The sequence below is a fragment of the Corapipo altera genome, unplaced genomic scaffold, assembly GCF_003945725.1.
Source record: "Corapipo altera isolate COAL_440 unplaced genomic scaffold, ASM394572v1 59, whole genome shotgun sequence".
Classification (NCBI taxonomy): domain Eukaryota; kingdom Metazoa; phylum Chordata; class Aves; order Passeriformes; family Pipridae; genus Corapipo; species Corapipo altera.
Genome location: NW_020884917.1, coordinates 99364 through 387721, shown reverse-complemented (window position 1 = coordinate 387721; position 288358 = coordinate 99364). Strand labels below are relative to the sequence as shown.

Genomic DNA, 288358 nt, shown 5'->3' with positions numbered 1-288358 from the left:
CTTATTCAGGCCCCTGAAGATACTTGTCTTTCCAACATGCAACCTTTTATTTTAGATTTTCCTTTGTCTGAGACCCTTCCCGGCTTCAAGGAATATACCTGTATGACCTGGAAAGCAAGAGTGGAGTTGAAGAATAGCTCACCAGATAGAGAGACTGGGAAGGCATTTATTCTCTCTCGCCGCTTGCTGACATTTGAGTCCTGCAGGACCGGGGGCAGGTGCTTTGGACAAGCTCAAATTACTGTCTGAATGATACGGTAGACTGGATACTAAATAAAGCTGGCTCCTTATGCCAGTGGCACCAGTCCTGCCACTCTATCTGCAACAACATCCCAAAGTATCTAGTGAAGCAGGTCAGCTTTCTTTTCTCTTGGCCTGTTCCTTCCTTACCAGAGACCAAAAGCAGGGAGGGCTTTAAATACCAAAGAACTGACAATAAAATAAAAGCCTGAGTAAAAATGCGTATGTTCTATTGGAAATTACAGCCATGGGTTGATCAAAGGCTGGCCTCAATGTGAAACCAAAATCAGAAAGTCTGGGTAAGCCTTCAGTGATTCCTTACTCCAGTGTGGTCCCAGCTGCTTTTCATATTCCACTCTGGCCTTTCCTGTCACCATCAGCAAGGATTGCTAGGATGTCAAAAAGAAGTGAAACCTACAGTGCTGCAAAGCCTGCCAAACCTCAGGCACATGGCACTGGGGTTTATGATGTGTGACATGTTTCAGTCGAGGAACTCGAAAACACAGTGAAAAAAACCCACACACTGAAAACTGTGTTAGAGAAAATTGAAAAATGATGTGAGGGTCTCTTTCATGCAATAACATATCTGCAGTCTCATTCTAAGAATAAATGGGTGGTAACTGGTTGTTTTTATATCCAAATGTATATGAATCCAATGGTTTTGAACTTGCTTTTGTCTTTTCCCCTTTTAATTCCCAGAGGGAATGAATGCAAAAAGTGGTGAGAAGCTAAAGAAATTAAATTTCAGAAGGAGAGCTGGGTAAGGAGAGGCTTGAGAACAGTATTTTCCCCTGATTTTGTTTTTCATGTGATGTATCAAATGAAATAGAAGTTGAGATGAAAATTTGGTTTGAAAATGGATAAATAGAACTATGCATTCCCAGAAAGCATCAAAACAAAAATGCCCTGAAAATCAACATGGTTGTGTTTTACATTTAGCTGTCCTCAAACTAGCAAATCCTTCTAAAAATAAACAAATTAAATCACAGCTAGTTTTGTGATTCCATGAGATTCTCAAACCTGCTGGGTGAATTATCCAGCTGTCGGATTCATGTTTGTGCTCCATCTGCATTAACATTTTGTGTTAGCGTGGCACCTTGAGCACAATTCATAACCATTTTCCCTCCCTGGTGCTCTTGCTCCCCAGTTTCCATGGGAGGCGACTAAGACAGATGGATCAGAAGATAGCTAAGGCATGGCAACAGCCAGATCCCTGATGTGATCTGGAGCGCATCTAGACTGCAGTGTAAGAGATGTGACAGCAAGTTCCATACTTCAGTGCTTTTATTATCAGAAACTGCAAATTTCAAATTATGGTGCTGAACTGAACACTTAAAATAATGAAGGAACATAAATTTTGGTTGTAAACAAGAACTGTAGCTCAAGATATCCAGTTGAAAGAGAAATATTTTTATGCCTTGAGATGGAAGGCAACAGAGCTGGAATGGCATGTCTTCTATACCCAGATGGGACATACATGTCTCCAATCCCCAGTCTCACAGACGGAAAAGCCCACACATACCTTTCTTTTGTCATCATGGGCAAGTAATGTTTGGGATCAGTGGGCTTAAAGTGTATAACTCAAGTTATAACTCAAGTGCTGTCACTCACTAAAGACCTTCCACATCAGAAATCCTCACAAATATCCTTTCAATTGAGAACTGGGGATTTTTTTAACACAAACCTAGGCTAAAGCTCTGCAGATCCTGACATATTTATACTCCCCCCCAAATTTGATCTTTTTGTGTGGTCATCTGGTTGCCTTGTGGTGCTCAAGATTTATGTCACATGTATCTGCCTTCACCTTGATCTACGCTAACTGATGTGTATTAACTCAGCAATGAAGACATTTCTTTGGAGTTAAAAACTGTAGTGAGGAAAGATCAAACCAGACTACAGAATATACTAGGAGCTAAACCTAACCATTAAGTATTAATTCCAGATGCTTCTAGGTAAAGGCTAAGGATAAAAAGAAATAATGGCAGTTACGTTTGTAAATGTGGGAAACTGTAAGAAGACTCATGGCTGAGAATGCAGCCAGAGCACGTCTGCCACAGTCTCCACACTTGCTCTCTCTGTGATTTCTTTGCTGACCCTTGGGACATCAAACAGTTGAAATTTCTCCTTCAACTGCTCAGGAAGGCAAATCTGATGGCAGGTCACATCACACATTTCACTGACTAATACAGGTAATTTTAGAGGTAATTTTTTTTTTTTAGATTCTCCCATGGGATCACCTAACTCCACAGCGTCAAGCCTCAACTTGTTAGTTAAACTAAAAATAGCTTAAGATGAATAGATGACAAAAATGGGAAACAGAAGTGTCATGCATTTATTGTACAAACAAAATGAAAAATTAACTTCTATATCATATTATTTTTCCCACCTAAATTTTAGATTTTAGACATCAGAGGGAAGCAAGGGTAAGAGATTAGAGGTTTTCATCAATGGCATTTGCTGTGTTTCCTTTGTTAATATTGGGTGGAATCCTGATCGTATGAAAGCTAACGAAAATTTTCCTCCTGACCTCAATGGAGTCAAGAATTCAGTTCTGAAAACCTGGTGATCTGTTACTCTTTGATTCAATTCTTTCATTGTCCTTGTTGTTATTTCTAAATATAATCTGTGCATTATCACTTAGATCTATCAAATTCTGTTTTTCCTGTGGTCCCGATCCTGATGTCCCATATATCAATTTGCATGATATAACCCTCTCTTAAATAAAAATTTTCTTTTATTTCCATGTTTTGCAACATTGAGACTGGCAACATCCTCTGTGCACATGGTACAACTTCTTGTCTTTTTTGCAAGATAGATGCTCCAGTAGGATCTTCCATGATGATTCAGCTCATTGTTCTGCACTGTTTAAAATACAGTGGGTATTTCAAAAAATGTTGAAGCTAGGAAGCTTTGTGACCTCACTCCTGAGCATTTCATATCAAATTTGTTTGACAGAACCAATTTGACACTGCATCCATTCTAGAGTGCATGGGAATGCAATTATATGTCAAACTTTCTGAAATCTTCAGGGACCTCAGGACAGTCAATATTTGACAGGCATTATACTGTTTGTCCTCCAGATTTTTATCTAGACAGGCAAATCTAGCATTTTCTCAGTTTTCTCTCTGTCAATTAAATGTATTTAGAATTTTTTATGAGAATTTTTTTATGTAACTTACTATTCAGAGAAAATCCTTTTGAAGACATTTGTCCCTGATAATACAATATGAAATAAAGGATGTAAAAACTGTCTGTTAAAAAGATATTGAAAGTAACTTTTACAGCTCCCATATATATGACTGAGTTAATTCAGTGAATAGGTTCCATGTAGTATTAAAAGTCCATTATCCTTTTCAAAAATCAAACCTGTTGTTGAGAAAGTGTCAGGATATATTTTAAGTGGCTCATTTCACTTGCCTACTTGAAAAACCACAAAACTGTTACAGAAAATGGAGTGGTATTCTTTCCTTAAAAAACATGTTAGTCCTCCAGTCTCCAAAATTCCTTTAGCAAACAAGATCTTTACTTTCACACATTTTCCCAATTAACATTTCATATAAATGCTTGTGCTTTCAGAAAACAGATTATTAATCATCCTATAATGGAAAAAGTATAAATGTAATTTCTAAATATATTTCCTATTTCATATAAAAATCCAAGAATTAATTATATATTGAATGATTTTAAACCCAGGGCTTGATAATTTCTCTTTTTTTTATCGACACTTTATTACATCTCTCTGTCATTATGCTATATAAAAGCTCTATATTTGAGGCTATATTCTGCTAGGCAGTACCACTCTTCATCCTCAGTGATCTTGTTCTCTAAGCAGGTTTGCCAAAGGACTTCAAGACTAGAGGGTGGAGGCAGAAATTTCAAGCAACTTTTCTGGGCCTAAGAGTTGAATTCTAACTGATACAGGGCATACAGATAAGAGCTAACTTTCCCTTTGCTTGATTCCTGTACCTATTACTTTTGCAAGGGAATGGCTTACAGAGCTGAGTGATATTGCAAATAATTAACACACCGGAATTGCAATGTGACCCCTTTTTTTTTTGTGATTTAATAACTTTACATTTTCATATCAGTTTTGTCTAGAAAAAATGATGTAGAGACATGCTGAGTGATTTAGGTATCATTTGCCCGAGGTTAGTTACTAATTTGTAACTTTAATGGCATTTGTAGCTATTCTTTATGCATCTGAGTGTTATCAGTAGACACTGTGGTGCCCTACTGGTCAAAGAACATTGAAATTTCTGGTAATAACAAGAAAATATTTTGTTGTTGCTTTATTTGCGATCTTCAGTATTTTTTAAGACCATTACAGCATGTAATCTTGTTTTTTGGTCAGTGACAAAGGCACAGAAGCATATCTGTTAGCTCAGGCTACCCATCAAACCATCACTGTTTATGTTTGTTTCCTTCATCATGCTCTGGTCCTTTCAAGTGCTGCGCACCAACACGGCTACTCTGATTTCAAAGGAGTTATACTGAGCAACAGTGAAGGAAGGCTTCACATTATTCTCTATGCTTTCTTTCCCTTTCAGTTTATGGCTTTATTTCTTCTCTCAGCTCCCTCAAGAGACAAGAAGTCTACATCTGACAGATGGATGCCTTGTTTTCTTTTAATCTTTTTTGAAAATTCCCTTTCATAAGAGGTAAATTACGGTCGTGACACTTGTTTTGCATTGCTGGTTTTGAGCTAAAGAGACCTAATGTAAGTGGTAAGAGGCCATCTTCTGCCTACACACAATCAAAGTCAATACAAATTCCTAAATTCAAATGTGGATTAGTGTGTTCAGACATACACTTGCTCTCACTGTAATCCATAAAATGTGTTGCTAGCTTCAGTAAGTCATTTTTAGCGAAAGTGGTTCATTTCAGGGAGGTGAGAATCTGGCCCTGATTATTTGATTGCTTCCTCTGCATTGCAGTTTACAGGGAGGCGTGTTATATCACTTCAGCTTATAACAGAACCTGCACATCTCGCTTTGCTGACAAAGAAATGTCTCCACCTGCCATTTGAAATATGCTGATATTATGGGCTGTTGCAAACCCACTCCACAATTCGGTGTGATTGGCAGCCACTGCTCGGAGGCTGTGAGAATGGGGATACAAGAGGTCAAACAAATCCGCTTTAGTGGAAAGCTGGCACACTCCTTCTTCACTCAGGGCAGGAATTCCCTCCCTTTCTGGGGCTGGGAAACGGGGAGTGCTACTGAGAAGCAAACAAACAGATGGAGCATTTTCTTAACCTCTGTACTGCTTCACCAGACTCATAAAAGACATTCACCCTTCCACTAAATGAGTAAATGAGAGTTGATTGATGACTCAGAAATGTATTTATTCAAACTTCTATTTAGTCACAGCTGCACAACAGCCTTCTGAACTCACAGGAAATCAAGCAATTCAGTTTCCTTCAGGTACAAAAGCGCAAGATGGCAAGAGACATGACGGAATATGGTTATCCTCTTTAAAAGTATTAGAAGAGCAGCCTCATGGTTGAAGTTTCCTTATTGGTGGAGTCTACACTGATTTCCCTCTGGAATGATTGTTGCTTTTCTGTATGAGGGCACGCTGTGGCATGTATTCTCCAACTTGCTATGTGTGTTTTATTTGATTTCCTAATTATTATTTTTTTTAAACAAGCAGAGTCAGTTTATCCCAACAGCTGTGTCTAAGTGGATTTGGGTTTTGTATCCAACCTGAAAGGAAGCACAGTTCTGCTCAGGTATTTATTGGGAAAATGTGTATCAACTCACTGAACTGTTTATTTATTTGCTTTACATTGACAACATTTGGTCCTGTTACTTTTCTTGTATTAACTGTGACACGGACATTGATAGATCATTTTAGTTTAAATAAAAGCTTTGCTGTAAATACTGCTGAAATACAACTGTTTATATGTTACACAGGGCTATGTCTTACACAGAAAATACTATAAACTCTTAAATGGGAAGTTGAGATGTGTGCATGTGTTTGTGTGTATGCATACATAGTATGCGTTTCTGTTGCCAGTTACAGCTGAAGTAAGCATCAGCTGGCATTTACTACTTTATTTCCTTTCATTTAAATACCTTTTTTTAGATTTATGAGAAATAGTTACAGTGGTTTCATATAATTTATATTTACAGAGATTTTTTTATATGACTCACAATAGGATCCCACATTAAAAAAAAAGTACTTGTGATTTTGTAGTTCTGATAAGCATTTTAATATATGCAGATTGGAGTGGTGGATAGAAATTATTATTTGCAGTTTTTATAAAACAGCCCATCTGCCTGTACTTTGGAGGACACCCCCAATGCAGCTGTAGAGGAACCAAAGAGCGGTCATTAGCGTTCTGTGCATTCTCTTTTGCTCACTGTTTCCTTTCTGGCAAGTATGTCTGTGGGTGTTGACTGCTATAATTTTGATTCAGCAGATTATTACAGATGTGTAGCAAGCTATTAATACTTCTTGATTTCATGTACCTTGACAGAAGTGAGGTTGGATGGCTCACTCTCCTGTAGAGCTAAGTCTGCATCACCATATTTCTCACAGACCTACAAGATGGCACCTTCCTCACAAAGATCTGGCTTTGTTGCTAGTTGGCCCATGATAGAGTAATCTTCCTACCCTTCTGTTTGCTGTGCAGTCCCAGAATACATCATTGCTAAATCTATCAACATCTCTGTAAATATTCTCCCCACATATCTCTTCATGCCAGTATGTGTGATCTCTGTAGGAAAGGATGTCTCTATTTTCTCTTAACCAGCCAGTGGAGTAAGTCACTGTGAATTTTCCATCTCTCCCTCTATTTCTTCCTCTGAGAGTTATGCTAATAATTTGATTTGCTTCATTGGTCTGGACTGTAACAGCACCCTCCCATCAAAAAAAGTCACAGGATTGAAACCTGAAATGTGTGAACATGGAAGTACTTTGTGTAAATGAAGTGTTAGTTCCAGATTATTTATTCCCATTAGTGCAATCAAATTCTCCTACAATAGGCTAGAAGGGGACTCATGGTGTAGCTCATGTCACTGTAACACTAGTTCTGTGATACCTGCCCCTGAAGTCCTAGCACACAATTCAGTGCAGCACACCAAAAGTTAATGCAACACCTATGGATGACATTGCAGAGTGATCTCCTTGAAACTAGTTTGTTCCAGCTTAGTGCTGAACCCATGAGAAAAAGTGGAGTCAAACTAATAGCTTAGAGAGCTAATACACAGGTAACATCTGCTCATTTTGGTTTGTAGTGCTTATAGTAATATTACCTCCAGATTTGTTGCAGTACAAATGCTGTGGGTAAGTAGAGACTTTTTTCCTTCTCAGAGGAAAGACAAGGACAGTCCAACAAGTGATGTGTCATTTCAGATTGATAGAGAAAACATGATCCTATGAGTCAATAGGAGTTTTGTCATGGAATTTAGCAGGATGACAGCTTCAGCACGTGGCAGACCAGTGCTTGCCCAGTTATCTTACGCATGACAGGTGAATGAAACAGAATGAGAAGAGAAATCCAAGTGCTTAAGAATCTTTGGCTTTTCCTGGCATAAGTTAGTTGATTGCTCAATTAGGTCAATGTCTTCGTCATTCCATTACTAAATATAGGTTGTTATTCTTTGGTTAAGTGAACTAGTTGCTCTTTAATGGGTTCTCATTAACAATGGGAGCTGGAAAGCTGCCTGGTGGAAAAGGATCTGGCATGCTGGTCGACAGCTGGCTGAACATGAGCCAGCAGTGTGCCCAGGTGGCCAAGAAGGCCAGTGACATCCTAGCTTGTATCAGCAATAGTCTGGCAATCAGGACCAGGGCAGTGATCATCCCTCTGTACTCATCACTGGTGGGACCACACCTTAAACACTGTGTTCAGTTTTGGGTCTCTCATTACAAAAAAGACACTGAGGTGCTGAAGCATCCAGAGAAGGGCAACAGAGCTGGTGAATGATCTGGAGCACAAGTTTGATGAAGAGTGGCTGCAGGAACTGAAGAAAATGAAGCTCGGGAGGGACCTTATCGCTCTCTACAATTACCTGAAGTAAGGCTGTAGTGAGGTGGGGATCAGCTTCTTCTACCAGGTGACAAGATAAGAGGAAACAGCCTCAAGTTGTGCCAGAGGAGTTTTAGATTGGATACTAGTAAAAAAATGTCTTCACCAAAAGCTTTGTCAGTCATTGGAACAGGGTGTCCGGGGGAGTGGTTAAATCCCATACCTGATGGGATTTAAAAGACATCCAGATGTGGCACTTGGACACATGGTTTAGTGGTAGATGGTAGACTTGGCAGTGTTAGGTTTGCAGTTGGACTCAATGATCTTAGAGGTCTTTTTCAACCTAAACCATTCCATGATTCTATGTGGGCTTGGTTATCCTTACGGGTCCCTTACAAGTTGGCATATTCTGTAATTCTCTGAAATCACTGTAGGCAGTCTATGTACCAACCTTATCTCTCAGTCTATCTATGAGTATTCAAGATCATCCACAGGTTTCAGTAGGAATGGCATCTTGGAATCCAGGATCTAAAAGCATTCCCAAGGTTCCTCTAAAACTCCTAAAGTACTGGGATCCCATAATGAACCTTTTCATTAGGCTGATACCCTAATACTCAAGAATTATACCCTCATCTGCTTCAGAGCACTCCATTCAAATCTCTTGCTTCTTCACTAATTCTCTATTTCTCTTATTTCTTTTTTTTTTTTCAAAGTAAGAGGCAAATGAATGGGATAATCTTGTTGTAATCTTTGAGTGGAACATGAATATTTCTTAAAATACAGCTCAGCACTTGTCAGCTGTTTCACTATATGGATACTTCCTATTAGTTTCCATGATTTTAACTCCACTTTTCCCTCTTTGGAAAAATGAATCTTTGGAAATACTATAAAAATATGGAGATCCTAAAACTCTATATTTTTATTTTAAAAACATTTTCCACTTGGGAAATCTTTTTTGTGTTTTTATATGTCTGACATATCCTGTCTGTCTTCTCTGTATGGGTACTATAGTTAATAAAAATTGTATAGCACAGAATACATTTGGTGCCAAACTAATATCAATAGTTTGAAGGTAAACTCCCCCACACTTTGAGATCATAGGTATTTGATAACTCACTGTGCCATGAAGCCTGAGCACGCTGTGATACATCCTGCTTAGAGCTTCATGGAGTGTCCTCCTTTCAAGTTAACTGACTTGTAGCTCCAGCTCTTTTAAGAGATGACATCAGCCTCTAAACAGAGAGCCAAGTTGGCATCAGGCTGTAGGTGCATAACCAATCTGCTTTCCATATTGTTCTCTTGGCTTTCATACAGTCATGAATAATCTGTTTAAGACAGTGTGAAAACCTCAGCAGAAGCAGGATGCGCCCTAAAGTCACTTTTTACGTTTGCATAGGCCTCAAGCCCAGGGAGGAATCTGTATATGTGAGAGGGAGAAAAGAGAGAGATCTCACAGAAAACAGTTCCATGATTTTATTTATTTATTTTATACTTCTTGAAACCATGACTGAAGACTGTGATTTTTCTACTGACATCTACATGCGATTTTTCCTGAGATGCAGGAAACAAATCTGTCAGCCTCCTGATGAGCATTACAGAGAGAAGGACACCCAGGATAATTTAATTAGACTCCGAGAAATAGCCCAAACTGAAGGACATTTTCTGGTTGTCAGGAACTAAATTCATCTTTTAACAGGCAAAGGCACCACTGTGATTCAGACACTCCCCTGCTTTCTGATCAGCTCTGAATTGCTTTTCCTCTGTGATGCTTAGAGTTCCTTGACCCTTACTAGAGATTTGCTCTAAGATCCTGAGCTCTATTAGATTCATACTACACCTAAAGGAGTGAGAAAGGAAGTGACCTCGTGCTATAGTCCTAAGTGCTATAAAGAATGATCCAGATCCAAAGAATAATTTAGAGCAGCTTCAAGATGTCTAAATTACCTTGATCTGCATAAACCATTGAGGAACTGATGCAATAACAAATGATGAATAGCTGATTCTCATTTTCTATATAGTTCACAGCTCTAGAAGAAAGTTTCATGCTGCTTTGGTGAGTTATGGATTGTTTGCAGATTTTTCCTTTGTTATTTTGGGGGTTTTGCCCCTTGGAGGTGAGTTTAGTGCAGACTGCACAGCAGATTGTCTTGGACAAAGCTGAGTTGGAGGAAAGGAAAGATGGATGAAGGAATAAAAATGCACAAGTAGAAAGATGTATCTTCCTCCCTTATCGTGACCAAACTGTTATTGTTGCAAGCCAGAACTGATGGCCTGTGACCTTGACGGTTTGGTATTATGGCTTGATCCTGCACTGTGTTGCCCAAACCTGGGCTTGGCTGAGTTTGGGAACACAAGGTCTGCTCTTACTGTTGCTAATGACTCCCACTGTGACCTTTGACAGACTTCTGCTCCATTTAAAGCAGGGCTGTCGTAGAAGGGACAAGGTGGCATTTGCTACACTTAGGTGATTCTTTCTCTACTGAAAGAAGCAAGGCCTCTGCTTGCTTAGAGCTGAATTTGCTTAGTACATGAGTTGTGCAACTTGCCTACTCAGAATAATATAGTTATGATTATTAATAAGTATATGTAAATTAGTTCATTAAGCCTCTGTATTTCAAAAACTAATATATTAACTAACAAAAAATCATGTTCAATGTCCCATTACCTAAATAAGAATTCACCCTCCATCTGCTCAGAAACATACACCAGACAAGGCACTTAAGTTGTCAGACAATAATGGATCCAAACAATTACGATAGATGCAGGTTTATAAACTGCATTGGTTTATTACGAGTAGTAGAATACTATCAAATAAATGTTGTTACTTTGTGCTGGGAAAACCTGATACACAAAATGTTTCAGATGCCGTTCTCCTCTTTGTAAGCATCTTTTTGATCCCTGCTGCAATCGATTTAATTTTATGTTATGTTGGTTCTGTAATATAAAAATTGAAGCTATCTGAATCCTATATTTTCAGGATTGCATTGATGGGACTGGAATTTAGAGATCTAATACCTGGGCAATTGAGATGACAGTTTTAAAATGTTTGGTATAAATATAGTGTATGGAGTAAGTTAACCTGCGCAGTATAAAAATAAATGGCACTCATAATGTAGTATATGCTCAATCTTCTATGTGTAGATTCAGAGTTTAATAGAATAGCTTTTGCTATTTTATATGTGTAAGTTTAATTCAACGTGTTAAACTTGAATTTATGAAAGCTAGGAGATAGCTTTGAAAGCGGATTTACTGTCAGATTTAGCAATGAACATTTAAAAAAAATTTATTAGATAACATGAAAGGAAGGGTTGGATCTAATTCACTGTTATTTTGTGACAGAACTGAGCAGTGGTTGGAGAGGATGGAGTGAAATGCATGATAGGTCAAAGCTTACAGTATTTAGCACCATTTTTAAAGCTAGATGCCTTTTATACAGGGTAAAGGGGGAATATGTTTGGGAGGAAAGAGCCCAAAACTAAACTTCCAGTTTGCATCACTAGAGAAAAGAAAATAAGTTATGCTATTTATGTGAGAAATACTATTGTAAATGGAAATAAGAGGGTTTTCATCTTTTCATATGTGCTATTTTTCAGATTCTTTTCAGGGATGTATACTTTCAGTGACCATTAATGTTTATTTAGAGTAAGCAGAAATCTGTTACGTGTTGAATGTAACACGTAGTAGCTGCAAGGTGACTCCTCAGCAGCTTGCGGGCGTTGATGGACCATGAGTTTTAACTTGAGTCAAAATTTTGAAAGTGATTGGCATGTGTGAAATGAAGTCAGCAAAAGCTTACAAGCTTGTTGAATCACAGCACAAGCAACAGAAAAATGATCTCCTGTGAGTCTGATGTTTTGACAACAATTAATATCTATTCATATTCTACTGAAATGAGGGAAAAGAAAGAGGCTTTCTTTCTAAACAAATAGAGCCTAAGCTGTACATTAACATCTGAATTGCTCAGAGAGCAACCATAAATAAGAAACAAATAATGTCCTCAAAATTTCATAATTGCTTTCCTCTTGAGAGTTACTACTACCTGTGATGCTGGTGATATTGTAGTTTATATGACACAAAGCAGTTTACCCCTGTCTATGCATGCCAGTAATTTGTGGCCAGCACTGATGATGTATTTCTGAGTCTTAGCCATTATGTGGACCCATCAAAGAAATATACTGGGTGAGAAGTGAAGGAAATAAAGATGACAGAATTTAGATACAAATACATGGGCACTTCCAGTAAGCATATGATTTTAATTTTTTAGGTTAAACTGTGGTTCATCAATAGTGAACTGACTACTTCATTCCTTAAACAGGGTTATTGTGATTACTTTTAATATAATTTTTATAATAATATTAAAAGAATAAATTTCTATGAACAAAAAAGGCAATATAGTAAACACTGGCAAAGATTCTTTATAATTTATTAATTCTGCATGGCTCATGTTGTGCATATGTGTTTATAATGTAAAAGATGTTGAGCACATCTGTTAAACATATTCAAAAATGTAACTTCTATTCTCATGGGTATTTCAGAAGTCCATAAAAATGATTTTTCTTTGAAGAGTTTATTAATGAGTAAAGATTAAGGATACTTTTACCATGGCGATTACTAGTTATTTATTAAACGGACTTGGATATGTCTAAGGCAGAGGCCATATTTCAGGCTGAAAACTTCAGTACAGGACCTCTCCATATAAACAGAAAAGAGAAAAAAAGTAAAAATAGTTCTTTCTCATCTGTAAAGTGTCTTTTAAAAAGTTAGGTGAAGAAAAATTACTTTTAAATGCTGTTTTGAGTAAAGTCAAACTAAACTAACTACTGTTTATTTTAATGAAATTTTCTTTAAATATTTAATAGTTTTGGAATTGTTCAGCTGCAATCATACTCTTTTCTCCTATTTGCCTTCATAACAAGGAATTTTCCTCTCTTTGACCCAGCTTTGTTTGCTAACAACTTCAGATTTTAAATATAAAGTGACAGGCTTAAAGATGAAGTCTCAAGGAAATATCCTTTCTGCCAGAAAAAAGTCTCATTATTTTAAATTGTGGTGGTGCTGAATAGAAACAAAAAATGTAACCTTGTACAGGACAGGTCTTGCTTAAATACAGGTCTCAGGTTTTGAACACTCTGTGGAATGAAATCAAAAGCGTCTGGCTCATTTAGGTAAAAATGTCCCACGTGTATTTAATGGTAGGTAAATTTCTCCTGTCCTAATTCAGTAAACCAAACATATCCTGATTTGCACCAAATGCAAATCTAATCTGATGATTTTAATGAACCTAGTTCATCTGTTTCTGGGCACCACCTGCCTACGACACATTTTGCTGGGCCAGTCACCACACAGATTTATAGGTGATTTCATGCCCACACCATTGAACTGCTGTGGTTTTGCCTCCATCTTAAAATGTTCTCATGGTGTCGTTAGAAGTTAGCCAGGGAATTATTTTTCTTCTAAATTTGTGTAGTCATCTCCTTGCAGTGTAAGTGAAACAGAAAACATGTCTATTCTCATACAGAGGAATTTATTTTCATTGATTCTTTTCTTATCTTTGTATGAGAATATTTTATCCTACAGCTTAATTGATAGCTGACCTTTTCTCCATCTGCTCTAAACCAGGGAAGTACAGTGTTTCTCTTGTAATTACATTTCTGCCACAAGGTATTTTTCTTCTTTTAGGAGATCAAAACCATTATTGACAGCAGGATGTAGTCTTTTCAATATTTTAATCAAGAAGCCCACTATGTTTGCCTGATGCTTTAGCCTGCCAACAGGAGTTTAATAGTCTAGTGGAGCATTAACAGCAACTGATCATTGTTCAGAAGATCTAACTAGCCCCAGGTTATATCAACCTGACAGACAGAACATTAGCTGAGGGCAGCAACTCTTCATTAATTGTTTATGCAGATGACCCTCTGGTGGAAAGGTGGGCATTTTCTCATTTGCCTTGGGCAGTGTAAACCAGCCTGAAACAGCCACTGCAATTAGAGGATGTTAATGAGGAAGCAAAGAGAGAGTGGGTGGCATGGAGAGCACTACTGTGAGCTCAGCAACACTAAGGGTTTATACTTGTTCCCACTGCAGCCAGTGGTCAAATCCCTATTGATTTAAAGAGGGGAAGGAGTTGTACTCCTGGCTAAGATCCAGCATGACAGCTTCCGGTATCTCATACAAACTGCTGTTGAGAGCATGATGGAATGATGTTCTGTCTGGACACAGTGAATGACTGTTCTTTCTCTAATTAGTCTTGCTTTAGACATTTGGGTTGCTAAACATGCAAGGAGAAGCTGAACATTGCTCTACAGTCAGAGTCTCAGAGAGCTGAGAACTGAGCATATCAGTTGGTTCATAGGCTATGAGTTGTGAAGGCTGAGATAGTAACGGGTGGCTTTTTTCACCTGCTGGATGAGATGGTGTATACTATTGCATTTGAAATCCTCTAGTATCCGCAGTCAGAATGGCCAGACATCCTGAAGGGATGAATGGACTGAGGCATCTAAATCTCCCCATCATAGGATTCCTTCAAGGAAGAGTGAGGATTATCAGGAAGAAAGCAGATAGATGAAGAATAAAATCACCTTGGGAGCAGGATGACATCCCTGTTAGCAGAGCTGAAAGTAGTGTAAAAACTGCCTTCTTTGTTGTGAAAAATGATCCCTTAATTGCTTTTGTTTCATTTTGTAAGATCAGGAAAGCAAAGAGCTACTACCTGTTTTGAACTGTCTTTTGGGTAAAGGTGACAACAAAGGTTAACTTCTGCTCTGTTAAGTAGTGCAAATCTAACAGCATTCCTTTCTGAAAGCAAAATCCAATTTGCTTATGTTAGAGCACATTTTGGCACTGGAAAAATTGGTACCATGCAATTCTGAGAAGATGTTATCAAGAGGCAAATAACTGGTCAGCTTAAATTCATGGCAGGAAGAATCTAGAGAAGGAGAATGCTAACTATATATTATTTATTTTTAATGTGTAGAGTAATAGAACTGTTCCAGATAGCTTCAATTTTTTATTTTTTTTTTTTTTTCTGTTACCAAAAGATTTCAGCTTATAGCCACAGAGATTAAAGTTTCCTAAGAAAATCATGGTCAACTCTCTGATGTGGTCTTGTCCCAATGCACATTGTACTATGTCCAGAAGGACCACCCATGAGAGAGATTTTTTGCCCTTGCGGTTTTCCCCTTCTATGCAGGACTTGGATCTGCAGTGATCTTCATCTATTTATATAGAATCCAAATAGTCAGTCCTGAGCACTTGCATTCCTTCAGTGTGTCAGCTGTCTTGAGTGCCCACAGCACCTGAGTCTACGATCTGGAGGAGGAAACTTCATTTTAGCAATATAATGGGGATTTTACTATGGACAATTTGGTTGTGTTTGGATGAACTGACTGCTAAAATCAAAACTAGGAGTTGAAGTAGTTGCTAAACGTCACCTCTAGCAAATAGTTTGCTTTTCTCGGGAGGCTTTTTACTTATGCTCTGTCTGTAGATGATGAATACATCCTTGGTTAGAGGGAAATCCATCTTGGCCTGTCCCCTGGCCCTGCCCTGTGCTTTCTGTCATTGCCACTGAAACCAGCTGGCATTCAATGGACAACATGCTAACAGATAAAAAATAGTATTAAGAAAAAACATAGATAACCAGGAAGAGAGGTACGAGCACTAGTTCTACAAAGGCTGAAACTGGAGCAAGACAAAGTATTTAATGGGTAAACAAGGCCTTGCTGATGAGGATGTAATGTAGATAGCTCTTCTCATCCTTCAGAACAGGATGTGTTCCTGCTACAAAATGTTTCTTCCCCATTTTCCCTCAAAAGCATCTATTTCTTTGATAAATTCTATTAATTAAAACCAAACATTTGTCTCACACCTGCCTAACAAGACCGGATATCTATGTTACTGAGGCTAGGATAAGACTTTCCTTTTGTTTGCTTTTTGTGATATCCAAAAAACAGCCTGAGAGGGAAGGATAATTCCCTGTGCATAATCCAGAAATACTGAAGTGAATCGTTCAGTGTGTTCAGATCATTCCCTCTGTCAGCACTCAGCTGGAAGCACAGCTAATCTGGTACAGAGTAGGCAAGGGGAGGTGGCTAATAATTGCCAAATAACCTGTATCTTCAGTAAACTACTGTCAGACGAGCAATGAGGAAGCACAGGATAATGGTGACTCACCTATGTGTGTCTGAATCACAACGCCTCCTGGATCTGCTCTGCCAATGTCATTATAGTGCAGAGTTTTAGGACTTTGTTTTTTCTGGAAGTTTTTCAAAGCTATGTCTAGAATCATAGAATAGTTTGGGTTGGAAGGAACCTTACAGATCATCTAGTTTCAACCCCCCTGCCAGGGGGCACCTTCCACTAGACAAGGCTGTTCAGTCTCATCCCACCTGGTCTTGAACACTGCCAGGGATGGGGATCTACAACTTCTCTGAGCAACCTATTCCAGTGCCTCATCACCCTCATAACAAAGATCCTAATATCTAATATAAACCTACTCTCTTTCAGTTTAAAGTCATTGCCCATTGTCTTATATCCTGGTGAAAAGTCCCTCTCCAGCTTTCTTGTAGGCCCCTTTTAGGTCCTGGAAGGCTGCTCTAAGGTCTCCCTGGAGTATTCTCTTCTCCAGGCTCTTCTCAACCCCAGCTCCCTCATCCTGTTTCCATAGGAGAGGTGCTCCAGTCTTCTGATCATCTTTATGGCCGTCCTCTGGACTTGTACCAGCAGGTTCATGTCCTGCTTATGTTGGGGGCCCCAGGGCTGGATGCTGTACTCCAGGTAGCGTCTTATGAGAGCAGACGTGGAGAACCTCTTGTTTTGATGCAGCCCAGGATACGATTAGCCTTCTGGACTGCGAGCAGTATTGCTGAGATATCTCGAGCTTCTCATGCACCAGTGCCTCCCAGTTCTTCTCCTTAGGGCTACCCTCCATCCATTCTCCACCTGTGTTTGTGCTTGGGATTGACCCAACAATAGCTCTAGTGCATTTTTGCCTCCTAATGCTTTCTTTCATCTACTTTACAAACGAGTGAGCTGTGTAAAGCAAGGTGAAGAGGTTTTTCCTTAACATGGCAATACAAATACAACTGATTAATATATGACTGCTCTATACTGTAGGCTGAGGTTAAGTGCAGTTGACTGCTTCAATTGAACAGAAATGCAGGCATTAATACAAATAGACATCATAAATTAGACATATCCTAGTCTCTAATCGTTATGGAAATGATATATGTAAGACCTATTCTGTGCCACAATGATGTCTAAACTGTGGCCCTTAGAAAGATAGAAAATGGGCTCAAATTCACAGAACCAAAATTCCAGATATGCTCTTGTGTCAAATGTTTATTATTTCCTGTACCTTAAATAGTTTGAATGAGGCAGTGGGAAATACTGTGCACAGTATACGAGTAGGCTGTAAGCCTATCGGACCTCAACCGTGGCTCTGGTTTTTCTTATTTTCTAGTGGTATTTCTAGTCCAAGCCATTCTATTCAACAAAGTACCCTGGTAGTCGTAAAAAGCATTTGGATACAAGAAGGTTTCCACATATCTTTATTCAGTTACAGCAAAAAAAAGGAAAACTATAAATTCTGACAGTGAAACAGTTAAAACACTTGCAAAAATCTTACATTTTCTCTGTCTACACTGCTAACAGAATCATGTGTGGGTGGATAGGGTATCTTTTGTCAGGTAGTGAGGAAAGGTGTTATGGCCCATTTTGTTAGTGCTGACACATCCTTTGACCTTTTGCATGTACCACCCCCTCCATCATCATTAGTTGTGCACTGGGACAGTGCACTTTCCTGTGACTGCCACATGACTGTATGGCACATGAAATATGAATTTGACGATACTAGGAGGGACTGTGTTATAATCACTTCATACTTCAACTTTGAATCACAACACACAGATATTGAACTCTGTAACATATCTTGAAGACTTGGACAGAGTTAAGGTGAAGAGGAATGTGATTTTTCTTGTCCATGTTCTCAGTTCCCATAACCACAAGTTTTGCACAGGTCCCTCTTTTGGGAAGGAAGGGGTGATGGGATAGTGCCATGATGCTGACAGGACAGGAATCTAGAACAAAACCCTGATCGCCTGATTTCATTTCATGATGTCATTATAAATTCTTTATGTTTTTATTGTCTGGGCTAATGCAACAGCTTCTACTGTTGCTTCCTATGTGGGCTTGACTTATGTGACTAAACAGGCTGTAAAGCTGGCAACTGTGAGAATAATCTTTCCATTAAACTGATGGTCCTTTTTAATGTAGTCAGGTTTTTTTTAACGGTAGATGGTATAGGAGTGCAATGGAAAGCAAATTATTTTTCTTCTTAGTTTAATCTTCTTAAGGAAAGCGGTAATCCTCTGCTAATTTCCTCCATCACAGCAAGCATATGTCTCAATCACATTTGTAGCTGGAGCAGAACAGCACTCAGCACTCAAATTATGCTAATAACCATTTAGATTACTTCTTCTTTGGCATTTATTCATATTGGGGATCCACCAAATAAGTCTTTCCACTATATGAATTTATGTGTTTAATCCACATTGCTTTCATTAATACCTCTACAAGCTTTGGTATGCAACTGTCTGGCTCCTTGCCTTCTTGTCAGGTAAGTGTGAAGCAATGGCGTGGTGCTACCTCAGTGCATCTGAATCCTGAACCCTTGCTTCTTAGTCTTTCCTACTTTGACCCCTGGCAGATAAGTGTAAGAGGGACTGCCAAGTGTCACCCCAAGCAGAGAGCATGTCTAATTAAAAATGTTGTACAGGTAAAAGAGGTTCAAGTCATATGGTTATGGCATTCATGTTATGCCATCCAAATTGTTAAAATAATACTCAAGATGGACTACATTATTTATATAAATGCATATAGAAAGCCAGAAGAAACCTTGTAAAACATGAGTTGTAATCTGTGGTCTATGGTATTGATTCCCATGTATTCTGAATACTAGCTTTGGACCATCATGCTCTCATACAATACAAACTTCTACAATTTAATTTGTTCTGTGTCTATACTGAAAATTTATCTGTCCTGCCTGTTTTCTTATTGTATCAAAGTATGAACACTATTGCATGCAAGTATATATAATAAAATATGTTAAAAATGATTGAGGCCAAGTCAATAGGATTGTCACTCGTGTTGATATACCTTTTCCTTTCTTGTCACTTTTCCCCTCTGAGCAATTCTTGATGTATTTGTTTTGCTGCTGATAAGCACAGCTGAATAGTATCTCTGAGAGTGAAACTAAATACAAATTTCTCTGCAGCATCTCCTTAAGAATGTAGATGAATAGATATCAGTCATTTTTAATTATGTTCTTTGGATGAAAGATTTCCTTTTGCATCAAGGTGCACATGAATTCCTTAATTCATATATGATTGTAAAGAGCAGTTGTCATAATTCAGATATTTTATTTTTTAGACATTGATGGATATTGAAAAACCTGACCTGAGTGTTTTTTGCAACTGTGTACACATTAGAAAGGGATGACTGGAATTCAGGGAGATTTTCCTTTACTCAGACTAGGCTTCCCAAAGGTACACTGAAGCCAGTTACAAGATCTACGTGGAGTCAGAAGTTCCTCAGTGCGGATCTATGCTAGGAGCTAAATTAGGTCTATCTTTGTCCATGTAACTGCAGACCTTTAGCATTTATGCTTTACAAGAGAAATGGGGTATCTTCTTTAATCAGAAGCTGGAAATTAGCTCTGACCAGAGAAAAACATGCAATAATGATATATCACCACACAAGTTAATAAGAGAGTTTCCTGTGAAAGCAAGAAAAGAATAAATCTTTACAAATACATTTTTTTTTACTTCTGTTTACTCTTTATTACCCTTTTTTTATCTTTGTTAGAATCTACAATCTGAAATCCTGGGTGAATTCTGGACTTTTCTTTTTATGCTTAGATTTGAAGTAAATTGAAACAGTTTAAAACAGTTGGGTCACTATTCTGCAAATAGCTCAGCCTTCTGTTTGCGACATATTATTCAAATTTGCCACAAAATTTTTAAAGTCAAATCTTCAGGAATATTAGGAAATATCTTCTTAACTATACTATGAAGAAGGCATTTGGTGTTAGTGTGGCTAAGCTGCAAAACCAATGTGTATTTCCTACCATTCAAGCAAATCTTCCTCTAAGACCCAAGATCAACAAAACATTTAAGCAGCTGCTTATGAGATGAAAACTCATCCCAAGGCAATTTTTTAAATACCACTTTTAATCATCTTCTCTGGGACTCTCCTTTACTGTTTCATTTAGGGTGCTTAAAAATGAAGGAAACAGAGAAAACTTTGTGGCACTGTTTTTCACAGATGGAAAAAATCCCTGAGGAGAAGCACAACAATAGTTTTCAGCATCATTCCAGTACTGTTTTCCAGTACAGGTTTTAGATAAGTAGATGTTGAAATACAGAGATAATTTACAATACCAATTACTCTGTTAATTTCATTATTTTTTCCAAATCTGCCATTGAGCCAGACTACTAATAGTTTCATCAATGGTGTTCTCTGTCTCTCAGACACAAACCTAATTCTTCAAAAATTTGTTTTTGCAATCAAGGAATTTGGATGAGGGATGCATTGTCAGGACTCATTTACATTTCTTTAGTGTTGATTTCCAGTGTTAGATATGCATCAGAAGTCATCTTTCTCTCTTACTTTCATAGCACATAAGGAAGGAATCACCTTCTTGCATTCTAGCGTGTTAACAAATCATATCCATTATTTTTATTAATGTCATTATCAAGGTAACAACAGGTTTTGTCTAATGGGAGGAGCAGTGAGAGTTGACTCTGTTTTTTTTTAAGATGTACTGGCAAGAAGTAGCTAAGGAAGCAAATTAGAGAAATAGCTTATCTAAAATCACAAGTAACTGCCAGAATTCAGGTACCTGACTCATACATAGTGTCTTCTCAGGGCACCATTTATTTCAGACAGAGTGTATTTGCATCTGCATACATACTCTATGCTAATGTGCAATCCTGTTCTTACAAATTGTTCTCTTTCTGAATATTATAAGGATTATCACATCCTTAAGACGATGACTGAAATACCCAATGATCTGTTAGGGGGTGCCAATTAAAGTTTTAATGCTGTAACAGCTGTTGTCTCCTTCTAAACGATTTCTCCTAATTTGGGGATTTTCTGTTAGCACATAAAATGCTTTGTTAATAAATGTGAAAGTCCCCAAGGAATTCTGTGCATTAAACTTTAATCATTGAAGAGTGCAGAGGAATAGCTGAAATAAAAATGACTGCAATATGCAACAACTTTTAATATGTGCCATATCTACTAAAGATATGATACAGCATCTATTTTGATTCGTTTGGGGTTTTTCCTTCTTCTGTAGTCATCAGCTCCCAAGTCCCTGAAACAAGTTAGTCAGGGTAGGTTATTCGGAAACTTAAAGTTCCTCCTAAAATCTCTTTCTAATAGGATATTCTGTTACCTTCCAGTACAGGTCTGCTAGGTTTGGCAAAACTACAGCTATTTACATAATCTGAAAATTATATCATATACTATTCAGCTGGTGCTGTTAGCAGTTTCCTTTCAAGTCTCCTTTTCCCATTTCCTTGAAATCCTCACATCAAGTTGAATTTGACACAGTGCTGGAAAATGCAGCCTAGGAGAGTGAGCAGCCTGTCAATGATATGAAATATCGAACAATCAGGATTACTGGGAGTAAAAAATTTCCATATTGTAATCTACATATAAGAAAAATTAAAAAGCCAAAATTCACCAAATATTCATATGAACAACTTTTTCTAAAAGTGCTTCCTAAAGTAGACATTTTACCAACTTCGGTATCGGCATGGTCTATAGAGGTATTGATGCAAATGATAATAATAATAACAACAGTAATAATAATAACAACAATAATGATAATGACTGTTATTGTTACTTTTATTATTGTTATTATTTACAATATATACTACCATAATTACATAACCAAAACAACAACAACAGAAATAAGATATTAAAAGAAGTAAAGTAACCAGGTGTAATAAACAACATCCTGCATATTCCAGATTAAGGTTATCTACAGACAACACAGGACTTTTGTGGGGCTGATCACTGTTTTAGCAGACATCAGCCTCATCTGATAATATTGCTGTTTCCTTTGGGTCATGCAAGCAAGGCTGGTAGCAATATTTTTATCCTCACAAGTTTGTTCACCTTATATTTCAGAGAAGTTAGCAGCACAGGCTGTTGCCCTAGATCATGCACCTCTGAGTTGCTGCTGAGGGAGCTCGGTATATTGCGTGTTCAGCAGTGGCTGTGGTGTGATTTTAATTTAGGTGAGTCAAACTGATGCATATTTTTTCCACTACACTACTCATTTGTATACTGCATCATCTCTGTCTCTACCCTAGTCACATACATTATGCATATTGTACATGCTGTCAAATCACTGCAAGGCCCAAGGGTAACCTCCCTCAGTTTCAATAGCATGTTTAAAACTGTCCACAGCTGCATATCAGTGGTTTCTCTGTCAGGATCAGTGACTGAGTGGATCTCCATTCGTAGTCCCTGACAGCTTTGCCCCCAGCAGGGCACCTGGGAGGAGAAGCAGCCTGGGCTTCCCCAGTCAGCTGTGGCCATCGCTACTTTCCCCTTCTGCTCCCTCAGCAGAAAGCAGCTAAACAGATCTACTGCTGTATTGCCCAAAGGTGTGGTAAGTGTGCTGAACTGGGCTGGAGCCAAACACTTTAGTCTTGTTACACTGGAGGAGCTGCACTGGCAGAGGTCATTTAGAGCACAGGCTTTCCACAGAAACACACTGGGAATGTCAACCTTTTATAAGCACATTTTTGACTTTGTGAAATTCAGTTGCATGCAAGGATTCCAATTTTGCATCAGAAGGCCATGTTTAGGAGCATACTTTCTTGGAGGGGCTATGAGAGGAAAAAGAGGTGTCTCTCAGAGTGCTATGCCTTGCAAAGATAGACCTGTCAAAACTGAGTAGACTTTCATATTTTCTTAGTATGATATAGAGGGTATTTTTTTTGGCTGATCTCTTCAGTTTGAGTACCAATCCTCCCTTATTTTTCAAATGATATTTAATTGCACTTTTCAAAAGCTCTTATTTTGAAAAAATAATAACTTTATTGATTTTTAAATAATAACTTTATGAAGTAGGATTCATTTGACTTCTTTTTCCATTGTTAGAACAAAAACAAGTCAGCTTAACAGCACAATTACGAGTTAATTATTTTAATAATTTTCACTTTCATTCTTATTTTTAATCTTGATTTCTTTTTCTGTGTTGAAGAACAGAAGAAAATCTAAACAATTAATTAATTCATTACTCTAAGCTCCTTGTTCTCTTACTTGTTCTTTCCACCCTCTCTTTTCAGATCATTAGAACTATGAGATAATCAGAGCAAGATTTAATTTGCTAACTCCTTCCTTTCTTCCAACTCCTCCAGTTTTTTCTCCTCCAAATCCCATTTTTTTCTGCTCACTTTTATGCACACCTTCTTATCTATTTTTAAGCTTAGAGCAGGTAGAATAGGAAAAGGAGTAAAAAGACTCTTATTCATTACTAGTTTCTCAGTGGGTGAATTTCTGCAGTTCTTGCCAATTGAAATCAGTGGAGCTCTACTGAAATATTCTTGAGGATCTCCTGTCTCCATTGGAGTCATCGGAGACATTACTGTGCTTTGCCATTTGGATCTGCTGTGTAGACAATACTATGCTGTGTAGTACTGAGTGCAAGAAAATCTATGCCCCCCACAAGGTTCATAATTAGCAGCACTCCTTTTTCCTACCTGCTGTGGCTTTCACCCTCAACTTTCACTCCCTGGAAACAGGGAATTAAATCTGATGATGGAGAGGGAATTATCTACTGCCTGCAGTTTTGCAGCCTGGGGTATTCAGACACATCAGATTAAAACTTCTTTCCCAAGAGAGAGCAGTGGAGAATTATTGCTGGTGCTGTGCCAGACTGAGGGGTTCAAAAGGATCTGGAGTAGGAGAGGGCTGCTCTGATGAAGATCTTCCAGTGTAAATAAATCATACTGGTGATGAGTGACAGAAGAAAGACAGAAGACTACACTTGCATTGCCTTTTGCAAGCAGACGTAGACATGCTCTGCCTGTGCTACAAGTGGACTAGAAGCTAGCATGTGCTTGCAAAGCTGACTGTAGTTACATACTTCTGTTTTATAAATAACTTTAGTCAGGAGCTTGGAGTTGCTTGGGTAGAGCAAACTCGTATCTGCCTCCACAGTGGGGGCCTGAACATGATAGAGTCTTGAAGATACCTATTTGTCAGCATACTAGCAGTGTCATGGCTAGTGCTTGAGCTCTTCTGATCCCCAGTGCAGTCATCTTGGTTTTGCCATGCACATCATAAATACGTACTGACATATCTCGTCCACTCCTTTGATATGATATTGTCTATTGCTACTTGTACCTCAAGACCATTTGACAAAACACAGGTCCTGATCTGTCTACTGTCACAATTTCAGAAAATGTTTAAGCTGGAACAAGCCACCATTTCCACTAAAGGAAGATACTCTTTCCTCTCATGACAAATATTCATTCCTGGCTCTGTATTTTTCCCTCCCTACACCTGCAAGTTTATGCAGCAAATTGAGTTAGAGAACATATTCACACTAGAAACCATCCACCAAAAATGTCTAGGTTGACTTCTTTTGAGTAGAAAGCACACAGACCATCTCAAAAGTATGCCTGAAAATATGGTTATAGTTTTTCTAACTAGGATAATTATTAAAGATGAAAAAACTCTCCTGTTTTCTTTTAGTCTGTGCTTTTTCACTGTGACCATTGAAAACACATCTTTCATGTAGTAAGTTATACTTCTTTAAGCTACTTAATACAAGTCATAGTACCTAATGTTGCAGAAATTCTGAGTCCATTACAGTAAAAGGGACTTTTGGCGTTAACTTCAACGAAGCTAGGATTTCACATGGAGTTTCAGTGTTAATGAAAAACAGATGAGAATATTAACTACAAATTCTGCTAGGAAATGGTGAAATCCGGAAATCCTACTCAGTATTTACTGTAATATATTTTTTTTTGCTGATTATGATTTGCAAGATTTGACTTCAAAGAGAAGTATGTTAGATTGCAGTCTTGTTCATATATATTCATGGTCTTACAAAGATGTCATTATACAATTGTATTTTTTTTACACTCTTTAACTTCTTCTTCCCATCTTTTACATCTTTTCTCTTTGAACCTATGCAAATATTTTTTTCTCTTTCTCTCTTCCTTTTTTCTCTCTTCCTTTTTTCTCTCTTCCTTTTTTCTCTCTTCCTTAACCTAACCCTCTCCTTATTCTTCTCCCCTTCCCTCTTGTCCTTCTATTCAGAGAACATGCACACCTGTATGCTAAATCTGCTGCTATTTCCAATACCTGAACAACAGCATTAACTCTTGTGTGCTTCTATGCAGTTCTAATGTGTTCTGTGAACAGACACATCTATACAAATCACACTGTAAATCACAATGTATTTTTTAAAGATTGGCTGATCAATATCTGCAAAGGCTCAAAGACTGCAAAATGCTGAACATCTCCTCCAAGTTGCTAACGTTACATCCTATTTGTGTTGAAGAAGATACTCAGAACATTTCAAAGTAATCCAAAGCTTCCTTCCAGTCTAATCAGGGTGATATATGAAATGACAGTCTTATAAACTACAGTAGATCTGTCACATTTAAATTATAATGCGTCTGTAGGTGCTTTTGTATTTTTTGCTTTTAAAAATAGTCTGTGAACTTTTGAGTACTCTTTATATGAAATTAAAATGGCAAGTGATTTTTGAATATGTTTGACTTCAGTTTAAAAGTATAATAAGATGTATATTTTCTTCTACATTTCTGCTTTACATTTTTCCAACATACTTCGCTGGCATACTTCTCTTTCCCAATATGGCTCCACGGTGAGTAGACAGAGAGCAATAAACACTGTAAGAGGGCTGTGATTACTGTTTATGCAAGTTACATCCAACAAAAGATTGATTTTAAAGTGAGAAAGAGGCTGCTAAGATGACAGATAAGTATGGTTTGACTTCTGAACCCTTGAGTGCTTCCTAGTGCTTTGTGTTAGATTTGGAAGTGGAAAAAAAGCTATGAAATGGTGTCGATAGCTTCATGGAGACAAGGGGTCAAGGGACTAGGGGTTTCACTTTGTGGGTGAGAAAGGAGACATAGGGACATTGGAATTTCATAGCCAGATTAAAATCATGGAAGGCAAGTCTTAGGATCAAAAACTTTTGTCCACCGCTTGGATAAATTAACAAATTGTTTTAGTGGTATTCTAAAACATGCTCTTTTTAGAGAGTCAAAGACAATGACTAAGGATGTTTTGGGTCTTGAATCAGAAAATTATGCACAATAATGCTGAAATTATACTATTTCATCTGTGTCCTGTCAAATTAAACATAAGGTAATTACTTTTCATCTTTGAATCTTGACAAATTGGTATTTTTGTGGAAGAAAAAATACGTAGCATAATAAATCTCTTTCTAGAGTCTTTGAGCTTATTAAAATAAATGGATATCTAAATATTGGATGGTTTCAAGCAAATTAAATCAATATTTGTTTCTGAAGTGCCAGTTATATTAGAGCTTAGATTTTCTACTAAGATTAGATTATAAGCCTAGATTTACTGCGGAAAAGAACATGGGTGTCCCAGTAGACACTAAATTAAACATGAACCAGCAATGTTGCACTGCAAAAAAAAAAGAAAAAAGGCAAGTGGTGTCCTGGGCTGCATTAGGAGTGTTGCCATCAGGTTGAGGGATATGATTCTTCCCCTCTGTTCAGCACTGATAAGGTCACTCCTGGAATGCTGTGTCTAGTTTTAGACTCCCCAGTACAAGAGAGATATTTGCTGGACTGAAGTCCAGCAAAGGGTCACAAAGATGTTTCGGTGTCTGGACCATCTGTCCTGTGAGGAAAGACTGAGAGAGATGGGCCTGTGCAGCCTGGAGAAGAGAAGGCTCAGAGGGACCTCAGCAATGTGTATAGGTAACTGAAGGAAAGAGTGCACAGAGGATGGAGCCAGGCTCTTTCCAGTGGTGACCAGTGACAAGACCAGAGGCGATGGGCACACACTGAAACACAGGTGGTTCCCTCTGAACATTAGGATACACATTTTTACTGAGGGTATCTTCATCTGATATTCAAAAGCCACCTGGACTTGGTCCTGAGCCACTAAAGTCTAGGTGACCCTGCTTAAGCGAGTGTTGGACAGGGTGACTTTAAAAGTTCCCTCCAAACCCAACCATTTTGTGCTTCTGTATGGATTTCCTGTTGAGTTCAAATAATTGCAATGGACCTACCTTTGCAAGTGAGAGGAGACTGTGGTCTAGTTAAGATATCCATATCCACTTTCTCTTATCTGATGCCATGTTTGTATTTGCAAGTTTTTGGAGAGAATTATCTAAAACTACAGACTCGCAGATGCTAAAGTGAAACACTATGTAATGTTAGAAATGCTAAGTTGTTCAGCCTTTGTTGCCCTTCTCTCAGTTTTTCAATAATTGTAATGTTGTTATTCTGTATTCTCGTTATATCCTATTTACAGCTGAACTGTTAAAACTTAAGGACCTGTAATGGATCTTTTCTTTTTGCTGATGGCCAGTAGGAATTTTGAAGTGGTCCAACACATCACACTGCACTTGCAGTGGAGAAGCAGCACAGTCATATTTACTGTGGGTGCCACCAATTTTGGTTGAATCTTCTATCTGAATAGGAATGATGTTCTGGTCAAGGTCGAGGGCTTGCTGCATGTCTTCAGCAAGAAAAGGCCTGTTCTATCCTTTAATTCCCGCTTTTTGTGCCACTACAGACAAGTCATTTGGTTTCTGTTCTGCAGGTGACAAGTGAGGAGCATAAGCCTCTCTGCCCCACAGGTGGGTCATGAAGATCATAATATGAGGCCTTTAGTGATACATAGTGTATATATATATGCAATTTCGTATTCTGTTCGTCTGTATCAAGGAAACCTCTGTGAACTGCAACTGAGATCAGAGTCCCATCCTATTGAACACAACAATCAAGGCAGTCAGTCCTTAGGAACTGAAACCATGAATCCTGACTCTTAGTCTTAACTCCTAATTGTATTCTGTCTTGGCAAGATAAAAAAAATTACAAGTTCTTGGACATAGACCAATTCCTCCTGGGATGCCTCTTAACGAAAATTGCTTCATATATATAACTAAAAGGGTCAACCAAATCAACCAGCCAGACAGATCTTCAGAGAAAGGATAGAAAATACAACTTTCTCCTCTCATTTGTATGCTTGCATTGCTTCACTATAGTGATGCCACCTGCTTCCTTTTAGGTGAATAACAGTCTTTTATTTGCAAAGGTTTTTCTTGAATATATTCCAGTTCAGAAAGAACATGTTCTTATGCTTCTGGTAAAAAAAATCCTCAAACCCAAGACTTTCGTATGGGGACAATCTGTCTGTCAATATGCATCAGATTTGTTGACCATAAAGTTGATTTAGTATTCTGCATCCATATTTTCTCATGAGGCAGACTAATGAGAAAGGAAAATAGATAAGGGAAATGTCAAGGAGAATTGCAGTGAAAATTTAGATTGTTTTGCAGATAGGTAAATAGAAACAGGGTTAAAAAGCAGGAACTTTCATTCTGCCACAATTGTTTCTGCTGTACAATACCAGACACTTTGAAAAAAAGAATTTGAGAACTAAAAAAGCCCTTCATTACAGAAGCCTGGCTGCCTGCATCAGATCTGTAACTAAACATATTCTTACACTATGCCTGCCAGAAGAGGTAATCACGGACATGGCTTGTAGCAAATAAACATTATTATCAAGTATATTCTAGTTCACTCATGATGGACATCTGTGAGAACTTGCACAGTTTTAAAAATCTTTTGTTGAAGCAAAATTCTGTCTTGCTGAAACACTAACACTGTAGGAAATAGTGCTGTCTTCAATGATGAAAAAAATAAATGTTACAGGTGCAGGGTCCTGTATGATGACTGATGGTGTACAGCAAAGGAAAGAGACATAAACTGGGATGCAGGAGAACTGGTGCTTATCTTAAGCTCTCCTGCTGATCTGGTGACTGATCTCTACCAAGTCAGATGGCCTTTTTTCCTCTTTTTTGCTGTTTCCAAGTTGATGATAATGATGCTGACCTCCTTCAATAAAATACCTTGATATCTGCTTACTGAAGATATACTTTATGTGAAAGTCATGCATTTCAACAGCTCTGCAAAGCAGATGGTCAACTCCTGCTGTATTTGAACCCTGTTCCCTCTGGCTTGAGCTTATAAAATTAGATAAAAGTAAGTGACAGTAGCAGATAACCAGTTGCCTTTTTCATGCATAGATACATAGATAATCTCAACCAGATGGGAACAAAGAACAGATGTTCCCTAAACATATGTGCAAACAAAAAATTGCAAGTGTGAATGTTCATGAGCAATGAATAAAACAGGAGAAGTGAACGAAGTATGACTTCAGGATGCAAACAAGTATTTGTGAGGCCTGATCTGGAAATTTTTAGCTAGCTCTAGAAATGGCACATTCAAGAAAATGAAAAGACTTGAAGATATTTATTTCTTTTCAACTATGAGACATAAAGACATTCATCTTAGTGTCTTCAGTCTTTTCTGAACAAGAGAGAGGTGTCATGCCAGGGTATACATCTGTTTGGATTTAGGATTCTCTCCACATGGTTGAATTTGCGACGTAGACAAAGAATTTGCTTTCATTTCCAGATTCTTTCTGTGCTTAAGCTTAGTTTTTCATGATTCAGTTTCAGTCACCTTACAACCTTCCAGGACTTCTATTTTGTTGAAGTGAGCACTAAAATGACTTACTGAAAACTCAGCTGTTCTACGACTGCTATATTCTCCTTCCTTCAGAAGATCTGGCTACATTTCACTCAAACTTTCTCTTACCCCAATTTTAAATTATTACATCATAATACAATTAATTTCAGGGCAGATCTACAACATCCCGCAGAAGAAAATTAGGTTGAAGTCAAGCCTCTAATTGTAAAGATATTTTTCCACTGCCTGACAGGCAACTCATTAGCGATATTACAAATACGAGATAAATTGTTAAGCTTAGATTAAATATCTTAAATCACTACATTACATCCTTTTGTAATTGAATGGGATGCAAAAACAACTGTGAGCTTTCCTAAGAGATAAAGAAAATATGATACAAATTAGATAATAAGGTTAAAAAAAATAATTTTTCTGCAAGCACAGTTATATTTTCAGTGTTAGGATGTTGATCTTGATAATGCTTCTGGAATTTCTGAGATATTACTGTAGCTTTATTCTAGATATGTAAAAGCATATAGGAAATATGTTGTTTTCTCTCAGTATATACATTTATAAAAAGTCAGTTTATACACTTGTAAATATGACTCCTGTTTTTTAAAAGCTTTTGGGGGCATGTGTGAGATGTGTTTTAAAATACATGTAATTCTTCACACCTCTTCATATGATTATAATTTCTCCATTTGGTTGTAGAAATCCCAGATACCATGCCAAACAGGAAGATTTACAAGTGATTTTCTTTGATGTACTCTGACTTAAAATGTATTTCACCCTTGAGGAAATACCCATACGATGTATTTTGTACACCATCAGTAGCAAACTCATCTTAGTGAAAATTATTGTCTCTACTTAGAAATTTTCTGATTTATGTATGAAAACTGCTTCATAAGGTCAAAGACATGAGTTCTCTTTTTCACACTAACTTGCACAAAGCAAAGGTGAAAGCTGTAAAATATCTTCAAGCTTGCTCGGCACCTGATCAGCTCTGATTTACAAGGGTGTTCATACTGCTGCTATTGAATTAATATATTTGCACTAGCCTGCTTTAATTTAGATGTGTTGCAGATCAGTTAACTGGAAGAACTAAATAGGTGTTTAGCATTTAATAGATATGACTATTGATTTTATTTAACTTATTGGTAAAACTGGATAGGAAATGGTTGCCACAGCCTCTGAAGTTTTGGGGATTTAAGAAGAATGTTCCTATGCCACATGAGGAAAATATTATATATTCTCCTGTGGTTTTTCATGTCTGCGTGTGTGTCTGTGCACTCATGTAGTCCTTGTAAGAAAAGATGGTTGCAATATTCTTGCTGTGTAACCTGCTGGTGAAGGTGCTTAATGAGAAATATAAGCCCAGAGCAAATAAGCTAAATTTAGGTAATTTTAATGTCTGTAATACTAAGTTCTGTGTGTTGGGTCTTTCTCCTGTCTGCTCAGGTTTGCACTGTACCTAAGGGTCTCTACCTGAGAATTTATTAGAAACAGTCTGGTGTGAAAAGTTTACATTCTGTGAATCAATGAATCACAGAGAAAGCATTTGTTTGAAAAATTCCCAGTCTTTCTCTTTAGTCATTCATTTTGATGTTTTCTGCTTTTGTCTTCCCCTCCTTATCCTCTCTCTTTTTGGAGCATATTTTTCAAAGACTGTTGCTTTCAGATAAATCTGTTGAAATTTTAACAACAGTAATTCTTCAAACATCTGGCACAACATCCAGACTTGGAGTCCTGAGAATAGCACCCTCCCTCCTGTCCTCCTCATTCATACTTAAAAATCAGAATGAGTATGTAGGGGGTTTTCTGTTACCTATGTTAGTATATAATATAAGAGAATCTCCACAGGAAAGGAGACCTCCTAGAGAAGATGACTACACAGCTCTCAAAGGCATAAAGTGAAGTGGGCTTAGCAGAGCCTGGGATATTGGATGTTGCCTCTACCTCTTCAGCAGATCAGTTTTATGCTCTCTCTTAGCTTCCCTCTTGTTCTGTCTTGTTCCAGCTGCTTTTTTCTGTCTCCACAATTGCAGTTGGTTCTTGTGTTTGTATTCAGATGCCTTCAATTCCTTAAAGTGGCTTCAAGCTTCTGTTTCTCTGTGTTTTCTTCCAGCTTCTCATGCTGTGCAGGTACAGGATGGATAGGAAGGCCTAGGTTGCCAGATGTGTCCAAAGCATATTTTGTCCCAACAGACGGGTTTTTTCTGGCTAAGCTAAACTAGCTATGCTTTTTGTTTCCAGCTGCATCAGCTCTTCTGGCTAGGCAGGGTTTTGCGTGGTGTGCTTTAATAAACTCACTGAAAGCTTCAGGCTGGTTCATCATATCTAATTTAGCTACCTTTGCAGTCATTACTCCTCAGTAGAGAGTACCATGTTGTCCTAAACTGATGATGACTGCTTTTCCAATTTAAACATTCAAAACTACTTGGACGGACCAAGCAAAATAAATATTTCTAAACAGTTTTATTGTTTAGATTATGTGTTCCAAATAAGATATGTGATTAGGTGAAAGAAAATCCAATATGTTTTCAAAATTTTTGTGGGTAAATTTAGAAATGGAGTATGAGTTTGGTGAGGAGGCAATGAACAGCGCAAATAGAGCAAACTCCATTGCTTTCACATACTTGAGTGTTGACCCTTCAGGTTCAATGCACACTCTTCTTCCTAACCTAACCAAGCCATGAATCTTATGAAGCCAACAAATGTTACCAGGAGACGTTTGCATACAGCTTGTGCATTACCAGGCTGTACATCTTAATAGAGAGTCACACTTCTTTTTGTGCATTTTTTGCACTAATGTACATTGGTCATATCTTCAGAAAGGTATTTGGATGCTGAGCACCCAGTAGAATCTTGATCATCTTAGTTTTATAGACCACTCAGCTGTAGAAGCTGAAGGCCATTCTGTCAGCTAGCTACCTTCAAACCACCCTTAAATCACATTAAGGCAAAACTGGTAGAAGTTTGTATTTATTTAGTGGGTGGGGTTTTTTTAGTTATTGTTTGGGTTTTTTTTTGTTTTTTGGTTTTTTTTAAGAAGAGTTCTAACATTTAATCCCACATTCAACTGACAAAATAGTAGACGTTTACAAGCTCTTCATCGAGGATTTATTCTCAAGAACCTTTACTGCATTCGTGGGAGGGGTACTTGATTTGGGGACACACACTTGTTTCTGACCTTCTCACTGTTACCCCTTCTCCTTTGTTTGGAAATGCTAAAGGCAAAGCAAGGGCAACCATGGTATGCACTTAGCTAAACTATTAGCAAACAGTACCTTACTGAAGGATAAAGCAGCCTTGTCTTCCTGTTGAAGAAACAGGCAAGTCCCAGCGAGGATCTTTTGCACACTCTGAATTTTTTATTTCACATGAGTGTGGGAACTGACAGTCAGCTTCTGCACTTATGTGCAAGGTTAACTCATGGTACCAGGACACTACCCATTTGAAAAATTTGATGATAAGCAGTGTCATACATCCTCCATTACACATGAGATGGGCAAAATTAGGAAGTTCTCTATTCAGATCTTTAAAAAAAAAAATATTTTGAAAACATCTCAGCTCTGGTGCCAACAAAAAAACCTTGGTAGTAGTTAGGCACTGGTATCTTCTGGCCTCTGATTATTTCTGTGCTCATTGCTCCCTTGTGGTTTCCCCATCTGGTTGACATTTGCTTGAAAATTGTTAGATTCAATGTTACTATTGAAGGGATGGCAGCATTTTCACCATTGTTTTTTGCACAGTTTGTAACCACAGAAGGGTTCTAGGTGCTAACCCAGAGATATGCAAGGACACATTTTTTCCTGACACTCCAGATCTAGACAAAGACTTCCATGTATTTTATCATGTTCCAGGCCTCTCCTGCTGCTATCTACGCTGGAATCAGTGATTTAAAGATTGCAATGCTTTTTAGACAACTTCCCCCCAGATGCCCCACGTCCCGTATTTTTTGAAACCACTTTGTCTCTTTCAGCAACTATGTCATCACTTGGTGGTGTTTTGGTGTGTAGGTTAAACACATTAACATAACATCTGCCATCAATAGCTGACACAACTTGTTGCCCTAGGATGGATTACAGTGTGTTGGGTTGGTATTTATCGCTGAATAAATAGGAGGAGGGAACGGGATGAATGGAGAGAAAATTGTGAGCTGTCCAGCTCTAAAACCTAGAGGTTTTTAAATTAGTAGTTCTACTGTCTCTCTCTGTCTTCTAAAATGCCTACAGACAAGAGCAGTGAAAAGAGTATATAGAGGCTTGTCATTGTTAATAATGTTGCACTAACGCATGTATTATAAAAACAAGTATACGAGTAAAGGAGCTGCCTTAGTTAACACAGTAGAAGTGTGATCAAATGCTGCTGTCTCTTGACCTCCTGTAGTCCCCTTGCTACTGTGCTTTAAATATCCAAGGACCCTTCTGTATTGCACACTGCACTTTATGAAGAAGTAAGCTTTGTATTGGTCTTTGTCAGGCCAAAAGCCACTGCTGGTACCAGGTCCTCTTTGTCAGCCTGGGCCCCACAAGGCTTGTCTTTCTCCATCTTGGAAGGATCAGAGATGATCTGCAGTGTGTTGTTTATTCTTAGCAATGCCATGCCCACCTTCTCTACCATCACTCTGTTTGGTGCCACCACATGCTGTAGTGTGGTAGCTTTGCCCTGGGGTTTGGGGAGAAGGCTGGGACCATCTCCAGCTGAACACTGCCTGGGGCTGGGGCTAGTTCCTGCCTTGTGGCTCATGTGTTTGGTGGCTGTCAGTGGTATCAGCATGTGCAACTCACAGGTGCATACCTCAGTCATAGGTGTAACTTTCATGATCTGTGTCACTGATGCAAGCCAGCTTGCTTCTTGTCTCAAAGTATGCAATCCTCTTACCTAATACTCATTCCTAAGTAGTTCTGAGTAGGGAAAGTCATGGACTCCAAAGATGATTCTCCATATACTATTTTCAAGGTCTTTAAGATAAAATAACAGGCAAAGTGTTGCTTGTTGCTGCTGTTGCTTTTTAAGCAATGTGTTCTTTTAATGCCCTCTAATAGTAATCAATAAGTGCTAGCTATTCCTGGGAGGGAAACAGCATGAAGAAATGGGTGAAAATACCATTGTTTGCTAGCACAAAATTGCTCATCACTGGAACTGTAAACATGGATTGATTATTTCTCTTTTTGTTTAATGTAAGGCTACTTCAGGTTTTCTAGAAAATAGATTGTGTTTCCTTTCCTATTGGCTGCATACAGTGTGTGCTGGTCTTAAGCATCCTTAAGAAAAACTTACTTTTGTTTAGTTTATTGTATCTACCTCATGGAGATGTAGTCACCATGTATGTATTACCAGTTAAAAGAGATACCTAGAGAAATCCCAAGTAACTTAGATATCCCCAAAATATATCTTACCATATTTGCACTAATGTTCTTCTCAGATCATGTGATTCATAGCTTTAAAAGATATAAGTTGTCTAACAACAGAATAATAATAATAATTAAAAAAATCAAATATATTACTGAGAAAATCCCAGTATATGATAACCTCTGTTGTAGAGGGACCTGGTCCTAATGATGAGTCCATTAGAATCAGTAGAAATGACTAATGGGGTAGGTCATATTTTTCTCTTATCTAGCAAAGTCGCCATATCAGAACAAAGCTGAACATATGCTAAAACACTTTCCCAAACTGGAGCTGAAATCAGTCACCCTGCACTTTACCTGTGCTTTGGTCACTCACTGCCATCTTGTTGGAGGTTCTGCAAGTCTGAAGAGGAGAGGTTGAGGTGACTGTAAAAGATAAACAGCAGCAAAGAGCAGAAAAAAGGTGAGGAGACAAAGTGAGACGTCAGGTTGGGATGTTGGAAGTAGACTTTCACACACAACTCTAAAGGGATCTTCAGGCAACTAAACTCAAATCCACAGCTAAAAGCTTTGCTGAAATATTTTCAAGCCAGGTTAAGCCAGACTGAAGCACTTTCACACGTGTTAATTTGGAGTGTGGGGAAGAGTCCTCTTATAACGACTCCAATTCACGCAACATAGAAAAAGGCAAGTCAGTTTTCACATTATTATTCTATCTTTTTAAAGCTAGTATTGACAATATTGAGTCCCAGATTTTCAGCCATAAGGACTGCCCATGCTGAATTAGATACCTTCTGTCTTAACAGCCCATGTATGGAACAAATCAGGTAGGAAACAATATGCACATGCTGTTGTTCTGTGCTTCTGGCAGAAACCAGAGAGTATGTCTTCAAAGTGCAATTAGTACAACATGTACATTGTGCCTTCTGTGGACCATTAAATATTGTATTTCATAAGAGTCAGACCAAACTTATATGCATGCATATATACTTTTGTTGTCACAGTTAAACTGTTCTCTCTCTGTCTGGATATGCCGACGAAATTTGAAGTTTAGGCATTGTTAGTGCTGGTTTTATCAATTTTTTTTTCTTTCAGTAGGATTATAGTTTGATGTTCATATAGCATTTTGTATTCAAATCTGTGTGGAACATCAGACCAGATAGTCCCTTAAATTGTGTTTCCCTGGAGTATTTCAGTTTCTGTCTAATGTTGCATTTCATTTCATACAGAGAGCATAACATATATTAATAAAGTATAGCACTATATGGGTGAAAAATCAGTTCTTAGTTTAATTAGGAATTCCTCTCGACATTTAGAAGGACTTTTAAAAGAGGCTGTATCTTTTGGGGTCTTTGATGTCAAGTCCATTCTTTCATGCTATTTTCACCTACAGAGAGGAAATCATCTTGGTTCAAACATTGTAAGGGTGTTAGAGGTATTTCCAGGGAAACATTTTGAGAAAGTCAGAACTGTTGAAAAGAAATCTAAAGAAAATCGGTAACAAAACAGAAGAAAATGGGTTGAAAGGAACAGAGTCAAAAAATGAGAAAGGAGTAGGATAAAAGACAATTTGGAAGATGGCTGAAATACTTTGAAAGACTGAAGAGAAAACAAAACCCAAAAATATAGAGGGGAAAATCGCAAAGCATCAGCTACAAAGAGAAATGAGAAAAAATTAAAAAGAAATAAAAATATTATAAGCAGAAAAGAGGAGAGAATGAAAGATGTGAGGGTAAGTATATGAATGGATTGATGGCAAAGGAAAAGATGAAAACAAGAAGTGAATGGATATGTAAATTTATTTGGAGAGAGATTATGTCCTTAACATTGTTGTGTGGGCATTATGTGAGTTTTGCTGACAACTTCAAAGTGAACAAGGTGATAAAAAATGGAAGACAGGTTCTCTACTGTGGACATCAAAGATGTGTGAATATTCATGAGCAGGTGAATCTGGGTGGTTCAGAACTGACAACATCAGGTTTTAGAAATAGGCTCATGCGAAACCGTTTGTGTCAAGCAGAAGACAGATATACTGTGACCAGTGCCATAGCCTGTTTTTTTTTGTTTTGGTGGAGAGAATACACATATGCATTGCTCTACTAATGGCTCAGTGCTTATAGTCTTAGTTTGACCTTTCTTTGATAAATTTTATAAAGGGAATGAGGTTCAAAATCAGTATTGGTTTTGAGTTTTAGAAGATTTGTATTTCTTCAAAGAGGTATCTTCAGTTTAAGCAACCCAGGCCTTACCTAGACCCATTGAGCCCTAAAAATTAGGCTGGAAAGAGTCTTTGAAGGCTGAGCTTAGTGTACTTAGCAGAAAATTTCCTAGCCAGTGTTTCACAAATCATGTGAAAAACTTTACAGTATTTATTTTTAAACAGTTAATTGAAATAAAAAACCCATGCTTATCTGGTAAACAAGAACTGTTATCCCTTTCTAGAAAAGTCAAATTTGGGGTTCTGCTGGTTGGTCGTGGACAAAGGAAGCAAAAATTTTTATTTAAAAAAATGCAGAAAATTCATTTTCCCAAACCCACAAGGAATGGAATAGGGCACATTTCTTTGGTAACATCTTTTAGACATAATTCTGCCCAGATGGTACACTTTCAAGGCTGTTCTTCAGAACTGCACTCCTTTTTCAGTCCATTACCTTCACTTTATCTCTAGTTTGTGTTTTCCTGTGGCTTCTGCTGTTCATGTAAGCACCTTTACTACAAATAATTGACCTAGAACCCTTTTGTATTTGTGCCTGGTATGTACATCTCTATGGGCCAGAACTTCATGTTTTGGAAGCTCCATGGATATGTTTGTTCCTTTCCGAATGAAGAACACTTGTTCTTTCAAAAGCAAATCATGACAGTACAGTGAAGACCACTGATATGCATTACTTGGTCATTTTGAAATGGATTCTCTACATGTATTTGTTACCAGTTTTCCAACAGCTTCTTTCTAGTAAAAGAATAAGAAAGGAAAGACTGAGCTTTACACTGAAGTACACTGGATCGAGCACTGGTCTGCTGGCAAGTAGCATCAGATCAAGAATCACGTTCTGTGTGTCTCTAAGCATGTCTCTATGTGTCACTGAATCCTTTCATCCTTAGTTCACAAGATAAAAATGCAATAATTTTCTCCTGTTATTTACATTGGCCTTTTAAGAGGTTACTCTTTTCTATAAACAGTTGGGCAAGGCAAACCCTGGTATATCTTTGGTCATATTTTATCCATATCTAAAAGCATACTTATCACACACATTTCAAGGCCATTCTCTTTGTGTTACTATAATATAAAGTTGCATAAGTTTTCATTTTCTCAAAAACATTAGGACAGTGACAGATAAAGTTTGGAAATTACTGAAGTTGAGTGAAGCACAGAGAAGTTTGGGAACAGAGATGAGTCTCCTGAGAATATCTACCTGCAGTTTACTTAGGAACAGGCTCCCACACTAGCTAATCTCCTGCTTCAGACCTAGGTAGAAATGCCACAAAATCAGCCTGTCTCAAATGTGGGGATTTCAGTTGTTCATACAGGTTGGGATTTGGTGGAAAAGTTTTGTTCATACAGGTTGGGATTCAGTGGAAAAGTTTAAATGCAGTATACCTATAGAAGAAGTAAATCACTAGTGTAACTTAATTTAGTGTTCCTCCCTGTACCAGCCTTAAAATACAGTAAATATTTTTCCAGTTAGTGCATTTCAATTAATGTTGGGAATACTTCTGCTGTGAATGTGTACTTCATGGCCATCTAAACTGGAATGCTTTTATGCTTTTACTTCTATTACAGAGTCACTGTTCTTGTTGAGAAATAGAAAGGAGCTCTATAATATATCTGTGCAAAGTACTTAGCTTGCACAGACTTCAAAATAGTTTTCTCTAAATCTCTACAGCTTTTTAAAAGCTTCCATTTGCTGTTGTACAAGCAAAGTAATTTTTTTTTCCTTAAAGAGACCTTAATAATTCGTCATACTTTTGAATAACAAGTGGTTGATCATGTACCTTAATTACAAGAGCAAACTGAAGGCACTTGTACTATTCATCAAAATAGATCATCATGGCTACACTTTGTGAACAAAGATTTGGGAAAGGCTCTATCCACATTTGTTACAAGCAAGTTTGTGGCCAATAAGGCCAATATCAAAATAGATCACATACTATTTAACTAATTAAAAAGTCAATAGACAGAAGAATAATACCACAGCAATGTTAGTAAACATGGGGGGAAAAATTCTTAGCTGGTGTAAATCAGCATGGCCTCAATCTTTTCAGCTGGCTTGTGCCAGAAGATACCAACTAATGATCTGAAATTTTTAGGGTGTAAATACGTGAAGAATTATGTGCACTAATATTTTTTTTGGGGAGATCAGGGGGCAATATTCATTGGTGTCGGATATTTAGATATTGCTTTTTATCTGTCCTTTCAGATAAAACAAAGAATCATGTTGCTCATACAGTGGGAGACTTTGGCTTTTTTCTGGAGAATGTGATTTGCAATTCTCATTTTCTAAGCCAGCTTGATATGCTTATGTACAGAGATTAGATGTCTGGGATCAGAAAGTTCAGTCATTAGGTGAAGTAAAGAGCTGTGATGCTGCAGATGTAGCATTTTGAGATCTAGATAAAACGTTAAAGACCAAAGTTATTCTGTGTACAAGAAGAAACAGATTTCACACATGAGGACAATGATTTTCTTTTAGGAGAGGAGTGCAATAGCTGCTCTCAATGCAGTGCTGTCTCACAAAAAACAGAATGTTTTCTCCAAACACTACTCAGGTCTCTTTTTTTTTTATTGTGGGGATTTTGTTACTGATAATCTCTCCTGTGCTGCAGATGCTTTCCAGATGTACAAAGTTCTCATCCCTCCAAATATCATCAATAAACAGGGGCCAGAGGAAGGAAGCAACAACATGGATTTTCTATAGGAATCAATACATTTTGCTATAAAGACAGCAGGGCAGAAAAAGCATTTTGAAGCAGGAAAAAGAACATAGGGCAGGAGGCTGCTTCAAGACAAACCAGTAAAGGTCAGTTGATGCAGAGAGGGACTGCAGAAGAGTGCCACAAGGTGACTTTTCAGGGTTGTGATAGAAGGGCAAGAAAAGTTCAAAAATGGGGTAGAAAAGGGGCAATAGGAAGGGCAAATCTGTTGAAGGGCAGTGTCCCTATGACTTTAAGTCCTTCAGTGCATTTGACTATAAGAGTACTATACCAGTACTTGCTATGAGAGCATTATTCGGAGGGGAAAAAAAAGGCTCAGTGATAGAAAATTATTAAATTTCAGATTTCTGGGAGCTGTGTTGCTTTGAGTCTGTTCACCTGTGCTGTCATACTGGCTATAGTATAGTGTAAGGGCCCTGTAAAAAAAGGGCAGGGGAGAATCGCATGTAATATTTAAAGAAAGAAACACAAAAGAAAATCATCGTTACATGGAGAAATACAGAATGATCAAAAAGAATTACTTTATGGGTCGTTCTAAGGGTTTGTTTGACCCAGGACTCTGTCCCTATACATAATAATGTAGAGAATACTCCCTTCCCCAGCATATCTGCATGATAAAGCAGGATGCCTAGATGCCTTATTGTTTTCTTTTTTTTTTTTTTTTAGAGAAGACCTACACAAATGTAGCAACTTTGTAAGAGGTAAGAAGAGGGAAGACTGAGTGAAACAGGGTGAAGTACTTTCTATTCAGCAGTCAGATCCCATATGTATGATCCTGAGTTTAAGCAATGGACTTTGCAAAAGGTATACTTGGTGGCTCTGACCACTTTTTCTCAAGAACTTCTGATTTCACTGCATGCCATAGTCAGTGACTAGCTTTCAATACCTAGTGGACAATGATTCATGTGATTTGCAGTCTATTAATAGATGACTTGTGAACATACAAAATAGGTGAAAATATCAATTCATTTATGATGGAAATCATCTATGAAAGAACATGAAATTAAGGTAGCTTACCTTATTAGCTCAGCAAAATCACTGACCAAGTCTTAAAGATATTTCCTTTGAAGATCTCCTATATGACAAATGATTTTTATGTGTTTGCAAATGACTTTCAAATAGTTTCAAAAATTGTTCCTGAATGGGTGTTGCATAATCACACAAATTTGAATAGAGGAGAACTAGCACTCATTTAATTATCCTCATCCCCTTGCATTGTGTATCAGAAGATTTGGCTTTGTTTATACATCACTTTCACTTTTTCATAAAGGGGAAATGTTTTAGATACTGGCAATAACTGATGTCTGTGTGAAGAATAGCCCCTATGGTGTTTTGCTGTCTTGAAAGCTCATTTTGGTTGTAGTGCTTCTCCACTCCTGGAGTAAAACAATACCCTGTGACTTAAACAATCAATCACACAGCATGAAAATGAGCAATCCCTCAAAGTAACAGTCACATTTGCATAAACCATTCATTTGGTATATTTGAATATCCACCAAATTAATGAAAATGAAAAGGAATCCATGGATCATTTAAGAACAGGAAGGAGAGTTGAAACCATTGAACAGATGACTTGCTGAAAAAAATGCATAAGGCTCTGTCTTTCTAGAAGGAAAAAGAAGAGGCAGGTTAGAGCAAAAATTACCAGGAGATGAGATTATTCTTGTCCAACCCAACAAGGCTTTTTTCCATATATTTCCTCTGCATCACTCTATTTTGTCCTATGCCTGTTGTTTTCCAGGCAGTTCAGGGAGGTGGTGGGGGGAGGAGAAGGGAACAGGATGGAAATCTGTGAATACCACTGTGCAACAAGATGGGAGAAAAATAGTTAAAAAACATGGGTTTAATTGATTTTGTGCAAGTGGAGAACCAGTGGTAAATATTTTCAAGAAATACTGGTTGCCGGAGATGCCTGCACTATTAATTCTTTGTTTAAGGTATGCTACATGTCTGGGAAATCAGTTACATGAGGGTCTTTTTAGAAACCCTCAAAATGGGACAGTTTTGGAAGAAACTCAGAAAGATGCTTACTTGAATTTTTTCTATTCCATTTCTCCTCCTAGTTGTAGAAGGTGCGGACAATCCTCTGTTGTGAGCCTATATCAAATTTCAAGATTGTAAATTCTTCCAGCTGTTACACCTAAAGGCAAAACATAAAATCAGTGAATAGCTTATGAGGAGGTAGTTTTCACTTCTCTGCTCCTGCTACTGCTCAGGTTTCCCATTTCTCAGGAATCTTTTTTTCAGAAAAGAAAAAATCGCAAAGAACATATGCATCATTTAAATGTGGATGCAATTTGTTTTATTAGGAAATTCTGTAATCCAGATGTAAGATGAATTCCATATATGATAGAAGACCAAATGTGTATCTCCATCAACATTTAAATTAAAGAAACATATCTCTGTCTAGTTACTGATTGTTGCTATCTACAAGAAAAAGCTCTTCCCCTGTTCTTCATACTTTGGCAATATGACATCAACAGAGATTTCATGCCTGCCAAAATAATTACCCAAATTAAAATATACATTTTTATTAGTTTGATAAATCCCATAAGTAAGGAGAGAATCCAATGTACTTCAAATAAGTCAATCCCTGTCAGATATGGCTCTATGAGACAGGCTGGTAGTCTATGTATCTGTACAGTTCTTCAGACAGGGCTCTTCCAAAATGTCAATATTTGACACTTTTCATTGCTTAGACCACAGGGTGATATACTCCTTCCAGACAACCCCCTTCTTGCAGAAAAGGGGCTGTTCAGAGTCTTCCAGAGAGACCTTTTAACTTAAGGTGCGTGTCAACATCAACCTGACTGTTAAACAACCATCATCCAGCAGTCCCCTTGAAGACACTAAGCCTGACAGTTGACAAAATCTGGGGAACTGCCAGTTCTGCAGGGAATCCAGTTTTTGGGGAGATGGGAAGGGAGAACCTCACTCAGGAAGCAGCTTGCTCGCTCCTAGAGCAATCTGATCCTTTTAGATCTTCAGGTCATCTTCATTGCTTCTGGGGTGCTTTTGGCAGTTATTTGTGTTGGGTGTTTTTATTAAGGATTAGGGATGGAAATACAACATATCTACTTTCTATAGAGCTTATACTACAGGGTTTGGAGTATGGGCACAATATTAGTTGAATGAAATAACTCTGTCCCTTTGCATGCTCACAGCAGGGGCCTTACGTTCAGAGCTGTTACCAGTCTCTGTGGCTTGTGTGGTTACTACTCTTTTCTATACCTAAATCTATGCAAGGTAAGCCCCTGAAATCATGAACTTCTCTTTCAAAGAAAGAAAATGGATGCGAAAGTCACCTTTTCATATATTTTATGTATAATTTTAGCAATAGCCATCTGATGTAATGTCCAGTTCCAGCAACCCAGAAAGGAGATGGCAAAAGATGTGCCAATTCTGATTTTCAGCTTGGAGAGTATGGACCACTTTTACTTTCTGTGAAGGCAAACAAAAGGCCCAATAATCTATCTGTTCCTTCTCTTTTCTTATTTCATTCACATTCAGAGAGCAAAACCTGTGTCATCCAAATATCAAATAATTACAATGGCTTTTTAGGGAAAGATGTATGTTAAATTTGTCCTCATGAAAATCAGATTAATAACATTTTAAAAGTAACACAGTCATATAAACCAAGCTACTCATGGATATAAAGCAAGTGAGTTTCATGACTTAAGTTGTTAGAGACATAGTTACTTGCATCTGGAAATTTTGTTGTTATACTTTGTTAAACTAGATTGCAAATGAGCTATGTATTTGTATTTCTTTGCTGCTTGTTCTGAAAACAAATCTGCTGAGATACCAGCTGTCTATCTCCATCCTATATGACTTTATTTCTCATATCTGCATTTGTCATGGCTTATTGCATGCCTGACTACTACTTCCTGTTGATTTATTGTGTAGTTTTACACAATAAATTGTTGTCATATTCTTTGTTCTCCCATCTATTTCTCAGTCATCTCAAAGGATATGACTTCTAAGCAGTGCCTTTCTTAATGTTCATTTACTATGCCTCTTATAGCAGAAAGATAGCTTTGTCCACCTTCTGCAGATATGCAGGCATGTCCAAAGCTTTAGGTCACCGTAAGTGAGCTGTCATTATCATGTACATTTCTTCTCCTTCCGAAGCAGGGTATTTCAGCAGTACATCTTCTGTCCTCCCAGAAGTGACAAGAGTTTAAATCAACAAAGCACAAATAAGAACAGTATAGTAGAAATCAACATGATAGCTGGAAGAGGAGTACCAGGAAAACAAATAAAAGTAAATGAGTCACCAGGGGAACAGCAGCTCCGGGAAAGATTCCAGCTACCTGAGGTCATACCCCCTTTGTCCTCACAAAGTCTCCCTCCTACTGCAGAAGATCGGATTCACAGCTCTGCTTTTGTCTTATCTCCTGACCTCCCTCATATTACTGATGCCTATCCAACAGACCTTAACTAATGCTGGTTTTCTTACTTCTTTAAACTACAAACCCCCTTCTGCCTTTACCTTCTAGGAACCAGAACTTTACTGTCCAAATTTGTTTTCATTTCCTAATATATCCATCTGCTATGCTTTTTGTTTTTCCAGTTTAATATGCCCTGACACCCTAGAGCTTTTGAGAAGATCTGGCTTTGGTGGAGCTACCCCTCATTCCTCAGTGTCTTGTACTAGTTCTGGAGGTCAGGCAAATTCAGCCTCCAACTTTCCTATCAAACCTACTATTAGGTTTTAATGGCAATCCTTCAACACTTGTAACTCGCCTGATTTAACCTTATCAGGTTCAATATTCACACTTAAAAAAATAAAATGCTTCTGATTTTCAAGCTAATGCATTTTAGAGTAATGTACATAGTAAAATACATTACTACATTGGCTATAGTCTTCAACTTTTAGCCTCCCATATGCTCCTCACATTTTAAATCAAGTCCTAAAGATGTATGTTGCTGTGGGAAAGTTTGATGTCTGTGTGAAAATTCAAACCTGTACTGGTGATAAGGCTCTGTTGAATAGCACGTAGAACCAAAACATTGGGGCACCAGTGTCATCAAGAAAGGACTATCCTGTTCCTGTAAATCTAGAAAATAAATGGAGTCAGAATAATGTGAAGATTTTTCAAAAATCCAGAATAATGTGAAGAATTTCAACCTGTCTCCATGTTGCTTTGAGATGGAGCCTGCTCCACACCATACCTTCCCTTATTCCAACCTTCCGTCTCCTTCTTTTAACCACTTTGGTGCATTTCTCTGTATTCTTGGAAGCTGTACAGGCAATAAAAATCACACAGCTGTATTTGCTCTCTCCCTAGCTAGGTACTTATCCGAATCTTTTACAACCATCTGCTACTTTCTCAGCCATGTAACAGAGCAGAACATTAAAAAAAAAAAAAAAAAAAAAAAAAAAAGAGATTTCAGTTTTATCCTAAGCTCAATGAGTAGTTTTATAATCCATGATTTTTTTTGTTTAATACCATGACAGCTGAAGTACTATCATGTAGACTTTGTTCCCCAATAAAAGTAGTAGTACTTCTAAATACTCATGGCATTGTTACACTGTTTATAGAATCCAAAGCTTTTAATTTAGAGCCCAGCTCAGTCATATATCGTTTGTAGCCAAAGTATGAGTATTTAGCCAGAGTATTTTGAATCCAAAGTATGCAGAATGGATAGACTGTGAATTTTAAGCTCCTCTTCTCTTTCCTCAAATTCTTTCATTTGCACTATTTTGCTTTGATTTCTTAAATAGGTTGCGTTTTTGAGCAATTAATCAACACAATTCAACAAGATATAATAGGAAAGCAGTTCTTGACTGTTACTTTCCATTTTTCACATCTATAGTTAGATTCATCACAATAAAATCTCCAGGCTTGAATGAAAGGCTACTTTCATTTGCAAGGGGCTTTGCAAAGGAAGATTTGGGATAGGTACCTACCACTGAAAACATAAACCTATTCCAGTTTAATCAAGAAAAACAGTTGTTTGCTTCAGTTAGACTACTGTAAGGAGAAAATTAAGCTTAGCCAAAACCAAAGAGAAAAATGTCATTATCACTTACTGGCATCCAAACTATTACATGTTCTTGCAACTCTACAGTCCAGATTCAGAGATGGGGATCTACTTTTGCTTCTCTTCTTGTATGCATTTCTTTTTTGTTTCCAAGAAGGCATGGTTACACTGGGTATTTGGTATAGGTGGACAACAGCTGTTGAATGTTGTTATATGAATATAGGCAACCATAGGAGCCCCATGATTGTTTTCCCTAGAATCACAACAGCAAAGAAGTTATAAGTATCTAGGGGATAGGAATACACTTTTCATGTATTTTGGAGTTCATCTGTCTTCCTTCCAGTTTATTTTTTCCTAAATAACCTGGAAGTGTGAGAAGTAAGGACTTCCCAAGAAGAAGAAAATGATGGAGCAAGTTGAGAAAGAGTATAACTGAAAGGTGTAACAATCTTGAGGTTTTATTCTCTATTTCACTTTGAGACACAACAGGAGCTCTACTTTCCAGCTATGTTTTGGTAGGTAGAGAAAGGTTAAGAACAGTGTTTTGAGGGGATGTGTGGTTGTGTTGTTATTTGTCCGCTTGCCCTATTTTACATCAGTGTCACTTGAATGCCTTCATCTGAAATCAGGTGCTTAAATGAACAGAGTAAAGACTGTCCACTGTTCACTTGTCTAAATGGACAAAGGAGAAAAATGGCATAGGAAAAGATACCATAGTCACATCCATATGACAGATAAAGAATTAAAGTATAGCAGTTGTTGAGTTGTGTTGACAAAAGGCCGACTGTGACCTCCAACAGCTAAGAAGCAGTAGCCAAAAGAGACATGACATGTAGAACAAAACAGGGGTTGGCAGCTCATAACAGAACTGCTGACCAAGACTGAAATTCCTGTAGCACTACTATGTCACAAACATCAAATAAGAGTGTAAAATCAGAAAACTGGGCCCATGCAAAAGAGCAAAGAGAGGCTGGCTGTTAATTAGGAAGGGGATGAAGGTGGTAAAGGAGACGAGCTTGGGAGGGAGCAAAGGTGTAAAAAGAGAATACAAGGGGTAGCAAGTCATGTGATCAGATCTGACTGGGATATAATCTTAAGAATTTTAGTGCTATGAATATTAGATATTTGTGATTAGTCAGGTTTTGATTTGATTGGTCACTTATCATTTGTTTCTGTGACAGCAACTGTGGCTATTCTGCAAATACTGACAAGTCTGCATTGTGTCAAATCATCAGTACTGTCTCAGCCTGCTTTTCACCTGGAGAAAGTTTATTCCTGAATCCTCTAGGATCTTCTCAAAAAAAGGTTATGCTGTAGCATTTGGATCTCTTTGTTATTTTTCAAGGCTTTTACTTTCTATAGGTCCGACTTTAGGAGTTGCAATGGTTTTTGTACAGTAGAGCAGTTCCAGAAGTATTCTTCAGGGTGCCTTGTCCAGTTAGAGAGAGAATGATTCTTTCTGCTACCTCAGCTCTTTCTAGGCTCTTTGAGGTTTAGCATGTATTCTCGATGTTGAGTGTGACCTCTTTGACACAGACACTTTGTCTCCACTCTTTAAAGATGATTGCCCATTCTTTTGGAAGTGGCTGCTTTGCAGCACAAAAACGTCTAAAGTCCCTTTACAATCCATTAAGAGATTGGTTTATTTACTGTCTGCTATTGATTATTACTTAATCTTAGACCTCTTCCCTCAAGGAAAAGAAAATAATCTTTGTCGAGTTCCTGGTTTATTCTGTGGCCAGAGAGAAGAAAAAACTCTGCACCACTGATTTATAGTGAATGAGAGCCCTCAGACAGGACAGAAATGTCCTTTTAAGCAGTGGGGAAAACCTCCCAAAGAACAGTCAGGTTTGCCAACTTTTCCATTCTTTTATACACTAATCCCTGTGCTCCTACCCACTGCAGGGGCTCCTTCACATGGCTATGCTCTCTCTTGGTTCACTCTCATGTCTCCTGACCACCCATTGAGCAAGAAGCTGTAGGTATAGGGAACAGAGATGAGAGATGCATAGGCTGCTGAGTCACTGAGTAGGTGAACTGCTGGGTGAAGATTGGCAGGTCACGCAGAATAGATGATGGTTCAGCTCATGCTGAAGCCCTTTTCCTCCCAGGAAGAACTCATTTGGCTCTCTTCTCAGTCCAGGCAGACATCAATTTGTATGGAACTTTCAGAAACATAATTATTGTTAAGATTTCAGCTTCAAGTTAGCTAAGAGGTCCAAAGGTTGAGAAGAAGAAAATGGACAGATGAACAGACAGAGATTGCTGAAATCTTTGTTTCTTAAAAAACAGGCTTAAAAAAAAAAAAAAAGAGTAGAGGGGAAACCAAAGTACAGATTTAATGACTGGTAATTTTCTTGTCCAAAATTAATTTCTGGTTGCACTTTTTATTATGACAAAGAATTACTAAAAGGAAATAATTTTCAATATTTACTGTAGATTTTGTGCACAGTTTGTGATCAAGCCATATATTCTATGTCCTGAAAAAGATAAAACCAAATCTGAACAGTTTGATGCAGTGTTTTAACCTCATAAATATGAAAAACAAATCATTACTCATAATTATGAAGCACAATAAAGAATAACAAAGATTTTAATTTCTATAGTTGGGGTTTTGTTTTTCTTTGTTTTGTGTGTTGTGGGGTTTTGTTTTTATTTTTTTTTAGATAAGCAATGGTTCTAAAGTGTTTTTAATTACATATTGTAATGTACACTAAGAAAGCTGGCAGCTCCCTTGCATCTAGCACCATCCCACATATAGCTGCAAAGTTTTAAAGGAGCTTTGCTCTCCTTCCCTTGTTTTTAAGAGCCAAATTTGGCAGAACTCTCTATCTGACATTTCTGGAGACTGAAATGCTTTATTTCCTGACAGAGGGGCCAATTCTCCCATCTCTTCTTACCTGCATGTCCCAGTTCTCTCCTGGGCAGATGGGAATCGCAGAAGTGCTTAGCACTGTCCCAGCTCTGCTCCCTCCCACATCTAAGAAGGGTTACTGGTGGTAAAGGCTGTAGCTGAACTGGACTGTCTTGAAAACCCCATCCCTTAGCATCAGCCCTGCATGGAAGGAAGGAGTACAACTTTTCTGATCAGAAGCTCTAACAATATACTATATCAAAACCCATATGGGTAGAGCTCAGAATATTGACCTAATCCCAACTAAGGCTTTAACCTTTTCTGGTTTTATTTCAGTTTTATATCCCTGACGTCACAAGATTCTCCCAGTGGAAAGTAGAGGAAACTGGCCCTATGGCTTTCACTGTGCGACTGAGTGTGTTGATCAAGACATATGAGCACCAAAGATACCCATTTCCCCTGTAACCCACTTCTTAGTACTGGATTTTCTTTCAGTATTCAATAATAACAAGCAAAAAGCCTCAAGGTATTTGCCTAGGAAAATTCTTCCAACCCCCAAATGTGTTTTTCTCTGCAAGTTATTAAACTTAACTTTCAGCAAAAGATTGATCGTGTTTCTTTTGGTCAGAATTTACATCCCCTCTCTGTTATCTAGATGCACTGTACCTAGCAGGGTGCTGTGCTTGTGCAGTGGGGGCTGGAACCAGCAGGGCTGTTCTGATATAGCCAGTGAAACCTTCTGCGATGTCATGAATTAAGGGCATATCTGGGAGTCAGGAGTGTATTTACTGCGGTGGAACAAGGAGTTGAAGACAGCTCTTTCCAGTTAGCGTTTTCTGCTGGAGTACATGAACTCCAGATGATGTGCTAGAAAAGGAACCACCTGGCTGCTCAACCCATTCCCTACTCCCCCTTTCCTCTCACCATCCACAGCATCTGTGCTTCCAGCTGTGCAAGTGAGAAATTGTGCCAGGCAGTCCAGCTAGGATTCTGCACGGGTCAGCATGACCTGTATTGTTATTATATTTCTCTCTCTCTCTTTTTTTTTTTCTCTTTTTTGAGGGGTTTGGAAAGGGAAGAAGGACTATTTTTTTGTGTACTTACTTTACAACTCCTCACTGTCCTTGCAGCAGAGAAATTTCCAAGACAAATTTCTAACCCAAATCATTTCACTCATTAGTTTAGCAAGACATTTTCATGGTCATCTCTTCTGCAATGGTACCATGAATTCTTGAATGTGCCTGAACTCTCCAAGCCCCTCATGTTTAATGTGAATGTCCCCAGGCTGTGTCTGTGACCAAGTACTGATTTGGGATGTCCAGCCAGGTTGCAAGATCATAGGGAACTTGATACAGGAGGCAGTCCAAGTGCTTGACAAGTTAAAGCTGGTCCCAGAGGACAGTTGGAGTTATGTGTGCACAGCCGACCTTTTATGAGAAAGGAAGAGCTGGAGGACATTGTGCACCTCTCCTAGACTTACAGTCAGGAAATCCTAGAGGAATATGAACACCTACTCTGTGAACCTGGTAGCCAGGTAAATCCCAGTCAAAGATGCTGTGCTATAGTTTATAGCTGATAGCTATAGCTTACACAAATATAGAGGTTAAAGACATGAAACTACTTGTTTCTGTTCTCCCTGTACTCAGCTTTATATTTGGGGTGCTACTTAATATCCATCTATGCAGTTTATGTGGTTCAAATCTTATTCTTAGATAACTAATTTACTATGAGTACTGAGCTAGGAGGGAAGAGGGAAAATGTAAATATAGGTGGACTTGTGGACTACCTTAAGATAATTAAAATAACGGTATTGCTTAAAGTATCTTACCTGGTACAGGTCATCTTTTGTATCTACTATTTGTGTATGGATGCCTCACAAACATAGAGATGTCTAGAACGATGGTAGATCCTTAAATCTAGACATGTGGATCCCACTGTGGAGGTTTGTATCTCTATTCTGGATCTCACTTCAGTGTTCTAAAGTAACTTACTGTGGGATTAGTGGGCAAGTCTGCATGTCTTTCTTGGATAGAGCCTTCAGTATTAGGTATTACTGTTGCTAATAAGGGCAGGATATTCCTCAAGTTCATCAGGTATACTCCAGAGAAGCCCCTTTTGCTGAATTGATGAAATTTCTCATTTAATAAAAATATCCAAATATTAACCAAAAAACCCCACCTGATTTAAATGTCCTGCACTACCGCCTCCAGCAGCTATTTGCTTCATGATCCCGTTATAGCTCCTCATTAGAGTTATTTCTGTCATAAGTTTCTCAGAAAAAAAAGGTGTTTTGGGGTTTTTGGCCCCATGGGGATCACTGACCCAAGAGGGTCTGCTGAGTTAAGAGGAGGAATTTCTAACGACTACCATGAGAAGTACAGTGACTAGGCAAGGAAAATTACTCAATGTGCTGGAGAAAGCAAACAGAGTTCAAACAAATGTTGAAGTCTATAGAAAATTAGGGGACGTGATTAACTTTTCTGTTTTTTTTTTTACTTATTTCATATGTGTCAGTGTGATTTATTCAAAATTTGTTTTCTCAAACAGTTTTATTTAAGGATTTGTGAATAACAATAAGTGAATTAGTGGGGTTTATTTAAGTGAATATTTGTAGTGCTGCTTTATTGTGTAGATACTGCTGCATCTAAGTATTACTTTTCAATTGAATTTTAGTATAAATTAGCTTATCTTCTTTCAAGTGGCTTTAAAGCTAATAATCCTAAAAGAATTAAGATTAGAAAGTACTGCTATCAGTGACAAAGCTCATTAATGGCTTTTTATCACTGCAAACTGGTGAACTATAGCCAGGGTGATTGGCGTAAATGGAATATACCTATTCTTCAGCCAGGTATCCTTTACTCTACTTTACATTAATTACTTCAAGATTTTGTTCTGGTCAAATAAAATTTGGATGGCTTGTCCACTTCTTTTCTGAAAGGCTGAGCAAATGTCAGGTGTGCTGTTTGAGAAGTCAGAAAGAGTAAATCTGCAGCAAGCAAGATAAGGGCAGGTAGAGAAAGTAAATACAGAGATCAGAATAGTTGCCACTGATAATCATTTTCAGCTGGCTATAGGGAGATTCAGACAGTAATTTCCCACAGAAAAAGGGACTTGCTTTTGTGGAAGGAAAAGATGCTCAGGTTGGAAATTATAGTTGTATTTTACTAGTGGATCAGCTTAGGTTTGCTGTGGGAATACAGATTTTTTTCAAACTCTTTGTAAGAAGTATGTTACTATTTTAAAGATTTTTTAAAGTTCAGTGAAGACTGGTCTGCTTCAGGCTTCTCTGTGAAAGCACCTAAACAAAACAGATGCTGTTTTGATTACGGACCTCAACAGTCCTTTCCAGAGGGAAAGCCTTCTCTAGTAATTCCACATTCAGAAACTAAAGTGTAATGCATCGCCATGCTTTGAAACCCTTATTAAAATCCTTAAGAGCCCCTCTCAGAGGCCTATAAACACTAACAAAAGACCCCTGACCTTAAGAAAAAGGAGTGTTCATTCAAGTAAGAGATCTCTGGTCTGTCTCTGCTGGGAAATATTATTTTATAGCCCACAGATAGAAGCAAGTTTCTGGACTACCCCCCACCCCCACCCCCCGCCACCCCGGTTTTCCCACCTGCTTTTGCTGAAATTGCTCCGCTATAGCTCAGTGGGCAGCAAACTTGCATCCATTAGCAGCTGCTGTGTTGTCTTTCCTTACGTTATTCATCTTCACAAGGCAAGAAGATCTCATTTCTTTTGTCCAGTTAGTCGAAATGTCTGGTTGTTGATAACTGGAAAACAGGATTGCATTCAAAAGGGAGCAAACCAAAGTGTCAGGGTAACCATTTCTTCCCTCCTCTGCCTCTCCAGTCTAGATTAGTTAAGATGACTGATGGTTCAGTCATCCTCCCTCATGGTTTTGTGCCCCACAGGGCATGCAGGAAGGGTGTTATTGGGTTTAGGCTTTGAAGGCATAAGAATAAATGATCATATACTACTGTTCTGTGGCAAAAAGTAGAAGGAACAAAAATTCAACAGTTTGAGAGACTGGTACAATACACTCACTTTTTCTTCCTTTTGACCCAGTATGAAATAAAGGAAAAATTAAGCTGTGTGAGAGGAAAGAGGAAATTCTGATAAAAGTCTTCTGAAGCAGCACAAACTTTATCTTTTTTCTTCTTCTTTTTAATTTTCACGTTTTATTTGGAAAAAAAAAAGTTTTTGCAGGGATCGGGGCATAGCATCCTCACCTAATTCAGCCAGCTTTTACTTCAAATTCTTGTGGCATTTCTGATGGGGGTCTCTGTCTTCCCTGTCCTACACTTTGTTTACTGAGCAGATCCTACATCTGGCAGGCAAATCAATTCTAAACCAACAGATTTCAGATAAGTCTGATGCCATAATCTATGCATTTTTCAGCAATTCAAATGGAGTGAGCTCTTTTACCCATCCTGAAACTTTGCTGCATTAGTACAGTACCTCAGTGAACACTCAAGACGTGCAACTAAATGGAATGAAATAGGTACTTAAAGATTCATATAAAGTATTAACCATTTTTGTAACTTAATTCAGGGCATGATATATACAGCTGACATCCAAAGCCTTTCATAGCTGTTCTTTAATTTCAGTTTCAGTAATGAATATAGATCCAATTAGAAGGGAGTTGATACATGTTAGAAAGAATTAACAATACCCCTAATTTCCATGTTGAAGTAATGACTGCTATTATAGACTTCTTGATTTTAATCAGATATTCTCAAAAATGACAGCAGATGTGGATTCATAATGCTCAGTTGATGCTACAAGTCACACTCTCTTACACTCTTTCTCGTATTTAACAAAAAAAAAAAGTTAAATCTTACAAGCATATAACAAAAGCTTCTTCAATGTGCTACATATCATTTATGGCACATTAATGTTTATCTAAGCAGCCAAGAAGCAGACCACAAACAGTGCATCACTGACTGGGGAGGTTTGCAGTAGCAGACCCTGAGCAATAACTGTTTGAGACAAAAGTTGAGTCAGGCTTACTGTGAGCCTGTCTCATATGAGCCTCTCTGGGCTGTGTGGCACTATCTTCAGATCACACCCGAGACTCTTGGTTCAAAGCATTTTGTCTTTCGTGATACTGAAAGGAATGTTGGAACAGCTCTCATAACTTACTGTCATGATGGTTTACTCAGTTTTATGTCGCAATCTTCAGTGACTGTGGGGGAAAATGCCCCTATGAATGGACTCTCAGTAAGTGGTAATTTACGTCTTTCAGAAATATATGGTGAGCTAAACTGGATGAGAGCCCACCAGTGATACATGATAGCTTTGTGTCCTCTACTTGAGGCTTTGTGCTAGAAGTTGATCTGTCTTCAGGCTTGCTTTAATTTCTATGGCTTGTGCTAGTTTAAGAGAGAAGAAAGAAATTAGTGTAGATGCAATAAATAGGGAATAAATCTACTTTTACAGGTTTTCATCTCATCCATCTATCTTCGAGGTAAAATCTGAGTATGCTTCTTCTGATAATGTCTGTATGACTGTGCTTTACCTGTGCCTTTATATAACCATTAAGACTTGCAGGGAAACCACACATGTAATTGCATGTGCACCTTTTTCATATGGGCAAAATCTGAGCTTGTGATGTGAGGTCTCTCCAACTTGACTTGCTTTTCTGACATTTTTGAATTGGTCTGTACATCAGCTTCAGTATGCATGGGAGTAGCTGGGATATGCAGCATCTTGTGTGGAGACACTGGAGAATATTACATTTTCCAAAGCAATAAAACCAGAGAGTTTAACTGGGCAAATAAATCTATTTGGAGAAATTGAAAGTGTACTGGTTTGTTGTCACTGAAGAAAAATTCCCCAAACAGTCTCACCTTTTAATAAGCACTTGACTGATGCACAAGCTCAAAATGGAAGCTATTGGTAGTGTCTGGCTACAACATCTGTAAAGCAATATGGGATAAATCTATCCAAATCTGTTTTGAAGGATTCCTTGTATGCAGTTGAGCTGCTAATCTAAGCATATATTAGTCACAGAATTTTAATCAAGTAGCTTGAATTAGAAAATTTCATCAGCAGGGACACAGTCCTTAAATTGAAAGCAATACTGCATGCTGCTGAATAGATGTACTTTTGTGTTCAAGTTAGGCTCCATTTACAAATAGTTTTTAGATGTGCTATGTTTATTCCAGTTATGAAGCATATGGGGTTTCTCTTTGGAACGTGCTTGCTTCCTCTAGGCAGTTGTACCTTATAATTAAAGCTGCCTAGCCCAGTGTTAGTATTCTTCCTTCTTTCTCTTTCCATGTTCTTGCAGAAGAAACTAAGATAAAGAAGTCTGTGTTTATTATCTGAGATAGTGGAGAGGTGGCCTGGCATGTGTCTTTGTCAAGAGCCAACCCCGAAACTACATGAAGCACAAGGGTAGTGGAGACATATGGATATAAAGTCAGCAGAAAACAAAGTTGGGAAGTGGTAACTGCATTCTGCAGTATAGTGTTACGAAAGAAAGTATTAAACCTTTCTGTTTAGTAATACTAATGCATGATGTTACATGTCTGGTACTTAGCAGTGATGATATTTCTATATGTAATATGTTTGCTATACTAGACATATGTAATTTAGTCATATGGCTAGCTCAGTTGGTTAGAGAGTGGTGCTAATAACACCAAGGTTGCAGGTTTGATCCCTGTATCAGCCATTCCCTTGAGAGTTGGATTTGGTGATCCTCGTGGGTCCCTTCCAACTCAGAATATTCCATGATTCTGTATCAGGGGTGGAAGATCTGGTCTTTAGTTCAAATATCTAGTGTTACTTGAGATATGTGAGGAGAGAGGAAATATTAAGCTAAGTATTTTTGGCGTAAGCTTTGTTTTTTTTCCATACCGAGCAGTGTGAATGTGCTTGAAAGCAAAATTTCTGAGGGAAGATAAATACTTGATATGTGCTGATATGAACCTGTAATGGAAACTCTTAATTCCTTAATATACATCCTTCTTCTGTGTTCCTTATTACATGCTGCATTGTGCACAGCATCAATTCAACTATGTTTCAGTAAATTTCTACTTAACCATTTCTTAGATGTTATGAATTCAAAAATTTGCTTTCCTTCCAGGAGATGTTCTCCGGTTCAAAACTTCTTCATTGTTACTTAAACTACTTGCCTAAAATATATTAAAATTAAATCTAGGTGTTTTTTTTTTTGCAAATTCTTTGAAGAAGAATGTTTGAGTATTAATATCTTTGGGGGTTATGTTTGGCTTTCTGGAAAATTCTTTTAATTTGTATTCTGCTATTAATTAAAAAACATGAAAACCAGTACTGTTTTGGAGATGTTTCTTAATGCTAAACAGATATTTGAAAAGAGTTAATAAATTATTAATTCATGCTTAAATGCATAATAACTTAAATAATGGTTTCTGTTAAAGGTCTGTATCTCAGGTCTTGCTTATAGCATGATTTACAAATGTATATTTACAGTGCATGTCAGTGATCTGTCCTTCCTGATATTGTGGCTGTAATGAGTAGGCAGGTCATCTATTACAGCTATACCAACTATTTAAAAACATGTCATCTGTGTAAGGAGAGACTCTTTAACTACCAAGTTTTAGTAATTCTTCCTGTTCAATACGGGATCTTCCATCCTCACCATAATAATATATTCAGTAACCCAAGTCTGTGGGAGAGAAAAAGAGTAGAAGATGAAAACTCCAAAACCACAGAAGAAAAAGAAGCCTTAAAATCTTAGCTTAGCCAGGAAGGCTGGGAAGATTGAGAAGCCTGGCTGTGAAACTACCAAAATTGGTCTATGCTTGGAAACTAAAAACTTTAATATCTGTTGATCCATTTCATACTTAACCCTCTGGACCTTCCTTTCTTAGGCATCTCTGATAGTATTGGGCTATGATAGGCATTGCTGTGCATTCCTTTTTGTATTCACCGTCTCTCTTGAAATAGCACATCCAAAGTTTGAGGGGCAGAACCTGTGGCCACTATAGTCCTCACTATGGGTCCTTTCTCTGAGAAGACTCCAGTTCAAGAGCCCACCTTCCCAGATCAGCCCAAGTGTTGTATCATCCGAAGCACCAGCAGATGCACAGTGTACATGGATAGAAGGATCATATTCAGCCTGGTCTCCAAATTCACTTTGCACAAACTCTTTACTTGAAAAAATCTGCAGAAGGAATTTTCTCCAAAAAAAACCCCCAACAAACCCAGATTTGGAGTGCATATAAGCAGTAGAGAAATGTAAATGCACAGCCTTTAATAGTTGCATTGGAAACTAAAGTTTAGAAGCTCTAAGTGGCCATTGTGTGTAAACAAATACTGGGATTCCGGTTAACTTTAGGCATTTAACTTCAGGACTCATGTAAGAAGGCTCATTGACCTGACCTCCCTCCAAAGAAAGTGAACTGAGACAAAATGAGATGAGTCTGGACCTACCAGATCTATTCGGTCAATCTATGCTGACCTATTCAACTTGAAAATATTCTGATCACTGGACTGTTAATATTTGTGAAATTGTTCTGCTGATAATGTTTTTTCTTCCTCCTCAGCCAGAGAGAAAAGCAAAACCTTTGTCAGAGAAGCTTTCTGATTATTTTTCTTCTTTTTTCTCCTCTGCTCAGCAAATAGAGTGGAGACTGTAGATGGTATTTTTTTTCAGAAGTGTGCTTTCAAAATGATGATACATGGTTTAATTTTACTATTATGCAAGTCTCATTGAATCCCAGGGAGATTAGTCAGGGTAGGGAACTGCAGGACAATAAATTCTTGCAGGATCAGGGGCTGTCTCTGTTCTTTAGTCTGAAGTGTTGTCACTACATTATGTGTTACTGATGATTGGTCTGTCTCAAAAGTTTTTCTTTCTCCTACTTTTTGTGTATCATGCTTCTATGCAAGACCTATTGCAGTGCTTTTCTCTGTTAATGCATGAGAGTTCAGGACATTAAGTTCTGCTGTATTAAATGCTTTAACCAAGCAAATCTGTATTCTGATCATGGTGCACATTGGTCAATTAAGCCTTGCTGCTGGGCCCAAACAGGCAGTTCAATTCAAACTTAGCAGGCTTTGTGGTTTCCTGGCTTTGTGGTTTCCTATGTGTTCCTTCATGGTTTCCCTTTCAGTGCTCTGTCGCAAGTTCTCCTCCTCCACCTGCTGGGCTAACTGTATCATTCATGAATGACTATCATTGGCTTTCTTGGTCTTTGGCATCTATTGTTTATCTACACGTTGTGTCTTTCTCAGGCGCTGTCACACAAAGTATCTTCAAGGTGGAAGGAAGATGTTCTTCCCAAGTGGAAACCTCTTTGCTCTTTTCTTAATGAAGAGAAAGGAGGGTTGGCTCAAAAAATGTACTTTCTCTGACTTAGTGCTGCCCTAAAAGGCAATGAAGAAAGACATGATCAGATGTTTTCTAAAGAGGGTAAATGTTGCAAATGCCAGTAGACAATTGACATCAAATGATGATAATCAGCAGGCTGGGAGGTAAAAAGACTGATTTCTTTTGGGCATAGTGATATTACATATCACAGCACCAATAAGGTTTTGGGTTTTGCAATGAATAATCTTAGTTTGAAATTCATGCCCTCTCTAAATCAGCTGTGTCTAGCTGCAGATTTACTGCATCAACTCAAATCATAGTAATGAGAATGTAGGTTCTTTGTTTATTTACTTGTACTTTTAAGGGGCGAAATACCTTAGGCAACAACTAGTTCAGAACTCTTGGATTTAGATGACTTTGTGGTTGGTTGGTTTGGGTTTTTTTTAGTAGATTAGTTTTGGAATATGCTTCCCATACTATTAGTGGTACTATATCTATCAGATATATGGTACAATTATTGAAATGTCCTATAGATAAAACAGAATAATTTCACAGAGCCTGGAAAGCAGTAATTGTTTATGCAGACAAATTGCCAGCTAAGAAGAATTTCTTATGAGTATTTTCAATTTTTAATGTCATGTAAATTATTCCTACATGAACATAAACAGGAAAGCAGGCTATGATTTTCAGACCCTTTTGAGTAACATTTGTTCACATTTTTTTCATTCATTCTGCATTTTTATTGTACCACCAATAACTGTTTCCCTCCCTCTACCACCCTATTCATCCATTAATGACCTCATTGCGTTGCTGCGAAATACACTTATCGCTGGGATTCATTATTCTGTCATGGTAAGGCTATTTTTAGCCCAGACTCCAGCTGGCAACTGAGAAGAAACATAGGAAAGGAAATTGCCTCAGGTGCTATTAGTGCTATCTAGTTGCCTGTAGTGTCTACAGTTTAATGTGAAATGTCCTGGAGTGCATGGCTCCAAAATTAATTTTTTGTTATTCCTTTAGCCTAAGAAGCTAAAAAGCAATATTCTGGTCTGGGGGAAAAATAAGATAAAATAAAAAATTGAAATGAATACGTCTTTGAGGGAGAGCACTTCAAAGCTGATCAATGAGGGCAGCTAGAAAAGTATACAGCAGCCAGAGTTGTGATGAAGTTTTTTACTTTTGCATCATTCACCTTGAGCCTTAGCTGTTCTGGGCAGAAGCTCACCTCATGTTGGCATCTCCACATGGCTGGCAGGTGCATATCTAGAAATTTGTGCTTGGGAGTGACAGACAAATATTACATTTTTGCTTTTGCGCAGCACACAAATTTTGGGGGTTTAAGGATTTACCTGTAAAAAAGACTCCTATGGAGGTTTGCCTGTTGGTTTCACTGAGTTGCTAGTAATTTTAATGTGGTGTCCTATGTGTGGAAAGGAATTCAGAGTAATTTTCCAACTTGTCTCTCTAGACGTAAGGTTTCAAACGGGACCATTGGCCACACTATTTTCCTGACAAAAGATTTCAAAAGGTACTCTTTGAGTAGAAAACTTGAGAAGAAAGTGAAACTAGCTGCTCTGTGCCTAGCAGCCTTGCCTTGGAGAATGGGAGTTTAAGGCAACAGTCCAACTCACAATGCACAGATTTATGCATTAAAATTTACCGGTTTTGATAGAGGAGCCAAATGAGTGTGAAACACAAACTACACTGGAGAGATCTCCCTTGGATTTAGGCAAATATTTTGGAGTGTGGACAATCTGTCATTGCTCCAGCACGTAGCCTGGCTCACTACAGTCCAGAACTCCTCCTGTGGCAACAGACTTGCATTTTTAAGGTTTTTTTTCTAATTCCATACATTGATAAAGAGGTTGATAAAATTGATTTTGAGACAAATTCAAGAAGTAGTTAATTTTGCCCACATCAATCTGTGATGTATAGTACCTCTGTAAAATACTCATTAAAAAAATCATTATTTTACTACAGTCAAAATACCCTTTATGAAAGCATGCATTAAATGGACAATACATGCATTAGAAACCTTTATAGTAAGGTTGTGCATATCAAAAATAAGTCCTCTTTTAGCATCAGTAGAGCTGGAGGGGTAACAACCCCATCCTGGTCATCCTCAACACCAGACTGAGATGGTGAGAGGTCCTCTTGAAAACCCATAACACTGCAGTAAGCCTTCATGGAAATTGGCTGTTTGATTGCAGATGAAATTCGCCTCTAGATCTTTTTATTTAGCATAAACAGCTATTGTGCTTCTGTGATCCACATGATTAACTTGATAGATGCGGCTACAACCTGTGATGGGAGTGATGTGCCTCTGGGAAGAAAACTTTATACCAATATAATAAGATTTCAAGGCGTACTGTTTAATAAAGGAGAAAGATAAGCTTTCACAAAATGCAACTCCATACTGCTGAAAGGCATGGCACCCAAGAAATTGAAAAGTATAGCTACTGTTGGGGGGAAGGAAAAGGGAACAGCAAGTTGTTTCTGAAAATTGTGATAGCAATGGAGTCCAATTGTAATGGCCATTGCCAACACTTGTATGTTTAGTTGAGTTAAATAGAACTCCATGCTTGGCCTCAGGCATCGTTACTTCCAAATTACTCTAAAATGACTATAATATTCTCCATTATATCCTTAATTAAGCATCACAGGACAAAGAAGCTTTGCAAACAAAGAACATTTCTGTGCGAATTATTTTGAGGAGGGAATTGTTGTGCATGGCATCTTATCATTGTTCTGCTAAAGCACAATGGAAAAAAACCCTTTCATTATTTTTGTAATATGTTTAATCAAAGTATGTGTTATGAACCTATGACTGGATAATGGCTTGACAGTGACTTTTGAACACTAAGGCAATAATGAAAATAACAAAGTTTAAGAAGATAAATATAAAACAACCACTATATGTATAAATCTATTATCATTGTTCTAGGGATACTAAATAATTGGATTTAAACAATTGACAATAAGTATTGCTGAACAAACAGTCTGTTTCTGGATTTTAAAGCTACTAGAAATCTCATCTACCAGCAATTGAAGAGGGGCACAAAAGAATCTTAAAATTTAGAACATTTAAGAATCACAAAATATTAACTCAGAAAAGAAAACATGAATTAACATGCTGAATAGAAATATTCTGACTGGCTTGGAAAATAATCCTTTTTCTTCAGACACATCCCAATAAATATCTACAAAAATATGTTCATTTCCAAGTAGCTAAAATGCCACTATATTCTCTGTGCTCTTAGAAAGTTCTCCTACAAATGATACTAGCTGCACTTCTGCATCTGCATATATTTGGGTGGTGTCCATGGTAGTAACACCTAGACACACCAGCTGAGTTGGTTCCTTGGTGTGTAAGACAAGAGGCTAAGCCCAAAAAGTGAGGCAGCCTGTGCTGAAGAGCTCATGAAATAATGGGACTAGAGAGGCAAGGATCTGAGAAACATATATGAATGTGAGAGAAAGTACAAAGGAAAAGAGGAAACAACAGCAGTTCCTGAAGCTGGAATGGATGAAACTCATCTGAAAATGGAAAAACTCATTTTGCAACTGTGATCATGTGGTCCAAAGGACCCTTAACATAGGAGCTTCTAGGATATTTCTGGAATTACTCAGGAGCTAGCTAAAGAAATAGAGGCTGCTAAAAAACCAGTGGAAATTCAGCAAACCCCACAGCGATTCCTCTTTCATTTAGAGTTCAAATATTTTTTAGAAACTTAACTAGGAGGGAGAAAAACAGCTGCATAGTGCTTCAGGGATTATATGCTAGTCATTAAGAAAACATCCAATGGTCTTTGCTAATTCAGAGAAGAGATACATTATTGAAAAAATGTGACCAAAAAAAGCAGTTGCAGTTAATAGACAGTTATGTTTAACTATTAAATTTCAACTAGATGAGCGGAATATTACTGATCAAACCCCAACATTTTAGAGGAGTTTGTTTTTCTCAAGGAGTGTTAGAGCTGTGTTTCAGTCTTCACTTGAGGTGAAGGCTGTGTGGCCTTGGGGCACAGCTGGTGAAAGGGGTTACGGGTGAGGGGTACCTGTATTCATCCCAGGCTGCAGAACAACTTTGGGGCTCTTCTAAGAGCTTATATGAAAGGAAAAACTACCTGGTTTAATTAATGAAAACTGTGGAACAGTTTAACCTATGTGTATATATATTACAAAGTCCACCCTGTTTGCAAATACTGAGATGAAAGTTATGATACAAGAACAATTTTCACTGACTATAACTTCCTATTTTGATCCAAGAATTACACTAGAAACAGTCATAGCTCATTGATGGTTTTACAATAGGACCATTGGATTTTTTCTGAAACTGTCTTAATTTTCACTAACTTTGATAAACCTATGGATTCTCAAAAATATAGTTTCCTAGGTATTGAGTGACACTTGATGACAAGAAAAGAGAAAAAGTCTTATTGGTCCATGGAACAGGAGACATGGAAGACAGGTTTGAACTGTTAAGCTAAGTATGGAACAGCACTGCAAATATATGGCACAAACCTTTAAGAAAATGAGTGTTGTTAATTTCGATGTGTGTAGAATAACTTATTCTGCATCACATTTCTAGCATTAGTAGCTGGCACCTTATGGCAAAGGAGGTCTTTCACACTGTGATGATCTCCAATTTATATTATGTTGGTTAGCTCTGACTGGACTTGTGTGTCATGTTTTGTTTTTTCTGTCCCAAAACAGATGAAAATAACTCTTTGACTGTTTGCGAGCTTATTGCAGAATGAGCTTCCTGTGGTGCCTGCTAAAATGCATCCCAATTGAGTTTTCTCCATTGTTTGCTTAAAATGATTAGCAAGCAGGTTTTAAGAATTAATATATTTGCTGGTACCACTGAGAAAAACGAATGCAATGTGCAGTTCAAATAAACTGCTTCTCTCATTTCAGTGACTGCTTTGTGCATGCATATTTTTTCCAAATATTTAGGGTGCATAATGTAGCTATTGTGATTGTTTAATTTCATCACCTATCAGTTTGTACAGTATGTTAATGTTTCAGAAAACTAGTAACATCACAAAGAATAAATTTTCTTTCCTACTCTATTTTTCATTTTCCTCCAGTTGATTGAAAAGCTCCTGTACGTGAATCTGCCTGGTTCTTCCTCACTGCAGCAAACATCAGATGAGCAAATCATTGTCAGTTTTTCTTTGCTGGCATTTCCAGCATTTCCTTTCTTTCCCCTGTTCTGAATGATATCCTGAGGTGTAATAACTGAATTTTTAATACCTAATTATTTCCTTTAAAAAGTTGTTCACAACAACCTGCTTTGATTTTGGAATTTATTTAGGCCATTATATTTGAGGACAGGCTAGGATTGGAGGGTCGTAATTGAGCAAAAGTCATGCTGCAAAAAGATCTGCTCATTTCAAATAATTTTCAGTACACTTAGGTGTAGTTTAGAAGTCTCCCCTTAATAAACCCTCTGCTTTTTTGGGCTTTTGTATTTTGTCTTTTTTTATCTTACTATTGTGTTTCAAATTGCCTGAATTGAAATGGTGATGCAGCATTTACTGAAGGGGTGGAATTTTTTGTTTTGGAGTTGTGGTGGGTTTCTGTGGCTGGGTTTTGGTAGCGGTGGGGGGGGGGGGGGGGGGGGCTGCTACAGGGGTGGTTTCTATTAGAAGCTGCTAGAACCTTTCCCTGTCTGGTGGAGCCAATGCCAGCCAGCTTCAGGACTTCCTGCCACTGGCCAAGGCTGAGCCAATTAGAAGCAATAGTAACGCCTCTGTGATAACATATTTAAGAACAAAAGATTGTTGTGCAGAAGAAATTCCAGCCAGGGAAGAGTGGAGTGAGAACATGGGAATAACAAGGTAGACACCAAGGTCAGTGCAGAAGGAGGGGCAGGAGGTTCTCCAGGCTCTGAGGCCCCTGCAGCCCATGGTGCAGCCCATGGTCGAGCAGCTGTACCCCTGCAGCCCGTGGAGGACCATCGGGGTGCAGAGACCCCCCTGCAGCCCATGGAGGAGCCCATACTGGAGCAGGCGGATGCATGAAAAAAGCTGTGACCCCATGGGAGGCCCAGGATGGAGCAGGGTCCTGCTGGAGATCTGTAGCCTGTGGAGATGGAAGCCCACACTGGAGCAGGTTTTTCCTGGGTAGGACTTGTGGCCCCTGTGGGGGACCGACGTTGGTACAACTCATCCACGAAGCACTGCACCCCATGGAGAAGTGACCCACGGGACAGCAGTTTGGGAAGAGCTGCCGCCAGAGGGATGGACTCACTCAGGACAGGTCCATCAAGGACTGTCTGCCGTGGGAGGGACCCCATGGGAGCAGGGAAGGACTCCTCTCTCTGAGTAGAGGCAGAAACAACAACTGACCGTAACCCCCGTTCCTGAACCCCTGCACCACTGGGGGAGAGGAGGGAGAACATGGAAGGAAGGAGGGGTGGGGGGGAGGTGTTTTTAAGACTTTTATTTCTCACTCTTTGGCTTTTATCCTGTTAGTAATAAATACAAATGCGATCCCCACTTTGAGTCGTTTTGCCTGTGAAGGTAATCGGTCACTGACCTCTCCCAGCTCTTATCTCTACTCATGAATTCTTAGCTGTTTTTTTTCTCTCCTCTGTCCAGTTGCAGAGGGGAGTGAGAGAGTGGCTTTAGTCGTTACCTGGTATCTGGCCAGGGGAAACCCACTACAGGAGTTGATTTTTTTTTTTATTTAATCAAGATTATAATATTTGAAAGTACTACCAAAAATGATTTAAAAAAATACCTACCCCCATAATATTAAATCTTGCAAATCTTTTTGATGAGTGAGGTTACTTATTGTTGTGTGCGACTGTGGGATGAGGAGAACTGTCATATCAGTGCCTAATGTACTGAATAATGGGCCTTCTACATAAAGTGCATTTGCTTTGTTCCTATAGTGACAGATGCAAGGAATTAATTGCTCTTAGCAAGAAATGTTCATTGAAGATAAGGCCTGAAATGAACACTGACACACAACTGTGAAACACCCTGAAACTGTTTCTTCGTGACAAATTACTGCTGAGGTATATAGACCCTTCCACAAAAGTGACACCTATTGAATTTATTAGACAGATTATACAGAGAGGACTGAATCATTTTTTGTCCTGTTTGTAGAGCTGACATTTACCAGCTTCTCCTAATGAATTGGATATAGGCTACTGAAAACAAAAGTCAGATGGTTATGAAATCTCTTGCACTGCCTGCCATGGATCATGCAGCCACCGACAGTGTTTGTGCAGTAGCATTTTTTTTTGTGTGGAGGTGGACAGACCCTGAGTTTCAGGCTTAGGTAATTCATCTTTTCCTGGGAAATTGTGTAAGAGTTGCAATCAGAGCTGTGAAGCCTCAGCAAATATAGTGAGGCATGCAAACAGTTTGCACATTGCACAAGCTAAGGCTGGATGTGCGGACCAGCTTGCCCCAAAGGAGGAACCTGAAGCGCTGAAAATCATGCATTGGAGCTAGCGTCAAAAATCAAATTTCCCAAGTGAAGGAGCCAATGCAGTCAGTGAGGTGTAAGCCCGCATTTTAAAGTCAGCTTTTTGTAGAGGAATATATGCTGCAGTAAATTTATTTTGTGGATGTTTATCTTTGGAGATTTTTGTTAAAATGCTGTATTTGGTCACCAGTCAGCCTGAATGTGGGCTAATCTTAAATTCTGTCTCTTATTTACACATAGCCAGAGAAGATTTTACGTGGCATAGCTGCAGTTTACAGAGATAGAAACCAAGATACAGGAAAGTGATTGAGGTAATAATTTCCCCCACTCCCCAACTTGACAGAATCAACAACAAATGCAAATCTGTTGATCACAACCCTGTATTGCTTTCTACAGTCCAGTTTACACAGCTACAGGTGATTTTAGTGCAGTTACTTTGGGGTTTGAGTCCAGGTTGCTGTAGCATATGGAGCAAAGGGTGTATCTCCTGTATCAGTAGGTCATCAGTCACTCAAGAATTTAGGATCATGGCAGGCCATGTGGCTCAGTGTGGAAAGGCACTGGTTCACTGAATTGGTATGTATTTAATTGTGTACTTAAAATGCAAGTGAACAAGCTTGTAATTAAAAGGCTTCGTTATAATTTGCAAAAGCAGAACCATAGAGAATTTCCCTGTTGCACCTCCATCCAAATTATTATCAACGATCTCTTACAAGGTAAACAGAGAAGTAATCCTTCCTCAAGGTATTCTGAAGGAGAGGAGAATAAAATGTCCTTCAGCAGCTTAGGATCAAAGCATCCATGAGACAGCTTCTCAAAAATAGTCCGTTGTACTGAACATTTACTGTAGGTGAGCATTGCATGACATGGCTCATAGTAGTTGTTTCACAAGGGTTAAATCAACCCTTGCCCAGAATGCTGTAGAAACCCAATGCACTGCTTTGATCCTGCTCTCCTCCCTGTTTTGCTGGAGACAATAAATGGCTGACTTTGTCCAAAGGGTAGGCATGGAGGGAGATACAGTGAAAAAACCATTACGAAGAAGTATTAAACAGCACTTTATTTCTTTGTACCTACCACAGACTTCTTAATGAGTTCTCCACAAATGTGTAAAGGTAGAAAGCCTATCTGAGTAGCAGATTCCAGATCTGTTTAGCCTGATGTATGTGAAGACAACCCCAGGCTATCCTGTTTCTGTACTGAAAGGTAAAAAGGAATTCTCCATCCTGTTAGCCAAAAAAAACCCAAACCCCACAACTCTCATCCCTGTTTTATTGTCTCCAATCCTCCCTCCTTTAACATAGGGATCAGCTAGACATTTGACTCTCTGCCAGTCATTTCTCTGTTTTTGCCTAATCTGAAATGTCATCTGCATCAGGGTGTGGCAGAAGCCTTTCTTCATTCAGCTTAAAAACCTTTTGAACACCAGATCCCTCTGCCTCAGAGGACCTATGGTGCTACAATGAGTCTAGCTGATGCAGTTTGTACCATTGCACTTGAGCAAGATTGTGCGTGTACAATGAAATGTGAAAAAGAAAATTTCAACCTAGTAATATCAGCCTTTAAATGCTTTGAATCTTGGGAAAGACTGTTTTGATATTCTGCTCTATGTGTAATTTTAGTATTTTTTTCTCCCCAGTGATTTAAATTAATTTGAATCAAATCATTAGGCACCAGACTGGTACTGAACATAATGACTCATCCCTAAATTAATATTGTCTATCTTGAACAACTCCTGTCAAAATGACTGGAAGATTCATGTTCCTCACAAAGTCAGCTACATTCAAAAGAGTTCTGCAACAGTTTGTTAGATAATGATGTAATTTACACATCTGGGTCAGCAAATGTTTTCCTGCTTTGACTCAAAATGGACAGTGTGAGTAACTAAACAGGTGTTCTGTAAAAAAAAAGAATAACAGGTAGAGCTTGATTTGGGGCAAAACACAGCATACGGTACTGCAGGTATTTCCAGCTCCAAACTCACTTTTTCCTTGTATAGTGTGGCATTATATAATAAACCTGTCTGCCTTTCAGCAAATTCTGTCTTATAAATGATGTACTTGACACCAACACTTGAAAGGGGCAGTGCTAAAGGGATCTGTTGGTATGAAGAATTTATATAATTAGTCTGAGTTCAGTGGTATCTGAAACCTCTGTATAACTGAAGTCAGTCATTCCAGAGGTTTGCTATGTGTTGGACCTCTTGCCTCCCTACATCACTGTGCCATTTGTGTTGTATTTCAGTCACAAGAGGAGAGATCGGCAACAGCACAGCAAGAACCTCCCAGAAATGCTTGACTGTGGCTACAGAGCCCACATGCTAAATGGTCTGCAAGTTCTGCGAGCAAATCCTTTTGAAGGACTTAAATAGTATAGCCTCAGTGAAACAAAGGGAGAATTATTATTAACTTGTTTTGCTTCATTTTAATTGTTTGGTGTTTGTTGAGTTTTGGTGGGTTTTTTTTTTAGTGATTATCAACTTTGGACAGTGACTATTTTTATGTATTGCCAAGCCTGCCAGTAAATGAGCCTCTTTCCTGTACACCTGTGTTGACAGGGTATGGCGTTTCAAATTTAAGTAATCTTGGCCTCCTTAGGGGAAGAATCTGTCAGTTGTTCTCTGTAATGAATGATGGGTTTATGGTATGAGGCACTGCCTGCAGTATTAGCGGCAAATAAAGCATGGCTGTCCTAGATTGTATAGTGCTGGCTTCTAGTTATGGTAGCTGCAGTAACGAATGATTAAACGATATGAGTTGACAACTGCTCTGCTTTATAAAATATGGCACTATTTTTGCTTAATTTCTGTGTTTCCATGAACAGCAAGAACTTCCTATCTTCCTCCCACAAATAAGAGAGAAGAAATGGTGATGGAAAAAGAAATAATATAATCATTTCCTTCTCTCTTTCCTTTGCTGGCATAAGGTGATTACCTAGCTATTGAATCCTTGAGCAAAAGTCTCTTTCAAAGCAATCTTGTGGTGAATTTATATGACCAGCCTTGCTGGCATCAGTTACTTTTGTAACCTGAATACGCTGGATGCAGCATATTTATTATATTGTGTTGTTGAGTTCAGAGGAAGTAAAGGAATAATGCTAAAAATGAGTGACTGAGCTGACGGAAATGACATTTGAGATGGCAGTCTGGAGGGGTTTGGAATATTTCAAGTATAATGAATGTGAATTATACCAATATCAGCAGATTTGATATCTAGAAGCCAGTTTACTAAAACTCTTATCGAGTTGCGTCTCTGTAGCTTCTGGGTCGTTGGTGATCGCTCAGTCCCCAGGGCATCTAGGGATGGGCTTATGGACAGCTTTTCATCTGTCTGCTCTTCTCTAACTGCTCACCATCAGTCGTCCTATCTTGCTGCCACCTTTTTCAGGGTATTGAAACACAGAAATTTCTTACCATACCAAGGCATAGTCCTGGGGCTATCAGTAACAGTTACTTTTATAATAGGTGGAATCTAAAAGATCCTAAATCCTTCAAAAGTATTCAAAGCCATTTTTACACTTTTGATTCTACGTTTTCCTAAGGTTTCTCCACTTCCTCCTCGTGTCTGGGCTAAAACACTCTCTGGGATGGGTCTTGTGGTTTGGTTTTTTTTTCATAGATCAAATGTATTATAAAACTCAAAATTATCAGGCAAAAAGTTAAAAGAACATTTTAAAATATGCAGTAAAAGGTTTCTCTGGCCTAGGAAATGAGCAATTTTTTTTTCATTTCTTCTTTATTTAACAGGAATTTCCAAATTATATGTGGTTGGAGGAATCGTTGAGTATATCAGAATAAAGTCAATGATTACATTTTTAAACAAAACACTGGACAAATTCATTAGGGAAATATTTTATTTTGATTCTATTCAATTGTGTAATTTTCTCCTTTGGCAGATTTTCAAAGTTTTCAAAATATCGATTGTTCTGTAATTTTAGTCTCCACAGCTGTGGCATAGAGTTAATTTCCTTACAAGAGAAGCCAATCTGCATAATCAAGATCTGAAACAATGGCATGTTTTCTGCTTTTTCTGCTGAGTGTTTGCCTAAAGTAATTCTTGTCCTATCATAAACTACTTCCAGGAATATAGGGTATAACGCGCAACACAGAAGTTTCACATAACAAATAATGCAGTGAATGATTTAATGTTCCTGCAAACTGATTGTATGCATGAATGTATGTACTTCTAGTGCCACAGGAAGAATAGCTTTTAGCCTTTCCATTTCCCAGAGCACTATTCTTTACACGTACACTTCTCTTCTTCTTCAAAAGCCATGTACCCTTCATTTCCCACAGATAGCCCAAGGAAGACTTCCACTTTCCCAGAGATACAGAAAGAATTATATTTATCCAGATGCCCATATAAAGTCTCTCATAGACTATGTCAAAAAAATGACAGGTTAGAGAGCTGACAGGTGCATACTGCAGTGAGCCTCTGAGAGGTCTCAAACACCTCAGCTGGTGAAAGCAAAGTAGAAACTGGGCAAGAAAACACAGGGACAATTAAAAGAACTATTTGAGATAGACTTTTTATCTGCCATTTACCTCATGGTCAAAATTGAGATCTGTGCCTATGAGAGGCATTGAACTTAGGAACATTTGAAGACATCTCTTATGCCTTAAAAATAGATGACTAAGCTTTCTCTGGTCTATATGTCTGCCTAGTGTCACACACCTAACGACATCTGTAAGGATGATGGAAGTTACTCAGCTGTGTTCTCAACCACCACTTTGAACTACTTTCCTGTTTTCTCTTTAAATACCAGAGGTATTTAGCGGAAAAGGTATTTGGGTTTCTCTTTCAGGCTGAGATTTCCCTGGCAGTATTTAACAGAATATGTTTGCTGTAACCTGTGTCAGGGGGCAGCTGCTCTGTGAGGGCCATGTGCCCATCACGCCTTTCAGTGCTGCCCTGGGATGGACAGCTCAGTCTGTGAGAACCTGGTAGCCAGGTGGGTCCTAGTTTTTTAGATAGTCATGAAAAGAGGGGTTCATCACAGGTACCCTTTAACCACGTTTTAAAGGACCTCTAAGACTCGTTCACCCTTAGCTGAATATCAGTATTAAAATTCTAGTTTAGAGAGTGTATTCATAGTGGACACAAAAAAAAAATATGTGAGTATGTCTGTATATGCATACATATATTTCTATATGCATGAAAGCTTTGACAGATGCGAGCAGTAGGTGTAGTAGACACTTGTAGCACATAGAAGAGAGAGCATTACAAGTTGTGATAAGCCACGTGGTTGATCTGCATTTTGATTCCACAACAAGCCACAGCAGTAAAATTGCTGTCTTGAAAGCTGTGGTTAGAGGAGCAAACTGAATCTAATTCGCACCACACATGGAAAACTGAATCTCCAAAGCAGAAGAGGACTGAAGAGTTGGTACTTATAAGAGAAAGTTACTGGCTCTTTCGGTGAAAAAAATAATTACTTGAAAAATATGAGTAATCTCTTCTCAAGAAATACAAGTCTGAGGGAGCTTGCATACTGGTTACCTGAGCAGAAAGTGCCTCAAAACTGAATGGGAGATCACACCGGTCTTTCAGAATGCAGTGCTATACTCTTCCCACACACAAACAGCTTCCTCTTTGGATAGCAGAAGCTATTTGGGTTTAGGAAGTGCTGAGCTTAACATTAAAATAGGTGTTCGTGAGCCTGAACACTTTACAGAATCAAAGTTCTATCTTTCCTGCTGTACAGTTGGGGAAATTGAGTCACAAAGAGTATACCCTTCTTAAAGTGTCATGGAGAGTCTGCGATAGAACCAAGAGTAGAATTCAGGTCCTTCCTTTCATGATCTAGGGTCTATAGCGCAAGTCTGATGAGGAACGTCTGAGTGAGATGGGGCTGTTTAGCCTGGAGAAAAGAAGATTGAAGGGGGACCTTATTACTGTCTACTACTACCTGAAAGAAAACTGTGGCGAGATGAGCGTTGATCTGTTCTCCTAGATAACAAGTAACAGGATGAGAGGAAGTGGCCTGAAGTTGCTCCAGAGGAGGTTTAGACCAGATATTAGGAAAATTTTCTTCGCTGAAAGGGTGGTAAGGCATTGAAACAGGCTGCCCAACAAAGTGGTGGAACTACCATCCCTGGAAGTGTTCAAAAGGTGTGTGGATGTGGCACTTGGGGACATGATTTAGTGCTAAACACGGTGGTGCTGGCTTTATGGTTGGACTTAATGATCTTGGATGTCTTTTCCATCCTTCACGATCCTATGTTTATATGAAGCTGTACACCTTGGATTGTTACTTCTTCCCAAAACACGAGTAGCTCAGAGTCACCCTGACACCCTGGCCCAGTTTCTTCCCTTTGTTGTTAATTGTTGAATTATTTTAATTAAGAAACAGATATGCTTTAATTTGTTTTTTTCTTTCACAAAGATTGAGATATGCTTATTTAACTTAAGAAACCAAGCAAAGCAGCCTTCTAACTATTATTACCTTTTTAAATAGGCATTAAATCCAAGGATCTCTTTTTAGTTTTTAACTGTGTGTATTTTCCTTAGTTTAACTTTACTACTTAATAGTATATTTACTTTTATGGAAATTTAATCTTTTGCTTGATGAAGGTATGAAGCTGTGCTGCTCCCTTTTCAACTTATTTTAATATATTATTTTAATTGTCCTAAAGAATTGTTTTGCATATAGCAATACCATTTAGTTGGTTAATTTCTGTGCGGATTTTATAAAAATTTCTATGATAACTAAGACACAGAAGTGACTAGACAAAACAGTGTTAGTTACAGATGATAAAAGCTGAAGTCTGTCTTCTTTCCAAGCCTAATGTGGTTGGATTACTACTCATTAATTTCAGATTTCTGATTAATTTAAATATTGAGTGTCATCATTTTATCTGTGTCTCATAAGAGCAAGGAGGGCACTGCTGTTCGCACTTTTTCAGTAAGAAATGCCATTTCATGAATTCATGTCAGGATTCCTGTCTGCTATGCCAGCTCTGATACAGGCACTGGAGTCACGTGATACAATCTTTTTCTCATCTGCAGACACCTATGTCTTCACTGAATGCCTGTGTATCTCCTTGTCTTTAGATGTGGTTTCTTAGCTTGGTGTACGCATGAGAAAAGGTTAATTACATATGCAGGTATATTACATTAATACTTAAGGGTAGGTTTTTAAAGCCTGTGTGTGCGAGTGTGGGGGTGGAGAGACCACTGGAAAAGGTCATGGGAAAAGGTGGTGAACAGTGGTGGCACTCATTGGGTCAACCACAAAAACTGACTTTAGCTGTGATTCTTAAACTCATATTCATGAGTTTTAGATGCTAAATGGATTTGCTGCTGCACAGGGCATTGCTGATTTAAAAGAAGAGTAAGGCAAAGTTTTAGATGTATCTTGTCTAGCTAAAGGTTTACAGTGAGGATTGTTTTTTGGCTTTTTGGTAGTGATGGGCTCCAGATGACTGTGGTGTTTTGCACATCTAAGAAGGAGAGTGCACCAGAGTTGAACATCTGCCCTGTCAGCCCTGGGGTAGGGTTTTATCTTTGAAGTAAAACCTCGGAAACTGTGGAGAATCTTAGGCTATGGAGATGAATACAAAAACCTGTTAAATGAGCACTGTACAGTAGGTTGTGGTACCATGTTCTGATCCCTAAACATGAGTCCCTGCATGCAGGTCTGCAGCTCAGAAGCTCATTCCTTGTGAAAGAGCCTGTCCTAGGGCTCATCAAGTCACAGAACTTTCTCCTTCAGCTCTTCCTGGCCCTGCCAATGCTGGCCATCCATGGCACCAGGAGGATGCAGCCTGAGAAGGAGATACCAAGCACCATGAGCCCTGCTTCCACTCCGTCCTTACCCCATGCTCCAGGCACAGCACCACTGGGCAGGGTCCACCAACTCCCTGAAGATGAGCATGGGACATGCCAGGCTGCTCTCCTCACATCATCCACACAGGCCCTCTCTGTTTTTCAACACTAGATTCTTTCCCTTTCATCATTAGTTCTCTGGTCACTGTTTTTGCTTAACCTTTTCTCACAGAGCTTAGGGGTTGGTTAAGAAGGATTGAGACCCTTGAAGGGCCATAGTAATGGATCTGTGCAGACTGCCAGCATAAAGCTTTTGGGTCTCATTAAAATCACAGCTGAATCACAGGTGTGCTTTCTGTGAGAGGATGAATTTTTTCTTTTGTGCTTTTCATTTACAGGGTGCTTTCCCTGCCTGTGACAAAGGATGCTCTACTCCTGCTTTTCAGTGCCACTGTAGGATACTTTCCTTATTCATAGCATTCCCTCTGGAAGCGTCAGACCACCCCTATACAACTGCAGCTTCGAGTCATGCTGTTTCCCTCATCCTCCACTGCCTGCCTGGCTGTGAAGGTATCCTAACAACTCCCACAGCCTCCAAGTGCAGCTGGATGGGCAGAGCTACTGCTGGAGTTTGCTTTCAGCTCTTGGTGCTGAAGTGGTTGACAGATGTTTGGAGGATTTCTTGTCTCTGGACCAGCGCTTCATCTGTTCCAAGTTATTCAAAACACAAACAGAGGGTTGGCAGGAGTGAAATATGCTCAGAACGGGGATGTCAAAACAGAAGTATATTTTTAAAAGACAAGTGTCAAAAAAAAAAAAGAAAAAGAAAAAAGGAAGGTGTTCATGGAGTTTATAGGAAGATCTACTTAAATAGTTGAGATTTTCTCCTTTAACCCCTTGGGCTCCAACCTGACATGCTATTCCACTGCACCGATAACAGTTTTCTTGCTTAAATTAAAAAGGGCATTTTGGGTCCTCAGTCCCTGATCTGCTGAGGGATGGATTGGCCACATTTACAGGGTGTTTGGACTACCAGCTAGCAATATAATTTGAGACTTGACTGTCCTGTTAAGTGTACTGCTGGAAAATTGTAGTAAGATCCTACAAATGTGATGAGTGGTACTGTCGAACAGAGGAGTGGAGAGGGCATTTAGTGAGAAAGAAAATTATTCAAGAAAAAGAGAGAGAAGTAGGGGAGAGATAGGGAGGAGAAGATGGCAGGTATGAATTTAGAGGAGAAGAGAGGCAGCTCTGCATCTTTCAATTCCTAGTCAGTATAGAAAGAAGAGTTTCAGGGCCCTGTAGCACATACAGCTTGCCTGCAGCCTCCTTTGGCTGCATGTGCATAGTAAGGCACAGGTGGTAGCTGACAGCAAAATGAATCAGCACCAGACCCTCTGAAAAGGGCTGTGCTGCTTTGGTTGAGTTACTGCCAACAGGCCGTGTGTTAGTACCTCCAGTTGCAGGTAGAAAAGTATTCCTCTGAAAAAATAATCCTAATAAAATTTGAGAGAAAAGATAGGAAGCAAGTGTTTAAATAAGAAATGGAAACAAAGTCCAAAACCAGAAGATAAAAGTGAAGTTATTTCAATTATACTTTCTCTTTTTTTTTTTCTGAGTGTGATGATAATTTGAGCAAAAGAGAAAAAAAAGTAAAATAAAATAACAACATTCCCAGAATGCTGAAAGTTGTCGTGTCATACAAAAATGTGATTTGGTCACTGTAAGGACATAATCCCATTATTGCTCTGTACTAATAAATCAGCAAAGTGATGCTTTGCTGGCTTTCACCAGTTGCAGAAATAATTTTTTCTTCAGCTATTGATACTGTTCATGTGAGTATCATCCACATTGTTTTCTGTTCTGGATATAATCCTTATCATCAGGACAGAGTCATGCCGTAACATTACTTGATCTAATTATAATCTTTGATTTGCAAATTAATCTATTGCTATGCTTTATTTTGAGAACACTTTTGGTGACAGTGGATTCTTGCTGTCTTATGGCTGCTCATTGTCATGACAATGTGCTTGGTAGGAACACTTTGGATTTTTTAGAAGCTTTCTGTTCTCACAGCAAATTGTACTGATACTCTGGCATTCTCCATTTTTGTTGACATCTGATGTGAAACTGAAAGCTCCAAATGTACATGCATAGTGAATTTATGAACTCTAGTTTTGAGCTTGCAGCACTTTTATTATCTTTATAACAGTCTGGACTGTGACTGAGTGCCTGTTCCTTTCTCTTTCCATTAGATGGATGGCTGTGCAGCCAATTAAAAGTGATGGGACTGCTTTTCTTTTTATATTAGTGTAATTCAGCTGACTTCAGCCCATGTGAACTTGACTGATATTAATGTCAATGAAGTACTGAGAAAAATCTGCCTGCTTTCCATGGATGTTTTACATATTTCTTCTATAAACTCTTTTTTTTTTAAATATGTTAATGTAAGTAGAATTTGTGAATTCTTATTCATGAAGAGAGCATGTAGCCAGGGAAGGTATTGCATTTTTTTCTGAAATGAAAGTGGTGATATTTATCCATGTTAGATTCATAATGAATGCCAGTTTTGATCTGCTTATGTGCATTTGTGGGTGGACAATAACAAAAATTCATACTTAAAGCATTAAAACACTTTGCAAACTATTGTAGCTGAGGGCAATGCTACACCTACCCACCTAGCGCAAGAATCAGTGAGTGGGTGTGAAGAGGGAAAGGACAGAAAAGAAAACAACAACCTGCATGATCTGTATTTCAGATAATTGGATCCAAACAATGATATGCCTTTATTCTCACTAACTCCTGGGTTTAAGGTGTAATTGCTTTCTGTCATTGGAGGCATTTTGGCTTGGTGCGTTGTAAATCTGATGGAGAGATGATCTGTGACTGGCTGCATTGCTTGTCTGCTGGGTGGTCCGAGAAACCTTCTGCTGCCTCCGGCTGTTCCTGCTTGTGCTGCTGGACAGTTTTTGAGGCAGACCCAGCAGGCCGAAGCCTTGATCTGAGGCCAAGTATGGAATGTGAACCCATAATGCTGGGGACAGACTTTTAACGTCGGAAGTTACAAAACATGTTGACCGTACAAGGATACTTAGAAGAATCCAGGAACAGTGTGGCCAGCAGGACCAGGGCAGTGATTCCGCCCCTGTACTCAGCACTAGTTAGGCCACACCTTGAGCACTGTCACCAGTTCTGGGCCCCTCAGTTTAGGAAGGATGCTGAGGTGCTGGAGAGTGTCCGAAAAAGGGCAACCAGGCTGGTGAAGGGGTTGGAGCACAGGCCATGTGAGGAGCAGCCGAGGGAGCTGGGGCTGTCTAGCCTGGAGAAGAGAAGGCTCAGGGGAGACCTTATTGCTCACTACAACTTCCTGAAAGGAGGTTGGAGCAAGGTGGGGGTTGATGTCTTCTCCCAGGCAACCAGCAGTAGGAAAAGAGGGCACGATCTTAAGCTGTGCCAGAGGAGATTTAGGTTAGACATTAGAAAGAAATTCTTTACGGAGAGTGATCAGACATTGGAATGGGCTGCCCAGGGAGGTGGTGGATGCACTGTCCCTGGAGTTATTTAAGAAGAGACAGGATGTGGCATTCAGTGTCATGGTCTAGTTGACCACATGGTGTTGGATCATGGGCTGGACTCGATGATCTCGCAGGTCTTTTCCAACCTGGTTGATTCTGTGATTCTGTGAAAACCCCTGTTCTGCATGGAGCTGGAAACTGGGAGTGCTTTTAATTTCTTCCTTGGTGGCCAACAGTAACCAGCTGAAATGTCACAGCTTACACTTAAAAAGCATTCTGATTTGGGTTTTTGTTCCCTCTTCATTCATCTTTCTTTTAGGAACACTTTATTTTAAATTGATTTTGTTATTAGTGGATCAGAGGCAGTGCACCTGTTAAATATATTAAAAACCTGACTCCTGACTTTAGCTGGAACAAGTGACAGTGTTTTAAATTAAGCTGTCCTCTCTGCAACCATCCTTCTTTTCTTTATCTCCCCACCCAGACATAAATAACCAGGCAGCAGAAGGCAGGTAGTGTTATAAATTGTCAGGCTACACAATTGCCTCATGTTCTGCATTCTGTTCTCTTTTCCTACTATCATCCATTTTAAACTAAAAGTACATCCATTTATAGTTCTGCCATGAGAGGATGCCAAATAAATTGATATTGTAGTGTTTAAAAAGTATTAAAGAATACAAATATATATCAATACATTGATGATGCTCAGCAACCGAAACTGTAGTGCTTTATTACTGACATTTAAAGACTGAGGGGAGTAAAGTCCAATATGGGGAAGAGTGATTATCACTCATAGTGTCTAATTTAAAGTGCTGGTTTTGCTTGCCACTAGGTCCATGTTTCCCTTATGCAGTAGATGTTCCTCTAATAAAGAGGTCTATCTTGTTACTTCTAAAACATCAGTATATCATCCATCCCAGGTCTTCCTGGTGGTTCTGCTAAACAGTTGCTGGCAGGAATTGTAATGAAATATGGTCCTCTTGCTTTCCTAAATGCTCAGCCAGAAATGCAGGGCACAGTGTCGGTCAGGTGGTCGAGGCAGCTGGCAGGGGCAGTAACATCGGCCACCCCAACTACCTTGCTCTTTGGGTTTTTTTTCAAGACCTTTCAGACTGCCTGGCTCTGTTCAACTCCCCTGGTGCTTTGTTGTATTTCCAGAGGCACTGTAACAAGTGTAACCTGTTCTGCATTGCAGTTGCTTAAACACAGCTCCACTGTTGAGCAATTTACATGAATTAGGTCTGAGGGCTGTAAGGTGAGTATGACCTCCCAGGGTCACTAACCCCCCATACTGCTCCAGGCTGCCACATGCACATGAAGAGGATAGCCCCAGTTCCTCACATCAACCCTAAGTTTTGTCTATTTTTATTAAAACTTGTGAGGGTGTGCTTCAATTAAACTCACAGGCTTCTTGAAAGAAAGAACCAGGAAAATATCTACCCCATCAGAAAACTTTTCAGACTGTCTGGCATGTTTTGTTTATGTCTCAATTAGTGTAAGAAGACAGAAAGGGTTTCAGGATGTGCTGTTGGCCCTAAAGACACAGCATTTTCCTGACACAGCAGATACACAGGTGAGCTAGTTTGTATGGGAAGGAGATTTAAAGGGAGAAGGTGGGTGGAGTTTGTTTTCAGGTTTTTTTCTCTCCTTTAATCAGTAGCAGTTTCTAAAATGTTCAGTCATGCGTTAGGAAACAAAACCTTCTTATCCATGCTGCCAGTTTCCTCATAGATTTGTCTGAATGTTTCCCATTTTGGGTAACCTTCAGTCATTATGCAGAACTCATATACTGTATCCTGCTATCAGTTTTAGAGCTGAACTCCCCTCCCATTGCCACTGAAATTTAGATGGAGGGGGGTGGTTTGCATAAAAAGCAATGACACAATATGATCCATAATTTTGTTTTAACAAATCGGGCTGACTTGCCAGATGGGCTTCTACTGTTGAGAGCAGACAATGCAACACTTGTGTCTGATTTTTGGAACTCTGGGGATGGAGACCAAAAAGTGCTGTGATTGAAACTGCTTTGGCACTGGTCAACTTTCCTCTCCTTTTCACTCTTTTGAAAATCTTTAGAACTGAATTTTTGACAGTGAGTATAAAAAAAAAATGAAAAAAAAATTGGCATCTACCTACTTCAGCCCATCTTTCAGGATATTCTTTCGTGCAGTGTCGATCTCATAAAATGATACAGAGCTGTTGAGAAAGACAGCTGTCATACACTGTTGCTGCTCTACAAACTAATAACATCTGAGGGAGAGCATGATCAGTTGGGCAGTAAGACACACTTCATGTTTCTCCTTTTTCTTGTGATTTCAGTGGTGAAATCACAGCCTTCAGAAGGGATTTTCACAGAAATAGTCACTAAGACAAACAGCTTCAGCAGGAGGATGACAATAAACTTTATTATATTTGTACTGCCAGCTTCCAGGAGAATACAGGACTATTTAAATAGATGCTCTGATTCCATGTAAGGAATCACTGGTCATGAGATATGAATACCAAAATGACAGCAATTATTTATTCCAGGCTGGGGACTAATCAGGAGAATAATATGCTTTTGTCCAGTTTAGTGTTAGTCTTGCAAGTTAAGCTGACTAGTGACAGATATAGATGAGGGTAAGGCAATGATTTTTTATCCACTATAACAAATCAATCTAAAAAAAAACATGTGACAGAATAAGAACCATGAGTAGGGGAAACCGATTTTTTTTCTGAGAGATAAGGATGTCTTATTTTATCCAAAACTGGAGGCAGTCACGCAGTGGGAGATGATTGTGATAGATCAGAAACAGGGATTGGAATTAGTAATAATCTTTGTTTGCTCTGGTTATTGCTTGAAAGTAGGAAGCTTTCTAAGAGAGGAACTCAGTGGTAAAATGTGAGTTGGCCCCGGTAAGTGATGCTAAGGATGAAATTGGCAACAGAATAGGATGAGCCTCGCATAATTTGGGGGTGGAAGGGGAGCTGTGAGTGAAATATAATTATGGCTTGCCTGGTTGGTAATGCTGCCTTGAAGTTGCTCTCCTCCCTGTATTGTGAAGACATTTTCAGTGCAGCTGGAAATGTTGTTGCTAACCAACACAGAAATGTGAACACTACTAATATAAAACCATTGGCATTTTTAAAGAGAAAATATAAAGGCTCTTCATCTGGAGGATATTTATACTTGCTAATAGCTTCTGACAGTCATAAACTTGTGGGCAGCATCATTTCACAAATGAGAGGTTAAAATTCTGAAGGATTCCTCCAAACATGGACTTGTTCATTTCATTGCAGATCTTCCTTTTCTACTGGTTAGGAATGAGGAGCAGAAAAAAAGAAAATAAGTAGAAGTGGTTACATTTCAGGCAAATACATCTTTCTTATAAATAGTTGAATTGCTGTACTAGCCATAATGATGCATCTAGTAAAAAATCTTTAATAAACTCCTGATGTCCTGCTTCATTTGTGCCAGACTGCTGTTCAAGATAGGCATTGGAAATTTAAGTTGCCCTTCAGAGCTGGACCTCTAGTGGCTGTCATTTCACCTGCATTTCTGTCAAACGATCGGGATGTGCAGGCACCCACTCTGCAATGGAACTGTCTTCTTGCTACTCTGCTAGTCTTCAGTGTCACCTCTCTCCTCATGACTTACCAAAACTCATTCCATGTTACCAAAAGAGGAGACTAATGTAGTATATGGATGTCTGAAGAGCTACTGGGGAGATGCATATTCTCTTTTTTTAGTGTTTTCCACTCCACACTCTTTTAGGGTTCCCCCAAATCATCTTTGAAAGCATTCAAACACGCTTTTCTGAGAGGTGAACAATTAAGTAGGATTGAACTAGGTTTAGCTTGAAGTATTTTTTAGCTCCGTCTGAATAGCTTTTTTTTGCACATGTTCCCTTGTGTCAAGAATACGTATACATAAAAGCAAAAAAATGAGAGATAAGGGTACTCAGATAAAGATGATACAATCTGTTTCCTACCAGGCATGTTTCCAGTTAATCTCTAATCGATAGAGTCTCACCCTTTGACACTTTGGCTTTGCTAGCAGTTTGTATTGGTCAGGCGTTGAGGCCAGAAGCTTGTAATGAACTCATGTGTGCACTTGTACTTCCTACTCCCTCTGCTCACCTCTGCTCCCTCTTCCCTTCCACTTGTGCAATTCAACACACTTTTTCCTCCTTCTGGTAGGATTGCAGCACTCACTAAATCCAGGTCTAAACAACAGTCTGGGATGGCATCATGATGCCTGTAGTTAAATCAAGTGGTCTTCCCCAAAACCTCTGCCACAGCAGCCTGCGTGCCTCTTTGTTGGGTGAGCTGCTTTGTGAGTGGGGCAATGCAGAACAGGCAGGCTGGAGCACTCCTTGGGCTGCGGTGGGGCGGGTGTGTGTGCATGGGAACATCCACTTAGACACCTGCAAGGGGCTTGTGTGCCCTGATCTCTGCTCATCAGAACTTCTTAATTCTCTCTCTTGCTTCAGCTAGGCTCTTGCATCATTCAGGGGTATTTTTGGTACCTGCTGAATACCAAGCTGCCATCTGATTTTTTTTTTTTAATAATTTTTAATCTTTTCTGTTTGGGGTAAAAAGAAGCTGTGTTCAAGCACTACTTCATGTCTCTAAAAATAAAAGTTGGCTTTCTAAGTGCACAGCATACTCCCTCTCTTTCTGCCTTTCTGTCTCCCCCCACTTCCCTCTCTCTGCTTCTTTCTGCCAGAGAGACTCAGAGGGGGTCATTCTTGGCAACTGCTGAAGATGGATCTTAAGTGGTGCACAAGCACACACATAGCAATTTGGCACACAGCAGGGGCTGGGGGCGGGAGGCATTTTGGATTTGTCAGCTCATTGGCACAGCTAGGTTCTTGTCAAACAGCAGAAGTTGCACAAGTCTCTGGTGGCTGACATGCAATTGATGAAGCTGTGTTGGTTTGGAAAAACAAAGATGTGAGGCCACAGGATCATATTCCCCCCCCTCCATGCTGCATCGCAGTTGACAAATCTGGTCACAATCCAGTGTAACCTCCTCAACACCCATTCTCTTCCCTGTCTTGTGTGCCCCAAATTTTATGTCAGTTTTGATATTTATTATATGCCTGCATATCTTCATTTTCTTGTCTTTACATACCAGCAATTCGGTTAATTTGGATTCTGTGATATGAATGGCTAGGAAATTTTAGAGACTTTATTGTGGTCAGTGCAAGCTTATGCCCAGGGAAGATTTTGTCAAGCATAGGGACTTCCAAAAGGTGACACATGTACCATGGGAGTTACAAAGGCTGCTGCAAAGCAGTACCCAGTACAGGGTTTTGCCAGTATTGCTGCTGTCATTGACATGGTATTGATGGCCTATCAAGAAGTATATAAAAATTAAAAGTGTATTACGTTCCTAGTCTAGGAGCTGAATATACTGTGCATAGCATGACACAGACTTCCTTTGATGTGATGCCTTACACTTTCCTAAACTTCTTTTCTGAGTTAAATTTTTCTTCTCTTTATTTTTGCATGACTCAGAGATGCTCTATTTGTGCTTGCAAGCAAAAAGCAGTGGGGCTTTTTACATTTGTGCCATTTGGGAGATGGGCTTTCATCTGCAGGTAAAAATATACACTGTAGTTTTGGATATGCTTGTCTTCCTTCCATGACTCTGTCAGTTGCTTGAATTCATGATATTAGAATTTCTTTAAGATGTTTCCATAACAGGCCCACATAACTATGTAATTAGGTTCCTGCCTTGACCTCTGCTGTTGTAATGTTGAGTCCTAATGAAGGGAGTATGTGGATGCGGACAGATCCCTGGTTTTGTGTGTTCACAATCCTACCTCTAGTGCAGCATTGCACTCTGATATAGTGAGGGGCTGCTTCTCTGAGAGTAGATCCAGCAAAGTCCTGAGAAGTTATTTTAGAAACCATTAAGCCAATCTGTCACATAAGGCTTGGCCTGAAATTAATTTTGTGGTAAGCTGATGGTCAATCCACCCTTCCCCAGTGTGGTAGAGATGGCATAATTAGACTTCTGTAGGAATGTCTAGACTTCTTCTAGGATGTTCTGGAAATCTCGCTTTGGAAGCAGTTCAGAGGAGCTCAGCCTTATCTCCCAAAACACAGCCTCGAACATCACACACACCATTTTGCACACCGGATGGAGCACTTTGAGTATTGCTATTTTTCAGATGAACTGATACACTTAAGAAACTGAAACAGAGCAAAAATTTAATGATTAGTATTCAAAGATGAGATTAGATCCATGTGCATCAAAACATTCAAATTTTTGTTTGGATAATTAAAGGGTGGCTGACAGAGTTCAAAAATAAGCCTCTAGTCTAGTGATTAAGGCATTTTGCCAAGCTAAAGTCCAGTCGTGGAAATATGTGAATATTCCTTTGTATATACAGACCGGCTGGAAACTTTCATATAGCTTTTGTCTTATAAAAATTTATTCTACCCATTCTACTAAAATAGCAACAGTATTAAATCGTAGACATCTCCCTCAGAGTGCTTTGTAGCTGCAGCTGGATGGGTGGGGCCTTTTGTTGGGTTCAGTTCCCTTTAGACAGGGAAGGGAACATATTTTTTTCATATACCTTGTCACAGCTCTAACCACCAGGTGTTTTGGAAAAAAGGAAGGAAAAGAAAGAAGAGAGACATAATCTGTTTCTTTGACCAAATCTTCACTATGAACTACAGTCCCAGCTGTTTAGTTCTGCTGTGACAAAGTACAGCCAAGTAAACTCAATACAGATATTTGGAACAGTTGTATTGAAAACTAGAGGCATCTCCACAACAAGATGAAGCCATGTGTGTCTTTTGAGCATCCAGCTCTTGTGGATCTGATCATATCTATTTTTGTCCTCTCATACCCTTGGGAGAATATTTCAAGGGGCTGGAGGGGTTAGACTAAAAAATTATTTTCTTTTCATTATTGTAATATAGATTGTCATTTTCATTATTTTAATATTAATTCTTCTGATAGTAGTGCATAGCAAGCTAGGTCAACATCACAGGAGACCATACACTCGCTAGAAGACCTATGATGCTACAAAAAAAAAATCAACACATATGTGAGAAAACGCAGTAGTAGGGTAAAATCTCTTGTGAGAATTGCATGCAGGCACATCCAGGTCCAACACTAGCATCCTGCCAGAGCCTGAACAGCTTGTTTCATGTTCTAAGGGCTTGCACAATATTGAGTGATGATACCAGCTGTGCTCAGGTTCTTGAATTACAACTAGATGGTGGCCATCAGGGGACACACCGTGCCTGCAGGAATGGTTGGCTTGCTGCTAGAGCAAAAAGCAGAAGGTTGGAAGCTGAGGTTGAGAAAGAAATAAGTAGTTTCCTGAATCTGATGTTTATTTTAACTGTCTTGGAGAATATGGCTTTGCATGCCAAATTTTTGTTCTGATATGCTTATCTGCTAATGGTATATGCTGGTATATTGTCCCATATATAATAGAAGCTTAAAGCAGACAGTTAAATCCCAATATACTTGGAGGTGAGATAGTCTCTTACCTGCAGTCAAACTTTGCAGCCAGATTTGGGTTTCATTTAGCTTGAATTATTTGTGATGAAAATTCTAGCTGAGGACACACATTTCCTGAAATAGATATACGACACATGCCTCAGCCACAAAGATCACTCACTAAACTGATGTCTGGTCCTTTCCTCTTTTAAGGAAAGCTGTAATTTTCTTCCACAGTAAGCTTAATGCTTTAGACAGAAACCAAACAAAGCAGAAACCAATTTAAGTAATTTGTTTATGTAGGTGGCTGCACATGGTCACTTAACAGATTGTGTCACATGAAGACAAATCAGACTTCCCATGTTCCAGTTTGATATGCATTATAAGGACCAGAAGAAGTGGATCTGAATTCTCATTCCTTAAGAAAAATGCTCCTTTCTCTAGTGGGCTGGATTACATAGCTTTCATCACCTCGCACCTTTCCTATGAAAGGCCGTAAAATACAAGGAAAATTTTCCAAATCTACCAGCAATGCTATTTGAAAGATTTAAATGTTATTTTTATTTTTTTTTTTAAGATTTAGTTTAAAGATAGATGTTCTACTTAAATGGAAATATTTTTATACTGAAAGACTGGAATGATTAGTCAGGGAATGAGTAGAGATTATTTGGCTATTGCAGTCTGGCAAGCCCATCTTGATTTGATTGTGTAAACAAACAATACATCTAGCAGGGAAGGGGAGAACCTGCCCAAATCTTGGCCTGATTTATATATTACTATCAAAAGAGAGACTTGGTTGTGGAAATTAATCAAGATTCTTTTCCCCAAGGATCAAAGAGGTTACTCAGAGGATGCAAGGGGAATGTAGGGATTCAGCTGTGTCACATTTTCTTTCTAATTGAGCTGTCTAGGGAGCCTCCCACGTTTTGCAGAAATGGAAACATCCCGTTTCATTTTATCTTTCTCAGACTGCAGCAGCCAAGGTCATGCTACGTTTACTTTTGGTGTTTGTCCCTTTAATTCTCCTACGGTTTCACAAATCCTTCTCATGTATTTTTAAATTTTAGCATATAATCACATTTTTTTTAAAAGGCACCATCTGGTCCCTGACACGGTTTAAAATAACAACCCAGCCAGCACGCAACCAGCAGCAAGACTCTACACCTTTCACAACCAGTATGAGAGTTCCCCCACCTATTTTTCTCCACAGACACTCTCACCATCAGATTCCTCCTTCCAGGTCTTGCAGAAATTAGGGTCTTGCACCTCTTGCTTTCTATCTTTTTCATCTCAAACGTAGTCATTTTACGGAAACAAAATAGATGCACCAGAGGAGCTTACAGCTAGGACTGTGGAAGATCTGCTGTGAACAGCTCAGTCAGAGAATTTGGAGTTGGAGCTCACGTTTAGTGAGCTGCCCTTTGGTGCTTATCACTTCTGCAGTGCATGACTTCACTGTGTCCCCCGGGTGCCTGGAGACCCTGCAATACCCACAGAGCAGAGGGAAGCAAGCACTGTAAAAATTCCTTTAAAAAAAAAAGTTGCCGCATTCTGCGGGTATTTTATTTTAAGCAGGACATTAACATGCTATGCTATCATTTCAGGTTATGCTGGGCAGGAAGGTTTTCTTGATTTTGATTTTTATGAGTCACTTATAGCACTAGCCTATTTTACTTTCTTGCTGCATGTAACAGCATTGTCTGTCATGATGCTTTCCCAGTAGCCACAAATCAAAGCATGCCATTAAGCAGTGTGATTGTGTGACTGTCACCCTCAGCACGGCTGAGGCTCGACCTGGCGTTTCTTTTCTAGCTGTTGGAGGACATGAGGTTATCAATGCCAAGGTAGCAGAGACAGTAAATACAAATACATCCTTTCCTATTTGCAGCCAGCAATTTTGAATGGACCAAAACCACTGCTGGAGACAAAAGCAGGCTAATGTGATGAATGGGAAAGGACTGCACAGGGCTCTGGGAGTTCTGTGTAGGTTATCCGTCTGGTGGGATATTCACTCTTTTTTTTTTGTTTTCCTATTAACTAAAGGCCAAGCTGAACAATTATTTCCCTACAAGCTGCTCTGCTCCTGGATCATGCTCCTGTCCCCGCTGCTCTCCCTTGGTGCTGGCAGCATGGGTGGTTAATATTAGCTGCACAGCTGATTGTCCTGGTTGGTGCCCTGCAACAGGTGCAGGACGGCAGCCGCACTGGAATCCCGCCCGGACCGATGCCGGCGCTGGCACCAGCCTACCCATTATATCAGGAAGGGGCACGTCCCGTCGCCACGATGCCCCGACACCCTGGGCTGGCCCCAGCTGTCTGCGGGACGTGGAGCAGGGTGATAAGTGCCCAGGGAGGCTGCTGTGGAGAGAAGCAAACCGTGTATCCTCTGGAGTGGGAAGACGGGAGGCTACTGGATGGGACTACTGCTGTGTGGATGTGGTAAGGAGGAGTTCTCAGCAGAGCCCCAGGCTCGTGTTTTTTTGTCATTGTTCTTAGAGGAGGGAAACACACATAAACAAATACTGAAAATCAAGTATCGGCACTGTGAAATGAGCAGACACAGGCTGCATTTGCTCATCATGTTGGCTGTAGTTTCTTTACAGCACAGTATTTGGGGGTTGCACTAGTTTCAATAGGCATTTTAATTTTAGAATGCTCCTGTGAAAAGTTACTTTCAATTCCAGTGGTGATTAGATGGTGATGATATGTTTTAATAATAAACATGTGAGAGATATAGAAAAAGAAATCAAATATGCTGGTTGCACTTGTGGAGAGGGGAAGAAGTGCTGTTGTTCTGCTCTAAAATTATCTGATCTGGTTGCTCTGGGGTGATATCTAAGGTCTCCCATTTCCTTTTTTATTTTTCTTTTTTTTTCTTTCTCCCCTTTTTTTCTTTTATTTTCTTAAACCATAATAGCATTTTTTGGTAAGAACAACAAAATGTCTAGGTGGGATTTGCATAGCATAAATGTTGGAGAGAGGAAGAAGGAATCGAAAGACCTGTAATGTTTCACAGGATCACTTCTAGTGTCCTGTTGTCTTTATGTGACCCCTCTCCACTGACTGTGTGAAGAAAGGCAGGGCTGTCAGGCAGATCAGTGTGCTGCAGTGTGAACTGTGCTGAACAGTGTGTATGTCTACAGTGCCATGCCTGTGTGCATGCTCACGGAGGGAGAGAGGCAGGTTTGCTTAGGGAGTTGAGCAGGCTCTGTCTGCAATGTGGCACCCTCTGTGTGCTGGAAAACAGATACCGCTGCTGCTTCTAAATTAAGGAAAAAAGCAAAAATAAAAAAGAGATTAATCTCTAAATTCAGCAATTTCTGCTCTGAATTGGTCCACAACCAAGGGCAGTGGGTCAGCCTGAAGTAGTGCTCCTGGAGAGTTAGATTGATGCAAGAGACTGAAATCAGTGCAATCTCTCCCTTGATTATATTAGGCTTTGGATCAGCACAATCCTTACTATTTCTATTTCTATCTACGTGTAGCTGTGAAACAATTTTTTGGGGAGTTGTGGAATAAATAAGCTCTGTCTGGGCCAAATAAATACAACAGGGAACTGACAAGAAAGATCCAACTACATAAGTACCAGGTGTTTCTAAGCGTAGTTTAGGTTTAAGTTCCTTCCAAGAGACTTTTTTGATTGAGGCCATTAAAATTTGGACATAGTCTCGACATGAAAGAAAGAAAATGCCTTTTCTCAGCACTACTTGTGACTATTGCATGTGGGATTGTGCCTCAAAGCATGGCTCTTTGCTGCAGGAACCATTATGTCTTGGGGGATTGTGGGATCCTTCCTGGGCTAGTGCCTCTGACTGAAGACATGGTGATACTGTAACACTATTACTGTCCTGCTGGTCCTGACCTCTCCACAGCCAGCACTGTGCTGGGGGCTTGACGCAGTTGTTTGGCAATGAGGACACTATGTAAACTATGATAATCCCTTACATCTCACAGTGCCTTGACTCATGCTTCCAGCCAAACTTTTCTCCAGCTCCCTCTCTGTTTTCCACCATCCACCCACACTGCCTTCTATTCCTCTTATTTTGATACATGAAGCAGAATTTGCTGTACCTCAAACTAGTGCTTCAGCCATGCCTGAGCAGGAGCTCCTGCACAGGGATGGGCCAGCTGGTGTTTTGCTGGAGGGAGATGTGCCAAGGCAGAGGGAAGATATATGGCTATATCCCCTTGAAAATCATTTATTTGTGACTTTGAAAGGGTCTCTCTAAGGAGCTCACAGAGAATCCATTTGTAAATTTGATGCCAGTTTTTAAATGTCAAATGAAAGTGGATTTCACTGCCACTAGAATTGGTAGCTTCAAGTCCCTCAGGAGAGGTGCAGCAATCTGTGTCCCTGGAAAGTCGGATGTGTCGCCTTGCAAAAGATCTTGTATCCAGGTAGGAAAGCACAAATGAACATGTGGATCTCCAGCAGTCCTGGGGACAGGAGAGCACATTATTGAAAATTTTATTTATTTATTAAACTGTTATGATAAAATGCTCAGAGTTACAAAAGTTTGAGAAGAATAAAATGTTTATCCCACTTTGTACACAAATCGGTGATCTTGAATAGAAGTTAGAGGGCATATCCAAATAAGTTTTAAAATTAACCTTTCATAACCAAGGTCATGCAATCATCACTCAATCCACACATTTTTAATTTACTTTTTAAATTAAAATTATGTATAATTTTCATAGGAAAATGACATTATGGGTTTATGGGCTCCTGTATTACATTAGGTAGTACATAATACTCCTAAGTTACCCTCCTATCATTCTAATAATTTCTTGGACATTTAGTTTGTAATTTCACTACAACATATAACAAGAAAATCCAGTTACATTTCTAAGTAAGATGGAACTTCTGTTACTGTAAACACATTACCTGGTCAGAATTATTTTAATTTGCTGTTAAAGAAATAGAAGAATATACTCTAATGATGTATACATCTACATAACAAGGAATACAATCCCTTTTATTTTTTAAAAAATAACAAACATCTGCATTTTCCTATGCCCTAGGAGTATATACACTTGTATGCAATTAAGACTATTATTTCTGTAACATACATAAACCTTGGCTAACTACTCATAAAATTGACCCTTTTATGATCCTGACAGCACTGCTGGTGAAGCTGATGATGGCCAAGCATTCAGTCAAGGTATCTCTTGGTCATAAATTAACAATCTTGCACTTCTGTGAATTTGTAAAGGAACACTTCTTTCTTCTTCTGTCACAGAAAATGTGATGATGGCCTGTTCCCTCCTCACCAAGGTCTAGGGACAAAGAGCAAGGGAGAAAGGCTGTTTGGCAGAGAGACCGGGAAGAGAAGACCAGGACAGATTTTCCATCAGATGCTCTCCAGAGCAAAGGCAATATCCAGACAGATTTGTCTACAGCTATAGTTGTGTATTTTTTAGAAATTCTCACCTCCTAAAAATCAAGAGAGAGAATCGAAGTTACTGGAAACATAGAAAAAGAATGCATGAACAATCTTACTGGGTGCTGAAGAGGTACATCAGTGGAACTACATGACCCACCCTTCAGGCAGGTCTGAGGAGGACACACCCACGTGGAGCTGGGTCTGTTGCTGTTGAGGTGCCTCCTGTTCTTGCCTCGCTTATTATTGACAAACTTCACTGGCAAACTAGGGTAATGTTAACATGTTCTCACTATACATGATTACATTCAGACGTCTTTGTCTTGAATCTAGATCTGTTTCAGATCTATCTAATTATAATTTTCCCTTGTAACTTTTCTGTCAAGTTCAGACGCTTCTCCTCTGCTATGATGGCAACCTCACCTTTGCTTGCACTCTTACCTCTTGCCTTCAGCAATTAAGAAAGGCTAGGTAAAAATCAGTGTATCCCAGTCTTCAGGCTAAAAACATTCATATGCACAAAGGCTGGGAGGCGGGATAATTATTCAAAAGGAAGAAGGAAACCTTCATCCATTTCTCCTTCAAGGAAGAAGGGGGTGAGGTGTTCATAAAGCAGGTGGGTTGGATTCTCCTGTATTAGGACAATATACTAGGAAAGGCTCATAAAGACAGTGCCTCATTGAACTCTCAGCAACACATTGACTGCTCCAGGCAGGTCAAGTGGTAATGGAAGAATGACGAAATGGAAAACAGCAGCAACCCAGGCCCCTGGAGCTCACAGTGGTGAATCCCTGTGCAGTGCAAAGGCCCAGAGCAGGAGCAGGGTAGGTGACTACTAGTGATGGATGATGTTGAGACCTCAGAGAGAAATGATATAATAAATGGTTGGTCTGACACAGTAGGAAATGTTTGCGTAGTGAAGTGACGGGTAATAAATAAGATTGTGTTGCTATAGATCCTCCAGGCAGTGCTGGAGCAAAAATACTTTCTGATTTTCTTTAAGGAAGAAAGGTGGAGAGACAAGGACTCTCTTTGGTAATAACCAGGCATGAAAACTATGTTTGCTGCATACAGTCAGTGTAATCTAAGGCTTGATACAGATCCAAGTCAAGTACTGCTGCAGCTGTAGGTTCTCAGTTGTCATAGCTAAGGTTACAAAACAACTTCTCTTGCAGTTTGTCTAACGTCACTGTCTGGAGCAGAGGCCCCACTGCTAAATCCATTGGTTAAAACATTGTCTTTTCTTGCACTTGTTATCAGGGTTGCCACGATGATTGGAACAATCAGTTTGCCCCAGGATTGACTAATTATATGTGATACATGCTAATATATAGAGGGATACAGACTCAGCTTCTCCCCTGAAATTACCAAGTGTTCATGTTTATAATTTACTATAGGTATTTTTCAGGAGGGGAGGGTTGTTGGGGTTTTTTTGGTGGTTTGTTTATTTGGGTTTATTTTTTTGTTGTTGTTTTGTGTGTGTGTTTTTTTTTTTTAGTTTTGTTGTTGTTGTTGTTGTTTGAGGGTTTTTTTATTGTTTGTTTGTTTGTTTGTTTTATATGAATTTTCCTCTCTTGCTTATTTTTATTTTAATTGAATACCAGAAACAGACCTCTGTTGCTGCTGCTGCAATCATTAACTAGGTAAGCTCACCATGCTAGTTTTTGATAGGTAGATAAATGCCTGGATATAGCATTAAAAATTAATAACTACTTTGATTAAGAAACCTATTAATTGCTTTAGAAGTCTGGAAGGGATTACTCAAGAAGCAGGTTAGCATCTCTTGTTAAAAAAAAAAAGGGGATTATTCTGGCTATATTTTTAACATTTTGAGCTAGTTTTGGAAGTCTTACCTATAACCAGTCTTGCCCCTGAAACCAGTGAAACAAAGTCCCCTCCTTTTTATTTTTCTTGTAAACACCTAAGGAATGTATAAGAAATTTCATACTGAATTTTTTTTTCAGTATGTATCTGAGGGTTAGTGAGCAACAAGGGAATGAGAGTACTGAAATGATCTCTTCCTAGCTGCAATGTTTAAGGTCTTGTACAATGCATTTCAGAATATTTTCTGTGGGCAATTTTTGGTGGCTTTCTCCCCCTTGAGAATCCTCCTTCATGTAAATGCCAGCTATCCTGCTGTCCATATTTAAAGGGCAACTATCTTGCAGGAAAAATAACCCTCTCTAAAATTTCCCATTTACACAATTGAGCTCTAGTTTCCAAAGATTACCCTGATGAAACTGTGAGTTTTTGAGGGCTACTGGTAATTAGGATGGGGGATATTAGTGAATAAGGAAAGACCAGAAGAGCACCCCTTCCAGATGAGGTGCTGGTGTCTACAGTGGGACTGCTAGGACTGTTCAAGTGAGTGAGTAGTTATAAAATCAGCACATAAGTAAATGACATAGTATGTGTGTTTTTTCACACATTTGTAATTTTAGAAGCTTTGTCATTTCAATGTCCTCTTGTGCACCTAATTGTATATCTCCCATTTTTTCTCATCCATATTAAGGGTTTCTGGGACTTATAACTTGGAAGGGAGGGAGGACTATTTTGGAATAGGCAAATAGTGACCTATGATTTGACTTACAATATTAGGCAATGGCCCAACAGTTGCTATATAGATCTACCGAGTACTAGTGTTTAGAAAGTGAAGTCTGCAAAACAAAACAAAGCTTTTTTTCCTGAACATACCCCTTAACTATGGTAACTCAATGTGACTGGATAGATTCTTGCTCTTTCCTGTGCTTGGCAGCACACTAAGCCAAACTAACTGGATTTTAGGATTACTTGCTGTTCAGTACAGCATTGGCACCACAGGATTATAGCACAGGACTTACCAGACACTGGAGTATATAATATTAAATCCTGAAATATAGTTTCCGTAGTATTGCATTACATTCTCTCCTCATCAACCCAATGTTCCCTAAACCCTGTATTTTCAATGAACAAATAATTGTTCTACTACAGATAACTCTAATAGGGTTAAACCTATTTGGTAAGAAAGACTGTATAGTTTTACATAGGAGAAAAATAGTTGTGGAGGAAATATGTGTGTGGTGAGTTGATAATTATCTACAACACAGGTTGGTTCCAACATCATATTTATCTTAATTATAAGAATATGTTCGAGAGATAAAGTTTCCCTAGAAGATAGCTAACTAATAGCAGTGGATTTATCTGGTTTGCTACTGCTAGTTTTATTTGTAGATTTTATATGCTTTACAGAGTGATTGTCAATATGGTTATCCCCACTTTACAGATGAGAGATCCAATTTCTTGAAGACTAGAAAAAAAGTTGGAGGGCAGCACCAGGGCAGCACCAGGTCTGCTGCCATCTCTGTCCTCTTGGACTTTTCCAAAGAACATTTTACTACCATCCATAACACTGCTCCCCATTGCAGGCTCCAAACAGCACACACATATTTGGGGTTGGATTTCAGCCCCACTGCTCTCCTTTTGCTCACAGTGCAGTAATGAACTGAAACAAAACATTATTCTGAGGGCTGTGTGGACTTTGCTAATGCCAATGAATAAGTAAAGCTTATTTGTCATGACAAGGTGATACTTGTATATTAAGCCAGATTTTAGGCTGCTAAACAAGAAAATCTTTCCTAATTCTCATTTCACATAGGAAACAAAATTACCAAGAAAGGAAAAAAAAAAAAATCAATATTTTCAAACTGGGAATGTATGTTTATCAGCTTTCCGAGAGAGACTGAAGGCAAAATACAAAGCCTCACATAGCAATTAAGTTTGAGGAATTTTGCCTTGATATTAGATTCCTTTTGCCTTTTCACACTTGCAGACATTGGGAATAAAAAAGCAGTGTCAAGCCAGTAAGGTGCAGAAGGGCAGGGAGCTGAACTGGTTACTACTGTTGCAAATGTTTGTCAAGCCCTCAACAATACCCTGAATTCAAAGCCCCATTGGTTGTGAGAGAAGACAACATGTGGAAGGGCAAGAGCTGTCGCTTTGATTGGCATTGGTTGTTTGTGATGGTAGTGTTGGCAGGAGACAATGTCAAGAGTTTAAGGCCCTCCTCTTGCTGAAATGAGTCAACAGACATGAACACCATCTCTGGCTTCAGCGTGACCCAGGCAAATACAATCAGAGTCCCAATGTCCTTTGGTAAACCAGAACGTCAAAGGGTGGGAAGCATAGCTGAAATGATTTTTTAGAGAAGGCCGTATCTGAATAAGCTTATACTAGAAGTTTGTCAGGAAAGCTCAGGAGTCCTCTGTGGAGGTTTGAGCTGTGTTTGGTTACAGGAGAGGGTAGGTCTTGGTGTGAACTCTCCTTCTCCTTTGCTAGCCTGGGAGATAAAGAAGGGCCCTGAGAAATTTCAGTATTTCAACCATGTGCTGTTAGAGCCTGAACTGAAATCACAGGATCACATAGCATATTTAAATTATCAATACTTCTATTACTATTTTTACTTTTGTAGCAGTATTTATATTGGGAGTCCATATGCCTGACAAACTGCAGAAGAGATTGGTATGCCTGTTTTACAGAATGGGGAAACAGCTTCCTTAGGCAGGCTGATCACCAAAGCAGTTTTGGTCTGACTTCTCCTCATAAAACCTTTTTCTGCATTGCAAGGAGGCTTCAGCGAACATCACAGCTGAGATGAGGATGGTTTTGGGTAGCAAATTATGGGACAAAATCTTCCAGCCAGAGCTTTCATGAACAGCTTTAGTCAGAGTAGACATCTTCATGTTTGGGCCTTGGAAAGGGGGATAAATCAGTCTTAAATGAGCAATTTTATTGATAAATACCTCAGTCTGTGATGTGCGAAAGGATCTGGTGCTTTTCAATGAGTGTAAACTGATCTGTGCCATAGTAGCTAGATGATTCATCACGGGAAATATCAGAAAACTGAAAATGCCTCATGACAAGTGGTCAAATGCAGTTCAGGGCTGATTCTATTGCTATCCCGAGTATTCGTCTCCAGATCATTAACTATGGTCGGAGGTGCCTCTGCACTGCTCAGACTCAGAGCCACCAGCTCCACAGCTCATCCCAATTTTTCAGTCTGTTATTCAGAGTGAGGAGATGGGAGACTACCTATTCATCTAGCTTGGGATACTGGGGAACAGCAGGGATCAAATCCTCCTCTCCCTTCTACAGCACCTTGCCTTCAGGCATTGAGAAGTTTAGGAGGGACTTCCTGAACAGTGTGGCATCCCAACAATCCTGTTTGTTAGCCATGACCCTCATGAATTTGTCTAGTCCCCATGAAGGCTTATTTTATACTTCATGGCCTCTGCAGCATCCTGTAGCAGTGAGTCACAACTTAATTACACCTTGTGTGAATAGGTTCAATGCCGCACTGGAACCAGCAATTAGTACTTGCAGCGGTGATGCAACGAGACATTTTCTGTGTGAAATGTACTTTTCATCAGAGCTGCCCCATGAGAGGAGCTGCCTGTTGAAGCTCGCAGGAAATAACAGTTTCAGGGGGAGAAGGGGCCACTGCCAGCCATCATGTTGACGATGAGCCAGAGGAGATAGTTAGGTACTGTCAGCGTGGTGTCGCACACCTCTTGCTACCAGCCATCAGAACAATTAAAAAACCTACATTGCTCGCTGAACTCCAACTGCTTATTTGGTTCACTGTGGCCATGGAAACACCTGACCTATTTACACCTTCAGCAGAGTGACTGGTGGTTGGTGGAAGCGAGGTGGGAAAAGCGGAATGCTTTGAATTTGGACACTGGAGACTTTTAATTAAGATGGTGTGTGTGAATGACTGTCTGTGTGCTCTCAAGGGAGAGTTGGAGGAACATGGCTCCAGTAGGCCAGGGGTTCCTGCACTAGTGCAGCTGTACCATCGGGTGCTCCTTAAACAAATATGATTTGCCCAGAGCCTCTGCTTTGCATACATAAAATAACACTTTCTTACCCACCATTTCCAAAGGTCTTGTGGGAATTCATTCTCCTGTCACTTTGACAGCAAACTACTTCACACTCTCTCTGCAGCATTCATCCCTGAAAAGTTCCCTGTAGTTGGGAATCAGCTTGTTCTACCCAGGAAGGAACAGAGAGGAGACTTGTTCTGCACAAGGCTTGCCTGTGCACCTTACAACACTCATCTGCTCCTTGCCTATTTCTCAGTACAGCTGGAAAGGTAGGAAAGAGCAACATAAAGTCATTTGGACGCATCAAATGGAGCAGGAGATTTGACTTAATTGCAGCTGGGGCATTTACTTAGGCTGCAGATTTCCATGACGGGATAATGCCATGTAAGTTATCAGACTAGGGGCACAGAACATATCAAGCTGAGCTTCCAGATTGTGCTCTTCTGAGGGCACGTATTAATATAAATGGGCACATTAGATTCTAGATAGCAGTTACCTGAAATTGACCCTAAAAGGAGATCTGCTGGAGAGGGGAAAATATTAAACTCTAGGTGTAAAGAAGACTTTTGCAGATACAACATAATCACAGTGCGCATTAAGAATGAAAGGAACTTCAAGACTTTAAAGATCTGTTGGGAAATCTTGAGGAAGAAAGGATGTTTGCATTTGATATTAGTGAGAGAGAGTCTTTAATATCCCCAAAGCATCTGATTAATAACCATGGCATCAGACCTCAGGAATGCAAATTTGGTAGCTCTTTAAGATGAAAGCTCCCCCTCCACATGCTTTTCTTTTTTTAAATTTTTTTTCATTGCACATTTCAAAACCATTCATGTTCTGGCAGGTAACAGTTTTTTATCCTGAAAGTAAGGGTTGACCGAGGAACAAACTGTGCAAATTCTGTTCTCAAACACCAAAATTAGAGAGAAAATACCATCTGTCTCCTCTCCAGCCTACTCTTCCTGGTTCCAATAATACCTCCTAGTGGAGAAACAGTCACGAAGCTACCAACACTGTGTACAGCAATGCACCATAATGCAATAGTTTGTGTTTGTGGGGGGACTGCTGCTTCTCCCCAGAAGAGGTACTTGAAAGCCCTGTTCCCAGCTGGATGGGGAGGATGTTCACACTGCCTTGTGCTGCTGGGCCCCTGCCTGGGTTTGGTGGGACTCCTCTTCCACTGCAAAGGCTTTCAGGTGGCATTCCTGAGAGTTTTCTCCTCGACCTGCTACAGCAATCAAATTGATGGAGCTTTGACAGCAGCTGTGACTCATTTCAGGAAGAAATCCACTTGAGTGCTTGTTATCACTTCAGTATCATTTACATTTTTCCCTGTCAGGGTGAGTATTTTGTCGTGACAGGGCACAGACTGTTTTCTTTGCCCTGGGAAGACCATACAAACAGACTTCCTACCTGGAAGTTAGTGCCAGAAGCTCTGCAGCTGGCTGTCTCTTGTTTCTGATTTCTTTCTTTTCCTCCCTCCTTCTTGTCCTTAATGGTTGTCTGGCTTTTGTAGACTAGTTACACAACACCATTTTTTCCCTCTTCCAGCATCACTGAGCAAATTTCAAGGCTGTGGAGGAGAGAGAGGAGAGCCTGATGCACTGAGCCACCTTTGCCCATCCACTTGTATGGGCAAATTGGGGTATAATAGGTACAGTTGATTTGAGACTGCCAAGAGTTTGCTGCCAAATTGAATTTTTCATAAACTGATTACTGCAAAGTGCTCTTGGCAAAGGAAAGTTAACACCTTTGTACCAAGCTCAGCTCAGCATAGCTCATAAGAGGGATACTGTAATAATAATTGTCTTCTGGATCCTTGGTCAGGATTTTGGATTTTCTGAGAAACTGTTTCCATCCCCATTCCCTCACCCATGAGTAAATCCACATAAGGCTTTTTACATAGCTGTTATTGGTGCAGACATAGGAGGACTTCTCTGCTGGTGTAAAGCAGCCAACCTCCACTGATTGCAGTTCTCTGAGTTACTTTAGCACCGAGGGGGTGATAGTATGATTCAGACATGGTTGATAAAGTTATGGTAATCTACCCTTAATAACTTAATCTTAACATTTTTCTCTAAAGAGAGCTATGTAGCCAGGGAAAGGGGCTAGCTGAACCGCTCAAACAATTTATCTGACAATGTCTGCCTTTCTGCTTGCAAAATACTCTTCCAGAAAGTCTTTGGTTCATAAGGTGTTTATTCTTTATTTTTTGTCAGTGAGTTACAAAATAGGGAGGTAAATTTGGTTCCTCAAGTTGCAATGCTGTACTTGTTGCTTGATGACTGTCACCCTACAAGCAGAGGGAAACCACTTCCAAGGAAGGAGGATAACCTCCCACCTGCAGGTGAGAGTACCTTTGCTTATTCAGAGATGTGCTAAGTGGGCAGAGTTCCCCTGAATTTATTTAACTTCCATATGCATTCAGGAAAAGAAAAACAGAAAACAGATTGTAGTTGAATCAAAGCTGCTATTTGAAATTAGCTCAAAAAATACACACCAAGAGCATTATTTTGGACAGACTGCATCCCTTTAGTTTAGCTATGGGAGGCTGTGCTCACTCAGTCACTGTGGAGGACCTGGTTTGTGGTGGTGCCTTGATGTGAACTCCAGTCATATAGTCCAGTGTGTGGGCAGGGATTCCACAGTGTGAACATATCTGCTTGGCATACCTGGCATAACAGATGCTGGGTGTAAGTGATGCTCTAAAATAATAATAAAAATCATAATTTCAAATCTCCACCCCTCAGATCACCTTTCTAGCAGGTGCTCCTAGCTTAAAATAAATAATGCCTTAACAATAACAACAGATAATAACAAATAAGAACATGTTCTTATTTATTATTCTCTTTGCTTTGCTTTTCCTTCATATTTAACGTGGCAGCACTTCACACATGCTACTGACATAGATGCAACAGAAAGCCCTTACTACTCCAAAGAGAAGACATTTATGAAAGTGCCAAGGAGCAGACAACAAAGGCACTTGGTGCCACTCGATCCATCACCAACAAGCGCTTGTGTGGAATAATCTGTACAGTATACTGGACACACGCAGACCATGTGGTTACAATTTAGGATGAAGCCATCTGTTTAGAAAATCTGAATGGTTTTGATCTGCACCAAAACAAAGAAAAAGAAGTAGGAGTAGTGGGGTTTTGATTCTCTTTGGCGGTGCAAAGAAGCAAGCTGTTTTCAAGTGTTTGAGCAGATCCTCTTCTGCTTGGAAGAGGGGTGGCTGTGCTGGTTCATGAAGTGGGCAGGGGAACTGAGGTCACATTTGCAAGAATTACAAACTCTCAGATTACAAAAGTTTAGAGTTAATTAAGGTAATGTTGATGTTTATAACTCAATTTTTTTCCACTATAATTTTTTACAAATATTGCATCACTTGAATAATTTTGTGGAACAAAAATCTACAAAAGCTAGGGTGGTGGGGAATGGGGAAACCTGCGTGAGGTCAAGACAGGGATTCTTGTTTTCATTTTGCTCCAGGAAACCTTTTTTTCCGCTCCCCACTAGCATCTATTTTGAAATGAAAAGTCATTTTGATTTGAAAAGTGAACCTGTGCAATTAAAAGTGAATTTCATTCAAGCATTTTAAAGTGTGCTGAATGTTCACTGAAAATTACCTAAACCAATGCCAAAACCTCTCAAAAAATGCTTCATCGAGTGCCTTGATCCAGTGTGTGCCAGCTCTTCTCAGCAGAGACATTATCTATAGCAGTAGGAGTTCTGGTGTTAAAACAGAAAGGGCATATCACGAAAAAACTGCCATTTCAGCCAGATAATTCGTAAATATTAAGGAAAATTGTTTGACATGATAAATGATATTGAAAATCACTATGTAGTAGGAGAAAAAAATGTCAGCTGTGAATGTGCTATAGTTAAGTGGCCAAAGAGTTTGATGATAAAAAAAGTCATGTATTTCTTGTTTTAGTGATAAAAACTATGTTTCATTCTGGTTCTAACATTTCAGACGTTGAATAGGGTGCCAGTAAGGAAGAGTTTTAAACAAAAAAGAAAGCCAAAATAATTTTTTTCCTGCTTTTTCTTTTTTAATCAGTTATGGAGGTGAGGGAAAGACAAGCTGCAGTTGGAAAGTTCAACAGTTTCATTAAAAAATAAAATTAAAAATTTTTCCTTTCTTCAAAAAATGTATTCCTAAAGAGCAGTATATGAAGCAGACCCACAATAATCAAGCCTTCTCTTGCTTCTTTGCAAAACCACTTGTATCTGCCATGTAGCTTTAGCGAGATGTGTCTGTCCATCTGCCTCTGTTTCTTTTGCTGAGTGCTGAGCCAGAAAGATTATGGCACATTTTGCTTTTTGTCACACCTCTTTGCTAACCCTTGCATGATTATATATATACTAATTGCATTTTGATTCAGCCTCCAGAAACAGGGTGGCTTTTAAGACACCAATGTCAGGATCTGCCCTGCCTGGCACCCACACCATGTAGTTCTTGCACTGAAGGAGAGGATAATGTCAAAGACTAAGATGCTCTTTCTCTTCATCCCCAAACCTCCTTGCAATGAGTGCATTGCCAGAGCAGAGGACACCTGGTTTGTGAGAGGGAGTGCAACTGCAGTGATCTCTGTAACCTGTTATTCATCCTCACTGCTTTGTCTCAGCCTTATTCCTGTCCCCCCACTATCTCCCGCAGGAATGGGGACACACAGTGCCTGTCTGGAGTCACCCAAGCACAGATCAGGTGAAGCAGGTACCATGACCTTTAGGGTTTTCCCACTCTGCCCCCACTAGGTCTAGAAGAGAAGGCAGAGAGTGATTTGTTTCTTTAGGTTCATTCTAGTAGTTTCACCTTTGTTAACACAGATACCAGATTGGGCGGGGGGCGGGGAGAAGTTCCACATTTATTTCAGAGAAAAAAGCTGAAGTGTTGTTTTGATTCTGAACTGGGAGCTAAAACACTTGACTTTCTCAAGGCACAGAATTCTAAAAATTCACTTAACGTCCTATTTTACTGGCTTTTTGGCTCTGAATTTATTTTCTGTATTTTCCTCTGGTGTGTCAATAGCACACAGTGCCCGTGTTCATCTTTCATTTGGTCTTTTTTGCAATAGCTGAAATACTTATTTTAATTGATTCTTTTTTAAAAGCTTAAGAGCAGCTGCTACTCGGTGTTGACTAACACATCTTAAGATTGCTTGTAGATTTCTTTGTCAAACTCTAGTTGAAAGTGTTTTTCACTTTTTGCTTGATCTTTTTTATAGATATCTATTTAGATACCACACATGTGAGTGAATTTTACAAAAAATGAAGCAAACTCTCTATTTTAATTTGCATGACATTGTTCTGTTAGACCATATAGTCCAGCATCAAACATTTATTTAGACACATGCCTTGCCTAGTTGCATTCAGCTTGGAGGCATCAGGCAGAACCCTTGGCAATTTGTTTCCAGTGGAGAGATATTAATGTTTCTGTGTGATAAAGTGTTGTTTTCTTCAGTTTCGTCTGCGGCATTGAGACCATAAAGGCAACAAATGTTGATAAACAAGGCATTTGGAGACCCAAACAGCCAATCCACACCACTGAAAACAGTGACATGAATTAGAGGCAAAAGTCATCTTTTGATGCATTAATATATACTTTGTGTGCACATATAGGTTGCTGTACAGTGCAGTCTCATTTACTTGCTGGCTATATGACAGATGTGGTGCCCTTGTCATCTCTGACCTGTGCTTATGGAAAATGAGCTTTTAAAGCCATGATCTTGTTATATACTGCCCAGTTTACTTCCAGAGAATATTGCATATATGTATGGTATCATCATCTGGTAAACAAATTGTATTTGCAGTTTGGTCAGCATCATTAGTTAATTAGGCCCTGACTGTTTAGGCACCTGCAACAAGCAGTGGGAATTTAAATTCTTCTGATAAAAGGATTTATTTATAATGAGTCTCACCCCATAATGAGTTCCAGCCGGGGGAGACTGACCATTAGCAGATGACTCACCGCATTACCATAAAGATCAGAGTCACACATTCAATTTTATAAGGCTTACATACACTCAGATAGAGCACAGATTCTAAAAAACAAATCTTTTGGCTCCAGTGTTTCAGTCGTGTTAAATTTGATACAGTCCTCCTATGCCTGAGAGTAAACAGGCAGGATACAGCAGACTATTTATTTTATTTCGTTTTTTTATTGCTCTTCCTCTCTACAGTTTCAAGAGGAAAAGAAGCTGAGTTTTTAATATTGTGAGAATGCTCAGCCCTTTTCAGCTGGGAGATGTCAGAGGCAGCTGCAGACCTAAATGAAAGGAGCTCATCTCTGAAAATTTGCTATGCTGTAATAAATGCAGGGTTCTGCTGGTGAGCTGCTGATGGCCCTTTAATGTCTTTAGCAGCACTCCAAGGCATTGCGATTCCTCCCGCTCCCTTCCCCCCCTCCCCCCCGCCCACCCAAGCTCTGGATTTCATCGTGTGAAGGCAAGAGTTCAGGAACAGCAAAGAATATAGTAACAAAAGCTACTGAAGATTTATAGCAATCTCCATCATTTGACCTGACTCGAGAGGGCATGAGTGAGAACATGCATGGTGAGAGTCCCAGCTGAAGGAATGCTGGCTACAGTAAAAAAGAAGTATCAGGTGACCCAGTGGTGATAAAACACATTTCCCTAAGGCAAATAATGCTCTAGTAACCCCTAACCCTGCAAGTCAGTCCATGCCTGCATGTGAGACCAAGCAACAGCCACTGAAGTCAGAAGTGGTATCTGGAGGAAAGGACATCAGTGGTGAGAAGACTGCCCACATGCCCATGGTCAGCAGGCATAAAGCACTCTCTACCTGATGGAAAAAGTTATCCTGGTAAAAAGCTCATTTTGTTTTATGAGTTTAGAGCCCTAACGTGAGCTTAGCCAGCACTCAGCTGGCAGGTGTAGTGCTATAAAGAAAAGAATCAGCAATAATCATTATAATGAAACTTCAGTTTTTCCATAGCTTGAAATATTGCAGTAAAATACCACCAAAAAGCAAGTTGCTCTGACTGACATGATAAGTATTAACACTGGGAAATCATTTTCTGTCTAAAATTTCCCTCGTATATTTTATTTCAGATGATGCTTTTACATCAGTTTGATTTTTTTTTCAGACATAAATAGTCCCTTATATAAGACTTTAACTGTCCCTATTCTTCTAAAGTTGTGCATTTGTTCTTCTTCTATTGTAGGAAACCTGTTTGTAGCTAGGATATGCCAAGAAAATAAAATGGTCCTTTTGCTCCTTTTTCCCAGCATGCTACCCAGCTGTCCCAAAATCTCATTGCTCTTTAATACTGAAGACTTCAAGGCAGAGGGAGATAAATAGAAAGAGACCAAAAGTACCTTTTTATGGGGCAGTTTGCTATTTGGCACGAGCCTCAGTCTGAATCAGTGTTTAATTGTATTTGCTGATCATAGTTCTGGACATTCTATTTTAAACAAGGTATTATCTATTAAAAATAGTGGAGACTTTGGAGTGCCAGTTTACCAAATATATGCAAAATCCAGATGTAATTCATCCCTGATGTTGCAGCCAGGATCAATTCATTCCAAGATCTATACAGAAACTCTTAATTCCCTGGTTTGACAAAGACCAGCGATCAGCCAGGTTATATTAGATAGTAATTAGATAGCAATAAGGCTGTGGTTACTTTTTGCCTAAAGTTCCCTCAGTGACCTCGTTGTCAAGTACTTTCTATGGTATTGCAGGCATGAGCACCCAACATTCAGCCTAAAATCCCATAGCCATTAGCTAAGGGTGACAAGTTGGGGAAGGCGGAATTGTTTCAATTTTTCCGGTTTTTTTTGTACTCCCTTATCCTGTTATCTTGCAATGTGAATTTCCCCTACTCACCATCTTGTGAGAATGGGGTATATGTCTGTAGACTGGAAAGTAAGCTATTGAAAAAAAAATACTTCTGTGATGTCTTTCTCTATATAGTTTATTTAAGGAGTAATGCAGCATTACTCAACCTGGATGGAAAGCTACCTGCGAACCTCAGCGGAGTGCAAAAGAGGCAGGTGTGGAGGCTGATGCTCCCACCTCCGTGCTGCCTGGAGAGCAGGCATAACTCTCAAAAGTTTGGCAGGCGAAGTGCGGCTCCCAGCAGCCTGAAGTTTCTTACTGGAATGGTTCGTCCTGTCCTCCGTCGGGGGTCCCATGCAGGTGTATCACACTTGATCCAGCTCTCTGCGGCTAAACCTGCGGTTTCCAGGTGCAGGCAACAAACTTCAGGTTTGGCTCCTCATGCTCCACCTTTCCCAGAGCAGCCTACAGAAGCTGTGGCAACACTGTCAAAAAATAATATCAGTTAAGGAAAAAAAAATAAAACAGCTGTCCCTTTTTATAGCTCATTTTCTTTTAGAATTAATGATTTTTGTAAAAAAATGTAGAAAATTCTCACACCACACCACAGCCCCCAAACCAACTCTGATAACCACTCGGAATATGGCACGGAGTTTGGCACGGTTGTGGAGAGGAAGGGGGGGCAGAACATCAAACTCCATGTTGTGTGCCTGTGTTTACCAGGACAGCTTTCCCCTGTGAGAATGATTCCCGGGTTTGTTTTTTTATTTTCAAACTTAGACTTCAAAGGAAGTATGAGAAATACGATAGATCACTTATAAAATACCGAGGCGGAGTGTCGCTGGTTTAGGTCTTTCATCCTTAAATTGTGAAGAACGTTGAGAGTTTCATAAAACCTGGAGGATGCATCTGTGTTCCTCCGGCAGTGCAATAATAAAATCAGTGAAGGCTGATGCTCCTGCTCGGCTACATCGCTCACAATAAACATTTGAAAGGCAGTACGGCTCTACAGTAAATGAGGCTGTCAAAGAAGGCCACTTTCAACAGATCATACTAAATTATGGCATGTGAAAAGTACTGCAGATTAGCGGCTCTTAGTTCATTCAGCGCTTAATGGCCGGTCTTGAATGGCAGACAAGAGGAGGAAAGCTGGTGGTATTCAGCGATGTATTAGCTATGTAAATACAGGGGCGATGTCTTGAACCCAATTCTGCTGCTGTCTGACCCGAACCTTTCAAATGCAAGGGAACTTCAGTGCATCTCCGAAGAGGTTGGCAGCAAGTACTGGAGCAGACTACTGGTGGCTGTGGCACTTTGTGCTACTCACTGCGCTCCCTCTCTGTGGAGGCATGTTGAGCGTTTTCCTTTTCTCTGGTCTCATTGAAACCATTTAGAATACATACGAAAATGTATATCGTTCTTTGTGTATCAGCGCTACAAGCAGCATCAATGTCTCTTCACTTTTGGTGACTACCAGTAATCCATCCTTGCCTGCCCCGCCTGCCTTTACCCCCTCCCCACTGGGCCACCATCTCTCCTCGCAGCCTTGGTCAAATCAGCTCCCTCTGTCTGCAGCATGGCTGCTCCCAACGCTTGTTTCCATTTTTTATGTGGATCAGATGGATGAAAAGCTCAATAGAAAGGAATTACTAGTATTTGTAGAGTGAATTATTAGTATTTATAGTGCCTCTGGCAAACTCTGCCTTTTTAAAGGAAGTGCCAATAATTAGTTATGGTGTTTTAATTAAAGGGAGCAATCTATAATTAACAAAGGGATGCTGTATTTTATATCTGACTTTTATTATTTTTATTAATCATCAGTATTTAACAAACGTTATATCTTCAGCTTCTTGTAATGCTCTTTTCCATTTTTTTTCCCACTTCAAGATGGAAAAATTGAGTGAAATATTTTTATCATGTTTTAGGACACAATCAGCCTGACAGGGAGACCCTGTTTATGTCATATTGGAACTTGTGTCGGTGTTGTACAAGTTACTTCAGATGCTCTTCAGAGAATGTAAATTTAAGTTTTTGTGCTTTGAGGTTCAATGTTTTGCTTCCTCTATGGTGTAAGTCACCTGCTGAACTTAAAGCATATAGGTTATATAGAAAATTCGTTACTATCCAATTTCTTCTCCTCACATTAGTGGTCATTTCTATTAACTGAGTGTTTAGGCATCATTGTGCTATACTTAGATAAAAATAATTTGTGTAATTGCCTGTAGAAAAACATATTTTTAGTTGTTCTTTTTATTTCTAAAATTTAGTTTTGTGGTGAACTCAGATATTCAGCCAACTGTATATCCCAAGTGGCCAGTTTGAATGTGAAATATATTTTGTTCTAGTAAATGGTTGTTCTTCCTGCGGTTTTATCTTAGTCTGGATAGCTGAAATTGGTATTAAAACCTAGTAAAGACCCAGGGATGTTATCTGAGCAACCTCAAAGAACTTGTATTTTCCTATATTTTTCTTTGGAGATGTATGCATTCGGCTGTGTCTAGGTCAGAATGACCATTTCCTACAAAATGTGTACAAATTCATCTGATTGTGCGTTCTTTAGGGACACCAAGAAGCACAGGCTCGAGGATCATATGCTCCTTGCATAGGTTGCTTTGCCGCACGAGCCGGCAGAAAAATTCCCGAACAGCTTCTCACTATTGGCATTAGCAGTTAACACCTTTCCTGTATATGACAGGCCATGTGAAAGAAGTGTACAGCCACCTAAGCTCTCTGTGAAAAGCAGAGTAAAATGGTTCAGAGCTGTCAGTACTACAAGATATATATTCGTTCCTTGCTCTTAAGTCCTGCACACACCGTGCAACCTCTAAGCTGATAGCCCCCAGATCTTAGTTTCCAGGCTAAGTCCCTTGAGACTTTTGCAGTCCTTACAGCTTTGGTGCCAGAGCCATTTTCCAAAGTGTAGCCTGATCGAGAGATTTTAACTGCAGATTTAGTCTGAATGTTAATGGATTTGGAATTGATGTAGGAGGGGAGGGGGAGGAAGATATTTTCTTTCCAAACAGAGATGCCTCTAGCCAGGTGAAATTGGTGTGATCCCACCAGGCTCCTGCTTAAAAAGCTTCTGCTGGGCCTGGCAGAAACAGTGAAGAGACTTCTGCCTTGGAGAGAGGGGCAAACGTACATGCACTGTGTATTTATCCAAGCTTTGCAGTGGGGGCAAAAAGCCTTTAGCTTTTTTCCTCCTGTCTCTCCACCCTCTTCTGCCTTTCCTCCCTCCCACAACTCTGCATCTAGTTGTAATTGCTGTTGTTTGTTTTGAAATCATTTGGGAACCTTAAAAAAAAAAGAAAGGTTAGCATATTGCTATTTTGTATCAGCCTTTATTTCCTTGTTTATATTTAAAGATATCTTTTCAAAGAGTAGCCAGGATTTAGGATGTCCAAACCGACTATAAGTTGAACCTTCTTAGATGTCCTAGATACCTTCCCTCCTACCTGCCCTTCTACCTAGTGATTCAAAATAAGAGAGACTTTCCCTGAGGGGAGTGCTTACCTGTGCTTAATTAGAGATTTAGCTATAGCCTTAAACTCTTTCCCAAACAGGCATCATCAAGTGAATCACAGCCTTGTGAAAATCCCTGGCAGGGAAACGTTAGTTCTGAGGCTTCCAGATGGTTAACCATGCCCTTGTTTTCAACTCTGCTGAATAGTGCACGAAAAGACTCACAGCTAGAAATACTAGGGCTTATATTTATTTATTTATTTTTATTTTGGTTGCATTCCCATGCACACAGATTCATGATCCTCTTGAAAGAAAAGTTAGTGAATGTTGGCATTTACTAAAAAGGAAATGTTTTCTTCTGTCAATGTGTGCATGAGATAATGCAGTTTTCTAGGATATTGGAGAGAACGTCCTGAAGGTCCCTCTTACTTATTGTTGCTGAAAGAAAGAACTGAAAGGTAGAGGGAAGAGAGCAAAAGATAGAATTAAGAAGCTAATAACAGTAAAAGATCACTGCCCAGGATCTGTCTCTTTCTGCGTTTGAATGATTTTTCTATGTAGACAGCTTTGCATGGTACTATTTTTAGAATCTCTTTAATAATTGAGCTGTAGTGATTGTGCTCAGCAGTTAGAACAGGCAGGGAAAATAGCTTCTCAAAGAAAGTGTGCACCAGGGTAATAATTTAAATCAAACCACATTAGAGTGTGCTCCCCATTCTCCCCTCCCCCGGAGAGGTGAAATGCTGCAGAACACTGAGCACAGGGGGGAAGTGAAGATTGGTCAAGTTTACAGCATGTAATAAAATCCATCAAGAGAGTTTATGTTTTAGAGGTGGAGCACAGGAAGAGGTGATCTGGTCAGCTTTTAATGAATTGCTGTGACTAGGTGGTTTACGAGGGTAGCGCCTCAAGTTCCCACCATCAGCAGTGAATTAGGAGAGAGCAGCTTGCCTCTAACTTGCAAGGAGAGAATTCTCACAGAGGAAAAGCATTTGTCAAACCACACTGAAACAGGCACAAAGCAGTAGTCCAGTGAAATGCAGGAAGATTCAGTGGCACTGTCACTGTTTGATATGTTTGGGTCTTTCCTGGCTGCACAACCAAGCCCCTGACAGTCACTGGCACAGAGCAGGGTGCCCGCTCTGCTCCTATCAGCTGCCTTATACAGGCAGGTTTGCCCATTCCGACTGAAATGTATTGTCCCTAACATCTCTTCTTACAAGCAGCAAACTTGGAGCTCTCACAGGAAAATGACTGAGGTGTGGACAGTAAATCCAAGATTAATGAATCACTGTCTAACATCTCTTGAGAAAGCAGAGACAACAGCTTCTATGGCAATTTGTAGATTAATATCACAGTCTCTGATTTTTTTTTTGTGAACTCTATCCATCCTAATACTGTTATTTAAAACACAATTTTGTAATGTTTTTGTTTTTCATTATACTGTGATAATGTTTTTATTAATTATACATCCAGGCCTGATATTATGGTTACGTCCTCTTTAAGAATTTCAGGCATTAACTTTGCACGTCCATGTTGGTTGCCTTGTCTTAGATTAAAATGTTTCATTACTATACAGACAGAAAACATTTTAAAACAGAAAAAGCTTTGAGACAAAAAAAGATTTTGAGTATTATGATTAGCACTAAGTAGTGACTGGCTTTAAAGATATAAAAATAGAAAAAATTCTGTTGTCATCTCAGAGTGTAATACTACAACACGCCAATAATTAGAATCCATTTCCGAATAAACCCATGGGAACTTGTAACGAATTCAGAATTTCAAAAAGGAAATTACAAGCTTCTAGTTTCTATTCTCTAGAATTTTCTTTTAACACAAAAAATCTTTCTCTTAAGAAAGCTGAAATTAAGACATTGAGAATTTCTTAACAACAGAAGAGTCTTAATGTTGACCTGGTCTGCTCAGGTGTCTGAAAACTGTGTTTAAGTTTGAAAATGCACAACGATCCACTGGGAGTGGGAGTAAGGCCTTTACAGATTATAACTGTAAAGAAGCTGAATTTGTCTCTTATGAAGTTTGATTGTCCCATCAGCACGTGAAAGATTCCCCTCAGCATTTCTTATTCACAGCTTTTACAAATACTGGTTTATTATTTAATATTTCTACACAGATTCTTCTCTTGTGTCACCTTCTTCTCTCACTTCTGTAATAGTTTGTATAGAATAATAATATTGACAGTGTGGTATGAGAGATATCCCTGTGATAAGCTAGTGTCAAAGTTATTGGCTTCAAGTTTTGACAACTTGCCTGTCAGGATAAAAAGACGCTTTTCAAAAGCAATTATAATAGCCTAAGTCATAAAGATCCACAAAAAATATTAGAAATATCATATAAGTCAGACCAGGCCTTCTCTCCTGGTCTGACCTAATTTGGAAAAGATTCCCTTTGAAGTTCAAGAAGGGTATTACAATTAATTTACTTCTATATGACTTTGTTAGTTGGGCTTTTATTTCCTTTTTTGAAAAAATATTGTGCTTTTTTCACTTTGCTTGTAGTAAGACTGATTTTTAAAGATATTTACTGGCAACTAAATTTAAGCTCAAACTGGACTTGCTCATGACTTGTATACCGACCTGGTTCCCAGAATACTTAGTTTAATCAGGGAGCTGTCAAGCAAAACAAAAAGTAAGGAAGTTTATGTCTCAGAATAAGTTGCTTTTTGGTAAAGACATCCAAATTGTTAGTGCTGAAGTGTGTATCGCCTGTGTGCAGGCAATTTTTTTTTTTAATTAAAATAAGAATATCACATCATAAATAATAAAGAAATCATAGCAGGCTTGTGGAAGGAACTGTGTCAAAAACTGGTAGTTTGAAGACCAGGCTGAGACTGTGATCATTGGATCCAACTAGTGCAGGCTTGCCTGGGCTATCACAGGGTAGAAGAAGGCACAGAAGTAAGGCTGATGAGTACTTGCAGACAGACTGTATATTTTCCAGATATCTCTAACCGGTGGCTTCAAGACTGTGATGTGACTGAGGGACTCTTTATTAAGCCCATGATCGACACTTTTTCTTGTCATCACAAGAAGATCAGCTCGAGAAATCCAGAGTTCTGCACCTTAGTGGTTTCTGGAGGCTGGATGTGAGCAAGATGAGGTGTGGAAAATGCTTGGGACATGCCTGCTGCAGCCTAAAGGACCCACACAGAGAAAGCCCATGAGGGGTGTGGGCTATACATGACAGATGTCCAAGGGGTCTAGTCCCAGGGCTGAGCCCCATGACTGTTGACTGCAGACATGGTGGGACAGTACAGGGGAAAGGCAGAAGTACATGGGGCCAGTACTCTGATCTCCTTCCCGAGAAGGAGTTAGACTATAGCACTTGCAAAATATGGATTAATTTCTATTTCTTTTAAATTTATTTAAAAGTATTCTATGCTTTCTAACAGCACCCGTACTAACTCAAAAATAGAAAGATTGAGCCTGAAGTGTTCATTATTACAGCAAATTCCTTAGACCCTGAAGAGCAGAATGGCTTTGCTCCAAATTTTGTATTTTATTCTCTGTTTGCTTGCCTCATCCCCAAAGTGCCCACTCTGTCCTCTCCGGTGCTCCCAGCAGGGAAGAAAGAGATGTGTTTGGGGCTAGCTGAGAGTATGTCATGCATGGCTGCTTGGCCACTGAACAACAGACAACTTCTACCTGTGTTTTCCTCAATAAGAGCAGTGGCTTTGGCTCTGCCTACCTGCCCTTATCTATGAAACTTGTAGGACCCTAAAAGCCTGAGAGCTCTGTCCCAGTGGCCAGGAGGAATTTATCAGTTTTGTGGAGAGTAAAGAGAAGAAAGGGAATGTCATTAGACAGCATGAAGGCAATGCAATCATATTTTCAGACTGGTCTCACAAGCATCCTGAAAGAGAAGTTTGGCCTTCAGTTTTAAAAAAAAAAATATTTTAAATTTGTTAATGTCATATATAACAGAATATTTATAGCACTATCTAAATGCAAAACAGAAGGAAATATCATTGCTAGTCAGTGGGGATTTATATGAATAAAAAAAGTTGAACATTTATTTGGAGACATCATTTGATAATAAAAAGTTACTGATGGAATAATGGAGGGATAGAGAGATATGAATAGGCAATAAAAAAATTAATTATATTATTTTCCTTTCAGCCTCATATTTGATTTTATGCTTACTGAATGTTGGCTTCTATTTATTGGGGAGTTTAAGTGTTGGAGTTATATCTAAATATAGAATATATATTAAAAAACAGAAGCATGAGTTCCTTGGAACAAAAAATTCATTGTTTATGTTTTTCAGGTTGGCTGATATGTAAAAAATATGTGTAACATCTCTCTGCAGAAAGGTAGAAATATATATCATTATACTTGCAGGCGTTCAGCAGAATGGCAATTTTCAACTTCACAGACTTTGCTAAAGCTCAGCTGCATGAGCCAATTGGACCCATGAAATTGAAAATGAGCTCAGGTTGGTTTGGAGGGATTAGAGCTACAAAGAGCATTCACAGAATGGTGAACTTGGCCTCTCTGAATTATCTGAATCCAACCTCAGAAACTCTAGTTGGAAACTTCATTTGATAGAATTTGCAGCGTGCTGAAGAGAGTCAAGTGGACCTGTGGTCCCAGAGATGGCTTTGTGGCTTAAATGTTGTGAGCTCTCCGCTCAAGCCTGACTTCTCTGAAGCTATTTAGTATTTGAGGGTATTTAGGTGGATTATATGTCAGCTGGAAAGCCCATGAGTCCTAACTGCTCATGTAAGCTTGTAACTCTTCTTCTGTTCCTCTTAACCTTCTTTTTTTTTTTTTCCAAATTATGAGTGATGGGAATTATTATTTAATTCAATAATTTTGCTTTCAGTGGAGGGAGAAAAGAAGTAATTTAAAATTTAATTTCTCTTAACTTTTTTAAAAGAGACAGAGCTAATAGTTAAATATCTGGAAAATCCTTCATGTTTCACCTTGTTAGCATCTCCAGTGTTCTCTGTGTAAATTCAAAGGCATCTTCCACCCTACATTACTAAAATAATAACAAGAGTTCCTGCTTTTGCTATATCCCAATGCCCCAGCATGATGGAGATTAAAGTGAAGAAATATTTCCAGTAAGAACTATGGTGGTTGAAATACCTGTACTGGTGACAGAAATAAAAGCTACCTACTGTTGGGAAGGCACCTGTTTCCTTTTATTGCATGTGACTTTCTCATCTCTTCAGTGTTCAGCCATTAAGGTATAATGAACTTCTTAATGTGCATTTGTTTACAGAGACAACTGACAGAGGGATCATTTAATTTGGTCTTCAGTGTATTTTTTCAAAAGTGAAAGCCTACAACTCTTCCTACTGAGATCTTTTCTTTGTGGAGGTAGCAAAGGCTGCTGTTCTACAGAGAAAAAGCTTTTATAGATTTTAGGATCATTTGATGCACTGGTAAGTTTTTAAATTGTGACTGTCAGCAATTGTATCAAAGTAGAACTCTAGTTACAGATTCATTGCACCATCTGTGCATTAGATAAAAGATTTGTTCATTTAAGGATATGCTGAAAGGGAGAGAGATGAAGAAATTAAAGACTCCTATATTCATGGACACTAGACTGCAGTACAGTGCAATGGTGTCTTTGTACATAGTTTTTTCACTAAGTCTTGTCATCACCAGTTTTATTTTTATAACAAAGATTAAGAATTAACAATAAAATATAGAAAAATCTTTGTCTCATGTAGCTAAATATCTTTCTGCAGAGGCTGATGTTTTGTTATTTGTTTGGGGATTTTTCCCCTCTGGAAGCATGAGAGAAGCTCCTGTTTTCATAATGGCACATTTCTGCCATTGTTTTAAATCAGATTGTCCTTAGCTAACATGCAATCATTATCCTTTATTAAGATACCCATTACAAAATGACAATTACTTTCTATGTCAATCTAGAGAGACTGAAATTACAGTTAGCCTGCTTTTTAGTAGTCTCATAGTGAAAAATAAACCCCTAGAAATGGAGAATAATGGAAAGAAAATGACCATTTCATACTAGCTAGGTAGACAAAGCAAAAGGCATCTGAGTATTAATTGTATAGGAAATACAAAGTCTCTCCACTGTTATGCTATCAAAATCCCTTGGGACAAGGCAACAGGTAATTGTGAGATGTTAAGTTTACTGAAAGATCCATTTCAAATTATATTTTCATTTAGAAACTAATTAACAAATTTACTTGTTAACACATGGAAATATCTATTACGTTCTGAAACATTAAGAGGCTGGGCACTGTTCTTCATATGTGGCAATGAAGTTACATTTGGCTTGAAGAGAAAAAGTCAGTTCAAACTTACCAAGAGGACATACATATAATCTATACATATAAATACATATTTGCAGAGTATATATGGATATGCTGGTACTTTATATGTATTCATTCCTCTATTCTAAAATGTTTCCTTGAATTAAGAGTGTTTTATCAGACTACTATGTAATTTAAGGCTTTGTAGTACATTTGGGCAAGTATGTTTTTCTTACTAATTTATTTTCATTAGATACTCAGATATATAAATGCACTTACAGCAAACTTAAATAGCTCTCAGGAAGCAAAAATTGCCTTGTGTAGAAGAAATTTTATGGTACCATTAAGGCTGACCCTAGATAACTGGTTAGGAAGGTTTTATGCTATCACTGCAGCATTCAATGTAAAGTGCTCATCCAGCACTGTTATGGCTTCTGAAGTTAAATGGAGTTTCCTGATAGGTCTTTGCAGTTATTTTACAGTTGTTATTCATTAATAAGTAATGGTCAGATCTTGTATGCTTTATTATTGTTATTATAGTTACCTCAAGCAGGAACAAAAATAAGGGATTTAAGACCACTTTAAATATCCCGTACTGGCATATTACAGTGCTAATACCCTGTGAGTCAAATTTTCAAAAACATTTGACATTCAGGCTGAATTCTCAAATGAACCTAGATCTCAGTTCTGCGCTTCAGTCAGAGAGCAAAGAAAATCTCACTCTGGTAGCTATTTTGGGGTGAAAAAACCAGTTAATTTGACTGGACCCAGCATGCCACCCTGGTGCAGTGACCAGCAGCATCCCCTTCCAGCCTGGGGAGGAAGGAGGAGCACACAGTCATGTGGCACAGAGGCTACTGATGTTTCCTCCTTCTGCTAAGATTACAAGCACCTGCTTACAACCCTCAAGGTTGAAGAGCAAGGCTGGATTCTTAAGTATTAAATATCATATTAAGTATTAAGATGCAATTGCTTTCTAATTCAGCAAATTCAGGATGTTTGCAGAATATGAGGCTTTGGACCTAACCGGCTTTTTGAAACAAATATCTTTAGACAGTGCTTGAGACAGATTTGTATATAAACACACGTAGATGCAGACCATGAATAAGGTAGGATGGAAGCAAGACTTGTAGAAAGACTTCTGCATACCTGCACTAGATTGTTGTCTACACACAAATTCATGGAATATAAAGGGTGAACATTTGTATCATCTTCATCTGATGACAAACAAAAAAAAGGTAGCAGAAATCAAATTTCTAATATCTGCAACACCTTATCTAGTACAACCCTCAGAGCACCAGCATAAAATGGTCACAGTATTTCTTCAGAAACTATATTTCTTGTACCATGTGGTAGGCAACTCTGATAGCTGAGACATGGCCACTGTCATCTGCTCAGATACTGCTGTAGGTGGAGCAGGTAGAACAGCCAAACACTACCCTTTCAAAGACAACATCATCTAAATAAAACCCTCTCTTATTTCAGTTATTTATAGATCTGCCTAATCCTCTACCATTCTCTGGATAGAAATGTTCCAAAGTGTATGTTGTGGGTGAAATTTCATTGAAATTTCATTCAGCCATCCAGCTGTTTTTAAGAATAAATGTAGGCTAAAGCTGTGTCTGTTTTTTTCTTATTAAAGCCAAGCAAGCAGAGGAACCATTCTAACAGACTTTCCTGAAAAGCCCCACTTCCCCCAAAACCTGAATTAGATCTTTGAAAATAGTTTTGGAGATGTGCATTTTTGTTCCTCCCATAAGCACCCATTAAAATTACATGTTTTGTAATTACTGCTCAGATATGTGCAGTAGAGATTTCTTTTAATTCTAGTAGCTAATTTTCCTCATGTTTTCACAACATTCTGTAAGCTAAATTCTCTAAATAATTTAGCTGTCCAAAGCTGTCCAAAGCTGTATAGTGAGTTTTAGCAGCCAGTCTTGGCAGTGCTGTGGATCTGTTAAGGAAATACCAACGGACTATTGATTTTCTGGCCCTTGTAGTGTTTTTTTTTGGAGGGGTCATAATATGCTGCACAGAGGTTTTGGCTCTCAATGTTAATATCTGAAACTATCTGACATGCACAGATCATATGTGCCATATTTCTCATGAGGCCTTTTACAAGTCATGGCTTTCTCAAGAGCATGATATGTGTGTTTTATCAGCTCTTTAGCATGTGGTGCTGCCTATAATATATTTAATTATCTGCACAGATTTGCAGTCGGTCTTAATTTTGTTGAAATGGTTCATCAGTCAAGTCACTGACAAGCAAACAGCTGTGTTCACATCTCTTGGTACTTTGTTTGACCAATTTACTTTGATCCCTCTAACAAAGAAAAAGCCATTTTTATTCTGTTTTTTTTCTCAGAAAAAAAATAATTTTATATATATAGGCCTCTATCCTAACTAGAGCTCTGTCCTCCAGACATACTTCAAATTATGACAAAGGTGGGTCTTGGTCCCCATCTTACTAAAGAAGGTGTTAGGGGAGCTGGGTGGGACTCTCTGGATCACTAGCAGTGACAGAATGGGAGCCAGTGGGGGTTCAGTCTAGATGATGAGAAGTCAGTCTGCAGGCAAAGCTGAAAAAGAGATTAGAATAAAAGGGAAAAGACCAGGAATAACTATAAAAATGGAATTGGTCTGTGTACCTTAAGGTGTGTCACGATAAGCGCACCAGACTTGAGATTTGATGAAGATTAGGATACTAAGGAAGAACAATGGATCTATAATAATTCTTGGGTTTGGCGGTTGTGATTAGCTATGCAGAGAGAATGATGATGGGACAGGGCGTCCAACTGGATGAGAAGGAAGTCAGGGTCACAATCAGGAGCTTTCAACACAGCATGACACTTGAATGCATGCAAATGTATTATTTCTAGAACCTGAAGATGTTCTTCAAGGACCTTGGATGCAAGCTTTGCTTTTTGAAACTTCCGTGGAGTTCCTCCTATCCCAGCAACGTATGTGTTTAATTCCCTTTTAGTTTTGTTGCACCTTAGCAATACTAACCTATTAGACCTCCACTAGGAAATGACAGAATTAGTTTTGCCTGTGTCACTTTAATTATCCTCTCCCTGCTCTGCATGTAAATAATTTACTCTTTGCAAAATAGACTTTAACTGCGTGATGAAGTTTTTCCCTCTAGACCCATGCTTCTTCCATTGCAAAGAAAAGTTCTGATACAGCAACAAATGCAAACTGTGCAATTAAGGATGCTGCTTATCTATAGATCCCCTGCTTCACCTGTTATGAAATTAGGGATTGTACAGGGGAACTGCAAATGGAGGAAGAAAATAATCATAGTGAAATGCTTTCCTGAAGGTTTTTTTCCTTGCTCCTGCTGTGTTGTTATGATGCAATATTAAAACAAGAGAAAGGCAGAAAAGCTTTTACAAGTCCCATTTGAATAGTTCAACAAACTGTTGCCTTAAAGCAGAAAATGTCCCCTTAATGGAGATATGGTCACTGACCACATGAAAGTTACAGTACTGTGCCACTGGTTGCTTCTGTAATGGATCCAATGAGTCTTTTCTACATTACACTGAATAAGAGTCACAATGCTCATGTGGTCACCTACTCCTTTCCAGCTGAAGGCATAGTAACTTCCATGTAAACTGGAATAACAGGGAGGTAAGAGGCAGGAAGACTCAAATTCAACTGCAGCAACACCTCACTGAAACCAGTCTTTCAACTGGGAATGAAAAGTTTAAACAGAAATTTGAGGGTCTGATCTCTATGAGCATTTGAGGTCTCAGCATCAAATGAAATCTGTGAGAGATATGCTTTGGACATAAATGATGCCACTGAATGCCAGGTACATTTAAACTCTCTTTAGCCTATATTTTTTTCAAATCTGAGCCTCAATTCCTGTAATGGAATTACATGGAATGTAGGGGAGTTAGTACTGCTTTTTAATCCCACAGACCTTTGAGAAGAAAAAGTAGTATTTCCAAAACTGCATGAATGCTTTAGTGGTATATGCCAAAAAGTCTATAAGTAAATTGTTATGTTCGGGGCAAGGAGTAAAGTGTGAAGCTGAACCACTAGCACTGATGAGAAATTAAATACTGAACAGCTACTCACAAAATAAGTACCATCCATCTGTGTTGTTGTATGGTTCAAGGAATCTGCAAAGCAGTAGTATGTGACCATGTGTTTAAAATCTCTTGACTAATGTATTCTCATAAAGGGAGTAAATTGAAGTTGCACAGGCCAAGAAAGCAGGGGGTTAGGAGTAGCCTTGAGAGTGAGGTGATCAATAAAGTGGAGTTGAGCGTGCTATATATAACACTATGAAGTTTATCACATGGCTGTCATCAGGTAGAATTATCTGTAATTGCAGAAAAGTTTTCCATAAGAACAAGATTATTTCCCTGTAAGAATGACCAAGATTTGCCTTGTTTATTGGTTTTTCCTAACTGTGACTCTTCATGGAGAGTTTCTGACATGTTACTTGTCAGCATCACTTGCTTTTTCTAAATGAAATTTACTGTTCTCTCTGGAAAAGAAAACGAAGTAGTACAAACTTACCCTTTCTTTTAAACATGAAGACTAGAACCTGCTCCATCTCTGCTGTAGGCTGCTTTGTAATAAACTGTTTTAATTACAAGTAATCTTGCTGTCCATGATAAAAGTGCATAATCATGCTGCACTGCAAGATGTGACTGATAACTCTGTCTCTTTCTTTCCTTGAGTTTTTTTTTCCCTGAGCTGCACTTTTGGCAGAAATATTATATACTTGCATTTAGTCACTTCGATGTGCTGAGCATCCAAGAAATAGTTAAGTAGTTTAGCCAGGGAGTGGGTTTGTTCATGTGATTTTGGAGTTCAGTTTGTGGTGTAACACAAAGGAACATGCAGTATGTGGTGTTAAAGAAAAATTCATGATTTGAAATAAAAGCATAAAACAGAGCAGATGTGCAAAGTGGAGGTTCTCTATTACCTCCTGTGTCAAGTCAGAGTTAAGGAGACAGTCTTGGAGTGTCTGTTATTGGCTGGAGAGCATCACAAAAGATTAATAAATTTATGAAGTGCTTAAGCTTGTGTGCTAGTTTTGGCTGGGGTAGAATTAATATTCTTCAAAGTGACTAGCAGGGGGCTATGTTTTGGATTTGCGCTGAACACAGGGTTGATAATGCAGAAATGTTTTTGTTATTACTGAGCAGTGCTTACACAGAGCCAAGGCCTTTTCTGCCTTATGTACTGCCACTCTAGCAAGGAAGCTGGGGGGCGCATGGGAAGTTGGGAGCAGATACAGCCAGGACAGATGACCCAAACTGACTAAAAGGATATTCCAGACCATATGACATCATGCTTGGTGTATAAAGGGGGCTCAAGAAGGAGGAAGAGTGGGATGTTTGGAGTGATGGTGTTTGTCTTCCCAAGTGATGCTCTTTGTCTTCACGTGATGGGCACCTGCTCTCCTGGTGATGCCTGAACATCTGCCTGCCCATGGGAAGCAATGAATTAATTCCTTGTTTTGCTCTGCTTGTGTGAATGGGTTTTGCTTCACTTATTAAACTTCCTCTATCTCAACCCGTGAGTTTTTTGTCTTTTAGCCTTACAATTCTCTCCCTGGTTCCGCTGGTGTGGGAGTGAGCAAGCAGCTCTGTGGGGCTTGGCTGCTGGTTGGGGTTAAACCATGACACCTTGACATCCAGTCTAAGCTCAAAATCTTGTTTAGCTCCTTGGAACTACAAAGGGCCTTCTACTTTTATTAAACAACAGATAGCTTATTGGTACTCAGAATGTTGGGTTCTTATAACCAGATGTGTTCAGATTACTCAATTTATTGAGTAATCTAAAGGTTTTGGTTTTCCAAGAAAACAGTAATTCAAACACAATATAAATCAGCAAACAAAGTTATTCTGCATTTTCATCTGGAGCTTCTGAATCCTCTCTTCCTTTTACACATTTCTAATTTCTTTTATGGGAATGTGTCAGAACTTGATAAAAAGTCTAGAAGAATTACAATTTTGTTTGTAATCTAGGGAGGCAAGCAAAGCAGGGGTTGATATGTCAGGAGTGATAATAGCTTGCCCCTTTTAGAGAAAGAACCTTGAGTAATATTGTCCTGCAATTGAGACATAAGTTTGTTTTAATTCCCAGTCAGGATCATTTGAGTATTTTTTGCTGCTGGGTCTAGTGATAAGCAGGAAAAAACCCCAGGTCAACAAGAAACAGCAGGCAGTATATAGGTATCACTGGTAAGCCAAAGTTGCTGTTAGGTGGTTTTCACCCTCCACAATAACTGTCTTTTCTTATGACACAGAAAGCCATCTTTGGTCATATGAAGAATGTTTGAGAAGCCAAGTCAAAGAAAAGCAGAGCCAGGATTTTACAATGCAATTTTTTGACAACTGAAAACACTTAAGAGGAAAAAGAGTTTCACGAGGACTATATATTAAAAAAAAATATTAAAATTAAATTGTTTTATTTTCTGTTAGCACCTCTTCTAAGAAACTATTTCTTTGCATAAGACCTGATAGTGCAGAAGGTCCATGTATCTGACATGCTCTCTGACGGTGTGCTATTGCCTATAGTACAAATATTCATTAATATGGTTACATTTTATTTGTGCTTTTAAAGTCCATTGTAAACATAGGATTATAGAATATCTTGAGTTGGAAAGGACCCATAAGGAGCACAGAGTCCAACTCCCTTCTTCTCAAAGGATTACCTAAAACTAAACTATATGACTAAGAGCATCATCCAGATGCTCCTTGAACTCTGTAGTATACATTTACCTTGGGACTAAGGGAGAATGCATGCAAAAGATTTAAACTGACTAGTTTACAAGATACACTGAACTTTCTTGATTTCTTTCTAGGGAATTTTCACATTTTAATGATATTAAGATTAGTAAAGTAAAAACAACCAAAAATCCCCACAGTTACTTTTCCATTCTAGTTAAATCTCTGAGCAATTTAGACAACAAGTCCTAGTTTCAGTTAATCTGAATTGTTTAACATCATAACAAGATCCAGCATTTATCACTGGGGGGCTGCATAGTTTCACAGCCAAGTCTAGTTTGAATATGGTCTTTCAGCCATATGAGAGACTCCACAGTAATTGTAAGCAGTGTTTTTTAACAGTGGGAATCATGTAATGCAAAGGATGTAACAGTATTTGGATTTTCTGTTAAAGATCTTAAAAAACTGGCCTTTAGCAATGAGTCCTTACCACAACCTCAGGATAGTCTAGGAGCTCTCATTTCTCTGACTTCATAGCTGTAGAGGTTGCTGTCAACAACAGCACACAAAATTTGGCTCATTCCCACTTATTTTGAATTGACCAACTCTTCTCAGTCAGTCCCAGATTAGGTGTCTGTTTGGCCCTACTTAGAGCCAAAAAATATAGCCTATATAGAACACAGCTTTGGCTTCCCTAGTAGTGTGAGACAGAGGGAGCAATTATGATCTATCCCTGAGTTTCTGTAGGCCTTCCTTGGAACTTGAAGATTGTATTTAGACAGTAAACGGTGTTCTGCAATGATCAGGCCGTTCAGATACACAATTTACGTGAAACCACCTTTTACCCTTTATTTTGTCACAATTCAGATACACTGTCACTTACTTGGACGCCCTCTGACACTTGGCAGTGTAATTTTTCTGTAGCAAGTTTGTTTTTTCTCCTTTCTTCTGCTGGAACTGAATTTGGGGAGTCTGTTCTGCTACGGAGCATCTTTAAGGCTTCCCGTCCACTGGTATCAATACTCCTTTCCCTTGGGGCTTACTCTTCTTGGCAAGACTGGTGAGCTACATCAAGTAACCTTTAGATCACCACTCAAAGCACACTGTTTGCTGCTTCTGTCTTTTTCATTGGGGTTTTGAAACCAGCATACATAATTCATGTAGCACTTTCTCACTGTTGTGCTACAATATGGCATGTAGTAATCAGTAAATTAAAAAAAAAAAAAAAAAGAAAAACACACTGGAAATTAAGAGGCCATGGCGGGAAGTAAAAATATGTGGATATTCTTAGTAGGTAAGTCAGAAATGAAATGCTGCAGTTGTATGCTACTACTGTACTAGTTCTGTAGTATTCTCTCTGCTTTATTTTTTTGTGTATGATGCTTTAAAGGACACTTAAAACAATTAGGATTTGAATTGAAACTGGAAGAATTATGTAATGGAGTTGCAACCTTAAGTTAGTCACAACTGTAAAGATACATTCTTAAAAGTAAAAACAAGTAAGTAAAAAAACCCCATATCACAGCTTAAAATGCTTTTCAGTTGCTCAGGGAGGCGAACCAGTTTTACAGTATTAATTAACATTTTAGGGCACACTATATCTAAATAGCAGAAGACTGTGTGTATGTGTGTGTGGGAGGTGTCATTTTACCACAGAAAGATAGAAATAAATAAAAAGTGGTCATTTTCTGAACAGATATATTTAACTCATGTGGTACAATAGAAAGGTGAAAAACGTGGTTTTTTACTATTAAATGAAGAATTTGGGTATTTTGGCAAATGGCATTAGAAAAGACTAGCTCTAAAACAGCTGAGGGAAAATGTGAGGTATACATGCATCTTGCTCTCTCCTTCTGTTCTTAACTGCCTCTCTGTCTCTGGCAATCAAGCTGTCCCTCCTCCACTTCATATGTATGGAAGATGTCAAGAAAAGTTGCCTGGCCCTTTCCCCCACACTCCGCAGATACAAATGCATTGGGTCTTCTCCTTCAGCACAGGGAGTTCAGGATTCTCAGTGAAGCCTCCTCCCTCACACAGATCTTTATAGCTTTTTTCACTGCTGGTGTCTTTCATGCCTTACTCCACTGTATCCCAGCTGCATAGCCATGGCTGACAACCTCAGCCCCTCCGAACTGTGATTTCTTTTTTCCAGTGCCTCCCCCAGCATGTGGCACCTACATAATGGCAGAGTTCATACAACTGCTCCACTCTTCCTAGTTTCTTGTTTCATAAGTCTCTTCTGGATGCAACATCTGTTTTCTGAAAAGGTTGTGGATAGATGAAGAGGCATGGAAAAATACCACGGAATCTTTAAAATACTTGATTACCATTCAGTATACAGTTACCATCTTGCCACGTCTTGTATGCATCCATTTGTGTATGTGTGTGCTTTTGAGTCCTAAACTTGCATTTCACTGTGCCAGGATAATAATTTCCAAAAAAAATATTTTGTAGGTGTTCCTAATGGAGGGAGTTGATATTTTAGCATCTGGCCGGTGTAATGACCCCACCTAGGCAAATAAAAGGAATTTGGCATGAACTGAAAAAAAGTTGTGATTAAGAAAACATCAGTAATAATGAGCAATTGAAAGATGTGGATTGTAAAGACCAGGAAGGATATTTGTCTTGCTGGAAAAAGGAAAAAAATCATGCTAACTTTCCAAAGAGACTTAGGTAAAAAATAAAACTAAGTGGTGGACTAAAGTACTATATAAAATTGCTAGAGAGAAATCCTGATTTCAGCAAAAAAATTACACATTTTAATATGTTATTTGTAAGATAATGGAGATGATTAGGACAGGTGTCTGATTTTATATTCTGTTTTAAATTAAGCCATTATTTGATATAATATTGAAACCAGACAATAACAGAAATTGAAAGACACAACAGCAGTTTTTTGTGTAAGTCTATTCTTTGTGAATCTCTGTGACCAACTCTGTATTGATGCCTATGGTTTTGTTGTTAAGAAATCATCAATCAGGCATTATGATACAACAATGGATGTACTTCAGCCTTACCTACTGACTACTGCAGGCCAAAATATTGATAGATTTATTTTCTCAGGTCATGTGTTATAGAAGTTAACTGACAGTTCAATAACTCAGCAGCCTCCTTGAATATAGCTTCTTTATATTATCTTGCTTTCATGAAGCAAAATGAAAAGGGGAAAAACCCAGCTGAGATGCACAGTTTCAGAGAGCTTTTCTGCATTTTTCAGGAAATATCCCAGTGAAGTGTGTTATAAAGTTAAACAATTGAATATCTCACCAGATTATCAGTTCTTGGCTCTGCCATTGTTTATGGCAAATTTGGGTACAAAGTAAATTTTCCAGCTTCTCACAATTCTGAAAAAAAAAATAGTTTTAATTTAACTGAAAATGTATGCATACAGCTATCTACTATAGCTGCATTAGACAGCTGTGTACATCTCTGTGTTTGACACATTATGAAAAAATCTAAGTTTCAAGTCAGATTGCATCTTTTTAGTTCAGAAATCTGAACACATTTTAATTCTGGAAATACAAGAAATGTATTTGACCAAAGACTGTTTGAAGCCAAAGCAGTTCATTTAAAAGACATGAAAAACTGTTATCAATATCTTTAACATTTCTGATGCGATGGAACTTTTATGACTGACGAAAGCTAAAGCTCTTGTAAAGTTTCACAAATGGTGAATTTTTTCTTTAAAAGATAAATAACAAAAGAGGAGGCTATCAAAAAGCAGGCCCAGAAATACTTCCCATCAGCATGACTCACGCTCCTAAATCTCATTCTATGTCTGATACATCAAGGTTTGCTACCCTACATAAGCCCGTAGCTTACTTTCTATTGAAAGAGGAAATAAGACTTTTAAAGCAGGAGATGGAAGACCAGACTTTTGTGACATGTATGACAAGACCTCCAGCTGATAGTGTTAGCAGAGGTTTACTGAGAGTTTAGGAGGAGTGCTGCCTGCCTGTTAGCACCACTAAGTACAGTGTGTTCCACGTCTCAGAGACGACATCGCACAGCCGCGTGTTGGAAGCACCAGCCCCAAACAGTAATCCCAGTTCTGTGCTTACTGTGCTCAGGGATTCACAGAACCAGGGCTTCTTTTTGGATGGAAAAGATAATGTCTTTCCCGCATTAGGTACTGTGCTATGCTGTGGTGCCAGAGGGTTGGGTAATGCTGGGATTATATGATTAAGCAAAAAAAGGAGGGGGAACTTCTACCTCATGCTTGTGCCTGTGTTTGCAGGTACATATACACATGTATGTACATATATATATACATAAGCCTTTCAAAGTGCTCCTGTAAAAAAAGGTTGACAATCAGAAAGTAAACCAAGATGAACTCCTTTAACTAAAACATAATGAGATTGTTTGAAATACTGTCATTCTGGAGCTCTGAACATCCCTTTAGGAGGCTGCAACCTTCAGACATATCTATAAGCACTCCATTGAGTTGCTAGTTGTATTACTAACTGCCTTTGGTGAAGAATATGTTTCAGTAAATCATAAAATGAATAAAATAAATGAGTATAGATTCATGCTAAGTTTTTTCCTAAACTGTTTTACATGTTTCTTCAGCCTTAAATGAAGGTTACCTAATACATACACCATGATTATACACACAAGATTTTAAAGTCTCAGTTAGCAATACTTAGTTTTGATGAAACAATTGAAAGCTAGCAGAGTTTTCTCAATAACCCTCTCTGGAGGCAATCAACTGCTTCACTAGAGCTCAGTCTTTGCTCTGAGTTCATTTTTCTTTCACCTTTTGCTTTACAGAATGAAAAAACTGAAAAATATTGAAAACTGTAATGTGAAAAAGTTACAAAATGAAGAACGTTTAGCATGCAACCAGATTATAGGAATGGGTGTTAGCTTTGTGTTAAGAATGTCACTGATTTCTAATTTTCCAAAACTGTTTTAAGAAAAGGCCATTTTGACTATTTCACTTACAATTATGTTTTGTATGAAGGTTAAACTCAAATCTTACTGCACTACCAGTTTGACCATATTTGATATTAATGTATATACATGGGTATATAGACAAAGAAAACACTGGTTCCAAATATTTAAGTTGAAATTAGGGTATATGTCCCATAACAAAATAGTAGGAGCTCTGTGAAAGGAATTGGTCAACTGGTCTTGAAAAAGGAAATTGCATCTTGATCATCTGTTAGTCTTTAGCACAGAAGAGAGAGGAAAAGGAAGTCAGAGGGCTTTGCTGGATTCATGGTATGATCCTCCACAGTTGAGCTAATTGTCACTCGGAGACTGTGAAGATCCCAGGGAGAGAATTTGAGCTTTTTTGTGTGGTTTGTGCGCATTTTCTCTCTCTCTCTTTTTTTTTTTTTTTAAATATTTGAGAGCCTTGTTTTGAAGTGGAATGTCGAAATCTTAGCATTTTTTTCAAAAAATCTTTTTTGTTTACTAGCCAGCTCTTACAGGACTTTTGCATTAAGAGTAGTAAGATGGTAAGAAGGGACATAAACATGAAGGTTCATTATTATTATGCACGCCATGTACATTTGTGGCTAAAAAGATGTATTAGGAATGTGATGAATTAGGAGTCATTAGGAAGGTGCTTGTGAACAGTAAAGACAAGGGTTGACATGTTGTTAAGTGGCTCATAAATACATTTTCACCTGGAGCAACCTGTATAGAACAGGTCACCTTATTTTAGAGAGGATACTGTGGGTTTAGATGGTTTTTCAGAAAAGAACTACAACAATGAATAAAGGCATAGGAAAGCTCTCATAGAAATAAGAAGACTCAGAGGTGACATAAAAAGATAAAAAGCACTGAATGGTGGAAAACAGGTAAATAAGGAGCCTCTATTACAACACTGATGGAATTTATAAATGGGGATGTTTAACATTAGAAAATAAATACTTTCTGCCATGACAGCTAAGTTCTATAGGGTATTGTTAGCAAAATTCATACACTTGCATCTTGGCCATTTGTATGGATGAGGAAAAATATCTCATGTTTTGTTCTAGGAAAGAGCTTAGAAAGAATTATTTCATTATTTCCTTTGTGCACTTCAGGATCAGAGATAGGATTCTGGTAGGATCAGATCTGCTACCCTGACTTCTACTTGTGCCTATGTATGCACATTTCACAAATGCCCCCTCCCCTACAGGAAATATAAGTGTAGTAAAATTAAAAAAATTCCATCACCCCACCCCTCCCCCACCCTAGCACAGTAAACCCCAGGAGACATCTTATTTTTGTAGGCTTTTATCTAGAGGGAGAAGAAATTTCTCAGGGAACCCACAGCTGAGTTTTGTCCTGGAGGGAAGCAGTTAATTCACTCCAGGATTAAGCCATCTTTTCTGCCAGCCCAGCAGAGAAGGGTCTCCTGGTTTTAGTGGTAGAAATGGAGTACGATTTCTTCTATTTCAAAATACCTTTGGACAGAAGAATTGAAAAAAAAGGAGATGAAAGTTCATGGCAGGCCCTTTGCAAAAATGAACAGTTGGGGGCGGGAACTTTATGGCAACTGATATCAAATAATAACAACAAACACTTTCAGGAAGGCCTGAGATGCATGAAGAAAATATCCCATGTCTTCTCAATGAAAATGTATAGTATTACATTCTATTATACTGTGACCTTCTCAGAACATTTAAAAGGGGAATGTGAGGCATGTATGTTTACTTTTCCTGCATAATTACATGGAAAATGCTAGGATTTTCCACAAGATGTAACAACAAAAATTTTTTTTTTGATCTTTGGTACATTAGTTGCATGGACCGTTTATATGGTATGCGTGAAATTCCAGCACATTGCTCTTTTTTTTTCTCAAATTGGTTTGTTTTCTCAGCAAAGCTTGGATTGACAACAGTGACTTGTCATTCATCTGAAAGCCCTTTCTAATTTCATGACAGATTTGTTTGCCTTTGATTAAATAATATTTTAAAACATACTTTCCCTTGGACTTCTGTAATTTTTCCAGCTGCCATTTCTTGTTTCACCAGTTTGCTGAGGCTAATTTTTATTGGAAATTAATTCTCTCAACACCTATCACATAGTTAAAAAGCAAAACAAATGAGAATCTAATTTACCTGAGTGAATAATCCTGGAAGAATACTTACCAAATAATAGTTTAGTAGTACTTCAGAAAAACAGGTAAATGGATTTCTCTGTTCCTGGACTCCTATGTGCAGGACATCACTGGGAAAGCTGGAACTCAAAGCTTCTGATTCCATCAAAAATTGGGTCTTTTTGCAAAAAAGATAGTTTTGCTATTGCAGAAATAATATCACTCTCTATTCTACCTGTTGGGTACTGACCTGAAAAAAAATTAGTTATTGTGCCTCCAAACATACATTTTTATCTCACAGTCCACCTCCACGGACATAGTGTCTTACTGTTGGAACCCAGCAATTGTTTTGGCCTGTGATCCATTGCTTTTCTTTCCTTTATTTTCCCTTCCGGCTCTGGAGGAGGCCAGCAGTAACATCTGTTAGAGTTAAGATACACTGCAACGACTTTTCTGATATGAGAGCCCTGTAGCATATTGGCTATGCAGAAGCAAGGAGATAGGCTTTTCTGTCTACATGATCTATAACACTATGCTGCTAATTCAAGAAGAGTGAACTATTTTTGGAGGTTACCAAATGACTCAGAATAAAGGAGCAATTGTATAACAGATTCAAAACTGAACATTCAGATTATCTGTCCATTAAAAAACTGAAGGAAATCAACCTAATTTCAGTTAGCTGGAGGGAGTAGGCTTCTTTAACAGCACCCCATGTTAATTTAAAGCATGTTCTTGAATATAAAACCTTTGCTATCATAAGTCACAGATGCTTTAAAAACCAAACAATCCTTCCCCAATCTTCTGATTACAAATCTAAATTTTAATGCAAGAGATTTAAGCCACTGTTTGATGTTGACTGCATTGGACCTAGAGTTTTAAATCACATTACAAAATCCTTATTTTATTAAATGAGGAGTTTAATAGTATACTTATATAGTTGACAGTCAAAACAAGATCAGTAGTGTTTTCACAGAGTAGGAAAAATGATCAAAATGATGATGACTGAGTATGTCTTAAGTGTCAGCTCTGTCAGGATCATGGGCTTAAGATATAAATTTTAATATAATATTTCTCAAACCTTATTGATTGCCCCTACTTAAAATTCACAGGTTCCCCTCATAATGCTTCAGGAACATAGCAAGTGTCACTGCAAACTCAACATCTGGAAAGTTTTGCATTTTATTAATAAAAAAAAAAAAGACTGCAGTATTTACTCTTAAAAACTGAGACAACCAAACAGCCTTAGTATTTCATCAGTTTTCTATGGCAGTTTATTAGGCGCACTGCATGAGGTTAAGATAGTTCAGAGCAGGAAACAAGCAATTTCAAAACTTAGCCACTGTTGTATAACACTCCTGTAAAGATGGGTGGTAAAAATTAGGCTCAGATGAAATCAGTGGCATGAATTTGCACTGCTTGAGTAGACAGGTAGAAATTTTCCTGCTGTGTTGGATTTTTCAGGTTAATATGGTAGAGCTCCTTACTGCTTCTGTTCTAGAATCTAGGTGTTAGAGAAAGCAAAGCTTGCAGTTATTAGAGCCGATTTCAGTGTGTGCTTCTCATATTTGTGATACCTACATACGGAGAAAACTCTGCTCGTGAAGGGGAAACAAATTCAGTTCTACTGTGGCTCTTTTTTTCTATTTGGCTTTCCAACTCTAATGAATGAAAATTCATCTGGAGAAACACTAATTGGGTTTGACACCACAAATACGCAAGTAATGGGAGCAGGTTTCTCAGCTATGCAATCTGACGATCTAACAAGCTGACTCAATGAGAATAGCTAGTTTAAGGTCTTGTGACATTATTCATTAGTTTTCTAATACTAATCTTTATAGTACACTTCACAATTTGATGTTGTATCTCCTTCTCTAGCTGTAGGCTCCGTTCTTTTACACACGACATAATGCTTCTTGCTAATTCATTGACAATGATCAGCAAAAAAATATCACTCCTCGGCACTTCACCCTTCTCACAGTATCTCTGAGGATGTTCGTTTCACATCGATGTTATTGTACCGTCAGTGGCAAGGTGACCAGATGAGTTGATCAAGAAGGTGTCAGTAAGTATTTATAAATGGATATCTGGGAAATTTGTCAATGCTGAAATTAGTTTTGTGCAAGAGAACTGGTCGAATATTATTGTATTTTCAGGAATGGTCAAACTGCAGGAGTGTAACTGTTGATTGCCCAGAGGAAGTATCAAAATCCTCTAATTATGGAGTTCTTTGTTCACACCAGTGCGGGAATTTGAAAAAGGCAAAAGGGTGAGAATGTTTGTAGTTCCATGCTATATACATGACCGTGGCAAGAAAAGAATAATAGAACAAATGTATGTATTTGTAAATAATACTAGACATGTTTTAACATCATCAGGATTGCAGTAAGGCATCCTCTGTATCTTGTCAGACTTTAAAATCATCTACAATTCTCCTTGTGATTATTCTTACTGCTTTTTGTGATAATTTTTTGTCAGTGTGAAAAATTCATCTTATTGAAATTAAGTATGCTGCTTTCATGTCAATCTAAAGTAAAACTAATTTGTTATCATTTGCATTTAACTGAACGGGCAAATATTAGGTTCAGTTGCAGGGATGCAGGAGATGCAGAAAGAAAATGTGCTGTGCCACTCCTTAGCTCATCACAAAATTGTAATTTGGAGGGAAAAGTATTTTCTATGTATAAAAAAAATCAACAAATGCAATGCATCTAACTATTTGTCTCAGCAGTTTCACAGATTTCTTCTTTTATAATGAATCATTACATGAATGTAAATATCAGTTGTCATCTTTCAAAAAGTAGAAAGTTTCAACCACTATGTTTGGTCACTCACTGTGCAAATAAACACTTTGAGTATCACAGGAAAAGCTGTTCATAAATGGAGCATTTCTCAGTTTAGAAATACTTTGTCCTATACTGTTTTATTTAGGCTCTACCTATAAATAGAAATCAGCTGCCAAGAAATGAGTTTACTGTGCTAAATCATACTGTTTTATTTTGCTACACAGCTAATCCTGGCAAGGCTAAAAAATAGTTAATAGGCAGTCTGTAAGATCTTATAAGATGACATTTGGAAATCCTGCAGCCATATTAGTCATTAGCCATGGCAATATTCTGCCATAAGGCAATGAGTCAGACGATTGATTAGAGAACCTCATCATGATATGCCCTCCGGCATGAATATGGAGAGAGGGAAAGGAAAATGAGGAAGGAGAGTGCATGGGACACAGGACAGGAACATGGAGGAATTGAAGGGCAAAGAAAGTCTGAAATAGTTCATTTTCTTGATGTAAAAGGTAATGTAGAAGAGATGAACAGCATAAATCATTAATCTTGAGGACCCACAAGGTATGCTACCTTCATGCTTTGTGACTGAAGTCCTATATCACTGGGAAATCTATATTTTCTTAAGCTCTTGGAATGGCATCTTGCTTTGGACATGAGGCCGCTGTTGTCTACCTTCCTTAGAGGTGTTTGATAAAAGTCATGGAGGAGACTGGCATTGAAACACTGTCTGCTTTTTAATTCTGATTATTTTCTCAAATGGTTATGTAGATATTTATGGCTTTACTAGCTATCATCAAGTTTGCTGAGGAGCATCAGCAAAATGAACAAGAGTGCACAGAAGCTGACAAAAGGCCTACAGGGGACACTGGACAAATGCTCACCCTTAAAAAAATTGCTGGGCCCTGCAATTAAAAGGAAAGAGCTCTGCTATTTAGGGGTTTGTGTTGCTTTTACTGGTGGCTGTGCTATGACTCCCCTGCTACTGTTTTGGAAATTAGCACAACACTTTTGGCTGTAATGCTCAGATATGCAAGGCTAGGTACCTGCCCCAACCTTGCAGTCAAGCTTAAAAGCTGCCAGCTCCTGGTAGGAGAAAGGCAGTACACAGAAAATTCAGTTTACCGTACAAAGTATTGTACAAACAGTAAAAATGATAGACACAGCTAAGATTCTACTGCAGCATCTTTTTTTTTTCTTCAAAATTCACATCCCTTATGCATGCTATTCTCCATAGCAGGGTATGATGACTTAAGGTCCTTATTCGCAGTATTTCCAAATGTCTGTGTCTTGATTTGTCCAGAATCAAATTAATCTAGGTCCTCAAGTGCTGTGCGGTTTTATTAAAAATTGGTGAGCTTTGTAATTTTACTCCTGTAGATTTAGTACCATTTGTCCAATATACTTGTATGATAAATAGTCGGAGGCGCTTGTGCCTTTAATGCAGGGGAGTTGATAGTAACATGTTCTCCATGAAGGCACTGTTTTTTAGGGTGTTCATTGGCTTTCTTGGTTTGCAAGGCTCATCTCTTTTCTGAGGCATTTCAGGAAAGAGGTTCCCAGTTTTGTTTATGTTTATAGAAAAGGTATTACAGCTATAAGACAGAGAAAAGCTGATTTGTTGATTTATTTGGCTTATTTTCTAAGTATTCTGACTTGTATGAAAATACTCTGCCTGTGATAAACACTTACTATAACTACATTATAAATAAAAATGAATAATTTATTGTTTGTGCTTTTAAAAACTGTGTTAATCAATATGAAGAATTTCAAAAGAATACATACAGATGATATTATTGGCAAACAAGATTGCTGCCAAGATCAATGTGAAATTCCCATCATCTTCAATGAGACTACTTTCAGACTGGGATGTAGGAGGTTACATTTTTGCAGACTGCCATGACAGAAGTTCATAATGATGTAATTCCACAGAATTACAATAGAAGATAAGAAGCAGGTGTGAAGAATAAGCAAAGGCACCAGCAGATGAGTTAAATTTCTCAAAATTATCAATTCACTAAAAGGTAGAATCAGAATCAGAGCTCTGATATTTGAAGTCAATATCTGGCTTCTGCTTAATGATGTTGCTTCACATGCAGCTTTCTCTGCTGACGTGTGGCTCATCTTTCATGGGCTGTGGAGATCTCATATAGCACTTAACAACAAAATCAATTCTAAGAACAAGCTTCAGCAGATTACTGTCCATCACCACTAATTAATTTTCATAGTGGCATCTCGCCTTTCTCTCTGCCCTATCCCCAGGCTTCTGAAGCACTTCTCTGTCACTTGCTTCTGCAAATCATGAAGCTCTCCTTACTTACGTACAAAAGACAGGATGGGAAGAAGGCTTCATCTCTCACATGCTCATATAAGCAGTGGATCACAGGGCCATGTAATAGAGTTACAGATTTGAAAGAAGACTTCTGTTTGTCATGCTTTTCTCACTTTCAAATTGTTTCATAAATCTTTTCTACTTCATAAGAAATCTTGGGGGCCCATGTCTAACTCATCTTTGGGGGAATATGGTGATATAAACATATTTAATTATCTTAAACAGCTAGAATTTCATGATTTCATGGCTAGGCTTCATGAATGAAGATTTGGGAAGAATTTCATGATACAAATATTATAATAAGCAAAAATATTGTTGAAAGCTACATAGCATAGGGATACTGACTTATGTCTTTAAAACATATTTATATTAATTGTCATACTAATCAGTGTGTGGGCTGTAAACCTATCACTAGTTTTGTCTGCACTAAGAATGGACCATAAAATTATCACTGCAAATCCTCGTGTCACTTAATAGGCACAATTAGGTGTCCTATTAGTCACAGTTCCGACATTATTATGAACATTATCCCATTGTTTATAATCTTTCTATAATTATTAGCTCAACTTTTTTATTATGTTTGTGTCTTACTCTGTGATGTCTCATTTCTTTTGTGTAAGTGCTATTACTAACAGTGCATGTAGAAGTCCCAGAACTACACCGCTGTCTTTAGAGTATAATTATTCCTGGATAACATCGGAAAACTATGAAGGTGTCTAACCCAGAACATGGAAACAGTCATCAAGATTAGCAGCTACCATGGTTCATTATTCACTATATTTTAAGGAAGATTATCTGCAATATAAACCATCAGCAAATAAAACACAAGTGAGGGTCATGGTTCAACATTTCAAGAGCATATAGGACGTCTTTTATGCCATTCAAAGGATTTTTTTAGTGCATTCTGAAATTTCTTTATGGGCATGTAAAGGTTGACTGAGGACCATAAGCCTGACACTTTCTGCCCAAAATGTCAGGAGGCTTTGAATATAAAGTTACATATCCTATAGATATCTTAGTCCAGTGCTCTTGACCTGAGTCAGCAACAGAAGATGAACTGCAACAGCCATGGAAAGCAGACGAATCTTGACAAAACTGGATTTCAGGAGGACTCTATCTATTTGCGCAGAGCAGCTGTACAATGTCTGAGGACAAATAGTGACTCCCTGAATTACATGTTGATTAAAGCCGGAATAGCCAGAAGTTGCCTTTTTTCCTGATTGTTAAGTAAAGGAACTTTATTAAAATCAGAAAAGTAATGTTATTCTGAGACCTACTCTCCTTCTGCATCTATGTCTTTCTTCCTCATCTGCCAAGAGCCTGCCTGCTCTCTAAAGCTTGGCTTCTAGCTATGGATTTAAAGAAATAATAGGAGTGTTTTATACTTTTTGCTTCATAATGTACTCCTAAAAATTTTTTGCAACACAGCAGCATGCAAGACAACATTAAAGAGAATGGAAGGACTGATTTTTGATTAATCCAAGTTTGGTTTTTGTTTTTAAACTACAGAACATTCTCTGATGTTAGAGAGTTTCATAACTCAAATAAGTGATATTGCTGATGAGCAGCCTTGGAACGAGATCTTAAATGAAGACAGTAGGATGATCATATAGCTTACTCTGTGGAACTTGGATCAAGCCCTGAGAAAATTTCAAGTTATTTGCTGTGTAGGACCACACAGACCAAAGTATTGTTACCATCCCTCAGAATTTTCACAAGGGTTGAAACTACACTGTATCATTGTGTTGTACTGAACTTTCAGGGAATTATTTAATGTAATATGCCTCTGGGGTTTTCCGTGACACTGGAAACTGATTAGATATTTAAAACATATGATATTAAAAAGAAAACTAACCGCATTTGTTTTTTCTCACAACAAAGAAAATTTTCTTATCTGTTCCAGCAGCAGATCAGCAGTAAGAGTTCATACAAAGGCAACACAGAGGTAAATGGCTCTGGCAAATGAACCTTCATCTTTCTAGGTGTCCCATTCTTGGTTTAAAAGAATATGTCATTCATAGCTGGATATCCATGACTGATATCATCAGTCATGACAGGATGAGATTTTTGCCCCATTTGGGACTATATTCCTTGCATATATTTGCATTGATACTGACTCCTGCTTTACTAGCTGGGGAGAGGTATAAAAAAGGAACTTCCTTGGAATAGCAGGAAATAAATTTTTTATACGCACAGGTTCCCCATTATCTTAAGGTCAAGTTTACTAGCCAGCAAATGGGCTAAGAGTAGCCACACTTTTTAATTAACCCATTCTTCCTCCCTGTGACTGTCAGTACATTTACCTTTGCCTGCAGGAATCCAATTTCTGTTGGCAGTATAGGCATTGAGACATGTACAGCTTGTGCAGGTTGCAGCCTGTATCAGTGCTTAGTGAGCTCTGAATTTCATTGATAGGCTACTCAGTGCCCCCACAATGTCTTTCAAAGTCTTCTAGGCTCTGGTTTATTGTATTACCTTTGTCAGTCTGAAGTGTAGTAATTTATATTTGTCACAATTGCCCTTCATCTGGTGTGGTGCTGGTGCAACCTTGGGCTTTTTTGTCTTGTCTTTTTTTATCAGTGGAGTCAAGTATTTTGAATAATTAAAACCACATAAATAGTTGATCTTGGTGACACAGCAATCCACACTAAACATCTTATGTAAAAACCATGTATTTTTACTTCTACCATCTCATTTGCTTGAACTAGATTAAAAAATTCTTGTAATGAAAAATTAAAGATGATAAGAATAGCCATTATTATCCTATTTACTACATGCGGCTAATAAGGGGATATTTAGCTTTCTCCTGAGGAATGCTTTGATTTATATTTGTTTTCAATTAAATTTGCATATGCCACTTTAAAGAGAAAGATACTTTATTTATCTCTCTATTTGCTTTCACTGAGGAGGGAATAAAAGTTCCATACTTTTCCCCCTTTGCTGCATCACTGCAGGAGAGCCCTGTATTGTGCATCATAAAGAGATTGGGAAGCTGGGTAATTAATCATGGGCTTTTATGTAATAGAAAGTTTAAAATTCATTAGCTTTATATCAGAGCGAGTGTTATGAGGGAGAACATGTTGTGAATGAGAGGGAGAGCCTTATAATTACGGAAGTGTGTAAATAATAATGAAAGTCATTAGTGCCATTCAGTTTCTAAGAATGTCATAATGTAATTGGAGCATTAAAGTGAAATTTGCGATGACAAACATTAGCGATACAAAAGAGAGAAAATGTGGTTATCTTTAGTTTGACAGATAATGTCAGCTTTCTTGCAAGGCCCAGATGGTGCACAGGAAAATGTTATGAACAGCTTTATTTTAATATTTTTATGCTGTGATATTTGAGAATACGTCACAAACACACAATGAAGTTTACATTTGTGAACCAATAGTGCCTTTCAGAGTACAGAGTCCAGTTCTGAGTGACCAAAGCAATATATAGGGAAAGTCTTGTCATTGATGCAAGATGGTTGTTGCAGTAAATGTGAGTTGCAGTGTAGCATGGTATTATGTGGCAGTGAAGTTTTCTGTCTGTCTCTCTCTCTGGATATGCATTTTGAATCTTTCTTTCCTTTAAAAAAAAAAAAAAAAGAGGAGGAGGGAGAAAAGGAAGAAAATGATTTAACAATTATGCAGGAAATTATATGATGCTAAAATTGTACCATGTTCTGCTCTTTCAATGAAGGGACTTTCTACAGTTATTGCACATTGCAAAGGCTATAATTTTAGGGCGTGAAAAAATGTAGATTCCAAACAAAGGAAAATTTAAATATGTCTAGTGGGTAAGGCAAGGCGAAACAAAAAGGAGGCAGCTGGAGAAAATTTGAGCGAACAGTCTTATTTTAAGGGCAGTGACATAGAAATAACTATGCTTAAGACTCCAAGACCTGAGAGGTCCAAGACCTCAAAATGCTGGAAGCTTAAGCATCTGTCTTTGTATTCTGTCCATGAACTACAGCATTGTGGGATTTCCTACTGCCCCCATCACTTCGTGTTGAATGAACCTAATTTTCACATCAGCAGTCATTTGTTCTTTACTGTCCCTTTTTTGCATCCCAGTAGCCAACATAAAAACTGATTCCAAAATGTTAAAGACGTAACACTGCAAATTGTTAAATTAATGCTAATTAAACTCATATTTGGTTGATAATTTTAAGTAAAGTAACGTTTGTTCCAAATGAGTCAAAGGGAAGAGTGATAACCTCACTAAAAGTGAAGGGATTTTAACCCATAGCTCCTCAAAAAAAACTCCAAGACTCCCAGTTGTATGAAAAAGGCCACATTTTATCATCATTAACAGAACTTGAGAGGGTTTTCAAATGACTTAGCAGGAATTATTCTCTGCTTGTTGTAGGGATGCTGCTACTGTTGAGATCTCTGAGTAGGATGGTTCAAAGTAGAGTCATGCTGACTATGCTAAATTGAGGTTACATTTGTGCATTTTCTGGTCATTTTTACTGAGGATGAACAAAACTAATATAATTATACATAAGCTGCAAAGAGAAGCTGCCTCCAGTGGTTTGTAAAGCACAGGTTTTGGAAAAGTGAATTAGCACAGGTTGGAATTTTTTGTTTGGTTTGATTTGTTTAGTTTTGTTGAGGATTTTTTTTCCCAGTTTGCTCCTGTTCTTTGGCACATCTGCACACTGTTTTGTATATAAAGCACAACATGGCCTTACAGGGGGCAACTACTTAATCTCACATGTATTGTGAGGGAACTGATCTGCCAGCAAATTATGTTACTCTCTTAGCTCTCTTTTTTGTGGAGGGTGTCCTCACCTCCTCTTGAATAAGGTTTGTGGCCAATGTTTGTTGTTTGTTGCTTCTCCAACTGGATGACTTAAAGAAAGTGGCCAGCGTGAGCCCCAGAGCATACTACAGTGAAGTAGGGTGGGCAACAGGAAAGCAATACATCTAGGCTACACAGACACTGTGGCCAGGATCCTTTCTAGGGATTCTGATGTGAGAAGTTAAATACGATTCTTAAAAATTTTAAAGGAAAACTGAAAAATGGCATCTGGCTGAAGAGTGTCAACATAGTAGTGTAGTATCAAGTTACTTGTGAAAAATACCCTCAAGGTAGTTCTAGGCCTCATGAAAACGGGAGGCTTCTCTTAAACTCTTACATTCAAAAACATGCATTTCAGAGAGGACTAGATGTTCTAGAAGCAAAAGTTAAGAGGGCAACATGTTCAGGGGAATTTCAAATGGAAAAGTTGGTAGTTAGTGAGTAGTCAGAGTTAGAGGGGCTGATTGGCACAGTAAATCTTTCTTTTTCCACCTCCAAATCATTTTCCAACTTCAGTCTCTAAGTTTTCATATAGTATCCAATCTACAGGTGAGGTGTTGGTCTTCTCTAAAACATACTTGCTTTTGAGTGTTAAACCAAGCCTACAACTGCAAAGCATATTTTATTGCTATTCCTAATATTGATCTGGCAGGATTTCTAGAAAGTAAGTGGAGAACCCTCTCGAGATTGCTTTTTTCTTCTTTCCCCCACTATGTCATTTCCTCGATCCACTTGCTAACCCATGAAGTTCCCTAGTCCCTCGACTTCCCTTCTTCCAGGGCACCTTAAGGGCAGGTGTAGGTCTAGTGATGTTTCAGCAGTGAGAGCGGCACCATGTACCTGTGTTGAAAGCCACATCTTATTGTGATAGCTGAAAATTGTCACCCAAGCTTGTCTTCTAGACAGGTGTGCTAGGAGGAAAGCTACGCTTTTATACTTTGCTTTAAACAAAGGGTTGCAATAAAGACTTTTCTTGATAAGATCTTGATGGGAAACTGTTTTGTGCTGGTGAACTTGTTTGTGATTCTTATGGCTCCTATGCCAAGGACTGTAACTACACTCTTGCAGATGCTGTGTTTGTCATATGTCTCCTTAGAGTCACTCATACTTCTGAGCCAAGCAGTTCCTGGGCTCTTAGGTGACCCTGAGCCATTGGATTATTAAAGCTCATAAATCCTATCGGAAGACTTCAGAATTTCCTCAGCCTGATTTCTTCCCTACAGTACTCTAATATGTGCAGGTAGTGCACATTCCCCACAATGAATCACAGATCTCAAGATAACCAACTCACTGCATTCCCTAGCTGGGACTCTCCCTCCTCCTCTTTTTCCCACCATTTTCTCTCTGGCCCATCCTAATACCACTGCTCACAACATTCTTGCTGACTCTCTCTTCTTACTGCTCTTTCTATTACTCACCACTCCATGTTTTGCAGCTTTGTCCTATGGTGGACACCACACATACCTATTATAAAAAATACTGCTATGCTAAGTTTCTATATCAGAGATGTGTTTCTGTTCAGAGCAACAGAGAGCTGTCCACTGCCTGCATCTCTCAACCTGTCACAGCTCTTTCAGTGTTGTCAGCAATATAACTGAGTCAGAAGGATACCACGCTGAACCCTTTGTGTGGCCTCTGGATTACTTTGGAATATCCCTTTTGGAGCTGCCAGCCACCCTTCAGCCCATGAAACAGTCCACTGCCTCTCTAACACTGTGACATGAAAAGTCCCCCAGTCCTCCTGCCTGTAAATATAAATTAAAGGCCACAATAGGGGAAACCATTTGCACCAATTCTAGCTGTCAAAGCCAGAGTTCAAATTCCTACTCCTCTTCTTCTGAAAGTCAGAGCTGAGCAAGAGCTACAGTTTCTGTCTTAGGGGGGATCAGCCATCTTTTTTTTTTTTTTTTTTTTTGGTGGGGTGAGGAACTCCACACCGGAATATCCTTTTCAAAATACATAGATATGGCACATCAAACACTTTGGGATTTCTAAAAGAAACTAAGAGGGGATTTCAAGTGTCAAACACAAAGAAATGATGCTTTGCTTTCAGTGGAAAAAAAAGCTTCCTCAGCCCCTCTAGCAACAGATTATATTTTAAAGGGCTGTTCATTGATCTTTCTCCAAAGAGAGAGTCTGAGATTTAGGTACCTGATCTTAATCCTAATGAAATCCATTGCAAAATTCTTACTGAATTCATTGGAAAGAGCATAAAGCTTCGTTTTTTTATCAAATCTGAGCTACCAGTACATGGTTTACGCAAATTGCTTGGTTAATTTTCCATTACTTGAGATGTTGTAGCTGGAAAAATGTTTCAGCTCTTCCTGAGAAGTATGTAAAACTGGAGCAATTTGGCTATATTTACATATTGTAAAGTGCCACTTTAAATAGAAGCACAGTATTTTTAAGTCCATCTGCAAACCATGCATGATTAATTTGTTTGTAACATGTAGGACATAAAAAGAAAGAAAAACTTTAAAAATAAATTAAAACCCCATAAAACTGATCTCTTTCACAGAAAATTATGATAAAAAACATCAACAGTTAGCTTATACTGTTTGGCCTCAAACTGAACCATTCCATAACTCCAAAACACAACAGACTTTATATGCTAGGGGTTTTTTTCACTGAAAAATGACTAGAAGCAGCAGAAATCTGCAACCAGTCGTGCAAGCTTTTATTAATGTATTTAGTAACACTCTATGCCTTCTATCACAAGAATCTCCTGTGATTGCAAAACTGCAAGAAGTTCTGTATGTTTGTCTGACATCTCATACTTCCAATCAGATACCGGTTTTTGAAAGCCCATTAAGATTTTATTGATTTCTAAGTGAAATTGAGATATCATAGTTAAAAAGCGTGCTCACAGTGAACAAGTAATATAATCTGTTGTCATGCCTTGAAAGTACCTTGAGCTGAAGTGTTTGGTGTTGTCTGTAGGAATTTTGTGTACCTATAGCACACATATGCTTCACCGCTACACATGGTTCTATTGTGCAGGGGCACTTGGCAATACCAGAGTCCTACAAAGCATGTGCTGCTGGTTAACTAATTAAATGCATTACTCAAGAAAGTATTTGTAGAAGTAGGTCCTGTGTCTTTTTTTTTTTTTCCTGATTACCCTCAAAATTTGGCTACTTAAACAGAAAAAGGTGTCAGAGGTCTGAAGAGTTTACCAAATTCTGCCTCTGCTTAAACACACAGCTTCTGCTGACTTTCATGAGGCTTAAATGGACAGTTATCCCTGTGCATGTTTACAAATCAGGACAGGCAGCAGCAAGTCATTGCTGTAGTTTGCCACCTCTTTAAAATTATGATTGTGCAATGATTGTGATGTTTCTTTTTTGCAAAGTCCTGAAGGAGGGGATGTAGGCTGCATATTCTGTCAGGTTAGTATCTGAACAAGAAGGTCTGAGGTGACTTTTCAACAAAGGGAGGCATTTTCACTTATTTGCACATGCTGTATTTGATGCTGCTCACCGTTCTGAGTTGAAATACTGCTTACATGATACTGGAGTGATACTGTTTGGTTATTTTCCCCTGATTATTTCCTTTGGTGTTGCTATAGCTGGCATCTTTTAACACTTGGTAACTCGTCCCAAGCACATCCTGCCACATAGGAGAAGGTAGAGTGAACTGCCAGACCACAGCTTGGATTAATTTTTATCTACTTACAGATCTGACATATAGGTTTGGTACTCCAGTATCTCAATGGTGGGAGACAAGCTGTGGACACGTGGCTGTTGAACAGGTTCATTGTGTCTAGTGACCAGAGCAAGGTTCTGAAACATTCACTACCCTCACCCCTTCTCCTCCTGTAGGTGAGTTGCAAGCCGTTTGGTGAAGGCACCAGCAAGTACTGCTTTTGTGTCCTGTTGCAGTGTGCATTCACTCGCTTATCTGCTTGGAAGAGAAGGAATGATGTGCAGCAGCTAGGTGAGGTCCTGTGCATTTCAGTGCATGTTCAGAACAGTTTTGATAGCCATTTTAGAAAATTAACTTTGGCCTACTGTGGAGAGGGCTGAAACATCAAATGGTAAAAAGCAAAGAGCTGGTCCTTGCCCTGTCACCAGCTGTAGCAGACTAGTGCCATACCAGGAGGAAGCCACATCAGGAGGTGCATTAGCAGAATGCAGGTTTTGGTGTGCCTGGCTGAATGCCTCTGATCACTTGAGGCATGCACCAAGAGCAGGCTAATGCACACCCTGTTGTGGTTCATCGCTCACTGTATTCTTCCAGTCTGATTCCATTCAGCGGTCCCCAGTAAAAGCAGGTGTTTGCTTCTGAGGGGAAAGAGGGATTCCAGGGGTGCCACGATAATACCTACTAAAGCAAACATTTCCTTCCATCCTCCCCCAGCCTTCTGTATATTTGTCCATATTTACTGGTATGCATGTTCTACTATGTTCATTAATTGTAGCAAGCTGTCTTTCATAACTAGGACTTTCTGAAAGCACATAATGAAAGGAGTGCATTTTTAACTGTGTATTTTAAATACGAATTGTCTGTCTGTGGGAGTTGGGTTATTTGTATTGCCGTAGACAGAAATGATCGCTATATTTCGTAGGACCTTGCTGCTTTGTACTTATTGACTGTTTATTTTTCATCCATAGGATTACTAATTGCAGCTAGTACCAGACACTTCTGTCTCCTTTCAGGTTATTGTAGTAGAGGGCATTGTACCAGATGCATGGTTATTCACAGACATGCATTTCCAGCAGCTGAATTGCTGGATCTGCTCTAAATGATCTATGGCAATTACATTTGGCATTGTACAGCTATAATTTTACTGCATATTAATAGCCACCTACCAAAGAGGTAAATGCCCTTTTCTCGGCTGGGTGCGGAATGAATGGCTGGATGTATTCAATTGGGTAAAATGAGGCTCGGGTTTTAAATGGATAGCAGGGTTTTATGTATTGGAAATGCATGTGCCGCTGAATTGCCTGTTTCCCTCTGTCTTGATGGTGTGCAGCGAGGCTCCAGGAGAAATATCATCAAGCCAGATCCTAGATAGAGTCATGCTGGGCAGGGGAGGGGGAAGGGGATCATGTGCCCCATTTTCAGTGGCTTATCTTCTACTACCCAAAATCTACTGCAGTCTTTTTTTTTTTTTTTCCCCTCCCCTTTCAGCAGCTCGGCTGATCAACGCGGAGGCTGTCAGGTTTCACAAGCAAAAATAATAATTAAACACCCCCCCCCCCTCCCCCCCCCCCGACCTTCACTAAAGCTGTCCTCTGGAGTCAAGGGCCCATTTCCTTCCCTCTTTTTTTTGTCCTGGGAGAGTGAGGTGGGGTGTTCGACCGTGTGTTGAGGGCGACGGGGAGTGGGTGGGAGCAAATAACAAGGAATCGGAGGGGATTAACGAGCTTTCTCCTTATTAGCCCCGCTCGGGTGCTTTGTCTCTGCTCCTGGCTGGGGATGGGCTGACGGGGAGGGTTTGTCTGGTGGCGGCGGGGGGGGGGAGAAGCAGTGTGACTGGAGGGGCCGGCGTGTGCGGGAAGCCACACGCACACGGGCGGGCAGGCACTCAGACGTACAGACAGAGCCACCCCACACACAGACAGACACGGAGCCCGGGCGGGCAGCTCCGGGCGCTGCGTGGGGCTCTGGGTGGGGTGAGGGCGGGGAGCGCCATGGCGGCGGGGCCGGCCGCTCCTGTGCGGCGGCCGAGGCAGTGCCAGCCGGGGCGGCGGCGGCGGCGCTGAGCGCAGCGAGCGCGGAGCCGGCGCGGAGCGGAGCCGGAGCGCGGCGCTGCCTGCGGTCCGGGGCGCACCACGCTGCGTGGGCGGGGAGACAGAGAAAGGGAGAGGGAGAGACTCGCAGACAGACAGTACAGCCGGCGAGCGCGGCAGATAAAGGACGGAGGACAGGCAGAGAGGAGCGAGCCAGACGGGGATCCAGGCGGGCGCCGGGAGAGGACGGGCAGAGGCAGGCGGCGGCGGCGGATCGGGGCGAGGCAGGAGGCGGCCGGCGGGTCGGGCGGCGCCGCCGCGGCCACCGCGCCCGGGCAGCAGCGCGGCGCGGCGGCGGATCTCCTCCCGCGGCGGAGGCGGAGGAAGAGACCATGTCTTTCAGGAAGACACGCACTGTACTGTAACAGCAGCGTATCCGCAGCAAAAATAAACAAACCGGCCAACCAAAAATACCAAACAAACAAAAATAACCCGAGCCGCCAAGACGCTGGGGGCAGATCCCGTTTGCAGGCAAGGTAAAACAAACAAACAAAAACAACAACAACAAAAAAGAACGAAAAAACCCCGAAAACAACCCCCAAAGAAGCCAAAGCAGAATCTGTCGACATTTGTGTGGCGTGATGTTCTTTGTTGTTGCGATTTTTTTTGTCTATTTTTTTTCCTTTCAGCATGTTTTCTGTCATTTCGTTGGAGTCATTCGCCCCATCCCCCCCACCTTTCCCCGTGATCTTTTAATTTTTGAGGTCAGGGCGGCTGGAGAATGTGGAGCGGAGGAAGAGGGAAACAGGAGCTGTGTATGCAGCCGGGGCTTGCCTTTATTGCGTGCGATGTGCAATTATTAATAGCGGCCGCAGGATTCCGGCTCTAAGATGCGGTATTTACCAGAGTGGGAGGGAAAAGAAAGGAAAAAAGGGTGTCGTTCATAGTCCGGCGGGGCAGGATGCTATCGCTGCTGGAGCCGGAGCCGTGCACGGGACTGCGGAGCGGCAGCATAGCGGTGGTGACAGCCAGGTAGGGCGGGGAGGGCTCGCTGCGGGTCTCGGCGTGGTCGCGGGGCCGTCTGCCCTGCGGAGGGCGGCGGCTTCCCAAAGTTTCGGCCGCCGGCCGGTCATCGCCAGAGGCGCTGCTGGCCGGAGCTGAGGCGGGTCGGGGTCCGGCGCGGAGGTGAGGTGGCCGCTGTCCGGGAACCTAGGTGGGGAGACGAGCGCCAGGGAGGGGATCTGGGGGGGGGGGGGGGGGGAAGGGGAGAGCTCCGTCCTCTCAGCTGTCATTTTAGCTAAAACGGATCAAACTTAAAAAAAAAAAAAAAATCTCAACTTTTACTCGCTGATTTGTGAACAGCGTCCAGGGATCCGCTTTCAAAAGCCGTGTTTGCTGGAGGGCAAGCCTGGGCTGCTTGGACTGGCATTGTTCTGAAGGGTGGCGATTTGAGGGCAACAGATTTACTTGGTGCTTCCTTAGCATCTCTTTTTGCATGCAGTGGAGGAGGGTCCCAGTTCGGGAGTTACGTGCGTATTATTAGGTGTCCTGTTTTCATAAAAAGCAGTTCATGTTACTCCGCTTGTTGTATTCTGCCTACTTGTCTGTGCGTCTCAAACGATATTGCTTGTAACTCTAACCCAGACGTGCTCATCGAGCGCAGCCATTGCGCAGCCTTGTTTAATTGCTGTTATTTATTTTGCCTTCATTTACCGTGTCAGCCTGCGGGGGGAACACGCTCAGATTTCGAGTGCATTTTTACGTGCTAGGTGTGTCTCTGCGCTTCCAGGTGTGTGCGGTTTCGCTTAAAACTCATTCCGCCGCCGTGTGACATCGCTGTAAATGTGCCGGGAGGGGAAACAAAGACATTAGAGAGCGACACAAGTGTCTGTGCATCATCTCTTTGACTTCTCTGCCGTTGCAATGCTGAGCCAGATGCATGCCCGGTGCGCCTTCTTCTAAATAGCATATGTACGTTTTAGGCAAGTACAAAGCATTTGAAGCTGAGGGTGATGGGGAGGGGAAAAAAACCAAACAAACAACCCGTCCTGTAAACTGACCTGCAACTTTTCAGTTGTATACTTTTAACTGCACGCTGATTTCTGTTTTAGCAGTCTTCGTCACGGATCGAGGCAAGTTTGTGTGCACAATTGGGCTTGCAAATTGCTAATCTCGCACTGACTTTGCCTCTCAGTTCCCAGCTGGGCATGGTTACCTTGAAAGCTGTGGTATCAGCACTGTCAGAGCATGCTCCGGTGGGGAGATCGGGTGTGTTCTATTTTTAATACTATTTAATGAAGATGCTTCTCACTCTGCAATATATGAAGCATAATGGAAGAGCAGAGCGATGATTGGTTATGGATACTGGAAAAGGAAAAATGCAAAGGTAAAAACGGAAATCCCTCAAATATTTCTATTACATTAGAGAAAAGAAATGCAGCTTTACAGAAAGGTGATCGATTAGCTGATTTTAAATTGAACAGTTTTGTGGTGTCTAGGAGGATTTTTTAAAAAATGTTCTTCTAAAAAGTTGCATGAAGCAAACTGTAGGTAGGAGATTATTTTGTGCTGTTGATAAATCTGATTCTGTATGGGTATGCTTAAGTTGAAGAGGAATATTCCGTTTTAATTCTTTTTCTTTTATATATTGAAGTATCTTACAATGGAGGAACGCTAAAGAACATCTGAAGTTGTTTTTTTCCCTTCTGATAACCGGTTTTAATAATTAACTATTTTTATTCTTATTGGTAGCGTCCTGAAGCAGAAGTTTTGAGTTTTTATTCCTTGCAGTTAAAAGTTAATTCAGTTGCTATTAAAAATCATCGTTGCATGCAATGCTTACAGAATGCAAGTGGCTGTAAATCTCTTCCTATTAATGTGTAAAGGAAAATACCTATAGATAACTACCGTGTATGCCACTTGGCGAGGTGCATGGAGATACTTTTGAAAACTGCCCTGTTTAGTTCAGAGTCCTCAGAAATATGTTTATTAGCTATTTGCAAGAATCCGTACACTTAGGATCATGTAGAGAAATATGCCTTGATTAAAGATGTCTTCTGTGAAACAACTGTATTTTGTCTGTGTTGCCTGCAGTTTTACAGGATGGTGGTCTAAGAAACAACTGAGTACCCCTCCTGCAAAATCCTTTTTTGAGCAATTATTTCTTTTCGCTGTATTCTAGTCCTTTTGAGTACCCCAGAGTTAAGTGTGCAAGTGAAGATTGCTTAGACAAGTGTTGCACCACGTCGTACCCATGAAGGAAAAATTACGTAAGGGTGGTAGAGGAAATGCAAAGAGTTCTTAAACACAGGTGGAATTATAGCTATCAGGGAGAGAACAGCAGTGCAACAGTCACTTTGAAACTACATTCTGTTGGAGTGAAACTGTGGGCCAAATCATGTTTTCCTGATGGTGCTGCTTTTCCTTTGGGCTTTTTGGGGGTTATTTGCATGATTACAGTAAACTGGACTTGGCCTGATAAATCACTGTTATTAAACAGAATTTCTGGGATTACATGCAAGAAACCTAAGAAGTTCTAAAATCTACTGTGCTCTTGGCTTCCTCCCAGGAAGTTAACAACTAACTTTAAACTTGGAATTAATAGCAGGGAAAAAGTGCAGTACTTCTAGGATGGCTTGCTTATAGTCTCTCTTGCCTCCTGTAGGCATTGGTCTTGCTACAGTCAATGGGAGCTTTAAAATTTGTTCAGTGGTTTTATCAGTGCTAAAAACAGACACAGGGACAAATATTCAGCAGCTGTAAATTGATGTAGTTCCATTGTTTTTAAGAACAGTGTAGATTTACACCAACTGATGGTAACACCTCTCTGCTTACAGCAGAGATCTGTAACTTACATTGAGTGGTATTATCAATTTTGATGACATTAATTTCAAAGTAGGAAAATTAGTTTGGCAGATTGGCAAATCCTTGTTTATAGGGACTATTCACAAATGAGCGGCTTGATCCAGTGAGTGCTCCCAGTCTAATTTCTTTGCTTAGTTTTAACGACAATTTGTAGGGTACATGATTATTTAAAGGAAATGCTTTTTGTTAAGTAATGTCGTTTCAAAAATACTAAAGATTGGCCAGTTGAGAAGTAATGTAACTACCATGCAATAAACTTGCAAAATCCAATTGTCCCCTGCTCATTCATTTATTAGATTTGAAGTACTGTATTAATGTTCTCAGCAGGTAGTAAGCAAATGGTTCCCTTTTTCTTCTAGAAGATTGAAACATTCATCAAACGAGTAATAAATGGCAAAGACATTGGAACATTGTATGTTCCAATGGAGAGTACTTGATTCTGGAGACTTAAAGTACTGTGTATGAATACTTTTGTATCTGAATGGTAACATGCATTTCTAGGACACATTCTATTTTGATGACAAACTGCAATCCAGGTAAGTTAGATTTTCCCCAATTAAGGCTGGGTAAATTGAATTGCAGATAAATTATGCAAACCATCTGAGGTCATGCATCTAGTTTTTGACAGTCATCAAGTGGGACCTATTCCAGTCTCCAGCATTATAAGTGGGTCACTCCTGGATGATAAGTCTCCCTGATTAATTGCTGGTGTTTGCTTTGTTTTTTAATTTTTCCCCTTCGTACATGCAATACTGACTTTCAGAAACATGTAGATGTAAATAAATTTACATGTTTGTTTGTAACTATTAAAATATTTTTTTACGTAGTAATTTAATGGTATGCCTTTCTAGCAAGTATTTAACTTCAGAAGAAGTGCAAATAATGACTCGTGTCTGGTTTGGTTTTGTGTTTTTTTTATAAGTAAATTAAACATGCCTATAAATTCATGTAGACATACTGATTACTGTTCATGGACAGGATATATTTTTCTTGGTTCTGTCTTAAGAAAGAGACTTAAACCCAAATCGGTGGAACAGCCCCTGTGGTTTGCATGAGTATGCTAGTGTACACTTATACACAATTTATTAGAGAAATAAAAAAGACACCACACTATAGAACTACAATACTTTCTGTTTTAATTAAAACTATTTTTTTAATAAATAACGTGTATGATGGGTTCTTGCCAAGTTTTTTGTCACTGAAGGTCCATACTGCTTAGTTATAGGACTTTGCTGCGGCTTAGGTGTTTCAGGTAACTGCAGTTTTAGACTCCGTGTTCTCTCATACAGTGGTTTTACAGTAGATAAATTGGATGATGCGTTGCCACTGACCCTATGTAAGAGTGCTCCCTATAAGCTTCTATGTTCTTCCTTAGTTCACCTTCATTTGGAAGAACACATAAATAATCTATATTAATGCCTAATGTGTGGCATACGCAATCCAAAGTTACGAATTGCATTAATTCCAGGGGAAGAGTACTGGAGCTCTGTGTCACTTTAGGGAAAATGCCCCAAGCAAACACTTCCATAATGTCTTGCGACAGCTGCACTCTTCCACCTGTTTATATGTTGCTGATACTTGCTACTTCTTCCTTTTTCACTGTTGTTTCCAGGCTTTCTGGTAATCCAATTTAAGTACACTTCTTTATGGTTCCTTGGAAAAAGATGTTGTGGAAAAGGTCTCCTTTCATTCAAATGTATAATTTTTTAGTTATAGGGTGGGATCTTTAAACCATGTTATATCATTCTAGACTCCTAAATAGGTAATAAGCTGTTACATGAAAATGTTACATCACTTTTTTTCTCCCCCCCCCCCCCCTCCCCCCTTACACTTACATTCCCTGTTACCAAGAGGAAAAAGTGAACTAAATACAGAGAGAAATACAGAAACAAGGAGTAAACAAAATTTCATTTTACAGGAGTGAGTTCGTGACGACTGTTTAGATGAATTAATTGCTGCTGTGGTAAACATGATCAAAAGGAATACTAAGCAAGTTGTTTTGTTAATGCTGAAGAACATATAAAGTGTAAGAGAGTGATAATGTCATATATCATGACTAAGCTGAAATGCAGAAGGCATAGTTAGGCGGTGACAGCTGGGAATTTGAAATTTATGATTTGGATATCCAATGACTTTCTGAAGCAGGGGGTTTACAGTATTTTCTAGCTACTGGCAATGTATGGAGGCAGTAACCATGTAAGGCAGTTTTTAGGGCAGACATTCACATAGCAGATGCTGAAGTATGTAAGGTGAGAAGTACATTTTTATAAGTGAAAGAAAATGTTCACAGGGAAATTGGGACACTTATATGCTTCTTCATCAAGATCAGATCTCTGGTCTTGATCTTTTAAGGCCAAGAGTCACAGTTAACAAAGAGTAGTACCATGAGAAAGCAAAGTCCTATAAAAGTGTTTTTGTAATTTAATGCTTTGTACTATATTCATAATTTAGTCTTGGGCAATACTATGGTTTATTTATGAGCTGTTTATACAGTGCCTGTGTTAAAATTCTAGGAACTTAGTAAATCTTCCAACTGATAAAACTTCTTTTTTCCTAAATTGGATGCCTTCAATTCAAAAACAAGCTTAAATGGTCAGCTGGATGGTGTTAAAGAAACCTCAACATTAAAAAAAAACCCCAAACAAATACCCCCACACCCTTTCCCCCACAGTTAAATACTCTGCTTTTTATTTCTCGAAATTTTTGTCTTCTGTTTGTAATCGATGCTAAAACATAAAAATCAAATATATATGAATCACCTACTTTCAAGCTTCTGTTTATCTCAGTTTTTACAGCCACAGAGTAGTGATTTTTACTGGATTAATAAAATCATCAGAGCCAGTTTTATGTTCTAAGATTTGAATTCTGTTATCAAAAGCATGCCTGAACACCTAATAATTTCATCAGTAATGAATCGTGTTGCAGTATTTGTATTTTTATTGCCTCATGAGTTGAAGTTTTCCTGTGCCTTCAATACAAAAAGTATTTTGTAAATTTTCATGATTAAATATAAGAACCAGATTGTGCTACTTTTCTTCACAAGGAATGCATGCATCTTGCTTTTGGTGACCTGAAGGGCTTCTCACAATATAATGCTTTTTTTACTGTGAAGGAAGTTATCACAATTTGTTCCTAAGTAAAGGGGGATGGCAAGGCTTCTCAGTAGAATGAAGCTAATGAAGATAAACTGTAGTGATTAGAAACATTTTATGAATACAAAGAAATTGTTATTAATTAGCATGAAGTGTTTAACTATATATTGAATTAATTGGGAAGTTTTACTGGGGAGCAAATTTTAGTGGTGTTGATGCTCTCATGAAATAGGTGCAGCATTATGTGCTTGTGAAGAATGTGCCAACTTTGTGCTTTTTGGGTGTTGGTGCCACTGAAGTTTATTTGAAATGGTTTGCCCTCTGTTGCACAAAAGTAAATCATATATTACGGTGGTTCAAACTATACCTTGAGATTTTTCTATTTTCAAGTGAATATTCCATTTCTAAATACATTGCCATTGGCGTAACATTTAGAACAGTTTAAATGAGGTTGCTTAATGCATTATAAAGTGTTTGTCATGGAGTCAGAAATGTTTATGGTGTCATAAAAGCTTTAAGAGAAACACATCAAATAAATTGGTCCACTCTAAAGGCTCACTGCAGATTTTAATGTAAGCTCAGGAAATGTCTGATAGCTTTATAATTTGTGTGTTTTATGAGCTGTGAAATCTGAAGTGAGGAGGTCTGACTTTCATGCTTTCAGTTTTTGTTCTTTTAGGAAAAAAAATCAGTGTTTCTCCTACCAAACAAACAAAAAAAAAACAAAAAAGAAGAAAAAAAAAAGGAAAATTCTGAACGTGGATCTAAAAGGAAAGCATAATTAGTGACTTAGAGCATCTTAAGGTGCTGTATTTCATAACATGTACTATTGTGAGGAAATGCCAATGAAACTGTGTTTTATTCAGGTGTAATTTTTGGGGAAACTTTAACTCATAGACATAAGTTGGAAAACAAAACAAATTTACCACCTTTATGTGTCTCAGTATGCATTTCCACTGTGGTGTAGCAGTCTGTTCTGTGTCGGAGCAGCAAAATGGAGTGAACTCTAATGACAAGAGCTAAGTCAAGCAGCATAAGAATCCTGTTAGATACAGAAGACAATGAATTATTACTGAGGCATAATGCAACTTTTGTTTAATCTATGTACTAGTGAAAATTACTGTATTTGAAAGAAGTCCTTGAATGACCTGCTTCCTAAAGTAACCTTCTCAAAATCTGAGACGGAGATAAGGTAGTGGTGGGGTAAGAGGCATAGTGGAGGATTAGTGGCAGCAGTAGTGCTTGTGATGTGAAATCAGGTTATGGGGCAGCAGAAGCAGGAGAGCAGCAAAGGGAAGTAGGACTTTCAGGAGATATTCCCTGAAAATTAGGTAATTGAAATTTTGAATAACCAAGAGAAAATATATAGATGCGTAGCCTCTTTTCAGTATAATTTGTTTTCTGATTAAAAAATATAAAATTCCTTAGGCATGTGATGCGATCCCTGTCTTTGCATTGAGGATCAGGGCAAAGTGGCTACTCCTCTGCAATCACACTTAATCTCCTCAAATCTGAGGTTACAGGGGTTGTAAATGATCTGCATCTTCTGATTTTGCTGTTGCAGAATTGCTCCTCTCTGCCCCCTATCTGGCAGGAGAGAAAGGAAGATAACAAAATTGTTGCCCAAGTCTGAGGGCAGTTCCACAGTAGTATATGCTGAGACTTCTTAGGCAGGGTTAGTTGGTGCAAGAAGCTGGTGAGTGAGTCTTGGGGAGGCACACAAGATCCTGGACTCTCTAGTATGTAGCCAGTTCTTCTATGAGAATAAATTGGTTTGTATCCTTGATAACTCTTCTCCTGATATGCCAGTACCTCATAAATTAGTCAAGTATTTACTGAAATAGCATAATGTGCCCTCTGACTACATAAATCCACACCTTCCCATAAAGGTGTTAATGGAGAAGGATTGGGAAAAAAAGAGCAGATTGAGACACAAATATTGATGCAGCATTTCAGCTGCCTGTGGTTGTGCTACCGGTAACCGTACAGCCATAGTTGTGGGGCTGTGGTTCTGCAGGCACCCTGTCCACTCGTTCTTTCGTTGTGATGGTTTCCGCAATGCGGGAGGAAGATGCGGCAAGCACCTACCTCTTTCAAAGCCACATATTTCTTTGATGTGTTTGTTACTCCTCAGGGTTTTTTTTTTTTTGTTTTTTTTGTTTTTTTTCAGGAGGTAGAACAGAGAACATAATTCGTACCCATGAAGGCTAATTACAATTTTTCCTCTACAGATCATTTCTTAGAGACCTGCGTGTTCAAAGAATTGCTGCTAACTATTTTCTGCATTACAGTTATGTTCAGTGTCCAGGCAGTGAGTGTCAAAATGTAGATTCTTTTGGCATCTATTCCTGTTTGTGCTTGTTTGATAACATAGACTTGTGTCATGTCTTTATTAATGTTGTCAGGCACTTCAAAGCCAACTGTAATAAAACTACATCAATATAAGAGCATGTCAGAAAACATGACAATAAAATATCAGCACTTCTTAACAAAACATTTTATTGATTAAACAGCACAATTTCAATATGTGGAAAAATGAAATCAGTTCTAATTAGAGAGCAACTGCAGTAACAGCCAAGTCTTTGACTTGCCTATAAAATGACAGCAGACTGAGCAATTCTGTTGTGTATTATGAGCGAATTCTGTGGCATGGGAATGCGTTTGCTAAGTGTGCATTGACTGTGATCATAACAAAGGAGGAGTGTAAGTGACCCACGTACTTCTGGTGCACAGATAAATGACACATTCCAGGAGAATATTTATTACCTATACTCAGTAGTTGGAATGAGGCTGACAGATGATGGTGTAGCATACCAGTGCTCCTCAGAACATCAGCTCTGTGTACAAGCAATTTCAGTATCTGTTCACTGTCAGACAGATTATTTTAATAAAAGGAATTCCAGGGCTCTGTTCTTGACCTCAGACGGTTTACTTTGGGGCCAGTAACTTGAGGTGCTATTGTTATTAACCATCATAAAATTGGAAAATGGAGATAATTTCAGGTAGCTTTGCAACCTCTGAAGAGAAAATGAAAAATATGGAGGGGAGCAAATGTTAAATTCTTTTGGCAACACAAGAATGTGTGAAGTGAAGCACACTGAAGTTAGATGTACTGCATCCTTAGGTGTAATATAAACAAGGGATCTTCCTAAAAACTGGTCCGTAGCTTCCTGACTTAAAGTTTACTGAAAGTGCAAGAAGACAAATATTGGAGGAATTCACTGCAGTCCCAATATAAACTCTTTTCTTGTTTTGTTTCTTGATACATGCGTTTTGTGCAGTCCCTAATGTGGGTGTCTCTGCCTCTTTTCTGTCTGTTTCCACACTTGCATCAGTTGTCTCTATTCTACTCCTTACATCCTCTCACCATTCTTCATACTGGGTCTTTGCTTTTGTAAGTTGTACCCCTTAGACAAATTTTACTTTGTTAAACTGACCCTTCTGACTTTTCTTGGTTTTTCATCATTTGCTCACATTCTCCAGCTTTTTTTTCTTGCCTTTGTCTACATCAGTTACTTGCCTCTGTTTGAAAGGGTTGAAACCTTCGATTTATTGACTGTATAGTACTGCAATTTTAAAAATAACCTAATTCTGTAGATTTTTGGACAGTTTATAATAAACATGTTATTTAAGCATACTATCATTATTCAAAATATGCCAGTTCCCAGATTTCTTGGACTTTGTTTTGGTATCTTTTAAGGAAGGAGTACCAGAACTACTCTGATTGCATCTGTGAAACAAAGGGTTTTGTGCTGAAATCTAGAAGACCTTATGCTTTTGAACTTCTTCATATATGCAGCTCATATTAGTGGATCTGGGTTCTTTTGGGACCTCCATCCAAGTTCAGTAGCTCCGTATAATTGTGGGTATGTTTGATGCTCCTGGAAAACCCTAACCCTGTACTCTCCATCTATTTATGTAGATTTTTCTTTTTTTCTGGGATTAGTAATATTTTCAATATATTTTGTATTTGTCAGTTGCTTAGAAAATAAAGTGTAATGAAAATGACACAAACTAAATGCCTTTGACAGTGTGTTTGTTGTCAGAGACTTTTTATGTGTTGGCTCTCTGACCTTTCAGATGGACTGCTGTCTGTGGCGTGAGCAGCACAGCACCTAATGCATTATGTTGGGTGCAGTTTACTGTGTTACTGGACTGTACAATGAAAAGAGGGAAAAATAACTGGAGTTCTTATATGGAGAATTATTTTGTATTTCATGTCTGTACACTTGTTGAGTAAGCTTGGAAACCACACCAGAAGCTGAAGGTTACATATTCTTCTTGTAACTTTGATTATAATGATTGCATGGCTACAGAGCCTGGTCAAAAGCAGAGGAGACTGATTGATTGTAAAGATACTTACTGACTAAGGCATCTAGCTGTCCACATTTCAGGACCTATACTAAATAAATAATCCATTTTTGTGAAATGAATATATAGAAGCTCCTTCTAAAGACAGAATTAAAGGAACTGTTGGCTGAAATGTGTCACTGACGTGTTTGAAGGAGCATGGTTTGCTACCACCACGTGAAAACTGAAATTTATTTTTTCCTGTGGCGGTGGTGGTTGTTTTCTCTTGCTTTGCTTTCGTTTGTTTTTTTTTCCTCATTGCTGAGATGGCAGGAGAAGTGCCTGTATTCAGCTGCCAATTACAGATTTAATTCAGTTATTTGTTTTTCAGTAATCTGATTCCTATTCGTGACTAGTTCACTAATTGCTCACTGTACTCTGTCAGTTTATTATGAAAGTAACATTCTAAATATTCTGAAACCTAATAGAGAAATGGTGGCAGTATTCTGAACAGATGATGTATAATGGTTATGAACTGATTTTTTGTTTCTTTTAATGGGTTAATTTCCAGACTGGTGGACAGTCAGCTTAGTTAGCTCTCAAGCAGCATGCACTGAAGAAATTTCTTCCCATTTAAAGACAAAATTCTGTGTTGTGTGGAGTCATTCCATGTTTGAGAAGGATGTCATGTTAACAAGCTGTTTACTCCACAAATAATGGTGGCAGTGCTTTTCTCTATGTCCTTGGTAATAATTGAATTCTTGAGTTTAGTTGTTTGCTAAGGAGATGATCTGTGATTTTTAAAAGCATGGGTACAAATGTCTGTAGTACCACATAATTGGAATGCAGTGAGAAGGACTGTTTTTTTCACATAGCCTAGGTTTAAGTTGATTGAAGGAGAGCTCTTGCTTTTATTGACTTAATTCTCTAAACTTAATCCTTGCAAATAAAGGTATGAAAATGTTAGTCCATATTGCAAATTTGTTGCAAATCAGCGAAATATGCAGCAGGATTCTGTTTCTGTAGCAGGAAGCTAGTGTGGCTAGAAGATGCTTCCAAAATGTGCATCGATGTATTTTGTGGTCTCTTAAGTTCAAGATCCAACATTCGGTTTTTGGAATTTTTCCCAAATAACTCCATTGTTGGTCTGCTGCTTAAATACCTTTCCGATGCAGTGGACAGAACAATTGGATTGCATGTGGAAGACAGAGAGGCATAACACTTGTTTTCATGTTTCTTCTACACTTCAGACATTAAAACAGGTGAACTCCTGTTATATGGTAGGGGAAGCTGCTATAAAGATAATATTATTTGTATTACAAAGTTACATTCTTCAGCGCAGTAGAATGACTGTAGGTGCAACATGCAGTCTTGAGCATCCCATCTTGTGCTCGCTAGTGTCAGCTAAATGAAGTGGAGCTTTATTGTTGAAAATTTATTTTTTTTTCTGGCATTATGGTGAAAACAAGATGTGGGAAAAAACAACAAGTAAACTCCCAAGCTTAAAATGAGGATGACACTGGGCTGCTACTGATGCCTGACTGTGAGGTGTGTGCATGCAGAAACAGTCTGCCAGTGGTCGTGGGCCATTGGAGACCTGTTCTTCTCAGCTCTGCACAGTCTACAGGTGATGAGCGTGATAGTCATAAAATGCCTGTTTACTTCAAGAAACCAAAGGAGACCCTTTTATAAATTGGCTTACTAGTCTGTCAAGAGAGGATGCATTCACTAAGTTACTAGTGGAAAAAGAGGGCTGCTGCCTTTTAAAGTATTTTGTGCTACAGTCAGTGAAATACTATGACATGTTTGTTTTGTTTTTTTAATTTTTTCAGGAAGGGACAGATTTTCAAATGCCTGTCTGAGGTTATTTGGATAATTTGGTGTTACTCTTTTTCAGTGAAGACTTTTAAAAATATTTGTGTTTTTAAAAGGGGCCTTTCTGACAGTGGGAGTAGCTACAAATTCCAGTGCTACAGATAGCATAAGTTGGCAAGTTTTATGCCATACTAAAAACGTCACAAAAAACATCAACTTTCCCAAAAAATACATTTTCCAATAGGAAAGGCAGATAAAGGGGTGTGTTTTCAGTGAGAAGGATGAAGCTTTTTCAAGAGGAGAATAGTCTACCATGAGATAGTAACTTGGAGAAAGATATGAGAGCAATAAGATTTCCCATTGTTCAAATTTGTTTGTTTGGGGTTTTCTTGGGGAGGTTGTTTGCTTGTTTTGGTAGGTTTGTTTGGTTTTGTTTGGGTTTTGTTTTGGGGGATTTTGTTTGTTTGTTTGTTTGTGGTTTTTTTCCCTGAACATTATCCAGCACTAAATTTCCCTTTCTCATGTTCAGCTTTAAGAAGTATGAATGTCCCTCTGGAAGGAGAACAGGCAGCCAGCCATGTCTCATCACTGTGCAACTTTGTAACAAAGATTAATTTGGGGAGGAAATAGAGGAAGAAAACAATACAAAAGGAATTGTTTTTAAACAAAAGATGCACTTTTGTCATCATTTGGACTACTCAAGCTGTCCAACCTCTAACTGCGGTGACCCAAACTACATCTGCACTGTTGGCAGCTGTAATACGTGGGAGGCAGTGAGGATAAAACCCATGGTACGAGTGAGCATTCCCAGCAAGGCTTTGTAAAGCACTGGGAGTGAATTCTAAGTCGGGTAATGAAAGCCGTCTTGAAGTGAAATTGAACTGATTGCCCTCACTGATTGCCTTGTTCAGCTTGCATTGATACTCCATAGTGTGCTGTAATGGGTGTGCAGCTGATGTAGTCAAGCCTCAAGACACCCCAGAGAAATACTCGTCCTTGTAAGTGAAATATGAAGAGGTGGTTTGAGAAGTGTAGTCACTGCTAATCATACCAGTAGAAGAAATGTGAAGAATAGCAGTCCACTTTCAATACTGCATTTGTTGTAGATAACTAAAATGCCATCACTTCACCGTTTAGATGCTGATGTTATTACTTGTTTCCCCCCATCCTTATTGTCAGTTTTATGATGCAGGCTTGCATGATACTTGTTTCTTAGTTCATTTCTCTTAGGAGGTAATGAATCTGAACCATTATTATAAATGACTTGTAAGTGATATTTCAGTCTAATAAGATTTATAACAAAATGGATCCTGTAGACAGAATTTTGCATAAATAAAAGCATTTATCTTGTTCTTTCACTTACCTACCTACTATATTGTAGTAGTAGTTTCTAAAACAGTTTTATTTAGAAACTACAGTTAATTGTAATGTACTTCAAGAAATTGGTCGTACAAAAGCAAAGAAGGTTTTTCCAGATTGTTATTACTGTTGTTAAGATGCTGAGGTTCTAGGTTTCTTGTTATGTGCCCTGCATCTGCATGTATAGACAAAATAATGTTTTTAAATATACTTCATTTTCATTAGTGACTCATTTTCATATACACACATTCACTACCTGCCACAAAAGTGTCTGTTATAAAAGGGGCACTGGAGCATGGAAGATGCTGGAGAATGCTGGCTGTGTACCTGGGAAAGGGGATGTTGGTTACCCATCTAGCTCTCGTTTTGACCAACTTCACTGCTCATTTAACCTCTGTATTCCTTGGTGTCCTCATCTGAAAGGAAATACTTTTTATACTCGCATTCCTCTGAATGTGTTTTTTTCTTTTTTTTTCCTTCTTAATTGGAGATGATGGCATTTTAAAGTCTGGCACAACAGGAGTATGCAGTTTGCCTCTGTTGGGCTTATATCAGCAGCTACAATCCAGTTATGATAACTGCATAAGTTAGATTAATTACAATTATTATTTTGGTGCAGTCTGCAGCAAATACAAAGACACTTTTCTATGGCTGCAGTTATTGTCTGCCGTCAGTGTTGGGCATTACTGCCTTTATTTAGTGATTCTTCTCCAGATGAATCGTGTGATAATGTTTCAGTTTGAGCAGGTGATAACACTGAAGCATTTGAACAGGCACAAGATAACTAGAATTTGAAAAATAAAGTCACAACCATGTTAAAATTAAGAGTTTTAGTACCTGAGGCAAAGCTTGAAACAATTAGTAGTTTTCTTTCAGCTGGTTCATTTTATATTCTAAGTCTAGAAACATGTACTTATATATAGCACATATTCAGGGTTAGCCCTTGCCAGAATAGATTAAAAAAAACCCCAAACCAAACAAAAACCCCACCATTGTTTGAACTGATGATATGTACAAGTAATAAGAACACATACAAAAATGCCAGGTTTAAGTGTTGCACACAGCTTTCACTGACGTAGTCAGCTTTTTATTTTGCAGGTCAAGTTTCATAGACAAAACATTTTGAGAGGGAAGCTTTTGAAAAAGTTACAAAGTAGACATGACCTGTTTTGTCATAGACATGTGAATTCCCCTCTTGTGCCTTTATTTTCACTTTGTATAGAATGCTTATAAAAGGTCATCCCCTTTTAAGAAGCAACAATAATTTCTAATCACCTATGCTAAGTTCCATTCAATCTTTAAAAACCACTAGTTTTCCTGACACAACCATGAATCTAAAATAATCACTATTAAAAATTAATTCTTTATTTATCCATTTTATTGTTGGAATGAAAATATTTTTCTCAATAGCTTTTTCAGTGTATCAAGAAAATGTGTGATATTATAATGATTGTGTAGGTATATAAGACTTTAATCAGCTTTTTCATCTGTGGTCTTTGTAACTTTTATCTTGAGACTCTTACTTTGCATTAGAAACTGTTATTTTTCACTTGACAGGATTTTTCAGGAGGCTGACATACAGAAGTGACTTAAAACCAGGTGTTGTCTGGTTTGCTTGGCTCTGTATGTATGAGAGGTCCTGGCTTTTACCTTTAAAGCTTCCACTGACTTCTGCTATGGCATCACAGTTTCACTGTTGGATGTGACCTGGACATCTCTGAAGTTTGTGGCTGAGACAGCCGGTTTTTCATGTCACTGAGTTGTACATGTAGCTATTGCTTAAATCAGTGACTTCTAGGTAAAAATTTAACTTTGCTTCCATCTTACTAAAGCACTTACTTCTCCTATAACTGCTTCCTCCCAGAAATTTCAGGCTTTTTTTACAATTTTTCTCAGTGCTGCTGTAGGTTCATTTTGAGGAGTAGCTGTGCAGCGACTACCCTCCAGTGTGCCAGAGTTTGCATCCTCCTATCCGAGGAGGTACAGGCTATTGATGAGTGACTGGGACAAGTGTGCTAGTTGTTTTTCCAGTTTTGTTCTCAACGTAAAAGAAGGGTTCAATTTAAAACAGCAGTTGTCCTTTTTCTTTTCCAGCTGCCGTGGAGCATTGGGCTTCTCTAATCTCCAAATTTTCTCGTACTATTGGAAAGTTCACAGTTTTCTTCTTGCTACAGCTAGCTCCAGCCAGTATTTCTCTCTTTGTTTTCAATAATGCCTTGATTCTCTGCCCTTGAGTCCCTTTGAATTTTCTGATATTTCTGATCATGAGATTACCCATTTCCCATGCCTCTGTGCACCAGGTAACATCCCTATGCCTATTTGGTCTTCCCTGTCTTTGCAAGAGCAGCTTTCCTGTATACAGAGTTCTTTGTTCACTTCTTTTAATAGTTTCTTATGTTGAAAATGTGTAATGCATTTTAAATTTTGAAAAAAACAGATGGCTAGTTAGATTTGGTGATAAAACAAGCCTGTGGTGCCAGTAAAACATCAATGTATTTAGCATTAATTTGCTCTTTGAAAGGGAAGAATGCCTGATAAAGGCTTTTATATCAACCAGTAGAGCCAAAAGACAATATTTTCCTATTAAGGTGAAGTATAGATTGAGCTACAGACTGTTGTGTTGGTTTTCTGATTGTCTGATGAGAACATATATCCATCATCTAAGGAACTGAAAGTACACTTGCATTCAGTAAATTTATACTTCGAGTATGTCAGAAGCATAAATAGTCTTTCATATGTGTTGCTATTTAGTCAGCATAAGTATTTCTTTAGGACTTCATGCTGTAAAAAATTTAGATCTGATCTGTTAAAACAGTTATGAGTTTTAGTGTTATTACATGTGTTTTTCAGTGGTTACAAGACATTACTACCCCTTTGTCCCCAGTAAGATGATACGCAGCTGACATTAGGTTTCACAGAACCATGTGAAAATAGATACAACTGCAGTCATTTTTGTGACTTGTTTTGCCTTGGTTTACTCATACTCAGATTTCTTGTGTATATATTCACAAGAATATATGCAATGTATATATGCAATGCTTAGCTGTACTTCCCTGTAATTAAATTTTTCTATTCACTGTGATCATGAGCTGTAAAATAGAGTGAAGAGAGAAGGAAAGCATAAAAATGATTAGGTTAAGTGTAACGAGGTAAACTAATGGCATTTCTCTTTCTTGAAAATTACAGGTACACACCAGTTGCACACATGTAATGTTGGTGTTTACAAAAAAAACCTCCACAACCAAATACCCCAAAGCCTCCAATATCAGTATTGGAATACCACTTTTCATTTAAAAAAGATGGGTCCCATCATATTCTTTTGTTTCTTTATTTTCTGAAGATTTTCAAAGGCTCTGAATTACCACATAAACGTTCAGTGATTTCACTAAACTGGCACAGTAAGAAAGGTCCACAAACATTTTGAGAGAGAAAAAGATCTGTAAGTTTTATGGTACGTCCTTGAGATCAGGCTTGCCCAAGAGACATTCTGTAGATGAAAAACAAATTGACTCCCATCGGTTCCTAGAGATTCTCCTAAAGGACCAAGAAAACAAAAAATGTGGTAGTTGTAAGGTTTTTTACCATCCCTAGTTCACATCTGGAACCAATAATCTATAATATAGGGGCAAACCCAGAAACAATAAAAGAAAGCTCCAACCTGAGATACTCTCCTGGGAGGTAATTTTGAGTTTGGAACATACTCAGAGAAGTGCTTGGCAGAGGAACTAAAGACCATTGAAAGAAGTTTTATGTTGTGTCTCTTGAAACAAAAATAAATTTAATGTACTTAAATTATCCCTTCAGACCTCAGGGTCTATATTACTATGTAATTCTTTTCTTTTTTTTTTCTTTTTTTTTAATTTATTCCCTGTTGTGAATTGCCAGAGATTTCAACTAGGTATATGAAATTTGTTCTTGTACAGTACTGGTTCACATACTTGGGCTGATACAAATGTTTAGCATAATAAGTCAACAAGCGTTTTTCATAAGGGATTATAAAACTGAACAAGTGGATGTAAAGGAAAAATATGCAGACATTTTTACTTTGAGAGAATTTGTAAAAGTTGCTAGAATGCTTTGTTATGTTTTGGTTAGTTTTGTCAGGTCGCTTGTGCAAACTCTTCAGTGTTTCTACTTAAATGAGAAGAGCTTTAGTTTCAGTGGAAGTATTTTCAGAACAGAAGAAGGTAAGTGGATCTCAAGGCCCCTAATACGATGTGTATAATACATGGGTGGAATTACAGCCAGCAACCACACAGGATGGTGGAGTGGGAGGGTTGGAACAGTAGCTTTGGCAATCACAACTTCAGCTGGAATACTGTTAATTCTGCTGTGGCAAGGAGTCAGTGCAGTCTGATATTTGAATCAATTGTTACAAGATATTAAATGTTCCCATACTGCGAAAATTACTTTCATTGAAATTGAAACAGGTTTCTCCTATTGCATTTGAACCCTTGGCAACCCAAAAAAAGTGTCTATCCAGAAGTTAAACATTTGAGATATCTTTCTTACAGTACAGAGGACAATGGAAAAGCATCTGATAATGAAGGGAAGGGAAAGAGTATCCTCTAGAGGAGGTCTTCTAGCAGTGTGTGCACTACCAGTGGTATGCAAGGCATTTTACAGTGCTCCATGTATGATGCTTGGACAACCAAGTGTATTGTCATTCTCCAGGGATTAGCCTATGTTTTGATGCTAGTGGTGGTACCCACCAAAAATATTGGAACTGCCTCTCTTAATGTCTCTTCTCTTAGACTTCATGCTTCCAATGTTTTTATACTGAAAAGCCTTTTGAGTAAAAAATTGTTACAAATTGTTTTAAAAGACTGATTCTAGTCTCCCTTATGAAATATCCGTAAGAATTATATTTTTGCAGTTGTGATTAGAGTTTAGACAAAGATCAAACTCTTCCCTTTTTAGTCCCACACACTGAAGAAAGGTCCTTTACATTGAACTGGCATGAGGGGGGACAGATGGAGAAATAGAGGCAGAGATCCGCATTCATGCAGCTGAGCATGGGAGACATGCATCATCAGTGGGATTTTTCAAGAAGATAAGTCAGATTCTTCCTAAGAGTCAGTGAGAAAGCGTTTCCCAAGAACTTATGTCTTCAGATTGATACCTTTATTATGATATTGATGAACTTAAATGTAGTTAATTGATTTGTGAAAGTTACAGGAGTAAGAATACCTTTGTATTACTTGTTTTTGTGTTTTCTTTCTTGCTTTGGTTTTTAAATACTGCAGAGTGTTCTTGCCAATACTCTTAGTTCTGTATATCGTAAGATGACAAGAATGTTTTTAGGCAGCCATATACATAGCAAATTAATGTGTCTCATTTGTGCATGTGCAACATACTGAAATGTCAAGATTCTTCATTTCTTAGGCTAAGTATAAATATGTTTACATGCCAGAGATTTCAGAAAAGTAATAGTCTTGTCATGCTCTGATTGTAGCCAGAATGTGAGAGATGAAAGATTTTTGGGTAGATGACAAGATAGCCAAGAATTGGGCCAGTCCTGAGGAATATGAACATTTCTTGTTGTGGCATTTTGATCTCAACAATTTCAAGCAGTGGATCATAATTGCACACACTAGACAGAATATTTACAAGTGTTGGGCTTCTCCTTCACTGTTGGTTTTAAAGCCATCATTGAAAAGATCCATCACTGGCTTTCTCCTGCTATGGCTATTCTTTCTTTGATTTCGGAAAATGGGTGACAAGCCACTTGCAGTGAATGAAGCTTGATTCTGTAAGTGGGTTTGGGTAGATAGGTAAATATTTTGGGACATGTTAGTTTTCTAGAAGTTTTATTAGTCAGAGAAAGTATGTTTGAGAAAGGTGACGTTTTTGGTGGACTAGTATGACTAGAACAAATTTCACTCAGTTGACACTCCAACAAGTCCTACCTCGTTATTCCATTCTGAGTTGTCAAGCCACCAGTATGGATGCTGGAGGCTGCCTAGTCTTTCTCACTATTTGTATCCTCTGTCAGTGCCTTGGTATTTTAATTTTGTAAGGTCTAAATGTTTCCCAGAAAGAAGGTTTCCAAGAAACAAGAAAGACCTCTTGCTGAACCTAGCAGTTAAATTTTAGGCAATTCTATCCGATAATATCTTTAGGAGACTATTAATCTTCCAAATTCTAACCTTTGGTTGTGTGACAAAAAATTCAAGATTAGACATAAAGTAACGTGAGCAATTACACTTGGCAGCCTTAGCACCTGTCTTTGGCCACAGTCATATACAAATGTAAAGAGCCTCAGATTTTTTATTGTTAGATATCCAGTTAGACTAGACACAGGCTAAAACTTGTCTGGCTTTGAGATGGTAGTGGTTCAGCTAAAGACTGGAAAAAAACAGATGAAGGAAAAAATGAAAGAACAGTAAACTCCCTCTCTATGTCTTGTTCTTCAAATAAACTTATAAAAGAAAATCAGGCATTTCTTAGCCTTTTGTGGCTTCGAAATTTGGTATTTCAGAAGCAGTAGTGTGTCTGGATACTTTCATAGGAGAAAACAGACAAAGGAAGACTTGTCCAGTGACTAGAATTTTTTGCTCTTTAATAATTGCTCTGAGTCTAAATGGATGGGAAACTCAGGGTTGGGGGATAAAATGCAAAACTTACATATAAAAATACAAAGCTCTTCAAACAAGAATGAGTTTGGTGGGATTGGGGCTGTTTACTTGATTTTTTTGTGGGTTTTTTTGGTGTGGAGATTTTTTTCTGGGATTTTTTTCTTTGTTTTTGGTTTGAGTTTTTTTGTTTTGTTTTGTTTTTGAGAATGGTCTCCGAAACTAGAAGTCATAATGATTAGTATTCAGAGTTGTTGTAGTAGTACTTAAAAGGTTAGTCAAGTCCTGCTGATTTAAGAGTTGTACAGTTTTACAGGCTTTGTCTATATTGAGAAGATGAAATGGGTGTAGGAAAGTAATAAACATGCAAACTGAATAAATAACAGGGAGCAACAAATGCCATAAGAGGTACAAGATAATGCCTTTTTATATGTCTTATGAAGATAAGTTAGGCCACAGACCTTTGCACTGAATTTGCCTGTCTTCAGAGTCCATTGTCATTTAGTATTATTTTTGGTATCATATTGTTGTAGACTGAAGATTTTCCTTTTGACTAGAGAAGGTCTTGCTATGGCCTGTTAATGGAAAGTGTAAGGTCATTAAGTTGTCCAAGAGACACAGGTCTTTTCTTGCCTGGCTGCATTCGGAACTGGGGGCACAATAAAGGGGATCTAATGGTGTTGGTGTTAGTGCCCATTGCACTTTCCATAGCAGAGTAATAAATACCAGGGATAGCAGATTTGTCTGCATGGGGTTTTAAAAACATATTAGTGTAAGTACTGCTTTTCCTAATACTTGGTGCTCTCAGCTCTTTTTAAATACCAAAATCACCATGGACTTAAATAATTACAATACATAGAAATTATAATATTCCTCCTCCTTTTTCTTGCCGTATTTCCTTGTATCTTTTCCTTTCTTTTCCTCCCTCATTTTTGAAACAAACAAGAAAATTAAGTACCAAAACTCCATTAGTGCAACATTGCAGTTGAGAATGAAACTGTCAGGGTGGCTGCTTATGGTTCCCACAACAATCATAACTAGGCTAAATTGCATAAAACATAGAATATAGCAATACGGAATATTTTTTATAACACATTATGCATGCTGTGGGAGCCATCACTTTGAAAATCTTGACTTCTGTGTTTTTAAAATCTCTTTTGAAATGTAACATTAATGTATTTTTTTTCCTTTTGCATGCAAATTTTTTTCTCTGCCCACTGGTGATAAAAATCAGGGCATGAATGCCATCCTGGTATCCCTGTGAACACTGCAAAGCAACCTCCTTCATTTAATGGAAACTGATACAAGAAGAAATAAATAACAGTATGTAGCGAAATGAAAAGGCTAAAACAGTGAGCTCCATTATAGCCACATTGCATCTCAGTACATTCCAAATGATCTCTGATAAATGTTTTTAGATAAACAGATCGAAATATTACTTTCTTGGCTTACAGACACACGTAAAAGGATACTTAAATTACATTTCTGTTTGGCAGATGTGTAGCATCATGCCATTTTGCAATCTAGCAAGCCTTTGGTTCTTGTACTGCCATACAATTAACAGTTTCTGTGCCAAGGCTACACCATGTAGATACCAGGAATGTTATTAAAACCCTGAACTGAGCAGAAGTAAACTTGCAATGATTGCTGAAGCTGACCTCACCAAGCTACTATGGCAGCATAGCAAGTCTTGCTCTGTTCACTTCTCTAGTGGTGGGACTCCTGAGCAGTAAGTCATCTCCTTTTAGCCTGCTTTCAGTCTCATCCTTCTTTTATCATGTTTGATTTGATCTTAATGCTTGAATGTTTTAGCTGTCAGACAAATGAAGACTTTCATATGTAATGTACAGAACCAGAAAGATTGATCGGAGGCTGGTGATGCAAGGGTCTGATTATTTCTGCTCAGTTGAAGAAGATAGTTTCATTTTCAGTCAGCATTACTGTAATTCTTCAGGTTTTCTACCATCCTCTTCCTCTTACAACTCCCATTTAAATTAAGAGGAGTTTTTATAGAGCAGCAGGATGATTTGTAATCAACAGCCCGGTATTACATTTACAATAATTTTGGTTAATTTGCTATAATTGGAATTCAAGTGCAGAAATTTTGTTTAGTTGTATCTTATGATAAGAAACTGTAATTTTCATAAGGGTCTGTGATATTTTGGTGTCCGGGTGTCCTTGGAGGTTAATGAATGTTTAAGAGTCTTTATTCTATTTATTATTATTATTTACTTTTTAGTCCGTATTCTGATTAACAGAATGCTAATAGGAGTTTTACAGTTTTAGTAGATATTTGGGTTTGTCCCTAAACATACTTACTACATACTCATATTGGCTGGTGGACTTGTTTCCTCTATTATGGTAGCTCCAAGCAGCTCCTGTCAAAATGTGGAGGATACTGGATAAACACAGATTAAAAAGTATTTCCCTCATCAAACAGGATGCAACCGATTTTATTTGATAATTCTAGTTAAAATGGCAAATTAGGCTTTAAAAGCAACTACAGCTTTGCATGGCTTCACAGGTGTTAATCTTGAATGCTGATAATCTTGAATTGGTGCTGGAAGGTGTACTGTGAGACAGTAGATCTGACAGGCATAGCTTCAGGACTCCTTGTTTATAGGTCAAGATGAGGTTTACTGTTAATAAACCCAACTATTTTTATGGTCATATTCTAACAGGGAAGTCCTAAATTGTACATTTGTTTTCCGTGAGCTGGCTGTCTAACTCAACAGAGCTTTTAGGAGAAAAAAATTCAGAAGAGGAGTAGAAAGAAGAGAGAAGTATTACTGTTCCTTGGAGTTTTGTGCATTTAATTCTCTGATGCAAGAAGTATCCCTTAGATGTAACAATCATAGGCTTGAGGTGGGTTCAGATCTCCCTGCATGCAGGATTTTCTGACAAAATTCTCAACTTGAATCAAACCTGGCTTTGCTGGTAGTGTTGAGCCTTTAACATATTGGACTGAAGGGTGTAGTTATAGGAGTTGCTGGTGGACCTGTGCTTGCTCCTTCCTAAATGATGGATATTTTCTAAAGAAGTTACTATGCCATGTAAAGGACAACCTGTACAGTGCCCTTAAGTTCTCTGACTCATGACAGCTGTGGATCTAATTCCAGCACTGAACTTACTGCTAGATACTTTCTTTTTTTTGAGGTATGCAATGATTTTACTAACTTTCTTTTCTGTTGGGCTTCTAGAAAATGAAACTTGTGAGATTATTATGTGTATGTAGTACATGCGTATAAAAGCCAATGTTTATCTGTCAGAGCTGTGAAGTATCACCTGTGTGGCATAGAAGCCATGGCAATAGGAAAAGGAAAAAAGTTCAACCCAGTTAATCCTGATCGGTATAAAGCAACTTAGCAGACATTCTGGAAGTGTGAGTGTTAAGGAGAAGGGAGAGAACATTTCTCAGAGATACAACTATTCTAATTGAATTATTTTGGAAAAATAAGTGAAATCTCTTAAGGCAGCTGAAGTTAGTATCAAATATATTTTGTTATAGAGTTAGTTTTTCAAGTCATTTCTTAAGTTTGTTTTAAGATATTGCCGTAACTTTTATACTGTCAGATGATTACTCATTTAGTCATGAAGATGTTTCTTATGGTAACAAAAGTTTTGGTATTTTTGGCTGGAATTTTTTCATTTCCATAACAGAGTGAAAATATTCGCTCAGTCGTATGGATTTGTTTGAAAGTCATGCATAATTGAAAGTTAAGTAATTCTCTAGCAGAGTTGCTAGTATGTGGTTATTTACATGTGCTTCTACTGATATCTGCTAAAACTTGGAATATCTGTAAGCTTGTTTTTACTCTACATCTGTATATAACAACTCCCTGGGTGTTTTAAGCACATTTTGAAACAGAGTGTATCTAGTAGGGGTTTAGGGGAGGGGAGAGGGTGTTTGATTTTTTTTTTTTTTAATTATTACTCATAAACTGAATTTCATAATTGTGTGATTTTTAATATTGTAGCACTTATAATACTCTTTGTGGAATAATTACTTTACCTTATTCTTCTGTGTGAAACTGCAATTCTCTTTCCCTCTTCTCAGTGTTTCAAATTGTGCAGCAGATGCAGGATTTTAATCTGTATTTGGTCCAAAAGATTTGTTTTGCTGTAGAGTGTCATAAATTAAGCAAAGCATACACTAAGCTACTGCTTCTATTGTCTTTTGTGGAAAGTTCTCAGGCATTTAATTTTTAATATCAGGAGAAAAAGGCATAAATTCTTGCCATTGCATTTTGACATGTTACAATGAAACTTGCAAAGGATAAGGTCTTTTTTTGTGTTAGGAAGGGTCATTTGCAAGAAGGATAACAGTTCCTCAGAACTGGACTTACAATGACAGAAGTGGTTATTGAGTTGCCCTTTCTCATAGTTGTTTCATGTTTCATCAGCCTTCGAAAATTTTGAAGGCATCAAGATAAATCCTGAGGCTCAAATAGCATAGTGTTACCTATGAAGAAGTAATTAACCAGACTTTGTTTTACACAACACAATGGTTTCAGTTCTTGTAAGGGAAAGGTCAGTCTAGACGCAAAATATGGTTAAATAGGTGAAAAATAATTAATTCGCAGATGGACTTTTTAAAATGTTTAGATGGAAAAAAAAAAGTCGCTGGACCACTGTGATATACATAAACAGCCAGTATGAAATTTTAGTTACAGAATTTAGGGCAACTGAATTTCCAAAGTACTCATTAAATTCTGAAGTCTTAGAGGCATGTTCTTGAATTTTTATGAAACCGTTTTATTTTTCCAAAAACTTTTAAATGAAGGTCCTGTTTAACAGTTTCATTTAAGGGCCAGACTGGGATGCAAGTCTGGAAATACACCTTTACATTAAAGAATCTCCAATATCTATCAATTTGTCATAGTCAGTGAAGTCCTACCGCCCCCATTTTTCTTCTTCAGAATTCATACAATATATTCTCCTCTGCCATTTTGATGTTGTGCTTGATAATCATATTTTTGTTTACTCTCTGATACTGATCACGTAAAAAAATGTGATGATGTGGCCATTCTGCAATGGAAATCAAATGTATTGCAGGCTGTAGAGCTTTGGTCCCACACCTCTCTCCTGTATTTTAAGTCTCAGTATTTTTAGATCGTTGATGTAGTTAGTGGTTTTTAGTGCCAAGTAAGACAGATTGTTTCACAGCAGGTAAACACAATTTTTGATATTATAGAAGTTTTCTTAAAATCATATTTGAACTTGTGGAGACTTCAGTCTGTATAACAAGATTTAAAGTACTCAAAACCTTACTTTTTTTTTTTATTTGTTTTTTGAATGGCCTTTTGAATTAAATATATATATTTTTTTTTTCTAGCTTAAATTTAATAGCACATTCCCTTGGAGACATTGGCTTGAATATTTGATTTCTTCCATGTATTCAGTGCTCTTTTATTAGTTTGCGTATCATGAAGCTTTCAGGCTGGGTGTATGTGGAGTGGCCAATTACATTTTTGACAAAAGTGCTTAGCTCTTTCTCATAAATATGTCATAATTTCTGCCCTGAAAAACACAGTCAGACATTGAAACACTTTTTCTGCCTTTTCTTTTGTTCACAGTATCACAGGGAGCCTGGAATTGCCCACTGGAAAAGGCAAACATTATGTCGAAACCACAGGGTTTCTGGCAAGATCTTTTCTAGTCAAAGCTGCAAATCTATGAACTGGCGTTGCCTGTTCTGTAAACCTGAACTTCTGCCTTTTCTCTCTTGACCATTGTAACTGTAGCTGAAGAGGATTTTTTCCTCTCTCTGGCCATTAGGGTGGCAGTATAAATACCTGATTGGTATTTTATAGTTGAATGTTTTTGTTTGTTTCTTCAGGAATTGATTGCAATGTGTAGCATGTTGTAATGATGCTGCTAAGGAGGAAATGTGATGTATATCAGTACACACCTTAGGATGGGTTTTAATATAGAGGGAGGATCTCTATTTCTGCAGATAGCAAGGGAATTCACAAAAGGTCAACCTTGATTTGTTTGTTATTTCTACAAGTGAACAAAAGTTGAGGATATTTGGCCCTTCAGTGCTTGGAGCATTGTGCAGAAATATGTAATGGTTTCATTAGCTTTTATAACATGCATTTAATCATTAGGCATTTTGACTTCTAACTTATAATTGGCATTTTTCTTAATTTTCTTTTGAAACCATGACAATATAGAGTGTTGAATAAAATCCATAGCATGCTTAAGGCTTCTATTTCTAATGCGTGGTATTTATTACTTAACTACATTGCCTGAGACCAGACAAAATTGGAACCAAGAAAATAAGATTAATGTATTTTCATAAAGTACAATTATGTGTATATTCAAATGTAAAGAGATATAGATTAAATAAATAAAATATCCATTTTTATATAGGTATTTATGTCTGTCATATGCATTTATGGTTTCTCTGTAGTATTAGGACAGAATGATAATGTTTCTGCCTTAATTTTCTTTTTTTTCAGAAGGTCTTCAAACAGTGAGAAAAAGGGGTTGTGGATCCGATATGAAAATACAGTCCTTAGGAGAGACAAAGTTAAAAATGGGGGATCTCCAGACTTGATTGAAAACTATGAAAATCTTGTCCATACATCATGTAAGATTTTAGACAGAAGAGCAGTGTATAGCAAAACAAGTGTACTTAATGAACTGTGTAAACTGTTCTCACTGGATGTTGATCTCCTAATTCTACTAATACACAAAAGAAGTCATCAACAAATAATTTATATCCCAATATATTTTCTGATAAATACAATCAAAGAAATTTTAGGAATGTTCCATTGTTGATAAAGATAAATTAATAAAATGATATATTAAAAAACATAATATCATTTTGGACTGGAAACTCTCAAAGGATGTATTTAGCCTTTATTGGCATTAATAGAAGAGACTTGTTTGGAATATAAGCTTAGAAAACTTACTCTGCATTGAAACAAGCTTGATACAAATTGTCTTTGAATATGGAGAGTATAATTGCATTTTTTTCTAAGCAGCACAGTGTGTGGGGGAAATGTCTCGTACTGTATGATTGGTTTTTTTTGGTTTTGTTTTTTAACCTTAATAGTTTTTGGTCTTTTTTCTGGAATTAAAATTTTTCCTTTTGCTGCAGGCTGGTTTTCAGAAAATGGTATTAGGGCAAACAGGAATAGCTACTATGTTTATTCCAGTAATCAAAATAGATTTTTGGAGGGAAATAATGCGGATTTTTTTTCCTTCAGCTCTTATTTGAAATCTGTTTGCTGTTTTGCAGTCAGTGTTTGTCTGCTAAGGCAATTCTAGTTGTTAAGCTCAGATCTGTTTCATCAGCATAATGCTGCTTTGCTCTTAGCAATTACTTTCTTTTAGGATTTGCCAATTAAGCTAGTGCTAATAAAAATGCACCTAATTTGTCAAGAAATGGCAGGATGAAATATAGGGGATATTATAAAAATTGGGAAAGAAAAAATCAAGATAAGCATATGTGAGACTCAGTGATACTTGGACAGTTCCTGATGCTTTTTCATTCTGTTTATACCTTCTGGTGATGTTAGAAGAAGTGTAAAGTAATTGGTTATAAGTTATGGGCCATCTAATTTCTGATTGTTATGTATTTTAAAATACTGTGCTAGTAGTGTACTAAATTGTTTTCTTTCTTTTGTTTAGGGATTTAGTGGTTTTTTTTCCTCCCTGGACTCAGCTGGTTTGTGTTTGCTTATTAGTGAATGAGGAAAGATGGCTTGTTTATTACCTGCAGTCTGGTTAGACTGAATTATTCAAAGGCATATATGCTCAAAATGCAAATGTGTGGTGCTTGGGTTTTCTAGTCAAGTCCTTAAGCTTTAGGAGGAACTGAGAAAAGAAATAAATTTATCTTGTAGCTCCTGTGTGTAAAGCAAAATAGACTTAATCCATAGTTATCTGAGAGAATGGAAATGGCAAAGACGAGGAATCAAAGCAAGAAAGAGTAGGGATAACTTGAATTAGATAAACTAAAAATGTTTCAAGAACTTCTGCATTAAACTGAATTATGTGTGTATATTCTAGTCAAATTTAAATTAATGTAAACTATATATTCTCTCAGATTTCATTATGTGTAGCAGTTTATCATGAAATAACACAAACTGTTTTAATTATCTCAGCCTATGCTGGATATCTGTAGCCCCATCAGTTCAGTCTGTGATGGCTCCCAGACCCTGCAGTAGCTCTGGTTGCCCTCAGTGCTGCTGAGACCCCTCTGTGGGGAACCCAGGCTCATTTGTGCTGTGCTGGTGATCAGTGTTTCATATAGAAACAATAGTATTGCTTCTGGGATGTCCTTGTGTTATTTACTGTCTTTAAACTGGCTTTATTGTTTGTGGAAATGGAGCTCCTCTAGTGCATTTACCACTGCCTGTTGATAGGTGGAAGAACATCTGTGTCCAGAGTGCAGTCCTAGTGAAATGGGAGGAAACATTGAAGCAGACTGTCAGTGGTTAAAAAAATAGATTAAATGTAGATAGTAATGATAGTAGTGTAGACCTGTTTAACTGGCAATTGAAAGGAATGGGCTTCTTTAAACCTAACAACAAATAATGAGGTAATGTAGTTATTATTTCCTACAGGAAGACAAAAGTGTTGAGAAATTAGTAAAGCTAATTAATCCTAAGAGCAGCTATTGGCACAACAAGAAAAATGTACGAAGTAGTTGATCTGTACAACGGGGTAGTGGAGAATATGTCCTGGCAAGGCAGTGAGATTATTGAGCATCCTTACAGTAAGATTTCTAAAGCGTTCTCCCTAGACCCCCTCTAATTGTAAAAGAATGCTATCAGTCTCTTAAGAGGATTCTGTGATATAATTATCTTTGATAGCTGAGAAATAGATCTGATTATCTGGGAAGATGAGTTTCAGTCCCTCTTTCCATTTGAATTGTGTACTTTCTGATGTTGGCTATTGTTTTCATTACAGGATTTAAGGAAAATGACTTTTGTGTATTTCAAGGAGACTTGTGTACATTGAAAGGGCAGCTAGGAAGCTCTCTGTCCCTGTATTTGTAGTCACAAGTGCCGTGCTATTTTCCACCACCTAACAGTGAGACCAGTTAATTTAATGACTTTGATTTTAGGGAAATTCGTCAGGTTTTGTCGGGGAATGAGATGCAATTTGGCGTATGGGTTTGAAATGCATGAGGCGGTGTTGAAGGCTAGGCTAAAGCAAACAAGTCATTCCAGTGGTACTGATTTGTACATCTGATTAGCTTGTTAAAAGTTTGGGTGTTACTCAGTTCCTACTAAACTTGGGTGATTGACATTTATTAACCAGATCATTCAAAGCCTCATATCTTTTCATGATAATCCTGGAAGACTTCAAATGATCATTGTGACAGATAAAAGAGCATTTTTTTTCAGGCCTTTTCTAAAGTATTAAAGCAAAGCAGACTCTCCCTAAAGGCCATCTATATTTATTTTCCTGGGTAAAGCTTCTAGCTTTGCAGAAAAACAACAAGCTGGAGGGAACATCATTATTACTTGGCTAAAGATGATGGCATTGACATGAGGTCATCTGATAGAGGATTAAAGTGGAAAAATATTGGTGGCAATCTGTTAAGAACAAGAGGATCCATTTGAAAAAAGAAATCGGGTGTAAACCACAAAAAGTTGATTTACTTCTGGGTTTTTTCTTTGGTTGTTAAACTCTTCTCATTCTTGCTGTCATTTTTGAATACTGGGTTTCACGTGCAGACTGGGAAGAGAGCCAGTTCTATTCCAAAATAGATGCTTCAGCTGGGATGCTGCTCCATATCATCTAGTTGCCTTTTAAAAGACAACTGGTTGTTGCATAAGGTCTCAAATCTAGTCCAGTATATTTCAATCTGCCCTGTTTTCATCAAATTTGACCACCATTGGCACTGATGATAGATTGCTGGTCTCCTTGAGGTTGGTCAGTGGCCATTGTGCTGTTGCTTGTACGCAGATGCTCATGTTTCTGTAACTGTGGAAAAAAAAGATATTGTCTGCTGACAGTCTCTGCTAAAGTGCCGTTATTGGATGAACCTAAATGACTTTTTACGTGAAAATGTCTGTGGCACGTAGGAGCAGAAAATATAGGCAATCACTCTATCTGTTTTTTTAGTGATGATGAAGAGGGGATAATATGAAGACAAAATTCTCTTAGATTTGCTTGATGGTAGAAACTAGAATATTTAAGTAAATGTCAAATAACTGGAAGTTTATGCTTTAGGCCTTGAGAGTTTGTCAACATTGAAAGTTGTGTCTCCTGATAATCTTACCATAATACCATAGTCTGTTTCCAGTGGTTTCCAGGAGTCTGATGAGTGAGTTAGCAATAATGAGTCAAACCTGTCTTTATGAATGAGGTATATATTGCATAGTGGAAATTATGACTGACAGCTCTGCTTCCAACTCATGGGGTCTTACCTGCAAACCATTCATGAAAGTGGAGAATCACTATGGGATGAGAAGGATCCTGGTGTGTGGATATGTCCAGCATCAGCCAGTTTTCAGTAACAGGATCCATTCAGGTTGAAACGGCTTTTACCTCTATGCTTAGCAGATTTCTTTGAAGAAAGACCCTTGGATTTCATTCTGTCAGGGCTCAGTCCTGCCTGCTGCTGCCTACTCTCAGTGAAGATTATGCTCTTTGGCCTTAAAGCTTGCTCATCTCCTCCCTGAGAGAGGACGTGTTGATCCTGGGAGCATAATGATCTTGAAATGCCTACTTCAGCCTGTGATACCTATGAGAACATCAAAACATTTATTATATAATACAGAATGGGCTTGCTCACCAGTGGTGGGCTCTGAGGGTTTTATCAGACGTCTCTCTTTAATTTCAGTTGATGGTCAGCTCTCAGATGCTCATTGCATAGGGCTTTCTGATGTCTTTGCTTGTTTTTCTGTTCTTTGCTTTTTTGACAGCTTTTTTTCTGAGTATAGTCTTTAAACTCTTGCATTAAATGAAATGTGTTCCTTCCCACAGACTTTTCTTGGAATCTGCGTGGTATGTGTTGTATGAATGTATGTGACCATACACGCCTTCTTCCATCCCTTTCTCTTTGAGCTCTGACTGTATTTGCTCAAGCTCAGTAGTATTTTCAGCTTCTAAAATGAAAATCCTGTTGAAATCAATTTAAGAAAAAAATCAGCATTTCCATCCCACAGTGTATGCTGAGCAACTGGTGCTTATATTTCCATTAAAGTGGACCTACAGATGACTTGGTGGACCCCTGTATTTTCTGTTGCATTGCCATGGGCAATACTCAAGTTGCTTAAGGAATTAGGGGCTGAAATTTTGCTTCAAGCTCTGTAGACCTCTTCTACGATCCCACCACCCCTATGAAATTTTGTTTGCTTGCAAATCAAGAAAGTGTTTTTTGCCTAGCAACAAGCTTTGTGGTTTCTACCTGAGGATCAAAAACAGAAGTGCATTTGTTCAGCCTTTTGCGTCACTTCGGTACTGAAGGTTTTGTCAGTCAAATCATCACTGACGTTTCTGTTGATGCGCAAGGAAAAGAATAATCCAGTGTGTTTTTCCGTAGCAGTGCTGTCACTGCAGCACTGACAATAGTAAAAAGTGCATTCATCACCGAATACCCAGATATTCTGGAAACATAAATGTCTCATTTTTAAAGGCTATTTTCTGACCGATTCCTTTTTGCTATTTATACTCGCCCAGAAATATTTTATAGAAACCCGAGTCCCTTTAAAAACCCACCCAAACAACCATAAGTGTATTTTACGTATTGTAGTATGTAAATGATTAGTCATCACTTGTAAACTACCTAATGTAGGAGGAGGAAATCTATATTAAGGGAAGGTGGAGAGCTCAATTTGACTGCTATATGTCTCACTTCTTCTCTTCTTTTTATTTCCCAGAAGATAATAAAGAGGGATTTCTTTAAAAAATCATCCTAAGAGACTGTCATTGCAGGTTTGAGGGTGGTAGCTGCACGTTATAAGATTATTTTCCACTTGCTTATGTATTCTTGGGAAAATTTATGGATAGCTTTTGTTGTTTTAATTTAGGATTCTATGATCTTCTTGTACATTGCCAATGAAAAATGATGTTGGCTTCAGAGACCTTAAATGTAACAATATGGGGAACTCATTTTATGAAGAAATATGTATTTGGAAAAGCATGATAAAATGATGTTGAGCATCTGTGGCACAAGACCAAGTCTTGGCTGATCTCTTTGCTTGCTGTGTATGATACCTTTGGTCGGGTTGGTTTGTTGTTTGGTTTTGCTCTGTTTGTTTGTTTTATGAATAGTTAATTCACAACACATGGTCACACTGAATTTTTTTTTTTTTTTTTTTTTTTTTTTTGTGTGTGTCCTGATTTTGGTACAGATATCTGTCTCTGTTTTGGCGGGTTTTGATTGCAATGGCCTATTCCCTGGTTGGCTGTTTTCCAGGTGAAACTTTAATGTACCCTACTTCCTTGGGGTTTTTTGTTTGTGATTGGCTTTGATTGATTTTTCTTTTTTCACCCCTTTCTCTTTTGGTAATGTGATAGAAGATGGTTATGAGGAAAGGATATTCAGTCAGTGGTTTATTTACTCTTTGCTCTCTGAACATTGTCTCCATGAAATACTTTTGCATGTGCTTGAGTGCTTGGGCATAGTTTTCCATGTTGTTCCTCCATTTCCATTGTGATCTTATGTTTGTAATGAGCTAAAATTTCAAAAATAGTCCTGCAGAAATACCAAAAAGCTAGCGGGAAGACTTATTTTTTGTGACTCTGTATAAATTATTAAGTGGTTTGAGAAAAAGAAATATTGTTATGTATATAAATTTGCAGGATGGCAGTGGTAATTTACAGAACTGCCTGCTGGTCTCCACTGTGCACCGGAGCTCCCAGAGAGTGCAGGACTTGATTTTTTTTGAAAAGCTAAATTCCATTTCTGGCACATCAAATCCAGCTCTTTTCACATGGTGAGTTCCAGTGCACATGCTGTACAGCAATTGCAGTCATACATAGTGTAAAACATACCACAGAAACAGGGAGTCTAACAACGTGAGATGATTTTCAGGTTTTTTGATTTTATTGTTGTCTATTTTTCCCCCCATCTCCCCTCCCCCTAAATAGAATGATTCGTGCTTCGTATTTGCTGTTTTTGTGTGCCTGCACTGATTGCTTCAACTGTGACTCACATGCAAGCCTTGAGAAGAGGTGCCTGTTTTATCAAGACAGTTCAGCACGTGGCCATGGCTTATAAATCAGTCCGACTCATCCTAAAATGCTCATTTTCTGTTAAATCAGCTATTCAACTGGCAAACACAATCTTGATGAACAGCATAAATTGCATTGCTGAGCAACTCTCTTTAGGTTTATTTTCTAAGCCGTAACCTGGAGGTCTGCTTTTCCCTTCTCACACAGTGCCTCAAATGAAAGTTTTTCTGGTGGCTGTTGTTCAAAGAATAGGATTTTTTCCTTCTCCTCCTCCCACTCTGGATCATTTCAGCTTTTATTTAGCTTATTAAATGAACATCTCTATTCACTACCCTGGTAAAGCAGGTCACTCTCTAAAAGTACCCACCTAGCTTCTTTTCCAATAGTGTTTGACTACTGAAATTTTAATTGGATCAGAAGCTATAGTTAAAGAGTAGGAGAATCATTTTTCCTCATACTCTCATTGATTTCTGTTGAAGCAAACAGATGAGCTTATATATAAATATGTATATATGCTGTTTTTTTAATGAAAAGTGCTGGAATTCACTAAAAAAGGTTAAAATTGAAATGAGTAATCTTCAGCGCATAATGCAATTGTTAATTTTAGCTCCTTGCGTAGGAGCTGTTATGACTTGAACAGCCGGCTCTAGCCTTCATTAGAGAAGAAGCAGGCAGTTTTGAGACAGGTGGAGCTGGATCAAGCTGTGAAAGTGATTTGCTTGAAACTGGTCATTAGTGTTAGAAAGCTGGTCCTATCTATTGCATCCTTACCTTGTGCCATGATCATTACCGATGTTGTTATTTACTTTTCGTCTTTTCCAGGTTGACTATGGTGCGTCAAGCTCTCTGAAGGACCAGAATGGAGATTGGCCCTCTGAACTGTTAATGGGGACATGGGACTCACGTTGTCGTTGATAATTTGTGTGGATTTAACCAGCAAAGAGCAACAGAAGACACTAGAAAGACAGTGGGAATTATAGCAGTTCTTCAGGTAAATGGCTTCTTTCGTGCAGCTCATGTGACTGTAGTTGTTTTTCTGAACACTGTGTAAGCGTGTAAATGAGCTGCAAGTTCATGAAGAGTGTGTGCATTTCTTGATGAAAATCTTCACAAATTAGGGTTATTTAACAGCCCAGTTGAAGGTCTTGCCACACATCGTGTTCTGAATTTTCAGTAAGTGGTTCAAGTTTCAGTTGTAACTGTAGAATAGCCAGTATCATCAGCCCTCTTGGGGAGAGTGGTGGAAGGAAGGTGAATACCTTGAAGCTTGACTTGCTGTACTGTGAACTAATTTGTGAGTTTCAGATTCCAGTCAGTTTGTTTGTGAACCATGTGGCTTCATTTCTTGTGAATCCACAGTCCTTCTTAAACAGGGAGATTATATAGGAAATTTTATTTACTTATAGTGTGAAAACAAAAGCAAAAACTGGAAAAAGTATGTCTTAGGTTTTTTTTTCATTTAAAACATAGCTTAAAAAAAAGTAAAGGTAAGTGATACCAGATCTGTTGAATGTTTAATTTCAAACTGTAAAAAAAACATGGCAAAGTGTGATTTTGCTTAATAGCCGCTGTTTCATTGATGAGAAATGGCAAGGTGTTGCAAAAGACCCTTTCTGAAATAACTCCGTTTTTCATCCACAGTTGTTTTTCCTGAAGATGCTTCTTAAGCCAAATGGATGGAGAAAGAAAAGTTAAATTATTCATGATTCTGATTTGACAATTGATCAGTGGGAGAGGCTTCAAGAGAGAGGTGGGGGGGGGAGAGAGAGAGAGAAAATAATAATAGACTTTAACTTTGAAAAGCCTTTAAAGCTTCTGTACAACAACCTGTTGTGAGCTGAGAGTTAAGTTCGGTTAAGATATCTTCATTAGAAGTACCTGCCAAGAGCTTCCTGTAGGATTTTCATAGTACTGGAGAATGATATGGAGTTTGGGAAGAGGATTAGGGTTTTAATAATGGAGCTGTTGGTTTGATCCCTGAAAATGTTGACCTTGGGAACTTTATAGCCAAATTTAGATTTCATATTTATCTTGAATGATTAGCTCTTAAATTATATATATATATATATATATATATATATTTAAAGTGGTAATGAGCACCATGGCTTCTGCTATGCATAAAACTCATGTTTGAGTGCTAAAAAGTGTTTTTGCTCAATGCTTGGTTTTTATTTGTATTTGTTTGGCTTTTATCTTTTATTAAAGAAAAAAAATGGAAAAAAGATTAGGGGAGGGGAGCACTGAGATGCCATACACCTAGAAGTCTGAACAGGTCCTTCCTGCTTAGTACCACTGAGCTCTGTAGCAGAGTGCCTCACTCTCCCTGCCTGCACCTTGGCAGTCCTGGGACTGGGCTGGGTAGTCACAGCACCTTACCTTATATCTGCTCTGCCCAAAGACTGTTTAATTGGAGATCTGCTTGCTTAACCTGGCACAATTCTACTGTTACCCAATATTATGGATTCAGTGCGTCTCTTCAGCTGGGACGTACATAGTTTTCCACTCCTGAGATGGACATTTTAGTTTTTTTATAAAGGAAATGCAACTGGGAAATAAAAAAGAAAAATCACCCCCTGTGGTTTTTTTTGTGTGTGTGTGTGTGTTTGTGTCGTGATAACATGACCTTTCAGGTCACCAAATCTTGTTATTTTAATTTCTGTCTGGAAGAATGTCTGAGCAAGGTAAATTGAACCAGGAGACAGCAGAGGAAACTGCAAAAGAGCAGGAGACTGCGATCTCCGAAGCCAATCCAGACAACTGTATTCTTAATAAATCTGAAAGCTCAGAAGTAGAGGAGAAGGAGGAGAAGCTCAGCGATTCCAAGACAGAGCTGCAGGTAAGACAGGAATAGTGAATGGGCATGTTAAAATATCAATGTGATACCATTGCTTTTCCATTTCTGCGATTTCTTTCATTGCCTACACTTCCCTTATTTTTTCTCTTATGATTTTGAGACCGTTTCTATTTTTCCTTTTGAAATTATTTATTTATTTGTTTTTATTTCGGGTTCTTTTTTTTTTTTTGCTATAAAATGCTGTTATTTATTATACTTTTCAAGCTCTTTAGGCTACTGTCCCTGTTATTACTTTTTCTGAGAAGTTTATTTCTAGACATCTGTGTTAAAACTTGGTGAAATATTTGACTGTTTTACCTCGTTAGGATTTAGAAAAGTACCTTAATCTCATGAATTTACAGATAATACTAATGAATAACTACTTAATATGTGGTTTGGTTTGTAGGTGTTACTGCCAACAAAAAGTTGTTATGCAAAGCCTAAGAAGGTAATTTGATAAGAAGCCTTTATCAGATGAGGGGGCTTTAATCCTTTTTGCTCAATGAAATATAAAAATAAAGAGGGACTCTACAATTTAAGAGGAATTTGGAGAGGGGGAGTATTTACTTAAGTATACCTTTTCTTACCTTGTTGTTATATCCAAAATAGGAGAACACTGTGCAGTGTATTTTTTCTTGTTTATACCTGTTCATAAAATAAATAATAATGAGCAGAGATGATTCTTGATTTTCCCTGCTTTCCAGACAGGGTTTGAGGAAGTTACTTTTGCAGTCAGAAACTGATTTAAAACGTCATTTAGAAGTGACTGAGTCTATATGTCGGTAATGCTCTTGTCATGCCCATTTTCCATTGAAGTGATAACTGCTTCTCTTTTTTTGCTGTACCCAGAAACGAGGTGCAAATCAGCAGAAAAAAAGATCCAAGGTAAGGGTCTATCTCTGTTTGGAGTTGCATGCCACAACAGGATGAAGAATTTCAATTAAATGTCTGCCTGCAATTGAAATGGCAGCCTTTCTTGTGTGGTGATTGGTTTTTTGTTTATGTTGTGGGGTTTTTTTCTGCCCCTTACCCCATATTCTTGTTACACAAAGACAGACACCTGCCTCTAAATATAGTGTGTCAGACTGCCCTTTATCCATCATCCATTTATGCTACTGGGCTTGCTGTGTGCTTGTGTTAGACAGCATGTGTGCTTCTGTGCACCACTGGAGAAGGAAACAGTACATTCCTTTTGCTTTAGTAATTAATGTTTCTAAATTTTAAGAATTTTAAGTCCATTTTAATGGACTAATCTTGATGGAAGCAGAAATTGTTGAGTTCCCTAAGGGGGGGAGAGGGTGGGGGCGGGGATCGGAAGGAGCTTCTAGGAACAAATGAAACCCTGAAAACTTCTTTTAATTTTTCAAGTGCAGATCCATAACACCTGCACATTTTATTGTCTGTGTTCCTTGGATATAGTACTACTAGAGGAAAGCGAGGGACCCTCAAAAAAAGAAAAAAAAACCCAAACAAACCCAAACCAAATGACAAAAGGAACCTTTGAGTTTATGTTAAATTACCTTCAGTATTGGATTATCCCTTCTTTGCAATTACAGTTTTTGGTGGAAGTGAGTGAACTGTAGCAGAAATGATTAAAAGGGAAAAAGAAACCTTTCACCTTCCCTGTGGCAAATGGCTTGCTGCTTAGAATCCTCTTCTATCCACATTGAAGGCAGATACATTTTTGCTGATGGGGTGGTTAGTTGTTATTTGGGATATTTAGGCAGATATTTGGGCAGATTATGTGACTTGGGGTCAGTAGTAGTGCTTTCTGTTTTGTTTTCTCTGTCTCTTATTCAGTCAGGAGCTAAAGGAAAACTTGTCCGGAGTCTTGCTGTGTGTGAGGAGTCGTCCCCTCGTCAGGGAGGAGAAAATCTTCATGATAATCAGGTACATTTGCAATCGTTGCTGTTAGCTGCATGGTTGACCTCCATCTTCAGTTGCATGGTTGTGTTATTTAATTGGGCATTTAACAATGTCTTTCTTGGGGGAAAAATTACATCCGACAATGAACATGTTTTTATGGAGTTGTCTGGTTTAGCGTGAACTTTATTTTGAAATATTAGTTTTATACTATATCACAGGGTGTTGTTTGCTTTTTTTTCCAGACCCCCTGAAAATTTCAGCAAATGGAAAAGAATTCAAAAGTATTCAGATATTAAAATTTTTTAAAAATAGTAACAATCAAAAAGAATATTAATATGTTCTTGTCTCTAAGGCTATCTCTTTCGAGGCTGCACCAAATACAGTTATGAATATGCTCTGGTTTCTGGTTCCTCTAAGACTCCAGTTCATATCAGTGTGCCCCTTCACATAAAATTCAAATGTCCTTTGCTCTCTAAAATACCTTGATAGAGCCAAGGATGCTTCCTACTGAGTGACATTCATTTTCTAAACTCTTGATGTAAATTATCCTCTATCAAAAAGTGTGTATTTGAGTTTATCTGTACTGGTAGTGTTGTATTCCCAGCAGCTGGTAGAGTTCTGTCCTCTGCACCCCTCACCTCGGACAATAACACTGGTGGCAGTCTTTGTAGACTAACTTCAAAAAGTACTGCAAAAAGCAAAAGTTAAGCCTCAGTTACTCCTCTTTGCTTGCCTAGTGAGAGCAAGGCTTAAAAAATCCCAACTAACCTAAACCGAAAATATCATGAATACTGCCTATAATTTATGACATGTTTATGTACAGTTGAGACTGGCTATCAAGAGAGCTTGAGCAAGTGGCTTCTTGTGAGCTTAGCACAAAAAAAAAAAAAAAAGACATTTAAGTGTACTTTCTCACTGTTTCCTCTATTGACTTGAAATGAAACAAATCTTTCTCTCCTCTTAGCTCATAAGTAAGGAGAGGTTTTTCTATTTTTTTAATTTTTTTGAAAGACCAAAAACCAAATTGTTTAGCAGCAGGACATCTACATGTTCTGCTGCTCTACAATGATGCTTATGCAGTAGATGAGCAGGTTATTTTATCAGTTGTTCTGTTGTAGGTAGGATGCTTTCTGCTTGACATGCGTTACTCAAAATGCGTGGCTTTTGTTCTGATTTTATTTGTATTTTCTGTTGTTTAATGGAGAATGAAAAGGAGAACAATATAAAGAGATTGTATTAAGCATTGCTGGTAGTTTATAATGTACTGCACAGGACCTGTATTAAATGTCAGAGAGACTGGCAGGTGTTGAGGCAAAATCCCTATCCTTACACCAGGCAGAGGAGGAGTTCTTGTTACACACAGCCTCTGCTCTTACCTGACCAGCTGTGGCAAAGATTTCTTTGACTGTCTTAAAATATTTATGGGAGATGAAATGTCTCCCTTGACCCCAGCATCTGTTTCCTTAAGACACAATTGGCTTGGTGTAATTAATTTGATAGGAATTACCCTTTTGCTCTCACTGACCTTTTACTAATGAATGTGGCTCAGCTTTGCCATGGAAAGCTGGACCTGCAGGTTCCTCCTTGGGCTGGCTGAAGGATACAGGAAGTTTTATGCCAACCAAATTCCTTTGCTTTCACGTTAGAGGAGAAATAGCTTATTTTTTGGTTTGGAATTATTTTTTTAAAATTTTTAAATTATTATTTTTTCTTAATGGTTTACAAACCACAGGGAATTAATTACCAGAGAATGTACGGTACATTGCCAGAACTACTGAGTATGGATTGTACTGCAGACTTGATGTTTGTATTTATATTTGGATACTTGCCTTGATTTTCCTGTATAGGGAAAAAAATTGTTTACCTGTATTACTTGATCTTGAATGCTTACCTGATGGTTCGCTGTGTCCTTACTTAAAAGAAATGTTGCCTTTAATGTTATACTATTGACCAAGAAGTGTATTATTGCAATTTGATTATTTATTTTGTTGTTCTCTATACTTGTATCAATGTATTTATTAACATTGTATTTTACTATTGAGAAAAATCAATAAAAAATCTAAGAAAATATACAGTAGCTTGCTTTCACGACTCTTACAACCCTTTTGTGTGTTTCTTCTAGTGGGGATACATCACTATTACGTTACATGTAAAACAGTATCTACTGTATGTTCATACGTGTGCTGTGTTCATACGATTGTAAAGTCCATCATTTTCATATGTGCATTTTTAAGAACCACTGTGAAGCTTAGGATTAATATCCTGGGAACAGCATGGCCAGTTACATTTTTCTCCTGTTGAAAAGCTAGCAGCACAGTCGCTCTGCTTCTGGCAGTGCCTGGAATCAAGAGTTATCCTTTGGGGTCATTTAGCAGTGGTTGATCCTAAGTTTTTGTTGTTTGAAGAGAAATTGAACTGCCATTTGAAGTGAAAGAAAGTAGGCATAGCGATAGTCTCCTGAGCACAACTGAGCAGGTTAGGAAACATTTTTCTATGAAACCTTACCTCAAATGACAAGGAATTCCACTCCTTCCCTCTGTAGGCTCAATTTCTGGCTAATAGTCAGCCAAAACTAACAGAAGTAGGGACTAAGGATGGTAGGTCAGGTTAAATTTTGGGTCCAGGGTTTTGTTTCTCTTTTACAATGCTTTTCATCTCAAGTCTTTTGTGCAACATTCAAACTTCACAAAAAGTCAATAATGATTCAGCTGAGAAGTTACCAATTTCTGTCTTACTGTGGCATGTTTATGCTGATATCCCATTCTGTTAGGAGCTTGTCTTACATGTATTGTGATGGCTGATTTGTAGTTCTTTAAAGAATTCAGAAACGTAAAATTTGTAATAATTACTGGAAGCATTTTTTGAATTCATAATGGTCTGGTTGTTTAAAAAACCACCCCTTACTTTAATGTTTTCTATTACTCTTTTAATATGCTAGTATACTTCGAAAAATTGTGAAGGAAGGGAATTTACTAGCATTCAAGAAGCTCCAATTTTCTCCAGTATTGGTGATATAGGTTTTTATTAACATAATGCCAAAAAATTATCAGGCATGCAGGACTCTCTTCTGTTAAAGAAAACCACTTTACCAGGGAGTTTTGTGACAGCTTACTTCAAACGTGCTTTTTTTACACTACTTAATCATATAGTATTACTCTGAGCACTTTTGTTTTTCTTTAAAAGAATAAAACACAGAAGTATGCTTCCTTCAGTTTTGTCCAACCAGTTTAAGATTTCTTGAAATATGTAGATTGTGCCGTGGTAACTTCAAAAGAAAACAATTTGGGTTTTGTTAAAACAAAGCTGGTATAAAGAAATATTGTAAGCAGGGAAAAACAAGTTCTTTAAGGAAAATCAGAAAATGCAAACCAGCTTGAATTCTCAGTTTTAATTAACTTTTAAAAGCTGAAGCATGCTTTCAAAGGGACTCATAGTCTCTGAAATACTGACTTTTTGAGGATAAAACTCGTGATGCCTTAAAGAAGTTCACTTACTATGACGTACTTGAAAGATCACAGTGCACATTTCACCCCTTTTGCTAAAGGCACATCTCCATATGTCTTTAAATGTAAAGTACCTGATTAGTTAGTATGTCCTCTTGTATACAACTCAGTATATAATTTGCTGGCACTCTTCAACTATCAGACCCAGAAGGCTCAGTCTAGCTGGTACTGCACTTATGTGTGCAAAACTGTTCATATGAAACTGCAGGTTTTCTAGAGAGGGGAAGAAGTGATATTTTTCAGATATCCATCCATTGATCATCAATTAACATATGTAGTATTAAATTATAAAATTAATTAAGAAAACCCATATAAAATGTATTTCATTGTTCTAATAGCTCTTAAGTGAGTATTACTGAAGTGGAGCATAATTTAGTGCCCTTAATATAGGTAGACTAACATTTTATAGTATTCAAATATTAGAGAAAAAATACCTACTTACTAGTAGAATTTGGCCTCTAAGATGTCGTTACTCTCCTGGCTAAAAAACCTCCATTTTTCAAATAGGAGAGAAATGTATCTGGCTTCAACTTTTCTAGCTACACATAGTTTAATGCCAATATCTGCAGGTTGGAAGCCATTGGAAGCTTACTGAATCTGGCCCATAATTTATCTATCTTTTTTTTCCCGACAGGAATCAATCCAACTACAGCTTTCCAGTTTTCCTAGCTTGCAAGAAGAAGATAAATATAATAAAGATGACTCCGAGAAAGAAAAAGAGAAGGATAAAAATAAAGATAAAAACAGTGAAAAAAACAAGATCAGAATGTTATCAAAAGGTGAACTTAAAAATATTTAAATTGTTATGATTACTGTTGTAGAAAGGATCGTATGTTTTTACAAGCATGTATTTATTTATTTGTGTATAAGTATATAAGTAGGAGTGTTTTCATACTGAGAAAAGTCAGAACCTGAAATGTATGTGCATGAGAGCCTTTTTCATACAAACATCAGGCTTTGAGAGTAAAGAAACCTTCCAAACTGAGGTTTGATATTAGATGTTATTAGTTTTCATTAATGTAAAAGCAATCTTTTGAATACTTAACCATATTGGTATAAACACATACATATGTAAATATATATGTGATTATATAGTAAGTGTAGGACACTAATATGTTTTTTTTCCAGATTAATGATAATATATTGGCATGTAACTTGTGCAGTGTAGGCAGTAGAGAGTAATCCTCTTTACTATTGCTCCTCTCTCATGGAGTATTTATCTTAAATGCTGTAAGGAAATCCATCCTTGGCATTCAACCTGCATTGCAATCTACTATTATCACCTAGTAAGACTTATTCGGGAAAGATCTTGTATCTAAATTTGGTATTGTTTTTTAAATCTTTTTATTAATCCATGGAATACAATTGCAGTGTAATCTCTCAAAATAATCATTGCCTACCTGAGTGTGGATCTGCAGCTGGTGTGAATAGTCATTTGGCTCCAGTGGAGCTCTCACAGTTCACGCCAACCTGATAATCTGTGTGTACTTTTGAGTCAGGAGATAATGCTGAAACATTAATTCTGACTACTGTCACGCATCCCTATTACCTGCCCACTCCCAGGCGTCATTGGATTTCGGTCTGTTAATGCAAATAGAGTTCCCACTGGCATGATTCCTCATTTACTGTGTACAACATTTATTAAGGGATACAAAGACACACTGATGAATAGAACTTTTTTTTCCTCATTTAAAAAATTTTTTTTAGTGGTTTAAAGGAAGAACTTGGCAGGGTCTTGAATGGGGTTGAAGGATTTCCGTGTTTTTAAATAACCTGCAGTTTCTTTCAATGTTTAGTTTTGGTGCTGTGTTCTCGGTGGAGTGGTACAGAGGAACGATGAATGTCCACTTGATGCTTCAGAATGTAGATCCCTCTTGGCTGAACTCCAAATGAATACTTTCGGAGTGTGTGCTTTCAGATTATTACTGGAAAATGGTTTTTGATTTATAACATAGTTTAATTGTAACTGTTGAAATGAAATAAATGAATGGAGGGTGTTTGTTTTTATTTTTCAGATTGCAGTCAAGAGTATACAGATTCAACAGGCATAGATTTGCATGAGTTTCTCATTAACACATTAAAGAATAACCCCAGGTAGGTATTTCCTGTGTTAGAGCTGGTATTCCTGCAATTATAGGTGGCAGGTTTTGACTTCCCATAACTGTACACTGTGTTTTATTTGTTCTGGAGATGGTTATGAGGGAAAATGTAAAGGAGGTAGACTGTTAACTGAGAGAAATGCTATAAAAAGTCATCAACTTCTACTCCCTGATCCAGTCACCCATTGCTTAATTTCACTTAACATCTGGTCTTTGTCCTTACCTTCTTGTATACAGCTCTATGTGGTGATTGCAATAATACATTATAACTATTATGGTTGGAGATTTCTATATGGATATAAAATAGCTTTCCTTTAATTGTACTGCACACAATTAAAATCCTGTGCACAGTGCCAAATTCTGTTCTCAGTATTCCCATAGTTGTCATTTGGAACTACAAGCCCGTCTCATCATTAAATTTACCTCTAAACATCTAAGGAAGGATCTGTAACATTTTTATACGTCGTGATTTTTATCCTTCATTTCAATTGGATCTGTTAAATAGGTACCATGTAATTCTGAAGTTATAGGAGAACTTGCATAACCTCTTGTATAGATGATGGAAGGTCCTTCAATTGCTTTATCTGTGCAAAATGAGAAAGTTCAGAAGAACTAAGGAGTGATGGGACTCTGTCAAGCTTAGAAATGTGTGAAATACGCTGGGGAAATTTTTGAATGTTTTTGGCAGGAGAGCATGGAAAAAAAGGAGTATCTGGGACCTTCCAGTTGAAAACAGAGCATTTTGACTGAGAAATACTGTGGCATTGCTTCTTGGGAGCCATAGTTCAAGGGCGTTGTTCTCCGTTGTACTCTCTAACTAGATTGGACATGTCCAGTCTTCTTGCAGCAAATCAATGCCCCGTGGAAGATATGTCTCAGGCAAAATGTTGAAAATTTCTGTGGGTAGCAGCTCTTCTTGTGAAAGAACTAGGTTAGCTGGAAGTCTCATTTTCCATCAAAAAAAGGGGTGAAAAAGGACCAAAGCTATCCATAGCAGTCAGATCTTTCTATGCAACACATTGGTTGCAGCCTGTTGTGGCTGGAAGTGCTTTCAGACCATAGCTGAGCTCAGAGAATAGCAGAACCTGTCGTGTACTTCTGCAAAGCTGCAGCAAAGCAGGCTGCAGTCTTTTCCACATGAGCCAGGGTAAAGCACGTTTCATTTTTAATCAAGATGACTGACAGCGCTTGCAAAATAGCCTTTCAAATGCTGATATATTAATTTTTCCTCTAAAATGCCTATTGATAGTTGATGGTACAATTCCTTGCGTTTCTTTTTGACAGGGACAGAATGATACTCTTGAAAATGGAACAGGAAATTATTGATTTTATTAGTGACAACAAGTAAGTCGAGTTCCACACTTGGTTATTAAGTCATGTGCTTGTGTTGCAATGTGAGTTGTGCGAGGGATTCGCTCATATGGACCACAGTGCTCCTGAGGACTGTTACTGGCACGCTGCAAGAGCAGGCTTTTATTTCCTGACACGTGGTGGTATTGCTTAAAATACGGTAGATGTAAATGAAAACCTTTTGCTTTTCATTGTGTTATAATTGCACTGGCTCCGCTCATTTAGATCTGAAAATATAATTAAAGCTTTTAGTGTAGAGAATAATCAAGGGTGTTATCTCTTGGCTCTTCCTTTGTGCTATATTATTCTAATGCATTGGAAAATAAAACTGAACTTGGGTGGAGGGATTCTTGTTATCATTAGCTCTTTATAATAAAATGTTTCTGCAGCTTTAAAAATGGAGAGTCAGAATAGCCGCAGAGGAAGAAATTATGTTGACGGGAAATAAGCATTTTGTCAGTAATAGAGAAAAAAGGAGTATTTGCCAAACAAGATCTTTCCAGAATCATCCTGCATCTGACCTCTGGGAGAAAGGCACAAAGCTGTTGTCAGTGTCTCAACAAATCTGTAGGTTTGGTTGAGCAGGGAGTGTGTGTGTGTGGGGTGGGGGGGGTCAGCAGATGAGTTCCTCCCAACACACAGAATACTCACTAGGTACCATGAAGCATGAGCTTTGTTTGTCTCAATGTAGCACATGGAAATGCACTTATAGAAATCTTAAAATTAATTCCTTTTTTTTTTTCCCTCCAGCCTTCCTGTAGCAAACATTTATATGTAAATGTGCAATGGAGAAATTTTAAGTTAGATTTCTGTCCACTGAATTATCAAATGTATTGCTATTTTCATTTATTTATAGCTCAGAGGGAAATGTAATTATCAATGCTATTTGTTTTCTTTTTTCCTAGTAATCACTATAAAAAGTTCCCTCAGATGTCTTCGTATCAGAGGATGCTAGTGCACAGAGTGGCAGCTTACTTTGGAATGGATCACAATGTGGATCAGACTGGAAAATCTGTAATTATCAATAAGACCAGCAATACAAGAATGTAAGTATTGCTACTGTTGGGTAACACTGATGTGTTTTTCCTTGTTCCCTTTCACAGTACAAGAGCTGGTTTGTACCATGACTGCGTGGTGTAATTTTTTATATATATATTTTAATTTATTTTTTTAGCAAGAGTGGGTGCTGTTTATTGTTTTCTAGGGTGGAAGGGGAGGACAGGGCTCTCATTGTGAGGTTATATAAGGATATAAGGATATATAAGGAGAAATCAACCTAACTGGTCTATTGCAAGAAACTTATCACACTATCTTGGAATGTTACTTTTCCTGATTCCTTAGTGCTCCCACTTTGCTATGAAAATAATCTCCTTTATGTCACCTGATACCATAGGGCTATATTCCTAAATAACCCAAACGTATTTGGAAGACTGCCTCTTCCCTTTTTCTGGCTCTCCCTGCTTCAAGAATCATTTTCTGTCCAGCCCGATTATTTAGGATATGGTTCCTCTCCACCAGCTGTCACCATTCATTCCCTTTTTTTCTTATCCCCTTCTACTTCCACTATATTTTCTCTTCAAATCTCACTGTTTGACCACAATGTTTTGGTGAAATTTAAATTCCTTCTGATGGTTCAAATGTATTGGAAAATTCCTGGCAGGTTAACCTTGTGCTGGCATGCATTATGTGCTCCTCCATGAACCTGTATAAAGCCAGCAAAAACTTTATACAAAGGTCCCTGGCTAACTCAGCAAAGGTGCAGTAATGTGTCCTTGCCCAATCAGCATCACTTTTTCTACCAAGTGCCTTATGTATATTAAATGTAGCCTTCCTCTCACTCTCTACCTATAAACTACATCATGAAGAGGAAGTAATTACAACTGAATAATGAAGTTTTGGTATCTGGTATTGGAACAGGAAAGACCAGTTTGAAAATTGTGTACTTCCTGTATTCAATTAGTAGGAGAAATGAAAATATTTATTTCATTTATATATCCAGTAGTTAGATGATTTATTTATATCCAGTTGCAGAGAGTATTTTTTTTTAATGTTATTAACTTGTCCTGTAGAAGGGTAGAGGGACTGCCTAATTTTGCAAGATCAAAATCTGAGCCAAACACACTGGTATTTGCTATTTCTCTGAGCCCTAAAAATCCTCCATACGTATGAAGTAAATTTAAGATCATGCACAATATATTTTAGATCCTTTTCATAGGCTATCCTTGAGATACTTGGGATTCTGTAAAACAGCACTGGGGTATTAATGTTTTTAAAGATTTGATTTTCAGAAGTCAAGAGAATTACAGTAGTTCAATAAGACACTCATGCTGAGAAGGCTTAGCCTCAGGGTCTGGTAATACCTGCCCTTGCACAGGGGCTGTATTTGAATAAGAAAAAGCTGGGTATGCAGCAAACTGGTGTTCAGTTTTGAGGTGTAAATAAGGAAAAATTTAGTCTCCTCTTAAACAAAACACATTCAGTCATATTTGAATGCTTTTTAGGCATTCCTCTCTCTTTACAGTTCTCCCTTTTCAGTTCACATCTGTGTCACTGCTGTAGCGTACCAACTGCTGCAGATCTTTCCTCACAGCATTGCCTTCTGCTGGTTGACTTGACAATAGAATATGATCACATTAATATCTGTAAATGCCTTGCTCTGTTGTGTGAGCCATCATCTCAGAGATAGGCAGCACTGGAAGTGCTGTTGGAAATGCTTGCACAGTGCTTCTGGAGAGGACACTGAAGCCTTCTTCAACAGTCAAAGCTTTATCCGCGTGCTCTGGTGAAACTGTGGCTTCATACATGGTGGGAGTGAGCAAGCAAGCCTGTTTGCCAGGCATGAACTGGCATTCTTGTGGGCAAGGTCACCGGGCCCGATGTTGCAGGGGTATAATGGATTGAATGACCCTTTCAACTGCGGTCTTGCAAACTGGAGGTGAGGCCAGAAAAATTGGTTCTGATACCATTCCTGTCTAGATCTTCCAGAAATAAACACAGGGCTTTGCCCCTCTGTTGACTGTGAGTACAGCTGTTTTGTAAGCATCACAGAAGCTGCAGTTTTCTTCCCTCTTCAGTGATTTGGTGGTAGGTAACTGGATTATGTGAAGCTCATAATGCCTTGTGGTGCTTCCAGTGTGTTATTTATATTATTTTGATATTGCCATAAAATAAAGCTTTGTAGAAGTGGCTCTTTCTTTTCATAACTGGAGGAGATGGCATGTTTTTTTTTTTAAATGTCCCTGACTCTGACAGAAAATAGCTTGTTATTATCTATCATGAATAAGGGCTGATGAGATTTTATTATCCGCAGCAAATATTGTGTAAGTTCCACATCTGAAAGAGTCTGATGTGATTTCATGTGTTCTGCATTTCACTACTCTCAGAGGAGACAGTTTTGTGTGGTTCAGAATCAACACCAAATACTGGGAATGTGTTGACTCTATTAATTACTACTTGGACAGTATCCAGAATACTGAAGAATCTGAAGAGCATCTGAAACACTGTTCAGCGTGGTTATGCTGTGCTGTAAGCCTGAACCTTGATAGCTTTATGTGAATTTATGGAGAGGCCCCACAGACAGATGTTCTGAAGATTTGCATTTTGGCAATAAATTATCTCTTTATGGCATGTGGTTTCTAAAGTACTTTAGCTACATACTGTGGAGAGGGAAGAATGGTCCTGCATACTCAAGAATTCGTAAATTCTGTACTGTCTGTGACTTCTGTGGTCGTGTGCCTGTTTGAGAAGAACATATGATTCTGCAGAGTTGCCACGTGGGCTTGAATAAGCACCTTGTGGCATACTTCTTTGGCTGAGTGAGGGTTCGTGTCACATCTCTGCTTAGGCTTGCAGGTGATGGGTTCTTCCCTCGCTCCAGCCAGTGAGGTGCGTTTATTCTGTTCAGCAGAGACCTCCTGTGCTCACTGCTTGCAGGTGCTCGGAGGTACAAGTGTCAAAAGAGTTAATGGTTTTGGGATGAAAAGGCTGTTTGGAAAAATCTGGTACCAATGCTCCCTTAGAGGTGCTGCGGTACAGTCTGTCAAACGGGGGACTGGGCTGTGAATGGACCAGATGGGGGCATTTCAGTCCTTTCATCAAATGGCTGTCTTAGGGCAATGTGTATCCACTTTTATGTACCTGTGCCTGTAAAGTACCTACTTTATGGAGGTTTGGGATTTGAGAAAGTGCTTATTGAAGAGGTTGCAGCTGGAAGGAGGGCTGTGACTTCTCTGGTCATTCTCTGTGCTGCTTTACAGAGAGGAGAAAAATGATGGTAAAAATTCATTAGGACTTAAGTCTCTGGGAGTGCAATACTGTAGCTTTCATGAACTCTCAGTGAGATCTCTCTTAAAAATACAGTCAGACAATAATGGCAATTTAGCAATCGGAAAAGTATTTATAATGAAGAGTTTAAGGTGCCTTTTTTTTGTTAATTTTATTGGAATGTGAACAAGTTATACTGTCTTGAAGATTTTTTTATGAAATGAAATTTTAAAAGACAGTGATGACCTCAACTACCAAAGTGTTTTTTGACCTTAATCAAGTTAAGTCTCTGTACTCTAGCACTTATTACAAGATAGTGGATTTTAAAAACAAATTATCTTTTCATATAATTTTTGAAATTTAAAGTAGGTTAAAAAAAAAAAAGGAGAATGACTTAAAGAAATATATATAATTTTTCATGGTCTCATGTCTTACAAAGTCCTGCCTAACTAAATTATTCCATTTTTGAAATCTTAATCTCAGCACTATACATGAAAAAAATTGATCAGAAAAGGGAGGAAATGTTGTTGTTGTTGTTGTTTTGGTTTTACAGTCAAAGAACTCAAATACTACTTAAAATGAGATATCTGCTTTGTTCAGATGATGCTCTTGTGTCACTGTTCTAATGTATATTTTTCTGTATCTGCCTGTCATCTTTCTAAAGATATACAGAAATGTAAGGGGAACTTAAGACAGTGAAATATGATATAAAGAGAAGTTTGGAATTGAGGCAATGTGTTAGACAGGGCATCCCTGTTTAGAACCAAAAAATGTGTATGTGCCACCTTCTATTCTGTATATTCCTATCAAACAACTGGAAGTACTTCATGTTTTTTTGCAGAACTGTTCGTATTGTTAGATGTATCAGTTCAATCAGATTCATTCATTTTATTATCTATAGATAGGTGGAGAAATGTAGGGGAAGTGCATTTGGTGTACTTGGTAAATGAAAAGGGTTTTCGTTTGGTTGAGATCATCAACCATGTGACAAGCAAGTCTGTACCACAGCCCACACATGCATTCGTGTACTTTTTTATATAAGTGTGAGTGGCAGGGCTCATCAGAATGAGCAGGTGGGATGCTTATGATATGTATGCTGTGTTTAGACATTTTCATATGTTCTGAGGGTGTAACATACCTATTATGAACTTTATACCAATCCTCACATCCTCGATTCTAATTTTTTTTCCTCAAGAACGTTGTGAGTTATAGTCCTTGTGATACTTTGTTTTCTTCCTACTCTCTTAACATAATGTTGGCCCTGTTGGAAGGTGTTTTAGTGCCTTTGAGGTGCATAAAAAACTTCAGGCAATGCTAAGCTGTTATGTGTATTGCAGGGGTTCCTTATGATCTAGAGATGAACTGTATCAGCAGAAGGAGACATAATGTACAGGTTGTTCTTTGAATAACCTATGAGGCCTTCTTGTTTGACACATAATCTGTATTATTCTGCCTCCTTTGTATAAGGGTGGTTTGAATCAGAAGCAGAGAAGAAAAGTTCTCTTTGGGTTTCTGTTGTGTATACACTGACTGATCTTGCTATAGATAACACCTGTGCTAGTAGAGGTGCACTGTGACAATTTCGCCTGCTTAAGAATCTGAACTTTGGTACAGGATCCTACAGACATGTCAATAAAATGGCATTCACTGAACGTGGCAATTTCAATGAGGAATAGTTTGTAGAATTTTTTTTTTACCCTAGGCCTGAAGTGCCAAGAAGACTTCCTTAAGATGCCAAATGTTACAGCCTTTGGAGCATGCAGAAAAGTATGCCTTTCCCCTTGACTGAATAAGGTGTTCAGTTAAATGACTTTAATTTCTTTAAGCGGTTATTTGCTGATGGGAAAGATGGGACATTTTAGCTATAAGAGAGCAGTGACAAATGTATACCTGAACACAAATATCTTTTTTGTAAAACCTCAGTCAAAGCAATTCAGTATTTGCCAGAGCATTTGAAGAACAGTTTTGTTCCCTGCCCTGTTGTAAACTAGAATAGTTATCTGGCAAATGGTTTGCTGCATGGTATTATTCCATCTGTGTTTAAGCACCTTATGCTATTCTTAATTATCGCATGTGTACACAGACCAATGATCTCATGAGAGCAGAATTGCTTTTATGAGCCACACGATGCATGAAAACTTACATGAACACCCTTATTTCTGGTTTTATTTTCATTAGACTCTTGCACTATTTTCTTCGAGGGACTATGGAGTCAGCTCCATTCCTTCATTTCCTGTTGTATTTAACTCTTTCTCATCTTCCCTACAGAATAGTTGCTCCTTGGCTATTAAGAAATAAACAGAAACTGGAAATATCCAGACTTTCACTCTGGTTTACAATTGCTGTTGCTCAGTTGGTGTTACAACATTGTCTGTTGCAAATGTGTAGAGAAATAAAAGGGTGCATAGTAGATGTATGCAACTAAAATGGAGAAACTGTCTGACTGAGAAATAACACTAATATGCGACTAATAATTTAGTAAGAACATTAATAAAAGAATAATGTGTAATAAAAACTATGAGTTTATGTAGCCACATTGTAATGTAACATTTAAGTAACAAATTATGTTTGTTTTCATGGATTTTATTTCTTGACTTTTTTCACACAAAAATAACCTGTTTATTTCAGTCTGGGATTAAATTAGGAACGTGATTAGTTTTTCAGTGCAATAGCAATTATGTTTAGGTTTTAAGAACTCAGTGTCCTGATAGGCATGCTTATGTTTTAGCCTTTACTTCCTTTTTATTCTTTCTCACTGCACTCAGAACTGCAGCCCAGAGCTGGGGAAGGCTTTCACATCCGAGAAGCAGGAGAGAACTTCCCGAAAAATGCTTCAGAAAAGCATTAAAGGGAATTAGACGTTTTCAGTTGAAGTTCAAGAAATGTCTGCCTCCAGCAGTGACCTGAGCCTACTTTTTCTCTGCAGTGCCTCAGCTTATTGTCACAGGAGAGAGCCACATGGAATAATTGCCTTTCTTTTATCCAGTCACATAGTGATTGGAGAAGTAATTCAGGGTGTACACGTGCTAATAACTAGTAGAAATTTTATTAATATCTCACTATTATGCTACAAACATTTGTATCAGACATAAAATTGCTACCTTTCCATAAATGCATTATTTGAGGTTGTGCACATTCATTATTTCGCTACTTGATGCTCATCCTGCAGAGACTGAGCTTTTTTTTTTTGTCCCAGTCTTTCTTTTCCTTTTATTTTTTTTTTTTTTTAATGCTTATTTTCTTCATTTTAATGAATTTGGACAGCCTTTTTTTCTCAGCAAGTATTATGCCATTTTAGTCATAAGACTGTTTTTCATGAAAGATACAAAAGGAAAAACATAAATACTTCGTACATTTGAAGTTGAGCTGAATTTGACCCTTGAGCTGGATTTGACCCTTAAATACTGGCTTCATTCTTACTTCAGTGTAAGCCGTATACTGGGCTCATAGAAATTACTTATTCTCTAAATGAGATGTTAGGGTTAATGAACCAGTTCTAATAGCTCCAATATTAAATTTTCATCTAATGTAATTTATTAAAATTAAATTGTTTATAATTAAGGTGGACATGTGCTTTTTACAGCTGTTCTATACTGTAATGAAATATTAGTTAAGCATTAATCAGAAGACATTTATGGTACTTTTTTTCTCTATTTCTTATCTTTTTAGTCTTTAAAATCACACCACTTTATAGTGTAGGTTTTGTTAAACCTAGAAGGTTATTGTCACCTGCTGTGTGTGGGGAGATGAGAGGTTGGCCAGGAAGAGAATGCTTTGGAATAGCAAGTAGGTAATTTGGTTGAGGGAAGCTCTTTCTTGCATAAGTAATTAATCCTTGTGCTTGTTCAAGCTGTAGTAGGAAAGTGCTCATTAATCAAGATGCTGTTTGGTCATTTATACTTTCAAATTACTGGAGAGGCATCTGGAAGTCCGAGATAGCTCCTGTGCTTTCCTCTGAGGTAACTGTACATCAGTAGTAGGTGAAGAAATGTATTTAAATCTGAGCATTTTAGAAATAAGGTGTTGATAGTTGAGCAAGTAAATTTTAGATGTGGTCTAAACTGGTTTTATGATTGCCTTTTGCTCTTCTGTTGCATGCCTCATTTTTAATGCAGGAAATAGGACACATAGAAATATGAAAAGTATTATGAGTTTCGAGAAATCTTTGCCTTTTTCAGTTGTTTCTTGCTGTTTCCAGGGTAGCCTTGTGAGGCTATTTCTGTCAGTTTATTAAAAACAGGCCCTCTTTTTTAGGCCAGTGATTGTTCAGAGGATGACTTCTGATCCATGAGTCTTCCTGCTGGAGAGGGCAAAAATATTCATGGGTGTGAAGCAGAAGTCAGAACAAGAATTTGTTATGATATTAATGTGCATACATACGGCATTTCAAGAAATAATAGTTTTTTCATTAGCCCATTGGCTTTTAGTGAACCATCTTGCCTTCATCAGTAGACTTCAAATCTTGAATTTGCTTCCTTTTTCTCTCTCTGTTCCTTGTTAATTTTTGAACATCTGAAATAGAAAAGTGTAATTTTAAATAGATCACAGCAGTTATGCAACACTGTAATTTTCAGCCACTTACAGAATATGCCCCATCCTTAAAATCAGATATTAATGAATTCCGTAATAATCTATGCTACCACTTTTGAGGCTCTATTAGCTGGAAATAAATTGGCACTGTGCAAGATGTTCAGTCTTTTTAGACACCCTGAATATCAAGAATTAAATCCAATTGAGGAGAGTAAGCAGGGTAAGCAGGTCCCTCAGTAAAGAAATAATCTTAGTTTGATCACAGGAGGACACTTTAAAGCTCCTAAAATGGTCCCTGCCTAAGAGAGGACATAATGCTTCTGCCCTGTCTAGCAGAAGGGGTGATATTTGCACAGGCTTCTCCCCTGTTTTCAAAGTCCATCTTCTGGCCCCCAAATACTTGGCAAAATATTGAAGTTTGTACTCAAGCAGACACTGAGGGAGTCAAGAGGTACTGTGTTTTGGATCCATGTCTTCAAACAGGATGGTTTTCTGGAATTAAGTTTTAGGAAAGCTTATCGGAGTCATGAGTTTTGCAATGGTACCTCAACATTGAATCAGGTTCTTTAAGTACTATATGCTTTGAAATCCTTCAGGAACTGACCCTCTGCCCTCTGCTTGGTCCACACACAGAACAACTTGGCATGGAAAAGATTCAGTGTACATCCTGCAGCCTTCAGCTTCACTGTGTTTTTTTGTAATAAGAAACACTACTGGTGCCAGCCCCACTGAAGTCGGGGGCTGAAGTCAACCCCAATTAGAGGGGGAGAATGCCTGTGAAAATAACTTGTGACTTTCCACATCCCTGTTTAATAATAAATACAGAACATGTTTAGGGTCCAGCTGCTGCTCTGAAAAAAGTATTAAAGAGTATAGTCTTAAACTGGGGAAAATTTAGCATTTGTTATTTGAGGGTTTTTTTCCCCCTGTGCCACAGAGAAGACAGCACCTTGAAGAACTGTCTTGTACTGGGTTGATTTTTCTTTAAGGTTTTTAATGTGCTTTTACCATCATATCAGAAGTTCTTAGTGACTCATATGATAAAAGCAGCAATCTGTTAATGAGGCATTTACCTTCAAATGCTTGCAATGCCATTTTGAGTGGTTTTAAGTATTAAGTTGTGATAATATAACTGCACTGTGCTTTAACAATTATCTGTATTTAAATTCCCACTCTAGCTTTTTGAAACTGTATTTTAGCATCCATCAACCCTTAAATACTTGAAATCTATTTGAAGGGTGTAATTTCAGGCTCTCATTCTTGAAAAACGTTGTTCTGAGAGAATTTAATCAAATAATTTAACCTGTAGGGCTGGAGTTCTGCCTTTTTCATTAAGTTGGGGGCTTTTGACAATGATAATATTTGCTGCCAAGTTCTGTAAATTCTCAAACTCTCAGAATACATTCCTATGCCTCTATTATCAAAACAGACATTGGTAGTGCAAATAATAGAGTTTTGGCCATAGAGGTAAAGCAAAGAGACAGTAATGCTTACGTAGTTTTATTGGGGTAGTAGTGCAGAGTCCTAGGAGAGCCTTCAACCTAAAACCAAAAAAAAACACACAGCGGGCAGATGTAGTAGGTATTCACAAACTAGAACAGCAAGAAAGGCCACCATACTGTGTCACAGCATGGCTTCAGAATAGAGGCTAACATGATGTTGGACTGAGCAGTCAGTTTAATTAAAGACAAGTGCAAATTACAGGAAAACAATGTTAAACCATCAGAACACCTGCATAAGAGTGCCCTAAATCTTCACAACTTCTCTGAATCCTGTCAGCAGCAGTACTTCTCTCTGGCTTCTACCATCCCATTGCTCTCTTGATGGCATCCTTGTGTAAGATCATTTTTGTTGGTTATTCATTTTGTTTGCCAGATGACAATTCTGCTAGTACCTTGGGTGCTGTTTTTCCTGTCCTTAGCCCCGTTACCCTACCTATTTTTGACTTTGTGTTGCCACTTATTCAGGAGAAGAATATTAACATGCTGTTCCCTGTTACGTGCATTAAATGAACATTGGATTGCAAATGCAGAGTTCAGTTTTTTTGGCTCCTGCATACCACAGCGATCTCCCCTTTTGAACTTGCATTCCTGTATTTTGTTCTTTCAGACAGCTGCTTGGCTTTTGCAGATGATATACACTACAGCACTTGCTAGATTTTTTAGCTACATCAGGTGCTGTACTGCCAAACCCATCTTTTCCACACATGGTGAGGTTGTTGCTTCTTCTGAAAGACGTCTTGCAACAGCCTGTGTGCTGCGGTGCTGTCAGAAACATATGCCTCATAATAAAGATTTATGTGCTGTGTATAAGTCAGCCCTGACAATACCAGACTGTTTGTGTGCTCTGCTAATGCAGTGACTGAGTCTGCAGAACTGTAACATTCAGAGCTCATGCTTGTCTCTTTCCATTTGTCCTTTTGGTGTGGTATCTGTGTTTCCTGATTTTTAGCCAGTAATTTTTAATAAGCTAATTAACTTATTTTAAATGAGTGCAGATTTTTTCCCCACAGTATTTCATTTCTTATCTCCTCTCCAAATAGAGGTCTATGAAACTGCATTAGTTGGCTTGGCAGACTCAAGGAAATACCGTTCCTTCCTTAGTCATGTATCCTAATAGCTATTACCATTTTGCAATATGTTTTTAAAATCTGTAATTTAATTAAATAGGGGATACCTGGTTAAGGTAGTTAGAGTTTGCGGTTTTTTCCTTACTACTTACAAGAGTTGACTCAGAATCAAAAGCATTAAATGAGCATGTAATGGGGAATTCTCATGAAGGAGTCCATGTAAAAAAATATGCCTGAGGTGTGAAGTCTGCTTTCTGTCATCCAGAGATAAATTGAGAAGAACTCAAGTGAATGGAAGTAGCTCACATTAAAATCACTGTAATGATAGTAGGAAAAGAAAAATCACATAATGCTATCAAAAACCTTTTTTTTTTTTACTTTTTGACACACAGAAATATTTTGCTACTTATTCCATATTTCCCATTTCTGAAATATAGACTTCACTGTAAGCAATGAGTTCAAAAAGTGCCTTTGGGACCTTGCTTAAGTAAGGGCTGCAGATGGCTTTTAAAGAACTATAAAATCAGAAGGGCAAATGGTAATGGCCAACTTGCAAAAGAAAGAACAGACACAAAGACCACCTAAAAGGTATGGATTTGTTACTATATATCTGACTCAGTGTTTCAAAAAATGACAGCATGGTTAAGGTTGGAAGGAATCTCTGGAGGTTGACTTGTCTAACCCAGCCCTGCTCAAGCAGCACCACCTGGACCCAGTTGCCCAAGACGATATCCAGGACCATACCAAGGATAGAGACTCCACCACCTGTCTGGGCAACCTGTGCCAGTGCTTGGTCACCCTCACAATGAAATTATTCCGAGCACAGAAATAAGTTCCACCCATATCTTCAAATGGTTTCTCGACACAAAAATGAGACTGAAAGAGTTGAAATGATCATTGGCTACCTGAGGAGGAGCACAGCCACGAGAAATGAGAAAATTGCTGTGAGATTTTACCTGGGTACTCTCCCCAGGTCTGGACCTGATATTGCACAGAAGTATGTAGAAATGTTCCTGAATCAGGAAAAAAACTGGATAGTAGAGCTAATGGTGCCCGTTACATATTGTGTCTGGTCATTGGGTAAACTGATCACTTGCCAAAAAGTTATCTCTTTTCACTGTGAAAGAAAAGAGATTAGGAAAAGGTTTCCAAAGATTTTTAGTGATGGGAGCAGACTTTGCAGAAGTTTGCAGGTGCTCAGAGAATTTTGGGAAGCTTTTCATGGTGAAATGTTTGGGTGCTGCAGGACACCTACTGAAGTTGGCTCCCTGAAGGAGAGAGAAGGGGGGCCAGAAGGGGGGTAAGCAGCTACCTGAGAGTGCGTGCCCAAGAGCACTAACTCTTGGGCTTTAACCTTTGTAACGCCTGATGAAAAGCTTTACAGGGAAGGAAGAAATGTGCTGTGTGTTTTCTTCTGAACCACGTTGCCAGAAAGATGACTAACTGAGCTACCTGACAACTTTTAGGAAATATGAAATGAGTTCATCTGCGATTGTAGTTTTGTGAAGCTGCATTTTCAGGGCACAGATGTTTTGCTTCCACCCATACCATCAAGCAATAAAAATCTGGATGATCAAAAGGTTATATTAAATAAAACCCAAACAAAAAAAGAAACACCCCAGACTTTACATCTTTTTAGCCTGTGTGCTTTCCCCTTCCCTTAATGTTGGTTTCTGAGCCTTTAAGATATAACTGGGTCATAGTTTTTGGTTTCTCAGTAGAGTCCCCAAATTACAAAAATCCTATTGACCTAAAAGTTTCTTCTGGAGTAGTAGGGCTTGAGATTCTCAAATGATGCCCTGATTCCAGGCATGGGGGATAAGTGGAGTACTGAATGGGCTAAATGAAATCCTGTCATACAGGTACGCAGCACTCCTTGTACACGTGCATTTGCATGCCCTTTTCCTTGCACATGACTGTTACCAAGTACATGGAGGTGGCCACGGTAAACCCACAAATTACAGGGGTTTTTTATTTGTTTGCTTGTTTGTAGTTTTGTTTGTTTGTTATTTGAAAGATCCCTAAATAGGGAAGAGTACTTGAGTTAGCTGTAAGGCCTTCAGAAGTTCTCAGTGTCTCTTCAAAAAGAGAAATCCCATTTTTTAAAATTAAGCTGAGGTTTAGTTAGGATTTGAAGATGTAATCTGGGTATCCAGTGTGGCAATAGTGAATAAGTTCCTGATTCTTTTTAATGGCTTTGTAACAGTAATTGTAAACCATGCTTTGACTACAGTAAGATCTTAATGTATGCCACTAAATAATCTTGATAAATTCGCTTCCTTACGTGCATAAACACAATTTTATATATTGTACTGGATGCTACTGGCAATATCAGCTAAAAAATCTCAGAAGAGTTAATAATTTAGGACTCGCATGAGATGAATTCACTGTATCTGCTGTATTACTGTAATTATATACTGTGTAGTATATTGACACTACACTGCATCTTACGCAAAATTGCATATTAATTTCTTCGTTTTTAAGCAGATTGACCTGCAAATTCATAAACTAATGTCACAGATTTCCCCGGAATAACCACAAGGTCTCTGCTTCCTTACAGAAAATGCATAATACTGTTACAGGGAACTTTAAAGCTGGGAATGTAGAGCTTGCACTGACTTCCACTTCCATCAGGGGAGCAGACCCAAACCTTTGCAGAGATATCTTTAAAATAGTCTACATTTCTTTTGACTAATGATTTTTAGTGTTTGAGGGAGGCCTGCAGGTTGTCATACCTGAAGAAATTTGTTGCTGTGGTACCCTATTTCTCATTTGACAGCCTTCCCTCTGCCTTTGCATCCTTATTAACTGAGCTGATCATGCTCTTTGCAGCCTCACTGGTAACAATGACCCAGAGCTACAGTGACAACTGGGAGGAGAGGACCTTCTCATGGTGCTGATAATACCCCAGTGCTTCGTAGTGCTCTGCACATTCGCAGAGTCTCTCTGCCCAAGCAAATTTCTTTTCACAACCGAAGACTAATCACCTACTGGGCTTGGAGATTAATTTTATTAACAGGCACATAATGAATCATTAGCTTTGACTTGTGGCTTGATCTCATGCTACTCCTATTCTCTTATGACAAGTGGAAACATTTTATAATTAGTAAATGAAGTGAAAATGGGATTTAATAATGAATTATGAAGTATGAAAATCATGTTGTTGTTTAAATAAGTTAGTAGTTGGAGGAGGCGTTTTTTTCGAATTGTGTTTTCAAGCTTTTTCTCTCTAGTTTTTGATTAATTTTTTTCTCAGCATTTTAAAATCATTTATTTATTATGCTTGGTATGTAGTTTATTAGTTGCTCACCAGATAATTTACACCTCTAAATTTTACATTGATAGTACAATTGCAGAAATTTTGTTTGTGCTTTAGAATGTAAAACCAGAAAAATAACAATCCTCAGATAGTTCTGTCAAAGCAGAATATTTAAGCGAATGAATCTTCATTTCTGGCTGTGCAGGCATAGTGCTCATTAATGGGAGCAAAGGGAGAGCAACCCACCTAGCAATCCATTAATGGGGCTTTTTAGCCTTTCTGTTTATAAGGAAACATAATGAATGACCCATTAGGTTAGAAAATTATGCAGAGAGCCATGGTCCTCTGGGTTTTCCCAAAAGAAGGCTAGCAGGGCATCCAGAGAGTCTGCTGACTTGGGCCCTATATGTTAGTCCTAGCAGCTACGGATGGTGGACAAAGGTTTATTGAATTGTCAAACTATGTGGAAATGGGGACTGTATGTTTTGTCACTTTGTCACAAAAATGCAAATTGTGAGCAGAAGTGGGAATCCTCTAAATTAATAGAGAAAAAGAGGCAGGATAGCTGGTGTCTGTTAATATTGAATTCCTTACAGTTTATTACAAATGTTTTCTGCACATCTGACAATGATTTGATATGGACTGCAATTATGGCATGAATATGTGCTCTACTTTAATTTGAAATCCATAATGCTGTAACAACAAAATGGTGGCTTATTTACACATCTGGTTTAATTTTCTGTTGTGAAATAAGATGAGGCTGAGGTTTTTCTTCTAAAGTTTGTAGAGGACTTCTTTTTACAGAATCACTGACTTCTTTAAATTCTACCTTTTGAGTTCTTTCCCATTGCTCTGTTAATGCCAGTGAAAGCTTGTTGTCCTGTTTGTGTAGCTCTCTAGACATGAGCTCTTCCTACCAGTACTGATGTTGGCAGCTCTTTCAGCATATTGCATAAGGCTTGTGTTCCTTGATAGATGTATTGTTTTTAAAACAGTTTGTGCATTAGCAGCCCCTCAGTTGAGTGATAGCAGTGTATGAATCTTAGCTCAGTACGTGAGGCCATTGGTCACCCTATCGATGTTGGTTGAACAGAAAAAATTACAGGTTTGGCTCTGGGAGTGGTGCAGGCCAGAATGTTATTTATTGACAGCTACGAGGCATTGGCAGTGACCAACTCAGTTGCAAAAGTTGCTTCTTAAAATTCTCTTTCTGCACAGGGTGAGGGGATATATGATTCTGTTTTTTGTACAAGGTGAGAACATGGAACAGCATCATACCACCTTACAAACCTGAAAATGTTAAGCTTTTAACCAGTGGGGCTTGGCTTTTAAAATAAATGAAAAAATGTCTGTATGAATTTAAATCAGTGAATTGATTGATACTCTTATGATTGTTCTGGAGTATTTTTCTCACATAATGCTGATGAGGTAAAATTTAGTTTAAGCAAAACATCACTAGTCCCTCCCTTTACTGGTTTTGCTTATTAAGAGTGAGGAAACTCTTGAGTGTTTTGTTTTTTAAAATTTCTACCATTTTTTTCCTTACTTATAAAGATGGACAGGCTTCACTAAGTGGCAGTGTTGCCGGAGGTCCAAGCTACTGAAGGAAGCAAATTAACATACAGTATGGTAATTTGTTTTCCCTGTCCTTCAGTCACAGTGAGGAGAGTCTAAATATTTCAGTGACTGAGACTTTGGATTCCCATTCCTTGCTACACAACAACAACAAAAGCTATTTATAGCAATAACAGTTAGCAGCGATACAGCAGCCTCAGACAGCTATGGGCAGCATCTCATCATGACTGCAAATGTTAACTGCTTTTGCACTGAATGCCTCTGTGAAAACAAAGAGCACTGAGAAATAAAGATCAAAGCAAAACCAAAAGAAAGATTTTTTTATTGCTATGTTTTACTTTGCTGGCAGACCAGAGCAAAGGTTTTCTGAACATTTAAAAGATGAAAAAGGTGAAGAATCCCAGAAGCGATTTATCTTGAAGCGAGATAACTCTAGTATTGATAAAGAAGACAATCAGGTTGGTTCTCGGTTCGAGAGTTGCTGAAATTTGTTCTGTTTTTGAAGGTGGGCTGACTGATGTTATTGTTGTTCTTTTGTTGTTGCTCTCCTCCTCCCCTGCCCTCCTGCCCCCTCCCTGCCTCCTTTGGCATACGTACCACCAAGGGTGGCATCAAGCCCCGGCGTGACCGCTTCAGCCGCTTCAGTGTGGGGTTGCATGGGTGGTTTGCTTGGCGCAGGACTTGCTGCATGCCACGGGAGGGGGAATGCCAGTGGCTCTGGGCTGCGTGGAAGGCTGTGTGAGTCGCATTTCTCAATGTCTTGCCTAACGATGGCAGTTGTTACACTCCCTATAGCTCCCTCCTTCCATTGTACCCACTCAGAGTTGGATTTCAGTATGGACCAATGATAAACTGATGTAGCCCATAAAAGAGGAGAGGGGGAAAAAAAACACAAACAAACAAAAAGTCCCAAATAAACATGTGATGGTGAGGCTAGGTTGATTTTTTTTTTTTAAACGTTCCTAAATTATGTTTTGATCAAAAATAAATCAGGTTCATCTTTTACTTCCCTTACTCCTCCAGTACCTTCACCACCTTTTACTGTCTGTGTAACTTACTTGCTTGTGCATGTACTGTGGCAGACGTTCCCCCTCTGTGTTGCCTGTGCCATAACACTACCTTACCTTAGGTGAGCCTGATGAATAAGGGAGCGCCAGGGAAATGTGTGTGTTTGTGCTGCCTTTAAAAGCGGGTGTTTTGCTGTTTCAATCCAGTGCAAGCTGTGTATGTGGAATATATTAACAAAAAAAATAATCTGAAAGGGTTCTGACATGATTTGCTTTTATGAGAAAATTATCACAGGTAAGAAGACAGCATATGCTTTCTTTGCTTAGGTTACATTTGTGGAGGGACCTACCAGTGAGTCTCTTGTTGCCACTTTCCTTCATGTTTTCAGTAAAAGACTGATTTTTCCCTTCCTTTTTTCCCTTTTGCACCTTCTTTTTCCTTGACTTCAGTTTACATAGCAGCCTTGCCAGCTGTGCTGCATCCAAGCTGGTTTTGCAAACAAACCCCAAGCAATTTCAGGGTGTGGTGAACATGGGGATCAGCCAAAGAAAAGCAGCATGACTGATCTGACCAAGTGATGGTGTGCAGGGGGAGAAGGAGCAGTACTCGAAACCCAATTGCCAATGAAGCATTTCCTGGCAGGGGGTCATTTTCTCTTCTTCCTACCATGGCACAGCCATTGCCCTCACTGTGGTTTACCAAGAGGCACAAATGACCCTTCTTTACCCAGCAAAACTGAAGTAGAGGGTTCCTTACAGTGTGGAAATGGTTGAAACTGTCATCCTGAATATCTGGGACTTCTCCTTGTACAGGCAGACTTTGTGGGTTTCTTCTAGGGTTTGCAGTTTAGCTCTTGCAGCCTAGTTTCCCTCTTTTCTTCCTTGATTTTGTAGGTGGCACACCACTTCTTGCCCTCCTGCTCCTCACAGCTGGTAGGAGAATCCAGAAATGCTAGCAGCTGAGAACAATGGCACTCAGACTTGGGGTGTGAACACTCGATTTTAGGATGGCAGGTCCCCAAAAGCTGTGCAGAAAGCCTCATTTTGGCCACCTGCTCTACAAACCCATATGTAGTATCTAACTGGAAATCCTCAAGTACCCAGTCTCGCAGGGTGCTTCGTGCAGGAGTGACAGCTATCGTTTTTGTGCCTCATTTGTTTAAGTGAGCATTTATTATTCTCAGATGACAGTGACTTAATGGCAGTTTTTAACAGCTCAACTTATATAATCCTCCTGGTTTTCTTTCTGCTCAGCAAAACAGAATTCTTCCATTTAGAGATGACAGACGAAGTAAATCAATTGAAGAGAGAGAAGAGGAGTATCAGAGAGTGAGGGAGAGAATATTTGCACAAGATGTGAGTAGTTGTTTTAATTGCCTCTTTAGTGCCATACCTTCGCCCGGTAGTCAGACAGTCTTGCCCCCCTCCTACAACAACACTGCAGTTGGGCTTGCCTTGTGGAGCTGAAGGTGACAGGGAAAGCAGATTAGTGCAGAGGGTCCAAGAGGAATTTAAAAGGTGTGGAGATTGGCTTATGGAGAATGAGGTGATGAGAGTTGCAGGGAGAAGGGTAGAGGAGGGATCAGGCCCAGCATGTTGTCTGGGGAGTGCTTATCCTGTTTCTCTGAATGTTCATTTTGTCTAGGTTTACTTCTTGTTTCCTTCTCTTTTGCTAACCAAAGAGCAGTGATTTAAATGGACACTCCCAATAATTTCAAATAGCTGTGTTATTTTATGTTTCATTTGAAATAAAGTGTCCTTTCACAAAGCCTCCTTATGGTTTTTGTTTCTTCGGACCAGCGCTGTAAGCCAAGACACTGAGAACAAAGAAAAGGCAGAGTTTAAACATGAAGTTGCACTGTTTTTTTGAAATGACTGATTAAAGAACTGTATTTCTGCCATCAGAAAGTTGGTCATGCTGTTGATGATTATATTCTGAAAGGAATAAAATGAAACAGACATCTTAATTCTTGCCCTTACAAAAAAATCAGAACTTGCAAAGCTAGGTAGTTTTCTAGAGGAAAACATTTAAATGTGAAACATCTGTCAGCAATACCTGATGTTCCTGAAAAAAAGAAGAAAATCATAATTTGCTATAATACTGTAATTTTTTTATCTCGCATCTCAGTGGCAGTTCTGCCACTTAGAAATATGGGAATAAACCCAATTAAAACTGTTTTTGAAAATCATATTTGGCAGTGTCCTTTTAAATTAAAACTGTTCATATGTTGCAGGGCTAATAGTATTTATTATTTGGATTTGGAATTGCACACATCCATGTTATTTTTCTTTAGCAGAATACTCTGTATATTTTTAAGGTGTGTGTTGTGTCACTTGTGTTAAGTAATTTTGCTTTTTAGTAAATAGCTAGCTACATCTGTTTTTAGCTTCACTTCTTATTTCTTGACCGAGACAATTCCAGTGAAAGCAGAGGCCCATCAGTTTATGTTTTGCTTTCAGCATGTGGATCTGTCAACGTCTATACATGGTATAGACTTACCAAGTTATTATAAAGCTGCAAAAGCTTCTTTGCAACCTCTTTCTTATATGAAATTTTGGGAGTTTGGCAAATTAAAAAGGAGCTTGTGCAACACCAAAAAAATCTTTGTTTTGAAGCAGAATTCAGATGAAACAAAATGTTAAAAAAATATGGACAGACATTGCCAAAACAGTGCTGTTTCTATCACAAGCAGCATCTAGAAATGCCAGGCTGAGAAACAGAGGTGTCTGGGAAAGTGTTGTGAAACGGCTCCACAATGTATTGCTGCTGTTGTCTTTAGATATTTGAATTTTAAAAACAGGCAAGCAGTGAGCATTTTAATTGCCCACAGCAGTAGATTGTTGTGGTCCATTGGGTTAGCGTCTTCGAGTGGCAGGACCTAAGTAACAGTGTGGTTTGTGGCAGGCATTTTAAATGGATTGGGAGTGAGCATTTTTTAAGATGAGCAATGTTAGATATCTCTCCCTCTCTCTCTCATATCCACTCATTTGCTCTCTCTCTCTGCAATTGCAGGTGTTAGTGAGCATCATAGTGCAGTTAATTTCAGCAAGCTGTACAATTAATATTATCAGGAATATATTTCTTAGCTAAGCTTTTTTTGAGTGGTGCACTCCTTACAGATACAAGGTGTTTTTAGGATGATGCCTTACGAATGCAAGGTGTTTTAAGATGATGTCAGTGGTTGTGGTGGTGGACAATGTTTTTTCCCCCAATTTTAGTAAAGAGAGAAATGGCTTCCTATTATAGATAGTCATTTACTGCACATATGACTGAAGTTTTAATGCCCTCTGCAATCATTAATTAATCCAGTCTTCCCCAGGTTTACGTGAGGTAGATAGCTAAGCCTTGTCACCCTGTAAATTACAGAAGGTAGAAAGAGAGTCAGGAAAGGATTAATCAAGTGGTATTTTTATTGCCTCTATACTGTTTTCACTGCTGTAGTCAAGCCTTTATCAGTGCCTTGCTTATGAACCTTAGGAAATGGATTATAGATACTTCACTTTTAATTGGAGTATGCATGAAGAGAGCTTGCATGAAGTCTCCAAAGAGCAGCCATGAAGGTCTAGATTACTGCCATAACTTGTTGCATTGGACACCCCCTCTCTAAACATGTTTGAGGTACCCAAAACTCTTTAGATAACATATCAGCCCAAGAGTCAGAACTTTGAACAGAATTTAGGAGGAAAAGGTAGTCTGGTTACAGGGGCAAAAAATTCTATGCATGTTTCAAATGCTGTGAAAAATGTCTTAACCTGGACCCCACATACCAACAAAGCTGACTTGTCCTTCCTTTGATCTTGCAGTACTCTCGTGCACCAGCTCTCTTCATTTCCAAGTGGGAAGGTTTTAGCAAAATAAATATGTTCATGAGTAATGCCATCATTGTGATAGTCCTTATGATGATTAGTCTGATATTAGTCAGTTTAAATTATACTTTCTGGCAAGTTTTCCATCTGCCGTGTTGGCTATCATAAATTTTGACAAGGAGAGCTGGAGGTTTTAATGAATCCTGTCATAGCAAGGAGTCATAGCAAGTGACAGGGATTGAGAAGCATGTTAATGTCATACCTTAATAAAAGGATAGGTGAAGAAATAAATAGTTAATAAATCGTTCCAGCTCACTGAAATAAGAACTATAAAGTGCACCTCAAATTTTTCAGGCTGCTAAGAGTAAGACAGTGCTGCCTGAACTCTGTTATGCCCAAAGCTGTTTTCAAGGTTACTTTTTAACTGCAAAACCTACAACTTTTCTTTTTAAAACATGTTTCTATTGGAAACTTAGTTTTACAACAATTTATGAACTTTATAGCCAAGTGCACTGGAGCAGAGGACCTGGAGTACCTGGGTCTTGCAGAGAGATTTCTTGTCTGAACTGCTTTAGTTGCCTTTAGGAAATTGTAAAGTAATTGTCCCAGAAATACAAAGAACAACTTAAAGGAATAAAAAAAATTATCTCATGGTATTTCCATGTGTGTAGATTTAACAGAGAATCTCAAATGAGGGCATGAATGATACACGATGTTTGGCTTTTAAGCCTGCAGAAAATTGATTTTAAAGACTAGCAATCAAATTACATGGGGGAAATTTCATTCTTCAAGTTTAACGCAGTGTATAACTTCATGAACCAGAATCATACTAGGAACACAGTGTTCATAAATGTATTCTCTGGGAATCATTGTGCATTCACTGAAAAATGTAGATGTTTTCTTACTTACACAAATGGTAGAATTGCCCATGGTACACATGGAATTTATTAAAGGAAATACACCATGCTTTTTATTTTTTGTTGTTAATTGTAATGGCTATTTTTGACTAAGGAGTGTATTCTAAAGAACCAGATCCTTTAGATAAAGTAAGTCATGATTCCTCTACTTAAGAAAACACTGAGAATCTTTATCATAAAAAAAACCCAAAAGAAATACTTGAAGGGGTGGCTTCAGCCTGCCCTATCCTTCTAGTGTGAAAAGATTAGAATGAAGAAGGTATAAAATTAATAAAACAAATCAAAGGCACAACTGGTTTTGGCTACCATAAACCTGTAGGTACTAAAACTCCTATACTGCTGTACAGAACCTTTGTTTATGGCTGCAGATCAAGTAATAAGTATTAGTTGGAAGCCTGAGATTTATCACATCTTGTTAACTGACAAGAAAATTATTACCTGATGGTATCCACTGCAGGATATTACTGCATGTTAATAGTTATCTGTGTTGGCTAATGTAATTAAAAACATGAGCAGCAACACCCCGTATACCCAGTGCACTGGCAGAGTTGATGCACATTTTTCAGTTGAGACTTTAAAGGGTTCTTGGAAATTGGAAAAGTGAAATACTTATTTCGTAAATGACAATTAGTCATACAGAGCACCCTAATGGAAATCTTGCATGCAGAGGTCTCCAAGGAGGCTAATTTGTAGGTAATCTTACATAACTTTTTTCTTTTGTAGGTTTGTTGTCAGTGTGTTTGATGGGTATACAAAAGCCAAGTGTTCTAAGGAATTTTTTTTTCAACAGCTATGCTGTGTATTTCAGCTTTCCTGGTGCTTTAAATTGAGCATTATTGTTGCTATAGATCTGGAAAGTGAGTCCTGACCTTGTAGTAACTCAATTGCTATCCAGACTTGCTTAGCCATCTGATTTTTAGCAGTAAGAATAACGTAATAAAAAAGTGCCTGTCTTCTCTGCTTCTCAGCCTCACACCTGTATACTGAAAAATAGTTTCCAGGGACTGTGTAGCCCTTTGCCAGCATCGTCAGCCAGGAAAACAAATGGAGTTATTATGGACTCTGTCTTTAAGACTATAATGCAGTTGATAGCAGTTCCCATCAAGACACTGAAAAGGAAGCAGACCTTTCCATTTGCTTGATAAAATATAAATCCCAAATATTTATTCTGATTTACACTGCAATCTCTTTAAAAACTTCAAAAAATTAAATTAATCTAGACAGGCACATGCCCCTTTGCTTTTGTAACTTTGTGGGTACACAGACCAGTACTCTAAGCAAAGGTTTTTCTGTGAGAGTAGTTGTAATGCTGCTTTGGAATCTGTCTGCAGTGAAGTCAATGCAAAGATGCCCATCATGGCACCTCAAGATGAAGACATGTCCCCACAGTTGGTGTTGTACAAGCCCATGGGTGATTTCACTATGCTTTTGTGGGTAGTTAGACTATGCTGAAATCTGCACAGCTATATTTGTTAATGAAACCTGGTGAGTAAGGTACATAAAACAAGAGAAGATGCAATGTTGTAGGTGTACGAAGGATCCCAGTGGTTTTAGATGAAACAGTTTTTGTCTTCTCTCAGCCTGGGGTGAAACTTTAGGTCTACTGTAGTTGGTGGATTTTGGTCCCTGGTGATGGAGAACTTGCTCCTGGTGTCCTGAGGCTTTGTGCTAAGGAGAGATGCACTTGCCACTCATGCAGCCGAGAGCCTTGCAAGTTTAGCAGGAGTGCAGGGTGGAAGCTTGCCTGGGAAGCCCACGGAGCTGTCAGATATTCTCTGATGTGGATTCTGGGTGGGTGAATTACAGCTTTAATGAGAAATTGCATTGCCGTCTCAGGGATGAATTCCTTGCTTTTGTAAATTGGCTGTGGTGCCAATGGAAAACTTTGTCCAGGCATCTGGTGGAGCACTAAGAATGAGCAGGGTGTTGCTTCTAGTGTTGGCCAGCACTCTTTTGAGTAGGTCATTTAGCTCACCCTTGTCAAAACAAACATCCAAAATCTGTGCATATCCCATACCATTCAAATTTGACACAGCTAATGATGGCATTTCATTATTCTTTGAGCTGAATCCCATTGTTACAGAAGTAATGGGCATGATCTCTGATGCCCTCCTCCCTTTGCCTGCCTTTTGTTTAAATTCAGTGCAAGCACTGACTATTCTTTCTTCTGTACCTCACTGAGATATAATCCAGTGACAGCTATGAGGCATTTTGTGTAGTGAACATGAAATAGGAGGGAAATGAAAAAATCAAAGAGGGAGAATTATTCATGGAAAATTGAGTACAGCTTCATTTCTCTGCAAAAAAATTAAGTAATGCTAAAAGAATTATACAGATGCCCATAGGATTTACTTCTTCTGAGCCCTTCACCTTTTTTGGAATCTAAGTCCTCCAGCAGGGAACCTTTTTGTGATAGACTGTGATTGGTATTAATATTATTATTAAGAAGGTTATTATCATTTTATATCTCAGTGTTCCCTCTCCAACTGTAAAATGCGAAATCACACACTATTTCTAAGAACTGCAGTAGCTTCTCTCCCTTTGAGGAACTTTGTCAATTCTGCATGTTTTCCTTCTATTTGTCCTTTCTATCTGCAGCTCTGTGCTGTCCTGCAGTCTTACTTTGACGTGGTAGGGCAGACCAATGGAACCTTATATTATGCAGGAAAAATGGGTTTTCCCTTCAACTTGCCAGTATTTTGCACATACTACCTTCTTCAAATCCCACAACTGAGAAGTTTCAGTTTGTTTCCAAACTGAGACCCCTCCTTGGCAATGTGTTGTAATGCATGGAATTTATTTTACTGGCCTGACCTTATTCTTGACCTTTTCTCCCCTCTTGTCTTCTGCAAATGCAAATGATGCATGAATTGAAATCCCCTTAAGCCTGAGCAGAGGAGGTAATTCTAAAATCAAGAAGAAATTGGAACAGCAGAGCATATCTAGAACGTCTGATACAATGCCTTTTTTATTTTTCAGTCAGTTTGCTCCCAGGAAAACCTTTTTGTGGAAAACAGGTAAAAAATAGCTTGTGTGTGTGTGTGTGTTAAATTTAGCTGTTTCTCTTATTATTTTATCTATCTATAGTTCTATAGTCGTTTATCCTAATGTGAAGACTGTTGAGCAAATTTTTAATCCATATTATCTGAAGTGGTTTTATGCTTTAAGAGGGAGTAAAAGAGATTGCCTTGCCATATGGTATCTGAGCAGATAAGGTGTTACTATTGCTGCTTTCCTGAGGCTTTACATTTCAATTTAAAAAGCAGATTGTGCGAAAGAAGGGGAACCCACCTAAGCTTTCATTTCAAATGACCATTCTGTCTCTGGGGTGCCTTTAGAATTTAACTTGTTGATCTTTAAAAAGCACTCTAGCAGTGGCTGGATGATGGTATTTATGAAACATCAGACTTGTGTTTCTGTTGTTTAACCTGCTCTCCTGTGGGGCTGAGCAGCAATGCTGACATTACTTGTTGCTTTTGAAGGCTCTCAAGTTCCCCAGGCTGAGTCTGCTTTACTGCTGCAGTGTAGTAATGAGACGGTGATATCTGAGCCCACTGTTACTTAGCATTACTGTGTGATAGTTCTTGTGAATGTTATTTTTATTATGTTAAATCCACTTAAAGGGAAGAATAAACTGTTTTTAAGAATCTATGAAGTGTTGGCTCCATAACAACCATAAGTTGCTTAACTGTATTGAAAATCTTAAAAACTGTGCTGCCATAAGGATTTTAACCAAAACTGGGAATTTCACTGGTGAGTGCTTGGGCAGTGCTGGCCTGAGTCTGTCCTGTGAAGGTTTTAGAACTGTTTACCACTCCCTTGAAGAAGGGGAAGCTATCTGTGACACTATTTTGTTCTCTGTCCATCCTTACACCTGTCAGATGTTCCCATAAAAGTTGACTCCACAGTAATGGTACAAACCAGCTTTTCCGATGGACAGTTCTGTAAGTGGAATGAGGGAGGGCTCTCAGGAGATCATAGGCACTGTTATCTAACCACCTTATATTCTGAGAGCCAAGGATATTTTCTCAACAGATTCTTCTGTGTTGTGACTATGGAGATATGTTTTATGAAAAAAAAATAAAAATTGCAACAGAGGAACCCAAAAAGCAAAAAAACCAGATGCTACCATAAACCTATTTTTCCCCTTTTAGGAAAGATTGGGACAACAAACATGACACGGTTGTTAATATTTCCAGGTCAGCATGAAAAGCCCTCAGAGGCTGTGCTGCTGAGGGTAGGGTGGGTACCTATATGGGATAAAACATGAACCCCATAGCCAGGCCTCCCCTGTGTAGGAGAATGTGACCAATTTTGGTATTTGCATGTGGTTTGCTGTGCTCAAAACCATGAGCTGACTGACCTGCTTTCTTGGTGTGAGGATGCATACCCAAGTGGAGACCAGTAAAAGGCCAGGTTGCAAATTGTACTGCCTGAACTGTTGCTGTCCTGAGGGAGGCTTCAGCTGCGTTCCTCAGAACACTGCTTTTTCTTGCTTCATGCCCTACAACCTTTGATCAGGTGAAGCACTTGAACTTGTACTTGGCTCCGCACACATGAGCAATCCTGTTGATTTGCTATGTTGAAAGTTAGGTATGGGTTTAAGTGCCTTGCCTTTCTTTTTTGTCAGAGAACCTGAGCATTTCTCTGAGCTGCAGAGACTTCCAAGTGACTTAGCAAGTACTTAAAATGACATATGCAGTATTTTGCTGGCTTGCATTTTTATGTTCTTATTAAGTTATATTTTTATGAATTTTCCTTTGGATGTGGATATATGGTTCCTTGGCTTCTGAGAATTACCTTGCTTGCGAACAGGAAATGCTAAATGACCTTCAACCTCCCTGGCTGATGTTTCTTATGTTCAGTTGACTGTGCTCAGTTATGGGAGAGGGAGGAGGGGGAAATTTTAACCTTGTTTTTTTAAACTGAATCTAGCACAAGTTGGAAGATGTTTCTAGAAATCTAATATAGATTTACAGATCAGATAAATTTGAATTACCATGTTTGTTAGCATAATCTTTCTTTTCATTTTTCAGTAGGCTGTTGGAAGACAGTAGCATATGCAATGATACCCATAAGAAAAGACAGCTGTTTAGGTTTGTATGAATTTATTTAATATTCATTTCCTAGTAACTTTCACTTGTGATTCTATCTGTGTCCTTGCCAAGGGAAACCTTGACAGGTATGTCATTTTTCTGGTTGGAAAGGAACATGGAGAATGTGTTCTATCCCACTCATCCCAGGCTCTCTGAATGCAGAGGTAACAAGAGGACCCTTTACTTTGGTTTTTTGGATCACTGTCTCAGGAACCATAGGAGATTTCCAGGTGCCCAGTTGCTCAGACTGCCGCAATTTGGAAGTGACTGTAACTGGTGGAAGCTTATTTTTGCTGGAGTGTATACAACAGGCACGTTTCATAGACTAGTGCCCAGACTGACCTTTTTTCCTTTTGTTGGTTTATTAAAAGCTGAAGTAATAGTACATTGAGGTGAAACTGATTGAAGTTCCATTAACCAAAGCAGCTATATTTTGAAACTTTTTCTCTGTGAACTTTGTCTTCCCAGCTCCAGTTCCTTCTGCCCAGAGAACATTCAGATGTATCCTATATCCCAAATAGCATCCCAAGCCACAGAATATCAATAAGAGTCAGTCCCTGTTTTCATGGAGGACATTTTTACCACTTGACACACTGGATCAGTAGAAGACCCAATCTGTTTGTGGCAGTGTTCTGTGGATCTTAGAAAGATTGTCTTCCCCCATCATGAGCTCTCACAGATTCAGTTCAGATCAACCAGAGTTGGACATGCCAAGTTGCTTTAGATGTCAGTCAGCTGCCACAAGTCTTAAGCAGAGCAGACAGAGGGAATGTGTGCTTTCAGAAGCATGTGCTTCATCCACTAAGGGATGGGGAGAGCTCTGCAGAAATAGGGTGATCACTAGATGTCTTTATGCATTGGGGTTTTCATATGTAGGAGTGACAGCTTGTGTCACTTCAAACCTATATTTATATTTATTTATAATACATAAATTTTCACTATGAGAAGAAAAGGAATATTTGATGTACAGTTGCTAACCCTGCATGTTATCACAGCAGCCACAGAGGAGATGGAGATATTGGACCAAATAAGGAACAGTGCTGGAGCATCTGCTTCTGCATCCCATGACCACAGGCAGCAGGCAAAAAAACATTTCTTCTTTCTTTGGGTGAGGCTTGATGATCTGAGAGTCAGGGAGCAGGCATGCAGGAGTAAGGAGGCATCTACACAGAGACACTCTTAATAAGTAATATCTGTTTGGGTTTGGGAAACTAAAAGAAATTTTGTGTAACCAAAAATTACAGAATACAAAAGCATTCCGTTTCTCTTCCTTTCTTCCTTTCTTCTCATATATAAATATGAGAGACTTGTTAATTTCTGAGCACAAGAGTACAAAAGAGTCTTTAAATAATATACTTTGGTATCTTTCTTTCCAATTAAATCTTAGGATGATTTATTTTCAAAATATTTTTTTGGGTTTTTTGTGTTGTTGCTTCTGTGCTGTTTCTCTTCATGACTTCCCACAGTCTGGATCTAGCAAAGGTCAACATGTTTATACTGCTGATGACATCTGTGAGAGGTTTGGTTCACAGGCAAGGAGTGCAACAGCCTGATCCTACCTTTGACACGCTGGTCCTTCATGTCCCAAGTGACACAGCCCAGCAGGTTCTCCAAATAAAAAGCAGGAGCTATGTTCACAGGGACAAAGGGGACAAAAAAAAATAGATACCGTCCCATCATTTTTGATTTGTAGAAAGAGCTTTGAGCCTGTAAGTTATCATACTGGAAAATAAGACAGAGGGGTGGAAAGTGTCTTCTGAAAGACTTCCAAAGACAGTGTTACGAGCATCACTTGGGATAACAGTCATGGTGCACTAAGCTGTTATAACATTCTGGTTTTGTCATTTTAGCAGTATAGTGTAAAAGCTCACCATAAATAAGCCAAATTCTCCTCCAAATTCTGGTCACAGTTTAGTGTGTTGTTACTCACGTTACACTTGGTGCTCTGCAACTGTTCGAGGACAGACAGCCTCTGCCCAGAGGTTCTCACAACTGTATGCAGAGGGGAAATAAAACAAACCAACTCATGCATCTCTAGATGGAGCATTAGCAGTGAAGAGTTCGGGGTCACATTGAGAGGACACATGTTTAGGGAAACTTTGGATGACCTCACAAAACTGATAATGACTGGGGACAAGGTGCAATAAAAATAAGGAGGATGGGTATGAAGACAAAGGTAGAGGGCAGGTGAGGTTGGTGAGAAAAACATCACAGGAGATGCACAGAAAAGTGAGAAGTAGTGAGGACTTTGCTGAGGGAAGAGAACCCTCAACAGACAACAGAAATGCTACATCAGTGCTGCCTGATAGTGCTATGTCAGCCACATCTGGTGAAGTGCTCTCAGGGAATGTGCAGAACGGGAACGGTGGTAAGTGCTGTGCATATAAAAAAGGTATAGGAGTGTTTACATGCTGAAGGTAGATGAGTATGGGGGTAAAATCCCCTGTTTCAAACATGATTTCATAAATGCAGAGTATTTCCTTTTTCTTTATTTAGATCGCTGCAGGGTACCCAAAGATAAACTCTGCTGTGACATGGTTTTATTTGTGTATAAGTCTTTGTTTCCTGATGTCTGTAGGGGTAATAGAGACAGCATCGGGAAGACATCTGGCAGTCGACAGAGCAGTACAGAGAATGAATTAAAGTGGGCAGACCACCAGAGGCCCTGGAGCAGCACAGACTCGGACAGCTCAAATCGAAATTTGAAGCCAGCCATAACAAAGACAGCCAGCTTTGGTGGGATAACCGTCCTGACAAGAGGAGATAGCTCATCAAGTAACAGAAGTACCGGCAAACTGTCTAAAACAGGTAGCTAGTACTGTATTGGGTTCATAGTGCTTCCTGTTATGTGATAATAAATGGCTGTACTGGTACTTGTCTGAGTACAGTATATCACAGAATGGTTTGGGTTGGAAGGGACCTTCAGAGAACATGTAGTCTCAACCCTATGGTTGAAGTAGGTGGTGAAATACATAAACAGCTGTATTTCCTGTACATGGGAGATATGTATGTCCATCTATAGGTACTAGTATCTGGGTACCTGGTATTGACTTTTTAGGAACCAAGAAAAAAGCATGGTGCCCGAGGTTTGCAAATCATAGGAGAGGTAGGCTTTTCTTGGAGTACAGTATATGCACACCCTGTTTGAACACCATCTGCACTTGCAGCAAGAAAAGGTGGCAGTCCTTTCAGAGAAAGCACAGATTTTAACTTTTTATTTATCTTAATATTTTTAAGTTGTGAATAGTTAAATGTCATATATTTGATGAGAAATCCAAGAATATTTTGTTGTCCTTGCTAAAATGCAGACCATCTGTATCTTGGAGAACAGCCTTGCCTTGCTGCTGGCAGATGAGGCTATGGTGGAAGCAGGCAGAAGTGGTGGATTCAAAGAGGTCCCACAATCTCTCCATTTCTTTGTTTAGTTCCCATTAAATGAAAGCACCATTTAAGCAGACTATGAACCGGTGGGAATTCTGCATTTATTTGCATTAACTTTACGAGTACATTAACATATGAGTGAGTCACAGGGTCTGGATCTAAGTAATTTCAAGCTATGCCATTAAGCTACTCATTATACTTTAGTGTAAAAGTGATAATAAATAATGAACCTATCAGATGATTCCATCAGATTGGTTCATTTGATACATATAGTACAGGACAAGTGGTAATCAATACTTAGCACTTAGTGCTCTTTCAGCTTGAGAGTGTTTTATGGATGGTAGTTAATTTACACCCAGTTTATCAAACCTGAGTTGGTCAGATTTCACTCTGTGGTCCTACTGGCCATACTATTTCTGATACAAGCCAGGATGCCATTGACCTTCTTAGCCACCTGGGCACACTGCTGGCTCATATCCAGCCGACTATTGACCAACACCCTCAAGTCCTTTTCCACCAGGCAGCTTTCCGACCACTCTTTCCCAAGCCTGGAGTACTGCCTGGGGTTGTTGTGACCCAAGTGCAGGACCTGGCTCTTGGTCTCATTCAACCTCATAAAATTAGCCTCAGCCCATTGATCCAGCCTGTCCAAGTTCCTCTGCAGAGCCTTTCTACCCTCTAGCACGTCAACACTCTCTCCCATCTTGGTGTCATCTGCAAGCTTCCTGAGAGTGCACTTGATCCCCTTGTCCAGATCATGGATAAAAATATTAAACAGGACTGGCCGCAATATTGAGCCCTGGGGAATAGCACTTGTGACCAGCTGCCATCTGGATGCAACTCCATTCTCCCCTACTCTGGACCTGGCCATCAGCCAGGGTGAAAAGTGCAACCATCCAGGCCATGAGCAGCCAGTTTTTTCCCAGAGGGTGCTATGGCATTAAAGGCTTTAGTAAAGTCCAGGTATACAACACCCATAGCCTTTCCCTCATCTACTAAGTGGGTCACTTTGTCATTGAAGGAGAATAAGTTGGTCAAGAAGGACTTGCCTTTCATAAACCCATATTGGTTGGGCCTGATCCCCTGGTTGTCCTGTACATGCCGCATAATGGCATCGAAGATGATCTGCTCCATAGGTTTTCTCACATCAAGGTTGGACTGACAGGCCTTTAATTCCCCAGATCCTCCTTCAAGCCTTTCTTGTAGATGGGCATCACATTTGCTAACTTCCACTCAACTGAGACATCTCCAGTGAGTCAGGACTGCTGATAAATCATGAAAAGTGGCTCAGTGAGCACTTCCACCCGCTCCCTCAGAACCTTTGGGTGGATCTCATCTGACCTCATAGACCTGTGTGTGTCTAAGTGGTGTAGCAGATCACTAACTATTTCCCCTTGGATTATGGGGGCTTCGTTCTGTTCCCTGTCCCTGTCCTCCAGCTCTGGGGACCACATACTCAGAAAACAGCTGCTCTGGATATTGAAGGGTGAGGCAAAGAAGACATTGAGTACCTCAGCCTTTTCCTCAGCCTTTGTCACTTTGTTTCTCCCCAGATCCCATAAAGGATGGAGATTCTCTTTAGCCTTCCTTTTTTGTTAATGTGTTTTCAAAAACATTCTGTATTTTCTTTTACAGTAGTACCCAGATTAAATTCTAGTTGAGCTTTCGCCCTTCTGATCTTCTGCCTTCATAACCTCACATTATCCTTGTAGCCCTCCTGATTAGACTTCCCCTTGTTCAAAGGTCATAACTCTTTTTTTCCTGAGTTCCAGCCAAACCTCTCGCTTGAGCCTAGCTGGCTGTTTTCCATGCCGGCTTGTCGTTTGGCACATGGTTACAACCTGCTCCTGTGCCTTTAAGATTTTCTTCTTGCCGAATGTCCAGCCCTCCTGGACCCCTTTGCCCCTCAGGACTGCCTTCCAGGGGACTCTGTCAATCAGTTTCATAAACAGGCCAAAATGTCCCTCTGTAAGTCCAAGATAGTTGTTCTCTCCCCCTTCACCACCCCGTTACTTCTCTGAGAGTTGAAAATTGTCTTTTTATAGTCACTGTGCCCAAGATGGGCCCCAACAAGGCAGCAGATGACCCCAAGAAGTGAGTCTGATCAGCATATTGGGCCTTCTGTTCCCTTCAGAAGGGAGTCTGGTATGACCATGACACATCCTTTTTAATTTATGGAAGCATATTTCATGCAGAGCATAGTCTGAATTAACCTCCATCCAAAGGAACTGCCATCCTTGCTATTTTTTGATTGCACTTGCAGAGCCTCACATCTGTTATCCCAGGGCACCTGGGACAGGGGGGTAAGGACAGAGGAGACCTGCCTGCTGCGTTTTGCAGGACCTTGTTCACCATTACCCCCTGTCCATTCAGTCACTGTGTTCAGCCGAGCAGATAGAGGACAGAATCCTTCATATCATGCATTCTGTCTCCCTGTGGGAACTGCCCCAGGGAAGACAGTGTGCAATTCCAGTGTGTATGTAGTTTTGAAACTACATTCTTGTGTATTTTTTGTTTGACTATAGACTGAATAGACTATACAGTGGGGCTTGAAGTATGCAGCAGACCATGTTTTTACCTCCAAATTTCTTTGACACCCGTGAATCCTTCCATTGCACTAGAATTGAATTTAATGTGCATTGAATTAGGGAGGAGGCAGAGGTCCCTGCTATACTTTTTTTGTATCATTCACCTTCAGTAGAGTGCAGGTAAATGTATTTCTATGTGGCATTGTGTTGCAGAGGTGAAGAGCATTTAAAAAAAATGGTGTCAGGGAAATCCAGTTTGAAGGAGACCTCTAATTACAAGAATAATATTTTTAAGTAGCTGTTTTAATGTTAAGCATAATAAAGGATGCACTTAGGAAATGTATTAAAGGAGAGACATCTGAAGCATGCCAATACTTGTAAATGCATCTGCACTCTGTATGCACCAAACCCCAAATTGCTTTCAAATGAAGGCTCTTAGAATACATTTTTAAAACATCAGTGATATTAAAATTTCATGTTCTCTTGTAAGTGCTTTGACTTTTTGTAAGGAAGGTGTTTAAATTGGAAAGCTAGTTCAGGCACAAGAAGAGTAAAAAAGAAACAAAATAAAAAGAGGTGAAGAAGAAGAGGAAGACTGGATGTCAAAACAAATGTATATCTTCAAAGCCAGGACACAAAGTCAAACAGTAAATCAGCCTGAGAAAAGTCATAGGAAATAATATCCAAGTCACTATTTCTGTCCTTCTTTCTGATATGCTATTGAATGGCATTAAAGCAGAAAAGAATGACTGTTCCAAAAATAATAGGGAAATGTGTCTTGATACAGTGTTTTCACGTCACTAAAAAAATGCTGAGTGCATTCATACAGTAGCTGTCAATGCCCCTATGTGCTATTTGCATTTGTTTTCTAAGGTGCATTAGGTACCAAGTGACACTTCGTTGTGCATTTTTTTGCATTATATCTTTTGTGCTCTGGCCATAGGTAGCCCTGGTTTTCTGTAGCTCAGTGGACATTTAAATGTTGATCCTGTTTTTATTTTGAGTGATCTTGATTTTTTTTTTTTTGGTTGTCTTTACTTCAGTGGTTGAAATGGAATTTCAGAGCTGTTGCTACAAACATTACGCACACCGCTCTGGTAGTGCCTGATAGGCACCAATTCTGTCTCAGTTCTCCTCTGCAGAAAATACTAGTCTGTTCTCTGAAGGGGTTTATGATTCACAGTAATAAATTTGAAACATTTCTGTCTTGCATATAGTAGATATGAAAGTGGTATGAAGTCATTAGTTGGTCAAAATGTTCTTCATTGTCTAAATTATAGAAATTATTTGTGGCCTCTTTAAATGTGAAAATTATTCTATATATGTGACAGTCATACAGAAGCATTGTTAAACACTCTTCTTGAGCATAGAGAATTAAAAGTTTCAGAATTTTGAAAGAAGACTCACAATTGCCTTTGAGAGTGTATACAGTGATGCAATATTAGTATTGAAGTCCTTCTGGATCACTTTTAATATTGTCATCAAAATTAAATGTTCTGCCCTTAACCTTAACTTCTGATAAATCAGTAATTAATGGTACATAGTAAGCAAGCAGGAACTGAAGCACGGGGAGATGTTAGCTTCCCCCTAGGCAAGAGATCATAGAACATGCTGTTCTCTGCAGTAGAGTCCAGCAGTGTCAATTAGTCTTAGACTTTAATTGTATTCAGCTGCAGAGGAATTAGAGCTTAGTATAGGAATTGTTGCTTCGTTTTTGCAAACTTCCCAAAAGGGGCTGTTTGAAACCCATTACATGGTTATCTTAATGGTTCTGATGGTTATTTTCATGCACCTGTTGATTGTTTAGAGAACCTTGTTCTACTGAAAAGCACAGATTGTATTTTTGCAAATAAAATTTTCTTCTCTGTTATTCTGAAGCGTAGTAGATATGCAGAGATGTGTTAAACTATAGTTCAATATTGAGTGGGGAGTTAATAATAACTTAACAAATTTCAATCAAGTTGTATTCCTACTGCTTAAGACATCGTACAAAATGTTGGTTGGTTTAGATTTCCAGGAATATAGTGGACTTTCCAGGGTTGACTAAGCATATAAAGTGGTAAGTGAAATAGTTGTCCCTGCAGGGGGACAAAGATGTACCTATTCAGTCTGTAACACCAAAGAAGTGAAAATATAACACATGTTATATCATGTTACTGTCACTGACACATTGCCACAGGTTTTAACATAGATTATTGTGAGGGAAGACAAGATGTGCTTCAAAGAAATGTTCTCTGTGTATCTACATACTTATTTAAATAATTGTTAAATAGGAGATGTAACTTTTGCACCTTTAGCTTCTCTTAATGTGTTTTCCATTCAGTGGAATGCACATCTGTTGGAGTGTATTTTTTTCCCCCTCATTTACAAAAAGCTGGCTTGGGATATTAGCCATGTTGATACAGGTCTGTAGGGATCATTAACTTCCTTGGCAGGGCTCCAAGTAATTGGAGACACAGTCTAATCTCTCCTGTTAGGTGTTCATTGCTACTCCTGTTGGGGAAAGATGATTATATGTAGGCATTTCAATACATTAACCTTCCTGGGTTTTTTTGGTCGTTTGGGTTTTTTTTTGTTGTTGTTGTTGTTGTTTTGTTTTTGGGTTTTTTTGTTTGGTTTTTTGGTTGGTTGGTTGGTTGGTTTTTTGGGTGTTTTTGTTTGTGTTTTGTTTTGTTTGGGTTTTTGTTTTTGTTTGGTTTTGTGGTTTTGTGTTTTTGTTTGTTTGTTTGTTTTTTGTTTAGGTGATTGGGTTTTTTTATATAAAGTGTCCTGTGTAATATATTTTTTTCTCTCAGTTTTGGAACTAGATTTCTGCTTTTTTATTATCAGGCACTAGCCTGACAGATCTGGTAAGTCCCAACAGAAACTGTCAGAATACTGATGTATGTATCAGCCCTACTGATGATAAGTCACGAGCCAACTGCTTCCAGTCATAATCTTCCCACCAACTGATTGTGCTGAAACATCAGTTTTATTTTTAGAAGTGCAGCTTGCAGAGAAATAATCATGTTCACATGAGCATGTACCATTATCATAAAAAAAAACCCAACAACCAAGTATGTGGGTGTACAGAGAAACACAAGTGAATTACAGAAATAGCAAATAAATATTTCTAATCCAAGTAACTATATCCAAGACAAAAATACTTCCAGCACTCTACTGTTCCTGAAAAAATTAACTGTCTGGACTAAGTAGTGGATAGATCTTGAGAGTCTAGTTGATAGGAAAGGAAAAAATTGCCTTGGATTTGGAAGGTGGGATGAGCAGAGATGTTCAAAATTATCAGATACTGAATGCTGACTGAAATAAAATAGAGCAAGACATGTTGCATCACTCACTAGTGCTTAGAATATTGGGAAATTAATGGTACTACCATGCTCTCTCCCTCTGTAAACCCTCTTTTACAACTGTATCTCTCAGAATACTTAAAAAAATATATTAATCGAAAATGATGAGAATATGAAGGTTATTATTATGTCAACTGTGAAGCAGCAAGAAAATTATGGAATAATCTAGAAGAAGTATGCATCATTACATACTGAAAAAAAAGAGGTTGTATTGTGTAATGGGGACAAAAATCTCATTTAGACCAAGTTCCTTTCAAAAATCTTTAGCAAGACATCTCTTAATGTGAGTCTGAGTAAAGTCAGATAGTTCAATTTTTTTCCCTTTTCTACAGTACTGAATTCATTATGTGGTGACTTAGTCCAGATTTAGACATCATGAAAACAGCTAATCAGAGCTACAAAGACAAGATTAAGTGGTGTTAATTTCCAGACATTAGTGTTGGAATTTACATTTACTTGTGTTAATAGGTCTAAACTTAAGATGATAGGAAATAAGTTATGGTGATGGAAAAAAATAAAGTAGATCATTCTTATACAGGATAAATGGGGGCAAAATTGATAAAGCAGTGATTTCTGGGATTTTTTTTTTTTCAAAACAGTCAGAAAATTCTTGATATGGTTTTGTGACTTATTTCTGTTTTTTCAAAATCACTGAGTTGATCTACTGACATTGGAGAGCAGATCTCAGGTCTTTTATGGCAGACATTTCAAAGCTATCAGCTTGACCAGTATGAGGTGATAGCTTCAGAGGATTTTCCACTGTTTCTGTGTATCATTTGATGAGTACATCTGAATTCATTGCAGTCCTCTGGCTTTTATCATTCAGAAGCTGCTATAGATCAATCCATGATTCTGGCATATAAATAGCTGAGAGGGGTGGGAAAAAAAAAACAATTGAATATCAGAGCTGCAGTCTTCTTTTATGCTAACAACCTTTCTTTTGAATAGCACAAAAAGTGGGGAGAGTCTGAACTCGGGCTTGATTCTACTTACACTCTTAGAAATAATGGGAGGTTTATGAAATCTCATCACTACTACCATCTCCAGGTAGCTTTCTAACCTATTGAATTCAAAAAGTGAAGAAAAAGAGGAGAAAGTAAAGCAAGAACTTAAAGAACCAACATGAAGTACATGTAGAAAGGCTAGGGAAATACAGGGAAGAACTTGGTAACTTATGTAGGAGGAAAATTAAATTCCAGCCGTTGCTTTTACAATTTCAAGGAAGGCACCAAATACCCAAATACTACTTGGAGCTTGATGAGGATGGCCTCCAGAAATAACTCTGCAGTTTGTAGAAACACTGAAATCTGAAATTACCCGATAAATAAAACTATACCTACAGGAATAACGTTTCTAAATTTCCAATCTCAGTCTACAAGGAGGGGGAAAATGTAGCAACTAAAACAACTTCGAAGTGTATTTATAGAAATTAAAAATTTCTTCTGAAATCTCTGTAACTTTCTTGGTTATGTACTGGAGAAGCAGATTTATGGTCCTGCTGATGGCAGCACAGAGTTCACAAAGGGGACTGATTGTATCTGTAGTAGCTTCTGTATGAATATGAAGTTTGAAGAAAATGGATAAAAAATGTGTCTTACACAGCAACCTACAGTAATCTGTGAAAAGACCCTCTGTTAAGTAACAGGATGCTAGTATGATTTCTTCAGAGAAACCTGCTTTGCTCTAATTTCTATAATATGAGGAAATAAATGAATTTCAATAGGGATTTGACTGAAAATTAATTTGAGGCTCTAAGCAGTCTACTGCAGGGACCACCTACAGTATCCCATATCTGAAAGTATGTAATTTGGCCTCGAAGAAGTTTGCTAAAACTGAAGTCTGAGTTCTGTCTTCGCTTTTAGTATATACCTGCAGGTGGGCACTATGAAGGTTAGATGAATAGACAGTGCACAGAAGTAAAACGAAAGAAGTTGCAATTAAAACATACTTTGCATTCATAACATCCTGTTTTCAGGAAACCAATCACCTGAGCCCTATGCTCTCAGAGATTCTTGTCTTTTTTATATGAAGCAAATTGAAATCTAAGCAAGTAGTATCTCAGAAGTTTGGAAATTATATTTGGGTTTTAAAATACTATATCTCCATTCTTCCAGGCACAAATGTGGTTTAGCACATTTGATTTCACAGAATCACAGAATATGCCCAGTTGGAAAGGACTCACAAGGATCATCGAGTCCAGCTCCTGGCCCTGCACAGGACCATCCCCAGGAGTCACACCATGTACCTGAGAGTATCGTAGAAATGCTTCTTGAACTCTCTCAAGTTTTGTGCTGTGACCACTGCTCTGGGGAGCCTCTTCCAGTGCCCAACCACCCTCTGGGTGAAGAACCTTCTTCTAATATGCAACCTAAACCTCCCCTCACACAACTTCAGGCCGTTACCTTGGGTCCTGTCACTGGTCACCACAGAGAAGAGATCAGTGCCTGCCCCTCCTTTCCCCTCATGAGGAAGTTGTAGGCTGCAATGATGTCTCCCCTCAGTCTCCTCTTCTCCAGGCTGAACAGACCAAGTGACCTCAGCCACTCGTCATTTGGCTTCCCCTCAGGGCCCTTCACCATCTTCGTTGCCCTCCTTTGGATGCTCTCTAATAGTTCAGTTTTAATAGGTTAGGTGCTGACAAAGTGGCAAAAATCTTAGGTGGCATCTTAGACAGCTTTAATATGTGTGTTGCCCAACTACCTTATTATTTGACTGATAACACAGTTGTTGTTTTTCTTACAGAAAATGTTTAGGTCTTTTTGTGTTATGATTTTAGGGGTTTTTAAATTTATTTATGAACTCTATGTTTAGTCTTTACACCTTATGAACTGATACTTTGGCATTATAAATATATGCTGAGCATTTTGTGTTGTCTTTAATAAGTCTGTTTACTGGCTGGGAGGAAGCAGGTTTTGTGGGAGGAAAGCAGTTTTTTAAGTTGTAAAAATTACCACTGGATACTGGTCTCAGTAGGGAGTGAAAACCCTGCTTCTAGCTGGGCATGGAGTGGTGCATAGCTTTGCAGTCTGTGAAGGCTCCCCCCGTGTACATACCCTATTTGATGGGGACTGGGGTCCCTTGTAACCCCCTCTCCTGCTGTGATTGTGTCTCCCTGTTAGGCTCAGAGTCTTCCAGCAGTGCTGGCTCCTCAGGATCACTGTCACGAATACATCAGCCTCTCCAAAGTGCATCTCTTGTCCCTGGGGTAACAGTCAGCTCTACAGGCAGTGTGTCCTACCCTGAGAGCGGGATGAGTGGCCAGGTGGCCCCCAGCAACACCAGCTATATCATTCTTCCACTTGAAGCTGCAGGGATACCGCCTGGCAGTATCCTTCTCAACCCACACACAGGTCAGTATGACTCTCCTGCCTGATACTGCCCATTGGTGCTTCTCATGTCAGCTGGGGAATTACCAAATTTCTTGTTTCTAGACATATTTTCCTGGGGGCATTTTATGAGCAAATATACATACAAATGACATTTTGCAAGTTGTCTTTTTCAAATCTGCTGGCAAAGTTAGATTGGCTTTCTGAGGCTATGGTGGCATAGCTGGTGGGAAGTGATACAAAGCACACTTGCTTCATCCCAGACAGGATATTCATCATTCAGAAGTCCTGGCACTCCTTGGCTGTGAATCTTCTGAGATACCATTAGCATTAATAAAGACAGATGCTTTTCTATATCGAGCATGCTGAGATACATCGTCAAATGTCAGCAGAATTTCAAAAGGCTTAAAAACTGCATTTGAATTTGCACTTCAGAATTAATCTTGTTATGTGAGCTGCATGATTAGCAATTGTATTTAAATTGTCAGTTTTGTGATAAGGCAAGGCTGTAACTGTTCAATTCCTGGTAGTTAGCAGCACCGCAGTGCACAAACAAGGTGTTTCCAGGCACCCAAGTGCTGTGGATGCTTTGGAAACTGCTCAGTTTGAACTTGAGTTCTTGCTGAAAGTTTAAGGCAATTTTTTAACTGCCTTGGTCTAGATGAAGTCCACTATTACTCCCCACAGTATTGTACTGTCAGTGTTAAAAAGGTTCGGGGAGTTTGAGACTGATGTTTTTTCAGTGATTTGAACCATTTCAGTGACCATGACTAGCTGTGCTGTCAACCTTAGCTGAGTTATGCTAGGTTTAAAGCAACAAAGCCTATGGTGAAATGTATCTTCCATTGTATGAGAACTGAGGATTGAACTCAAAAATATTTTTTCAAAGTCCTTGATAGAGCATCCAGGAGCTTTTTTTCTTTGGGGATTTTTGCTTATTACTAGTATTTTATGTGTATTACATCTCTGCGTTTCAGTATTTCAGTGCAAATGCCTAAAACTTATTTGTGAGTCCACTACTATGAATACTTTTTTTCAGTCATAGTTTGGTCAAGAAAGTTGCAACATTTAAGAAAAACACAGCCTTGGTAAACTATTGAGCCAATCTTTCCGCAGATACTTAGAGATAGTAGTATCTGGGGCTGATCAATGTATATCAGCATATTTAAAATCAGGGAGCATTTCTTGTTTAGATTGAAATGTGAGAAGTTCTTTCTGGAGAGGTGACTTAGTAACTTGCACAGACCTTTAACTTTTCTGAAACCTTTACTATTTAAATGTACTTTTTCCAAGCTATTGCATTATTGACATAAGAGCCTGATACTGTTGGCAAGAAAAAAATCTGTCATGATGTTCATCTGCTCATTTCTGTTGTTCCCATAGTTTTCAGTTCTGTCTGCAACACTGAAATTTCTTGGTTGATACAGAAGACAGCATTTTGTGTACTATGGGGTCCACTTCCATGCAAAACTCAGCAGGCCTAGACAGGAGTCATCCATAATTCAGGTGACAGGACTGAGAAACAAATGAAAGGAATTGCTGCTGCTTGGAGATTGTGCTTGTTCCTGGCCATGGCAAGGACAGAGACTGGAGGTCACCACACTTGAAAGCCAGAAGAGCAGTTTACGGGGAACATCTCCTGCGTCTGTTTTGTCAGTTTAGCAATTTGCAGCAGCTAGTTCATATTTTTCCCTCGTACCTGGGGAGTCTTTTTTTCTGCTGTAGGTATAATGCCTTTCAGTACTGTCACTAGACCAGAACACCTCATCTTCCTTCCGAGTGTGCCTCGTTGTCTGCAGAGACATCACTGGGAGCCTCATATGTGTTAAGGGAGCAAGTATTTTTGCATGTATCTGATTTCGTTTTTCTTTCAAACCCTCTGTTTTATTTCTGTGGCTCCCTTGTAAATATATACATAATAAAGAAAATGGAGGGAGAAGATTCTTTAAAAACCTAAAATTCTTGTCTCACGCTTCTAGCTTCATCATGCTGCCTGTGCTGGAAGTCAGACTACACTTCAGCATCTACTGTATTTTTTACATGCAGCAAAATACATACTGAAAATTTATCACACTTTGGGCTCAGAATCTTTGCATCTCATTAGGGTAACATTACAAAAGAAGCTCCGTAGGGAGGAGATTTAGATTGCTAGATGCTGTGATCAACTATCAAAGTGATGGATGCTGTCAGAAACATAGATGAAGAGAAGACAGTTTAAAGAAAAGGAAAAAGGAGCTTTGTTTCCTGTAATGAATAGATTTTCTTTCCCTATGTAACACCATTGTTTAGCTCTTTCTTCTCCTCTTGCAGAGTGGCTACTTCCAGTATTTTTCTCTCTTTTGATCATAACACTATGTCCTTTAAAGATCTTTACTTCCTTTCACACTGCATAGTCACTGACTGTGCAAGCCTCTAATGGCATCCACAGATGTTGTCAATATCTTCTTGCTCTGATTATACCTCTCTGCTCCTTCTCAGGTGTTTGCAGTCCACACTTTCTTTTCCATATCTGCAGTTTCCTTTACTTCCTCTCCTCTGCTTTACTGTTCTCCTTCCCCAGATAGACAAGCTTCTTACTTGCTTTGGCAAAGAACCATTTATGTGGCTGTGCTCTTTTGCACTCCATTTCACCTGCTTCTGTTTTACCCTTTAAAGGATTCCTTTTGACGCGTTCTGACTTAATCCCTTTGACAATTTAGGAGCATTTATGTTTCATTCTTACTCCTTTAAATGACATCGCAATCTTTGCCCTTCTATCAGGGCCACAGTTCATAACTTACAAATGTCTTCCCTGTTACCATCTGATCTCTCCTTTTCATTTCTTATTTCAAGATTTCTTCATGAAAAGTCTTTTTCTTTTCACCTTTAAAAGAATTGCTGGGACCTTTTCAATTATGTCATCGAAATGCTCTTTATTGGCTTCCCTTGAGTATCTGACAAAGACTTTGGGTGGCTGTTATCCCACTCAGTCTTTTAAAGTGCATCTGGAGCCTTAGATTCCCAAATCTTGGTAGTCCATGCCATAGTCACCCAGTGTGTTCACAGCAAGATTCAGGAAAACAGTGGGCAGAACTGTCTTGTGCTTCTCTTCCACTAAGTCCTGACCTTTCTCATCATGAGTGTGATGTCGAGTTGGTCCAGGAAATGTTGATGCTCTAGAGAAAGAGAGAAAGCAAGGTTCTTTAGCCAGTGCTCCTCAGGCATTTCTGACTGTGATTCGTAAGAGGGGGAAACTGAAAGTCTGAGGAGTAGATAGAACAGGTAGAGATGCTTTGTAGTATACAAATCAGAAGTTCATTGTTTCACTCTAGCTCTAAGTCACCGAATTGCTCCAGATCTCCCTTTTCATCTCAAATATTCATACTTTGGTTACTGACTTTAATGGTTATGGTATCATCGCTAAAATTTTTCTCATGGAAACATTTGTAATTCCTTTGATTTATGGATTTACGATAGAAGTGAAAAGAGAACTGAGGTCATGGAAAACATTTTTCATACAGAAAAATACCATTTCTTTTTTGTTTGCAAGACAGTGACTTGGGTAAACTTTTTTATTATTTCAAACAAACATTGGTTTTGCAAGGTTATTTCCCCCACCTAAAATTTCTGAAGTGAAATGAGTTCAACAATTTAGTAGAGCTTTGGACAGATTTTTTCTTGTATATAAGAGATTTTTAAATACATCTTAAGTGTTGCTTCCTTGAATACTTGAGTGCTGGCTCCTCTAATTACATAGGGCAAAGCTCTCAAAAGTACATTACTGTGTTATTGGAATGTGTAAATAAATAAGTAACAGTGGGTGTTTGGTTTTCTTTTTGTTTCCTACAAACTATAGTGTTTCAGAAGTAGTTGTGTACATTTGACTGCTATTGTGTCAGAGTAAAATGTAACTGAATATTCCCTATGTTAAGTGTTTGCTCCAAAGTTCAATTTTAATGTTAATTGATTTATCATTGAATGACTTCAAGTAACAAGAGCATATGAATCATCTTATAGCCATGGTAACTTTCCACCCATTCCTTGAAAAATCATCCTTCCAAAACAAATACCTACTGTCTGTCTTGCCTGAAAAAAAAAAAAAGAAAAAAAAAAAGATGGCTGATACTGTAATTACTGCAATGAGGCATTCAGAGTGATGAGCACTTTACTGTTGTAGCAGGTCAGCTAAAGAGTGATCAGTTAAAGCACAACTGTATCCTTTCATACAGGAAACGGTATATTCTTTAAAATGTTCAGCAAATGCAGAGTGTTTTGTTTCAGGTCAACCGTTTGTAAATCCTGATGGGACACCGGCAATATACAATCCTCCCAGTGGCCAGCAGACGATGAGGAGCCAGATGGTGGGACAGTCTCAGCAGCAGCCTTCATCCCAGCAGCCTCAGCAGGTTCAACAGCCACAGCAACAAATGGCAAGTCACCTTGTCACACAGGTAGGTGTGGTGGCCATTGGAAAAAAGAAGGAGCCCTCAGGGATATGAAGAATGACCTAAAGGGTAGGAGGTAGGAATGCAGCTAGACAAGAATATCAGTAAGTGCTGTTCAACATGGATGAAAGAGATAGAGAAGATTACTTTTTCAGTTTTATGTAAAGGATGATTTTATTTTCAAAAGTACTGTTAAGCGAGTTGGTGTACGTCTACATAAGGTTATTTTGCAAAATTCACCCATAAGTGGAAGCTGAAACATTCATTCCCAAAGTAGTGCAGCCTGTAATTTTCTCCAAAGAGTGACCTTTCTCTGTCCCTTTTGACAGCAGTGAGTTTGAGTCAAAGAATCAAGTACAATGAAGGGCTCTACAAACTCTTCATGTCCTGTTGTATTGGGCCCAATCTATGGGTAACCCTCTCTCCAAGCACCTCTGCCCCAACTTGGTGGTTTTCTGCCTGCACCCCATGTTCTTGCCATTACCCTGCTCTGAGCTAGAAATTCTGGAGCTATAGCAGGAGAGGGGAAGAGCAGACTGATTTGAGCACAGTGCCATGGTGTGTCAGCTCTCTGGTCCCTGGGCTGGCTGTGGCATGTGGCCAGGTGTAGCCAAGCACGGGCAGCAAGGTTTGGATCTGGTTCAAACATAATTTTGTGGATTGCATGCCTCTCTCCCTGAGCAGAGCAGGCAGAGGGAACCACTCAAGCAAGAATCCTGTGTTTAGTCACAGAGCAGCCAAGATCTGCTGCAGTTCTTGTGCAGCTTTATAATTTGGCACAATTTCATCCCAGGTTACCCAGAAATACAATGTCTAAATTCAGTGAAGTTGCTTTGATTTTACTGAATTTGGACTTACATGGTTATGGCTCTTATTTCTTGATCTGGTCCTCACAGTTTTAGAAGACAGGGTTAGTACCAAACCTGTGTACGAAGTTATATGAGAGGTTAAAATGAAAGGAATACTAAAGCTATTCCAAGATAATAGTGCTGTGGAAAATTGTTTTTTTCACTTAGATAAACATCTGCTCAATGCTGATGGCCTGTCTGTTGGTAATTCACAGCCTGTTCTTCATAATTTTTTTAAAAATTCTTGTGTTCTGACAAAGCAGCTTTACAATCATTATTCCTTTGCCTATGACACACTCGGAGTTAAATCAGTCACTAAAAGCAAAATTCAAATACGTGGTTATACTATGCTGCTCTTCCATTTTTATCTCCGTAAATTAAATGTAGAATCATAATTTCACTTTTGCTCACATTAGTAATAAGAAGATACAGCTTGGCTTTATTTAATCCAACATCCATCAAATATGTGAAAAGAGGCAGAAATGTCTGTAATAAAGAATTGTTTGATACAAGGCTAAAATGAAGTCTAAAATTGCAGTACCTGACCTGTTGTACTTGGGCTGGTGATGAGTCACCTGTATTTTCAGAGCTGTGATTGATACCTTTGTTCTTAATAACAAAGGTGGTGGTGGTGGTGGTTATCTCTCTCTAAATGGTTGAATTTATGTCTTTCACTGTGTTTATTTTGCAGCCTGTTCAGACAATGCAGCCATCTTCTCAGTCAGTCCAATATCCAGCAGTTTCTTATCCTCCCCAGCATCTCCTGCCAGTCTCTCCAACGCAACAGTTTTCTGTGGTACTAAAGATTTTCTTTTTTCTTTCCTTGAAGCTGGGGATGTGAGCATGACTATGCCCAGGAGCCTCTGGGGAGCACTGCAAGGATGGGTGTCCCACATGAGAACCCTATCTAAATAAATACCCATTTACCTTAATGCTTTTGGTACTGACAAGCATTTTGTGAGAACATTCCCACTGATTCTGGTTAGCTAACCTGAAGGATGTTGCTAGGAGCAGGGCTCTCTACGTGGTGAGCAGAGCCTCCAGAAAAATATTTTGTTGTGCCTGTGATAAGAGCTTATGTCTTGTCACTTAATGTTAAAGGATCTTAAATTGCTAACTCCAATAGTTGAGATTTAGGTTATCCCCCTTTTTTGTCCACAAAGACTGGAGAAGAGACCTCTAGAAATCATTATTTTTTATTTTATATTATTTTATCTATTTACTAAATCCCTTGCCTGGATTTATTCCCTGATGATACCAGAGCACTTGGGAAAGAGGGTAGCAGTGAACCAGCTACAGAAGGTGTGGTACACTGTACATCATGACAACGCACCAATGGACATGTATAATCAAAATAAATAGTGCTCTTCTAGAGTCTGATTCTGGCTTGGTGCTTACAGGGCGAAGATTATACTGTTCTAAAATGAAGCTGACATTTTAAGAGGCACTACAAAATTTTTTTCTGTTGTTTTTCTCTCTTGCTCTAGTAATCTTGTTTATTACTGTTTTTGGGTTTTTTTTCCCAAAGTAGAGATGTCATGTAGTTATAGTAAGAGATAGAAACAAAGCCAAGTGGATCCTTGCAGACAGAATAGTGTTTTTAGTACCTGGTAGATGAGTGGTACCATTTAAAGGACAATAAAAATTATTCCGTGCGGAACAAAAGTTGCATATCTCACTGCTATTTCTCTTGAAAAGTGTGTTGCAGGAATATCAGGTTGTTCTAGAGTGTGATGGGTTTGTAGTCATAAGAAGGTTGATATTTTTATTGGCTAACTTAATAGTGCAACTTCACCTGAATTAATGTCTTCAATGTACATTACATTATACAAACACTGTACAAATTATCGAGTTTTGAAGCTCTTGTTCTTTATTGGGCAAATCCAAAGGCATTCCTGGCTCAGTGAAGTTTCTTGTAGAATCTGTTTGCAGTCATTTGCCATTCAGATAACAAATAGTATAGGTTTTTAAGGGAACACCTTCAGACAGACAACTTATGTACCTGAATATGAATGTGGGATGATAGTAAAGCTAATAGCATTACTTCCATATACCACCTGATGATCTGTCGGGAGTGTTTAAAGTGTTGATCCATGGTATCTGCTCTCAGAGTTGGGAGGGTGAGTCTCTGTGCAGTCTCTGTCAGTGCTTTCCACAAGCAACCTTTTTTTTCTTTTTACATATTTTGAAGTTTCCTGACATTAAATGCATTGTGCTGGATGGTTTTGGAGAATGAACACCACCAGGCTGCAAACAAAACTGGAGTCTCCTTTTAAAAGATAATATGAATGTTCTAAGCAAAACACATTTTTATAGTGCTTATTTCCTATCTGTAATCTGAATATTAGCATACAATAGAGTTTTATGTTGAGTATTTAAAAGTCTTATGATATGGGCATAAATGAAGATGCCTAGAACCACATTTGTAAATCTTTGACCTTCACAGAATAAACTTGAGAGCACTTAATAGTATGACTCTTTTTTTTGCAAGACTGAACAGATTCTGTCCAGAATGCCTATGCTATTACCAGCATGTAATGAAACTTAGGTCCATTGACTTTATTTGATACGTTCATCCTACCATAGATTCTTTTTTCCCCCTCCAGTCAAATAAAGTACTTATTTCTTTCCAATGCAGAATAAAAAGCCTTGAAATAGCAACAGAAAGCTTAGCTTTTTTTTATCTTCTCTGTGTTTACAACCTTGGATTTTCAAAACAGTCCAAAAAGGAAAAGGTCTGCACCTGAATCCTACTGAATTCCTCTTGGGATCAATTTGAAACATAGGTGAAATTACCGGCATGTGCTTGGCTGACAAATTCTGTGTTTGGGGATAGAAGTATTCGTAATGTTATTTTCATGCCCTTTGTATTGAAAATGTCTTCTTTTGAACACTGTAAAGTTCACTTGTCATTTTGGAAAAGAAGGTGAGGGGGGCAAGGTAGGAGCCAAAATCGGCTTTTGTGCCAAATAATACCATTCACCTTGCAGTCTAGAAATATTTGTCAAAGCATTTATAGTGATTTTGATTTTAATTGCCTTCATTTTTGTAGACATCCATGCAAAGTTTGGCATGGATTTGAGCTGAGCAATTCCTTTTCCCCTCATGCTCTGAACCTATTTTGTTTTGCTAATTTGTGTGTCTACTGCAGACATCATGTCTACATCATTTTCTACTGCCTTTTGCCCTGCAGCGAGATGACATGACAGCACAGTTTAACCAGATGAGCTTAAGTCGTCAATCATCAGGAGACAACCCTGAATCGCCTTCTGGTCCTGTCTACCCATCGCCTCTCTTACAGCAGCCTGCCCAGCAGACGAGTTACATTATGGCTTCCCCAAGTCAACAGCTTCCCCCGGGAAGCTTTACAGGTTCAGGTCCACCAGTATCCCAGCAAGTACTGCAGCCGCCACCACCACCCCAAGGCTTTGTGCAACAACCGCCACCACCTGCTCAGGTAGGCAAAACCTTCCCTACCAGTTTAGCATGGAGCTCTTTGTAACATCAGAAAGAGAACATAAAAATTCTAGATTTCCCCCCCACACCCCGGTAAGAGCTTAGCAGATTTTTAGGCAGCAGCAAACTTGCAAAGCATCTATCATTTCCTGGATTTCATTAATCCCTTCCTTATCCTCAAAACATTTTCTGAACATATGTTTGTACTCCAGGACACATCTGCACATGAATATGAAGGAGGAGGGTGAGTAAATATCCATGGTCCTTTTTCTCTGTATATATACCAAAAGAGCAACATGCACATCAGCCCAGGTAGTCATTAATCATATTTAATTGACTTGAACATGTGAGATGTCACAGATCAGTAATTTTAACTGTCTTCCTGAAGACTGATTATGTTTTACTGTTCACTACCAAACATCTCTGCTTGTCTCCTGGGTACCTTTACAGAATATTGAAAGTGATTACTGTCAAGAAGTAAAATGCACAGATGACTTTCTGGCCAATTTTCAAGGCATACACATTAAAAAGATAGATTTCTTTATCCAATTATAGATAACTTCGTTTAAACTCTACTTTAAATGGCATTAATAGTATTTCTTCTGTTTTCATTTTGTCCTTTGGAAGAAAATATATAAAAATAAAGTACAAAACTTCACCATTTCTTTTAATATAAATGTATTATAAACCCTGCTAGTTTGTTTTTTTTTCTTTGTTTGTATACTGCTGCTTACTGAAAATCTCCATTTTTGTTTGTTAATGGAATTCTGTATTGCCAGAGGAATGAAGAATTTTCATTGTTACAATGTTTTAAGTGGCCTAAAGATCTAGTTAATTAGATCACTAATTATTAATAAAAGAAATCTGAGGACTACTGGATGCTGACATCCCATAGAGGACATACGTAGTTTCTGTGGTTAGAAAATATGTGGCTGTTTTTTCTCAGAGAAGGCTTGCCAAGAACATGTTTTAAGGGGCTGAAGTTCAATATAATGTGATTTTTTAAAAAAATGAAAATATTACTAGGAAAGATATTTCATAGTTTGCCAAATGTAGTGGGTTTTTTTTTAATTCAGGAAAGAAAAAATGAACTAAAGGGCAGAATTCCCTGGTGTATCTGTCTCTCCACCTAGATTGTGCTCCCTAAGTGAGTAAGTCGAGGCTGTCCAAGCTTCAGTCCTCATGTACAGCCCCCAGGTACTCTTAGTGTTTTCAAACATCGTTTAATCAAACCTCATGACACTTCTAGTGAAGCAGATAAATGCGAGCACCTCCATTTTACGGGTTGTCTCCGCAGCAGGCAAAGTGATATGTTTCCCAGCTCTGCTGGCTGGGGTTTGCCAGAAATTGTGGGGCCTGCAGCATCGTGCTACCTGCCGTGATAGGGGACCCCAGACCGCCTCCTTAACTCCTGGGGGTGAGACCAGGTGTGCGGCTCTCCCTGGGATCTCAGCTAGACCCCATCTCGGTTGACTTTGTATAGACTGCTTTGGCAGGTTTGCCCACAGCTCCTGCCTCCCTGTGACCGAGCCTTGGTGTTTGAGCCTTGGATTTCACCCTTGCATGTGCCACAGGCTGCAGGGTTTTTACTCAGTATGGTGTAGTGTTCCTTGAGGAAGCTGTTTTCCCTCATTAATACTTGCTTTGGCGCTACTGAGAGGCAGGTTAACTTCTTCAGTGATGAGGAGGTGCCTTTTCATGTACAGGCTGCAGTAGGACTGGTACAGTACTGGTGTGTCTAAGGGCCACTGTGTCTCTGACTGTAACCCAAATACAGTACTTATGGGTATTTTCATCCTGTGCAGTAAAAAAGTGGAAAGTTACTGAGAGCAGAAAAATATCTTTGTAACAACTTCAGTTATTTCACTGGGGAATGATTTGTCCTTGGGGTTTGTAGAAAGGTGAGAAATTCAGCGCTGTCATCTTCCTCTGCATCTGCGAACACCGTTTATCTCCAGCTTGTTGCTCTTCCAAACAATCCTTGTCAGATACCTGTGGAAAAGGGGACGGCAGGGTTTAGTCCCTGCTACCTGTGTCCCTGTCCTGTGAAAGCACAGTGGCCTTGGTCTGCCAGTGACAGAAGAAGGCAGCCACTCTGCATCCGCATGCACAGAGGGGAAATTCTAAATCGACATTTCAAGTTTTAATTCATTCACTTCAGTCCTAGAATGTGGCACAGTGGTTTGGATACTAATTGTAGCATACTAATGTATGGAAAATAGGGGATGCCTCTTATAAAAAGATGAATGAATCCTTGGGAAATAGTAGTTCTTCTGCCCTGAGAGCTCAGCTTTCTGTGCAGGTGGACTCCTTGTCTTGCCCATGGCACAATTTCACTGTGGTAGTGGCTATTGTCAGTCTGAATCAGCTGTTGTTACTCTTTGGGGCTTAGATGTAATAGTAAGTCTTCTCTCAGACGCCAAGGCAGGTGGTCTGAGGCAGGCTGAAAAAAAAAGGTACAATAAAGATGGTAATGGAAGCAAAACATTACGTGATACATTAATCAATGCAATGCAATCAATGTAAAAGCATTTTTATATCTTAAATGTTGCTATTGAATTTATACCAGTGAAAAAGAGGCATGACTCTAATGACTAATTAGTTCCTGTAAATGCACTGCTGATAAGGCTGGCTGTGATGCTCTGTATGCTGTTGGAAAATAGCAGTAAAAACTTGGGTGGAGGTCCTATGAGTGTGATCATTTTCTTTGGCAGCTGAAACGAGGAGAAAGAAACGCTCTCCAAGTCTACAAACACAGTAGTACTACATTTAAATTATTATCTAATCTGTTAAAGTTCAGTTAAATGTGGCTCTACAGCTACTCTCCAAGATTCTTTCTCCCAGTCTGTATCAATGTAGAGACAGACTAGATTTGAAATGACATGCCTAAGAAGAGGTGAGAGGACCTCTTATGTTTCTTTTGCTTCTACTTTCATCACAACTATTCCCTAGCTTGACAACAGTCATGATTTAGTAACTTGAAAATAAGAATCTATCTTTTTTCAACCAGTAGAGAGAAAAACAAAAACAAAAACAAATCACACCAAAAAACCAAAACCCTGGCTTTGCTGAAAGGGACTTTTAGCAGCAAATGACTGTTTGCTTTATATCACAGATTTCAACCATGCATCTTTACTTCCTCTATTTTCATTTTTCTTCTCTTTCTGGTATTTCTTCTATAGTGCTTATGGGACCAGACACTTTAGCAAGGGCCCACATTCTGTTTTGCAGTACTCTATCAGTGGTGCTTGCCTTTGCCTCTGCAAATGAAGAAATGGAAAAAATGAGAGTATTATGCCAATGGGAAATGATATCCTCCCTTAAAAGTTATTTTCACCTCTGTCTTATTCTTTGGCAAAATGATGTCCAAAAGTGAGATGGCATGAATTCTTGGAGAGGCCTGGAGAGGCCTCAACACATGTTGAGTGATTTTTCACCTGGATTAATTTTATGTCATCATTAATTTTAGCTGTCTCTTTGCAGAAACCCCCTCCTGGAAAGTCAATAGCTACCCTAAGACAAAATCTTTATTCATAGCATGTCTCCTCTATGAAACTTGTTATGAAGAAAGTTGGGGAGTCACTGCAAATGAACAGGTCTTTCCTTGATGATCTCGGAAAATTATATTGGAGTACATCCTAGAGTTATCATACACAAAACATTATTTTTTGTTACTTACTGTTTGTAAGTATTGGGGGGGAGGGGGGAGGAGAGAAAAACCCTTGAAGAATGACTGATCTCGGTCAGTTAGATACTAGGAAGAAATGGTGCCTCAAAGTGTCCGTACATCACTGTGGTTTCTCTTGCTGCCTTCACTCCCATTTATGTAACTGTAGCTGTTGCATTAGCAATAATATCAGCATCATTAATCATCTGGATGAAGGTGTTAATCCAAGGCTTACTGGATATCAGGAATCTTAAGAGAAGGTGGAATACCTGTCTGATGACTGAATCAAGATGTAAGTCATTAGGGAGGTAGTTTATGAAAGTAAAATTATCCTGAGAGGTTTCTGGACTCCTGATCCTACCATGGGAAAATATACCAGTGAATTTCAGGGGTGCTGCTAGAGAGCAGTCCAGGAGACACCCAGCCTCATAATGTGTTTCAAACTATATGTAAACAGAACAAAATGGAAAGCCAGTGCTGTATGGAGTCTCTGCATGTCATCTATAAACAAAGCACATTAGAAGCAGGAAAAAGTAATGTCTGTCCGTGGCATTTCTTGAATGTCTCTTAAGTGATGTGCCCAGTTCTGTTTAAACTTAAGTAAAGTACTGAGTAGGAGAGAAAAAGTAGAACTTGGTGGAATGATCAGCCTACATACAAGGAAGGTATTCACCTTCAAAATAAGAATATCCAAGGTATTGGATATTTAATTCTTTCCATGATAATTATTAAAAAGGAGGGATTTTTCACAGTGTCAAGGATTAAGATCAAGAAACTATGCTTTTAAACTAAAGAAGGTAGCATTTACTTAGGTTATGCTCTTAGAAGCACTTTTTTTTTGTAATTTAATTTTATTTTTAGGATAACCATATATCTGTTTTGGCATGCTTGTTAATGCCGTGGAAACTTTCTGGTTCTGTAAATGAAGTATGTTTTGCAAGCAAAAGGTCCAAGGTTAGATTGTGCATTTCACGTGGGAAAGCAATTCAAATATAATTTGTCATGTCAGTAGCCTGCTACAGAAATGTAATTTTTTTTTGTTGAAGAGCACATAAGTAAAGGTGTTAGTAACACTGATGCAATGAGAAACTAAAAAAATTCAAGAGGATCATAGTAGATGATGTAAGTGATACATGTTATCGCTGATCCCTCTAATTCCACTGTTCACTAAAGTAGAATCAGAAAGGATAAATAACGTGTTTCAACTACTGACACAGAGATGTACTCAAGATAAATGAAAATGGATTCTTCCAAGCCCCTCAAGCACAAAAGACCTATTTTAGACCATATCTATATTTTATACCAAGCCCTTCTTTTAATGTCTAAACTCTTTAAAAAAACAAAACCAAACCAAACAAAAAATCCCCCACAAGCAACAACAACAACAACTAACCCATACCAAAAAAACAAAATCCACCCCACAATATAAGTATCAAAACCCAAACCTCTTCTTTGCAAGTCATGTGTGCATGATTACTGGCAAATCACCCATTAATCTTTATAAATGAAATAATTTTTTTTTACCCTTCTACTACTTACATTTTTCATGCTGCTAGATTGCACTCTAATAAGCTTCTGAGTGGGTTATATAACAAATGTATTCCAATGAACTGAGAAAATGAGAGAAAGGGAGAAAGCCATTTGACTAACTCTGAGGTGTTATCTGTGTGGTGAAATATTTGTTTTTGCGCTCAGCGTGTTCAGCTGTAAACCCCACTTCACAACCTATGCTCTTCAATATTTTAAAGTTAATACCTACAGAATCATTCCCCAAGAGATAATTCTTCTTGTTCTCAAATGCTCTTGTATTTTCAAATATCTGGGGGCTTGTCTGCACAAGGAAAGTGAGGAAGCTGAGGGTAAATCAAATAAATTTAAATCCTTTAAGTGAGATTAAGATGCTGGCAAGAAAAGTGAGAGTATTTCCATGGGGGTTTAATATTCCTTAGTTTGTAGAATAGAAAATAAAGAATGTTTGAAAGAATGTCTGTTCTGTTCCCCTGCTCCAAGGAAGGATTAACTATTTGCATTGATTTGACTTAGAGTAAGTCTTGTCATTTCTTTCAAGTCTACTGTGGTAAAGTGTTGCTGAAAACAATCATCTCTCCACAAGATGAGTTCATCACACAAAACTTTCCTGATCCACAATTTACGCTGCTGTGATGTTTAAAAAATGATTTTGCACCTTAAATGTCTGCGTCCACTTTACTGTCCCTTGTGACTTTATTTTGCAGAGAAGCAAATTCATAATGGTGTTGTCCATTCTACAAAAGCATTTTGGTTTTGTTACTTTAGTCGCTCACGAAACAAATGACTTGAGTGCAGGCTGTAGCCATTAGGTGTCACTTGGTATTGTCTGGAGAGAGGATAGCTTACAATGTTTTCTGATCGAAACCTTGTTTTTCTCATACTTGTCTGAATCTGGTATTAGCAAAGTGAGGAAAAAGAAATTCAATTGGTTGAAGAAAAAACTAACAGACCTTGAAGAAAGAATGGTTATTCAGCCATCTGATTGACAGATGCTGTTGACTGTCAGTTGGTCTAGGGGGTTAACTTTACCAACACCACCAAGTTCAGCTCGGTTAATCCTAATACTTTTCCTACCACAGTTACCCATTCAGTAGTCTTCTACTTGCCCAAGTAGCCATCCATAACCTCTTCTTGCCTAGTCTTTTGTGTCTATGCCTTTTTTTCTCATCTGAGATTGTAAAATTTCCAAGGAAAATTTCTAATCTCTCTTATGATGTCCTAGCAGTATGCAAAAGGATGTAGGTACCTTTACTTTGCTAACACTTCATGGGTGATCAAGTTGAATGAGCTGTTTGAGGAACATTTCTTCCATGCAAATAAAAGTGGCAAAAGTAGTTCTTGGTTTTGTCTGAATAAAATAAAAGCATTTGGTATGATTCTGTGAATATGTCTGAGTAGGATAAATGCTAGACAAAAGAGAGAAAAAATTTGAATGACTTATTAAGAAATGCTGACAGTTGTGGCAGAAGTTGCAAGAGAAGCAACGTTCTCCTGAGCCTGTGCCCCTCTGCAGTCTGTTCATACCGTACACTGCCAAACTCTGTCAGGTACCCACAGCATCCCTGGCAGCTGAAAATGAAAAATTTTGAGTGTTTTGAACTTGTGAGGGATCAGTTGAGAGCTTTTTAGCTCAAATGTCTCAGTAACAGTGATATAGCATGTATAGGAGAAATATTTAACTTCAGACACCCTCAAACTTGCATGTTCGTCTGTGTGATAAAATGATGTAGTACACGTTGCTCTATAATGACAATAATAATAGAAAAAAGAAACCCATCTAGCAGAACTTGCTGACTTAATGCCTACTCTTAGCTCCTGCAAGAAGACAACTTTGTTTTTTGAACTGTTTTCACACCAAGTGCAAGAGAGGCTTGAGAGGGAAATGTTCATGTAAGGAAGGATGTAGCTGTTATCCAGACACATGAATTTAATGATTGTTTCCTACAGGTGTTTAGGGCACACACATTCCATCTTGGTCTCCATGTCACTTCTAAATATGTTTACTCTAGGCCATTCTTTGCTTCGAATGGACCATTTTCTCCACAGTTCATTTCATGGTTCAACATGCTGTCTGTGTGTGTAATGTTGATACAGAAGGTATTGTTTGCATCCATTTTGCTGCAGCTTTTGATATTGTAGTGTGATAAAAAACTACTGTGGTATTTTTCCTTTGGTATATGCATGTAACTTTTTATGAATTCTGTCTGATTTTTGTCTCTTTCAATTAAAACTCTGTTTTTTCCTGTTTCTTGAATTATCTGAAAAGAAATGTGGGCACTGATAACTCTTTTCCTAGCAAAGCTGGAAGCAAGCGGTGATTCTTGATGAGAGACAATGCAAACCACTTCTCTTGATTCGTGTTACCACTAATATGCTTGACTCGAACTCTTGCTCCTCTTCCAGTTCTGTTTTATTTTATGAATCTTTAATCTTTAGAGTTTACAGTTAGCTGCTGTTCTCTTTCTTTGCAGATGCCAGTGTATTACTACCCGTCTGGTCAGTACCCTACCTCAACAACTCAGCAGTACAGACCCATTGCCTCAGTTCAGTACAACGCACAGCGGAGTCAACAGATCCCACAGACTGCACAGCAAGCAGGTGTGTACTTCTGTTACTCATTTCTTCTGCTGCTTGCAGTGCCTTTGCTGGTGAAACCTATTGGTTGTGTTTTAATTGAACAGTGGAGAGGAAAGCTGGTCACTGTTCTGTTTGAAAATACAATGAAAATTACAAATTAGAAAACATTTTGCTTGAACATACCAAGCAATGGAAGAGCAGAGATTGCATTCTCCACCCCTGCTGTCCTCCATGCAGTGCCGTGTCCTCAGTGTCCATGCTCCATGTGATGGGGCAGAGAGAGGGAACTGATGTGGGCAGTTACACTGCATGTTCAAGTCAACTGTTGTGGTAGCCCTTCATTGTGGAAACTCCTCAAATGTTTGTATGGCTCTACATAGTGGACAGGTCTTCAATGATGCAGAAAGGGCCAGTTGTGCTCCACCATCTTCTGCTCTCCCTGAGCACGAGGAGCGGCAAGATTGTCTGTGTAGTTGGTGCCCATGGGGACCAGTTTCCCACAGCGACATGCGGCTGGAATGGGGGCCGTTACACTGTAAGAGAGTGAGTAGCAGGTCTCACAGTGAACCGGTCTCTTTTCCTGCTGTGTCATGTCACTCCAGATGACTCCAGAGTAAGAGGGACATGGAGAGAACTGGGTTGGTGTTGTTGCTGGAGAGCAGGAATTGTGGTATTGAGGGAGTCGCTCTCGTTTCAAGGAATAAACAATTCCGGTGTTGGAGATTTTTTTGAAGTTGTTAAGTGTCTGTTTCTTTATCACATACCTCCCCTTATAGGGTGTCCCAAACAATAACTCCAGGTGTATGGTGGGGGAGGTGAAGGGGAGGGTGTTGCTTTCCCAGTAGGACTTGCAATTACAGATGTGCCAGGTAGGACAAAGCATTCACTGTTTGATCTCAGTTTGGCAGAAACCCTTCTGAATGGCAAAGCAGATTCCCTGCTAAGGCATTGATGTGAAAGTCATTTAAGATGCAAGTCAAGAGCCCAGACATGAGATGTGAACAGGTCATCCAGCCTGTCAACCTGTCTCCATAATGTGACTGCTGGCAATTTTATTCCACTCTCTCAGGCACTCAGGAAGACAAAGACACAGCAAACACAGCTCTAACTAAGCAATTGATTACTTTTTTTTTATGCTGTTCTGTGTTCTAATAAAATTGGTGACATTTTGGTTGGTGTCAGTGGTGACTGACTGTGTCTGCTTTCATATCTTCATGTTATACATTCCTGAGAGAGAAGAAGGTGAAGTATTACACAAAGGTTATCTGTCTCTTCTAGCTTCTCCTGCCTGACAGTCTGGTATCATATTTATTATCTCTGTATAGTGGGTCTGTGAACCTAAATGCAAATCAACTTAGGTGACGTTATCTGTATCTACTGTGTTGTTATGAAACCATATTTATCAGTTTAATGCTACATCCATAACACAGTGGAGATTATGGTAAGTGCAGTCCACAAGAGATGGTCTGAAGCACATGAGTGATGTTCTGGAGAAGATCCAGTTGTTTGATCTTGAGGAAATCGTATTTTAAAGATATATGGTAGCACAGAAGCTCTTGTGTTTGAGTACAGACAATGCAGAGATGCAAATGCTAATTTTGTTTCAGTGTTTACTTCATCGTTTTCCTTACATGTTTGGAAAACATGAGTCAAAGAGTTTGTGTAAAATCTCTAGCGCATCAGTCTTTTCCTGCAATTCGCTCTTTCAGCTGCCTACTCAGTTGGAAGCATTATTTTTATCTCATGTTTAAAAATGAAAACATTGTGACTACTGTTTAGACTCCCTGCCGTGGTGATGATAATAAGTGTTTAGCTATTCTCAGATCTTGAGACTTGGCTGAGAACAATTCCGCAAACTGGTTCATCCCTTTGGCCTCAGATACATCCTTTCCCGTAGTCATTGTCCGACCATGTGATATATGTGACAGGATGAAACTTGCAGTTTCCTACAGATGGTGTAAGGAACGTTCAGATTTATGTTCAACTGCAGCCCTTGGAATTTGGAAAATAAATAGCTCTCCAATATGTCACATGAGAATTAAAAGTATAGGAAAGCATACACTACAGATTTCTTGCAGGTGGTGCACTGTGAGCGCTGAGACACCAAAAACCCAGATGATTCAATGATAGTTTCAGATGGTTTCATGCCTGGTATCATCACTGCATCTGCTTTTCTTACCATCAGCCTCCTCACAAACATTCATTTTGTTCCTTATGTGCCTCAGCTCAACTGCAAACTCCTCATCTCTTTTGGCTCCTCTTAGATGCCCAGTAGCTGCTTGCTGGGCAAGAGATGGTGTTTCACCACCACAGCAGATTGACTGCTGGCACCTAAACGGCAAGTAGCTTCTGCTTCTTGCTGTAGCCTGTTGACAGTAGGGCAAGTGAGCTGGGTTGTGTCTCTCTTCTTTCAATACATTGATTTTTACAAACCTGAAGAAATGTCATGTCTTTGAAGATTTCATCTCTCCATCAAATGTGATAGAAATTAGAAGATGAACTCAAAACGGTATTCTGAGGGTTGTTTGAGGAAACCTAACAGAGTAATCACACGAAAAAAATCCTTTTAAATCTTTGTAGAAACTTGTATATGACCAGAAAATAGCAATCCACAAGCGTTTCAGAGTGTAGTTTTTCTTCCCACACAGACTTAGCTTTAGATCAGCACATGAGGAGCCAGGGATAACCAGGGACAGGAAAAAGAAGACGTGAAGGACAATAGTGCTGGTGAAATAGAGTTCAGGGCAGGAATATTGAGGATGGGAAGAGTGAACAGATGGAAAGGAGGCAGACGAAAAGATGATTTCTGAAATAGTTTCCCCAAAGACCTCACATCACTTGCTGCTGCTTCAGAGAGAGGACAGCTGTGGTGCAGGCAGGCCCATGGGAGCCCCAGCTGGCTGCCTGTACCTGCCAGCTAGCTCATATTGACAGCATGAGCAAGGAAGCAGCTTCAGCCTGGCAGCTCAGAAAACATTTTACTAAAATAAAAAAAAGTTTGCCTTCTTGGAAGAGCTTTTGGAAGCTTGCAAAGCAAAGAGTTCAGATCTCACTTTCCCCACATTGGGATGCAGAGGTCAAAGTTTGATCTAATGCCAGCAATTTGTTTTCATTTTTGTTAGAAAAGGTCTCTTCAGGAGTGAGGCAATATTGATGACTTTTACAGTGAACAGCTAAAGTAAAATGTCAGCACAGCATCTGTAGTGGCTGAGGGAACCTTTACTCTCTCGTGGCTCTGGAAGGAGAGCAATATTGAGTTTAAGTGGCTCCAGGGCAGAAAAAAAGATGAGCTCACCTAAAATTAGATTAGAGCTCTGGCAACAATAAATCATTGGAGAGAAGGATGAAAACATTTTGTGTGTTTATTTACCTTTTCTATTTTTATTTTTATTTGCTTAAGTGCTGCCTTATATGAGAACCTAAGTGACCCATTTCTGGCAGAAGCGTAGTACAAACAGTGCCATCCATGAAGATTTTATAAAAACCTCTGCCAATTGTGAATTGTGTTCATTTCTCTTCAAGCCAAAATGTGGTATCTAACCATGTAGTGTCGTTGTCTGTAAACAGAAGTAGTTTTGTTTCACTCAGATACGTGCCATGGTTGCTCTTCTTCATTATGCTTCTTCTGCACCATTCTTGTGTCCAGACCTGCTCAATGGAAAGTTTTTAAAAGTGTTGCCATTAAGTGGGACCAGGGTTGAGCTGGTGTCTGTCACACACCATGGCACGTGTAGGACATTTTAAGTGCATTCTTAAGGTGTGTTCAGGCAGGTATTTATCAAAAACAGTATGCTCGTTTTTCAAACACTTAGATATGTTGGTGTTATTAATTTCTCCACTCTGTAAGAAGTGATACTTGAGATACTGTGAATTCCCCAGTTTTGTAACCTCACAGAAGAGAATATTATTTCTGTATTCACATATAGCAGTATTCTGTAAATTGCACATCCTCAGTTTTTAATTCTTCAGTAATTATCTCCGTATTGATAGTTTTGAAAGTTTTCAATCATAGTTATTGTGTTTGAATAGAAAAACAGAGGTGTATTGATGATAAATCCATAATTATTTTTATCTTATCATGATAATAGAAATCAGCAATGTGTTATTTTATATCTGTGTCTCTATTTTCTTTCATTATAGCAAATGCTGTGCACTTTGAGGATTTTTCATCTCTGAAGTGCTTCAGAAACATGAGCTGGATAAATACCTGAGTATTACTTTGGGATGTGCAACTGTTCTTACTGCTGTTCATAAATGAACAAGCTGCTGCAACATATTACGTGATTTTTTTCCTAGTTTAGTTCGTTGTTGTAGGTTTGCATCATGTTCCAGGTAATTTCAGAGGGCAACAAAACTTTTAAGGATAAAATAGTATTTATATTATTAAAATAATATTTATATTATTATTATCTTGTTTGGGCCTAGTTCTAAAAGACTGTTAGCTTGGTTTATCACACCACTGTAAGGTAAAAGTCTGTGGTGTGTGTTTTGCATCAGCAATGAAGATCATCTTTTGAGGAGATTAAAGCTAAAATCTGTAGTACTACTGTAGTAAATCTTCCAGCCAAAAGTTTACACTGCAATATTTCCGGACAAAAATAAGATGCTATTTAGCATAATTGGTTGTTCTGTAATTCCTGTAATTAATGTAATGATTTTAGGATTTCTCATGCATTCAAGAATCAACAAATGTTGCCATTATAACCTGTTTCGGTGCCCAGATAGCATGAAAAGTTCAGACAGCATAAGAAATCTCTGCTTTTTCCTAAAAGCAATATAGTTGTTTTGTGTACGGTAGGCAAACAAAGTCCTTATGTGACGAAAGTATATATATGAACACTGCCTGGCTGTAGAATCCTTTCTTAATCAGTATGCATGGATCTTCTCTAAGCAGAAAATGTTTGTCTTGAAGGAAAGGTAATATTTCTGATGGACTACTATATTATTAGCCTTTACAGCTTACAGTAAGATAAAAGAGGTAATTGTCTCTTTAATGCATCTCGGAAGCAAATTTTAAGTGAAGACAAAATGTACCTTAACAGAGTCCACAAATTTGTTTGGGTAGAAATCAAATTGACAATGAAATACTGAATTTTTACTTAATTTAATCATTTCAGTGTCAGCATAATTCAAGTGTCATCTTCAAGTTTCTTTCATCCTCTTTGTCTTCTGAAAGCATTTATCACTATAAACTGATACTCACCAGAAAAAAAATGGGGGAAGGGAAATGTGCAGCACTAAAAAAAAAAAATTGGTTTGTTATCATGGTCATTAGAGAACCTTATAAAGAAAGATTGCTGCTTTCTACCTTCATTAGCAACCTGACAGAAGCTCATGGTCCATGATAGATTTGTTTGCATAATTCCATCTATAATTTCTCTTCTTCTATAAACATAAACAACTTCAATTTTTAAGTATCTAATTATCTGAAGACACTGTTTCTCTAACAGTAATTGCTTACTGTACTATTGAAACAGATTTTTACAGAAGGTGTCCATCTGTGTTTAATGCTGTATTTTTTTCAGCAGATACTGCTCTCCTGGAAAGCATTACAAGGGAGATGCATCTCATTTTTACAGAGTCTTGACAGAGCCCTACTGGTTTAGATACTTAGGTGTAGTGCTGTGTTCATTAATATTGATGTAAGGCTTTGAAATTTAAAAGAATTTCAAGAAATAGTAGGACCAAATCAAGAAGGAGTTTGCAGGAATTGCAATAGGACTACGTTAAAAATTGTGATCTGGAAGCAATCCACACCAATATTATTAATTTCAGTCCAAGTATTTTTTGTTTAAGTTGCACAGAAACTTAAAGCTCTACCTACAAGCACGCTTCCATTTAGACAGTGTCTCAGCACAAGAGCATCTATAAGGCAGAACTCAGCACTTCTACCAGCTGCCTTAGAGACTTGTGATGGCTGTACCAGGAAGATGCCTGTAGCAAACCTAGGAGACTGCTCTTCAGATTTATTTTTTTTCCCCCTAAATCACATCTGGAGAAAAGAAGCCCTCTTTTTGTGTGCATATGTGTGTGTTTTGGGTTTTTTTTCCCATTTAATTTTATGATTTGGTTCCAGCTTTAGGCAGATGCCTCAGTTGAGAGATTTTAAGTCATGTTTGTGCATTTCAGAGGAAATGCTCACTGGGATCTCTGCTGTTCAGGGATGTTCTCTGTCTTTCTTACAGTGCTTTCTTTAGAGGTGTAAAGGAACTGAGAATTAAGAGTGTGGGGAAAAAAGGACATAAAGCAAGAAACTTGCTTAGTTCTGGTTATATATTCCGTATTCTTTTTTTGCAAGTTGAGGTCTCACTTTTATAGTCTTTCACCAATGTATGTAGTGTATGTTTAAGATTAGCTCCAAGACCCATCCATCTCCTCAGTGTTACCTATTAGCTACCCACAGGGAGTTTGCTACCTGAAATTTTGCACTTTGGATTTCATTCCACTACTGCTAGTGGAGGATTCTGTGATTGAATATTGCATTCAAGACTTTTTAAGAAGCTTGCTGGAAGACCCACGACAGGGCCTTAAAAGTTTTTGAATTTCTGCTCTTAGAAACACTAAATCCTTTTGTCTCTCTGACATTTAGCAATAGTGCAGCAGCAGTACTGAACCAGCATACAGCTTTACAGAATATCTGTAATTTAAATTAATAGCAGAATTAATACTGTCACACTCCCTGCAGCATACTTGATTCTGAAAATTAACAATCAAAATCACTTTTGTCAAAAAGCTCTGTTCTTCCTCAAATGACTTGTTTAATTATTCAGTATTAACACCAACAGAGAGCAAATATTGAGGGAAGAGAACACTGGTAGGCTCAGAAGCCATAAGACTCTTAAGACAGGCACTTATTTGTGGCTTTCTTTCAAGGCTTCTCAAGTTTTGTTCAACTTCTCTAATACTAATTAAAATCTAATCAATTTCTGACAGAATTCCAAGGGTTTCACAGTAAAATACAGATTTTTAAAATTTTAGTTTTATTTTAGAGAATTGTTATGTGTTAGTCTCATGTCAGTCAATGCACAGGAACAACAGAGAGAGAAAAAGATTTTAACAGCATTGTGCAGTGGATAGAACTTCAAAATAGCCACACTAAAATGTAGGGAGCACTAAGGTATTCAACAATGTCTACAAAGAATCTTTATATTTCTGTCTTTTCTTTACCAAAGAGTCCTACAACATCTCTATTGCTAATTCAAAGTTGGATCAATGTGTGGTGCTCTTGCTACTTGTGATGGAATTTTCCAGCACTGAATAATTGAGAGGTTTGTATTGTAATCCCAGAGAGCAAAGACAGATTTCATCTTTTCTTTTTTTTTTTTTTTTTTTTTTTTTTTTTTCTTTTTTCTTTTCTGATACCGTCCTGCCATTGGTGGAACTAGTGGAGCACTATCATGGACAGAAATGCTAGAAGGCCTGTCTGGAGGGACAGAGGCCATCTCCATCTCTGTTTCAGACATGCTGTTCACAGTAGGTTTGTAGGCTTTTGGCCTCAGTTTTCTGTAAATTTTCTGCAAATGAAAGCAACCAGCGGAATGGAGAAGTGGAAAAGTGCAGGAGGGCTTTTGGGTCTCTGCTAATAATTGAAGAAATATTCCAAATGTACACCAGAGGTCTGTCCTGCGGGAAGGAGAAGAAGGAGGGAGCTTTTGCCTTACAGTTGCTATTGACTGAGGATTTAAGAATCAAAGCACAATTTGCAGTTGTAAAACTCGGTAGAACAGGACACTTATTTAGGTTAGGATGCAGTAGAAGAAGTGTGGGTATGAGCTGCCTGGAGGAAGGGCCCACAGCATATATTCAGTCTTAGGGCAGAGGAACTCAAGAATGATGTTCCAGTAACTGAAGTGGTGTTCTGCTGACCAGCCCTGATATGTTAAAAAGTCACGTGTCTTTACCTGAATTTTGTTCAGCCTTTGTTACAGGCGGTCATTGTTTGCCTAAATTATCCACAAGAGCAGCATCCCCCTGCAATTGCAAGGATATTTTTATTTTGACTCACCATTATTAGTTATATAGAACGTATGAATTTATATAGCAAGCGAGCAATTATTTAAAGTTCTCATTTGTTTGTTTGCAAGTGAAATAAGGCTGATGTATATAGGTGTGAATTAGGCAGCCCATGGCTCTTCCCAAAGAAAGGAGCTGGTTACCTTAGCAACTGGCAAGGATACATGATACCTCTCCAAATAGTTCTTCACCTCCTCCCCAGGTCCTGCTCTCTGTTGCAGCTCTCTCATTATGCACCAGAGCAGATAGCATTCCTGCAGCATGAGCTAATTGTAATGCGTGATGGCTGGTAGCTGTCATTGGTATTGAACAGAAAATAAAAAAAAAAAAATTGAATTTGCTGTCTGAGTGTCTGGTTCTAACAGCTTAATTATTTCTCTTATTACTAGTGATACATAGTCCCTGCTGAGGTTTCACTTCCAATGGGTATCTCTGCCATTTGTCATTATGAATGATAAGGATAAACACAGGTTTTCTTGCAGCAGATTCTGGTGAGGATTCTTTCATGCCTGATAGGATGTAGATTGAGAAAGGAAAGAGGTGATTCTTTCCTCGGCCTTGGCTGCCAGTCTAAAGCCTTATCTGTAAATGCAAGTCATTTTATGTTAAATTCACTCCAGAACTGACGAATAGACCTTCTGTTTCTGCTTCTGCTTATGTCTTGGTGGCAAGACATGACTATATTCTCATCAGGAATGTAATTTTCAGAATGGAGAGACAAACAAGCACAGTACTCAATATGTTGAACTGAAGTTCCTTTTTACGTAGTGCCTTTTTTCTGGAAAGAGCTGAGATTAGAAGTACTTTAACACAGATTTTCATTCTGCATTTTTACATATTTAATTTATTTTTGTTTTCAATGCAGTTCCCAGATCCTGATGTCTTTTGACTACAAATAGTGTTTTGACTACCATCATGTAAACACTTAAGAACAAGGAAAGGAAAAGAGGCCAGCCTGTGCAATAATGATTTTTGTACCATATTCATACCAAGGAGCTACAGCTAGTCTTGAGGCCCTCTGTGCTAAGAACAGTGTGTATATATATTTATATATATGAAGAGATTTTCTTCTTCACTCCTGGGACAGAGCAGAGAGCTTGCATCTGGGGGCTAAAAGAATGTTAAGGCAGCCACCATAGTGGCTATCCAATTCAGGGCTATTTTCCATCTCTAAAAATGTTCCTTGGAGAGCTTAGGTAAATCAGAAAGGGAAGGAAAAAGCTTTTACTGTGACAGCTATTTATTCATTCACACCTGTAAAAAGTTGGACACCCGAAGTTCCCACTGAGTGCTGAAAACAGTAAGCACCTTTTGGGACTGTACAGACAGGATCCCTAAGTGTGTTTTCCTAAATATTACTGTTTGGATTAGTTTGTAATTTTGCAATTACTTGAATTTCTCATTGTCTTCAGTCTTGGTGTTCCATATATATGCTTATACAATGAAAACCCACATCCACCATAAGAAATAAGTAGTGGACTTTGCCTGTAAATACTGTTTTTCTTGTGAATTATTTCCCTCTAAAGGACTTTAGCCCTGTGGCATTGCTTAAGGAAAAAAATGAATAGAAAGAAGCCATTTCTGAGCAAGCAAATATTTAGGCTATATATATGTATGTAACCTTGCTCTTTTTGTCAACCTGTGTTATCAAAACAATTTATTATGTGCTTCAGCACTGTCCTCAGGGCTTCCAAGTAGCATGCTGGTAAACCAGAACATCTTCAATAGCATCTGCTCAGCAATGCTGCATTTCCAGTTTGCTCTTTGTTAAGAGCTACCTTTCATCAGGTACCGAGTCTGCAGGAGTGCAAAAGACTGGATTTTTACAGGTCTTACAAAGGAGAATTGCACAAATTGAATTTTTAAGGTTGCCAAGTAATACTTCATAGAATAAGAGGGGAAATGTATTAAATTATAAAAAGCAGTGTAGTACTTCAAAATGATTGCTGGATTAATAGTTTGCATCAAATGGCAGTTTTAATTCTGTCTCTATTGGAGAAATAGAAAACAGTTAATCTTCTGTAGCACATTGTGAAAAGTAGGGGCTTATACAGGATCTCAGTGAGTCTGTTCCTTCACTTAACCTTGAGCTGGGCAATAAATAATTATAAATGCAGCTACATCACAAGGCAAAAAGTAATTTGGTGAAATAGAATTATCATCTAATGCAGGAATTAGAAATCTGAATTAGGTTTCCTGATGTTCTTTGTTCCAGAAAAGTATGAATTTGCTTGTGATTTGTGCATAAAAGAGTGGACACGGGTTTTACAAAGTGGGTTTTATACCCAAGCTATCACCAAATGGTTTGTATTACAGTGTTGACATAGGCAAATGCTCTTGTGCTCTCTCAGCTATAACTCACATAGAACCTCTGATGGCAGGACTTGTTTTACAGAGGGGAGAAGGTGATGTCCAAGGTGCTTGGGTGTATTAATATCTCTTGAATAATTTCCAAAAGCTCCTCAGGGCACCATATCATCAATACTGCCTTCCATAGAATTTTCAGTGGTATACATCATATAAAGTTTCTGTTCCATTGTGGTGAACTGCTAAGGAGACTAAAGATGCAGCTGAGAGCCGCTTCATCCTGAACTTCTCTCCTGCCCACACAGCTTCACGGGACTTCAGCCTTACCCCTCAGTACCACACCACAGTTCCTTACAGCTCCCATGGATTCCTTACAGATCCCAAAGGAGTGTTGTTAACCTCGCTTCACCTTGGGGCTTTTCAGGCAACTCAGTGGAAACCGGTCAGTGAAAGGATCAATGAAACCTATAGGATATGGGTCATCAGTTCATGTCGTGGAGCAGTGCACAGGATGCTCTGATAAGGAGAGGTAAAGGATATGAGGGGGAAAAAAAAGCAGGAGGGAAAAGAGCTCTATTTTTCTGCTCCAGAAACATGCCTCAGCACTGGTCTATAAAAGTGGGAAACCATGAATTTGTTGTCAGGGTCCTGTTCAAGAAGAAAACATTCCTTAGTAAAATAAAGCAAATATTATTCTACTTTTCTTTGAATTGCTTATCTCTGTTTTCCAGAAATCTTGTCTTGCAATTTAAGGAACAAGAAATTTGTGCCTAGGAAACATAGCTAGCAATGCCAATGGGTTTGTAGGACATTGTTGAGTCTTCACACTGCTCCCACTAATTTCATTGAGGTAACGTATATCTGCAGTGAACCATATTTATACTTCCATGGTGGAAACTTCACACTGATAAGGTCTCATCTGCTTTTATCCATTTTGTCTCTGTGTTGATAGTGAGCTGTGGAGTGTTTACAAACTAAACTGAAGAGATTTCTTTCTTTTATAAAATTTAAACAAATGTAATTTGTAATTGCCTACACACTCTTCATTTCTTCTGTACAAGTTTGAGACTTAACCAAATGGCTACAAAGGCTGATGTGGTATGTTTCAGTTTGACAGAGAATATGGAACTAACATGTACGTACCTTCTTTCCCCTTGTTATCCCACTTTGATGTATTTACTTGTTCCATTATAAGGAAGAAAGTGAAGGTGCAGAGCTACTTATTTTTATTAAGATTTTTAGTTAGTTAGGCTATGTGTTGTCTTTTTAATCCTCGTATTAGTTTTCTGACCAATTTGAAGCCTGGAGAAGAGCACAGTGAGTTCAGTTTCTGTCTGCTCAATCTACTTGGTTCCATTTAATGCATTGCATGACTTTACAGTGGTGTTTGGAATGCATTAGGCAGCCATTTTTGCCATAATATGGCCCATTGTGTATATAGAATGATATGATTTATTAGAGAAACAGGTGTGGGCGCATGGAAATACAGTTTGCCTTAGAGAATTGTTTCTAATTGACTAGTAAAATACTGTTTCCAAGTAGGCCATAATTAATCAGAAAGAACTCTTTTCCTGAATTTCCTCCTGTAAGTGAAGAGACTCAGCACATCCATCAAATAGCAACTGAGAATATGAGGGGAAAAAAACCTGAGTCTCCAGTTAGCAAAGCAGTTGTATTTCTGTGAAGCAATCCCAGCAGGGCGCTTTGCTGAGTGATAGCAATGTTGCCTTTGAAAAGAAATGCTGAATTTCTTATTTCTCCTAGGTTTCTTAAACTTTTAATACACTTCTGGTGGGTACTGCATGCCAGGAGGGTGACTTGGGTGGTTCAAGGTGAACGATGGCACACAAAATGGAATGCTAAACCAAAACCATTCTGTGATATCCCCTTAAGTGGCCTCACACCTTTTCTTTCATCTTCTTTTCATTATGTTGTGGTGTGCAATACATCAGTCCTTAGTAAGCTGTAACCATGCTGCGCTCACTAAGCACAAAAGTAAATGACAAAACCTCGTATTGAATATCTGTTTTACAACAACATTGTTACAGTGCTTTCAAAAGCTTTTGGTTTGGAGATCTTTAATGTGGAGATGAAACAAGTGATAACCCAGTTTTTACACTATAGTGTAGTATTTTTAAAATCTCAGTAAGTTTTGTTAACCAGAAATGTGATTTTGGTTGATTTTTGTCTGTATTGTGTTGGTGAGAGATCTATGACACTGAGAGGTAGGACTTCACAGTGCACATTATGCTAGTGATGGAGCAGGGTTGGATATTGGTGGATTTGCTGTGCAAGTGGTTGATTTTGGACTTTGCTTTAGCAGATGCGAGAATATGTCATTTATCTGTTTGTTCAGGAATTTGAGAATGAGATTTACTTTTTTAAAAAACTCCCAGCTATCTATTGTTTAGTGCAAGGTCCATAGGGCTTAGTGGTTAGAGAAGGATATTTGCAGGGAAGGTGGAGCTTTCTGGACGTGGAATAGGGGGGGAATGTTTGAGTGTCCATTACAGGAATCAGCCCTCAGAAAACCACCTGTTTGATTTTCAAGTGTTGACTTCTTTTCAAAAAGCTGAAGACCTAGCTTGCTGGAATGAAACACAGAAGTCCAACAGTTAGGTGTAGTATAGTTTCATAGTTGGTAAAATGAGCAAAAGCCATAATGTTCCAAACTGTTTTTCAATCAACAATCAGTCAAGCTTAGGTAAAGCTCACGTGTCATGTCTTTCCTGTGATTTTGAAACTAGGGATAACTTTAGATTCATTTTCCAGTGATGCCTATGAATTGCTTAAGAAACTCCCTTAGTCTTGATGCACAGTGAAGGTAGTAAAAGCACGTTTTTAGGATTCAGTATATCAGCTGAATTTTTACCTTTGCTCAAAAAGCGTCTATCCAAGAATTTTCTGTTGCTTTTCAATGTCTGAAGAAGGACAGAATTAAGAAGATACTGAATCTGTCTTTTTTAAACCTTGTTTCTCTAAACACCTGCAATTTCTACAACTCACTATATCTGTCACATTAGAAACACAACCTGTGGACTGCTGGTGTCCTTGAGAAGAATTTTGTTGGGCCCAAGAGCTGCCTTTTGTTGCATGAATACTGGGGACTTCCTAGTACCTGCAGCTGTCTTGTTTAAAAAGTACTTAAGATTTTATTTTTTCTTGAAAACGATTTTTTGAAGTTAAAAGCAGTCACCATATGATAGAAGGAAAGGTGAAATAGGCAAGGCTTATTTAAATGGTTCCCCCAATTTAGCTACTTTATGTGAAAACCAGCTGTGTCTTCTGACTTGCCCTGTTTTTCTCCTGCAGTGGAGCTGTGGGGCACTGAAGTGCACATACTTACATCTGTTCCTGTTCAGCTAATCATGTCAGGGATATGAACCCCATCTTTCACAGTAAGATTTCCTTACATATTTAAAATGCTTTCCTAAATAAGGATTTTTTTCACTGAATCTGAGGCAAGATCAAGGGTGGAACTGAGTGATACTACTTCCTGAGGAACAGTCTGGATCTCAACTGGCCAGCAGCTGATTTTTTAACACCTTCAATACCTCTGCCTTGGGATGACCCCAAGACCAGATAAGTTTGTGTGGAGCATTTTTTCCAATTTATTTTTCAGTATGCCTTTTGTCCATATGTTTCTTTCCAAAGAAGGACATGCTTTATACAATTAACAAAAGCCCCACATGTGTGCCTTCTGTCTGTGAGGAGAACGTGCCTAAGTAGGTACGTACTCCCTCATACAATTAAACAAGGAGGAAAGATAACTTGTGGCTTCAAGCACCAGTTCTCCCCAGGGCAGGAGGTTAACATTTGACAAGATGACTGCCCTTTTGAAATGTCCCAGTACAAGCAGATGCAGATTTCATTGAGGCTTAATCTTTTGAAATTTACTTTGCCTACTCAGCATACTTCTCATAGGATTTTTTCCACAGCTCACAAAGGATCCATCTGGAGAAAATTGCTAAGCAATGTTTACCAACCCATCTGTGCTCTTCAATGTCTAGACCTGTGTAAGGGCTGAGGTAAAGTCTTTATAAGCTGTCATGCTGAAAACCATTTTGAAGTCCTCCTGTGGTTTGCAACATAGGAAATACGAGGATTAGAAATTCTGCAGAGGCATTTTTCAAATTCATTCAAATTCTTCAGCAATTTGTAGGGCAAATTCTGTTGCTGATTATTAGGGAATTAAATGCTGCATCTCATTTATATGGGCCTAAGTCACTGGAATTAAGGTTGTAAGGACTACTTTTGCATTGCCTTTTCCTGATCTCTGAATATTTACCCATGCCACCCTGGTGCTCTCTGAGGCCATACAGACACAAATGCATCGTCTGTGTTCCCATTTTTGAAAGCTGAAAGTGTGACCCCTAAAGACAATGCAGCTGTAGCCAAACAGTGGCAAATTTCTCAGTTTTCAGTGCTTGATTTTCATTTCAGGTATCTACTGGTCTCTGTACAGATGTTTGTGTGTGGTTTGCTGCAGATTTATTTCTCAAGCTTTTTCTTGCAGCTTTAGAAATAACTGCAATTCCCTGCTGAAGGGTCCTTCGGTAGTGAAACTGCTGTGATCACACTGTGGAAGAGAAGGGCTGGTGTGAAGGGAACCTTGGGGAGTATGAGACTTCTCTTTACTTTGGGCCTTAACCTACTGGTGTGAACTGACATTTGGACAGGTGCATCTGCACAGACCATCCTGCACCATCAGAATTCTTATTTGTGTACAGGACTTGGGAGAGAGTGGTGCTGCATGACTAAAGTGGATGTAGGTTTTCCATCCTGGCTAGTTCAGCCTTTGGTCTTGAAAAGCGGATTGTTATCTACTGAGTTAGAATTGTATTTTTATTTTGTCAGTATGTTAAAATAGAGCCTTAGCAAGGACATACCAGTTGCCCTTGCTTGAGAAGTAATATTGATCCCAAGAAGAATAAGAAGCTTTTATCTTCTTGTTACAAAAGATTGCAATTTTGACATTATAGAAACTGAGAAATTGAACATTAGGCAGAATTTTCCTTCCACTTGAAGGGTAGCACTGGAAAAAGATGCTTTAGAGTTACTAGGTGTAAAAGCAGGTGGTAAAATACTTTCAGCTTTTATACGGTATTTACCATTTATGGCAGCTTTCCAGAACCACTGTCTTAGGCCTGGGAAACCTGCTACTGCTTTCCTTGTATACCTAAGGAACCTGACATGGAGCATTTCCAGTTTTCATCTTTTTTGTTTGTGTTGCTATAGTTGCTAGAACCCATGAATAGAACCATGGCTAGGTATTATTGAATATGTAGTAAAAATGAAGGGAGGTGGTGAGGACTGTGTACCTCAGCAAGTTTCAGAGACCACGTCCTCTCCTTTCCTGTTGATGGTGTTTTCTGTTTAATCTTTCCTTGCAAACAGAAACGTGAAATCATAAGTCCATCACACTGTGTTAGAAGATACTGGGTTTTGTTCTTTAATGAGATCTCAGAGGCCCAGGACACCATTCCTGTTCTCCCTTTGGAAGAAAAATGAACTGCAATTGCAGCAGCTATGCTGGCTGCTGTGGCCAGAGAGGCTGGGAAGCTGTCAGAGGAGATGGAGACGGAACAATAGTTTTACAGTAAATTGAGCTCGTTAGACAAAATAACATCTGTACCTACATGGAAAAGTTAGCTTTCCAGGGAAGTGTCCTGAAAGATATTTCAAAGACTGCAACACAGAAATGGATGTTTGGGAAGAAGGTAGATTTGGAACCTATTTAAGAGTGAAATTTTTCAGGGGACCAAGGATATCTGGGTTAGAGGTTGTTGCAGAAATATAAATAAGCATTTTCTGGTCACTTTTACTATGGTTACTGGAATACTGTGGGGGTTATTTCGTTGCTTCAGGACAGCAAGCTGGAAGCAGGTGATGGGTAAGAGTAGGGTATTCTTGTTTCTTCTGTCATTGAAATAAAGACAGAGGCTGTGGCAATTACTGCTGCCTCCTACCCAATTCGAAGCAGAGAGGGGAGAGTCCTTCCCCTACAGAATACTGGCAGAATATTTCTGGTCTTTTGGTAAGGTAGAATTTGAGGGATGATGTAAATGTTCCTTTATTTAAGTGATGAATGTGAATCTGCAGGGTATCGACAAGAAAAAGATAGGAGAGGAATTCCTTGTTAAATTTTCGATATCCATGTTGCTGTTACCAAAGAAAAAAAAATGCTCTCATTCTTCTCCTTTGCTTGAAGAAATCTATTTCTGCCTTGTATTTCTATTGTGTTGTAAAAAAAAAATCATAATTACAGTGTACTAAACTAATTCTTCTACACTGCATTAAACTTAAAATAATGTTGAATCCATATTTCCATTAGCTAGCAATGAAAAAACTATTAAGACTAAGACTTAACACACAATCAATTCAATTCCTGCAAATGTTTCTACAGAAGTATAGTGCTGCAGAGCTGTAAATAAATGGAAGAAATAGCCTGAAATTTGCTGTACTATCTATACTACACAAAATTTCAATTCAAGAAAAAAAATGTTCTTTCTTCTAATCATTATATTAGACCTACGAAGGGGGCAGGTTCAAAAAGATGCTGAGCTCTTTTTTCCTATATGCTTTGTGGAAATTAGGAGAAATAACTATTTAGTTTTGTCACTTTTGCATTTTCTCCAAGCCTCCATCTGTAGAGAAAGTGTTTAGCTCACTTACTTTTAAAGAATCAATCTGTATATAGGTGTTTTATATCATTTCAGTTACGGTGTCACTGGGACATTTTTCATCCAGAGACTGTAAATTCAGAAACACAATTCTAGGACATTTACTGGCATGAACTCCAGAAATTACCAACTTTCTCTGAAAGTTAAACAAATTCATTCTGTAAGTATGCAGTATGTTTGAGGTCCTCGGATTGTACAGTAATGGGTATCGTAGAAATGGGATAGATATTCATTATCACTTCCCAAGGGAGTGTTTTGGATTAAATAAAGTTAAACATTCCCATCAGAAACAGCATCTTCATTAAACATGCTTTATCTTTTGGAGATAAGCTGACAACAGTATAACTGCTGGCAAAGTTCTTTCAATCCATGGCAAGATGTAACTGTTTTGGCCTAGTCATTAATTTATCTTGTTGCTCTGAATTTAGGAGCTGTAAAGACACAAAGATGTGCTTACAAGCATATCAGAATAGGAGGACTGTAATAATTGGAAGCAGATACAATTTATTAACATTTCGCTGGTAGTATGAGAAGAGCCTGCCGTGGGGCTCTCTATAGCACTGTCCATGGATGTGCTCTCTTCAAAGGATACCCTCTGAAGTACAGGTTGACTGTGAAGTCAGTCTTGATCTATGCTAGTACATCAGAGGGTAGAATTGAGACCAGAATGTCTTAAAATAATTTTTCAGTGCTTTACATTAGTAAAACCTTGCTGTGGGGTAAGACTTTGTCATCATGCTTTTTCTGTGCTCCTTTTCCAGTGCTACTCTGAGCCATGGGAAGAGCCTAGCTCTTTCTGTGAGATTGAACTGGTGTTATCAGTGAACAAGTGTGCCCAGTAACTTGCTTTCCTCTCAGAAGTGGTGATGCAGGTGCCAGCATGGCTGTGTTGACCCCAACGTGGCCAAGTCCCCATCCCATTCTGGGTATTAGCACAGCTAAACCACAGCAGCACTTGGGTCACTTTACCTGTGCTGTTGAAGCTGTGTAGTGGCAGATGCAGGCAAGGTCTACAGTAGGTTGACAGCCTGTAGGTCCACAGCCTGCAGTTTGCTTCAGTGCCTACAACCTGGAAGCAGGAGGCAGTTATTTTCCAGCTTGCAGCTAAGAGGTAGCATCTAAACTGTGATCTTCTGTGCCAGACTTTGTTCCGGAGCCAATTTGTAAATGCTTTGTACGTCTACTTTAGCGGGAAGTCCCAACCACTCTCACTATCATAATGTTATCTTCCAAAGAGCCAACAAAAATATAGTTTTGATGTGTTTCTTTTGATGCTCAGATGCTGTTGCATTTGAGGTATTATCATGAAAACCACATTATCACAGTAACTCAGGGCCTTCGGGCATCTGATTTTGCCAATTGCCTTCACTTCTTGCTGGTATGTAATTTATCACCAGCGTGGCCTACCCTGCTAATATGTGCCCTTTGTGGGCAGAGGCGAAGCTAATATACTTTCAAAGTGTATTTGAATTGCTTCCATAAATCACAGCTGTCACTGTGAGCAGTTTTATCACTTGCCCAGAACAATATGTTATGTTCATGCTTTATAGTCATGATACTATTCTGGACTTTTATTTGTGTAAATTGTAATGCATCGTGACTTATTTTATCAAACAATTTTGAGCGGTCCAGATTTTCTTTTTATGATTTTATTTTTACATGGAAACTTTGCCTTGCTCTGTAGAGAAGAGAATTTTTATGGGATATGTTTTATAGTTGTGATTATTATTTTTTATTATTATTTAGCTCTAAGAACACTTGCAGTTTGTTTTCTGTTAGTTAATTTTCATTCTTCTAAGACATTCATGCAGCTAGGGTAGCTTTGCTTTTTGTAGCTCTTTTCCTCTCCCGCTCTGCTGTGTATCAGGAAGAGCAGCTACATGGCAATTCTAGGCTGTGGAGTCGGACATTGGGGAGGAGGAGCCTCCCTGCTTCGTAGATTTTATTTACTATCTGGGCAGAATATCCACCAAACCAATCAATTGTGTGGATTTAAAATAAAAAGCTTTGTCAATCCGGAAGGAGTCCTTCCCCTGAATCATTGAAAAGAGCAGGGAGCATGAACAGCGCTTACTCAGAGCTGTGATATGGTGCCCTGGCTCAGGCATGGGCTGGGGAGGGGGACAGTTGTGTCTCAGCAGCCAGACTCACTCACTTGGGCAAGGACCAGCTGTGCTCACACTGCCTGCCCGCCCTGTCCCTGTCCCAGGGTTGCTGAGTGGGACTGCTTCCATCTGCCAGCTCAGCCTCCCCACCAGGCAGGGGCCTGGTAACATCACTGAAAATTCTGCACAGACACAGGCTCATCCATCATATTTTTCTTGTCCTGCCAGTGGTAGATCTGTTTATGAGTGTGATCTGTGACTGGTGTAGGACTTCGCTGCAACAAGAGACTCTCCTCAGTTCTTTCTCAATGATACTCTGATATTAAATGCACTGTTTCTAGTACAGCCAGTAAAATGTCTCCTTTTTATAGCCATGGCTAAAATACTGATAGATATTTATGAACCAATTTGCCATGGCTTCTCCATGGCTTCTCCTGTGATGGAAAAAAAGTGCTTTTTTTTTTTTTTAAATTGAAGCTTAAGCTCATTCCAGAATATGAGAACAAGATCTATAAAGTAGTCAGTTTCATAATTAAAAAATTATTTATTTGCAGCAGATATATTTGCTAAAATATGAAGATTGTGTTCTTTTGTTTTTCAGTTTGGAGAAGTTATGCTAATTGTTTAAAATGGAACAGTATCTCTAATGTAAGGAATGATTTAGGTGTAGATTGAGTGCCTTGTCATGAGTAGTCTATAGGTATGACTTAGGTTTGTCCTTTTACAGAAGTTAGTGTTTATTCTCAAAGTTTGCACTCAGAATGAGCAGTAGTTGCTAAAGAACATTTTGCAGATGTGTTTGCAGATCCTGTGATTTTCTCTTTTCAAAAATTTTAGCTACACAGCCATTTTCGGCAATTGGCTAGGCACATCAGCTACCACTTCAGAAATTCATGTTGTAAATTTTACATGAAGAGACGTTTTTGGCAGCTGCTTTGTGGTTTGACTTTCAGCTGCCCCAGAAAGGGTATATGCAATCAGTTACCCTATCCAGACTGTGTAAGCAAGAAGCAAGTATTTTAGCCTAAGGATGACTTGGATGATAATACTGAATTAAATTCAGCGATTGCATGTAGAGAAATACATATATACTCCTGTCCACATGCATAGATCATTTCATAGGATAAGAGGAGCTAAGGATGGAAGATACTCCTGATTCTATGAATAAACACACTAAGAAACCTGCGCTTCCCACAGAATACACCTCTCCCACCTCAGCTAAGGCTGGGGAGCTGGCAGTTGCCTTTTAGCAAGCATTGCAAAGCCTTTGCAAACCCTTCCAGTTTAATTTGAAAATGCCCATTCATATTGGTTTGCTGACAAATCAGAGATTTGATGAATCAGAGACTGTAGTTAAGATTTTGCTCTGGCAAATGTCTCTTACTATGCCCTCTTCCTCACCTTCCTGCCAGTATTGACAGATTTCAGGCTCTGGGAATTTGGCCATACCGTTGCAGGCACTGGCAGAAAAAAACCCTTAACATCTTTTTGGATCAAAGTAGGGTTCTCCATTCAATTGAAAATTATGCAAAGCTCTGTGTGTAACTCTTAGCAAATCCAGCACTTCGAGGTCTCATGTTATTATAGATTATATTGAAGATCAGGTGTTTTTCTGTTGACTTTATCAGTTGAGTATATAGCACTTCTCATCACTGCTGGACTTCATAATGTCTTATGAAGGTGTCACTCCTCAAAACCTTACTTTACAGATGAGAAAACTAATAAGCAAAAAAATGTAATGCACTCAGAGAGTACTGTGTCCCAGACAAGAAAAAAGCTATCAAAATTTGTTATGTATGCAAGGAAAAAGTTCTGCTGCTGGCTTGCAAACTTACCTTGACCACACACCCAGGTTGATCTGCAGTATTTATGCTGAGTTGAAGACTCCATATGTCTTTACTGTGCATTTTCCATACCTCTGAATGCTTAGCTGGCATCCATCAGGAATTCAGACTTTACAAATACTTTTGGCCATGAAGATTGTAAACACAGCTTTGCTGGGGTTGCAAAATATTAAATCTGCCATGTAACAGGAAACGCTCTGTGGCAGCTCTGCCCCAGTGATTTCTGAGAGCAGACATCGCCCTGGAGAGACCCACGGCAGACAAAGCACGAATATTCAGAAGTCTTTCCTACATTTAAATTTGTGCTATGTTTTGGATTTTTTTTTGCTGTTGAAAGTAAAGTTTGCATCATTTACAGTTGCACAGTTGCAGATACTTTTAGGGGAGATAAGGGAATCAGGACTGATCCTATGGGTTTTGCAGAACAAGGCTGCATAAAATGCTTGTGCTTGGCAGATCAGCCTTCTCAGGCTGTTGCCCTGGTTGAGTTAACCAGTGTACCCTTTTGCAGCAATAACGCTGGACCAGCTATAGTGAGAGTTTTCCAGCTAATGTGCTGTGCAGTAAAATCTGGGGATGGGCAAGGGGATAGAGAGGTTTTCTTTCATGTAGCTGAATTAAACTATGCTCTGGCTAAACATTTTGACATCTGTTGACCATAGGCCTGATTCCAGGCTTTCTCAAGCCCACAGAAAATGGCGTAAGTGAGGCAGGGACTTGGGGGGCTGATGTCTGCCCATTTCCCGAGCACTGCTGTCAGCCTGTTGTCCAATTCGGCAGAGACTTGGGAATCAATGTGAAAAATAAGCAGTCTCTTCTCTTCATCCTCCCTCTCCCTTTTCTGTTTCTTCTGCTCTCTTTGGGCCAAGATTTCTTGGCACAGTTGTACAGGAAAGGTTGCTGCTTGCTGCTGAGTGTAATTTCTGTTGCTGTCTTTTGTGAATCCAAAATGAATGTGTGACTCCAGGTGTTAACCCTCATGTTTTCAAAAGTGACATTAAACCCTTGTTAGAAAAGGCAAAGATGAAACTTTACATCCACAGTGCATTCCCATTTTTTCTTTTTTTTTTTTTTTTTTTAATGTTCATATTTTTCTGCCCACATAATGCAAGAGTTGAAAATGCATTTCCCTGTGATATGGAGCTAAGCCGGCTTTTTTAGCTGCCTGATTTATCAAAAGGGTTTATAAAACTGTGTGAACAAGTTATTTTGCAGATTCCTTGGCCAGTTAAAACAAAAACTCAAATTCCTGTGAAATGAGCTTCATATCTCATACCTCCTGCATCCACTGCACCCAGGGCAAACCTGATGAAAAAAAAGCTTTGATTTGCCTATGGATAGTAAATCACATATCTCACACCTCCTACATCGACTACACCCGGGGCAAACCTGATGAAAAAGCAGCTTTGATTTGCCTGTGGATAGTAAATCAAATTTTCTTTTTTTTTTTTTTTTGGGGTGGAAGTTAGAAATTGGTAATGTTCTATTTGGAATGTCAGAAGGGAATGTTTTTACTTTTTCAGACATTTTTTGCTTCTATTCATTTATTCTCTTCTTGGTAAGATGCACAGTTTGGCCACAGGGGAAGCTAACTGGGCACTGGGGCGACTGCATCTGTAGATTTTGCCGTTCACCTCCTTCCAAGGAAAAAGCTTTAGCTGGAAGATACAGCCCAGCTGTAGTACAGTCATCAAATGTATTGCTTTTGTATCTCTGGCAGAATTGCAATTAGTGTTTACATTTCTGCAATGATCTGGAATGGAGTGAATGCCTAGAACAAAGACTAATACAAAGTACTTGTAGGTACTCTACAGGTCTGTTGCCTTGCACTTCGAGAGGTAAATGGAAGGGAGGGTCTTAATGGCTGCTTCAGCAAAGGCTTAATCCAATTTCTTTAAAGCATTTTTTAATTAAGAAAGACAAGAGATGTAAACTAGGGTCTACTGTACACTAGAAGGCTTGGTAATTGCAAGGCAAACACGACTGAAAGCACCCTGTGTCTGTGCCACAGAATCTAAGTAGGTTACACTCCTCCCTGATTGCATTTTGGTTTATTTTTTGCCAGTATCTCCTGGTACATAGCCACTGCTTATTCTAACAGCTCTTTCATATAGGTACATACATGTGCATTGGGCCATGCATGAATGCAGGCTCAGTCCCGTCTTGCCACATTTTAACTCTTGTGAGTTAAGCAGCGGCTGTGCAGGAGAGTTGAGAAATGAATTGGTTTCTTATACTGTAGAACTGAATTTTATTGGAATAAATAATCAAATCTTCCACTGGAGATCCCCTCCTTCAAGGGGATGAGTTCCCTGGCCTCAGTATTTGAGCCTGGAAATCATTACTCTGAGATCAAGAAATGAGTTGATATGCTTAAAAGTTAATCAAATGCTCAAGGGCTCTGCTGTATAGCAGCCAGAGTAATCACTATGGTGCAGGCAAGTGCTTCTAATGTGGTACAAAGCCGGTTAATGTTGATTGCTAACCCCAGTAGTCTTTGGATTGTATTCTGCATGGGTGCAGTTGGAAAAGATGAAATTTTTGCAGTTGAACCCATATGGGCAGACATATGCTACATCAAAGTCGTGATGGCTTCAGTGTCATTCTTGTGTCTGTTTGCATCTAGCTGGGGCATGTAGCCCATAACTTGTGGTGTCCTTATGTTATAGGTAAATAAACAAACACAAGTCCTATTGCTCAGTGGTTTGATACCTATAGGTGTATGCAGAAGTAGTGGGGAGGATGAGTGCCATCAGGCAGTAGCACTGCCTTTGTGTCAGGCAGTACTCATAGTTGATGTTGTGTTTATAAAAACTCTTTGTTAAGCTGAGCCACAAAACAAAGCCCAGCTTGCAAGGATGAAAAGCAGGGATCTTTAGGCATATGGTGCTAGCAGTCATTTAACCCAACAGTAAAGTGCAACACAGTACACTGAACTGTGCATTACCAGCACACTGCAGCCTTCCTCCAATAGACAGGATGTGGACAGGAGCCTGTACATGGAGCTGCATGGAAACAAATAGCATAGCAGAAGCAGTGAGAGCAGAGGGACCATCATCTCTGTGACTGGGCTGGTGAGCAGCAGCCTCCCTTGAGCAATCCCTGCTCAGAACAGGACTGTAAACACTCAGCACACAGATTTTGGTGTATTTTCCATAAAACTATTGTGCAGTTCTGCTCCTTTTCTCTGGGCAAATTATTTCTCTTGGGTGCTTATTTTTCCATCTCCAGCTGTCTTGTCTATTCAGAAATGCATCATTTTCAGTGTAGCAACTGCAGCTATTCCTTGAAGTTTTCATGATATCTGGCATGGGGGCTTACCTTGAGCTTGTGCTTGTAGATATTTCAGCAGTATCAAGAGCTGATACCAAGATATCAACCTGATATCAAGTGCAAAGTTATAGATAGATAATGCACAGGCACTCAACAATTTTTATGCTCAGACCTACCATTATTCATTTGGGGTCAATCCAGAAAATCAAAGTAGTAGAGCTGTACCTGTTAAATTCAGTGAATCCATGGTTTACAGCTTGTATGGAAAGTCTGATCCTGCTGGTTTTGTATTTGTTCTTTTTTTGACTCATAGTTTTGTTTTGCTGGCTAGGTTCCCATTGCACAGTTCTTAAGAATTTGATAACAAAAACAAATTGATACTGCATATAATTGTTATGCTATGGCCAGGAACTATTTTCTATAACAGAATGCAAACACAGACACAGGTACATGTAGGCAGTATTGCACAGGGTACTGTTCATCTAATGAGCTTCATTGACTTGACCATATGTGCCTCCAGCCTGTTCTGTGTGCAAAGGCTTAACTCATCTCCTGCTTCCCTTTGTATTCAGCACAGAGCAGTTGTGCACAGTCAATTCATGTAGCCCCGCTGATGATCAGTAACTGGGACATTTATTGTTATCTTCTTGTATCTTGAGCCCTGTCACTCACACCTGCAGGTACTTTTGGCTGGAAATAATAACCTAAAGTCTGCTGTCCTTGGAAAGGCCAGACATGTTATTCTCAGTGGGGAAAATGGTCATATTGCCACCTAACTCAGGTGAAGAGATCATTCTGATGCAATCAGAAAGAAAAGTCTCTCTAGTGAACTATCTTGAGTTGATGTTACTTGAGTGTTTTCATTACTTATACGAACTCCCGTGGGTAGCCTTGTGCTGGACTACTGCATAATGCTGTCTGGAGCACTGATATAGATACGTGTGTGTATGTATGCATACTGAGAGTTCAGTTAGCCAATTTTTTTAATAAGGGTTTGAATTTAAACCATAAAAATTTATATTTTTATGTTTGAAGTTTGTACCTGAGCTACAGAAATTTACCATTTTGCATGAAAAATATTCCTATGTGAAAATGAATATGTTTGTAACAAATGTTGCACTTTGCAGTTCTTCAAAGTACATTTTTCTGGGTAGAGAGGTGAGAAAAGAGAAGGGGTTTGTTGCAGTTTTCAGCCAAAACTATTGTTTTGGGGGTTTTTTCCCTGAAAATAATAGTAGTAAAATAGTTTATACGTGCATCATTTCTTCACGGTTTGCTGTAGATCTTAGCTTTCAAAAATTTTCTGTTTGTCTGTGAGAATGTATATACACTTTGAACTGAGCAGAATCTTGAATGTAATTTTATGTAGTCAAATGAGAACTCCATAATGTTTTGCTGGTAAGGGCATCCCTCTAGATACCACTTTTCAATGTGAAGCATGACCTGTGACACACCATATGCCAAAGGACTCTTACTATCAACGCTAATGAGTTCTTACATCAGTGTTTTAGTTGCGTTTTAGCTATTCAAAAACATCATAAAGAGGAATTGCAGCAGACTACATCAGTATAATAGTCTATGTCCATGGTAAGGACTATGACTAGATAGGCATCTGTTTTGGTCTTTAAGCAGTAAAGCTCTCTTAAGAGCAACACACAAATTCTCCAAAATTATCTATTGGCCTGCCCATGGGTCTGTGTTAACTCTCAACATCATCAGGATTGGTGGGCAGGGGCTAAGAGCAGAAGGATTATACTTGACTGTTCCTAGAGCTATTTGGGACCTCCCTGTTGACATGAGAACCATGCACCAGCTTCCAGTATATGCCTTCAGCGGCTTAGCTCTGTCAGGTTGAGAAGGCTTCACCCCTCTCAGAATATTGTTTTCCAAGTCCTGTAGTGCTCTCCCTATGGGTACCTCAGCTGGCTTTGGCCATCTACAACACTCCAGTGTAAACTCTTGCTCACTATACTGGCCTAAGGAAATGCCATGCCCCCAAAGCTATTGAGCTGGTTCACGTGGCTCCGTGGATTAACTTAGTTCAAAAGCATAAAATACTTTCCTCCCCCCTCTCTCTCTTTCACCTGTGTCATTTGCTGCTTGAGTGACTTTTTTTCTTTTTTTTTTTTTTGGTCTCCAATAAAATACAGAAGCCTCAGATTACCAAAACAGCTGCACATGCTCTGGGTTAATGCATTTAAGTCAGGCTCCAGGGTCTGGGCAAGTGCCAAGATCCTGGATCAGCTGCTTTACCGGAATTATACTGCTGTAATGGAGCCCTGCATTATTGTGTTGCAATTATTTTGGCTTGCAGCTGGCTGTTCACTCTATTTTTTTACTGAAGTGAGATAAAAGGATTTTGTCTTAAAAATAGAATTTTCTTTTCAGAATCTTACAGAAGCTTGGAGTTGCATACCATGTCTGTAAGAGGTGCCCCTCTGTTTATCTTCAGACTTATCTTCAAGGAGGAGAGCAAGTAATATTTGTCATAGTTTTAGAAGAGCGGGAACAGTGCTAAAAGGTCTCAAAATACAAAACAAAAGTGTATTGAAACAAAAATAAAATAAGTGCTCTAAAGTATTATATAATTACATGGGTTTAGGTTCTCTGCAAGAACAGGTTTATTTTCAACATCAAGCCGCTTACTAGTAGCAAGTTATTCTTAAAGCTGTCCCTATAATTTGCAAATCCTTTGTGTAGAGAAATAAAAGAATGAATCCAGATTTTAAACTGAAGAAAAACATTTCTCCAGCCTTGAATCTCCTGTATTTGTATCCATTCAAGCTCTTTTTGATGCGTATTTATATGTATTTCTCTCAAATAACAGCTCTCTCAGGTTCTCCAATTGATAGCAAAAAGTAAACTGAATGCAATCTTTTGTCTTTGAACTGTTCAACTGTGCCCTTCTTCATGTTCTTGTTAATAATGCCAGGTCTCCCAGGAGCACTCTCACGCAATTTTATCGCATAAGCTTTTTGTTTGACCTTACCTGCTGTTCCCCTGGAACATAAGGGGTGTGGGGGGGAAGCCAAAATGCCAGCCTGCCTTAATTAAAATTTTAGTCTCAGAAGATGTTACAGTGTGTGATTTCATTAGTTATATAATGAAAGTATTTAATCATACCTCTTACTTGTCTGGGCTTTTTTACTTAGTAGCGAGGTCACTGAGTTTTAAAATAACTCTTTTCAGATGTGGAAAGGTAACTGTGGGGTGGGTATGCATCTTTAGGTGATCCATAAATTCATTGTATCCATGATTTCACATGTTTGCCCTAAACGTAGTTGCTTGGATGATGAAGTAGAAGGCAATAAGTAAGAGTTCAGCACTCTTTGCAGAATGTTTTTCCCCCATGGCACAATGAGCATACATATAAGTGTTTTTTAAAAGATAATGCTATTCCTCACTTCCAGCAGTTAAAAGTTGGCATCACAGAAAAAGGGTAAAAGGAAAGATAATGGATATTTATGTGGCATGTAAGAAGCTCTAAATCTTACATGTACTATGTGGTGTTACTTTCATCATTTCTCATTGTCATAATCTAAATCACCACAATAGTGGGCTTTCTACCTTCCAGGTGAAGCCATTTGTTTAATGGAGAGACTATTCTCAAGGAAAAGTGTGCACAAAGCATCCTATCTTAGCTTTTGTAAAGAAATACCTTATTCCAGCTTATATAGGAAAAGCAGAGTTAAAAAAATATATTTATGAGGCTGCGATCCTATACATCTTTTGAAGTGGGAGGGTTTACTTTGCTAGGGGAGTTGTGTTATTCCTCTAATTTTTTTTCCCATTTTGTTAGCACCTGAGGAGTGCCCCCAGTTGGCATCATTTTCTAAGTAGCACATGAAACCAGCTATGCTTGAGATGCTCTGTGCTTTGGGTTTCTTCCAGACCCTAGGGTTGCAAAACAAGTAAAACCAGGATTTCGTATAGCTTTTTGAGGAAGAATAAAGCAAGAGTACAAGGAGGGGCAGTTCAGCTAGGTAAGACAGATTGTGCTCTAACAGTTGAGCAGAACTTGCCACATGGGGGATTTCAGAGCTGTTATCTGCAAAAACAAAAATAAATTCTAGTGTATCAGAGTATTTTCAGCAGCAGTTTTTACCAAATACAACAAATAGATTGCTCTGAAATAATCCAAAATTGCAGGAAATTTTCCAGCTTTATTTCTTCTTCTTCTGAAGCTAGATGAAGATATTTTTGCATTATTCCTTTTGTGGGATTTGTAGCTTTGTAAACCAGAGAGAGAAAGAGGGTGAGGAAGATAGACAAACTGTCTTTTATCCAATATTTTTCTTCTTTCTTTTGTGATAATAAATCTTACTGGCTCATATCTCTGATGCATGTACATCTTGTTGAGTTTCTTCATGCAGCTGAATATGACTCTTTCTCTGTGAGTTTGTCAACAAGCCTGTTACCAGGTTTGCAAGCATGAATGTGTTTTTAGCAAAGCTATGGACAATTTAGGGACCGGGAGCTATGACTCTGGCAGCAATTATGTTTCAAGACTCAAAGTTCAACATCCTGCAGTTTTATAACCCCAGCTCTGCAGAGAATTATTGAAGTCACTGTCATTGTAATCACTTTAGGAATATATTTACAGGGTTATGTGTTTTCAGTGAATGTAACTGGAGTGCCATTAGCTAACAGTTGTTTTGATCTCGCACAACTTGAATGAATCGATGTCATTAGTTTTAAATTTTGAAAACAAAACTAACGTAATACCCCATGGTTTCCCCTGCAAGCTCTACTGCTGGAGTGGGATGTGCTTTTACCTGAAATGAAAGAAGCCACACTGTGAGTCACTTCTATGAAAAGGCTTCTCTTGTTTTTTGATGGTCTGAACTTGCAGAGTGCTGTGGGGAAATGAGTCCGTGTGCTGCTGTGGTTTTTGACATGTGCTGTTTTATGTGCATTATAAGCTACCTCATACCTCCAGGTTTTCTGTTGCTTCTTAAGAGTCCTTTATTTCAGGCATAGGTAGTCTTGGGGTTTTTTTTCCTTTGTATGTATGTGAAAACTAAATAAAATAATTGCTTGGTCTTATGTTTTGAGGGGAAAGAGATGGATTTTTATCGTTAAACTATTATGTATTTATCCTTCTAGCTCAGATGGTATCCAGTTCATACCAATAAATTATCTGTGATGTCTTCAAGTAGAATGTAAAGCTCAAATATCTTACTAAGTCAAGACATTTTTAATGTGTATTGCAGAGAGAAAGCAGACACAGTAGGAGTGGATTGATCAACTGCAGCAGATTTACTTTGCATCATGCTTTGGATTTTAGATCCAAGCTTAAACTACAAAATTGTTTACAAAGTGTTTTGGATTCCAGCTGCACAAGGTGCAGTTTAAATCTCCAGACTCCAGAAAATAACACCAAGAGGGGGATGTTAATTAATGTGTCTTCTGTGGTAGTCTTCCAAACTGAAGATGCTTTGAGGTGAGGCTAAAATCAAAATCAGCTTAAACTTGTAGATTAATTTTAAGTTTTTCATGAGACGTTATTCCGTCATTTGCAGTGAAATAGTCAACCGTATAATGAAAAAAAACCCCAACATTTTCCTTAGGCAATTAATTCTGCACCCAGTTCTAGCATGTAGCATCTGGACATGAGAAGCCAGTCTGAACACAGTGCCTTGGAGAAGCGCTTCTCTAGAGAAGCAGTGCATAGGGATGGGATTGTGATGTCCACGCAGGAGGTGAAACACCTGGTAGCAATCCAGTACTTGAGAGTTTCACATGAGGTAAGGGGTGTCATTAGGAGGAACTGACAGACCTCAGTATCAGAGGGCTTTGTTCTGGCTGCCAGGAAACCCTTGGCTGAATTCCTGCTCTCACTTGGGCTGGGAAGGAATCTCATTATGCAGCTTCCACAGCTTGGCCAACTGTCCTATGCGAGGTTCTCCAACTAGGCTGTATTTCCTCCCGTTTTACAGGTAACATTTAGAGTCTGTTTGAGAATCAAAATGTTCTTTGTGATGCTTAAGAGGATGTGGTTTAGTGGTGAACCTGGCAGTGTTAGGGCAATGGTTGGACTTGACTTTAGAGGTCTTTTCCATTCTAAACAAGTCTTTGAATCAATTCTATGATTCCGTGATTCGAAGACACTGATCTTACTGAACAGCTTGCTTCGGTTTTTTTCTTCCTTTCAGTATTGCAAATCCTTTGGGATGGACCAGCTCAGAGCTTTCGGTAAAAAAATGAGTTGTCAAAACTTTACCAAACATACTGACATGTATGACTGAATTGTAGTTTTACAGTGGCATTTCTTCTTCTCTGATTAGTAATTCACGATGGGCATTTTAAATTTCTATGATTATAAAGTAAAAGCTATGTCCAGCCACTTTCATACTTTGCCCATAGCTTATTTTAAAAAGTAAAGGATACCATAGCCTAGCAAAATTGTGGGAATGGATACCAATCATATTCTTCAGTCTACAAAGTCTACTGAGCAGTACTGCAGCCAGGGCAAAGTAAACGAAAAGAGGCCAGAAATAGCCCTTAGATTATCCACCGTACACAGGTGAACAGTGCTTGTGGAGTGATCTGGATGGCATTGCCAGTATATGATCAAAGGGAGGAGAGACTGGGAAGAGAATCCTGTCTCATATGCGAAAGATTAGTCCCTTTCCTTGGAAGACAGGAAAAGTGTTAAGAGCTAACTGAGTCATTTTCCTAAGTATTTCAAGTCTAGAACATGTAATTTAATGGTCTGAATAATACTGGACAAAGACCACATTCTAATCATATCTTTGTTCACAGAACTTCTTATTAAACTGATGCATATCTTCTAGCAAGATGTCCATCCTTGTATTAGGGGGTTTGAGTGATAAAAATGTGCTTCCTCTCTGGGTAAATTGCCTCCTTGATAATTACAGGGTCTGTTGAAACTTTAAATTTTATTTCTAATCTGAACAATTCTAGGTTTATCTTCCAGCCATGTAATTTTACTGTACCATTTTCTACTCTGTTCCAGAACTATGGTTTAACCCCAGCCAGCAATTCAGCCCTATGCAGCCACTCACTCACTCTCCCCAGTGGCATGGAGGAGAGAATCAGAAAAGTAGAAACGAGAAAACTCATGGGTTGAGATAAAGGCAGTTTAATAGGTAAAGCAAAAGCCATGTGTGCAAGCAAAGCAAAACAAGAAATCTATTCATCACTTCCTATGGGCCAACAGGTATTCAGCCATCCCCAGGAAAGCAGAGCTCCATCATCTGTAATGGTTACTTGGGAAGACAAACACTATCACTCTGAACATTCCCCCCTTCCTTCTTCTTCCTACAGCTTTATATGTTGAGCATGATGTCATATGGCCTAGGATATCCCTTTAGTCAGTTGGGATCAGCTGTCCCAGCTTTGTCACCTCCCAGCTTCTTTGGGTACCCCCAACCTCCCCCCTGGTGAGGTGGTATGAGAAGAAGAAAAGGCCTTGACCCTGTGTGAGCACTGCTCAGCAGTAATTAAAACATCCCTGAATTATCATGCTGTTTTCAGCACAAATCCAAAACTTAGTCCTGTAGTAGCTACTAGAAAGAAAATAACTCTGCCCTGACCAAAACCAGCACAACTATCTAATTGCAGATGCCTCTGTGTCTTTAGAGTAAGTTGAGCAGAGTGTGAGCTCATTAGGTCTTCCAGGAAGAGGTGCACTTTCTGAGCTTGGAACATGTTTTTAGCTTTCTTCTCAGCCGTTATCAGTTTGGGGGAGTCTTCTGTAAAAGTAAGAGCCTTCTGTGTACAGGAACTTTTGCTGCTAGACTGTTTTCAGGACATTGCAGGGTATTCCCTTGTGTTCACACCAAGAGGTGGTGCTTGCTCCCCTTGGCTTTTTCATGGGAACTCAAGTTCAATATCTTCCCAGTGCTCCTGGCAGTTGCAGCAGAGGCTGAGCTGGTCTGTACTGCGGGGGGTGGTGGGGGCAGGTAGGGAACCAGAAAGGCACTGCGGTAGCTGCAGAGCAGGCAGGAGCATGACCACATCTGTGTAGCATTTCATCCACTCACCTCTGCTTGAGGTTTCCCTTTTGACTTCTTTTGGACTTTGCTTGTCTAAGCCACTGAACTATGTTGCCAAGGTACCTGCATTTTAGGTGGCACTACACTGAGTGAAGTGGAAAGGAAGCAGATGAGCTCTGAAATCATGTTCCATCAAAACCACTGTGATTTTATGTATTTGCGTTGGATGTGCTTGGAGGCAAGGACTCCGTTCAAGTGGTAAGAGTACAATAAGACTTGCAGTTCAGGGACTCAACACCAGACTGCTGCACTTCTCAAAGTGCTGATTACTCTTTACCAGCAGTGCTGATACACGTGTTACAAAGCTGCCTTGCTAATACATGCGTCAAATCTAAAATGAGCAATGAAACAGTCCCTCCTGACATGCATGTGCCATTCCTGAAGTATGTATATTGAGGCCAGCAGAGCACCAAACATGCTTTAATTACAACTCTGAGTGATACTACTGGCAGAGGTGTAAGACCACTGCATTTTGTGATTTGAGCTGCCAGGAAATTAAAACATTTGTGGGTCTTTCATGCAGTCTTTCTCCCCTGGAATGTTAAAGTTAGATGACTTTCAGCATGGTGATGCAGACTGTAAGGGTTCAGAGAATTACCTTGATGGTATGACAGCCTCTTCCATTTCAACTGCAATCCAAGGCTCATCTTTCCTCTGAGGCATTCATTGAAATTCTATGCACGATATGTTCCTCTGGTTGTTTAACAATGTCTCTCATGTTTGCCCTGATTTTAAAAATCCTCCTTTGTAGCAGAGATAACATAGAGCAGGATGATATAATTGCAGTAAAGAGGCCCTGGAGCTTGCAGTAATAGGATGGTTCATCTGATGTGTACTGCCATTAGGAAATAACCCACGTATGTATGTTCTCAGGGGACAGTAAAGAGGCTTTTAAGGATTACTCTGTATGTAGTATGAAAGCTAATGAGTAAAAGAGCAAGTGCAAATAAAACTATTGCTACGTAAGCATGGTGCCACTTCTAGTTCTCACTTATTTCCTTACACTTCTGTAGCTCCAAAACATCCATCTCTGCCTAGTGATGTGTGGTTTTTCATGCACTGCATTCGGTTTGAGACTTTTGCAGACTTCTGAGAATACTGTATTATTTTCATTTTACTGAAAAGTGAAAAGCAAGGCAGAGCTAAGTTGAGGATTGAAACTGCTGTGTGTGTACAAAATAAGTAATTTTGAGGGAATAGCACTCTAAAATGGTCTGTGCCCTAAAAAAAAAAAAAAAAAAAAAAGTAGATTTTGCTAGAATAATACAGTTTCACAAGCATTGGTGGAAGGTTGATATTAGCCTCAATTCTCTGACCTTCATTCTTTTTCCTGACCAGTGTGCAGAAACATACGAAGACGTAACACAGTTAATACTGAAGGACTTGTTTCAAATGTTACATGTAGAATTTGGGCTGTGGTAGTAGGAGATCGAGAGCATCTGGTTTCTGATATTAACAACTTTTTGTCCATATGGATTGCCACATAGCATGACAATTGTTCCATTTGTGCTGAAGTAGAAGCCATTTAGCAGAACAGACATTGGCTTCTTTGTTTTGTCACAGCATTTTTTCTCTTGCTTATAGAGCTTGTTATAGATAAAAAAATAATTCACCTTTTAATACTCTGTACTCCCTCTGTACTGTTGGAATATATTTTTGTACCTTGTCAGATTTTTGTGTTCGATAGAATGGATGAACTTGGATTTTTCTTTATATATTTAACATAGTAAAGGATCAAGCTTTGCTATCAGGTAAAATGAAGCAGCCTTACCTGAGCTGTAGAACCTTGCAGAGGACATGGGATTTTGACTAAATGCTATACTGGGGTTGTGCAGCAAGGTCTGACATCTATAACTTCATTTAATTCCAATGGGTACTGATGATAAAAAAGAAGTCCATGAACATTAAATAAGGAAGAGATGACAGCCAGCATTGTTGCAGGAATACACGCAGGCCAGTAACCTTAAACATCCCTGTTTGTACCCACAAGTCAAGGGAGTAAATACTCAAGAGTACCTCCTTCCGGACCAAAGAAGTGGCTTATTTTCCCTTGAAGTCTAGGAGGATTCAGGATACAACCTCTTTGCTTCCATCTTATCAAATTGGAAGTATGTTAGAGTGCATGTGAGGTATTTTTCTCTTTGTATTGATGCTTTTCTGTGTGGTCAGAGAATTGCAAAGGGCTCGCAGAGGGAGGAGAAAAAAGGTCTCACTTTCAGGGGTGCAAGCAGTACTCTGCATGTGGGGACAGGGGTAAAGAGTGCCAATGCCCTATGCACAGGAGAAATTCCTGAAGTCCTTGAAGGGTAATAAGATTGTTAAAATAATTATCCATACCCTAGTAGACCTCAGGTCTTAAGCCCGTCTTCTTTTAGTATTCCTGCACCTAAAACGTGGTTATGTCATGTACTAAGCAGTGTTTGATAATGCAGAGGAGATTTTCAGGGTGGAGAGTGTTTGTGTGTGCATGTATCATTGGAACTAGACGATCTTTAAGGTCCCTTCCAGCCAAAGCCATTCTGTGTTTTTGTAATACCCCTATGAGATCATGCCCACATGTTTGTCATAAGTGTAGCTCCTTCAACACTTCCATAAGTTTTTGTTTCAGTTTGATACTCATGTCTATATAGGGTAATACATTTGTCGTATTTGGAGAATGTGAAACACAAAACTGAGGGGAAGAGAGAGCTGCGTATTCAAACATACAGCAGAGCATTAGCAGTAGTCTGACTAAAGTAATGGTAATGCAATCATATTTACTAGACATAACGGAAGAGTTTTCTACTTGACCTGAGTGGTGTCTGTCTCTGCAGAGTACCAGTCCACCACTCTGCGCTGGTGCATCATGATCCAATTCTGTGAGCCCTAATCCAGTGTTCAATTATATTCCCCAAATATGTCACTTGATCCCTGGTCCACCATCCGTCTGTCACTCTTTACACATCTGGGACTTACTTTAACAACCGCAAGTGACATGAGATGAATTATCTCTTGCTGCTTCTGCTGTCAGTTGACACCTCTCTGTTAAACTTCCAGTCTTGCAAATACCAAAATAGTAGTGCTAAATTTTTTATTTCAGTTCTTTATCCCTCCCCCCTATAATTGGTGTACTGGAGCAGAAGAGGACTTGCAATTTTATTATTGCTGTATAAGCCTTCTGTAGAGTCTGTTACAGCACTTCTGATCTTGGTAATTTTTCTGACTAAAAAATATGCTGACACTGTGTTTGGGCATAGGAAAAGAGTAAATTTGAATGTATAATAATCTGGTGAATCTGGGAGGTGTTTGATGCTATATCCCAGCCAAGTTAATCACTCATGGAATTTTTTTTTTATTTGCTCAGTTGACTGGAGACCTTAATCTCATATCTGTAGAAAGGCATCTTTAATGCCAAAAGCTTGATCATAAATGCCCAACATTTCTCTGGCATAGAAAAGATTTTGAAGGAAAGCTATCAGCTGACAATTGAGCAGCAGAAACAGAGACATTGTTATTTTATTTTTCTTACATAATGAAGAAATGCCCAGATGATGATTTTCAATTCGTGAAGTATATCGAATCATGTATCATATTCATGAATATAAATTGAGCAGATGTGACACGCATTTTTATATAAAGATGACATAGAGTACTCCTTCTGATATTTCTTTGTCTGAAATATGCTTTTTCTAAGAACATCACTACAGAGTTAATAGTGCACTGCATAACTGCATGTTAAAAATCAGAGTGCTAAAGAAACATCTTAAAGAGAAATTATTCATAGATTTATAATACTTACGGCTTGCCACGTTTTTCAAGGACAGGATCTTTCTGCATCTTCCTTTCCTTTACTGCTTTTTCTGCAAAATTCTTCATCTCTAAATATTCACCCAGCCAACCCACTTTCATCTATCTAGGCTCATTCTCAGGCTAGATCACATTGCTGCCAAGCAGTGCACCATTCGTGCTTCACCTCCCATTCACACTTCTGCCTCATTAGCAGCTTGGCCCTCCAGATCATCCAGTCTCTGCCCATTTCTCAGTTACTTGTAGAGGAGTTGTCCCAGGAGAAAACCTGCAATATTGTGGTGACTTTGAACACAGAGTTAGTCACAGGTTAAAACAGAAGCATCAGCTTCTCATACTTGTGCAGGCACTCGTGTGTCAGCAGTGTTCCTACTGAAAAATGGTGAGGACACTCTCTAATTTATGATTTTCCTCCTTTGACAAATATGAAACAAGTAGGATGGAATATGACCCCTAGTATGCTCTAATAACATAAAAAACCCCTTGCAAATAGGAACCAGTGTGTATACAGATGTTCTTCTTGATTAAAATAAAGCCTTCTCTGTTTACATCACGCTAGGAAGCTGCATTACAAGAAAGATAAGAGGGTAAAATAAGAAATGTGACCTGAAAGAAACTGTCAGATTAGACTGACAGATGAAGGCCAAATACTGGTGTCCTTGAAGTTGATGGGAGTTTTGTGTCTGAGAAAGTAGCCAAAAGACAGTAGCACCCTGTGTCTCTTTTAGAGTTTACAGTCCTGCACTGCAGTCAGACATCCCTCAAGGAGGTCTCTACCACAGGGTAAAAGAGCATAACAAAAGTGTGCTGCCTGTTCATACTAGCCTGCCTGAACTGTCAGCTCACAGCACTTGTTTATTGCACTTCAATTTTCCTGTCCGGTAATGCTTCTCTAGAAAGGAGCTTAGATTAATTTTTGACTAATGCAGTGAGAAATGATGGGATCATTTGCTGTTCCTTAGAACAGTTGTAATTTTGCCCTTACAAGCAACAGGGTATTTGAAGACGTCTTTCTCCTTCCAGGTTACCAGTCTGTCCTGCCAAACCAGCAGCAGGGTTTCCAGGGTCTCATGGGAATGCAGCAGCCGCCCCAAAGCCAGAACCTGATGAATAATCAACAGGGAAATCAGGTCCAAGGCATGATGGTGCAGTATCCAGCCATGTCGTCTTATCAGGTATTTAGGAACCCTAAGGAAAGACTGCTTTTCTTGGAGAGTGCTTAATTGAATTAAGTTTTTGTATCATACAATGGTCATATAACTTCATTTGGACAGTGTGTGGCAGGAGGCCTCCTAATGAATATGTCCTAAATCAAATCAGTTTCTTTGCTTCCTGTTTACATAGTCTTAGTATTCCTGATTTTAATTCTGAATTGGGAATACTTCAAATGAACTATTTATTACAGCTTACAGTGAGGGTAAAATGTCACAAAAAATGAAGGAATTAGACTTCTTCCTGTGAAGAAAATTAATTAAATAAATATAAGAACATTGTGTATTTCTTCTCTTTTTTTGCCAGTACAGTACTGTTTCCTGTAATGAAGTTGAGGGTTTTGCCTGATCGAGTTAAAAATTACTCATCTGTGGAGACTCCTGCCAAGGATCTCACCATGTCTTCTATAACAAGCTGTAGCCAGATGGATTATTGTTTATTGGGTTCTGGGGAAAGGGAAGGCAGTGTCTTGATTTTTACCAGGTCTGTAAGTTCCCAGACTTATTTCCCCACCTTATACCTAGTCTCTGTGAGATATGCCAAGAGCATGTGTGAGGTGACCTGTGCTTACATTTCTTACTGGTCCCTCTGGAAAGTTAAGAAACTAAATGACATCTAACATTTTAATCGATTGCACTGATTGAGCAGCCATTCCACTTTTCCCTTGGCTTCTCTGAAAACACTACAGCAACCCAGATGGAAGTGGGGGAATTATTTGTGGGTAAAATTTTCCTCTTATATCTTCAGAATTACTGCACTGAAAATGTGTTTTAAAGGTTAATGATCAAGATAAGGGTTTAGACCTTTCAGATGGCCTAGATATACCAGGGTCGAGTCTTTCACTTGCATTGATCCCAGAAGTTCATATTCCACTAGGTCATAACAGAGACACTTTCCTGACCTAGGAGCAGAGGGAATTCTCTTAAACCCTTCTCTAACAAAAAAATCCTCGAGATGAGAACAGTTCCTGAGCAGCACAAAATGACACATTTTGGTAGAACACGCAGTATACTCAAATTCAGCTAGAAGGAACGTAGGGATACTGGGAAACTACTTTAATTTGCTTAGTAATTGCTATCTTCTTTTTTTCTACATCTTTCTGTATTCCTGCCTAGGTGCCAATGACCCAGGGTTCTCAAGGATTGCCACAACAATCATATCAACAACCAATCATGCTACCTAATCAATCAGGTCAAGGAACACTTACAGCCACTGGAATACCTGTCTACTGTAATGTCATACCTCCTGCCCCACAGAACAACCTACGGTTGATTGCCCCACACTGCCCCTCCAATAACGTTCCAGTTATTTCTGCCAGCTGCAGGACAAACTGTACGAGCATCAACAATGCAGGGTGGCAGGTCAAGTACTGACACTGTGGCTTAGAGTGGATATATGAGGATAGCAGTGCATTATTTGACAAATAAATCATGGCCTTCAAATGAAGAGGAACACAACAGGATAAACAGTTGAGGGCATAAGTACTGACTATGCTCAAGTGATTTGCTGCTGGAAAAATCTGTAAAAAAAATAAAAGTAAAATAAATTTTGAAAAAAAAAATGTTTGCTGGTTAATGGTGCATATTTTTGTCATGTCTGCTAGGTATGCCTTTATAGCTTAGCTAGTGACATGAATTCATTGAGGTAAGATTTTTTCCTACCACTGAACACCACTGTGTAGATTGTAATATCCCTGATTTGGATTAGTTTTGTACTTTGTGTTGACTTTGTGAAGCTAAAAGTATTTAAAAATATGATAAAAATCACATTGTACCAAAGCTGTAATGGAAATAAAAAAAAAAAAAAAGAAAACAAAAAGAGAATTACTGAATGGAAGGAATAATTTATATACGCTATAGAGTTTTTTATGGATATATACTGTATTGTAGTGCTTAATCACAATAAAGCTATTTGACCTCATGGAGGAAGGTCATGTTTCTACCACCTGCTTGGTCTCCTCTGTTTCTGAGTGAACTTCCATTTGGTTCTGCATTGTCTTGTTTCAGGTGAAGCTAATGGGGGAAAGCTTAAAAGGCTTACAGGAGTTTGATGAGAAGACAACATACCTGTGTCTCAGCCTGTATACCATAACAGCTAAGACCACTTAAAAATTGTAGCATAGCCACACATGAAGTATTCAGTGAACGATGTACCAGTTCATCTTAAACTGAGTTTGCACTTTTCCAATCCTTAGGACAACCAGTAATGTCACAAACACAGTTCACTGTTACAAGCTTCTACTAAGTCATGCCTCTCCAAGAGGCCATACAACAGTTGTATATTAGAAGACGTAGTTGTCTCATGATATCCCATCCACTGGATGGAAGATCAGTTGCTACTGATGTATCAACCACAGTAACCAGCAACGCTGCCCATTCATCGGTACTCCAGCTGTAAACCGTTTTGACACAAGATGGCCCAAAAATCTGGTCCATTGTGTTCAAGTAAGTGGGGATGAACAATATATTTGGGGGTTGGCTTTTAAAACATAGTGGTTTGCCAGAAATTTTTAGAACTTTTAATTTCAGTGGTGTTTCTCATTACTGTGTCCATCTTCACTCAAATTCTCTTCTTTTTCTGATTAATTGGTTTTGATTCATAAATGCTGCATTGAGTTCCTCGTTTTGATTCAATGATGACAACATCTGAGAAACAAATGCATTTGTCAGACAAAAGTTGGTGTTGTTTTTTACTTAAACTGCATTTTTGATAAATTTTGAACACTTTTACGATAGGTAGGAGTTGAACACTCCAGAATAAGGCATACGCATTATGAAAAAAACAGAGATCCTTTTGTGTGTAAAATCCGTATGCATTATAATACAATTTTAGGTCCACCCAGATTACAGCAGCCTACAAGGCCCTGGACCATTGTTAATCTGAATGTGAAAGAGCTTTCATTTTACATTTAAGATAGCTGACCTTTTCTTTACTTTCTACTTCAGCTGTGGAAACAAGCACTGGAGGGGCTACTTCCCATATTTAAAACAAACATTTTTCTCTTCTGTACAATGAACAGATATCTTTCAGACTTCAGTCTTTTTTTACGTGTGTGTCTTAAAGTGTGGAATCCAGTCCTGTGGGATCATAAGAAAGCCAAACACTGAATTTTATGTAGTGTAATCATGATTCATTTGCTGAGAGACAGTCAAGAGCATGAGCAGTTAAGTAAACACAATTCACTGTTCAATTAGAGGTGAAATGCCTTGGGAGAGCCTGCTGATTGATTTTTTTTTTCCCTTTTTTTAAATCAAGAAACTGCATTTGAATTTTGCCTGTGACCCTGAGCTCTCATTTCAGCTGCTCTGCATTGTGTGGCTTATTTCTTTTTAGTGTTTTATATACTACAGAGGTTTCTCTCCTAGCATTACTATAATTACACATAATTGGATTTGCTGCTGCAGAACAACTGACAGCTGAATGAATGGGTGTCCTTCTCTGTCAAGACTCCACAGTCCAGCAGGAAGGACCTACCTGCAGGTGACCTTGTGCAGGACAGATTTGTGTGTGCCCAGGCTGAACGAGAGGGGAGGGAGGAGGAATCTCTGTGCACCCAGTGTCTGGAGTGAAGAGATGCTTTGGTTGTCACTATATTTAAGTCCTGTTTCTTCTCCGAAGCACTACTGTTACCTTACTAATCTTCCCCCTTGTCGGGGAACAATGAATGAATTGACTAGTAAAAAAAATCCACTCTCAGCATCGTAGATTGATGGCAAGCTGGGCTGTAGATGCTCTCAGTAGAGATGGGCAAGAGAGTCAAAAAGGAAAGCCGAGGAATCCTGCTTCTGTAAAGACAGAATTTCCTCATGTCTTTATTCCACTTTTGACCATGTCGCCTTAGCAAAGAGCATATCCTATGCCTGACCATGGCCTTGCTTTCACACAGTTTACCTGTCTCTGCTAGTACAGTGACCAGCTGGTATAAAACATGTACTTAGCTGTGGGAGCAGGGATCCTACTGGCTGACTTCTCTCAGCCTTGAGACAGCAGCACCTACCTGAACATTAATGTACATTCCTGCTGAAATGAGACTTTAGCTTTTTATGTAAAATTGAGCAGTTTTAGGACGACGTAGCAACCACCCACCCCAAAATGTCTTACATCTTCTGATTGTCTCACTCTCCAAAGAGTTTGAATCTCCTTAGGCATATGAGGAAACTGAAACTGTTCTCCCTCAGCTATGGAGAATGCCCTAATTATTACAGTATCTTATACATGGGGGAGACATCTCACGTGGTGGTGCACATATTTGTTTTATGCTGGAAGAACTTGCATTTGAAGACAAGTAATTTTTTTTTTTCTGTATTAAGTGAAGCACAAAAATTATCCTCTAATTTTATATCTTAATAATAAGATTTTTAATATCTTACGATATTAATTAAACTTTTTGTTCATTAATGAAATTATTTTGAGCTGGATTGCTTAGCACCCAGCTAAGCTGTTAAACCAGAGATGTTTGAGCATTGTCAGAAGAGGAAGAGGAGGAAAAAAGAAATGACCTGCAAATACATGTAACAAAAAGAGGTAGGTGAAGCTCAACATTTTTTTCTCAGTCTTTTGAAATATTTATAGGTAATCTCCATAAGACGGGTCCTGTTAGATTCACCTGGCCAAATGTAGTTCAAGCAACTTATCAATTGGTCACCATGAGTTCAGAGTCCAACTCTAGTGAAATTATTTACAGGACATACAGTTCTCCTGTGGGGATGCTCTGTCACTGTGGGCTTATTTTTCTCTAGTCTTCCCTTGGAAATTGGCAGACTCAGGTATCTACTCTGTGGCACCCCTGTTGTGGTGCTAGAGACTGTTTGTTGCATTTTCCCTTTGCCTACTGCATCCTTTCCTGGTTAATTGTATATTACTTTCTCCTTTTTATATTCTACAGCTGATGGAAAGCTCTCCCAAGGCCCCATATATATTTAATTTGCCACTTTTTTTAAAAATTTATATTGCACTGAGAAACCAAAGAGGCATATCCTGAATTAAGCTGACTGCATTAGATGACACTGATCAGCCTTTTGGATGGATCTAATTCATTTGGGCTGTCATTTGCAGAGACTGTGCATCCTAACAGAAGCCAGATGCCATTTGCTCTTGCTTTGCCCTTTGTGCTGTCCGAAAAGTCAGTGATTTTCTCCTAGAGCTGTATTATCTTATGTTTCTGTTTAACTCTCTGTGAAAAACTTCCTGTACTGAAGGAAGACTGCATGAATTATCCCAGCAGCAAGGAATGGAAATGTGCAGGGAGGTTGTAGAATACCCAGAGCATCTTGTTCTCCGCCCCCTTAGCTGTAGCATGGGGACCCTCCCTGACATGATCATTGAGTGCTTCAATATGATTGTTTCATTTGTGTTCCTAAAATGTACATAGGTCAGTGTCTTTTCAACCCCTCCATTTGTTAAGCTGCGGCCTGTGTTGCCCCTTTAGGCTAATTATAGAGAAACCAGTTTCCCTCCCTTAATGTTCAGTGGAGAGGCTCTGATGGAGTGTGCTGCCCAGCCAGGGCTTGGAGTTTTGGGGTGTTGTCTCTCAGAGTTCCTCTTGATAGGTAAGGGAGAGGGAAACTTATTCCCTTAGTCTTCAGAATTATACAACTCATGCTTAGCCCAGAGATTGTGCTTCAGAAATGTTCACAGCTTCCACACCTGCTTAGCTCATATTGTCTAAAATCATAATGCTGGTGTAGGGCATTACCATCTAGTCTTGGGCAGTGGCCAGCTTAGGGCAAACGTTGAGGCAGTCTCGACTGGTGTTTCAGCCACAATCCTACGAACCTCAAGAAGATTGTAGCAAGGTGGGAGTCGGTATCTTTTCCAAGGTAACAATTATAGGATAAGAGGAAATGGCCTCAATGCACCAGGGAGGGTTTAGATTGGATATCAGGAAAAATTTCTTCACTGAAAGGGTGGTCAGGCAATAGAATAAGCTGCCCAGGGAAGTGAGGAAGTCACCATGCTTAAAGTGTTCAGAAGATGTATTGATGTGGCACTTGGAGACATGGTTTAGTGATGAACACTTTACCACTAGATTAATGGTTGGACTCAGTGATCTTAGAGGTCTTTTCAAGCCTTAATGATTCTATGATTCATATCTGTGTAGCAGGATATAGAAATGCCTTGAGCGTTTTGGATGAGAAGACTCACTGCATGCACATTGCCTGCGCCTACCACAGTGCGGGTGATGCAGCAGTTTGGGGGATGCCCACTTCCCAAAACAGGGCTAAAGATGGCCATTTCTAATTGAATTTCTGCCCATGGTTTGTTTTAAGAATCGACTGTCTTCCTTGCTGGTTCCTTTCATTCTTCAGAAGAGTGGCTATAATGAGCCCTTGAGGCAGTGGACTGATGGTTAAATATTTAATGCCACACAGTGTTTCTGAGGATGGTTGGCCCTGCATTCAGTGATTGGCATGAACTATTGCTGTACTGCTTTGTTTTGCAGAGCCTTGGCTTACACACTGCTGAAAACACAACTTTCCAGTGCTCGTCAGAGGTGGGCATCAACCCCCACTCTTCTGGCTCCTTTTACAATATCCC

The 288358-nt window shown here is 38.7% G+C and overlaps 1 protein-coding gene across 16 annotated transcripts; it reads left to right on the top strand.

Moving 5' to 3' along the window:
• Window positions 1-86922: 86922 nt before the first annotated feature.
• ARPP21 (cAMP regulated phosphoprotein 21) lies at window positions 86923-283762 on the top strand. 16 transcript variants are annotated; one of them, XM_027655994.1, is made up of 22 exons: window positions 166986-166999; window positions 168198-168203; window positions 177642-177810; window positions 179450-179655; window positions 180502-180537; window positions 181453-181542; window positions 185656-185800; window positions 187037-187115; window positions 188405-188464; window positions 189376-189516; window positions 205016-205124; window positions 206928-207029; window positions 213377-213414; window positions 215434-215493; window positions 218072-218304; window positions 227869-228099; window positions 232336-232505; window positions 234039-234143; window positions 236541-236804; window positions 244472-244598; window positions 281633-281784; window positions 282937-283762. In XM_027655994.1, the coding sequence occupies exons 4-22, from the start codon at window positions 179488-179490 to the stop codon at window positions 283192-283194; spliced, it is 2568 nt and encodes an 855-aa protein (XP_027511795.1). In that variant the 5' UTR covers window positions 166986-166999; window positions 168198-168203; window positions 177642-177810; window positions 179450-179487; the 3' UTR covers window positions 283195-283762. The 16 variants fall into 16 exon arrangements, with proteins under 16 accessions (XP_027511801.1, XP_027511804.1, XP_027511790.1 ...); XM_027656000.1 differs by lacking the exons at window positions 166986-166999; window positions 168198-168203 and adding an exon at window positions 86923-87054 and having other exon boundaries at window positions 179487-179655; XM_027656003.1 differs by lacking the exons at window positions 166986-166999; window positions 168198-168203 and adding an exon at window positions 86923-87054 and having other exon boundaries at window positions 218072-218301.
• The last annotated feature ends 4596 nt before the right edge of the window (window positions 283763-288358 follow it).

Coding starts and splice junctions, on each gene's coding strand:
- ARPP21 (XM_027656000.1), top strand. CDS start 179,488: ATGTCTGAGCAAGGTAAATTGAACCAGGAGACAGCAGAGGAAACTGCA. Junction 189,517..205,015: donor AAGACCAGCAATACAAGAAT/GTAAGTATTGCT, acceptor CTTTGCTGGCAG/ACCAGAGCAAAGGTTTTCTG. Junction 207,030..213,376: donor AGAGAATATTTGCACAAGAT/GTGAGTAGTTGT, acceptor TTTATTTTTCAG/TCAGTTTGCTCCCAGGAAAA.